This window comes from Sminthopsis crassicaudata, chromosome 1 (assembly GCF_048593235.1).
Source record: "Sminthopsis crassicaudata isolate SCR6 chromosome 1, ASM4859323v1, whole genome shotgun sequence".
In the NCBI taxonomy this organism is placed as follows: Eukaryota; Metazoa; Chordata; class Mammalia; order Dasyuromorphia; family Dasyuridae; genus Sminthopsis; species Sminthopsis crassicaudata.
Window position 1 is genome coordinate 498,907,490 of NC_133617.1, and position 243,793 is coordinate 499,151,282.

The 243,793-nt window shown below is 34.1% G+C and overlaps 1 protein-coding gene across 4 annotated transcripts; it reads right to left on the reverse strand.

The window, feature by feature from the left end:
• Window positions 1–81,640: 81,640 nt before the first annotated feature.
• PRDM6 (PR/SET domain 6) lies at window positions 81,641–239,517 on the reverse strand. 4 transcript variants are annotated; one of them, XM_074281504.1, is made up of 8 exons: window positions 239,361–239,517; window positions 236,869–237,469; window positions 225,158–225,465; window positions 130,857–130,984; window positions 126,981–127,105; window positions 111,707–112,049; window positions 98,259–98,435; window positions 81,641–88,547 (listed from the first exon to the last, which is right to left on the reverse strand). In XM_074281504.1, exons 2-8 carry the CDS (start codon window positions 237,458–237,460, stop codon window positions 88,433–88,435), a joined length of 1,788 nt encoding a protein of 595 aa, XP_074137605.1. In that variant the 5' UTR covers window positions 237,461–237,469; window positions 239,361–239,517; the 3' UTR covers window positions 81,641–88,432. The 4 variants fall into 4 exon arrangements, with proteins under 4 accessions (XP_074137605.1, XP_074137602.1, XP_074137603.1 ...); XM_074281501.1 differs by lacking the exon at window positions 239,361–239,517 and adding an exon at window positions 238,229–238,355; XM_074281502.1 differs by lacking the exon at window positions 239,361–239,517 and adding an exon at window positions 237,930–238,012.
• Between the last annotated feature and the right edge of the window lie 4,276 nt (window positions 239,518–243,793).

Here is a 243,793-nt window from a genome sequence, read left to right on the forward strand (position 1 = left end):
GAAAATAATAAATGTTAGAGAAGATGTGGGAAAATTTGGAACACATCAACTATTGGTAGAACTGTGAACAGATCTAACCATTTTGGACAGCAATTTGGAATTATACCCAAACAGTTATAAAATGGCGGATAGTTTCTATGTTTCCCAAGGTGATTGGGAGAAAAAGAAAAGAATTTATATGTTCTAAGATGTTTATAATAGCTCTTTTTGTGGTGACAAACTACTGGAAATTAAGGAGATGCTCATCAGTTGGGGAATGTCTAAACAAGTTGCTGAATATGATTGTGATAGAATCCTACTGTACTATAAAAATGGTAAGCTGATTTTAGAAAAACATGGAAAGTCTTACTGCTGCCCATTTTGCTCTTCAAAATACATTTAAAATTTTTTTTAATGTAAAGAAAGCTTGATTAGATATCCAACTAAACAAAGTTATTCCAAAGACAATCAAGGATAAAAATATAAGGACTACTAGAAAAGATTTGTACCATTTTCACAACAAATACAAAAAGACAAAAAAGGAAACAGTAATGTAAACAGCATAACATAAAAAAAATTAAATATAAAACCATCATGCATACATACTAGTCCTTCAATTACTCATTAAAGAAAATTGGCTTACCACATTGCCACACACTGAATTGAAACCTGGAAGAGTCTATTGCAAATCTCTGTATTGCCAGTCTGAGGATATAAGCACTGGGTCCTCCTTGGTCATCCCTCCCATTGTACATACATCAAGATTATCCAAAATTCCCTGGAAGATAACATAAAAAATAATAAAAATATTAATAAAAAAAACTCTCTTTAATGACTCTTTATGATAATAAACATCAGGTGAGATGATAAAACAAGGAAATGTATGCTTGCCAAAGCATATCACCAGTGTGATAGACAAAATTCAGTGCAAAGTCTTTATGGATGATGAAGTCTTCCAGGTTCTTTTGTTTGCTTCTGAGATTGTACTGATTGCCCCCAGAACATTAGGCTTCTGGAAGAGACTTATAATCACCCAGAAGTTTTTGAAGTACTTGTCCACATAGGAAAAAACCAAATGTGTGAAGACAGTCTTGCCACAATATCAACATGTACTTTTTTCCCCCAACATTGCACATATCTGGGACAGACAGCACAGATGAATAATCATTGGGAAAATTGTACAGGAGGAAAGCAGGCTAGAATATTTTCAGAAAATGGTAAAATTCTTTCATTGATGGCAAACTCTTCATTTTTTCTTCTTTTATTAGTATTTTTTCCTTTTTCTTTATTAGTATTTTATTTTTCTAAATGCATGTAAATGTAGTTTTCAAATTTGCTTTTATAAAAACTTTGTGTTTGAAATTTGTCTCCCTTCCTCTCTTACCTCCTCCATCTCTCCAAGAAAGTAGTAATCTGTTATAGGTTAAATATGTGCATTTATTTTAAATATATATCCATATATGTCATGTTGTAAATAAAAAATTCAGATCAAAAAAGAAAAATCATGAGCAACAAACAAACAAACAACACCAACACCAAAGGTGAAAATACTATGCTTAGATTCACATTTACTCTTCATGGTTCTCTCTCTGGAAGTGGATGGCATATTTCTTCTTAATTCTATTGGAATTGCCTTGAATTACAGTCTTATTGAAAAGAGACAAGTCCATCATAGCTGATCATCATATAATCTTATTCTTACTGTATAGACAGTTCCCTTGGTTCTGCTCACTTCACTTATCACCAGTTCATGTAAGTCTTTCCAGGCTTTTCTGAAATAGCCTGCTCATCATTTCTCATAGGACTTTGATATTCCATTATATTTATATACCAAAACTTATTCAGCCATTCCCCAACAGATGGGCATCCACCCAATTTTCTTTTTTTTTTTAATCGATGGTAATTTACTTCCCAAAAAATAAAGGAGAGAACAAATTATTGCAAACACAAATATTCTAAAACAAAGCACAATCTTTTTTTTAAATAATATTATCCCTTGTATTCATTTTTCCAAATTATCCCCCCCCTCCCTCCATTCCCTCCCTCTGATGACAGGTAATCCCATACATTTTACATGTGTTACAATATAACCTAGATATAATATATGATCCACTCAATTTTCAACTGTAAAGGTCCAACTTTTCAATGTTAATATATTACTGGACTGCTGTATGGCATCATGGCATAGAATATCACTTATTCTAGAGAACTAAAGATGAATATAACACAGTATTCAGTAGAAACATAAATGGCAGGTATAAGTTTGCAATATATAACCAACAAGAATCTCTATAGAAGAATGGTAGTAAAAGATGTGACAAGGGAATTTTATGATAGGAAGAGAAGATGGTCTAATTACAATAGCAACATTGAGAGATGACAGATATCTAGCCAGAATGTTCTACTGATTTCCTTTTGATGGTTAGAGAAAAGGAGAATCCTCAGTATGTTGGGTCAACTTCCTTCAGTGAACTTTTGGAAGAACTGGGACAAGAATCACATGGATTTAGCAATTATATATGAGTCACAATCTGTTTTACCTGATTTCATATGAAATCACAGAGTTATTTGAATATTTGAATGGGTTTCCTAGAATCATTTGATACCAATGTATTATTTATTTTTTCAAATTTCACAGGGATTTATCATTAAGAATTTAATTGAGTCAGGAACTTGAACCCTGGCTGTCTGATTACAGTGTCAAAGATGACGAGAATGATGTTGAACTATGGACATACAAGGTTATGAGTTCCTGAGGGATTGTGAAAGAGACTTTCACGGGAGAAATTCAAGAAAAAATTAGAGACCAGGTTAAAATGATATATATATAAGCCCTTCTATCCAATCTATCCAATTTAGTATCCAAGTACTAAATTTAAATCTCAGTTCAAAAACTGGGGCTGAAAAATAATCAAAAAGAAGAAAAAACACAATGAATAAAAACTTTGGGTTAGGAGAAACCCTAGTAAACCTAGAAGAAAAGACAAAATCTTCAAGAAGCCTCAAAGAAGGGAAAAAACTAATAACAAGACCAAAAGGGTGACTAAAAAAAAACAGCAAGTGATTTTAAAATGAAATGAGATTGTGTGGGGGAAATGGAGAGTAGAAGAAATGTTTTAGAACAGAAAGTGAAAACCTAAACCAAGCAGACAATTCTGTGAAAAACAGAATGGAGTAGACAGGACTTAATGATTCCATGGTATAAATAATATTTTTTTAAAAAATAGAAGAAAATGTATAATACCCACCATCAAAAAACTACTAAAATGGAAAACATGTTAAGAAAAAATCATTTAAGAATCATTGGATGCTATGAAAACTGACCAAACCAAAATTTGTATATTATATGCCAGGAAACAATTTTTAAAAAAGCTATCCAGATTTATTGGAAATTGAAAGCACTGTGGAATTAAAAATCACTGCTTGAAAAAAAAGAAAGGAAAAATCACAGTAATATTATAAATAGAACCTAGAATTTCTAAGACAAAGAGAAATATTTTTAGCAGTAATAAAAAAAAAAGAGTTCAGGCACCAAAGAACCAGAGGAAATCACAAAAAAATAGTAGAAAGAAAATTTAATACACAGTTTTCTAAAAGACAAAAGTTAAGGGTATAAAATCAAAAATAGATTACCATGGGGAAAACGGAATATCTATATCTATACATACATGCATATATATCTATATATCTATCTATATCTATATCTATATATATCTATCTATATCTATCTATCTATCTATATATCTATATCTATCTATCTATCTATCTATCTATCTATATATATATATATATATACCTTTAATGAAACACAGGACTTTCAAACATCCCTGATAAAAGACCAATGGAGAGTAAAAACTTTGAAATGCAAACACAGGAGTCAAGATGAATTCAGAAAGATAAAATATATTTGATTAATTGAATAGATCTAATCAATGATGAAGTACTTACATACTAATAGGGAGAAAAGAGCAGACTCTTCAGAATTTAATGTTTTTAAAGCTCATAACCTGGCTTTGACCTTGTTCCTTATTATTAGTTTGAAGAAAATAAGGGAAAAGAATAGAAACATGAATATTATACAGATAATATGAGAAAGAATAGGGTAGAAATTACTATTTGGAAAAAAGGGAATATGGGAGAAAAATATGCAAACTTGAAAGAATTGGTCAGAGTGGCATTTGTATAATGATCTTATTTTTATCTGAACTGGATAAAGGAAGCTTGAAAACACACAAACCAACACTTATAAATGCAGATTGTAAAAAATAAACCAGTCATGAGTGAGGAAATAAGGGAAAATAGAGTTAGGGAAGGAAAGTCACAAGCAAAAGAAATTTCAACTTCAGTAGATGGATCATAAAAAAAAAAATCAAAAAGTGACCATGAAACTGTATAACCTGGAAATCAGGATGTAAGTTGATAAAAAGAGAACAGCTAAGCTATAGTAATAGAGCATTTGAAAAACAGAATATTGATGTTCATCAGATTTGTCTCCCTTTTCCACCTCCTTTTTCCCTGCAAAGAGGTAGGAGTGAAAAAGAGAAGATAAAGTATACTCTCCCCATCTCAGCAATTCTGAATCCCTTGTTCAAATCTCATTCTTGACTCATAGATCTGTCAAAATTATCCTCATCAATATTGCTCACCAAAGTCCACCCCAAATCTGTCTGTCCCTTCAACTGTATTCTGTAGAATGTCTGTCCTACAGTTAACAAACTTTCTTTTCCTTTCTACTTCTTTCTACCCTTTGTTCCTTATGGAAATGTGACTCCCCCCACCCCCAACAAAATGATTCTCTAACTAATCTTTCTACTAGTAATTACATGTTCTCTCACACTCCCTGACTTGTGTATCATTACCTGTAAAGGGCTGAAACTCTGTTAGGTGCACTGGAATCAGACAACCCAGACTTAAGGCTGATTACCTATTGGACAATACTCTATTAGCATATGCTTGGAAAATGGCCTTTCTCACTATTCTGTGCTGGCTCGATCTTTTGGTGTATATAGATAATCATAGGAGAGATTAGGGAGTGAAGTAAAACAAGCCAGAGTCACTTTTGAGGAGAACAATGAGGAGAAGGGAGGTTGGGGGTGAGCCTCTTGGAGGTTTGTCTGTCTCCTTTACTTCTCCCCCTAAAAACCAAGTACTTTTGCTGATCCTGACTCAGGCTGATCCTGAAGTCAACAGGGAACTAACCCTGACTTCACAATTACAGAAGAGTCAAAATACTTCTTGCTTCTCTTTGCCATTTCTAGACCTTCTCTCAACCACCACTAATCAGCAAATTCAAAATTACTACACAAGCAAGATTTTGTTACCTATTCTTTCTTTATTCCTTGCTCAGTCATTAGCTCTGTTGCAATACTACAGAAATTCAACATACACTGTCATACTCCCACCTTCTGAGTTTTATAAATTACTCAATTACTATGACTTTTTCCTACACTTCACACCAACAAACATAGAATTAATCTTACTTTTATGTTACCATAATCCACAAATGTTCTGCCTTTCATATTATTGAACTCTTAATTTATCTAATCATGATCTTTTAGCATTCCATTTTTCCTTATAGTCTCCAACCATATTCATCAACTTCATTGTGTCCATCAATTTCTTGACTCTTTAGTTCTTTCCAAAATCATCATTCCTTCCCTTTTCCATCTCAACCTTTTAATGCAACTCAGCTCTATGATAGTCTCTACCTTTGATTCCTCCATCCATTTGTCATATTGCTGATCATATCTTGACAAACTCCAATTTTGAATTATTGCCAACATTTGCCTTCATCACTCTTTATATGCTGATGAAGAGAAAATATAGTGTTAACTGTGCCTATTATAAATTTGTATTATCTCACAACAGTAGGACCCTCCCTGCATTAAGCAAATACTGTTTTTTTTTCCCTAGTTGATATGCTGCCATATTTTTTTACAATGACTATTCCTAAACATTCTCATCTCTTCACAAGATTCCCAAAGTGCCCTCTTTCCCAGTTTCTAAGTTGAGAACTCAATCTATACTTCCCCAGATGGAATTACAAGTGAATTATATTAAGCATTAAATTAAATTCAGTATTATACAAAGAAAAGAGGGGTGCCTATCAAATGTGCTCCAAGAGACAAATATAGTCCTGATACCTAAACCAGGGAAGAGATCATTCTGAGGGAAAAAATCCCAAAACTATAGTCCAACATCTATAATGAAATATCAATGCAAAAATAATGAATTTAATAAACTTAACCAACATATGAAAAACATTATATAATTTGATCTGGTTGGATTTATACCAGGAATGCTGGATTGGCTCAGTATTGGGGGGAGTATATAAATATAGTAAATCATGTTAATAAAAACAAGAAAAAATAGCATGAATACATCAAACTTTTGACAAAACAAAATACCACTTTATATAAAAGAAACATTCAAAAGTACAGGAAGAAATGGATACTTTCCTAACATGGTAAATATCTTAAAACCAAGATGTAGTATTATTTGTAATGAAAAAAATACTAAAGACCATATAATTATGTGATATAGTTCTAGAAATGCTAGTTTTAACAATAAAGGAATAAGCACAGACAAAAATTTATTTTTCATAATTCGGTGATTTACACAGAGATTCTATCTAGAGATCCAACTAAAGTTAATTTAAATAACATCAATAAAATAAAAATATAAAATAAGCCCGCAAAATTATCTGCTTTTCTGCATATTACCAACAAAACCAACAGGAAGAAATAGGAAAAAAGTATATTCAAGGTGGAGGAAAGCATAAAATTCCTGATAGCAAAACTATCAAGACACACATAGAAATTATAAGAATACAATTAGAAAATACTCAAATAATTGTAAGTTTAAATAAATGGAAAACTGTCTATTCTTCATGGCTGGGCAATGACAATATAATTAAAATGATAATTCTATCTGAGCTAATATGTAATTGGAGTGCCAAATTAGGTGTCAAAAATTACTTTATAAAACTGGAAAAAGTACAAAAATTCATCTGGATAAATCAAAGATCAAGAATCTTAAGGGGAATAATGAAAAGAAATGGGGGGTGGTAGAATGTATGAAAGTAGTGAAAGTAGATATACCAGTAAAGAGATAATATGAACCAGATCACTAACTCTCATACCAAACTACACTACAAAACATAATTATCTGCTACTAGTTAAAAAATACAAAAATTACAGATTAGGTATAGACAACTAAAAAATAATCTAACATAATAGTATAGTGTTTAACAAACCCAAGGATTCCAACTACCTGGGTAAGGATTCATTATTAAAGAAAAATTTCTGGGAAAATTTGAAAGTGCCTTGGAAGAAATATTCTCACACTGGATACCACAGAAAGATACAACTAGACAATGACCTAAATAACAAAGTAAATTTTTTAAAATAGTGGAGCAGGGAAGGCCATACTTTTCACACTGTGAATGAAGAAAGAGGTCTCAACCAATGGAAAGGATTATAAACTCTCTCTCTCTCCAAATATACCTATACACATATATACATGTTTTTACATGAATATGCATGTAAAAGCATACATATTAATAATATATGACAAATTTATAGATATACCAGTAAAGAGATAATATGAAACAGATCCACATATTCATATATAGAGATGACAGATTTGATTACTTAAATTACAAAGTTTTCACTCAAAAAAAATCAATGCAATTAATAAAGAAGGTAAATCAATACCTGGGGGAAATGTATATAAATTATTTTATTAAGTTTATTTGAAAAAGAACTAATATATGCAGGGAATTGATACAAATATAGAACAGGAGCTATTCCCCCAATAGATAGTCAAAGACTACAATAAATGCTTCTCAAAAGAAAAAAAAAAGCAACTTATCAACAAAAATATAAAAAATAAAATGTCTCCAACTCACTAATAACAGGGGAAATTAAAATTAAGATAGTTCCGAGATTCTATTTTATACTCATTTATTTAACAAAAAATGATAAAACACAAAATGAGAATTGTTAGAGGATCTGAAGAAGTATAAACTTTCAAATATATTGTTGATGAAGCTGTGAAGTTACTAGACCATTTGGAAAAGCAATTTGGAATCTTACTCTAAAAGCCACTAAACTCTCATCTTTTGATCCTGTGATTATGATTCTTTGTATGCTAAAGAGGTCAAAGACATAAAAAAGAACCAATATACAAAAATATTTATAGTGATACTTTTTGTTATAGCAAAGAATTGGAAACAAAGTAAGTTTTCATTGACTGGGGAATGGATGAATAAACTATGCTATATAAATATAAGGGAAAATTAATGAATATAAACAGGAAAATATACAATGATTACGACATTGTATGGAAAAGACTCAAAGACTTTAGAATGCTTATCAGTGCAATCACCTAGGCTTGGTTCCAAAACTTTGACAAGGAATCAGGTTTCTCTTCTGTTGCCAGAGGTGATAGCCTAGGTCAACTGTCAAATTAACTGAGAAAGAGTAGCACTAAACCTTACATAAAGATCCCAACAGGCTAAAAATTGACTTAGAAAATCATATATTCATATTGTCTACATTCTATCATTTGCTTTTATTTTTGTTAAATGTTTTCCAATTTCATTTTAACTTAGTTTGGTCCATATTTGGGAGTGTCCATGTGTTTGATACTTTGGTCTAGCATTTCAAAAGACATTTTCAGATATGCCCATTATGTTTTTGTTTTATGTGAGTATATTTATTTGTTACAATGGAAGGTTTTTTTTCTTTAGTTTTCTTTTCTTTTCTTTTGTAGGAGGATAGTTAAAGAAAATTGGAAAGCAGTTATAATGACTGTACAATATCATAACTACAATGATAAATCTGAAATCCCCCAAACCTATAAATAATGGAGATTTATGGCTTCACATGCAAATCTCTTTGTATTTTTGTAGGATATCTTCACATTTTGTTGGTTTTTGTCAAGTTCATAATAATAAAATGGAAATTCTTTAAATGAATGAATTAGAAATTATAGGCCAGATTATAAGCTTCATAAAACTCTCACCAGTTCATAAAAAGTGGTTTCTTTTTGTGTGTCTTTTTTTAAAGATGACTCATGGGTTTCCCCCCTTGAAAAAATATTAATTTTGGAGCCCTTTGGAACTTTATCTGAACTTCTTTTTGCTGTTTTTTTTCCTTTCTATTTTTCTTCTTGCATATGTGGTGAAGTCTCTGACACAACTTAACCAATTAAAAAATAAACACATTATACTTTTAAATGACATGTCTGCATTTCCCAACTCTTATTACTGTTAAGCCTAGACTCCAGTTATTATTGTGAGAATAGAGTTTATTCAGAAGCATATTTTCCCCACTGGAATTTGTTTCTAGAAGCAGTTAAAGGGAAAATAAATCCAAAGATAGAAAGAAATATGGTAAAGATAATTCAGATATTATTTGTAGGGAACAAACACAAGCCTCTCTAAATATAATTTACTATTTACAGCCACATCTCTATAATTTACATTACATAAACGTGTAACAGATAACCCAAAACATCAAATTGCTCCCCAAAAGTCTAAACTGACCCAGAAAAAAGACTTTTACAGTCTAACCATAGTTGATTTATATTAATTGTAATTGATTTATGTTAATAATAGTTACTCTGCATTGACTTAGCATTCTGAAAAGAATCAATTTTAGATTCAACATTTGTGATCAATAAAACAAAATGTAGATAATCCACATATTGCTATAAAGATTTATATTGAATGTGATTTATATATTGCATTAGACCTGATGTTCCTACAAATAAATATTAAATACAATTTGGGTTTGAAATGTCTGGATTGAAAATTTTTTCTCTTTCAGTACAAGTGCCCATCTACCCACAGCATTCTGTGAGGAGAACATGATGGCTATTTTCAATAATTTGCATGTCTATAATGTGGAGGTGGGATTAATTAGACTTGTACTACTAAATCCCAGAACAACAAAATAAAGAAGATTTTGGCCCCATATAGTCAATTTTTAAATTTTCAGTGTGAATGTAAGCATTTCTGCTTTACCAATTGATAAATCACTATAAATTAGTGATTAATTTATTGTTTTTTAATTGTCTAGATTTAAGATAATGAAGGAAGTTAATAATTCAGATTAAACTTAAAAAGTGTGTCAAGTACATTTTTAAATTAGTTGTCAAACATTTGACAGAATACCTCCCTTCATGAAAGGAAAGACTTTCCTAACTAGAAAGGTCCAAAAATGGGATGGGCTAGGATCCTTATGCCTAGACATCTTCAGTAGAAATTTGGAAGTGTTTGGGAAGTTAAAGAGAGGTTTCCTCTTATAGAATTAGATGTTATTGGAGGTGTTCCAGCTCTAAAATTCAGATGTTTCATATGCATAAACTTACCCTGAATACGGTCATTTCCTTGATGATGAGAAACTGCAGCAGGATGGAGAACATTTAACAAGAAAATTGAAAGAATAGTTAGCAAGATCAGTTAGCTGTTACCATTTTCTGGATGATTTGGAGCTATGAGAAATATAAAATGTATCTTTTTTATGAGAACATGTTAACCTCATTTTAAAGAAAAAAACAATTTAAATCAGGATATCTTCAAAGATATTCCCAATTAACTTTTCATTTTTATAGCTATAATCAGAGCTACAGGGAATAAAATCCTAAAATTAAAAGGGATTTTAGAAGTCATCTTGTCCGATAGCGCACCCAATGAAGAAAACCCCTTTAGAATGCCTTAGTGTTCTAACATCTCTGCTTCCAGAAATGGAGGTATTCATTCTTTTTTTGTACTGCTTCTGTCTTTCTATAAACTCTGCTCTATGTGAAACCATTGAATAGGTGCTACTGCATTGACAGAAAAACACTTAGAAAATGGGATCTCCTCTTCTCTCTCTCTCTCTCTCTCTCTCTCTCTCTCTCTCTCTCTCTCTCTCTCTCTCTCTCTCTCTTTGTGTCTGTGTGTCTGTTTCTGTGTCTCTGTCTCTCTCTCTCTTGGTCTTTCTTTTGCTCTCAGTCTTCTTTTCCTCCTCTTCCTCCTTTTACCTCTTCTATCCTCGTCTTATATTTATTCAAATGTGCCATAGAGAAGTAGTATTAAGGTGAAATAGAAATGGGAGCCATAATCCATTCAGAAAGATCTCTGACAGCTAAATATTGGCTTAATTTTTTTTCTTTTTTCTTTTTTTTAAATCAAAGCTTTTTATTTCCAAAACATATGCATGGATAATTTTTCAACATTGACCCTTGCAAAACCTGTGTTCCAAATTTTTCCCTCCTTCCCCTCTCCCCCTTCCCTAGATAGCAAGTAATCCAATATATGTTAAACATGTTAAAATATATGTTAAATTCAATATACATACATATTTATACAATTATTTGCTGCACAAGAAAAATGAGATCAAAAAGGGAAAAAAATGAGAAAGAAAAAAATGCGAGCTAACAGCAAAAAGAGTGAAAATGCTATGTTGTGGTCCACACTCAGTTCCCACAGTCCTCTCTCTGGATGTAGATAGTTGTATTCAGAACAAGATCATTGGAACTGGTCACATACTGACTTAATTTTTAAAAGTAACTTGATCTATATTTTATTGGTTTTTTTTAAATTTTATTAACTAGTTTCCAATTACATTTTAATCTGGTCTGGACCACACCTGCCATTTCTGCCATAGAGGATGTAATTTTCAGACTCTTCAGTATCATGGTTGATCTACTCTGATTAGATTTCAACTTGTCAAAAAATTTTCTTTTTAATATTACATCCAGAACTGGACACAATATTCTAGATATATTTGAATAAATACTGCAGTGGAACTATTATTTCCCTTGGTCTAAACATTATACATTTTTAAAACTATCCTATTAGTTCAAATATTGCATTTGTGCTCACTTAAAACCCTTTTTAAAATGGTGTTTAAATTCTTACTATACCATCAATATCATAAAAATGGGCAACCCTGAGGACATTTTCAAACTGATAAAAAAGCAAATGTGCAGAATAATTTATATAACAATAACACTATAAATATATAACATTATAAAAACAATTTTGAAAGCTGTAAGAACTATATTCAATACAATGACTATCCATAATTCCAGAAGACTCATAATAAAACATGCCATCCATTACATGTAGGTAAGAAATTTATGGTGTAGAATGAGATGTGTGCATACATATATATGCATATATGTACATAAGTATATCTATATGTTTGTATGCAGTCACTGAGGAAATTTATTTTGTTTAATTATGTATATATGTAAATGTTATTTCTTCTTTTTTCAATGGAGTAGGAATAGGTGGAGAGAAATTTGATTTCTGCTAATTTGAAAGAAAAATATTATTATTAGTTTTACTAATTATTTATTTTACTTATCATTATGTGAAATGCTGCTATATTATTAATTTTATTAATTGTTTTACTTTGTTACAAGACATCTTTCAGGAAATGGAATTAATATGTAAATGCAATATAAAAACAAAACATCAATTAATTTTTTTAATTAAGTGTTATTCAAAATAGGTCTTTTTCATCATCCTATCCTAAGGATCCTTAAAACAAAAACAAAACACCTAAATGACAGACCTTTTTTTCCAAATTAGATTTCATCTTACTAATTTCTGCCCATCGTTCCAGCTATGAGAATCTTTTTGAATACTGATTCTGTTATGTAATGTGTCAGCGTAGCCCTGATTCTAGGGAGAATTAGAATTCATAGGGAGAATTCTATTTGTATATATTCTTATACCTTCATATACAAATTACTTGAACAACAACAGAAAGAAAAACTCTTTGCTAGTTTTATCTCGAAGTTCTCTGTTTCATTGTTTCTCTTACCAAGCTTTTTTAACTTTTTTTCCTTCTACTTGATATAGACACCCAAGACAATCAAGAAATCCAGTGGAAAACAACAGTAAATTACTTCTCTCTCAGAACTGTATAAAAATCATTGCCCACAGGTATTGGGGAAAAGGACTTCTCCAACAAAGTTGACATTTTCCAGCCAACAAGAATAATATTATTAATAATTATATATATAATTATATATATTAATAATTATATATATTATATAATATTATATAAATATAATATATTATATAATATTATTATATTATATATTATATTATAATATAATTATATAATATATAATTATATTATTAATATATTTATATTATTATTAATATTAATAATTATTATATATATTATATATTATTATATATTTAATTATTATTAATTATTATATATTTATATATAATATTATATATTATATAATATATTATATATATTATTAATATATATTATAATTATTAATATATAATATATAATTATATAATATATATTAATATTAATATAATATATTATTATATTATATAATATAATAATAATATATTATATAATATTATTATATATTATATAATATATATATAATAATATATTATTGATATAATAATATAATATTAATATATAATATATAATTATATAATATATTAATAATTATAATATACATAATAATTATATATATTAATATATTTATAATATATAATATTATATATTATATTATATATATATATATATAATAATATATTATTATATATTATATATTATTAATAATAATATTATTAATATTATATTATTAATTTTATTACTTGTTTTACTTTGTTACAAGACATCTTTCAGGAAATGGAATTAATATGTAAATGCAATATAAAAACAAAACATCAATTAATTTTTTTTAATTAAGTGTTATTCAAAATAGGTCTTTTTCATCATCCTATCCTAAGGATCCTTAAAACAAAAACAAAAACAAAACACCTAAATGACAGACCTTTTTTTCCAAATTAGATTTCATCTTACTAATTTCTGCCCATCGTTCCAGCTATGAGAATCTTTTTGATTCTCCAATCTTTTTGAATACTGATTCTGTTATGTAATGTGTCAGCGTAGCCCTGATTCTAGAATTCTAATTCATAGAAATTCTCTATACAAATTACTTGAACAACAACAGAAAGAAAAACTCTTTGCTAGTTTTATCTCGAAGTTCTCTGTTTCATTGTTTCTCTTACCAAGCTTTTTAAACTTTTTTTCCTTCTACTTGATATAGACACCCAAGACAATCAAGAAATCCAGTGGAAAACAACAGTAAATTACTTCTCTCTCAGAACTGTATAAAAATCATTGCCCACAGGTATTGGGGAAAAGGACTTCTCCAACAAAGTTGACATTTTCCAGCCAACAAGAGATTGACAGATTACAATATTCTATATCTGGGAGTAAGAACAAAACTTATCCTGAGAAAGCCCTAGATGAGGAAGCTGTAGGAAGTGACCACTTCAGACCCAGACAGTATAGTTCCTTGGTCACTGAGTTTTCCTAATGTTTTGTCCTGAGACACTGGAAAGAACTTTGAAGAGGCAATGTTATTAACCTCAAAGATCCATGGGAAGCCTAATTCTGGAGGCAGAGGTCAGCACAAGAACCCATGGGACTGGACTGTGGAATACACTAAGTAGGCCTTACCACACACCCCAAAATGAAATTTAGGGAAAAGCCTGAACCTAGTATAAAAGCTAGTACAAAGTACAAAGTACAAAACCCTAAAGCTGAGTAAATCAAAGGAAATATTAAGCAGTATTTTTTTTATTTACTGAAAATATAAAAATCTTCCAAAAGGAGGAGCATCTATACCTGCATGCAGAGTCTCAAAGTAAAAAAAACCAAAAACAAAAACAATCTGGATCTTCAACAAGGACTACATAAATACTTAGAAGAAATGAAACAAGAAATAAAAATAAATAAAAACTATGGAAGATAGAATTAGATAAATATTAAGCTGATTAGGAGGAAATTCCTATTCCCCCCAAAAATGGATACCTTGAAAACTAGAGTAATCCAAACAGAAATCATGACACAGTAAGAAATATTAGAACAACATCAAGATATTAAAAAGAGAAGAAAATATAAGACATTTGATATAAAAATTAACTAACCCAGAAAATACATGTAAGAAACATTCATCTCCCTAAAAAAAGAATTTTTAAAAAGCTTAGACACTTTTTTATTTCTTTTTATTTTAAATTTTTAAAGATTTTTTTTTTTATTTTTCCCAGTTGCAAGTAAAGATGGTTTTCAACATTAAGTTTTGTAAGATTTTGACTTCCAAATTTTTCTTCCTCCTCTCTTTCCTCTCTAAGACAGCAAGCAATCTGATATAGATTATACATGTATAATCATTTTAAACATTTTCATATTAGTTATGTTATAAAAGGGAAAAACCAAGAAAGAAAAATAAAGTAAAAATAGTATACTCTGATCTGCATTGTCTCCACAGTTCTTTCTCTGGATTTGAACACTATTTTTAATAACAATAAATGAAAACTGCACAGACCTATTAAAATCAGTGAAAAGTAAAAATAGGAAGAATACATCAACTACTTTCTGAAAGAAACTTCAAAATGAAAAATCTCAGGAATGTCAGGAGGAAGAAGGGACTGGAATTTAATATTTCTCATAATTGGGATTCATTAGAAAATTATACAGACATGGAGGAAGAAGTCAGGTAATTGAGCATCAAATTGATTTCTACTCAAATGGATGAAGATGATCCAGCACTCAAAGCCACCTAGTTTGGTGTAAAAATACATCAAATCCAACAGGGAACTAGGTGGTGATAGAGAAGGAAGCTTATGAAGAAACAGGGATGATACTGGGAAGGAATAGTTCCTATCAAAACAAATTACTTGAGGGGATTCAGAAGATGAAAAAAATCAAATCAAGTCAATTAGGGATATATAATAAGAAGAAAAATGATGTTTAATCATATGAAATTCACAATCGAATGGAGGAGATAACATACTATCAATTACATATAATACATATGGATAAATTTGGGGTAATCTCAGAAGAAGATAAAGCAAAGAATTAAGGGAGAATCTTATATAGTCTTGTATCAGATGATTGGGGAATGACTCAATGAATCATGGTGTATAATGGAATATTATTGAGTGAAAGGAAATGATGAGAGGCAATGAATTGATGCAGAGTATAACACAAGGAAATCAGTGTATACAAAGATAGCAATTTGTTTTTTAAATAATAGCTTTTTATTTTCAAAATATATGCAAAGATAGTTTTCAACATTCATCTTCAAAAACCTTGCGTTCCAAATTTTCTCCTCCTTCCCCCTTCTTTCCCCTAGACAAGCAAGAAATCCAATATATGTTAAACATGTGCAATTTCTTTATATATATTTCCACAATTATGCTGCACAAGAAAAAATAGCTCAAAAAGGGAAAAAATGAGAAAGAAAACAAACGAAAAGTGAAAATACTATGTTGTGATCCACAGTTTTCATGTCTTCTTTCTGGATGTAAATGGTTCTTTCCATCACAAGTCTATTGGAATTGGCTTGAATTGCCTCATTATTGAAAAGAGCCACATCCATTAGAATTGATCATGGTATAATCTTGTTGCTGTGTAAAATGTTCTCTTGGTTCTACTCACTCTACTTAGCATCAATTCATATAAGTCTCCCCATGTCTCTCTAAAATCATCCTGCTTATCATTTTTTATAGAATAATAAAATATCCATATACCATAACTTATTCAGCTATTCTCCAACTGATGGGCATTTATTAGTTTCCATTCCTTTCCACTACATGAAGAACTACTATAAACAATTTTGCACATGTGGGTCATTTTCTCTTTTTGTAATCTCTTTGGGATACAGGCCCAGTAGAGATACTGCTGGATCAAAAGGCATGCACAGTTTGATAGCCCTTTGGACATAGTTCCATATTAGACAGAAATAGTAAAAAAAAAAAAAAAAAAAAAAAAAAAAAACTAGTTTGAAATGGACAGTCAAATCATCAGAGGACTCATAATGGCTTATTCCTAATAGAATGGTGATGGACATATAGTGCAACAAGTGATGTATATTTTTGGTCATGGCCACTGAGAATTCAACATGCTTTTTTGACTTTTAAAAATGTTTTTTTCCCCTTTCTTTTTCTCAATTGTCAGTTGTCAGGTATCGGGTGTCAATAGGACTAATAAAAATGATAACCCCCCCCAAATGGTTATGGTAACTTTTTTTCCTTTTTGTTTTATCTTTCTTTCTTTTTCTTTCTTTCTTTCTTTCTTTCTTTCTTTCTTTCTTTCTTTCTTTCTTTCTTTCTTTCTTTCTTTCTTTCTTCCTTCCTTCCTTCCTTCCTTCCTTCCTTCCTTCCTTCCTTCCTTCCTTCCTTCCTTCCTTCCTTCCTTCCTTCCTTCCTTCCTTTCTTTCTTTCTTTCTTTCTTTCTTTCTTTCTTTCTTTCTTTCTTTCTTTCTTTCTTTCTTTCTTTCTTTCTTTCTTTCTTTCTTTCTTTCTTTCTTTCTTTCTTTCTTTTTTTTCTGAGGCATTTGGGGTTAAGTGACTTCCCCAGGATCACACAGCTGGTCATTCCCCCCCGCCCCCAGTGGAACAGAAAGAAATTAAGAAGAAAGAATAAACAAGTAAGATAATTTTGAAGATCTATATTACATACATATTTAAAACAACAAAAACATATGAAATGGAAGAATCTTAGTTTTGTATCCTGTATGTGCAAGTGCTTTTTTATATTTAAATTCAGAATTTCAAAAAATATATAATTAATTTTATGTTTTGTGATTTTACTTGGCACTCACTCTGAGTGCTTCTATATTTATTTCTAGAAAAAAGTATTCACAATGTATATACATGAGACTTCTGTGTAATCTACATGCTATATCACCCATTCATTATTCGTAAATGATGTTTTCAGACATATTTTTGTCCATTCTTTACATCCACTTTTGCCTAGAAATTGCAAAGTACTAATGTAGCAGGGTTTAGAAATTGAACACCATTATTTGTTAGGATTCTTACAAGGTGCTAAGTCACTGGAATAGATATAATTATCTAATTTAGCATGGTACTTAACAACAATTCTCTAGTTCAGGGTTCAACTCAAAGGAGTTCAAATCTTTGAAGGAGTCCTTTAAGGAGCTCCCACAAGCCCAGGGAGTACCCACAAGCCCATTCTCTGGGAGGACATAAGGAGCCAGGATTCAGTGGAGTAAGTCTATCTGGATTGGGCAAGTAGAGGACTTCCTAGGAGAACTTCAGAGAAGCTCGAGGAGATTCAGAGAGCCAGGATTCAGTGGATCCACAAGTCCAGCAGATTCACAAGCCTAAAGGAAAAGCCTGCTCACAGACTTCCACGAGATTCACAACTAGGATTGACTTCTGGGAAACCCACAATCCCACAGTCTTGGAGGCAGAGTCTAATTCATTCCCACTTCTACCTTCGTGCTGGCTGGAGGCTTTGGATTCAGAGGGAGCTAGAGACTGAAGCTGGCTGGAGACACTTGGACGAGAGCTCTTGGGAACCAAAGAGAGAGATAGACCTCTAAGAAAGCTAGCCGAGCCCCAAGTGAAGGAGACAAGGCTTGAAAGAGAAAATAAAGGATCTGGAGATACGATTTGGAAAGAGACGGTAAAGAACTTTAACTCCTGGCTGCATTTTGGGATTATTGAAATTGAACTGAAGCCAAGGCTGCCTCTAGAAGCTCCCCAAGAAACCTGCCTCCAAAAGAATGATCACAATTTAGAGACAACAGAACATTACAATTAATTATAGTCAAGGTAGGATGATTACTCTTATCCTGCTAATTCACTAGTGATTACATTACTTCTCATTATCCTATGTTCTAAAGTAATACAGAGATTTTGTTTTATATTTACAAATTCCTCAAACTGAAAGTTAACTAATTTTTAAAATTTTTATATTTAATTTTTTATTAATTTTTTTTAAAAATTAAAATGAACTGGAGAACTCTCTACCCTATAAGTAGTACTCATCTCTATATCTCAACCCCCATCTCCTAGGCTTAAGTAAACATCAAATATTTTGGCTAAATAATTCATAAAAAATAACATTGATATAAATAAATATTTATAATATTTTAGTAGTGAGAATGACTACCATCATAATAATTTATAAACATTACTTCTACTCTTGATGTCTCCACATTACTGAAAATTAGTCCCACAATTCAGTTTTTCTAAAAAACAATGTCTCTCAAGAATCTTCTTTCACAATATTAAGATTAAATGAAGCCTATTTACTAAGTTCCTTTCTTTTGTCCTCTCCTCTCATAGTTCCTTTCCAGTCATAACCAGAAAATGATTTCTTCACAGATAAACCTCAATCTCTCAGTTGTTTAGTCATGTCTAACTTTTTGTGACCCCTTTCAGGGTTTTCTGGGCAAAGATAATATGGTTTGCCATTTTATTGTCCAGCTCATTTTACATATGAAAAAACTAAGGAAAACAGTGTTAAGTGACTTGCCCAGGGTCATATATCTAGTGGGTGTCAGACATCAGATTTGATTTGATTTGAAACTTCTTGCCATTCTTGCCACTGTCACCTAACTGTGAAAAATGAACTCCTTCCAATAAAGAGATGCAACCAAGAAAATGTATGTTCAAGTCCTGTCCTTGATACAGAGTAGTTGTATGACCTTTAGTAATTTATATAATTTTTTATTGTTTTCTAGGCCAATGTTCCTCCAACTATGCTGCAAAGGAACTCTGAAACATCAAATGTCTTTTAATGAATATTATTTTGTTTTTCAATAGACATGAAAATAGTAATTTTAAAGATTTTACTAGTAGGATTCTGACAAAGTTTTGTTTCAACTGAAGGGATCTAACCATGAGAAAAAGTTTGAAAACCACTACTCTGGGCAACTCCTTAAAATTTAATAATTTCAATTTCAGATAATTTTCTGATCAGTATTAGTAAAGGACATTTCCTGATACTCTATACTAATTAAATTAGTTTATAATGCTTCCCTATACTAATGATATCAAAGAACCAGTCTGTAATTTTTTTGAGAGATTAGAGAGTTTGTTTACTTATTTAATATATTCCCTAGTTACATTCAAAGCATTTTTTACATTTGTTTTTATTTTTTTTTTTGAGTTCCAGTAATTCTCCCTCATCCCTATCCACAATTTAGAAACCACATGTGAAGTTATGCTAACATCTCCATAAAAGTCAAGTTGTGAAGGAAAACATAGATATCCCAGTCTAAATGAAAATAAAACGCTCAAGAAAAATTAAGTTAAAAAATAGAGAGATACAGAGAGAGGGAGAATGCTTCCATCTATATCCAGATACAATCAATTCCTTCTCTGGGTATCAATAGGATTTTTCATCATAAGTTCTTCAGAATAGTTATAGATGATTGTACTTCCAAGAACTGCAAAGTCAGAATATTGCTATTATTTTATATACAGTGCATTTTGTTTTGCTTGAGTTCAGGAGGTCTTTTTTTTTCTTTCTGAGAGCATCCTGCTCATCATTTCCCACAGAACAATAATATTCCATCACAAACACATACCATACTTTATTGAGTCATTTCCCAATTGATGGGCAATCCCTCAATTTTCAATTTTTTTTTTTGCCCTAAGAAGTGTTCAACTTAAAAAAAATAGTACCAGTTTCCTATAATCCATAGGAATGATTATTGAAGCTGTTGTCATAGGAAAATATATATTGATTTAATGTGAATGGTATTATAGAGTTCTTTGTAGCATTCCTCTACTTTTTCATCTTTGAAGCCTATGATGTTGTATAATTTTTTGCAAATATTTATCATAAACACTTCAGTGTTGTGAGAAAAAACCATTTAAATGAAACATAATACTTGCCTTTAAAGGTTTCCCTACTTAAGGTTATCTGGGCCCCAACTAGAGTTATTTCCTCCATTTATTTACAAAATGATGAGGTACACTAAGCAACTATCTAAAGAATAGATATGGTCAGCTAAATATAATATAATAGAATATGAGCTCCTTGAAGCAAGGATTGTATTATTTTATAAAAATCTTTGTATCCTCAGTGTCTTGCTTAATTATAGGTATTTAATTTAATAATGATAAATAAGTATTTACTTAATTATTACAGTAGTGTTTGTAGAGAAGCATTATGTATTCATTATTATATTAAAATTTGTAGCGAGCTGTCGTATCTAGAAGCTGCCGGATCACTCTCTGGGAAGAGATCTGCTGTGTCTTCTACTCAAATCTCTCTGATAGATTCTTCTTCCTGTAACGAACTGTTGTCTCCAGGCAGTTGCTGTTAACTCTTGTCCAGAGAAGTGACTTCCCTTCCTGCAGAGAGCCCCGTCAAGCCTGATGCAATGCAGAGTCTTCTTCTATCTCTGGGTGTCCTCTCTTTTATTCTCCCAGAGAATGGGCGTGGGATAATGCAAGGGCTTCTGGGAAGAACCACTTCAGCCAATGAGCTTGCTCCTTCTATCAAGTCAACCTGAGTTCTCACCTTGTAATTGTCCAACCTGAATTCTCACCTTGTCACTATCCAGACAACCTGAGTTCTCACCTAGTAATCCTAACATCTCCCCCTTTCTTTTGATTTAGAACATAGGACAGTCATGATCTTGAAACATAAATCCATCAATATGGGAAGTATTACACATAATTACATAAATTACATAAGCACATAGTAACATAGTAACATAATACATGCTAGAAGTATATGACAAATAACATAATCAAATAATCATAAATTGAAAATTTATAAATGTCCATAAGTCCATTGTCCATTAGTCTCATCTTGTGTGAGGAAGTCCAATGATTCCTGCTGGTTTTTAAAGTTCTTTAACAGTCTTCTTATTATCCATGCTCTTTCAGTGTCAGATGTTTCTTAGATCTCCTTTATTTTGAGGTCTTTCTCTTTTTCTGTCTTTCTCTGATGGACAAGGCGAATATGACTCTTTGGCACCCATCTGATTCCTTCTCCTGCTGAAGAAATACAAGCAAACCCTCTCCCCCAGGCAGTTAACCTATCTGGTCCCTTCCATTCACCACTTTCTGGATCTCTCCACATCACCTGGCGATTATCTAAGGACAGTGGAGATGCTCGCACTGGACACTGCCCTTCTGGTGGGTTATAAAACCTGTCTGCCGGAGCCAGTGCATCTTTGTCAAAAATTAGAAAATTAATGGTATAGAGAACTAAATTTAGAAGTTCCCTAGGGCTACCTGTGGCTCCCCCTTTCTTTTGTTTTTGGAGGAGTGTCTTAATATCTCTGTTTCTTCTCTCTACTATTGCCTGCCCTTGAGGATTAAAGGGTATGCCCGTGGTATGTAAAATCTTATACTGTGCACAAAAGTGTGTAAAATATTTGGACGTATATGCAGGTCCATTGTCTGTTTTTATTGCTTGTGGCACACCCATAATTGCAAAAGCTTGTATAAGGAATTCAGTGACCACTCAGGCTGTCTCTTTTGCTGCTGGCATTGCAAATGTGAATCCTGAAAAGGTGTCTACCACGACATGAATAAAAGATAGATGACCAAAAGATTTATAATGGGTCACATCCATTTGCCAGATTTCATTGGGTCTCAAACCACGAGGATTCTTCCCTGGAGGGAGTGTAGGAGCATGGAAAGGAAGACAAGCTGTACAGCTTTTTACTATGCTCCTAGCTTCCTCTCTTGTGATTCCAAATTGTAAACGTAAAGCTCGAGCAGCCTGATGATATTTAGAATGAGATTCTTGTGCTTCCTGAAATAAAGGACTACTGGCTAACATGGTTAGAAGGCTATCTGCCTTTGAATTTCCATCAAAAATGGGACCTGGAAGTCCACTATGTGAGTGGACATGCAAGATATAAATCTTGCCTGGATGTTTTCTCACTTGCTCTTGAAGTTCCTTAAAGAGCTGATAAATATTGGAGGCTGCAAATTTTATTTGGGCTATGGCAATTCTTTGTACTACACCTACTGAATAGGCTGAATCAGTAATTATATTTACGTCTCCTGGGTAATAAGTAAGAGCTAGCATGATAGCAAATAATTCATTCTGTTGAGTGGACTGAAAAGGAGTCCTGACTACTCTCTTTATGGTTAAATCATGAGAATATACAGCACAAATATTTTCTTTGGAGGCATCTGTAAAGATTGTTGGTCCTTTAAGAGGAACCTTAGAAACCTTTTCTTCAAAAATCCATCGCCAATTATGTAGTAGCCGGGTAATCTTTAATGGAGATCCATGTGCAAAATTTGGAGCAGTGGCCAATAAAATTTGCCATTCTGGGATGGTCTCACAGCATACATTAATTTGTGCGTTAGTATAGAATGTGTATATTTTTTCAGGACTTATTCCAGATAATTGTGTTACTCTCTTAATAGCCTTTAATAAAATCCTAGCCACAAGCACTGGGTAAGGTGTAAGGCTTTGTTCTGGTTGTGCTGGGAGGTTCACCCACTCAATCACTCTGTCTCCTTGATGAAGGACTGCTGTGGGTGCCTCTTTTGTAGCAAAAACTGATATTTCCAAGGGTTTTTGAGTGACTCTTTCAACCACATTGGATAAAGCCAGTTCAACTTCTCTCAAAGCCTCTTGTGCTTCTTTTGTAAGCTGGCGTGGTGAATTTAAAGCACTGTCTCCCCTTAAAATGTCATATAGAGGTTGTAGTTGATTGGTAGTTAAGCCTAACACTGGACGCATCCATTGGATATCTCCTATTAATTTTTGAAAGTCATTTAAGGTGTTCAACTTCTCTGTTCTTAAAGAAATCTTTTGTACTGTGAGTGTCTTAGGATATACTTCATATCCTAAATATTGAAAAGGAGCATGTCTTTGAATTTTTTCTGTAGCTATATGCAGTTTGTAGTACTTTAATGTTTCCATGGTCTTTTGTAGACATGCTTCTAACATTTGTTCCTCAGGTGCACATCCCAAAATATCATCCATATAATGTAACAATATTACTTTTGGAAAGGCTTTTCTTACTGGAGCAAGAGCAGCTGCAACATACATTTGGCACATAGTAGGGCTGTTTTTCATTCCCTGTGGCAAAACTGTCCATTCATATCTTTTATAAGGCTCGGCCAAATTAACACTAGGCACTGAAAAAGCAAATCTTTTCCTATCCTCCTTATCTAGAGGAATAGAATAGAAACAATCCTTAATGTCTATAACCCATAGAGGCCATTCTCTTGGCAACTGAGTAGGAGATGGAAGTCCAGGCTGAAGAGTTCCCATAGTTTCCATCGGTTCATTTACTCTTCTTAGATCAGTTAACATCCTCCATTTTCCAGATTTCTTTTTCACCACAAATACTGGGGAATTCCAAGTACTTAGAGAAGGCCGCAAGTGTCCTTGGTCAAGTTGTTCTTGCACTATGTCTAATAAGGCCTGAATTTTATCACTTCTTAAGGGCCACTGTTCTACCCACACTGGTGAATCAGTCTTCCACTGAATAGGAACTGGTGAAAGTGCAGGTAGGCCTTCAACAGCAGCTCTGCCTAAAAAGCCGAAGTGCTTATTTGTAATCCTATCTGCTGTAAAATGTCTCTTCCCCACAGATTGATGGGTATTTTTTCAACCACAAAAGGAGTAAAAGCTCCTGTTTCTCCTTCAAATACCCATCTCAAAGGCCTAGCACTAACTTCTGCTGCTATTGATCCTCCCACCCCAGACATATAGGTGTCTGCTTTAATCTTTGGCCAGTGACCGGGCCAATTGGCACCTCTAATAACTGTACGATCTGCACCCGTGTCTACCAATCCTTCAAATGGTATTCCGTTTATATAAATAGTAAGCATAGGTCGGTCAGCTGTCACAGCTGCTGTCCAATATATTCCTGGATTTTGTTCATTGGAGTCAAAATCTAGGCGACTATCACTAGGTTGCTTATTAGGGGTCCGTAACAATAAGCCTGATGCTACTACTTCTCCTGGTTGATAAATCACACGTTGTCTGCCTGTGTTAGTGACTGGGATATTAGATACACGTTCTCCAGTCTCCCACATCAGTGTATGGATGGACACTGTTTTGTAGGCACTCTCAGAAGGTGAAATGGTCAAGCCTACTGTGCCTGGAGGCAAAGGATCCATAGGCTCAACAGGAACAGATTTCACTTCTCCAGGGAGTATCTCGGTAGTCTCTACTGCACACAACTCTATTTTTCCTAATTTCAATCCCTTTCTTCCATCTGATTGCCTTTTGGCTGATTGATCATGTCTTAAAATTCTCTGGATGTAACCTCTGCTGCCATCATGCCCCACTTGGGGGGCTGAAGCTGGGCCCCACCTGTCATTTCCCTGGGTCAATCTACATTCGGAGGCCCAGTGGAGGCCCTTGTGACATTTTGGACATGGAGTTTTAGGTCTTCTCTCACCCTGTCTTCTCACTGTATCTCCATATCTACACTGAGCTCTTAGATGCCCAATTTTTCCACATTGAAAACATCGCTGAGTTTCTCTAGAAGTCCCTTGCCAGGAGGGACCCTGCCTTTCCACATTCATCATTGTCCGGGTGTAAAAAGCATTTGTTCCCACTGTAGCACAGCGTCTTATGATCTCCTCTAAAGGAGCATCTTTGTCTAATCCCCATATAATTCTTTTGTAAATCTCATTGGCATTTTCCTTAGCCAGATGTCTGGTCATTATTTCTGTAGCTGAATTTTCTCCAATAGTTCTTTTGACAGCAGTTTGCAAACGTCCCACAAAATCTGCAAAAGGTTCATTGGGACCTTGCTGTATTTTAGTGAAAGCCTCTCCACGATCTTTCTGTCCAGGAAGGACACCCCAAGCTTTTATTGCAGCCTTAGCAATTTGTTCATATATTGTCATGGTATAATTAATCTGTTCCGAATTCTCTCCATACTGACCTTCACCAGCTAAGTGCTCAAAAGTGAATTGTGTGTTAACTCCTATTTCCAAATTGTATCTGACTTGAATTTTACATAATTCATGAAATTCCGCAAGCCATAATAAATTTTCTCCAGGTTCCAGACATGTCCTTGCTATGGATTTCCAATCATTCGGGGTTAGGACTTCATAAGACAAACCATCTAGTAACATTTTGACATAAGCTGATGTAGCCCCATAAAGGGTACAACCTTTTTTCAAATCCTTAATTTTATTCAAATCTAAAGGTGCATATCTTCTCCTTTTTTTACCTACAGAATCAATCTCTTCAATCACAGGATATGCATGTATAAAATCACTTATATCCTGTCCTTCTCTCTTAGCTTTAACCAATGCTTTTTCTAATCTTGTCATAGGCTTAGGCTGCTTCACAGGCAATTCTGTTTGTGTTTCTGCCTCTTCCCCTCTTTCTTCCTCCATCTCTGAAGGTGGGGTTGATGTGGGCCTGTCAATAATCTGTTCTCTAGGCAGGGTTGAAGCTTCTTCAAGAGAATCATACCATAATTCCTCATTTAAATCCTCTTGCTCTAGGGAAAGATCTTGATCTTTCCTTTTTTCCTCACACTTCCTCCTCTGTTCATTTTTAGAACTTTTCCTTCTCCTACAACTTGCTTGATAGTTTAAGGCTAATTGAACTATGTTGTAGATATAAAATACTTCTGCAGAAATTGAACGAGGCCCATTTTTTGCTTGAAATTCTTTCATTTCATATCCCACTAGCTTCCATTTATCTACATCTATCTTTTCTTCCTCTAAGAACCAAGGGGATGTGCATCTTAATGCAGCCAAGAGTTTAGCAATCTGTACCCAGGTTACAAGTAAACTCTGCTCCTCAATTATCTTGATTATACTCTTTATAGTACCACTCCTGAATGGGGGTGGAGCTGAGGTTGCTTCTGGGGCTGGGGTTGAGTCGGCTGAGGTCCAGGGATTGAATATAGCTAACATCTGCCCCATTTCAGCTATAAGAGATTCCTGGTTTAGCCCTTAACAAGTTAAGTTCCTTATTTATCTATTAGCATGCTCACTTAATCTTTAACAAAGTTTCCTCGTTACTCACGGTTCTGGGACAGAGAGACTGAAATCTAGATCGGAAGCTTTTCCACTGGAATCAGGACCGTGTCTGTCCCTGTTCGGGCGCCAAATTGCGAAGGTCTGGTCTAGCTCCTCTTGTCAGGATAAGCAAAAGTCCTTGCCCCACGTGTGGACGCCAATTGTAGCGAGCTGTCGTCTCTAGAAGCTGCCGGATCACTCTCTGGGAAGAGATCTGCTGTGTCTTCTACTCAAATCTCTCCGATAGATTCTTCTTCCTGTAACGAACCGTTGTCTCCAGGCAGTTGCTGTTAACTCTTGTCCAGAGAAGTGACTTCCCTTCCTGCAGAGAGCCCCGTCAAGCCTGATGCAATGCAGAGTCTTCTTCTATCTCTGGGTGTCCTCTCTTTTATTCTCCCAGAGAATGGGTGTGGGATAATGCAAGGGCTTCTGGGAAGAACCACTTCAGCCAATGAGCTTGCTCCTTCTATCAAGTCAACCTGAGTTCTCACCTTGTAATTGTCCAACCTGAATTCTCACCTTGTCACTATCCAGACAACCTGAGTTCTCACCTAGTAATCCTAACAAAAATTGATATATTTTGTTTTGCCAAAGTAAACATTTTCCCAAAAAACATCAAGAAACCCTATCCTACATACACACACAAAGTGAGAAATAATACTTAATAGTGCAATAGCAATAGACAGTTGTATGCTCAGACTGCTGCCTGAATGCATCTTACATTGACTCAATGTATAGATGAGAAAGCAAATAGTCCCTCAGTTTTCCAGCCTTATCCTTTGTCATAGAATGGATGAATTGTCACTCTGAATTAATCAGTCATCAATAGGATAACAACCAATTAAAATTGTTGCTGAGTACCCTAAGGCTGATTGATAGCTTACCCAGCTAATGGCATTGGTAAAAAAAAGTCAGAGGTTAGTTCCTATCTCTACATAGTTTCTAGCATAGTATTTTTTTTTTAAAAGACATCACCCTAAAGCTTTCTCTAAAACATAACACTAAATAATAATGTCCAACTCAGGCCATGGATTATAGTTTCCTCTGTCAAGAAGCCATGATCTTTAAATGTCTTCCCTCTTTTCCTCTAGTATCTTCTGTAATGCTCCACATTTTCTTTATTATCTTCCTTTTGCAATGAGCCCAGCAATGAGATTATATGTAATATGGATTTTACAATCCAATATATATTTTAGTTTGGTCACCCTACATGTATAATTGGGAGGGGAGAACCTTTTCTCCTATGAAATAGAATGACCAAAAAAAGGAAAACTTCCAGCTTCTAAGCTGGAACTGGATGTCTTTATTAAAAAATTCCAGATGAGGATCTCTCTCTCTCTCTCTCTCTCTCTCTCTCTCTCTCTCTCTCTCTCTCTCTCTCTCTCTCTCTCTCTCTTATCTGGTGGTGAGTGATGCAAAAATATCTCTGTATCGCAGGTGAAGGATAACAATGATTTTGTCTCTAACTTGACTACCATGTGTCTGTGAACACTTGGCACTTCAACTTTTTTTTGTCTTTTATTTGTTGATGTTTTGCTCTTTCCTGATCTCCTAACTAAAGAATTAAATAGACCAGATTAGAATCCTATGTTTTGAAAGGTCACAAGAACCATTGGAGGAACAGTAACTAGAGTTAATAGTAGATGTACATCTGAGCACAACATCTGAGTATTGCAAGTAAATCTAGATACAACTTGGCATAGATTCTATAAAGAGAGAAAAGTACTCTAGAGTAAGGTACTCATATTTTCCTTACAAATATATTTCAAAACTTTTCTGCTTCAAATTCAAATCCCCAACTCTTTAAAATTATTCCTTGAATCCTAGGGGAAAGTAGTCAGCCACCCAGTGGACACCTAACTTACTACAGTGAGTGGGGAATTAGGAGACTGAGTTCAGAGAAGTTGCTGCATTCTATTTTCATATTTTCCTTTCTTGGTCTCCTCCTTATTCCTTCAAAAAAAAAATAGGAGTGGAAAAATCAAAGGCAAAGCTTTTCTTTGACCTTTATGTGGAGTCCTTCTCAATATTTGATAGGGATAGAGCTGAGATTGTAGTTGACAAAAGATAATAGAAATAGTTTTTTGTAGTACTTAATCAGAATAATCCTATTTCCTGCACACACATCTATCAGTTGAGTGGTTCAAAACCTATCATTTTAGAAATCATTGTTAGGTTATAGGTTATTTTTAGGTTATTAGGTTACATCACTTCTGTACTGAGCAGTTAGGTCCAGGTACATGATCATAACAGAAACACTAGAGACCAAAGTTTGGGCATTGGTATGTTTAAAATACTAATAAAAGTTGGTGGAATCCTGACTGTGGAAACCCAACCTAAAGCTCAAACTACTTATCAATAAGAAAAAGAACTGATTGTATCTGAATGCAGATTGAAGCATTGTAGTGTCTGGATTAGCTCTCTAGAAGATCTCAGTACTAGCCCAAGTCTTGGTTTTAGAAGAGGAGTGATGAGGTGGGACTCACATGGATGGTCAAAGATGGAGTCTGTTTATTCCAAATTCTCTCAGCCTTATATACCCTAATACTTTTATATAACCAAAGCAACACTGTGAGTGTGCTAACTATATAGTATGCATGCAGGACCAAATAAACAACTTGCTATTGTGTGTAGATGACTCTGCCACTTGGTATCATTTTGCTTTAATTACAACACTGGTTGTCACTGCCTCTGATTTCTCAGGAAGGTTGAGTCCTTGTGGGGAATGGGGAGTAGAACCAGACATTGTCAGCAGGTTCCCTCTGGGCTGAAGGGTATTGTACCTCAGCTAGAGTTCCCCCACTATTTGTGGCCCTCTACAAACTATAGTCTCTCTCTTCCTTATTCTCTCTCCCTTTCCCTCTCTCTCTCTCTCTCTTTGTCTGTCTGTCTGTTTGTTTCTCTTTCTCCCTCCTCCCCTTTTATTTTTATCGAGGTTTTGTTTGCTTGTTTGTTTGTTTAGGGGAGGAGAGCTATATTTTCTTTCACAAAAACATGACTTTTATGGAAATGTTTTGCATAATTTCTCAGGTGCTTTCTTATTAGGGACTGAAGGTAGGAATAAGGGAGAAAATCTAGAACTCAAAGTTTTAAAAACAAATGTAATAAAAATGGTTTTAAATATAACTGGGAAAAAATAAAAATATTAAATAAATTAAGTAATTAAAGCATTTTAAATAAAATTAAGACAAAATTCCTCTTCAGGGAAATGATAGACATTTTTAGATATGTCACAAGATATAGGTGTTGGAACATTGTTTATATGTAAGGGGGAGTTTGAATATGAATGTCAACAACTTCCCAAATACACAATTAGACACAATGAGAAAGTGTAGACACAGCTCAACCCTTCAAATGAAATTTTTATTAATCATAATTTTTCTGTCCTATATATCTTGAAGATAAGTAGATGTCCATTTGTCTGGAAGGTCTGTCATAGTATAATTGATTTAGAGCTGGAAGAGACCCTTTTATTTTACAGATGAAGGGGATAATGGAGATAGGCAGAATGGAAGTCATTACTGTCCCTAAGCTTCTCTAAGGAAGAAGCAAGGAAGTCAAAATTTAGTTGAGAGGCAGTCTGATAATTCACTCTATAGAATGCTGAACTTTGATTCAGGAAGTTGTTGTTGCTGTGGAGTTATTTTAGTTTTATCTGAGTCTTCATGACCTCATTTGGTATTTTCTTGACAAAGACAGTGAAGTGCTTTACCATTTCCTTCTCCAGCTCATTTTACAGATAAGGAAACTGAGACAAACAAAATTATATAATTTGCCCAGGGTCATACTATCAGTTTCTGAGCCTGGATATAAACTAATAACAATGAGTCTTTCTGATTCTAAGTCCAGTGCTCTATCTGTTCTGGTTAGTCCAATGCTCCATCATCTACTTGGGTTCAAATCCTACCTTTCACATTACTGACTAGCTGAATATAAACCTAATTATACAATTTCTATGGAGCTCAATCCCTTAATTTATAATACCTATCTCATAGGATGATAATAAGACTCAGATGAATCACATAAACTTTAAAGGGCCACAAAAAGACTAATGACTATTACTTTTTTTGTGTGCTGAGGAAACTGGGGTTAAGTGACTTGCCCAAGGTTACACAGTTAGGTTAAGTGTTAAGTGTCTTAGATCAGATTTGAACTCAGGTCCTCCAGACTTCACAGCTGGTGCTTTATGCCACCTAGCTGCTCCAGTGACTATTGCTTTTGTATATCCATGATATTATCAAAGTGAGGACTCCCTTTACAAGCACACATTAGCTTCACGTTACCATCCAATGTGATTCTTATCCATATATATATATATTTTTTTTTAGTAAGTAAGAATATCCACTTATCACATTTCAATTCTTTTAATATCCTGGGGGTTCTGCTGTAGCGCTTTAGTTGTATATCATTAAATAATCAACAGAAGGAATAGAACCTGAAGAATTTGGGGTGGTCCTGGCCTGCCTAGGGTACCAGTGCTGGCTGCAGTTTACAAGCTTGTCAGATAGTGCACCAGTGTGGCTGCTTGCTCAATGATGTAAAGCAAACATTCTGCTCACCAAGTCCAAGCAAATAGATATCCCACAGAGGAGGGTCCTCAGTCATCTCTCACATGTGTTTTTGGCATTTCACTAAGGACATCCCCAAGAGAAAAACCTTCCCTGTCATTATGAACAAATAAAGTTATTAAAATGAAAATTACTCAGTTTCCACCTCTGTTCAAAATAATTCAAAGCAAGTACTACATGCTGTCTGCCTCATGGTACAATATTTTTTTCCTTCAGGTCCATGATCTTGATGAGATCCATTTTGGTGCCATGGTTCTTTTGTGGCCAATTACATCCCAGAAAAAAAGTTTAGGCTGCTGAAAATAATATTCTATAGACGTCCACCTTATAGTTTTAAACATTAATCTTCAGGAATATGATGCTTGTGAATGAGAGGTGACACAGGTTTCCAAGAAGGCTATCCTTATTTCCATCTGCACAATTATCTCCATCTCTACTCCATGGCTTCAGTAAATAGTCCCTGATCAGGTAGGATTCTGGTGAGATGGTGGAGTAGGTCAGTAAATTTCATTCTCTCCAATTTTCCCTTTTAAACAGAACAAATTTGTACCTCAGAGTAAACATAAACTGGTAAAGTTGGGTTTGGTTGGTTCTTCTACCTGAACTATAGGAATTTTCACTTCCAGAGTCAGGAATCTGAGCGTGGATAGACAGAGGGAACCTCTACTGATTAGAAACTCCAGGTCCAGCTGTGCAGCAGAGACACAGCACTGGGTAAAAAGGAACAAGCACTCTGGGTGAGTGCAGAGGCAATGGGGCAGGGATATTGTTGGCTGCTGGTTTGTAGGAGGGTGGAGAATTTTAGTTTGGGGTTCCAGGTCAGTGGGTAAAGCTGAAGTGAAACTAGAAGTACCATCCTGCCGCTCAGGATTACAGATGCTTACACTAACATTTCTCTCTCTTTCTCTCTCTCTTTCTTAAATGAACTGTCAGAGAAGAAAGAACCCAAGCATAGAAACCTCTATGGGAATAGGGAAGATCTGGGTACAATATAGTATACAAATGTAGTAAAACAAAAACTTTTACCCATAAAGGGCAATGTTAAATGGCTCCCTGTCCAGAGATAATTTATGGAATTCAGAAAAAAACCATAAAAATCAAATGAGATTTAAGAAAAACTAAAAATAAATAAATAAAAACCATCCAAGAAAAACAAGATTATGAAAAATAGTTAACCAACTAGGAAAAAAGATACTGAGTCTTAAAGAAGAAAATATTTTTTTAAAAAAATTAGAATTGGGCAAGGATAAGTTAGTGAAGCTGTAAGAAACTAAGAAATAACAAAACAGAATATAAACAATGAAAAAAATTGAGCAGAATATTAAATATCTTATAAGAAAAACAACAGATTTAGAAAACAGATCTAGAAGAGAAAAAATAACATAATTGGCCTACCTGAAAGCTGTGAACCTTGACACAACAGTGCAAGAAATAATTGTCTTGGAGTGATAGGACATGAGGGGAAAGTAAAAATAGAAAAAAAAAAATCCACCAATCACCACCTCAAAGAGATCCTTTGTAGAAAACACATAGAAATATCATTGCCAAATTATGAAACTCCCAGATCAAAAAGAACATTTGCAAGAAACAAGAAAAACATTAAAATATGGTGGAGTTTCAATGAGAATTGTACAGTTCTTATAAGCAGCCTCAATAAAAGACCACAAGTCCTGGAATCATATATACTGTCAATCAAAAGAACTGAGTCTATGGCCAAAAATATCATATCCAGCAAAATTATCCTTAATATTAAATGAAAAAAAGAACATTCAACAAACTTGCAGATTTTCAGAAGTTTGTTTCAACCAAACCTGAACTCAATAGAAAATTTAGCATACAAGAGCCAATATCAAAGATTAATTTCAAGGAACTTAACGTGAACAAATTGTTTTTTACATGGATACATATATCATATGTTTAAGATTGACATCAGCAACTGGGCAGTTTGAAAGAAAGATTGGGTACACAATTAAGATACCTTTATACATGGGTAAATGCATATATATGTATCTGAGTATTGTGAGTACATAGGCATATGCACACACACATATATATATCTATACACATAAATGTCAAATATACACTTGCCAAAAATTATTTTATGAAGAACTCACAAAGGGCAAATGCTTAGATGGTCGTGAGGGAAAAGGTGTCTTTTAAGAACTTTAGAAGCAATTGTATGACATGGGAGACACTGGCACAGGACTGCCAGCATGGCATGCCCCTATCAGAGAAGATGTTGTGCTCATAAAGCACAGCAGAATTGAATTAGCCCCAAAGAAATGTGAGATGTGCACAATCAGAGAAGCCATCCCAAATGTTCATACGGACTATTTGTGGCCAACTTGTGACAGAGCATTCTGAGCTCAAATTAGTCTGATCAGCCACAGTCAAACACATTGCAACTTGACACTAACATAGTGATACCATTTTGATCCTCTTTGAGTACAAAGGACAACAACTAAACAACCATATAGATATATGTATATGTATGAGTGTGAATGTGTGTGTATGTTGTATACTCATGTTTACTGTAGCTTGCTTAGGAGAGGTGGGGAGGATGAAAGAGGAAAAAAAGAATAAAGTGAAAAGTGCACAGTAGAGAACAAAAGAATAACCAAGAAGGAAGCCAAGAGAAGATGGACAGTCATGAATATAATTTTTCTATTATTATGTTTGCTTTCTTTAAATGGAAATTTAGTGTTATATATTTTGAATACTCCCTGATATTTTGCTGGGCATATAACAATGTTGTGTTGTTGTTGTTGTTGTTTTTCTTTTTCTTTTAAAAAAAGAAAGACATTTTAAAAAATGGTCACTGGCCCAGTTCTGACCAGAATTGCTCTGAGAAAAGATGATCATGTTTGCTTTTGGCAATGTTATGGTTCAGTCTGAGACTATGTATGATCCTCAAAGAGGGGCTCAGGTGTTGAAGCAGTCAATTGTGCAGAGTTTTGGCAAAGATGCCCAGGTCTTCCAGTTCATGGTGCCACAGCTGAACACAAAAAAACTGATTCTTCACTGTCTGGGTCAAGAACCTTATCTATATGAATTTTGACTAGCTTCTCTATCAGTATTTTTGATGGCTTCCATTCATTAAAAATAAAGTTGTCTTGGAACCTCTTGGAGTGATCAGTCCAAGACTTTTAAGCCCAGCCTTAGCTTCCATTCTACTTCCTATTTTATAGGCTGTCCAAAAGGTACTGGTGGAGCAAAGAAGCAGTTCGGGCTTCTGGAGGCAAACATAGCACCCATTTGGCTCATCTCTTCAGTGAGAGTGAAGCAGTATCCACATCTTCAAGAACAACAACAAAAAGTCAGTAGTGATACCATGTCCCTAGGTCTCTCTCCTTGCTTACATTTGCCAATTTTACCAGGAACATTGTTTCCTTGAAACAACAATGACAGGGATGGGGAGGGAGAGGGAAAGGGAAAGGGAAGAGATGAAGAAAGAGAGGGGGAGAGAGGGGAGAGAAGAAAGGGAGGAGGGTGGGAGAAAAAGAGAGAGAGATGGGGGGGAAGAAGAGAGGAAGAGAGAGAGAGGAGAGGAGAGGGAGAGGCAAGAGAGGAAGGAAGAAGGAGAGAGAGGAAGGGAGGAAGGGAGGGAGGAAGGAAGGGAGAAAGCAAGAAAAAGAAGAAAGAGAGAGAAATAAAAAGAGAAAGGAAGAAAGAAAGAATAGAGACTCCTAAGAAGCAGCAGTGTAGCATCTTCACTGAAAGTCAGTCTGAGTTAGGAAGACACTGTTCCAGATTCTATTCCTATTCTATATTGGCTATGTGATACTGGATACCTCTAAGTGCTAGGTATCTCTAAATGCTGTAGAATAAGTGGAAAAGGCGGTATCAGTAAAACTGTAGGCTCAGCCAAAAATGAGATCAATAAGCTTATATTTTCCAAGAGTTTGATAAAACAGGATGCTATTATCATTTTGTAAGGTTGATTCCAACATTATAATAAATGATTAATGATTCCCTACTAGATGGTACACAATTTTCTCCTTCCCCAAAATTCTGTAATTTTCTTTCCGTTTCTAATTCACCATGTGGCCTCATACAAGTCATTTGAACCTATCTTCTTTTCTCTTGTAAAATGAAGAGTTTGGACAAAAGCATCTTTAGTGCTTATTTGAGCACTAAAATTCTATCTGAATTCATATCTATATTTTAGGGTTAGGTATCATACTCAAAAAACAAACAAACAATCCATGAAGGAATATGAATGAATGGTAAGATGGCAATTTTTTGCTTGTGTTAAAACAATGGAATTGAAGTTTTCTGTCATTAATGAGCTGAAAGATTTTATGAAATCACTTAATTTTTATTAACATCAATTTCTTCATCTATAAAAATAAGAGGATCAGAGGAGATAATCTCTAAGATCCCTCATTTTCTACAATTATTCCTATAATAATCTATTTTTTTAGTATGGCAAAATGGATAGTAAAACTGAAAATAAATAGACCTAATTAAAAGAGATAATTAGGGAAATTAAATTGAGACTATGAAAAAGTGCTATAGACAATGAAGTAATATAAAAAAGTAATATAAAGAAAAAGTATAAAATAATATAAAATTTTGTAGCACTTTCTCTAAGTGTTTTATTTCTCAAATACATAAAAACAGTTAAAATTATAAAAATGATAAAGTGATAAATGGTCAAAGGATATAAATAATTATTTTCAGATGAAGAAATCAAAGCTATCTATAGTCATATAAAAAGTTCTAAATTACTATAGATTAGAGAAATGCAAATTTAAAAAAATAAGATATTTCCTCACACTTATCAGATTTGCTAACATGACAGAAAAGGACAATGGCAAATGTTGGAGGGGCTATAGGGGAAAATGAAGCACATGCATTGTCAGTGGAGTTGTGAATTAATTCAACCATCTGAAAAACAATTTGGAACTAGGCCTTTAGGCCTATACATACTCTTTAATACAGCAATATAACTATCAGGTCTATATCCCAAGGAGATCAAAGGAAAAGGAAAAGAATCTATAGAAATAAAATATATAGCAGTTTGTTTTGTTTTGTTTTGTTTTGTTTTGTTTTGTTTGCAGGGGCAAAAAATTGTAAAATAAGGGAATAGCCATCAATTGGAGAATGATTAACAAATTGTGCTATATGAGTGTTGTGGGTCACTCTTATGCTATAAGAAAGTAAAGGGGGAATGGTTTCAGAATAATTTAAGAAGACATATACAAACTGATACAAAGTGAAGTAAGCAAAAGTAGGAGATTATTGTACACAGTAGTAGCAATATTATAATAATGATCAACTATGAATTACTTTGTTACCCTGCTCAATATGACAATGTAAGATAATTACAAAGGACTTATGATGAAAAATGTTTTTCACCTCCAGAGAAAGAACTGAAAAGTTGAATGCAAATTAAAGTATAATTTTCTCACTTTTTTGCTTTTTTTCATAATATAACTAACATGGAGATATTTTTGCATGATTTCACATGTATAATTGATAACATTGTTTGCCTTCTTGATTAATGGAGGAAAGGCTAGAAAGGAGAGAGAGAATTTGGAACTCATTTTTTAAAAAAGAATGTTAAAAATAAATAATTTTTAAAACTCTGATAATAGTGAATTATCTCCCCTTTAGGTAGACTATAACATCATTTACTCAATCATACAAGTATTTATTAATTGCCTCCTATGTACCAGGCACCGGGGATGAAAGTTAAAAAATGAAGCAATCTTATTTTTATTCTAACAACAGAGACATGTACAAATAAAATATATGTATATACTGTGTATTATGTTAACAAGTACAAATATATACAAAGTAGTTAAATATAAGGTAGTTTAGAGGGAGAGCAATAGCGATATGGGGGATCAAAAAAGGCTACATTTAGATAATGCCATCCTGCCATGATGAAAAAAATAAGTCAAACTTTCCCATGTTAGTGGAAATGGAAATTTTAAATTATTGATGAATAGCTGGTTATAAACTATTATACCTATTTTTAGAGCTATACTAAATTAAAATTGAAAATGGATATTTATTCTGCAAAACTCTCCAGTATGGAGACCATTTGCCATATTCTTATATTCAAGCTGCATATATTCAAAGCAATTTTGTTGAAAATCCTCATCTCATCATATCTTCAAAGTTATATGGGCTTTACTATAACTCCTACTTATGAGTTATATCACAACCCATGAAATCTTCTTCTGAGAATGATCTGGGAAAGGCCAAAGGATGAAAAGTGAATCATTTTTAAAATACTCAGCTCTTATTCAGAGAGTAAAGGGAACTGGAAGACTATTCTTAAATCACATGGTCTTTGCCCTGAAAGCTCTATCTTTTGTCATCAGGGAAATATTCCAACAATTGTTAGACAGTTCATTCAAGACTTGCTTCATCTTGTTTCTCTGATGCTGGGGGCAATGTTAATACCAGTCAGTGGCCTGTCACAGACATATTCTCAGGGGATGTGTTTGATTACACAGTATGTGCTAATTTTAGAAAGAATATGAAAAATCATCTTGAAGTCGTTTGCTTGTTAAAAAGGAAACCTATAGATGTTTATATCTTGCAAGAAGTTAACTCTCTAGGGATTCTCTAAATATCCAACAATCAACCAGTTTTCTTACCATAGGTTAGTTCTTCCAAATCCATAGTCAGGGATGAAGACTTGTTTCCTATTCCAGAGAAGAGTTTCCTGCTTTCAACACTCAAAGATTGAGAAAATTTTCTGGCTGCCCATTTTTGATGCATCTGCTTGTAATCCCAGTAATCCAAGTAACACACTAGGACATGGATATCTTGCTATGAAATAAAGGTGGAACTTTGGCAATTTTATGAAAGCACAACTTTATATTACTTTTGAGAGTCAATTAGAAGTTGTATTTTTTTTTCACAAACACTGCAAATTAAATTGGTGTGGTTTTGAAAATGGATATCCATTGTATAGAATTCCCTAGGGTGGTGGCCACTTGCCAGAAGATAACCATAAACTACATGGATTTGAGTCAGTTTAGCATCAATCAATGTACCATGAAGATTGTGTTGTTGCTGATGCTATTTTAATTTATGGGTCCCATCTTTTATTGTTTTGAAGAGCATTAAAATTTTGTTCTAATATCTAAGCAGCTACTGAATATGTTAAAAATATATCAGTTAAAAATGTATTTAGTATTGACATTTAAACAGTTGGCAACATATGATTTGTTAGTGTATCTGCACCAAATTTGGATATTCATAGTCTCTCTTAAATTATGCATGTTTTATAAGTCCATGGGTAAATGTGATTTTTCAGGGTTATTCCAGGAAAAATTGTGTAGAATATTTGATTAATACTTTGCATGGCCTTCTACAAAAACTGAGAAGAACTAAATTGTTCCTACTACACTTAAGAGTTTAGTAGCTTTCAGATAAAAATCAAAAGCCATCAGCTGTTAGGATGATTATTCAAATCACCTACATTTCAATCCATAGGAAGAAAAGTCTCACAGGAGATTAGGAAAATGATGCTTCCATGGTTGGTCAACTCCCCAAAATACTGATGGACTAACTAACTAGAAATGTCTTCCAGATAAAATGGATTGACTTGTGAGTTTGATTCAAATTTGGGTCCAAGGGTTGGATTCATCTTGACTTTACAAGACTGATCTTCTGACTCTCTGTAAAATGAATTCTTTAAGTAAAGCCAGAAGAATGTGATAATTAAATACCTGATGACTAAACTAAATAAAAAATGCCAATTCTCTGATGTTTTGTCTCATGAAAAATAAATCAGGGGCCAAGAAGCTAAGACACTCTGAAAAGAAATGGGACTATAAAATGCTAGGAGAGGGCAAATGGATAAACAAACTCTGTCTGGGAGTGAAGTTCTGTGAGTACATAGAATTATTCAGTGCTTGCCCTAGACCTTATGCTAGACCACACAGAGACATGAGTTTGACTAGGATATATATCCTGATAACCTTTACTTGTTATTTTAGAAAAGATTTTAACTATAAAATAATTGTGTAGTTAGAAGATATTTATATTTCAGATTTCATTTTTTCAATGTTCTATTTCCAAAAAGGATAACATTTAAATAAATGAGTAAATGGATAACCATCATTCTTTAACTAGATCTGGAAAAAGACTGTTTCACAATCTCCTTTTGGGAACTCATTTGTTCCAGTGTTTATCAGGTCATTTTCTCTGATGTCTAAATAAAACCTGATACTAAAGTCTCATTTTTTTTTTTAAATCCAAGGTGCTGTTGTTTATGTTTTTTAAATTGTGCGTGTGATCTTCCAGAGAGACATTGACTCCAGATATACAGAAAGAGGACAAAATGATGCATCAAATACTATTATTAAGAAAATGACAGGAAGTGAAGAACAGATTTTAAAATCAATCAATTTTAATTTCGTCTAATTAGAAAGACACATATAATATCAAGGGATAAACAAACATGCATTTAGCAGGGCAGGACCCCTCTTTGTTTTAGTCCTTGACACTATATAAGGACCAGAGAGGTTATATCTTGAGAAAGATCTCATGCAAATACCATGCTATTGAATCATTTTTGACATTTTTCAAATAAAGTATAATTTAATTGTTCTTCTGTCATCTTTCAGACTTTACATTGTTAGAGGTTACCACAAAGATGGGTAGAAACTATTACAGAATGAATTTTGGATACCACACAGTATATGCCTTTTTTTTCAAAGATAAATATAAGAAATATAAAAGTTCAGAAATGACATTGAGATTCATATCCAGAAAGGTAAATCAATGTAATTGATTTCCTCTATTACCCCTTAATGACTTACGAAGATAGACTTTTTTTTTTTTTTTACATTGGTCTTCCAGACCTGGGCATCAGGATTCCAATAGTTTGGTGAGAAAGTTAGTTAATTAGAGGAATTTATATCTTATTGTAATAACATATAATGAGGTCACATTGATCCTCACTAAAACCAAATAAAAAAAACTAAATTCTAGAACCATTTTCTGAGTTAAATGTGTGTGATGGAGGAATCTAAATCATTTTTTCATTTCTCTTCTTGAGATGAAGATTCTCAATCTGGGTTTCATGTATTCCCAAAAGGTCTACAGATAGATTTCAGAAAATTGATGAATTTAGATGGGGAAAAATTACACTTTTATTTTCCCCAATCTCTAACTAAAATTTATCATTTCCTTTAATTATATTTTTAATTGATGACACAAGAAATGTTAAGCACTCCTATCCTAAAGGCATTTCATTTAAATTCCAGGGTTTTTATAAATTCATGTTCCTTGGAAACAAAAATTTTCTTTCTAATTTTTCATCTCGAAGGTCTGTTGGTAGTAGAATGCAAGCTGGTAACTAAATCTCAAACAAAATCACTTCTTAAGTATCTACTATATGCAGACAACTGTGCTAAGAAGTGAAGATATAAAATTAAAATGAAAAATAATCTTTGTGCACAAGCAGTTACATTTTAATAGGAGGATATTATTTGTAACTAGAGAAAGAGATATACCATAGTTAAGAGTAGGAGGAACAATGGCAACTGGAGAGAATCAAGAAAACTTTCCTATAGGAGGTGGTACAAATGTGAACCTTGAGGTTGGCTAGGGATTCTAGATTAGAAGACTATCTTCTAGGCATGAGAGATGCCTGTGCAAACGCATGAAGGTAGAAAATGATGTGCCTACATAACAAATTTGCTTCCAGAAGAGCTTTTTAAGCTAGAAGTTCAGCATAATAGATGGATTCACAATCTTTATTTTTCAGTACACTAAATATAATCCCACTTTTTTCTAATGTAGACAGATAATCATAACTCAAATCCTTTTGTTACAAATATATTTTGCATATTTTGTTAATTTGAAGAGGGGAAGGAAGTAAGAGAAAGAAAATTTAGGGCCTTAAGAATTTTAGGGATCATATGTGTGGAATACCGAGAGGACTTTTCCTAGATGATGGGGATAAAAGGGTGTTGCAGAAATGTTTATGGGCTATGGAAACCTCAGATTCATTCTTTCTGAGTGTGTGTGTGTGTGTGTGTGTGTGTGTGTGTGTGTGTGTGTGTGTATCTCTGTGCAAGTGTATATGTGTGTCTCTTTCTATTTCTTTATCTCTCTGTCTCTTTCTGTGTATCTCTCTGTGCCTGTCTGTATGTGTGTTTCTCTCTCTCTCCCTCCCTCCCTCCCTCTCTCTCTCTCTCTCTCTCTCTCTCTCTCTCTCTCTCTCTCTCTCTCTCTCTCTCTCTCTCTCTCTCTCTCTCTCTCTCTCTCTCTCTTTCTCTCTCTCTCTCTCTCCTACTAGCTGGTAAAATCTCCTGGGGACATAACTATTTACCGAAGTCATGAAGGTATATATGGAGGTAGTAATACCATTTTGATTCACTTTTCAGTCAGGTAAACAAACAATGACATAATTTATTGTACAACCAAGCCCCCAGAAACTCCTTTTCCAGAAACATCATTCAGGGGCTTGTCACATTTGGATTTGAAAAGAAGTAATCCAACCTTTACAAGCTTTAAATGATTTAGTAAATTTTTAATATTTATTTTCTTAAAATGTAGCTAAGCTAATGGGTCTAAATAATATCCCCCCCCCCCCGAAAGACCATTTCTTGGGTTACTTAAATTCATTTTAAATGCAGCCCTGTTCATTTAATTGAGTCCTGACATAGCTTTGAATTATGAACTAGGCAAAACAAGAACACTTGAGTGACCATTCATTATTTCTTGCCTTTCTCCTTTCTCCTCAAATACTTCTCCTCTCCGAGTAAATTCTGTAGTCTTTTATAGCCCATCTCTAGCATATTTTAAATTTATTTACATCTCAATTGTCTTTGAATAAGTTGTCACTATGTAAAACAGAAAAGCTCCTCTGCTTCTTGCTAATTTTCCTACATCTTTATTTTTTTACATTTGTTTATACAAATCTTTCTCATTAGCTATTGAAGATTATGAGTAAGAATAACAAGTAACATTTCAGCCACCTTGGCAAGGATGTTTGTTTCTTTTTTCCTCCCCTCATTACAAGATATCAGGGTGAGGCTATGGGTTTACTTAATAGGCAAATCATTTAAACTCTCTGAGCCTTCACCTTTAAAAGGGGATAATAATTTGTACCTACCTCCCAGGGGTGTCATGAGGAAAGCACTTTGTAGACTTTAAAGTGCTAAGAAAGCTGAGATTGGCTTTCTATAAGCAGATTCTAGACAAAGGGTTTTCAACAGTACTATATGGTTCACCAGGGTGAAAGCCTATATCTTTAACATCAATATTTTCCCAGAAATGCAGTGTGATTGTGAATCATGGAACACAATGATCCCAAAAGAATGAAAATTACAGCTGGTGACACAATGGATAGAATTCTGGTCCTAGAGTCAAGAAAGCCTCAGTTCAAATCCAGCCTCACATATCTCTGTGATCTTGGGCATGTCACTTAACTTTTGTTTCCCTTCCCTCACATAGTTGTGAGGATCAGATGAGCAGTAAATGTTTATTCCTTTCCATTTTCTTACAAAAAACATAAGGGCACATTATCAACATGATTAGGTTGCAGAATGTTTCCACTGATGACTTTATTTGCAAGAAGTTGTATAAATTATATTAGTAAGGTAATGTGTAACTAAAAAAAGACATGATTGGGTCATATAGTCAATAGAAGATACAAGAGCTTAAGTAGACTATTAACATCCTTTAAATTAAAATAAAAAATAAAAACAAGAGATGCATATAGCACATTATTATTCCCCTATGAAAAATTTGTAAGAAAATAATTTTAATAATATAATGCTACCCTACCTTAATGTAATGCTAATTTGTTCAAGATAATCTTTGCTCTCTCCAAACTTGACCACTAATTCTCTATCCCCATCCCATTGTGATCTATTTCTATGCTTGGGTTCACACCTTGCCTGGATTACCTTTTTATCTCTTTCACAAATTAAAATTCTAAATATCCTTTAAAGTTCAGCTCATATGCCAATTGACCCAGAAAGCCTTCTAAAATCCTCTGATTTGATCAAGATCTTTTCATCTTTCTGACTTCATATAGCACTTAATTTGAACTTCATATATTTATTCTACATAATTTGTTTTTCTATTAGCCTTCTTACCCCACTTTAGACTATAGGTCTTGGATGTATCTTCCTTAGAATCTAGCATGTCATAAGGATACCATTGGAAATGTGAATCTGTATTTTGGTGACAAACAGAACTTTCTCCACTAAGCAAGTCAGCAATTTTTCTGCAGTTTATGGTCTTAGAGTATAGGCTACTTGCACAAGGTTACACAGTGTTAGAAAAACTTCAAGCCAGACAGGAACTGAACTCCAGTCATTTTGGCCCTAGGATCAGTTTTCTATCTACTACAGATAGCATATTTTAAATGTATGTAAAAATTTGTTGGCATCGAAAAGGAACAAAAATTCCTCAAAACATATTGTAATAATTTATCAATGGGTGAATAGCCACACCTATGAAATTATAGATCTTTCACAATCATATTATTGTATGATAATAGATTTAGAGCTAGAAAGGAGCTTAATGATTCTAGATACTATAATCAGTCATTCATCACCTCTCTGCCTTCCACAACCTTCAAAGTAAATCCAGCAAATATCCATTAAACACTTGTTATGCATAATACATAGTATTCTAAGCACTTGGGTGATATTAAAATGGAGATAGGGTCCCTGCATTCAAGGACTTTAATCAAGGTTAAGTCATATGCTGTGTACAATAATATTTACTCAAACCTCATTATTCCTAGAAGTAATTTTTTTCTAGAAAAGTCCAAGAATTAATAAAATATACTGTAAAGCTATTACTTACTCGTGACTATGAACTTCAGAAAAAGTCTGTATCTATTCATAAGGGGCAATAAACTCAAATTGAATATGAAAGAAATGAAAGTTAAAATAACTTTTAGTTTCACTTAATATGCCAATGGAAAAAATGGGAATAATCAATGTTTGAGATACAGGAACATAGGCATACTAATACACTGTTGGTACAGGTATGAGTGATCTAAATATTTTAGATATCTTGTTGAAATGATGCAAAAAAATTAGCTAAAATGATGTAATGCATGAAAGTAAAAAACAGAAAGTAACATCCAATATATTAGTAGTTATTATTATGGCAGCAAAGAACTAGAAACAAAATGAGTACCCATCAGCTGAGAAATGGATAAAAAGCTATGGTATATGAATGTAATGGATTATTATTTGTGAAAATAAGTGATAAGAAAAATTCACAGAAACATAAAAAGATTTGTACAAACTAATGCAAAGTAAATAAGCAAAACTAAAGAGAACAAGATTACAATAATAACAAAGTAAATTTAAAGATCCCTCAAAGGCAAACTGAATAACTGAAAAAACTAGTGAAGTTCCTGTAGAGCAGACTTTGAAACACACTTGGCCTCTCAAGGCAATGAGGTAGAGAAATTCTAGGACAGAATATTGCACATATTTCCAGATGCAGTCCCTCTAATTTTTTTTTCCTTAATTGTTTTTCTTTATCTCAAGAGAGAATTCAGTCTGGAGGGGTAGATTTGAAATAACTGTGATGCAAAAGACAAAAGGCATCAATTACAAAATTTGAAATGGTCTATCTAGTGTAGGCCAGATGGAAAGGAAAAGCTTGGTCATGGATTTAGAGCTAAAAGAGACCTTTAGAGGTCATCTAGATTGATCCCTTCATTTTATAGATGAAAAGGTTAAATGAATGCTCAAGATCACTCAAGGAGTAAATATCAGAGCCAGGATTTGGACCCAAGTTCTCTGAATCCATTTCTTTTTTACTTTTTACTTTAGAATGACTCTTTTCAATAACAAAGACGTCTTTGACTGAATCAAATAGATATTCTTGGCTAGCTCTCCTAAAACCTCCAGTTACATTGGTCACTGTAGGCTGACATCAACAACTCTGATAGCATTGATACGTGGAGGGTAGAAATAGGAGTAACATTCATGAACTTTGGAATAGGTACCTGTCCCCAATATAGCTAAATATTTTCCACCATTCCCATAGGGGTTTGCTATCAACATTGTCTAGGGAGAATCTTCATTGGGGCCATAGATAAGACCAACTCAGTCAACCCTAAGTCAGGAAGAGGAAATTGATGATAATTGTCAGATGTAAGGGCAATTGGGAAGTCCACACATAAAAACGGTAAGGCCCCAGGCCACCCACCAATCCTGTGGAGTATAGAACTGGCAACCATGCCCAGATCCACAGAGCCAAGCCCTGAAACATCATTTGGCTAAGCACAGTGCTTGATTTTTTCTGTTGGCTTCTCAGAATGACCCACTGACCAAAAATGATACCAAACCACTGCTTGGGCTCTGCAAGTTTACAATCCATATAGAAGAAACATTGTTACATAAATCTTGCCAAGTCCATAGAGCCTTTTAAATTCCCAACTAAGAAGTCTAAGAAATTTATGGCAGTATTGCTCGATGAAGAGGCCAAGTAAACTCACAATGTTGATCTTAGTTGTGTTTAAATTTCTCTTGCCTTCTGGCACTTTGAGCAGTAGTGAAAAGAAATCATTTACTCATAGCAGCATTAAGCATTTAGAAACACTGGGGTACTAGGAGAAGAGCATTAAGGATATAATTTATGTTACACATGTGGTCTCTGAACTAGCTAGCTGTGGGCAGATTTTCACAGAGACTCTAAGCTTGTCGTGACATAGGTGGCACAGAAACCAAATAGTGCCTGCATGCAATAAATAGAATGAGCTAAAGGAAGGCACCACTTTCTTAGCAGGGAAGTCTTTGGAATTAAAACAATTAACTTTCAATTCTTCCCCCTCCCCCAGCTACCCCATAGATGAACACCCTTGAAACTAGAAAGGTTCCAGGTATCCCAGGGTTGATTCATACGACAAATATACTTTATAGATAAAAGGAAACGATCCCTTGGGGCTGGCATCTTCTGCCCCCTTGTAGTTTGTCCAAGGGTAGAATGCCTCATATGGTTACTTTCTCTTCTTTTTCATAACTACAAAAGTTTCAGGTTTTGTAATGAATTTATTCCATTTCGAAAACATTCAGGACTGTAGTTTCAAGAGAATCAGTTGGACCCTGAATAAGAAAAATAAGAACAAAGAAGTTGATTAAAATTAGGCCTTTATTTATCCAACCACTCAACAGTTTTCTGTACTAAATTGAACCCATTAAGTGTGGTGAGGCACAGGGCAGAGGGGAGAAGAGGAAGGGGACAAGAATGTTACATTAATCTATCAATCAGTCGTGGGATAATTTCAACATGAAGATTCCTGACCCTTAATATATCTTAGAATAACACAAACTGAAAGATGGCTGCAATCTCTGCATTTTAAAATGAGGAGGAAGTGAAGTGAGGTAGCCTATTATTCTATGCCAGATTACTTTGATTTAGGTCAAGATGAAATGCAATATGATATTCAAACTTGTAATAGACTAACAAATGACTCAAGTAAAAAGTCATTTTAATGAAAATCTCTGCATGTGATATATGACCTTCCTAGGAAGACTGCTAATTGTGTGCCCCTTAGGTTCATGGTTATGGGAATTTGCTCCAAGTAATACCTAACCCTTATCTCCCCTCCTCCCACCTTTTCCAGTTTAACATGTACTTGTATGTAATCTGAGTATTTTATATGGGGAAAAAACTTAACAAAGTTGAAACTGGAGAAAATATGTCTTAACAGAATTTGCAATTTAACAGCCCAATAAGTCAAACTAGAATTTATTGGAATAACATTGCTGAAGAATGTTCCATCTCTAGATTTTCATTATCAGTGACCTAGATCTTTAAAACACACACACACACACACACACACACACACACACACACACACACACACACACACACACACACACTTCCAAAACTTAGTATTTCTTTCAGAATGAATAAAGTCAAATTTGTTTAAACTCTACAGGATTCTTCATAGACACAGAGAATAGTAAAACTCATAATAAAGAAAAGCCTGGTTTCTAATTTCCATGAAGCCAATGTGTCTTTTTTAAATGTTTTCCTTTTTCCTACCCTTTACCCTACCCTCATTAAGTTTTTGGGTTTGTGTATCTTTAGACACAGACACTCAAATTTTTTCTTCACTCGGGGGGGAAGTTATTCTCCCTATACCCTGTGAGGTCTTGGAATAAAAGTTAGTCAAACAAAAAACAAACAAGCAAAAAAATCAACAACAAAAAGGTCTGCTACTCCCCTATTCAGAAAATGTACATCTCATCATGTGGATCAAATCAACAACCACTATAAAAATGGGGAAAGGGGAGATAAGGGAAAAATCATTTTCCAAATATGTAATGTCTTTCCTGAAAAAGTTTTCATGAACTCAATCAATTTGAAAATTTTGTGTGAGAAAAATGAAACAATATTAAAAACACAGGCCTTAAAGGATGCAGTATAGAATTTTATATTATTTTCCTTCTCTTATTGTTTTTTCATATTTCTTCTCTAATCTTCTGTTTAGTTATCCATCTCTCACTTCTGCAAATACAAAAACATATTTGATAGATTAAAATAAAATGCCAAACCAAACCCCATAAAACTGTCTTTTTTCTCATATAATGAAATTTTCATTCCTAGCGTGTATTATTCCCTCCGTTGAAGAAAAGGATCATGACAGAAAAAAGGCTGAGAAGAAAAGGGAGACATTTGGAAGGACTTCAGTTTTTGATCAACAATTCATACTTACAATAACTGACCAATGATAGATAAGCCATAAGGAATCTCTTGCTATACTGAGACCTCAACTACTTGCTCAGCCTCTTAATCAAAACTGTAAAGCCAAAAACAAACAAGCAAATATGCCCATCAAATCAGAGCTTCAAAGATTAGACTGGTATTTTTACATGATTGTGCCTCTGTTGATACCAATAGATTTTGAAGAGACCTTCCTTTAGTGGGGAGATATAGAAGAGAAGAGAGAAGGCTTTGAAAATGATACAAAGGCTTTAAAACAGAATGCAATGAGTTAAAAATATCTACTCTTAGCCCCACCTACCCTCACTCCTCATTTTAGTTCTATGTGTTAAAGTGCACTTACGTAAAGATACTTCCCAAAGATTGTTTGGGGAGAATGTTTTGGGGGTTTTGTTTGTTTTTGCCCTAACATACAAAGACAAACTAAATTAGGTTGCTAGATATAGTAATGCTGCAGTGATTTTCTTCCTATGAGATAGAAATCTGAGATTCAGTTCAAATTAAAAAAAAAAAGATTGGATTTTTTTTCTGAAAATAATGCTTTGATTTAGTTGCAGTCTACATTAAAGGTCAAAAGCCCAAAGTTCTTGGAACCATATATATTTTTTTTTCTTTTCTGAGGCTGGGGTTAAATGACTTGCCCAGGGTTACACAGCTAGGAAGTGTTAAGTGTCTGAGACCAGATTTGAACTCAGGTCCTCCTGAATTCAGGGCTGGTGCCCTATCCACTGTACCACCTAGCTGCCCCCAGGAACCATATAATCTACCATAACAAACTATACTAGAAAGTGCACAGGAAACCTGAGTATGGCCTTAGAGCACCTCTTTAATGATTTGGGTAAATTTGGTAAAGTCATTGGATAACCATGCATCTCTGCTTCTCCATCTGCAAGAAAAGAAATAATACACCTATTAACCTAGTACCTCTGGTGTGAGGGCAGCTAAACCTTTCAGCTGAGCAAGCTAAGCTGCTAAGCTGCTTTCCACCTTTGACATCCACCTGCCCCATAATTCTTATCTGTCATTCTAAGAAGCTGAAGTATATGCTATGTCATGCCCTGGTAAACCATTTCATCAGACAGCTAAACCAGGTTAAGGGTAAACTATGGGCACCAAACCTATTGAGGTATGGGATCATCTATCCAAGTATATACCCAGAGCAGAATAGGTGAATATGAATAATTTCTTCCAATGGGCCATGAAGGAGGAAGACACAGGTGCTATGGAGGGCTTAGAGGTAGGTTAGACATTGAAGATGTCAAAGTCATTCATTGTTTCCTGAGCCATCATCAGTCTTTCTGACTTTTGCCTTATTATTGGACTTCAATGGCTCTGAAGAGAGAGTAATACTGATGACTGCATGCAACTTGGCCTCGCTTAAATCCAATGTCAAAAGACATTACCTATGCTATTTCATCGATTTTCCCTACCTCAAAGTCTTGTGGTGATGAAATAGCAGGTGCAAATACAGAGATGTAGTTACAATCCAGCACAAGGATTGAAGCAATAGTGGGATTTTGCAGCTCTCTGGGTGTCTGAGCAACTTTTTCTAAGGCCCACACTCTCCAACTGGAGGAGCGACAAAATGTACCCTAGGAATCATTTTCCTCATCTAACCTAACCCTGGACTGTTTACCTGCAACAGGTAGAGATCCTATCCTTGCAGTTGAAACACAATAAAATGTACAAAACATTTTTCAAAGATGATTCTACTCATCATTGGTATAAGGAATGTGTGTATGTACTTATGGCCAACAAGAAATCCAGTAGACTTGAAAAATGAACAGCTCTATTTGTGAGAGAATTCAGCAGGCATCACATGTAAGTGGCAGTCCTGAGTGAAACAAGGCTGGCAAATGAAGGTCAATTTATCAAAGTCAGAGCTGGATACACATTTTTCTGGAATGGTTATGGGGATGGGAAGCTCCGTGAAACTGGCATAAATTTTGCAATCAGAACTCAATAAATGTATATGCTGTCTATTAGGAAGGCTTATTGCCAGTAAAGTTCCATTCTACCATCATCAATGAACATGCTCCCACAATGATAAACCTTGATGATGTCAAAGAAAATTTTCTGAAAATCTGGAGAACCTCCTATTCATCATACTAAAAGAGGACAAGTTTGTAATTCTAGATTACTTTAACATCATAATAGGCATAATCAATCAGATTTGGCAGAAAATCCTTGGAAGGAAAGGAGTCAAAAACAGGAATAGCAATGATTATTTATGAATGAAGACTCGCACATCTCATGACCTTCTCATCACCAACACTGTCTTCCATTTATCTAAAAGCAATAAAACTTCATGGAGGCACCCTAGCAGCAAACAATGTAATTTAATAGACTAAGGAGAAAATACAGACAGGATATGAGAATGACAAAGGTGATGAGTGGCTCAGAGTCGCTGGACCAATCATAGACTCATCTTCTCCAAGATAAAACATTTACATTCAACAAACACAGCAGCACCCCGGGGAAGATGACTACCAGAAGACACAATATCAACAGGTTATTCTCCCAGTGTGAACAATTTGTTCTTCACTTGGTGAGAAAGCTGAGGCAGTATATGGTTGGCAGCAATGGAGCATAAAAGAATTAGGCAGCTTTCAGAGATTGGGTACACAGCACCATATGCATTCATCTGGGCCAGAAAACGTGCAAACATTGGAACTGATTTGATGAAAATTATGGGGAAATTGGGAAGGTGCTAAACAAAAAAAGAATTTCATAGGGTTTACCTCTGAATAGAAGGATAGTTTGTCTGTCTCTTAAGAAAGCAGCATTTAACTAACTCCATTAAAAGTAAAGTGCAAGTGAAATTTAGAGAAATTCATAATTCTTATAGATAAAATTCAGTTTAAGGCTGACAATAACAATCCAAAGCACTTTTGTATTGCCCTGAAGGTTTTTATGGACCAAAACCATAGGTATATCTCAACTATTTAGTGCTGGTGATTAATCAAAAGGAGATGATCCTGGAGAGATGGGCTGAACAATTCCATAGAGTTCACAACAAAACATCATCAACAAATGCTGAAGCCATTGACTTGAGGTTGAAGTTAATCTCTCTCTCAACTGAACTTTCAACTGAAGAAGAGGTTTTAGATGTCATTAAATATGATGAGAAATTCCATTGGTTTAGTATGCCAGTTTCATGATAGCATTCTTGCACAGGTTCTGAATAATGGAAAATGCTCTTGTGCTTTTCCAGTTACCAAGAGAGTAAAGCAGGACTGTATGCTTGCCTCTAAGCTTTTTAGCATGATATTTTCATTAATGTTGTTAGATGCTTTCAAAAGGATAGAAATGGCATCAGCTACTGTACTGATCATAAACTGTTTAACTTGAAAAGGCAACAAGCCAAGACTAAAGTGAAGGGAAAGTTGGTGCATGACTTTTTGTTCACAGATTACTTAATCAATGTAGCCTCTGAAACTAAAATGTAACAACATGTGGATTGATTCTCTGCTGCCTGTGCCAATTTTGGCATGACAACTCCAAGAAAATTAGAGGTTTTCTATCAGCCAGCACTACATCATCCATGTGTAGAACCACTAGTTACAGCAAATGGAGAAATTTTGAATGCTTACCATTTTGGAAGTTCCAAAAGAAAGTGTGGGAGAAAAGAAGTAGCAGGCTGCATATGCAAGGAAAACGCCATCCAAATACAGAGAGAGAACTATGGAAACTGGATGTAAATCGACACATGCTATATTCACCTTTTCCCACCTTTTTCCTGTTTTTTTTCCATAGTTTTTATCTTTTATTCTGATTTTTTCTCTCCCAACATGATTCCTTAGGAAATATATTTTAAAAATTAATGTACATGTGTAACCAAAAATAGGTTGTTGTATGCCTGTGAAACCTGAGCAGTATAATAGTGTCATGCCAGAAAATTGAAACTTTTCTTTTGAATTGTCTTAGGAAGATGCTAAAGATCACTTGGCAAGATAGGATACTTTCTAAAATTGAGGTCCTTTCTAAAATTGAACTGCCAACTGTACTTCAAAGAGGGCAATTCTGATGGTCTAGCCATGCTGTTCAAATGCCAAATATAAGTGTGCATAAGATTGAAGAGAACTCACATAAGGCAAGTGCTCAAACAGAGTACTTCTAAGACAAGGGCATTCCCCAGGTCTTTCTGAGGAATTTTGGAGTCAATTGTGAAATATGGGAAACACTGGCAGAGGACCACCCAGAATTGTGTGCCTGTATACTGTGTTCAAAGAATAATGCAGAATTTCAGTAGCTCAAAAAAAAAGTGAGATGTGCAAATTTAGAGACTTCTCTACTCCAAATATTTACATGGATTAATTTTGCTTGACCTGTTGTAGAGCCTTCTGAGCTCATATTGATCTAATTAACCACAACTGGACACTGTACCTTGATCCTAAGATAGTAATGTCATTTTTGTCCTCTTCAAACATGAAAGACAATAACCAATTAACCAATAACAACTGCTTTGATGAACTAATAGAACTGAGTTGTTATTGTTTTCTAGATCTATAATTTCTTTGATAATTTCCTCTCATTGAGGAAACTCCCTCTGTAAATGCCAAAGGACTGCAATTTATTGTCACAGAAACTTGCCTAGGTTCACTAAAGATTATGATTTGTCCATGGTAACATGGAAAGTACAAATCAGCATGATTGAAAATCTGGTATTCTTGATTACAACATCATCACCATGTGTTTTCTCAATAAGATTTTTGTGAAGACAAAATTAATAAACAGAAGAAAGCTTTTATTTAAAAAAAAAGGAAGAAAGAAAAATACTACAATCAAGTCTTTTATGTGTGAAAACCTTTTATCTATATAGTCCTGTACTGTGGAGTTCCTGAGATTGCAGATACTTTGGGGAAGATCTCTCCAGATTCAAACACTTTAGAGGACTTGATCTGGAGAACAGAGAAATTCCTGAGGTAGGTTGTTCACTTTATTATAATCTAGGAGAACTCTGTCTTGAAGTCCAGTTACTTTTAAGAAGATACTTCCATCTGGAAAGATTTATTTGAACTAATGCTGAATGAAATCAAGTAGAATCAGAAAAAGTAACACAGCACACAGCAACAGCAGATTATGTGATGATCACCTCTGATGAACGTTCTAGTCAGTGGTTCAGTGATCCAAGACAACTCAATAACCTTTGGATGGAAAACGCCATCCAAATACAGAGAGAGAACTATGGAAACTGGATGTAAATCGACACATGCTATATTCACCTTTTCCCACTTTTTTCCTGTTATTTTTCATAGTTTTTACCTTTTATTCTGATTTTTTTCTCTCCCAACATGATTCCTTAGGAAATATATTTTAAAAATTAATGTACATGTGTAACCAAAAATAGGTTGTTTTTTACACATAATTGGGAAAAATTTTTTTTTAAAAAAGAAACTTCCATTCAAGTGTTAAGAGCAAATGTTTCATCTGAGCATATGAATGTATACATTGGAGAACAAGAGGAGAAAAGAAGGATGCAAGGACAATATGGAATAAAGCTAAAATAAAGAAAAAATGGGCAGTTGGGAAAGTTAGTGAGAAAGAAAGCCAGCCAATAATTCCTTTCTTCCTCTTGATTTTCCCAGAGCTCAAGTCTCAATTCCATTCTTTAGAAAGCCTTCTCAGACTAGCTGGGAGGGTATTTTATGTTTATCAGTGTTTTTAATGTTACTTGATACTACTAATAAATTATATAGTCATTAATAGTTATTTTTGTCTAAGCCTATAAATTCAAGATTTGAAACTGAGAAAAGATACCAGGTCATGGAATAAAAAGTTTGTCTTCAGGTTTCTCCAGTTTAAATTCAGGGTAAGAGTCCAGAAAATTAGAGTTTCTGCAATCATAGTAATTTTTGAGAATATTTCAGCTCCTATTTACTAGATTTTGAACATTTGAACTTAGAGAGAAAATTAATTGAGTCAAACTAATTAAGAAAGGGTTGAAGATTATTGGGGTTGTTCCTTTTCCCATAAGTGTGATATCTGAATTTTCATTTCTGCACAATCTTTGTCGAAATTAATTTACAGCTGGCATTCATCAGCAAAACAATAAAAAGCTTCTGTGTATACACGTGTGTGTGCATGCAAGCATTTCCCATGTTTGTCAAGGCTGAAAATTTGTAAGTTGTGCCCTGGTTAGCCAATCCCAGCAAAACTGAAACTTTGGCAACAGGAGCTCCTATACCTTCGGTTTAATTTCTATGCAGTTTAGAGTAGGATGAATTTAATCTCTATCACCTATGAAGCATGTCAGCCTGCTCCTCTATCCTTGTGAGGCTAAATCCTAGAATCTGAGATGTGGAAGAGATCATCAAGTCCAACCTATACCTGAATATTTACAATAAATGGTCCTACTTTTCCTTGAAAATTTCCAGGCTAAAGGAACCTCTTTCCTCCCAAGGTAACCCATTTCTTTCTAGGATAGTTAAGCAAGGAAAAAAAAATTTACATAGAACCTAAATCTGATTCTCTATAGTAACTCCCGCCTGTTAATTTCAGTTATGCTTTCTGTAGCTAAATAAAGCAAAACAAGTCTAATATCACCTCTGTCATAAATATTCAAATATTCAAAATCCTTTATGGCCCCTTAAACTTTCTCTTCATCTTTAAGTCAAATATCCCTAGTTCTTTCTTTCTCTTTCTTTCTTTCTTTCTTTCTTTCTTTCTTTCTTTCTTTCTTTCTTTCTTTCTTTCTTTCTTTCTTTCTTTCTTTCTTTCTTTCTTTCTTTCTTTCTTTCTTTCTTTCTTTCTTTCTTCCTTCCTTCCTTCCTTCCTTCCTTCCTTCCTTCCTTCCTTCCTTCCTTCCTTCCTTCCTTCCTTCCTTCCTTCCTTCCTTCCTTCCTTCCTTCCTTTTTCTTTTTGGGTCACATAGCTAAAAATTGTTAAGTTTCTAAGGCTAAACTTGAACTCAGGTCCTCCCGTCTTCAGAGTTGGTACTCTATCTACTATACCAACTAGCTGCTCCCCCCCCACACCCAATTCTTTTAATTGGTCTACAAGAACATGATCTTGATTTTTTCATCATTCTAGTTCCCTTCCTTCAGACTTCTTCTACTTCATCAAAGTCCTTCTAAAAAATGTAGGGCTTAAAAACAAATATAATAATTCAAATGTGATCTGGCTAGTGCAGGATACAGTGGAATTTTTATCTTCCTATCTTTGGACACTGTGCCTCCTTTAATTCAACTTACTGTCATGCTAACTCTTAGCCATGACAGTGCCATGTCATATTCAGTTTACCATTCAGTGAAACTTCAAGATTTTTTCAGATAAATTATTATCTAGTCAAACTTCACTCAAACTTTTTCCTATGAAATTGATTTTAAATTCTGAAGGCAAGATTTTATATTTATTCCTATTAAAGTTCATTCTTTAAGAGTAGGATCCAGTGTTCTAGTATGTCAAGATTTTTCTACATCTTGTTTCTGACACCCAATATATTTACCATCCAATGTACTTTTGTGTCATTTGCAAATTTTTTGAGTATACACCATGTTTTTATTAAAGTCATTGATGACAATATTAAATATCATAGATCCCGGCCATTTGGTTCTATATACTCTGGGGCCATATATCCTCATCTACTCCTGGCCATTTTCCCCCAGTCTCCTCAAGCAAATGCTTCCCATCTCCACCTCCTTTTCTACTATTATTGCTTCTGGAAAGGATGCATTGATTGACTGCCTTATTGTTCAACTCATCATTTTTGCGACTGCCTGGATCCTAACCACTACTCTCCTATACGTGCTGTCTCCCCTATTAGAATATAAATTCTTTAAGCACAGGGTCTGTCTCACTTCTTAAATTTATATCCATAAGCATACAATACATGGCATATAGTAAGTGCTTAATAAATACTATTCATTCATTAACTCATTCATTCAAGACCTCCTCCTAGATTGATTTGGACCCATTAGTGATTCCCTGCCAAAAGAAGGAAACGAGGTAAAGCAAACTTTTAGGGCTACTCCTGTTTAGAAGGAAAGCTTTTTAGCAAGGTAAAATGATGCAGATGGTGGTGGTGGTGGTGGTGGTGGTGGTGGTGGTAGTGGCAGTGGTGATGACTGTGATTATTGCTATTATTTTTGTTTTAAAGTTCTTTACCCCTTTTCAGTCATCTAAAATATTCAATAAAGCATAGGAAAAACATAAGTTATAAGTTTGTTTTTGAATTTGGATCTTTTACTGAATATTACTTCATAATGAGATATTATTGTTTGATTGTTTCACCTAAATTATGGAATCCAGATGATGCTCTTTAGGTGAATTAACTATTTCCATACTGCTTGAGTGCTATTTGGGAAACAATAATAAATAATGAACAAAGAAAGGGGATATATTGGCTTAAAAGAATTACGTACTTTTCAAATAATTCACAAATGAATCATCTAACCACAGAATAAATAGCTTTTCCTCTATGATTCAGATTTCAATTCTTAGCACCAGAAGGGATGATGTATTGTATGATCCTTTCATTCCTGAAAAGCTAGCTTACCTTCTTCAGTATAAAGTAAAGAAAGAACCAGATTTGTTACTAGGGCATACTTTCAAATGCTATCTCTGACATAGATTAGCTCCAAGACTCTAGGTGAATCATGTAACCTCAGCTCTCTAAGACTCTGAACTATAAATTTGCTAATGATCTGCACCTAAGATCATTACTTACATTATTTACATCATTACATTTTACTTTCCACACCAGGAATTCTCTGGACTGATGAAGTTGACAAAAAGAGAAAGACAAATTAATATAATCCTGAGATGCTAACTAAAAAGAGAATTTTGATCAGAAGTTATTTTGAAAAGAAGATGCAGAAAACAAAAAACTCTTCACTTATTCTCCATCTAGATCAATGCTTCTAAATCTGGGGTCTGTGGATAGATTTCAAGCTATGCATGAATAAGGATGGGGAAAAATAAGAGTTTTGTTTTCACTGAACTCTAGTTAAAATTTAACATTTCCTTCAGTTCTGAAATTTTAAAAGAATTCTTCTGAGAAAAGATCCATAGGCTTTCCCAGATTGCCAAAGGGGCCTATGACATAGAAAGGTAAAGAAGCCCTGGTCTAAATTAAGCCATGTTTTGTTGAAAGACAGGAGGGAAACAGTCAATTGGCCCAAACTTAGGAGGGGAAATAGGACAGGCTGGCTGGATTCTGCATCCAAGAAACCCTGAAGATATTAGTGTGCTTGAAACTTGCTTACCCATTCTTTAGGAACTGAAGTCTTTTTTTAGGAAAATGGACTCCATCTGGTCTGAGTCATTAGCACTTTTTGAAAGGTTGCTTTGAAGATCCTTTGGTGTTCAAAAAGCTTTTAATTGAGCCTCTGAATGACTTTCACTTTACTAAATGTCTTTTTCTGGGGGTCTTTACAATTGGCCAGCATGAAACAAGCAATAAATCTGTACTGAATCTTACTGATTCAGATCCCTGTCCAAACTTCAGACCTATGGAGTTTGAGTATGTTCCAAGTCCAGCCCAAAGCATTCAATGTCTGACCAAAAGGAAAATTTGCTGCAGACAAAAGCCTTTATAGTGAAGACTATAATAGTCCAGTCACAAGAAAAATAAACTAGATTGTGTAGAAGTAAAACTTCTACAAAGTTCCTAGAAAGCATGTGTGTGTGTGTGTGGGTGGGTGTGGGGGTGTGTGGGTGGGTGTGGGTGTGGGTGTGTGTTATGAGGGGAGAAGCCCAGGATTTCTGCTTATCTGTTACATAGTCTACATCTCATATTGTAGAGATTCAGAACCTATCAAGCTAGGACTCAGAGTGCCAATAAAAACAAAGCAAAGTTCTTTATAACAGGAATAATCTCTTACAAGGGATAAAGTTGGAAAGGAAGAGATACTAAAGGAAAGTTCTTGTGTGCCTCACATTTAAATACAAAAAAGAATTCCACCCATTTCTGCCTTTGGACCCTTTAATTCTTTAATTCCTGAAGATCTAGTTGATTGGTTCCATTTATTCCTATTGAAAACATCTAAAGCAAGAGTTCTTAAGCTCCTTGGTGACCATGCTGGCCATCTGGTAAAGCCTATTGACTTCAGAATAATGTTTTTAAATGCATAAAACAAATACACAAGATTACAAAGTAAACCAATTATACTGAAATGCAGTATCATAATATTAAAAAAAAACTTCATGGGCTCCAGGTTAAGAACCCCTGAACTAAGGGAATTGGTTGCTTTCTTTTGTTTTTTTGGCTGAAAGTAAATTCATCAAAGCAGTGCCTCGTCAGTAGCTCCAGATGTTTCTGCCTCATGTACAGTGTCAACTTTTGGAGAGCAAAGTTATTTCCAAACCTGAAAACAGAACACAGCCAGCTGTGGATTTTGGACTTTTTCCATACAGATTCATCTGAGAAAAAATTTTGGTAAAAAAAAAAATTGATAGAAGTATCATTTACTCATTAGTTTCTGATTATTAGATTGGAGCTTTTAGTGAGCAGATTTTGCAAACACTGTACTCTCTGGGACTTTATGGCATACACCCTTTCCATTACATTTAAGGAAGGCTTGATTTGGAATGTGCTAAATCCCAGCCCCAGAGGTACACCTAAAATTAGAGGTAGCCTCATAGTAGCTGGAAGGAGGACACTGAGGAATTCTGTCTGGATAATATTCAAACCTAGCTTGAAAGAGTAGCATTGCTAAGAAAGTGTGGTCTATTTCCCCTTATTCCTCTCTGCTTTGTCATCTGCCCTCCTCCCTCAAAGGACATTCCTCAGATACTACTCTTTGAGGAGAATTATGAATTTAATCAACTTGGAAATACAGTACATTCAAGGAAAGTATGAAGATGATAAAAATATCCCTAGCTGCCCTTGAAAAATTTAAAACACTTGACCCAAATAAATGACATTTTAAAATAGTAAAGAAACCAGCAGATGATTTGAGTACCATAGGAGGTGTCATTAAGATTTGAGAAAAGCAAATATTGTCCCAATTTTCAAGAAAAAAAATATGGAGAAGAAAGTGTAAAATTCTAGGATATATTATCAAGATAGTTATTGAATATCTAGGAAAGCCATGCCAAGATGAAAACCTTATACTTTTTAACCATAAACTAGTAGATGAGATTATTGTAAGCATAGTTTGCTTTGTTGTTGTTCAGTCATGTCTGATTCTTCATGACCCTACAGACTATACTGTCTATGGGGTTTTCTTAGTAAAGAATTAGTAAAGTATCTTTTTCTTCTTTTAAACATTTTTTAATTTCCCCCCATTACATATAAAGAAAATTTTAAACATTCATTTAAAAATTTTTTGAGTTGCCAATTTTATCCATCCTTCCCTCACCATCACCCCTTGTTCAGACTATAAGCAATTTGACATAGGTTATGTAAATTCAATCATGTGAAAACGTTACCATATTGGTCATGTTATAAAAGAAGATACAGACTTAAAGGAAAAGTAACACATGAAAAATAAAATGAAAAATAGAATACTGCAATCTGCATTCAGATTCCATCAGTTCTTACTCTGGGGATGGATAACATTTTTCATCACAAATCCTTTGGAATTGTATTAGATTGTTGTATTGCTGAGAATTCTTCAGTCATTCATAGTTGATCGTTGTATAGCATCACTGTTACTTTGTACAACATTTTTCTGATTCTTCTCACTTTACTTTGCATCAATTCATGTAGATCTTTCCTCATTTTTCTGAAGTTTTCCTGCTTTTCATTTATTATGGCACAGTCATATGCCATAACTTGTTCAGCCATTCTACAATTGATAGGCATTCCCTCATTTTCCAATTTTTTTGCTACCAAAAATGAGTTCATTTTTGTATAAATAGGTATCTTTCATTTAAAAGAAATTATTTGGCATATAGACTTAGCAGTAGTATTTCTAGATCAAAGGGTATGCACAGTTTATATAGCTTTTTGGGCATAATTCTAAATTGCTCACCAGAATGGTTGGATCAATTCACTACTCCACTAACAGTGTATTAGTCCCCTCAAACATTTTATCATTGTCGTTTTCTGCTAAATTAGCCAATCTGATAGGTGTGAAGTGGTATCTCAGAGTTGTTTGAATTTGAATTTCTCTAATCAATAATGATTTAGTGAATTTTAAAATATGACTATAGATAGCTTTAATTTCTTTATCTGAAAACTACCTGTTCATATTCTTTGACCATTCATAAGTTGGGAGTGATTTTCTTCTCCTGTGTATTTAAGCAAACAGGTTACATGACACAACTTCTAAGTGTCTGAAATAAGATTTGAACTCAGGTTTTCTTGACTCCAGGTCCAGTAAGCCATATAGCTTTCCAAGTTTACTTGGATTTCAGCAAAGCACTTGATACATTTTCTTATATAATTATTATGGAAAAGACATCTCGGTGGGAAAGGTAATAATAAAATTAGATAGATTCAGGACTGGTTCAAAGACTGTCAAAAGAGTAGCTTTTAATGTTTTCATGTCACCTGGACAAGAGGTCTCTTGTGGATTGCCCCTCTTAGCTCTCTGTTACCATTTTATGTAGAGTACCTCCAGAAGAATATTACAATTTTATCAATAACTTGTTTGAAGACATAAGATATATTCTTATTAGAAATGCATATAACATAAAACAAGTCAACATATCATATGACAAAGTAAAGGACAAGAAATATTTTTATTTGGGAAGAGGAGATTTTAAGAGGATATAATAGTTGCCTTCAAGGAACTGAAAAGCTGCTGTATAGAAGACTTGTTCTCTTGACCTCCAAACACAGAATTAGGAAAAGTAGTAGAAGTTACAAATAGGCAAGTGAAAGAGGGAATTCTTATGAACATGTGCATCATGCTGCTCATTCAAGTCCCCATTTGGAAGAAGATGGGGAACTGGCTTCCAAGGAGTATATGATATCATAGAATATCATATACTGAAAATTCCCTGGAGAGACTTGGGAACATATGTAGAACTTCTATAACTGACTCTATGTAATAACAAGAAGATTCTTTGATTGGCTTTGGATAGAGGCCAAAGACTACAGTACTAACCAGCCTCTTTATGCCATTTGGTTTGACTCTTATGCAACTTCTTGGATTTTTTTCTGATAAAAGACAATGCCATAAGGGGTGAGCCTAGATCCTCTCCCTTGGAGGTAAAAGGTAGCCTGTGAATAAAAAGCATTAGATCTATGCCTCAAGATTTACTCTTTTTTCCTAGATGAAAGCCATTATAGGGCATGACCTGTGTGTTTTAATGGATCAGTACAGTGAGTCATCCAAGATAAAATCTGGGAGTTCAGTCCGTACTGGATTTTGTAGCCAACCCATTATTAATAACTCTAAGAAGAAGGAAATAACCTTCAGGATTTATCTAGTAGTAACTGAGACATGGATTCATTCTGCAGAAATGTCACATTTGAATGTGATTGAACTTGGTAAGACTGCTGCTATGTAAATCCTATGATCTTTGGGGGCATTCTCCCCAGAGACTTAGTTGGTAGAGAAGAAATTGTGCTACTGAGAGTTTGGAAGAAATGTGTGTACTTTTGCTTTTGTGATATCTTCAAAGTAAATATTGCTTTCTAAATGATAACTGATGTTAATTGGTTAAAATAGAACTGGTGTTCTAGTTATTGGTTGAACTTCAATAACAACTGTAGAGGCAACACTCAGAGGATGGAGATTTTAGATAGCACATTAGAGACGAGATCCCCTTAAGAATACTCCTAGAATCCTGAAATGGGAAGGTGTGCTCAAACTTTTTTGGGGGGGAATTGATGAATCTCCTGCATATTTTCATCATTTTAGAAATATAATATACAATAGATAAGTAAGGAGAAGATAAGAAGACTCTTAACTGCCTTTGATAAAGACAAGTCATTTGGCCCAAATGAGTGAAATCCCAAAGTATTGAAGAAACCAGCAGGTGATACTAATGAGTACTGCAAGAAGTACCATTATTACTTGAGAAAAGCAAGTGTTATCCAAGTTCTCAAAAAATGGGAAGAGAATAGAGCCTGAAATCTTCTTTAAAAATAATTGAATTTGATTATGATTCCTGGTAAAATTCTAAAGTATATTATTAATGATTGTTACTGAATATCTAAGAAAGAGTTTGAAGTAATTGTAATGATTTGCAATGGTGGGAGACGTATTTTTTCCCACCCGAAGAACTGAATCTCCATAGATTAGAACAGAACTCTTTTTTGAGTGGCTATTACAGGAGAAGAAGGCATCTGGAAACAAGGGAAAAGGAACAAAATCTAAGAGGTTCAAAATTAAACTTAAGAGCCTTAGTGCCAAGAGTTTGAACTGAATGATGGGCAGCAGTTTTGGGGAGTTTGAATTAGCATTTTTCCACTTGGAGGTTACCAAAAGGATGGAGAGAATGCTGACTGTTATTAAGCTAATCAATGAATTAAGTAATGATCCCTCATGATGTGATGAGAAACATTATTGATACTTCATTCTGCTACCATGATGATAATAATATTTGCTCCCTTCTCCTTTCTTATCTTCTCCAAAACTCTATTACTCTCTCAGAATGAATTGCTGCTCCAAGGTTTTTTTGTTTTTTTAAATTGTTTACACCTTCTCTTTTAATTAGTCCCAATGCCAGCTTTTACCAAATAAAAACAAAACCAATCTTAACTGGGTTTATATTCACATATGTCCTTAATTGCAAACAGGGGTACTTCAAGGGTAAAAGAAACAATGTTGGATATTGGTATACAGAGTGGAAGGCAAAGGTCTAAATTGCTAAAGTTTTATCCAAATAGAAGCTCCAAATTAAAATGAGAGAAAGTCTTATGGTTTTGATTTATTGATTTTGGATAAACTTTCCAAAAGTCAGAACTAAACTGTATCTGAGTTTTTTTCTTCTTCTGCCCTAGGCTGAAAACGAGTAAGGCATTGTTGTCAGGGACAAGATTAGATCATTGGATCCTGTGGTTTCACTCATGTATCTTTCCTCTCTTTCTCTTTCCACACCTGCAGAAAAAATGTTCCTCTCTTTACAGGTACTTGTTAGGAAAACTAGACTGTAGGAACTTCTAGTGAGAAAAGAAAAGTTATAGCTGTTTCTGGATAGAACTGCCTATACTCTAAAGATAGAAGACCAAAAGGAGTATTTTTTCCTTTTTGATATCAGCTCCTACCTTAAGCCTATACTTAAACAGGCACAAAAACACAGAAAATAAAATTTTCTAACAATTCAAGCTATCTAAAAGCTAAACAAGCTGCCTCAGGAGGTAGTTGGTTTCCCCTCAATGGAAATCTGATTCTGTAATGTGGTAGATTTACAATGAGATTATCGACACTAGTCCAAGGATGAATTTTTAAAAAATACTGAAGACAGACCTTCTGTGTTGTTCAGCCATGAAAGAGATGAGCAACTTGGATTACCACATTAGAGAGATAGAGTACCTTGAAGTGAAGATTGGAAGATGTGATGAGAAAATATAAATTTAGACTGATTAGATGTCCTATAAGGAAGCTGCGCAGTCTACTGCTCTGTGTAGAGGGACATTCATGAAGCATAAGACGTGTCCTCTTATGCCAAAGATATGTAGAACCATCTATATATTGCCAGAGAATGACATGTTCAGAGGTATTAAGTGGAGAAATAGAGGAGACATTGAACTGGGCTTAGAACTCCACATAGCAGTACACAAAAGGGAGATTTAACTAATGGAGGTGTGAGATTGTAAGGAATGAGGACCTAACACTCAAAAAGGAAACAGAGTTCAGCCCTTTCAAATGTTTTCTAAGGTTTGGGATCATTTTGTGTGGTTCAAATGAAATAAAGAATGTAAACATACCTTGTGAAGCATTGAATAGTAAGAGATGGTATTATTACTTCTCAATGAATCATGAGGAAATGCAGATGAGTTATAAAAAAGTGAGTATTAATGTTGGTGTCAACAAGTCTTGGAGAATCTATCCTGGGAGATCTGGAGGATCTGCCCTTGATCTTATCCTGATGCCTTATTATGACATTGAGGTATATAGATTTTCATAGGCCATAACAAAGGATCTTAAGTACTGACAGGTTTTAATGAGTCCACAAACATTTATTAAGTATTTGCTTTGTGCTAGGCACTGTGCCAAGTGCTGGGATATAAATGCAAGTAAAAATATTGTTCTTGCACTCAAGAAATTTATGTTCTAATGTGGGAGGGCAATATATATATATGAAAGGAAACTGAAAACCATTCTCCGAGGGGGGCAAAATTTGGAGGAAAAGTGGTTGGAGTGAATCCTTACCTCAAATAAAAGTTCTGAAAGAATCCACCAAAGGGAGAAGGAGGAGAAGTAGAACACAGTTAAGGCATGATAAGAAAATTCAGAGAATGAAAGACTTACCAAAGATAGAAATCTTGAGTAAAGTTTGAGTAAAGTCTTGGTGAGAGAATGAGCTGTATCAACTAGTGAGGTAGAAAGGGGGACAGCAGATATTAAGAATTATACAAGTTTAAATTACACAAAAATATCTTTTTAAAAAAAATGAATTTGCTTTTTCACCTTCTGCAATCTCTTTCCTCATTTGTCATAACTCAGGGATAATTCTCATGACAATGGAAAAATTATCTGCTGAAATATAGTTGATTTCATTCTTTGTGATGTTATTTGGTCTCAACAAGTCCAATATCAATCACTGGACATGTATGAAGACAGATATGAGAATTTTATGTCATCTACAAGTCTTGAGCCTTTCTCAGCTCCTTGTTCTGAACCATACTATCCCACACATCTCTATATCCTCTATTTTTTCTTCACCTTGGCACTGAATTTACCAAGTACTACAGTATATATTAATTTGACTTGCAAGATCCTAGCAAATTCTCCAGCAAATTTCTCTGCCACTTCATTATCATCATGCCCATTTTTGTAAATACTTAACAAGAGTATTTAACTATATCATGACAGAATGTCTCATGAAATAATATTTCTTAGAGTTTTTATGTGGCTGGTAAAACTCATTGCACTTTTCTTTGTCTTTCCAAAGAATATTTGGGAGTCAATGTTTTACTTAGCAGAAACTTCCTTCTTTTTTTCCCTTCTTTCTTATGGTTATGACAAAGTTGTGGAGATTGAGTCAGCTCCTCCAACAATATGTTTAATTATAGGTCCCTGGAAAATGAGCTCATATTTAGAACACAAAAAGTGAAATTAAAGTTTGTTGCTGGTCTAAAAACCGTGATTCTTAATATCTTTGTCCCTTTTCCACCCCTCTGACACTGTCACTACATAGAAATGAAAGATGTTACATGAGACTAAGCATCATTTTAAAATTTTCATTGTTTCACAGATTGATGTGGCCAATAGTTCTCTCAATGGGTGGCCAGATTCCTGGTGACATGCCTCTCTGTGAACAGGCAGGCTAGAACTAAGAAAATAAATTCAATCTGTTCCTATTACTATATTTGAAGTCTTTCCAGTAGGTATAGAACATGTTAAGTCTAATGTTCTGCCCCTGAGATTCCAGAGTCACCTTAATAATCTGAGGTAACAGAATAGGACATTATGGAACCTAATTGATTAAGAGCAAAAAGAAACAGGGAAAGAGTATAACAAAGAAAGAAGCAAGGAAAGAATATAATAATCATTTTTTTAAAGCTTGGCAAGATATTTAACTAAGAAAAGTTATCCCAAGGACATTCAAGAATGAAAAAAGAAATAGGACCAGAAGAAGAAAAGTGAAAAATATTTGCAAAAGTAATGTCAATAAACTTTTTTCTCCCACAAATGCTATTGGAACAACACTTGGATCCTATCATCACTGAGATACTTACAGAATAGGAAACACTAAATTAAATTTAACAAGGTAAAAGAATGTGTATTGGACAAATTAAAGATTGGTGCAGGAGGCAATTTAGTCCTATGGATATAAGAGAACCTTATATACAGGAAAATTATATAACTGAAGGAAGGAACCACATTAAACATATGAAACCAAACTTCAAAAAGGTGACCCAGAAAATATAATGACTAATGATTATTCTACCATCTATACAGAAACTTTATGAGTATTATTTAGGTTATCTGTATATGAATCAAGACAATCATTGTTGAGGGTATTAGGAGAGAACAAGTACATTTTTACAACTGCTATTTAACAATAAACCACATTTTTACCATCTCACAATTAACTGAAAGATGCAAAGAACATAAGATTCTAAATTAGAATGTAAGTATCTTGGACTTCTGGATCATGTTAAAGACAAAATAGAGAACTAGACATTTTTTTCTATTCCCATTATATTTCAAACCTTTTCAAAATAGAAATTATGTACCAAAGATAAAGCAACTTCAGCTGTCTTAATAATCTCGGACACCTAGAATCCAAAAGAAGATAAAAACAAACAAGCAACCCCTCCAGGAACTGATTCCAGCTCTGATCACCCAAAAGTCAATGTGGATAGAGATTTTGGCTGATAAATTGTGAATTTTCAAATGTGGAAGGAGACTGATTTGCTTTGAGATCCAGCCCTTAAGAAACTACAATCAGAGGTAAGAACGTGAGAAAATGAGTAGTAGGGGGAAATGGTAGGGGAAGAAAAGAGGAAAACTAAAATTATGAGAGATTTCAGGAAGAAGAAAACAGATAAATCAACCAAAAAACAGTAACTATAGAAGTAAATATGGCCTCTAGATCTAGTAAAACATAAATCCAGGCATCTATGAATGAATCCTGAAAAAAAGAAGAAAAATGATCCAATACTTGATGAGATTGGGGGAAGGGGTTGTGAAATCTGAGAAAAACATGGAACTACAGCACATTATACTTAAACAGTTTAAAGAAATAATATTGAGCATAGAATTTATTGCCTACATGGCAAAAATAGTGGGCAGAATAGGAAAACTTGAATCTGCAATGGCAAGCCTCACCAAAAGAGAAAGGTGGAGGACAATAAATTGAGAATGCAAGTACATTTAGAAAATTTAGAAAAAAGGGAAGAAAAAAATAAAAAGCAAATATAGAGATAACTCATACTGATCTTGAAGATAATATGTGCAAAAACATCTTAAAGATCTCCCAAAGTAGGATGACAAGTCTAAAAACTTTAAAAGAAAATAATAGAAGAAAGAGCACTGCTTAAAACTTTCAAACATTGAAAATAATACTCCAATTAGAGGAATTCATAGATGACCTCCAGGGGAGGGAAAAAGAAAAGAAAGACTAAAAACCTAATACAAATTATAAAATTTAACAATTAAATTCAGAAAAAAAAAACAAGTTTGACAAGTGACAAGTGACAAGAAATAAGGAAAGGTATTCAATTAAGGCAAGATCAGAATGTAGCCCAGAGTGATCTGTCCTGCAAATGTGAACTTAACCATTTAGGAGAAAAGATAGTAGTAAAGGAGAATTTTTGGTGGGAAATGTTAGGAAAAAACCCAGAAATCTAGGGAGGTTTTTTTTATTTGTTTGTTTGTTTGTTTTGTTTTGTTTTGTTTTGCTTCTTGAACACACAAAACAATAGCAATGCAAGAAGAATGAATAAATGCACTTGGTAAGAACAGTGACCACAACAGAAGTACAACAGAATAACCAGTAAGAGATTTCTTTTTAAATGTACACAAAGCAAAAGAAGTAAAGACAGAAATCTGATAGAGATAATAGTAAAGAGGTGGATATGAATATTATAAATAGAACCTGGTAACTCCTGGCCTATGGTAAGTCAATGTTTTGTTTGTTTGTTTGTGGATCTGCATTACAATATGGAAGGGTATATTAAAGGGGAGAGGTTAGCAGAGGGAGAAAAGTATGTGAAATACTAGGGATAAGTCAAGGGGTATCAATGAGGGAATGTGATCTCTGTGATATAAGAAAGAGAAGAGTTTATAGAGCATTGATTATCATTGTTATCTTTCATGCACGAAGAAGGTCAAAATGATATCATGATGTAAAGATCAAAGTATAGTGTGTTCACTAATACATTGTTAGTGGAGTTGTGAACTGATTCAGCCATTCTTGAGAGTAATTTACAACCATATCCAAAGGGCAATAAAACTGCACATACCCTTTTATCCAGTAATACCATTACTAGGTGTATAAAGAGATCATAAAAAGAGAAAAGAACCTACATATACAAAAATATTTATAGCAAATCTTTTTACCTTGACAAAGAATTGACACTTGAAGGGATGTCCATACATTGAGGCAAAGCTGAACAAATTGTGGTATTTGAATGTGATATAATGAGCAAGCCAATTTCAAAAAAAAAAAAAAAAAACCTGGACTTACATGAACTGATGCTTAGTGAAGACAGCAGAACTAGGAAAACATCGTACAAAGTAACAACAACATTTTGTGGTGATCAGCTATGATAGACTTAGCTCTTCTCAGTAATACTGGGATCCAAAGTAATTCCAAAAGACTTTTGATGAAAAATGGCAGAGAAAGAACTATGCAGACTGAATGCAGATTGAAGCATGGCATTTTCACTTTTTAAAAAATTGGTTTTTGTTTTTTCTTTCTTTTGGCTTTTTCCTTTTGTTCTGAATTTTGTTTCATAACATAACTAATATGGAAATATGTTTGACATAATTATACATATATGACCTATAACAGACTGCTTGCTCTCTTGGGGAAAAGGGAGGGAGAAAAATTTGGGACTCAAAATTTTACTAAAGGAATGTTAAAAACATGTATGTGTAATTAGGAAATGTAAATGTAATTAGGAAATATAAACATGTATGTGTAATTAGGAAAAATACTATTAAATGGGGAAAAAAAGTATATTGTATCCAATTGTGGCTGATCAAACCCACATAAGCTCAGAAAGTTCTACCATAGGCCAGGCACAAATAACCCATATGAACATTTGGGATAGAAATGTCTAAATTTCTTTTGAGTTATTGCAATTCCACTTTGTCAGAGGGTACAGCAGCTTCTTTAATGCAGGCACACCATGCTAGACAATCCTGTGCTACTGTTTCACAACCAATACCAAAGTTCTTCAGAGAGACATTGAGAATGTTTTGTATTACTTCTTCTGACCATTACGTGAGTGCCTGTCTTGTGTGAGTTCTTCATAAAATAGTCTTTTAGGCATACACGTTTGAACAATGTAACACAACAATCAGAGTTATTGAGTATACACATTTGAACAATGTAACAGGCCATCAGAGTTATCCTCTCTGAAGTATTGTTTGAATACTTGGCAGTTCAACTCTAGAAAAGACCTCAGTATCCTATATTGCCAGGTAATCTTCAGAATCTTCCTAAGACAAAAAAGCAAAAGGTTTAATTTTTCTGGCATGACACTGGTACTCTGTCCAGGTTTTACAGGCATAAAACAATGAGTCAAGCACAATCCCTCTGTAGATCTTTAGTTGGATAAGCAGCCAAATACTTCTTCTCACCCATACTTTCTTTTAGGATCTCCAAAATGCTGAGCTACTTCTGACAAACCCTGTGTCAGCTTCATCAACTGAATACATCATCTCTGCATAATCCCTGAATACATCCCTGAAAAGTAAGTGAACTTAATCACAGCTTTGAAAATTCCTCTATTTGCTGTAATTGATAGTTCAACATATGGATGTTGTTACACTGGCTGATGGAGAACCTCTGTTTTCTTGGGGTTGTCAGGCCATAATTGGCACAGGCAGCAGAAAATCAAACCCTCCTCTGTCACATCCCATCCTCAGAGCTATATCGAGTACTCAATCATCTGTGAACACAAAGTCATACACCAGCTCTCCCTCCACTTTACTCTTGGAGGGAAGCCTTTTTAAGTTAAATAATTTACCATCAGTGCAGGCGCTGACCCTGATGCCATTTTTGTCTTTGTTGATAGTATCTGACAACACCCAAAACTTCATAGTAAAAAACATGGGAGCAAGCACCCAGCCCTGTTTCACTCCACTGGTGACTGAAAAAGCACAAGAGCATTGTTCATTATCCAGAATCCATGCAAGCACACCATCATGAAAGTGACATACAGTACTGATGAATTTCTTTGAGCAACCAAATTTTGTCATGATCTTCCACAAGCCCTCATGACTAACAGTATCAAAGACCTCAATCAAATCGATAAATGTTGTATTCTGACTGCTGGTCTGCTCCTCATATTTAACCTGGAGCTGTCAAGCAGCAAACTATGTAGATTATTCTTTGGCCCTTTCTGAAACCACACTGGCTCTTGGGTAGATGACCATCTTCCACATGAATGATCAACAGATTAAAAAGAACTCTGACAAAAATGACTAAGAGAGGGAGAGGTTGTAATTATAGCCCTAGTGTATACATATTTGCATACATACCCATATATATTCATTACTAGCCCATTGACACAGGATTTCAAGGGAGGTAAAATAATACCATAGTAAGACAATACAGTAGCAAGATGATAAATAACCTGGAAAACATTTTAGAAACCCAGAAATATATAAACCTAATTCTTAGAACTTTAAGTATGATTGGATTAAAAAATCCTGTAAGATCCAATAAAAAATCCAAAAAAAGTGACAAATTGGATGAAAAAACAAAACCCTAAGCAAGAGACCTTTCAAGAAAAAAAATTTTTAAATAAAGACATACACAAAATAAGCCTAAAGGAATAGGTAAAAATTTTCTATTCATAAAGTGAATTCAAAAAAAAGCAGCCGTTTTATCATTCTACTTGACAAGGCAGAGACAAACATTCAAAAAGATTAAAAGGGATAAGCAAGTTACTTGCTATATTATTATTATATTATATTATACTGAAAGGAACCACAGATAACAAACCAATATCAGTAATAAATTTATGTACTCTCAGTGCTTCAGTATCCAAATTAATAAAAGAAACATCTGAGTTTCAAGAAGATATAGACAATAACACAATAATGACAGGAGATTTTAATATCCTCTCAGTTTTGAGCATGTCTAAAAGAAAGATATTTAGAAGATTAAATATCAAACTGAGCAAGTTGTTGGAAAAATTAGACTTAAAAGACATGGTATCCTCTAAATTGAACAGTAAAAGAATATACATATTGCTCAGCACCCCATGAAGCCTCTACAAAAATTGGACCTGTATTAAGGCTCAAAGATAATACAAATAAATGTAAAAAGGCTGAAGTAGTTAATGCATCATTTACAAAACCACAATCTAATAAAAAAAATGTCAGGAACCACAAATAAACAATACAGCCCTAAATCAAGACTTAACGATGAAATCTTTTTTTTTTTTTTCCCCCCTGAGGCTGGGGTTAAGTGATTTGCCCAGGGTCACACAGCTAGGAAGTGTTAAATGTCTGAGACCAGATTTGAACTTGGGTCTTCCTGAATTCAGGGCTGGTGCTCTATCTACTGGGCCACTTAGCTGCCCCATGATGAAATCTTAAATAATGGGTGAGTCAAAGAAAAAATAAAAACAATATATGATTATTTAAAAGAAAATAATGATGAAAACACATGCTAAAATTTCTGATTGCATCTAATACAATTCTTTTAAAAAATCATATCCTTAGAAACATTTACTAACAAAATAAAAAAGGATTAATGAATTAAGATGCATTTTTAAAATTAGAACATCAGCAAATAAATCTAAAATAAGCACAAAAGATTTTAAAATTTATAAGTAAAATACATAAATCAGAAACAAAAAATCCATAGAAATAATAAATAAAACTAAAAGCTCATTCTTGAAAAAATAATAAAGTTGATAAACCCTTAGTTAATCTGATTAAAAAGAAGAGAGTAAAAATTAAATTAGTAAAATAGCAAATGAATAAGGTAAAATTTCTTCCAAAAACTGGAAGAAATAAAAATAATAACCAGAACATATATTAACAAAATTGAGAACACAAAAGAAATAGAAAAATACCTTCAAACCCAAACTATCAGAAGAGATCAAGATAGATTTAAACTAGAGATGAAAGGATGTTTCACCATGAGAAAACAATCAACATAATAAAGCACATCAAAAACCAAAACATTCAAAATTACATGTTCATTTTTAATAGATATACAAAAAGAATTGACAAAAAAAAATAGGTGATTAAATGGGGCATAAGACAAAGAGATGATGTTTGCTAAACAAACCTTTCTGCCATTGTGATGGAGGAAATCTAGGACAAAGTCAAGGATCAAATTAAAATTCCCCATCAATAGTGAGGTCCTGCAAAAGCTCCTGTTTGAGTATTTGAGTATGCAAAAATAAAAAAAAAAAGATTCTTGTTTAATGACCTACAAATGGAAATATTACTAGAAGAAATGAAACCATAGTGATATTGGCATCCATTTTTATATCTATAAGAAAATTGAAATTACATGGAGAGGAAAGTAAAAAAATTAGCAGACTGGGTTTTATCATGTACCCAAGGACAAAAAAAAGCATGATTTCTAGGGCATTTGTGCTCATGATTAACATAAGCAAAAAATCCAACATAAGCATAACTGGATCTTGCATCAGTTCCAGCATCAGTTGCAGAAAGTGAGGTAATAAAATCCTACAAAGAATATGATAATGCCCTCCAAAATAAGCTGGCATATGCTTTGATACTTGATGAATGCAACACAAATAAAAGCATAGGGGAGGACAACAAAACATGTTGGGCAATATTGTTCAAAAATAAGAAATTAAAGACAAAAACACTTTAAAAAAGCACAAAAAAACCCTTATATAATATTCTTTAAGAAGACAATCAGAAACCATTGGATATGTCATGTACCAAAATTAATATGAAATAAAATAAATCATGTCTTAACAGAGAGGAAACATTTGGTTGCCAATATGAGTCATTTCCATATTAACTGTATTTGTACAAGCAGATTTATTAGAACACACCGTATTAGAAGAAAGATTAAATGAAGTATATTTATCTTTGAGATCTTACTCTGAATTCTTTGAAATTTGTTTTCCCCAAATATAGGTTATATATCAAACTATACTCAAGTTTCCTCTCCTTCTCAGTCACAGACTCTACATTGGAGTAGTTATTATATGCCCCCCATCTCAGTCAAGTATACCATAATTTCCAATCTAACAGTAAGTCCCTTGTCCCAGAACTGAAATTCACTTTGTTAATTATACTACCTTGTAAAGAAGGAAATTATCATCAAAATAAGACAAGAAGTTATTAGATGCTCTTTTTCATTAAAGAGAAAGCTCTGCACATTTCTGGATAATTGAATTTACCTAATACTACAATTTTGTGGGTTGGTATCAAATTATCTATTTTCCAGCATTCTCATCTATTTCATTTTTCTGTCTAGTATACTCCAAGACAAGATCACTCTTTGACCTTCATCTAAATAAATAAAATTTTAGTCATACTTCTACAATCTGGTTCCTGGATTTCTTCATATACATACCTCAATATAATGTTCTCAAAGTGCCCCTTCTTTTTTTTAAACTCTTGTTTTGTTTTTTAAATGTTATATAGACCCAGAGCCATAGCCCTGGCTTGCATTTCACTGTCTCAAAAATACCTATGAGGTAAAATTTTCCCCTTTGTATTAGAACCCCATTTTATTTGTTGCTCAAACTTGGGGCATAGGATTAATTGCCAATTTCTTTTTTGAATCTTTTCCTTTTGGATTTTTCTCAGCTATCATTCTTCTTCTTTTATGACTATTTTCTATAGCAAGGGTTCCTGACCTTTATGTGTGTCACATATCCATTTGGCAGTCTTGCAAAGACTAAGGACCCTTCTCAGAATAATGTTTTTAAATAAAGCAATTAAGTTGAAATAAAGATGTAATTTTTTTCAGATCCAAGTTTACACATTCCCTGAAAGCTATCCATGCACTTCAGGTTAAGAGCTCCAGCTGTATATAGAATCTAGCTTATGGGACATATGAAAGCAATATTCTCCCTCTCACACTCTTTTTTAATTTAATGCCTTTTTTATTAAATTTGCAAGATAACTGGAAAATGCATTTTACAAGCCTTTGTTAAGTCTTCCATATTGTAGTGTTCAGAATAGCTATATCATTCATAGTTGATCATCCTTAAAATATTGCTATTAAGATGTACAATGTTCTCATTCTGCTCACTTCACTTTATATCAGTTTGTGTGAATCTTCCAGGCTTTCCTGAAACCATATTGCTCACTATTTCTTATAGCACAATAGTATTCCATCATAATCATGTATAGTAAAGAGCTGAAACTGAGTTGATGCACTGAGGTTAGATAATCGAGCACTTAAGGCTAATTACTGATTGGACAATACTCTATTAGCATATACTTGGAGAATGAATGGCCCTGCCCACTATACTATGCTGGCTTGGTCTGTTGGTATATATAGAGAATTGTAAGAGGCATTGGAGGGTAGAGTAAAAGAAGTGACAGTTACTTTTTGGCAATGAAGAGAGAGAAAGAAGGTGTGGAGATTCCTATGTCCATTCCCTTGACTGCTCCCCCAAAAGACCAAGAATAAAGATCAAGGACTTTTGCTTATTCTGATTCCAGCTGATTCTAAGGTATCCAGGGAGCTAACTTGGACTTCACAATGTACTTTGCTATGTTATAAATTGTTTAACCATTCTCCAATTGATGTACATATCTTCAATTTCCAATTCTTTACCACTATAAAAAGAATTTTCCTTTTTCTTTGATTTCCTTGGATTATAAACCTAGTAGTGGTATTGCTGAGTAAAAACAAAAAAAGCAAAAAAAAAAAGTTATGTACACTTTTACATCCTTTTGGGCATAGTTCTAAATTATTCTCTGGAATTGTTGGAACAGTTCACAACTTCACTAACAGTGCATTAGTATCCTAATTTTCCCACATATCCTCCAACAATTGTCATTTTCTGTCATCTTAGCCCATCTGATTGGTATGAGGCAATATCTCAGAATTGCTTTGATTTGTAGATCTCTAATCAATAGTGATTTAGAGCATTGTTTCATATTACTTCTTTTGAAAATTACATTGGCAATATTTTTAAAGTTCACACTAGAAATGTTATTTATACTTATGTGAATTACCAGTAGTGAGTAGTTGTTACTTATTTCAATAAATCTTGGGAAGTTCTGTCTTGAATATATGTCCCACAAAGACAACAGAAAACTTCCTATTGTTATTATTCAGTTAACAATATTTGCCTCAATATCCTGAATAGAAAATCACTAATTAGTGACTTTTCTCTTCTTTCGCCCCTTACTTTATGATTTATCACCTTAGAACTTCTTTGACTCTACAATAAATATAATGACTAATAATTCTTAGGAGGGCAAACAGAGGACTTCATTGCACCCAGCTCTCTCCAAGAAATACCTTAAATAATTTAAAAGTTGTAATTGTATGAGTGTTTTTTGCTTTTCCTTTTCCCTCTGTGTAAAATTCTTCCATTCTCTTCATCATCCTGATATGGGACAAGTTGCCCATCCTCAACTTCAGATCTCACTCTTAATCACTGAAATTTTACTGTTTAATTTACTGTTTTACTCCTTTAGGAGTCTATTCATTCTCCTTAATAGTCTGAACTGAAGAGAAACATCTTTTAGGTCTTCTAGTAGAAAAATCAACCTTCACTTGAAACACAGAAAATAGTTACTTGGTTGTGGCAGAAATGCAAATGTAATATAGATGTAAACCACTGCACAATTTCTCCTATTCTTCATAATGAGATTTTCAGTCATGTTTCTTGAAATTGTTTAAGTATTTATACCTTCACCTTAAGTATCTTATTAAAGCTATAGACAACTTCATTCAATTATTTTTCTTTGCTTCAATAGATCCACAGACAAAATGACAGCCTCCCCATCTCCCCTTTTAACTTCCATACCATTTCCTCAGTTTGTGCCACTGAGCACACATTTTGCTTACATTACTTTGTCTTGCCAAATACTTTATCCATATTCTTCTAGAGTCTACCTCTTCAGCTTTTACTCTCTAATCCCCTCTTTACTTTAATTCTCTTGAATTTCTCTGTTCTACTGCTTTTTCTCAAACAAAATCCAGAAGTAGGATAAATTCTGACAACATAATATGCATTGTAGCTTTGGGAAAAACAAGTTTCAAACAAGCTAAATGAAAGATAGGCAGGATCAAAATTCTTTCAGTTCAAGTCAAACCAAAAAGACATGAATACTCTCAAGAACTAAATTTTGGAAACACCAAAGGAAAGAATTTCATTGAGAAGGAATAATGGGAGTTATTTGAAGAAATTAATATGGCTGCACAGGGATCTCACCAAAACCTGTTTAGATTTTTAAAAAAGAAATATACAGAAGCAGATCTAAGGGAAGGTGACAAAATTGAATGAGTGTGTCACAGGCCTACAAATGTATTATAAAAGGGACACATAATGAGATGAGATAGAAGGAAACTAAGGGTAAGAAAAAGAAAATTTTTGCTGCTTTTGGGGGGGAGTTTTTACCTATAATAAAGAAAAGAGGAAGATCAAAGATGGATAGGATCACTGTTTGTGATAATGGTGATGATAACTGACAATAAAAAAGGCAAATTATCTTATTTTTTTCTTCTGTTTGTTCTGCCAAAGGGGGGGAATGATCAATGCACTGGAAATAACAGAACAAAAATGACTGAAAAATTGGTATCCAAGATAAATGAGGAGGATTTGATCCTAGTTGCTCTCAATGTGATTCAGTCATCTGGCATGGATCTACTCCATCCTCAAATACTGAAAGAACAGAATGATGTGATTGCTGCTTAAAACAGGTAAAGAATGACACCTGGAACTAGCTTGTATCATCTTGAAAGACAAAATTGTTAAATTTCCGTGTAATTATTGGTACCTTAGAAATTGGCAAATACTATAAATCAGGGCTTGATTTATTATTTTATTAAGTTCTAGACTTGTGAAAATAATGCCAAAATATTAATAATGCAGATTAAATTTAGAAGTGGACTATACATAACATTTTGGTTGAGAGAGAGATCCATTTGTTAGATGGTTACCTCTCAAAATGGAAGAAGTATTGCAGGGCTATATAAGAGCAAATGTTCCATATTTGCCCTTAAAAAAGGAAAAGAACAGAGACCTCAAATTATAAAAGAAATTGATTTGTGTTTTAGTCCTGGAAGAATTAAGCAATGAATCATTAAGGAGATTGGTTATCAAACACTTAGAAAAGGAAGTGGTCATTACAAAAAGCCAGAAAACAGCTTCATCATGACAAATTAATCTTGTTTTTTGAGAAGGTTACAAAACTGATAGTTTAGGGATGTTATAGATATGGCTTATACTGTTGACATTTTTGTCAATAACCTGGAAAAGACATAGATGGTGTGCCTATCAAATCTGCACAAGATACAAGGAGGGAATAACTAGTCAAATTGCAGAACCAAAAGAAAAAAGATCTTAGCAAACTAGAGTATGGCTCTAAATAGCTTATGGTTTTTTAAAAATCAATTTCACAAGGATAGGGGAAATATGTTCGTATAGTAGTCACTGTAAAAAGACCACAAGCTCAACATGAATCAGCATCATGATACAATGGCTTCCTAAAATAAACCACAAATTGCATAGAAATAGGGGGAGTTTTTCCAAGCAAAAAGCCTTACTGTACTTTTGTATTGTATCATACTATATTGTATTGTATTGTATACATTTGTATACAAAACCACTGTTTTAGCTTAATCTAGAACTGTTTCCCTAGAAGGATCCAAGATGACAAAGGACCTTGAGTTCTTGAGAAGAGGAGTCTGGGGGCAGGATTGGACATGCCAATTATCTCCAAGTATATTAAGGGCTATGATATGGAAGATAGATTGAGAACAATGGGTGCAAATTGCAAAGAAATAAATTTAATTTTGGTATCAGGAAAAAAAACTTACTGATGATTATAGCTGTCCCAAAGTAGTGGTAGGTTATTATTATAATTATTGATGCTTTGTCTAATTTGGTTTGTTTTTTACTTTCTTTGCAATTTCATGCTTAGCACATTGCCTGGAAAATATTAGGTATTTAATAAACTATTGTTGACTGTTATGTTCTCCCTCACTGGAGGTCTTCTAGAGGCTAGATGATCTCCTCTCAGATCATAAGGCTATTATCTTTGGTTATCATACTGTATGCTCACTGAGGTCTCTTACAACTCTAAAATTCTGTAACTATGGGTAACATAAACAATGCTCTAAGGTCCTAGAAAAGATACTAAGTAAAACCTGAAAGTTGCTATTCAAGGAAGTTTTCCCTTAGACTGAAGTAACAAAGGAACATGAGATCAATAACTCAAGAAAGTTAATTAGGGAGGATGTAATACTTTTGGAAGTTGGGTGGCTCAAGGGATAGAATACAGGCCCTAGAATCAGGAGGATCTGAGTTCAAATCTTCCTCAAGACAGTAGCTATGTGACCCTGAACAAGTTAACTAATTCTGTTTTACTCAGACTAATCATCTGCAAAATGAGCTGGAGAGGGAAATAGACAACCACTTTTGAATCTATTCCAAGCAAACTCCAAATGGGATCTGAGAGAGATTGACACAACTGATATAACACAGCAACATAAATACCCTGATTTCTCCTCAAAAACCAGCCTCATGAAAACTAATCAAATAGTAGATTAATTAAACTAATTAAAATTTAAAAATTTTTTAATTAATTAAAGATTAATTAAAGCTGCCCAGGATTAAAGCAACTTCAGCTTCACCATGAATTTTATAAGGGCTTGTCCATACTGTTAATAGTATGAGTATGTGTTTATGTGTGTGTAGGTATTTGTATTTGATGCAAAAAAAAAAAAAAGAAAGAAAAACTCAGCTATTTCCTGTGTTCACATGTAGCTTACATACCACATGAGACATGGATTGCAGACATGTACACATACACATATTTCTCACAAGGATTCTCTGCTGGAGTTGATGATTCTTTTGAAATAAACATCTTGTTTGGAAAAAGTCTGAATACTGAGTGAGGGGAAATGTTATTGAAGAATCCTCTCCATTAAGCTATTTTTTTCACCTGGGAAGTGAACCTCAGAGACCAACTAGAGCTTGATCACTACCCAGTAGGTCCCAGTCACAGAGACTACCCACTTTTAGGTGAAGTGTTTGTGTATTTTTGCACAACAACATTTGTATCTCATTAATAGGTGACAGATTATACCTGTTCTGGGATGAAAGCAGCAGGACTCTTGTTTTAAGGACTTGGGAGAAGGCAGCTCCGTGCTGGGGATGATTGACTAGTCACACCACCTACAAAACAGCAGGCAGCCTGCTGGCCAATTACCTGTCTTTTTCTAATATATAGTAGTTTTGCACATTTATTCTACCATAGTTTTTTGGTGCTGTTATAAAAGATCATATAACTTTAAAGCCAACACAAACTTGCATATTTTTCTCAGCATTAAATGGCTGCAGTTTTTTCCCCTTTTTCAAGTTTAACAAATTTATCAAGGGAAAACTGATATAGCTCATCTTAGCTTTCTGATACAGAACACTGAAACCAAGTCAAATTGCAGAGGATACAGGGAGACTCCATATCCCCTGGTAGGGGCTTTTTTTCTTTTTCTTTTATTTCTAGGAATAAGAAAGCCCAAAAATCAGCTCAATTTGAACCTTGATGTCTTGCTCTGGGCCACTAGATGAAGTTTCTTTCAATGAAGGATATTTTTATCCTAATAGAACCAAAAAGAATGTGAAAATTGAGGGTATTCTCTGAAATCTGACTTTTAAAAAATGAAAAATCACAGAAATTAATTTAATTAAATCTAATTATTTAAATGCTCTGACTGTTCTATATTTAAAAAACTAATTATGTGGGATTGGAAAAATAGAACCTGACATTGGACCAAGTCATCATAGAAATATTTTATTAATCAAATATATTTACATTTCTTTATCATTCTCTTGAAACATGTCCCTGTTTTTTTTCACTTAAACACAATGTAATCTTTTCAGATTATATCACAAGAACACAGCTACATGCATGACTTAGTTGGTCCTTGGCATTATTTTTTTAAAAGATGCAATTTTATGAAGTAAAAAATGCGAGCAAGCTGTTTACTCTTCTAATTACAGCATAATAATTATTCTTATTACAACAGACAACCTTTACAGCAAACTGTACACACAATATGCACCAGCTAATGGAGAGTATTTGCACTTTCCTGATTCACTATTTGTGTCAAAAATTTCCAAATCCCATCCCTAGGAAGAATGGAAACTCAAAAATGACCTTAACTGATTTTTAATATTCTTATGAGAAGTTCATTAAAGATGTATTGGGAGGGAATTCAATAAAAAATAAAATCATAGTAAGCTTATGACAAGCACCTTATAGGATTTAGTAATAAATGGTTTTTAAAAGCCACATTTTCATCTGACTGTCATTAGGACATAAAAAGAGGTTAGGAATTGATAACAGGTAATCAGGTCCACTAATAGCCTTCATGTTATAGAATAAGTAAAGTTTGATATCATCAGATTTCAAATTAATTCTGCTCTCTCAGAAGTAATATTTGGCATCAACATTTGAGGTATTACTTTGCCAGCCTCCAGATTTGAAAAGAACCAGAGGAAGGCTTGCATTGCAGTGGTATCTATTTCTGCTGTGTGTTGACATAGAAAACCACAAATTAACATTATCCATGTTGTATTATTTTTATATATTTTATTAAATATTTCCCAATTACATCTCAGTCTGGATCTTGCAGCACTTGGGAATTTTGCAGACCCCCTTGAAGTAGGTAAGCTTTGAATTTAACACCTCATCTGTAGCCTATCAGGTGAGTCCTCCATGGAGGATTTAAGAGAAAGATACAAAGGAAATTTTTTTTCAGACTTCAGAGATCAGGCACGAGTGGTTAAGCAATTTGCCCAGAGTCATACAGCTTAGTAGTATCTACTAGGGTATTTAAACTCAGGTCTTCCTTACTCCAAACTCAGCATATCAAATGGATGCTTACATCAATGAGATTGTGTCCATTAAAGCAGGTAGTAAAAGAATCTGAAGTGAGAGTCACTATTTAGATAATTGTATTTGTATACTTGGTAGACTGCTCCAATTTCCCTTTCTTGAAGTTTCCTATGAAAGAAATAATTCACTAAAATGCTTTGTTTTATTTCTCACATAGGAAGAAGTGAATAATTATTTAGTATGAGGTTGTTCAGAAGACATGTGTACTGAGTTGGTAACTACTGTATTTTGCACAATGCAATAGTTTTGTTGGTAGGATGTATTTGGAACCAGTGTATCTGGGTTCAAAAGCTAGCTCCACCATTTACTACTATTTATGTGACTTTAGGGAAGTCTCCTTTCTTTCTAGGATTCAGTTTGTTTATCTATAAATTTAAGTGCCTGGTCCAATTGACCTCCAAGGTTCCTTCCAGCTCTAATCAGCTACTGTTTTTTTTTAACAGATTCTTGATGGGTATTATTTAAAAATGAATGATCTCTTAGATATATGGGCCCCAATGGATATGCTGAAATTAGATACAGAAAAATCAAAAATTCTTGTCCTATAGAAATCTTTCATTAACTTGTTAGAATTTATGGAGAGAATTTCTCAATAGGTGATAGGTGTACATAGCTTGGGGAAGAAAAAAAGACTTATGTATGCCAGCTGTCATGAAGTAGGACATGATTAATAAATGCAAAAGAAGAACCCTGCATTTTACAGTCAGATATATAAAAGCTTGTTTTAGACTCAGACAATATATTCAGATCTCTTGTTAAAAGTCCAAGAATTCTAGAATCCTAGAATTTGAAGACAGCTCAGAAGTTAGCAAAACTAAATCCTATCAGAAATTAAGATTCCATCATATAGGGCATATAGGGCAAATAGTTCAATCTCTGATTTAAACTTCTAATAATTTAAGTAGGAAATAGCAATAATATGTTTAAATAATTATGTAATTGACTTGCCTTCTGACCAAACCAATTTTTTATGCCACATAAACGTGTTTTCAAAAAAGCCAAAGTATATCCAATATGGATGGTACCTAAGAACTTGTGGAATCTAGTGATCTTTTCCTTTCATATCCCAATCTAGGATTAAAATTACTGCATCTTAAAATCACTGTACCTGACTGCTTTTATACTACTGTTAACCACATAAACCTGTTCATAATGGACACAACTAAACAACTACTTCATTGATGCTTGACAGGAGGTAGGGAGGAGAAGTGAATGCTGGGTATCCTCATAGCATTCAATCAGAGCAGAAGAAATAAAACAGACTGAGATTAGCCAAAGTCAGGATGGGTTTTTAACTGTCAATACTTTTTTAAGTCTAGTTTTTTTTTTGGTTACCCTCTAGTAAAATCTGTTGCCATCTACATAGCCATTTGTACTGCAACCCAGAATTTTTATAGGGTTTTCCTTTAAGTAGGGAATTGTAGTTGCCACTTTGTTTTTGGTTAAATATATTAGAGCTATATTAGTAATTTTTGAACCCAGGACAAGTTATAGAAAAACTTTGCCTGGAGCAAGCAGTTCAAAATATAGCAGAGTAAGAACAGATTGTGGAGGGACCTTACCTGGTTTGAAATGCCAAGAAATAAAGAAACCTGTGCTATCTTGTAGCTTCCTATTTAAATAATTACTCTCAGTAAATTAAGTGCTAAGCCCATTTCCTCCTCTATGTTGCTAAAGGACTGCAAGTGCCTTCAAAATCCTCCTTGTTTTGGCAAAATCCTAGTTGTCCAATCCTCATTGTGTTTCTGAAATGTATGTTTGCAGATGCCACATGTATCACAGCATGAAGTCTGAAATTGCTTGCAGGCAGTATAAATCTAAGATTTAAAAATTATCAACTATGGTAACATTCATTTTAAGAGTAATTTTCTTTCCATAAGCATACTTCATAAATAAATTGCACCTGTGCCTGGTAATTAAAAACATTCAAAACAAATAACAAATAAGAAAACACACTGTTCTCAATTAGAAGTTGTATTTATGACTTTGAGAAGAGTGAATGTTCTTTCTTTAACTGATTACTGAGAAAGGCGTTTGGGGAGGAAACGGAAGAGATTGCTAAATGTAAAATGAGCCACAGAAAATTAAAGAAACAACAACTCTCAGTTTCCTTTGAATCATCTTTTCAATGCTTAGTAAAGCAGAGACCCAATGACAGGCATAGCATATTGACATGCACTGGAGTCCAGCTGAAGAAGTGTGCTTATGTTTCCTCATAAGGGAGCTTCAGTGTTTCTCCACCAATGTCTGATATCAAGCCTGTTTCTTTGTTCTTCTGTTGATCATATAGTTCCAATGAAACAATAGAAATCTATTGATTAAGAAGTGAAAGATGGACTTTTGGTATTAAGTGCTCAGCACATCTGAAGCATTAGTGTGAATGTTCTGAAAGAGAACAAAAGTCAACTTGTCCTCTGTGGATTTGTAGCTCATGGTTGACTTGAAGACTGGGAAGATATAATCTGGGAGGGCCAACAATAATACATAGCATTCACTGTGAAGTAATGTTGTATTTTTTCTTTTCTCTTTTGCAAATTCAGATAAATACTGGTGATGGTCAAATCTCAAAAGATTCAATCTTGGGTGGATAAATGTTGCAGCATTCACTTATTTCTCCCAGTTTCTTTCCCAAACCTCTTAATCTAATGTGGAAAATCCCATAGATTTCTGGAGCCTTCTGTTATCACCTAGAGCAGGTCTGGTTTTTTCCTTATCTTATAGCATTTCACATCAAGAAGAAGAGAAGTCTGTGAAAAGTCAAACTAAATCCAATCCAAGGAAGGATGTCAAAGCTATTTTTTTTCTAAAAATTTTTCTTTATATTCAATCGATGCTTACTAATCTTTCTTAGGCATTCTGTATCCTTAAATGTTCCTATTGCAATGTTATATTTCCAATATAAGGATAACATGTTTTTCCTTTAAAAAAAAAAAGTACTATATACAGCATGAAAAGAAACAGAGAGTTGATTTTTACAGGAGATTTGTAGGGGGATTTTGTTTTTTAGATCTGTTGCATAGCAGTACTGATGCCCTTTCCTCTGCTTGTCAGTTCTTTTAGGTTAGGAATCCCAGGAACAAAGTACTAGTAATCAACTTTTAATGATAAATCAGCCTGTGTGCTCACATTATGAGAATGCCAAAGAAGAACTAAGTTTCTGTTGGTATACATAAGGAATTCTTACAGTAACAATCTTTAAAAATTAAAACCACAGTTTATATTAATCTATTGTTCCATCAGAATAATAAGGGCTTCAACAAGGGCCTCAGACACAATCCCACTTGAGGCAACCAGTTCTGATAGAAATAGATCAACGTCATCACAAACTGAGAAAGTATTCTGCCGTGTACTGCAATGTGTCACTCAGAAAGCAAGTCAAACCCATACAGGTACTTATCCTCTTCCCCCTCCACCTAGTGGCTCACTAACTTCTTGGCATAATTTTCAATATTCAGTATTCATAGGCAAATCAAAGCCAATCTGATTATGCACGAGTAATTCACTTTTAGAATGCTTTCTCACCAAAAAAGAGATTTTTCTCTCCTCTGTCTTCCACATAGAGCAATATCTATGATCTTTCGAATTCTAAAGGACTGAATACTTATGCAAATAGATGCCTAGAATGAAATTTTCCCAACATACAAATTCATGTAAATAATTCTAGTTTTTGCAACCTAGCACAGCATGTTGTAGTAGTTTCAAAAGTATTGATTCATTAATGAAGAAAAGTTAGTGGGATGACAACGTCTCAGACAAAAAAAAAATGAGTTAGGATGGAATAGGTTGTATCAAAGTAAAAGAAAATATTAGTTTATAAGTTCCCAAAAAGCAAGGACCTGGATATATATTTCCCTATACCCACCATATTGCTAACAACATAATATTAGGTACTGGTTAAACTGAATTATAGCCATCAAATAAAACAGTAGCTACGTAGTACATTATCATCTCTCCATGGGTGGAGGAAGTGGAGAACATAAGTGCTAAAATGAATACTTCCAATGTAACCCCTGCTACTGAAGACGTTAGGACTAGTTAGTGGGTTACTTGAATTTGGGAGTTCTCAGGTGCAGGAGGGTTAAAGCTGATCAGGTGACTATTAAATTGAGCACCCACCCATATGGTAGCAACCAGGCTACATGAAAAGTGGCTAAATAGCCCTGATCAGGAATGGAGAAGGTCAAAGTTTCCGTGCTGTTTAACCATGTGGGTAAGATGGATAAATGGCTTTGGGATGAAAAGAAGACCTTGTCTCAAACTATTAATAGTAAGATAAGATTAGAAAATATTCCTAAATATTGAAGGAGAGAATGCTCAGTACTATCTCTTAAAACTGGGAACACTCAGATCCCAATTCCTATCCTAATGCAGTGATATCTGTGGTTCCTTTTGACTTACAAAAATTTTCAGAAGACTCTTATGGGGGGGTAAGTGAGGAAGAGATAACATATGCTTAAATGGTGTATTATATATTGATTGAATATACTGTCCTCTTTTTATTTTAGAATAGCTTAATAGTAAAGGTAAATTGATAAAGCTTAGCTCTGGGAGAGGCATGAGACAGATATATTCAATATTAGCAATATGTATTTCCCTATCAACTATCCTCTTCCTTCAATAAACAGAGTTTTTAGGTTTTCTTCATGCAGTTGTTTATTGGTAAATAACCATTAAGAATTCTCTTTGCTGATGAAATCATCGGTCCAGAGGAATAACAATAACCAAAAATCATCACCAGTGGAAGCTAGAAATTGTCACCAACACTTTCTCCCTCTATATTCCTATATTGTCAGTTTAAATTGGCAAAGTATAAAAATGAAATAATTGCCTGGGTATTTGAAGTGAAGTTTTTAATTACCCTTCAGTATCTGGAGAATAAACATTATTAAACTCTTACTAAGTGCAAGTATTAGGCATTTTGTATTTCAGATGAAATTGTTATAAGCCTGAATTATCTTAGTAATTATCTTAATTCTTTGCTGTATTTTGTCTGTTAAATCTGGCATTGTTTACAGACTTCTGTGAGATTCTTGGCAGTGTTAAAACTGCAAGTGTCCCCATATGCCTGAAAAATTATGCTTTTCTATTTCCAATTTATTCAGACAGAAAATATTTCCTTGCCAAATTTGATGGCAAATAAATGCCAAAATTTCCTTTTAATAATCAAAGGGGAAAAAATAGATAAGTAAAGACAGAATGTTAGAAAGTTGGATGAAAATGCCTGAGATATTTCATTTGTGTTCAGCATTAGCTAGCATAGACATCCGGGTTGTAAGGTCAATTATAACTGAAATTCTTTTTTCCCTTCCCAGGATTTATGAACCAAGAAAAAATGAAAGGTTTCTCTTATTTTTTTTAGCATTGAGAGACCAAGATTCATATAAAATGATTCATATGAAGGAATCCCTGTTGAGAGCTGAGCCAAATATATCTAATTCAAAATTCTGAGAAACATTTATTTTAGGCCCCTCAACTCCAATAATTTCTTCCAAAAATTATACCAAAATGTACTATCTTCAAGTTATGGAATTCTTAATCATTTGAGATATTTAGAGTCCCAAATGCATGCATGCATGCATTGAATTAACCTCTGGGCATCTCCTCTATCTACATTCCTTCCACTGTAGAGATGATTATACAAAGTTAATAAAGATCTCTAACACCTTAGATGAGCAGTACACTTTTTTTTCCTTAAAATTCCCTGAGAGGTTAATACCTAGAATATCTTTTTAATCAAGAAAAAGGACAACAAGCAAGTATTTGGGAGAATTTAAGTGATTAAGATTTGTCTGAATTAAACAACCTTTCATGTGGCAGATAAAAAACTGTAGTAACATTTTCTTAAGAACTCAGAAATTAATAGGAGCCAAGCTATAGCCCAGTTATCCTATTTTAGAAATGGAAATTCGCCAGAAGAATGGGGAAAAGTTAGAGATGAGGATATAAAGTTAGAAAAAGACTTTATTTACTGAGGAAAGGAAAGCATTATTCAGAGTAAGCATGTCATTCCCTGTCCCTTTTAAAATCAATTGAACACAATGCAATATGTTTATATATGGTGATGAAAACAGAGAGCTAGTAGTTCGCGTTAGTCATAGAAATGCCAGATGTTCCAACAGTTTGTGACTTAGAAATGCTACAAATAAGAGGTTTGTACAGTCAAGAGAATCTTTGGGAAAAGATTCAGACTGAAGAACTGGAACCAAGTTGGGGATTTAGCCAAAGATATAATGGTTGGATGGATCCTTCTTGGAATCCCCAAGGATAATGTTGGAAAGCCCCTAATGAATTATCAGAGAATACCAGGTCAAGCTCTGTACCAGTTATGTATGCAGATCTATAGGAAAATGAACTTTTGTCCCTAGGATATGTGACTATCTTATTCTCAAACAAACAAACAAAAAAAAAACTATAAAATTTTGCCCACAGGGTTTATCCAGTTGTTAAGGAACAGAATTAGTCAAAGACCTGAGAATTAGGCAGATAGTTTCCTTAGTAAAAGGAGATTGTCTATGTAGCTCTGACCTCTATGGTTTAATTCAGCATTCTTGATGCTGCATTCAGCATTCTCTCTATGTATCATTTATTATTAGGAGTTAAGTACAAGCTCGAATGCTCAATGAATAAATGAGAAAGCCATCCAAGGCTTCCACAGACTTTAAGGGAAGAAAGATCAGAAGAAATAATAGAAGCTTTGAAGGTTGAACCTCAGATCATTTGGATCTTTGCAACAATTAAAAAAAATACTTGAAACCTAATATTGGAATTTGGCTTCACATTGACAAACTTTATTTTAGAAGTTTATAAGCTAAAATGTTACTGAAAACCAATTTCCTTTACTAGTTGATTTGGAACAATTATACCGTTTATGAAAGCTCCACAGTTTTAAAATGATCTTATCAACAGTATCCTGACAGGACAAAACATTGCTCTGTCCCTTCCCCTCTCTCTCCCACCCTTGAATTTAACATGGTTTTCTTCCTTTTCTGGGTACTCCTGCACAAGCCCAATCTGTTGAATAAATGGAGCCATGTAAAAAGTGTGGAAAGGATGAGCATGGAAACCATAGAAATGAAATGTCCTTCGGTCTGAAGTTAACACTGCTTAGTAAAGGTTCTTGCTTCTGTATCCAGAGGCCCCCTTCGCCTGTTATAACTGCTATCACAGCCAGCACCAAGCCAAACCAAAATGAGCCAGCAGAATGAAGGACTTTACATCTGGGTCCATTGAGTCATGCCATTAAAAAAGTACAGTGAGAAATAAGTCCATGTGCATTCTCAGTCATAACTATGGGCAGAAGAACCCATAAGATTCCTCACTTTGGTTCTAAATAACAATTCTTTTAAAAGCTTTTAGAAATAAAGCAAATACATGGTGGGACTAGGAATGTTAGCTGTCCCAGGTTACTTGTCCACTGAAATAAGTCTCATCCCTAGTCATAAATAAATAATTTCTTTCCTGGTCTCACTTCCATGCCAGGATCAATATCTCTTAACATCTTACTTATTTTATTACTGCTTTTGGTTTTCTGGGGCTGATTGAAAGTTGCTCAGAGGAAATCTTTGGTTTTGCTTAAGTGTCCGTGACATTTAATCATGACTTTCCTTGCAGTTTAATTCCAACCAGTCAATCAGTTAATCCACTTCAATTGATTCTGGGCTCTCTGTTATTGGCTTGCACTCATTGGGCATCCGTTGGTGTCGACTCAGCTGGGTGGCCTGCGTGAAGCTCCTCTCACACCTCTCGCACCTGGTGGAGGCAAGAGAGAAAATTGAGACCAGGGAGCTGCTCCTGGGGGGTGATGGGCTTTGTCTCATCCTGCCTAATCAGAACAGACACTCCAAAGTGGCTTCAGATTTTACCGGCTCAAGAGGTTTAATTGGTGGCTCCTTCCAAGGCCTTGATGCCTATGATGGGACAAGGCCTGTCTGATTCAGAACAGAGGGATCTGTCAATAGGCAGGGGGAAGGTGATTTCTCCAGAGAGGCCTGTCCTGCTGTAGCTCTGATCACTGTCAGTTCAAATAGATAAAGAACAAAAAGAGATTTTTAGGAGTGAGCCATCAAAGAAGCAGCTTGTCTGCAGTTTTCTGCTCTGTAACCCCAAGAAGAAATTGATGACAAATAGAATTTCACCTTCTGCTAATTTAAAATCAGGATTTCAACTTTTGTAAGTACAGGAGCCCCAGGATGATCATCTCTTAGTTTAGAAACAAGAGAAAAAGCTGCTTTTGTTTGCAATGCTTTGGGAGCTTCATTGCTTTTTATACAAGTCGCTCACATTCACACAGCCTGACTTTACTTTGGACAAAAATACAGCCTTCACATATTTTAAGGCATAAAAAAGCCAAAACCTGAGTCTCTGTGATTAGTTCACATGCTTCAAGAATGCAGGAGAATAAATGGGGGAAAGGGGGAAGCAAGGGTCTTCATCTTCACAATGCCTCTAGTCCCAAATTGAAGTAAGAATGTCATCTAGAAGAACTGGTGGTATCTCATAGCAATGGGCTACATACATCTCTCAGTATTTGTTCTATGTTTGCTCCATTAAATAAATAAATAAATGTATATATGTGTGTGTGTGTACATAGACATGCATATGTATATATGAAAAAGGAATACATGTGAAATATATGTATTGTGTGTATATGTTTGCCTCCAAACACCAATGCTCACCAATAGATATAATTTTTTACACACAAAGAATTATAGATAGCGATTATGTGAGCCATGGTGGTACACAGTACTGTTATTTGCCTGTGTGTAAAACTAATTATCGGGAATGCCTGACTTCCATATTTTAGCAGCACTCCTTCATGCTCATACTTTTCCTTCCCCAAATCTTCAGAGAAAAAGACGCTATAGGGAATTTCCCACTATCCATTATTCCCATTATTCTAAAATCTTTGTTCATGAACTTACTCCTGTTTTCTGGTACTATGTGTTATCTATATGGTGAATGAAAATCTCAACAGCAGAGTCATTATGATGGATTTAGACATTTCTCATCCACCACTAGGGACTGAGGCAAACAATACTCTCAAACTACCTGCAGGGCATTTTGTTTTCTACTTTTCTCTAAATTACAGGTGTCTTGCCACCAAAATAACTATTTGTGAAATTTAGAGCAAGTATTTGTAGGTATTTCTGAATTTTTTTACATAGCTTTTAATGAGGAATTGTGTGCTTGGGAGTTAGAATTCTTAGATTACGTATTCATTCATCAGGGTCCCTGCACCTGCTGAACATGTCAAGTGTGTATAAGTTGTGTTTCTTTGATTGTCTTTCGAGGCTTATTTTTAGCAGCCTGCTTCACTGTTAAAAACTGCACTGTGATCTTGACAAATGTAGAATGTCAGCTTTAATGTATCAGACCTATCAGCTCAATGAAAATAACTCAGAAGTATTGATCACTTAATGATTTTTGGTGTATTCATTAACGTCTCTGTGCAGATCATCCTCCCTCCAGAGCTTCTGAAGTGCTGATGACACATTAGTGTATTGCTGATTGTTTATTAGAAAACTGATTAGTTACTGGATTAGTGTGTCAAAATATACTACCTTTCATTGCTTGACAAACTTTCAAATTATTATATTCCTTTTTATCATGAAGGCACTTGAATCAATTTCAGTGAGAGTATTAGCTTGGACAATTATGAAGCATAGCACTATACCTAACCCGGGATTTGGGTTTTCCAATACTGTGGGTTTAAATATAGAGTGTTTATGGAGTAAGGTGTTCAGGATAACATATATGGAAGAAACTGTGGGGATAAGATCCTAGACATACTTTTTAGACTACCCACAATAGGAAAAGAGCTACTTAAACAAGTCCTGGCCAGCTGGGACCTCCGAGACCAACTAATCCAGTAGTTCTAAGCCTTTTTATTTGTGTTTTACAGACCCATGTGGCAGTCTTATGAAACCCATGGACCTTTCTCAGAATAATGTTTTCAAGTGCATAAAATAAAATACATGGGATTATCAAGGAAACCAATTTATCTTGAAATAAAAATGTGTTTTGTTTCAGGTTTTTTTTGGCCATACAAGTTCACAAATCACCATTGATAAATGTTTGTATTCTGGTAAACATTGATTACTTGGCTATTCAGAGGGTAAAATGTATGAATACATGCTTTTAAATTTAATTTGTATAATTAATATTTTGTACATTACCTTCTTTAGACTAAATAATGTTTTATAACATTTGTCAATCTCTAAGGCGTAAATGCTTACACTGAAATTTTAACTAACATTTCATAAGTTGGTTAGGACTGGTTCCAACACACCTCTGGAATTAGTCTAAGAATGCTAGATCTATACTAACTTCCTCATATAACAGATGGGAAACTCAGGGTAAGCAACTTTAGATTTTCCTCAAGTATAAATGTAAGTTACTTCTGCCTTGGGGCCATGCTGATTAATCCAGCCAGACTCAACCTCTCAACCGCACTTCACTGCCACCTTCCTGTCTTGCCAGCTTGATACTGTGCCCACCCAAATGAACCCTCTAGCTGGGGCTGAGCTGACTGAAAGTTCACTGCATCAAGCCAGATCCAGCCACCTGACTTAAGGTCCACTGCCATCTTCTTTCTATGCATTTCTAGCCTTATTCTTCACCCCCTCTCCTCCTTTTACTTTGGGGATATTAATCAAATCAGCACGAATAATTACTTCTGAAAAAAGATGAGTCAATTGATTACTGTGGCTCTACTCATGCCTATGATTTCACCCTTTCCTGTCTACTATACCCATATGTGTGTTATTTCCCCTTGTAGAAAAACAGCACTTTGATGGCAGAGCCAGTCTTTTTATCCCCAATGCTTAGAATAATGCCTGTTACACAATAAGTGCTTAATAACTACTTCTTTTCTTCTTCCCTCTTTTTCTCCCTCTCTCCCTTTTTTTCTTTCCTCTGCCTTTCCCTTCCTACTTCCTTCCTAAAATTCCAACTTCTAAATTCCTTCCTAAGCACTTATGTGCAAAGAAAATATAGTGGTAGTTCTCAAGATATAACTATTTTACAAGGAGATAATTGCTTTAAAAAATTATCTAGTGTAGTTTACATGTTGTCTCATTTGAAAAGTGAGCCAGTAACTAGAACAAATTGCTGGTTTACTTTACTGGAAGATTCATCTTTTTGTGGGATAGATAGAATACTAACAAAATCAGGGGATTTAACAAATATTTCATATCACACAATTACACAATAAAAGATTGGACAAAGGAAATTGTGATTTTTTGTATGAGAGAAAGGATTCAAGTGAAATTCTCTTGAGTAAGCTGATAAATATGTAATAAATGGTTTTCCAGGGGGAAAAAGTATCCTTATAACATGTACTTTAAGTTTAATCTGCATCATTAGCATTTTCTCTATGATTTCCATAAGTACAGATGAGGGAACAACAAGCTACTATTCCACCATTTTTTATAAAATTTTTTTGTAAAGCTTACAAGATGATTAACAATCAAACCCCAATTTATAATGCTTACTTATTTCCAAGGTGTAAATCCTTATCCTACAAATTTAGCAATCTCTCCTGTAGAAACTGGTTCTAGCATGCATGTTGATGAGTTGATGTAATATATTCCTTTCTCTGATATCATTTTGTGAATTCAGAAGTGACATACAGTGAAAATTATAAGTTTAAAATATAGCCCTGAACTGGCAGACGAAACTTGATCAGTTTTCAAGCCCAGGAAGATGAACAGATCTTGTATTTCAAACCAATGTGATGGGATGAAGAGGAAATGAAAATGATGTTAATGGGAAAGTAGTTGCAGGGAATGACAAGTTCTTGATTTTTTCCTTGTGCACTTCACAGTTAAGAATGGTTATGTAAGTGATATATTACATGTTCTGAGTTGATTTGCAGATGGCAGGGTTTTTGACAGTGAAACCAAAAAGCTTGACATGAAACCAGGAAGTGCTAAAATAGTAACAAAGAAAATCAAGAAATATTGTGTTTTTTTTTTAAATTTTTGTATAGTCAATGTCATAAGTAAGATTACATTCGAGGTCATTCTTCAATTAAATAGATAGCTGTTCAGTTTCAGTCAATATACATTTATTATCTACTCTGTTAGACACTGTGCTAAGTACTGGGGATACAAAAAAAGAGGCAAGACAAATTTCTGCCCTCAACGAGCTTACAATCTAGGGAAAGAGACAGCAAACAAATGAATATGTATAAACAAGCTATAGACAAGATAAAGAAGAAATAAAAGAGTGAAGATATTAGAATTAAGTAGTACTAGGAAAGGTATCCCATAGAAGATGGGATTTTAGTTGGAATCTGAAGGAACTGGGGAAAGCAGGAAGCAGAAATGAGGAGGAATAATATTCCAGGCTTGGAGGACAGTCAGAGAAAATGTCTGGATCCAAGAAATAGAGTATCTTGTTCATGGAATAGCAAAGAGGTCAATATTTATAATAATAAGGGGTGTAGATGGTAGAGTTCTACCCTTCATAGTCACACATACACACACACAAACACACACATACACACTTGAATTAATTTTCTTAAAATCAAGACACCTCATTTAAAGTAATCACAGAGTCAATGAATAAACTTGATTAGATTTCAATGTGGGGAGAAAAGCTTAATCTCCACTATGATGCATTTATTAGGTGTAAACGACTGTCTTAAGAAAGAAATATTGTGATTGGTTAAGAGAATGAGCCATGCTTCTGGAATTTATAGGTTAAAAAAACAAGACTATTTCACATGTTCAACAGTTTGGAACCAGGAAGATTCTAGGTTTAGGAATATTTTGTGAAGGAAGATTTCTTTTCTTGTATCAGAAAGCAACAAAGAAAGGACAATTTCATTGAAGATATTGGATCAGTAGTTTACAATGCATCCCTCTGGAAGCAGAGAGGTAGATTAAGAAAGACACAAATAAGAAGAATTACCCAAGAGAAAAGATAGTTTCAGCAAGCTTAACCGCTCATGGAATTAAATAAGTGATAGCTCTGAAGTTAAGAAGTAGCAAATCTTGGGAAAAGAGCTGTATCTAAGAGAAGCTGCATGAGGACCCTCTAAAGAGAAAAAGGACCTCTAGTACCAAAAGTAGTAAGTTCCCCATTCCACATATATCTCCCTACCATCATATTCTAAACTTAAGACCATTCTTCTCTTCTGTGGTTTGTGGGTCATTGTGTCCCAAACTTTGGGGAGGATACCAACTCATCTTACAATACCATCTTAGTACATGTCTTTACTAAAAGAGAATGCAATCCACTAATTGTTAATGGAAAGAAGGTTAATAAGTTACATTAATATGATATTAAGAGTTTCCTTATTATCAAAGATAATTTGGGATTTGCTTTATTCTAGAAAGAAGAAAAAATAATGGGATATTTTTATAATTCAAAAGAGAAGCAGCAAGAATGCTAAACCTGTATAATATATTTGTTAAACTGAATTGAGTACTACATCTATCCCTGGGTCAAAGGCCCAGAAAATAAGTAGGTAGTAACTCAATACAAGTTTATTTATTTATCTCTGATGTTTGAACCAAATATTTAAGGTATAAAATATTTTTGGAATTTATATAGTTTGTTTTATTTGAAGCAAATAAATTTTTGTTTTTAAAATGCACTATAGAAGAACTGACTCTAGTTTCTGTCATATTGATGAGTTAAACTTATCCTTTGATTACATAACATTTATAAGATATAAAATATTAAGGTAAATTATTTTCTTTTTGTAACTAAGATAGAGACAAAGAACATTTCTTTTAATAAATTTATAGTCTGACTGCAGATTCCAAAGGCAAAAACATGAAGCAGGTATCAAATAAATTAGAGTATTTTGAAGTCTGCTCAGTTACAATGAAGAGTGAGAACATTGTCTTCAATATACATTTTCTCTTATTTGAAACTACTCATAAATAGTTATACAACTAGCTAGTTCCCCAAAATCTCTTAGTCTACATATGCTGCAAGACAAACCTTGGTCTTTGCTTATTTTTGGTGAATTCCTATTCATTTTTGAGAATACAATTTAGAGCCAGGTTTGAATACTATGATCTACATGGTATACAATCAATAATAACAATGACACACATTTTTATGGGGCTTTACTGTTTAGAAAAATGCTTCTCCCACAATATCCTTAAAAATTGTAAATGTCTTCTTTACTAAAAGTTGATGTTTATTATAATGTAAAGCCATAGCAAAGCAATAAAAAAAATTCAGATATCTTGACTTCAAATCTCATTCCTGGTTAATTACCTAGGTTTTTGGTTTTTTATTGTTGCTCCTATAATCCTCATCAACTTTCTAAAAGTCATTTCACAGCAGAAGTCTCCTAAGAAATTTTATATTTGTCTGTAAATGATGCCCTCTACAGAAGATATCTTTCCTTAACCAGAGAAATAGAAAATTAAACCTGATTTTATACACATGTATACACACATACACACACACATACACACACACATATATATATATTTTTTCCACACATATAGAGACAGTATTACTTAGAGGGCCAGTCTTGAACATAGGAGACCTGGGTTCAATTATGAACTCTGACACACATTAGTTGGGTAACCAAGGACCTGTCATTTAATATTCAGAAACATTTCTAAATCTCAGTAGAGAGAATTCTTTACACTATGATATCAAAAGCCTAGACCTTCCTCTACTGCACCCTATGTATGTCTAAATTAAGACACTGGTATACCCAAGAATTACACAAATTAGCATAGATGTACACACACACACAAACACACACACACAGCACTATATTTATACATATATGCAGCAAAAGCAGCCTAGTAGATCAAAAACTTGACTTCAAAGACAAGAAAACTCAGATTCACATCCTACGTCTGACCTACACTATCTCATTACTGACCTACACTATAACTTACATTAGGCAGTCATTTAAACTCTCAGTGCTCTATCTAGGAAACTCTCTAAAAGTATAAATTGTAATCAGTTATAGGGAAGATGCCATTATACACAAATGGAGGAAATCTCCTTACCCTAGATTTCCTATACTTGTGAAATCACAGAAATACACATGTACATATATATTCATACGCATACATATCATTCTATTTAGATGCTTCACCTTTTCAAATGCAGTTTTCTTCTTTTAAGATATAGTCTTTAAGTCAATTCCCATTAGATGAAAATAATAATTCTTTCTGTGAATCCTATTTTTCTGACAACTACAGTAGGGATACTTTGAAAGTTTTGATTTGCAGGATGGTATAACAATATCTCTGTTATATTTATGAAATCCAAAAGAGTATGGGTATCTATGAACTATATGACTGCCTCAGGACTAATTGATTTTGAGATTGTATAATATAGAATATTTAATTTTCTATTTTCCTTAAAGAAAAGTAGATGGTTTCCTAGAAGGCTCTTTCCTAGACATCATGAAGGAAATATGCTCAACATATCCAGATCTGGCTAACTGATTTTCTTTAACTACTTACATCTCTCTTTCTCTCTGTCTCTGTCTCTGCCTTTTTCTCTCTGTCTGTCTCTCTTGTCCTCTTTTTGTTTCTATGTCTCTCATACACACACACACACACACACACACACACACATACACACACGTACATGCAAATTTTAAGAAAAGCACCATTTCATGAAATCTTATGATAAATTAAATTTAAACAAAAATGTTAAATCTATTGGAAACATGACAAAAACAGGCTGTTAGGAATGAAAATTGAGTGGAGTCAACAAGGTTACACATAAGTAACACCTTAACATTAATAGAAATCTATTTTCCATTTTAACCCTGAAACCTCTTCAATTAATTACTAAAATCTATTTACACAGCTACTAGATAAAAATCAATCTGATTCCTAGCACCATATTTGGTTCATTCCTGTGAAATGCCTTTTTTTTAATAGCCTAATTCTGAAAGGCCCAGGTGCAGAATGCTTAGGTGCTGCCTGGCAGAATTTACAAAGTTTTATGATCCACATCCTGGATAATGTAAGATTATCATCATTCTCATCCACAAAAAGGAGGGCAGAATTTGTGACTCTTTGATGATCAAATGTGTGAGCTGTCGAAGGCCAAAGGCATTGATAAACTCCATATTGGAAGAGGCTGACTTGCATCTAGTCAGAGTCTGATCCATTTTCTTTTATGGAACCTAAATAATGTTAATTGTCATTGTTTTCAATTACTAATTATTGCCAAAAATTAAGCCAAAGGATAAGAGATATGGAAAGATTTTACTTGGTTAAAAGAAAATGTTCTGTCCTTGATAGGGAAAAAAGAAAAACAAAAAAAAAATCATTTCTCCCTCCGTTGGCAAGACAATAAGGCATTTGGGGGCCAAACTTGTTGGATTTATTCTTATCCAGGACATTGTTTTTCTTGAGCAAATAATAATACCACTCCCTGCCATTTGATCCAGATATCAAGAATGATACATTATTTAAATAAACAGTTCTGTTAGCATGGTCCTTCTTGGCTGAGAATAAGCATTGGGATTAATCTTTACTTTATAATATACATTATTAATATTGTTTCAATTCTTTGATATATTTCTTAGAGGAGTTCTGATGCAGGATCTCCTTTTCCTTTTCCTTTTACTTCATAAACAAAAAACTAAGAACAGCATGAAAAATAATTGAAAGATTCAAAAGATTTCAAAATAATAAAATACAATACATAGACAGTAAGAGCTATATCAAAGAATTATTATAACCTTGTCAAAGCTAAGGTTTCCATTGATTGTCTCTGTCTCAGGAAAATTAAAATTTTTCTTTTAAATGTTCTTTCTTTATTAATACTCAGGTTTCTTCCATCACCAGACACCCCACAAGGACATTGATGCTTATTGTTTCTGGTTCTTATTTTCTTATCAACATAGTAATTTTGAAGCCTTACGAGCACATTAAATGTCCAGTCACAATGTTTGATCTAGGTTTAAACATCAGGAGGCATGATAAGTTATATGCCTACCCAAGTCACTTAATGTATTTGGAGTGGAAGAGAAATCCTTCCCTGGATGTCTTAAAGAAATTCTTTTCTTTGAAGCCATTATTCAATTGTCAATTAATCACAGCTATACTTCAGCAGTAGATGAAAAGAATATGCCTCAAAGGACTTTTCAAAGTTTCTCCTCTTGAATCTTAGGATCAAAATTTTATAACTTGGAAGGTACTGAAAGAAGTTGAATAATTGGAAGGTAAAGTGAGGTTTCAAAGAGGTCAAGTGACTTAGTCACAGTCATATGACTATTAATTGACTGAACCAAAACTCTAAACCAGATATACAAAATCTGATAACAATTTCTTAGGAAAAAAAATACAATTCTTCTTAGAGTTTGGATTTTGATCTTCCAAATGCCTTAACCACTAATTGTTTGAGATAAATAATATGGTGCAGTAGATGTTCTCCTTTTTTCCCCTACTCATGAGAGAAGCTGTTAGAATTAGGTGAAAGGGGAAAATATCTGATATCTCAGTTACTTACTTGAAGGGTTTTTCTCCAGTATGAGTTCTGATATGGTTGTTGAGGGTAGTAGCCCCAGCAAAGGCACGACCGCAATAGCCACACTTGAAAGGTCTGTCACTGGAGTGGGTAACCACATGATTCCTCAGTTCAGAAGGCTGGGAGAAGGACTGGGAGCAGTGACCACACTGGTAGGGTCTGAAACAGAGACACAGCCTGATCATTATTTTCTGCTTCAGCAAGAGGAGGAGTTCCTTACCTTGTAAGAATGGGCAACTCTTCTGACAGCATCCCTAAAGTTCTTTGATTGTGTATCCTATCAGTAAAAAAATTTATGTGCACTCATCTCTAATGCAGGAATACTTGCTTATTTATAAAATATATACATGTATTTACTATCTTAATAATAATGTGCATTATAAAATGTGCACAAAAATGGAACTGAAAGATTGAGATATTTTGGTTATAACCTGTATAAAAAATATTTTTCTCTCACTAAATAATAATAATGGTATGTTTAGTGAGAGAAATGTGGTGTAATATATCTCATTATTTTTGCAAATCACTTTTGTGATTTGAAGGTTCCGTTGGAAGTTTAGTTCATTTCATTATTTAATGGCTGTCATAGCTAGCAAAGACACTTCATAAAGATATATAGAGCCAAAAGGAAGAAGTGCATCATTGCTGGTACTTACTAAATCATGGTACTCACTTTTCCAATCTCATCCATTAGTTATACAAAGGTGATTTATTAAAATTCAGCTAGTAAGTTTACATCTTCTCTAATAAAAATAATTTGTTTTTATAAACTAATTGGAAGGTGTTGTATTTTTAGTTGCTTAACAGAAAGTTTTGAATTTCACTGATGTTTGTCATTTGGAAGATTTTTAATCAAGTGAGGAAATGTTTAAAAGTTTTAATATATGCAGACATGAGGATTTTTAAAAATAGGTGACACACTTCTGTAATTTTCAGGAATTCATAGTGGAGAGAGTTAAGTATCCAGGAGAAGAGGATGGTCAACTGTATTAAATAATCCAAAGGGATCAAGAAATGAGTACTGAGAAAAGACCATCATATTTTGACAGTTAAGACATTGTTGATAATTTTCAAGAAAGCAGCTTTAATTGAATGCAGAGTCAAGAAGAGAAATAAGAAGAGTAAGTTGAGAATCTAGTAGACTAGGGATACCTTTGAGGGAAAAGGGAAATTAGGAAAAAGGGTAGATTTGAGAGGCAAAATAATGCAATGACATCTGTGATACACAGTGCAACCTGTTTACTCTTTGTTTTGTAATCTAAAGAAAGAAAAGTACTGGGATAATCCTATTAGCCAGAGCACAGATTCTACTTTCTGAGGGCTTTTACAGGAACCATATTGTTATCTAGGGAGAAAGGTGTAGGGTCTCTTGATAGGGGTTTGGGATACAAAGAGAGGAATCAAAGCTCTTATGAGTGCCTGGTCCATCCATAAAGCATAATGATGCTACTGTTGTATTGGAGATATTGAATGAATGAATGAATGAATGAATGAATGAATGAATGAATGAATGAAAATTAATTTAAGCCCTTACTATGTTCCAAATCATTGAGTTACACAAATAAGTAAAGATAGTTTCTGACTTCAAAATCTTTCATTCTTATGGAAAGACACAAAAAAGAGGAATGAGGTACAGGAAAGGGTTCTTCGGAAGTACAGTGAATATTTCTTTGGAGAATTGGTTCTAGAACTGAAAAGGGTTGGAACTGTCTTAGAGTAAGTATTCCTGCAGCATCAGGGAACTAGCAAGAAAATACTATGAAATAAATAGAACAAAGCAAAATAAAACTGGCAGTTCTGGAAACAAAAGTGACAAAACTGAAGATAATACAAAGATGATTGGTTTTTATAGAGAAATGAAACATGTTATCTTCCCACTTTCTAATTCACACTACTAGCTATTTCCCCTTGTGAGCCAATTCATAGCATGGCTGCCACTTTGAGCCCTAGTTTCAAAGTGGAGTATAAAAAGGATTTTAATCACTAGTTGCCTATTTCTTTAGTGTCATATAGAAAATGTTTACTCATGCCCTCTAAGGTAAATTAATTTTCAAAATAAGCCAAATTTATTTACAATGCCAACAATATACCAAAATTCATTTTCAAACCTTTCCAGACAAAATTCAGACTGTATTTTTGTATAGAGAAGTACATGTTTGGTCAAGTAGAATGTTTAAGAAAAAGAATTTTGATTTAAAAAAAAGCTTTGGAAAATACAAAATATAGTATATTTGTACCTTTTATTTTACTTGCCAAAGGATTTAATCCAAATTATTGTCTTCTTTGATCCTCACAACATCTTTGTTAGATAGGTAAAGAAGCTATTATTACTTCTACTTGATAATTAAGGAAACTGAAAGAAAAGTGTACGATGACCAAAATTCAGAGACAAAGGCCATCTTGGATGATTCTGACTTAAGCCAGGAATTTTTATAAAAATATGCATTTATATGGTTTGAAACCCTTCTACAATCATAATATCTGAATCACCCAGGGAAAAAGTGAGAGTATACTTTTAAAATGTCTCTTTATACTTAAACATGGTTTCAGATTTGAAATTTAGGTTGTTCGCTCCTTTTACTAATTAACAAAGATATTATCCATGAGAGGTCTTTTTCCTGCAAATTTCTGTTTAATCCACAAGTGAATGGAGGTATACAGCAAGTGCTACCATTTGTTACCTAAAAAAAAAAGATAATATGGCATACTTTTTGCAATGTATGCCCATTGTCAATGGAAAGCAAGTCACAACAAATACATCAGCAGCAATAGCATCATAGCTATCAGTTCTATAGTTCCTTAAAGTATGCAAAATACTTTACATATGTTAACCCATCTGATCCTCAAAACAATCCTGTGAGGAGGGTACTATTATCAACTCTATTTTAAAATAAGAAAAATTGGGCAGAGACATTAAGTGACTCGCTTAGTGTCACACTTCTAGTAAAATGTCCGAGGCAGGCTTCAATTGGGGTCTACTAACTCCATATTATGAGCTTTATCCATTGTGCCTCTGGCAGAGAACATTTCTCTTTGGCTTGAAAATATAAATCAATTTCTGTTTGCATAAAAAGATTAAATGTTCAATTTTATTTTAAAATTTCTCTGCCCTGGCTATTCAAAAGCCAGTGAGTTATATGAAGTCTAGAGTTTTCCCCTTTTCTAAAGTGTCATATAATTCCATACCAGGATTCTAATTCAAAATTCATAGTTCAAAATTAGAACTATGTCTGGAGAAATATCTATGGTACTACATAGAGTCTTAATTTGTGACCCAGTTTTCACTGTCTGCACTTATACAGCCAAGGGCTAAGGCAGACTTAATTGTTCCTCTTAATAAATGTATGTGCTCAAATGGCTGGAAACCAAAATGAAAGGCAGCAGACAATGGTGACCAAGCATGTACAACAATTCAATTAAGTGCAAAATAAAGTGTACCCTCTCATTTGTCAAGTGAACTGCTTAATTGCGGCTACTTGCATCACTGATCACAAATACTATTATTTTACAGTGCTTCAGAACACTGAGCTCTGATCGTAGAATTTTTTAGCCTGATTAATAGCCTAGGATTAGTCAATAGCTCAATTCAATGCAATTTTAATTACTTCCATTTGGAAATCTATCTAACTGCGGTTCTCCACCAAATTTCAAAGGAATATATATGTAAAAGTTGTTAGTGGGAAGTTTATCAACCTTGACAAATTGTGCATGCCTTTTTTTCATGACCATAATATGTCCCTTTGAGCTCTTATAATTATATCAAGTTGAAAATGTTTGTATCTTTAACCTGTGCTTTGTGGTCATCATTAACATAAAAATCTTGAGTTGAAAAATAAGTTTCTTTAAAATCATCTGTTTAAAATGCTGTTAATGATTATGAAAAATTTAAACCTGAATGTATTTATATATGCTATGTCCACTGACGATTGATTTTTTTCTAATACTGAAAGGGACCATTAACAATATTAGCCTCTGGTTATCTATTTTTAATAGCTACTATGATAAACAGTAAACCATTAAATATAAAACCAATTTATCTTTTTTTTTCCCAAGGATGCTGTCAAAAGTTTGGTTGATTTATTTCCAAAGTCAATCTAATCTTTTCATGTAAATATTCAAAAGAAAGCAATTGAAGATCTAAGGTTATCCTGGCTGTCAGGTAAAAACAGGTGCTAAAACAACTTAGCCTATGACAGCACTGAGAAGTTGATATTTAAATCAGTAGAAATTAGCATCTAGTGTGAAGAACCCTGAGGTTCTAGTGCTCCTGGACTAATAACTAGCAACTAATTCCTCAAGATGTTGTTTCCACATGGATGAATGAATAAATGAATGAATCAACATTTATTAAGCTTAAACTGTGCTAAGGTCTGGGAATAGAAAAACATGCAAGCAAGAAAGCTACCGCCCTCAAGGAGTTTACATTTTAATAAAACAGCATACATAGGGAAGTGATAGCTTGGCATCTCATTTTCCATGGCACACTAGATGAAGTATTTATGGGCTTTACTAATTCTAGTATCTCATTTCATATAACTAAATGTTATCTATTTTATGTAAATAGTATTATATTTTTTCAATTACATGTAAAGATAGTTTTCAACATTCATTTTTTTATGATTTTGAGTTCCAAATTTTTCTCTCTTTTCCCTTCCCCCAACCTCCTTGCCAAGATGGCAATTAATATGATATGTTATAAATGTGCAATCATGTTAAACATATTTCCACAGAAGAAACAGAACAAAAGGAAAAAGTGCATGCACATACACACATGCGCACACACACGCCACACACATGCTTTGATTTGCATTTTGATGGATGCATTCTGATGCATTCAGCACCCATCAGTTTTTGCTCTGAATGTGGATGCATTTTCCATCATTAGTCTTTTGATATTGTCTTGGATCACTATATTGCTGAGAAAAGCTATCATAGTTGATCATCATACAACATTGTTGTTATTGTGTACGATATTCTCCTGGTTCTACCCACTTTACTGAGCATCAATTCATGTAAATCTTTCCAGATTTTTCTGAATTTTTTCTGTTCATCATTTCTTAAAATATAGTAATATTCCATTATGTTCATATATCTATATACCACAACTTGTTCAGTCATTCCCCAATTGATGGTATAAATTTTGTACATGTAGGTCTTTTCCCTTTTGCATGATCTCTTTAGAATACAGCCCTAGTAGAAATATTGTTAGATCACACTTTTATTACCCTTTGGGCATAATTCCAAATTGTTCTCCACAATGGTTAGATTATTTCATAATTCTATCAAACAATGCCTTAGTATCCCAATTTGAGGATCTACCTTTAAAAACTATCATTTATTATTTTCATGCCATTTGCAAATACAATAATAGCATTTCATCATTCTGAAAGTAAATATAACTGATATTCTTGAAAAGAATATACACACAACAGCCTTCAACAGAAGCATTTCATTTGAATGCTTAAATCTATTTTTATTTGCTACTGCAAATAAAATTAATTTCTTTTTTTTTCTTTCTCTTATTTTGTCTGTATGCTTATTATGGAATAAACATAGTAATTTTACATGAAGGCCCGATTTCCTGCCTGAACAACAGATGCTTCAATAAATGAAAAATTGTGCAAAATTCTTTTTCTGTTTCATATTAAGAATCTTTTTCACCTCTTAATGTTTACTTTGTTATGGGAGAAATACTTCTTCTCTGTTCATGTGGTAGGTAACTGCTACCAGATATATATATATATATATATATATATATATATATATATATATATATATACATATATATATATATATATATATATATATATATATATATATATACATATATATATATATATATATATATATATATATATATATACTACAACAGAAATTATGGAGGTAAAAATTTAGCTTTTATTATTATGCTCAAGCAGAGGTTTAGACTTCAGAAAATAACAACCAATTATGAGGATTCTGATGACTTCTTATAGAATAAATTATGTCACAGTGACCATTTACATATACAATTTGTATATTCCTCTTAGGCCATAAAAGTTAAAGAAAAGACAAGTTCAAAATCTTATGTTTTCTTCAATGTCATAAAAGTTCAACAAACTTAGCTAAACAGAGTCATAATCTCATCCATTCTCTAAGGAAGTAAATTTCATCAAGCAAGGTCTACAGGTAAACTAAATCAAGTTATAGATTAAACTATGTTAAGAGACTACAAATAGGCTGATTGAGAAGGAAGATTTACATATCACCAAGGAGTCAGAGATTCTTCCTTTGACTTCTTATCTAAGGAATGTTACAGATTCTAAGCAAAAAAAAAAGTAGAAAAAAATTCCACAACACAGGTTTTGATCAGATGAAGTTAATATTAATGAAAAGATGAATGAAGAATAAAAAGAAATAAAAATTCCCATACCAATTTTAATTTCTATTTTCTACACATTTTACTTCCTTTTCACAGATTCTGTGTCTATTGCTCAAAAGTTCAGAAAGAGCACTTTTTCAGTTCATGACCACATATTCTATGTCTTCCTTAGAATTTAATAGTTTTCCTTCTTATGTAAAGACATTACTAAGGAATAAACAAGGTCCAAATTAGACTATTAACCCTGGATTAGTCCTGGTACATGTTTAGAGCAGAACAAGGATAACAACACAACTTTTTTCCTCTCCTGGCATTATCTGAAACTGGCTGTTCTTTGAAAAAAGACCATTCTGTAAAAATGTGCAACTCATTTGCTTTAAGTCTGTAATTGGTTTGGTATACACATACAAAAAGGATGGAACATTTAACAACATTCAGTTTGGTTTGGTTTGAAATTTTTAATCCTCCTTTGATATGTATTTCATGGCATGAAATCCTCCAGGATAAAAGATGTTCCGTCAGGGCTACATTCGCTCCTTACTCCACGAAAGCTAGTTCCAGTGCAGATCTCCCAGTAACTTCAAAGGGAGCTCCACCCTTGGGTCACTGCTGACTGTGTACAATGAGAAAGGAACATAGCCCTATCTAAGGAAAAAAATATTTCAGGAAAACTACAGAAAGGGTGAGCCAAAGGGCTTGAAGAAAAGCGCATTCTAGGAAAAAGATATCTTTGCTTCCTAAAAAAAGACACCCAGAAAAAAATACACAGTATAACATATGAAGATGGCAATATTCTATCCACTCCATTTCCCTCTCCTATACCCCAACCAAAAAAAAAAAAAAATTATGGTGATGGACAAATTTCCAGATTCTCCCTCTAAAGGATTTTTTTCCCTTTTCTCTGCATATTTTATTTACTGGCTTACATGTTATAAAACAAAGACAAGACAGCACAAATGTAAACATCCAAAGATATTCTAGAGGAATTTCCTCCTTTATGGCTGCATACCACACACAACCAACCAACAGTCATGGGGGTAGGGAGAAGGGGAAAAGAAACCAAATTCAAAAGAGCGTTAGTGATTTTAAGTATCTGGAAAGAAGGAAGAGAAGAGAAAAGGCAATTGTCTAAAAATGATTAGCTGGCATTAAAGGCTTTTGGTTGCTTCTTTGTAGGGATTTCCAAATGTAATTTGAGAGATTTCTGCAGCAGAAAAACAAAAGAAAAAAGGGATCTCTGACTCTTGGTTCAAACAAAATTTAATCAAGATAACTTCAACTGGGCAATGGGAAAGATCCAAAACATAGGGAAAATCTACAACTCAAATATGGATGGACTTCAATTCCTGCTTCCTTCTTTGTCTGATATTGTTTGAAAAGAAAAAAAAAAATAGACTAGAATAAGGAAGACAGACAGGCTTTTGAAAAATTACTTAGTTTCAGCAAATAAATAACATGAACATGAACCCGGGGTACTCTTAAATAATTCTGTGGTTGAAACTTGAAGAAGGAGTTCCAATTAAGAAGAGACTGCAATAGTTCACATTAGGGGGATAAGGACTTAAACTGAGACGATAGCTGTGTAAGTTGACAAAAGGGAAGAGATGGAGGTGTGGATATAGAAATGGCAAGACTTGGATATGTGAAGGAGGGAAGAAAAGGGAGGGAGCATTTGTTAAGCACTTACTGTATACCAGATCCTGTATTTAGTGCTTCACACATTTTCTCTCTTGATCTTTTTAAGAGTCCTGGGAAGTAGAGGCTATTAATACTCCCATTTTATAGATGAGAAACTAAAATAGAGGTTAAATGATTTACCTAGAGTGACACAGCTTGGATTTGAATTCATGCCCTCTACTCTCTACTCAATGTGCCACCTAGTTACCTCTGGGAAAGTCGGTAATTGAAGATGAGAGCTAGTCATTTATTTACTGGAAGGATGATGGGGATATTAACAGTAATAGAGAAGTTTAGAAGAAGGAAAGGTTTAGGGAAAAGAATAATGTAAAGTCTGTGCTATGGGTTTTAACTTGTTCACACCTGTCCAGCTTGTGTGAGGGTTTGCCTCAGAGTCTAGCTCATTATCAGTACCCAGAGTAAAGAGCCTGCCAGCTGAAGTTTGCCCACTGTACTCAGGAGGGCAGGGGATGGATAGGCTGGGCCAAGGAATTTTCCTAGCTTCATGTATGCAGTTGTTTCGTGGGTGCCCAATAGGTAACTTAATTGCTAAGAAGAGAGGACTAGTTCAAAAGTGAGAAAAGAAGGAATGTTGAGAGAAATGGAAGGAGAAAGAAATAAACATTTATATAGTGCTACTCCATTACAGAATGTGCTAAAAGTCCTTTTTAAACAAATATCTCATTTGATCTTCAAAACAACTCTGGGGTAGGTGCTATTATTATCAAATATTATATATTTAAAGAAACTGAGATGGAGAGAGATTACTTGACTTACCCAATTACTAAGTATCTCACACTAGATTTGAATTGAGACTAGGTCCAGGACTCTAGTCATTGTGCCACAGTTGCTGAGAACTTGTGTAGCAAGTACAGGGAAGTCAAGGAGGCAGAAAGAGAAAAGAAAATGGAGAATGTTGGAGAAAAGTCCCATTATGAGCTATAGTGGGAAGGATGAGATGTGATCTTTCTTACCCCCTTCTGATAGAATGATCATAAAGAAGCCTCCTTGGGCTTATACTGCTCTGGCCCCTCAGGGAGCTGCCATCCTCAGAGGATGCTATGAGACTATATGGATATCACATCACAGGCTCTGCATTTGCAAGTTTTTAAACAGATAAACAAGGTAAAAGACTCCTAATTCTTTACTGCTGGAGAAAGAGCAGTTGGGGCAAATCAACCAAGTTGAATTCTCTTTTGGAGGTCTCCAGACAGTTTTGTACTTATATTCCATGAGAAATTAATAACAATTTCCTTTAAGAATCACAAGAAGGTAGTTCTTAAGAGTAAGAAGACCTGAATTAAAGCCTTAGCTCTGCCCCATAATAGAATTCACCTTTTTGGAACTCAGTTTCCTCCCGTATATATTAAGGGAATTGGACTGACTTTCTGGGATTCTGATCTGATATATCTCCTTACCATCTGTATTGATGACAGCCAAGATTTTGGCATTAGAGCAGCTAGGTGACATAGTAGATAGAGTGCCAGGCCTGGATAAGGAAGACTCATCTTCAAAATCTGTCCTCAGATACTTAATAGTTGTGTGAACCTGATCAAGTCACTTAACTCCATTTACTTTTCAAAAAACGACCACCACCACAACGAAAAATAACTTGATCTAAATTTCTGATGACAAGGAAAACCCATCAAATGAGACAATCTATATAAAGTACATTGTATACCTTAAAACTATGCAATTTTTTTGATTTTGTTGTTATTCAGACATGTCTGACTCTTCATTAGCCCATGGACCATAGCATGACAGGCCCTTCTATTTTCCACCATCCCTCGAAGTATGTCCAATTTCATATTCATTGTTTGTGTGATGCTATCTATCCCTCTCATCCCCTGCCACCAATTTTTCCTTTTGCTTTCAATCTTTCCCAACATCAGAGTCTTTCCCAATGAATCCATCTTCTCATTATGTGGACAAAGCTTCAGTATGAAATAATACACTAAGTATTATATTCAGTATTAAGCTTCAGTTTTAATGTTTAGCCTTCACAGGAATAATCTGAATTAATTTCTTTAAGTATTGACTGATTTGATCTCCTTGCTGTCCAAAACACACTCAGAAGTCTTCTTCGGCATCAAAAGCATTGATTCTGTAGAACTCAACTTTCCTTATAATACAACTTACAGCAGCCATAGATTGTTACTGGAAAAACCATATCTTTGATTATACAAGCCTTTGTTGGCAAGGTGATTTCTGTTCTTTGGTATTCTGTCCAGATTTGCCATAGCTTTCCTTCCAAGGAGCAAGCAGCTTTTAATTTCATGGTTACAGTCACCATCTGCAGTGATCTTTGAGCCCAAGACTTATAAAATCTAATAACTGCTTCCATTTCTTCTCCCTCTGTTTGCCAAGAAGTGAAAGGACCAGTTGCCAAGATATTATTTTTTTGATGTTACACTTCGAACTAGCTTTTACACTTTCCTCTTTCAAGAGGCTTCTTAATTCTTCACTTTCTGACATCATGTAAATTTTAACTGTTATTATCTTTTTAAGATACCCTTAATTTCCATGTGACCGCCAATGACTAAAGTTGATTTGCTACTATGATTCGGAACTCTTCCCATTATAGTAGTATATGGTGGGTTATTTTTTTAAGTCAATAATCATTTTAAGTTAATTCAAAGATCAGGGGCAGATAGGTGATGAAGAAGATAGAGCACCAGCCCTGAAGTCAGGAGAACCTAAGTTCAAATCTGGTCTCAGACACTTAATACTTCCTAGATGTGTGACCCTGCGCAAGTCACTTACCTCAATTGCCCCAGCAAAAAAAGAAAGTTAATTTTGGATCAAGCCTTCTTAATCTTTTGTATCAAGGTCCCTTTTAGTCCCCAGAGAAATTTGTGGACACCTCCGAATATTTTTTAGTTCATGTTTGAAGGAAATGCTGAATTTCAATTAATAATAAGTAAATACATATACATATATATATATATATACATATATATATGTCTTATTCATCTTCATGGACCCACTGAAATCTATTCCTTAAAGTGTCTACAAATTCCAAGTTTTAGAGTCCCTGATATATTGAATACTTATTACTAGGTCCCCATAATGTAGTGAAAAAAAAAGTGTTGAACCTGAACAATATGAGTGATTATTTTAGTCATTCAGCCCAATTCAAAGTGCTTGTCTGAATTATACAAATTCCCCATTTTGCTTAGCTTTGAATGCCTGGTCACTCTATATAAGAAACAAACAAATCATGGGTCTAGAAAAGTTCTAGGATGTCAGTTCAACCTAGACTCTGGCCTGTAAGTCTAAATTAAATTTGATAGAATGAAAATTGGTCTCTCTCTTTCCTATGATACTTAGAAAATATGTATTTTTAGTTGGTCGGTTTTTCTGAAAGTTTTTAGGTAACCATTACTAATTATACAACTATTATTTTACAACACACATATCATAGGAATATAAACCTTAATGCAAATCTGACTTCACTAAGTAAATTATGTAACCAGAATCTGGAAAAAGTCTATTTCAATGTCTTTTGATTTATTATGGTCATTTTCATCTCTTTATAATGCAGAAAGCATAGAAATGTGTTATGCTCCAAGTTAAAATGGTTCTGTTTCAGAAACCAGATTCTTCCAGCTATAATTTCATTTAATTCACCTTACTTTTAGTTAAGCAGTTAGGAATGAGTGTCTACAGTGACCCTTAGCCTATTCCATCTGAAGTCACTTGATCTCTTAATTAAGTTCGCAATGGGAATGTTGCTTGAAAGTATCTTTCAGCTGGGAAAGCTCCCCAAATACAAAATAATACCAGGAGGCTGCAGCTACACCTGCAGTCATTTCACTGGAAGCAGATGCAAGTGCTTTTAAAAACTTTTGCTTAGTGAATCTTACTACATCCTTATTGGATTCAAAGAAAACAGTTTCAAGATGTTCATACCATTTCAACAGCCAACATACATGGTAAAAAGGTGTGCAGGAAATAGAAAAAGTTTCTATCAGGAGATACTCCCTCTAATAAAAGTGACAGATGGAGAAAGGTTTTTAAAGTCACTTCTATTTTAACATTCCCAAAGAAAGAAAAATTTATTCTAACATTTATTTCTTTTTAGCAATGTTTGTTGCTAAAATGGGTACCAATGAAAACATGTATGTGCTAAAATTAATGACTATTTTATAAAATGTTTACCAGTAGGAATATAGTGAGAGAGTAATAGTTAATTCTATTTTCCTTCCTACACCTCATAAGCTAACTGTACAGAAATCCATAGAGTTGGAAAAACTAATTTCACCTATCAGAAGAAAACTTATCTTTATGACTATGAGGAGAACCTTCTTGAGATTTGTGAACTAGCAAGGGGAAATTAGGCAGATTATTATATCATACAAAATTAAATCATTTATGCCTTATATTTTTTTGTAAATTTGTCTCAAAATTAGAAAAGAAATCAGAGCTCTTGCCTCTTTAGACTTTCATGCTTGCCATAGGGAAATATTTTTCCACTTTTGTATCCTGTTACACACACAGTGATTTTTCCAGATACTTAGTATTTTTAGTCAAATCTTCATCACAAATAAAGAAGAGATAAAACACAGAAATCCTTTCCTATTGAATTAATTTGATTTTTGTCTTTTGTGATGCCAGCTATCAAGATTGTCAAATAAACCAGTTTTGATTCATAAATAATGGCTCCATTATATCTACTGTGCCACTGGTCAGAGTACCTGAAATTTTAATTCACTTGTTCAGCTAAATTTCATCCTCAGTTCATGGCCATAAAATTCCTTATTGACAAACTTTCAAGCCAACTTTGACTCTGAGGTATCTAGTCAACATTTTTCTTCTGTGTGGATATTAGTTTATTGAATAAGTGGCATCTGTTTTCCTCCACATCACTGAGAGAGGAGGTATTTCCTTTTGACAGCTTTGCACGATTTATGGGTTTGCATGCTCTGAAGAAAAATAGTACTAAGCAAAAAATTCCAATTCATTACCTCTCAGTACTTAATTAAGCTCATACACATTGCACACTATAGGTGAACTCTGAAATGACTGTGACAGCAGCACAGCAGAGAGTTATATTATCTTTGTAAGACAGAGAAGATTTTAACTATCTTGACCTCATTTTTCCATTTATGATATTCATAAATTTTCCTTCTTTTTTCACCCTCTTACAACTAGTTGTATAAAACTAAAAGACAGGCCAAATTCCCATCCATTTCCCCCTAATCTGGACTCAACTCCCAAATTATTTTTATAAACCACAAAATCAAGGAGTAGCTATCACTGTCTGACTTAAAGTTCCCTTCGATTATGAGATGCTGTGGACTTTCTGCTTACAGGTGGTTTGTTTTGAGGAAGTGGAACTAACCTAGCTAAGTTTACACTTACAAATGGTAGGCAGATGCCTAAATTTTACCTGTCAGGGTTCTGGGTGCATACGTGCATCTGTAAAAGGATCCGCTGAGTGAATGTCTTAAAGCATTGCCCACATTTCCAAAGGTGCCAGTCACTAAACTCAGAGTTGAGTTGGCTGGTTGAAGTTGGGCTTGCAAGAACTCGCTGGTTTTTTACATTGATTTGATTAAATCCTGACTCGATGGGCCCAGCCTTGTCCAGGAGAGAGAAATTCCGGCTACATGGAGTCTGTGGGAAAACTACAGAGCGCTGTGGCGTGGCAGGAGAGAGCTTGCTGCTTTTGTTAAAGGACTGCAGGGTGTCTTGTCTGCACATGGCTTCCATTACAGTTGAAGGGACATTCACTGGCAGAACAACAGCAAGAAAGAAAGTGGGAAAAACAGATCAGTTTTACAGGCAACCATAACATGGTTCAAGAAAAAACATTGTTATCATGAAGTAACAGCTCAATCAGCTAATATTTATGGAGTACCCAATTCTATAAGGATCTGGAAAAAAGTATATGACAAGGTCCTTGCCCTCAACAACTTCACAATCTAACTAAAAAGACGAGACACATGAACAATAGGGTTTTGATGACCATTGCTTTATAATAAATTTTTAGGTCTAGCACAGCTAGTCCACCTTCATTTGCTTTTTTTTTCCCCATTAATTCCTTTGAAATTCTTGACCTTTTGTTCTTCCAGATGAATTTTGTTATCATTTTTTTCTAGATCTGTAAAATAATTTCTTGGGAGTTTGATTGGTACAGCACTAAATAAGTAAATTAATTTAGGTAGTATTGTCAATTTTATTATATTTGTTTGAATTATCCTAGACCACTTGATATTTTTCCAGTTGTTTAGATATGACTTTATTCGTGTGGAAAGTGTTTTGTAGTTTTGCTCATATAGCTCCTGACTTTCCCTTGGCAGATAAATTCCCAAATATTTTGTGCTGTCGACAGTTATTTTAAATGGAATTTCTCTTTGTATCTCTTGCTGCTGGATTTTGTTGGTAATATATATAAAAATGTTGATGATTTATGTGGATTTATTTTGTATCCTGCAACTTTGCTGAAATTGTGGATTGTTTCTAGGTTTTTAGTTGATTCTCTAGGGTTCTCTAAGTATCATCATATCATCTGCAAAGAGTGATAATTTAGTTTCCTCATTACCTCCTCTAATTCCTTTAATCTATTTTTCTTCTTTTATTGCCAAAGCTAGCATTTCTAATAAAATATTGAATAATAAGTGTTTCACCCTTGATCTTATTGGAAATGGTTCTAATTTATCTCCATTACATATGATGCTTGCTAATGGTTTTAAATAGATGCTACTGGTCATTTTAAGGAAAAATTCATTTATTCCTGTATTCTCTAGTGTTTTTCATAGGAATGAGTATTAGACTTTGTCAAATACTTTTTCTGCATATATTGAGATAATAATGTTTTTTTAAGTTTGGTTATTGATATAATCAATTATGCTAATAGTTTTCCTAATATTCAACCAGCCTTGAATTCCTGCTATAAATCCAAAGAGATTACAGAAAATCATCCCCAGGATAATACAACATTTGGTCATGGTATATTATTCTGTGGATGACTTTCTGTAATCTCTTTGCTAATATTTTGTTTAAGATTTTTGCATTACTATTCATTAGGGAAATTGGTATGTATGTATATATATGTAAATGAGTAGAATCTTTTTGTACACTAGGAAGTCACAAAAATAATCATACCCTTTGGCTCAGTTATTAGGAATGTACAAGTTTATAACAACTTCATTTTTATTATAAAGAACTAGAAGCTACCTATATATAGGTATAGATCTATTCCTATATATCTAGTAGTTAATAAATAGCTAAATAAACTACATTATGTCAATGAAATAGGTTACTATGAAGTCACCCCAAAATAATTATAAAGAATATAAAGGAATTTGTAGAGAGTTGTATGAAATAGTGGCAATAGAGAATAAAATCAAAAGAAAAATACATAAAGATGGTAGTTATAAAAAAAAGTCAATGTGGGATAATTAAAAGAGTGTTGATCATGAATTCATGAGACTCAGAATTTTTATTTGAGAAGATACAAGCTATTAGTATAAAAGGAAAGCTATATACACAGATACAAACATTAATTAGGTACAGAAGGTACACAAGTACAATCACTAGTAATTTGATATGTTCATATTGTCAGGTAGAATTAGTTTTTTTTAAGTATAATTGACTTTAAATACATGTTAAATTGATTTTATTGCTACTCAATATTAGGAATATAATAAATTAATTTTTAAAAAAGCAATCTTGTCTAGCAAATTCACCCCAATCAGGGCCCTCTCTTTTATCTCCAATCTCTCCTTATCTACTGACACCTTTTCTTCTGCCTAAAAACATGCCCATGTCTCTCACATCTTTAAAAACAAAACAAACCAAAAAAACCACTTTCACTTAATCTGACCATCCCTGCTAGTTATCAGTTTCTATCTTTTCTCTCCTTACTAGCTAAATTCCTTGAGAAACTAATTTTATACATGGAGCTTTCATTTCTCTCACCCACCTAAGACCTGCTGAATGGTGGAAGAGCAATGAAAGATACTTGACAACCTTCTAGTGCCAGCTCCACCATTAATTAACTATGGGATCTTGAGCAAGGCTTTTTAGTTCTCTGCTCTCAGTTTATCTCCTTGTAAAAAGAGTAGATTAGACTAGATAAGCTCTAAAGTGCCTTTCAGTTCTAATATCCTAGAATCGTTCTAGATAGACTCATCCTGGTGCTCTGAAAACTTATGAGATTACAGACTCTGGGCTATCAGTTATAATCCAAGAAAGGGATACAAAACAAGAATCTTCAAATCTTTTGAATTCATGGATCCTCTATATTAAAGAAAAACAACAGCAGCAACAATAAGAAAAACACTTTGAAAAGCCGTGTTAATGTATTCAGATTTGAAATAGTCATATATATATGCATATATATATGCATATATATGCATATATGTATAGTTAGATAAATTTAAAATATTATATTAGTTTGTAAACATCAATCTATGGTAAAAGGGTCAAATATAATAGTAAAAACAACAAAATATATTACTGTAGTTGTAGAGACAATGTAAGTGACAAAGTGCATGCTTAGGTTCCCCAATATGTGCTTAAATATTAGTTGTGTGACCTTGGGCAATTTATTAAACTGAATATGCCTCAACAAATCCCTTACAATTTATCTAAGATTGTGTTAGAGTAATACCATAGGAGACCTGAAGGTCATCCTAAAATTCCTCTCACTTCTTTTTACCTTATTCTTATCTCAATTATTTTAAAAACAAATGTAAGGCATTTCCTGCATAAGAAAATTAGCACTTTTATTGTTCACTTTAAGGAGAAATCCTTGAGTATACTTGACAATGAGATGAAAATGAAAGCATAACTTGGAGACAGATTAAGAAATAGGAATTGGATTCAGGAATTGTATCCTCATTCAAACCTCTTAAACATACACATATATACATGTATAAGAATGCAATATACACAAACACACACACACATAAACAAAAAGACCTATAATTATATTACATTAATGATATAATCCCATGGAATCTTAAGGCCTGAAGAAGAAAGCTTAATCTGTGGTTCATGACCCCATATGGGGTTGCATAAATACATGTGACAAATGCAAAATTATAATTTATTGTCAGTAATTGTTTGATTTGCATACCTATTTTATATACCTATACTCCAGAGTTACAAATGAAAAAAGTTTAAGAAGTCTTACCCTGCTATAGAAGACAGTTCAAAAACAATGAACCACAATTGTAAAAATGTACCTATAGCATATACAACTATAACACATAACATTTCTAATTCAAAAATGTCTGGAAAGACCCACTTATTACATTATCAGGAAAACTATTCAAAACAAAACAGGAAACATTGTTCTAAACCACCTCAAGGAAACTACAACATTGCTGAAGTTAGATCAGAAATAGGATAGGAATTAGACTGAGGATGACAATAAAGATGATGATGATAACATTTTTATACCACTTAAGGTTTGCAAAGCACTTTAGATAGGTTACCTCATTTATCTTCACAACAATCTATGAAATAAGGCTATTATTACTCTCCATTTTACAGAAGAGGAACCTAAAGTTGACAGAGGTTGAGAAATTTAAGAGACCTTGGGGTCACATAGCTTGCAGGTATCTGAGACAAGAATCAGTTCAGGTTTTCCTAGCTCCAAGTTTAATAACCTATCTACTATATCACTAAACTATCCCTGGGCTAGAATTCTACTTTCTCTCTCAAATACTGGTCAACACCTACTTAAAATAGTTTAAAGTATATACCTAGAATACTGAGGATTTAAGTAATTTACCCAGATTTCTACAGCTAGTATATCAGCTCTCTATCACATTCCACTTTCTACATTCCCACTAGTTGTCAAAGAATGATAATTGAAGTGATTAACAGGATTTCTTTGTATCTCAGGATATCTGAAAATACAGAAGCTAAGAGGAATTACTGACATGATGTCAGATGAAGAACATTGGAACTAAGGGACATCCTTTAAAGATTAAAAGTGGTGATAATTAAAATTTATGATCAATAAAGAAGAATAACTTGCCAATTCATTCCAAGATTGAAGTTCAGTCTTAAAATATGAATTGGTTCAAGAATTACAGTAATATAGAGTAGAGCTAAAAGACCACCTAAAAGTTTAGGCAAAAGATTGATTTTCAATAGGTTACTAAGTGAAACTAAGTCTTTATAGAGGGAACTTCCAGAGTGGAAATTTCTTTAACAATTCAGGTCAGCATCTTGACTTTAACTTATCATCTTAAAGAATTGAGTAGGTAAAATAAGAAGTTGGGCAGCAGTACAGTACAGTGGACAGAGCACTTTTAGATCCAAAATCACACCTGAGTTCAAAAGAATCTGAACTCATTTACTAGCTATGTATACCCCATTTGCCTCAATTTCCTCATATTTAAAATGAACTGGAAAAGAGAATGGCAAACCGTTTTGTTATTTTTGCCAAATGTAGTTACAAAGAATCAGACATGATAAAAACAATTGAACAATAAAATTGGAAGCTAACTTGCCCATGGTTACATACATTTGTCATAATTAGGACCTCTAAGAATTATATCATGTTGTCTCTATCTATGGAATATATTCTTAATCTTTTGAGATAAATATAATGTGTGAAGGGGCAGAAGAGTAGTGTTCTGGTACATATGCAAATATCATCAACTTTATGAAGGAATTCAATCTGACCTGTGGAGAGAATGAACTGCAAAGATTCTGAAATTCGGGAGTACAGATAAGGTGTTACAGCCAGTCCAACAGATGGTTTTAAAAGGTTCAGTCATTCCCTACCATCCTTTCACATCACAGTCAGAAAACTGTACAGATGAAGCCATCAGTTTCACCCAATAAAATATTCTTATACTATGTAGTAGGAGGTTGGGGGTAGAAAACTATACAAAGTGTTCTAGACTTGATAATTTCCTTACAATTTTACTTTACTATGGTTTAATAAGTTACATGGCCACAAACAATCAGTTGCCTGAATCTTATGAATTAAGTAAGTTGACTAAGAATTGGAGCTGTGTCATTTTTAAAAGTAGGGCTCTGTAGCTATAGTTTGCCATAATTTTTAATTTTTGGAGTAGTTTTTCCATTTTATTTTCATTTTCATTTCGTTTTTCATTTAGAGTGTTTTTAAACCTAAGACTAGCACCTGATATACCATGAGAAGTCAGGAAGGTAGGAGATTATTTCTTTTAGAAGGTCTACAATTAACAGAAAGTGGCTCTCTAGTATATACACCATTTAGAACTATTATTTATATAAAACAAACACAAAAATTGTTTCCAGAAGCAAAATGTCTATATGATAGGTATGTTGAGCTTACCCTGACCAAGCAAAATCTTTGAGGAGGCTCCAACAGGGTACACTGGATACCCAGTGAAATTATTTACCTGGTGTTTTGAGCATATTGCCACCTGGTGGCACTTTTATTGGTTAAATTAATTATATGACAGCCTGCTTTTCTACAGGTTTGCAGAGAGCAGAACATCAGTAAGTATATATAGCTAATGGTAGCACAGCATCTCCATTGTCACCTAAAATACCTTTCAAGTTCCCAGCTAGGCTCCTCCACTGTCATATAGGACTTATGTTTTGTTCTCATAGAAAGTAATGGATATATATATTTTAACTCAAATCAAAAGCATTTGTGGAATGGTAAATGAGCATTGTGTTAGGGGCTAGAAAGATATAAGAATGGGGGCAGCTAGGTGGCGCAGTGGATAGAGCACCAGCCCTGAAATCAGGAGGACCCGAGTTCAAATCTGTCTCAGACACTTAACACTTCCTAGCTGTGTGACCCTGGACAAGTCACTTAACCCCAGCCTCAAAAAAAAAAAAAAAAAAAAGATATAAGAATGAACAAAATATTGCCCTTATTTACCATCAAATAGGATAAACACAGCATATACATATAAACATAATCCAGAGTGGAGAATATGATAAATGTATAAGAGAGACTGAGTTATACTTATCCCCTCTATTTGGGTTCTTACAATTGGATGGAGACCATTATGGAGATATTTATGCTTTATTCTATTGTCTTGGGACACCTTCCTCCCCCCTCAGAAAGATAGGGGAATATGATAAAACCAGGATTTGCCCTATTGTCCTAATAGCAAGGTCACCCTGAAGTTTCACATTACTCTGTGTCAGCTTAATGCTATAAGACAGCAGAAGTAGCAGTAATACTTGTTTAACATTTATTCCCAGGTGTTTTTTTTTTAATTTCCTCTGAAATGAATATGAGTACATATTAGGCTTTATACTCTGCAGGAACTAGTTCCCTACTGAAAGCTTTGGGAGAACTCATTCCTGCTTGCAGATACATCTGTTCACATGTGTATTCTGATTGCTTCTTTTGAAAGGCCCACAGTTGACAGAAAGTGGCTCTCTCTTTGGAGCTCTATATGCTCCATTTAGAACTATTATTTATATAAAACAGACAAACACACAAAAATTGTTTCCAGAAACAAAATGTCTGTATGAAATGGTGGTTTCTCTTTGAGTCACAGTGTCCAGTATGTGTGACTGATGATCTTGTTGCTACTGAGAAAGGCATGCCATTATGGTGGCACAAAGTCATTCTATATGTCCAGTGTGAAATGTGAGTTTAAAAGGTTAAAGAAGGTTTAAAAGCCCCATGGGAAGAAAATGACATGTTTTTGGTGGCCTCTAAGGTCTGTGTTTTTAATGGAAAGTGCTTAAAAACAATATATTCACTAAGTAAAATCACTCCTTTCTGTCATTTCATTAACCAGACATGATTTAACCAAATACATTCAGTACTCTGTGATGACTATAATAGAAAGGTTCAATATTCATTCAATAAGCATTTCCAAAATGCCTGCTGTGGGCATCCATAGCACTCTAATGAGGCTCTGGGGGAGAATACAAAAGAAGTCAAATTTCCAACCTTACTATGAAAGGATCTAGCCCTTAACTTGTACAACTACTCTGTGCAAAGAATCGTATGGGAGTGTTTTGTGTATGTGTATAAATAGACATCAAAAATGATTTCCATCCTAAGAAGAGAAATAAAAAGAAAACAAACCCATAAGTATGTATATACAAGGAAATAAAAATGCATAAAATGTGGTAAGTTGTCAAGACAGGTACAAAGCACTAGGAGAGTTCTAATCATCCTTTACGTGTAAGATCTTTACATGTTATTCCAGGTGAGAATTAACATTTTACAGGCTGAGCTTTGACATTAACCCCATGATTTTTCAGTTGTTAAACTGTGTCCTTCCACATATTGTGCTCTTTTTGTTCACAAAAAATTTTTTTAATCATAGACTCCAATAAACCCATTATTGGATATGCCTGAGATTGCCCAGAGAATTATACAAATTATGCTTTCCATGCCCATCTGATAAAGCTTTCTGTTTGTTTCATGGGTGGTCAAACATAACACTTACAGTATATACAGTTTGCCCTTTTATTTTATTTTTTTAAGATGTTGCAATCTTTAAAGCAGAAACTGAAATCAAATGCTTGTAATACCCCACTGGGAAAAGAGATTACAATCCTTGAGTATTATAATCAATGACTTAATTCCTTTAAAACTTTTCTTAACCCTTAGAGATTTGGAAATAAGCATACTTTTTTTGGTTGCATAATCCCCAATATCTCACTGGTTTATGAATTTTCCCCTCGGTATTTCAGGTGCTAAATTACATAGCTCACTGATTCAGTACAGTCTTAACTCCAAATATCAGCTTGAAAATGTCCCATATGAATCTGATTATAGGATAAGCCAGAGACTAAGAAGTATTGCTGCCAGGCAATGCATTTTTGGATAAGGGCATAGAGCCAAATCTAGATGTTTCATGACTCCATTTTTACTTTTCAGCTGTATGACCCCAAGCTGGTGAGAGTAGTAATCGGTACATGAGCAGAAGAACAGCAGATTATGGTTTCTAAAATCTGTTGTCCTAAACATGTCTATCTTGTTCATAGTAATATTAGGATCATTAAATGGAACAATATTTGTAAATGTATTATTAAACTTCATGTACTCAACTAAAATATAAGAAATACACTCTACCAAGAAACTACTTGTACTTTCAAGTTCTTGATTAATCAGATTCATGTCTCTCATTGATCAATTAAACATGAAAACCATTCTAAAGGTACTTTAAAAATAATTAACCTTTTGGTTTCTTTGCCTTTAAACTTTTACCTCTATGCATTCATTCATATATTACAGCTTTGGCTACATTCCCAGAGTCTAAGTTGTGAACCATATTATAAGCCTTTTTGTAATACTCTTGGATTGAATGCCATATTATAAGTAGACAGTATTACATTGAGGTTCCAGCATTGAAGGCATTAGAACTGGAGCTGCTATATGCATGGTCTATGTTCCATCCTGCATGGGATCAGAAATTAGAGGAGTTCTGGGCAAAGTAACCAAGGATACAGAAATTGTGTTACATGAGAAGCAGTTAAAATAACCAGGAATTTTAAACCACTTACCCATTCAAAAAAAGAAAGAAAATCGAGTAGTGTTTGATAGCTGTTTTTAAATATCCAAAAAATTATCATATGAAAGAAGATTATAAATCCAGAAGGCAAACTTAGCTGCAAAAAGTGAAATTTTCAGGGAGATAAATCAGCCTTTTAAATGGAGATTTTTTTTCTGATAATAACCTTCCAAAAATGGAATGAACTTTTTTTTTTTGCTAGTGAGTGAGCTCTTTGTCATTTCAAATAATATTTGCCAAAGATATTGTAGAGAATGTTACTGCATTACATGGATTATTCTAGTATTCTATGACATTCTGATTGATTAGTATAATATCTTAAATTGGATCTTAAAAGTGATGAAGTAATAGAATATCAAAATGGACATTTTTTCAATGAATATAAACATTTCCTTACATAGGTAACAGAAATTATCATTCCTGGAACCAGACAAGGAAACAGAAGGAATAGACTACTCTTCCAAAAAGGGAAAAATTGGAAAGGGATGATAAATATTTATTTTTGACTAAAGAAATAAAGACAAGAGGAAAATAAGGCTCATGAACATTTTGTACTATAGTATTTTCTTGCAGCAAAACCAAGGGAGAAGAGAAAAAGAAAATGACTTATTCTTCAAAATGAAATCCATTATCTATAAACAGAATAAATCAATTCCCTTAATTTCTTCCTTTATTTTCTCTTGGCTATTTTCAGCCAACACCCAATTTTCCAGAAAGTTCATCCAAATATCAGTCAAACTTGTGGAGAGAAAAAGTCAATTAAATGGATTTTGGGGTATGATTCACTTTTTTGTTGAGCTTTTTATTTCATCACCGTGCATTCATAGATGACAGGCCTCCCTTACTTTGCCCTTACTTACACTGGAGCAACTCCATACAAATTACTGAATGAATAAAACTATCTCTCTGAATTAAATTTATTCTAATAACTTTCTTCCCTTCCTGGACTGTTTCTCCCTTATCTAACAAGATTCCTTCAGTTTGCAAACTGTTAAGGGTATTAAGCATTTCTAGGAGTTGCTTTACCTTTTATAAAGTACCAGTTAACCAATACCTAAAACAGGGAATTAAGTGGTGCTCTAGTTGTCTTTGGGGACTTCTAAAGTGCCTAATTTACTCCCATGAAGAATATATACATTATAAAATAAGGTATAATGTGCTCCAAAAGGATACATGGTCTAAATATAGGAGGTCTATATAAACATATAGATAGAGATTGGGGGGAGGATTCTTAACTAAACAATTCATAGAAAATAAAATGGATAATTTTAATTATATAAAACTGAAAAATTTTAATTTAATTCATAAAATGGAAATGCTGTAAAATGAGAAGGGAAATAGTCGATAGGGGGGAATTGTATCAAATTTCTTCAATAAAGGTCTGCTAAATATATAGGGAAGTTCAGAAAGGAATATCAATACCAGCAATTTTATGACTACTATATTAATACACACTTAAAAAACCCAATTCAAACCCAATTCACTGTTCCATATGCAGTCTCCCTTTTTGATCCTCTTAATACTGAAATGTTCATGTTATTGATGAAATTTTGAATTTAAATTAATTTTTTAAAAAAGAAATTTAAAAAACTTTCTAGGTAGTCATGCCTCACCAATGCTCAACTTCCCCACATTAACAAATGGCAGACCCAACTAGATTTAGTCAAAGAAACTTCCCTTTTATTTAGCAATATGGAGGATTCATCCTGCTCTCTGACCTTCTTCTTGGTACTACAGACAGCCACCAAATCCTATCTTGCCTCTTCCTGAAACCTCCACTCTCTTTAGAGTAGTATTCCTATAATGGCCTGTTCTTTGGGTCTTGCTTTTTTCTGCCTCTTCAGTGACTGTCTTTAGTAAAATCTGTGATAGAGAAGTGTCAAGAATAAGAATAAAGGAAAAGAAGCAATGATAAGATGGAAAACCTCATTACTGTATCGCCTCTTACCATGTAGACCTTGTCTCACATAACTCTCCTAAGAACAATTAGCAACAAAATGGGAGTGAGAAAAAACATGGGAAGTTACATACCTTTCCCATTGTAACTCTTAGTTGTCTCCCTTCCAGGGCTCTAGTCCCCTCCTCACCACCCACAGATTCCTTATTCCCAATATTGCTCATTGTAGCTGGCCATTCTTTCTTGACATCATACCTTTGTTCCCTTGTCTCCTCTAACTCTACCATGATCATTATCTCCTCAAAAAAAGCCCTAAATATTGACCCTTTTGTCCTAGTAGAAACGGAGTAAGTTGAGCAAAATGTACTTGGGGCAAATAGGGCCCTTACATTATTTTTTAAGATAAAACTAAATTGTTGAGTTGGAAGGGGAAAATCTTGGGACACATTGAAGGACACATCTGAAAAAATTTAAAAAAGAGATGGAGAAAAACTCATGGGCCATATGAAAGCTTCCTATTTTAAAAATTTTTTGCTCATTAGGTATTAAATTAAGTTGTTTCTATAATATTGAAGGATTGCAAGTGCTGAAGGTTTCAGTTGTCTTATCTTAATAACAGTTATTTCCCCAATAACTTCTCTATTCAACTCTTCACTCTCCACAGCAAAGTCCCTCTGGCTCTTTCTAACGCCTACCCTGTTTCAACTCCTCCCCCAGGCCACAGGAGCTATTACCAGTGTTTAAGAGGTAAGGCAATCATTAATTCCATTAATATTCAGGTAGAAGGATGGAGGAAGAGAAGCTCTTGCTGCTGGGACTTGTCAGGGAAGTGGAATATCTGTTCCTAGCTTTTCCAAGTTAGACGTTAGATTGCATTTCCCATAGGAACAATATTACAAATGGCAAATAGTTTCTAGAGTACTAATAGCAGGAATATTATGAGTTAAAGAGACTCATGGGATAGCCAAAGAACCTAACCACAATTTATAATATTGCTTCATCACAAATGTATTCCAAATTCCAAAAACCTGACTTTTATTATGAGCTTTTGAAATAAACCCCATTAATCAATTGGGGACTGCCTATATAAAAAGTATACATAGAAGGCACATAGGAAAGTTCTATAAATAGGTTCACTGATATTTACTTAACAATCTTAGAATAAGATGAAAGGTATACATCCCAAAAAATATGGAACTCTAATGCGTTCTAAGGAACAAAATAAATAAAATATACATGGGAAAGGGGAAAGGACTAGATTGTTAGGTAAGATTTCTTTTAAAGAAAGGAACTCTCAATAAGAAAAATTACTCAGATTATTGGTATCAGAATAAATAAAAATAAATGGATTATTCTATGATCTACATGTACAGAACCAACAACTAAATCTGAAGGAAAATTATGAATTTATATTTAAGTCCAGGACTTCCAGCTTTTATCAAGAGAAAACATAAAATACAAAAGATAGAAGAGAGTATTTTACAGATTAAAAAACAAAAACTAAAAACCAGGGAGGGAAGTGACTGTCCAATGTCAAAGAATTAATATCAAAGTTAGGATATGAATCCAGATCTAATGATAGTAAAGTTAGCATCATGCTTCAGCTCCTATTTTTTTGAATAACAAAGCACAAATCCCTAGATCATACTTCTAAGTGTCACCTTGAAGTTCAATTCCAGCCTCAGACACTTACTAGTTAAAAGACTCTGATCTAGGCACCAAATTTTTCACCTGTTTCCCTGTCTGTAAAATGAGGATAATAATAGCACTTACATTCCAGGGTAGTTATAAAATAAAATTAGGTGATAATTTAAAAATCATTAGCAAAACTTAAAGAACTGTATAAATAATAACTTGTTATTATTACTATTATAATTATCCCTACCACTTCTCATTCTGGGGCTATCCATGATGAAATACATACATAACCTCAGACATTATATTGAAACATAATAATAATTTTTATACTCTAGGGGTAGGGAAAGAGTGAAAGGTAAAGAAGGAACATTTCCTTTATGTCACATTTTCTGATTATTTCATATGTGTAAGTTTTGTGGCCATATAAGATTATAAATTCCTTGAGATTGATAAACCATCTTTTAAGGGTTTTTTTTGGCTTCTATTTGACCCAATAGATGTTCAAATGAATACTTATGGAGTACAACAATAACAACAACAACAAGTTGTACATAGAGCTTTAAGGTTTATAAAAGTTTTATATAGCACTTACTAGGTATCAGCTTCTGCGCTAAAACATTTGAAACATAACTCTCTGAGAGAGGTGCTTTTATTATCCCCATTTTATAGTTGGAGAAATTGAGGCAAATAGAAGTAGATTTGCCAGTCACACAACTAAAACTGTCAGAAGCCAAATCAGAACTTTTCTCTTCCCTACTCCAGGGCCAGTAGTCTGTCCATTGTTTCACCATGTGGGTTATAGAATATTTATTAAGAAGGTCAGAAAATACCATAGAATTGATGCTGCCTTTGAGGTGGTTAAAAATTCACCTGGATGTGGTGAAATTGGGGGTGTAGACGAAGAACCAAGAGTCTGAGAGCATGTTTGAATTGAATATTTGTCAATCTGTGGGAGACTACAGTCCAATAGTAAACATGAATATGCAAAAAAGGAGGGGTAGGTATTAGAGATAATGTGCAAAGCTGTCCAGGCCCAGGTAAGCACTTATCCTGGATCCCTAAATAACTTATCAGGACCCTAGTTTCTTCCCTTCTTCCCCATTCACTGCATAACATGTGTACTCAGAAACAAGGGCAGTTATAGGAAACTGAATTATATTGGGCCTCATATTTTTTCTGAATCACAAATTTTTTGAGCTTTACCCAATCTGTTTTGGAAAGAGAAGGTCCAAAGTGAAACATTGAGCCATGTGTGACTGAGTGACAGGTTCACAACACGGGAACCCGTCGGTCTAAGGATGTCATGATGTCCTAACCTATCAATCAGTTAGCTAGACACAGTATCATGTGCTGGGGACCCAAAATCTAAGGAAATGCTGGAGGAAAACAAGTAAATAAGTAAATAGATTAATGTAAATAAATATATAAAGCTAATACAAAATAATTTTAAGGGAGAAGCAGTAGCAACTGGGGTATCAAGAAAGTTCTCATATAGGAGATGGCACTTGAGCCGAGTTTTAAAGGAAGCAAAGCATCCGCAGGGCAAAGGTGAAGAGGCATTCCAGGAATCAAAGACAGTCTCTACAAAGACTGCTAATAGTAGATGGAATGTCATGAATGAGAAACAGCAAATAGGCCAGGTTAGCTGGAATACAGAGTATTGCAATTCATTTGTAATATATCCTTGTAATGCATTTGAAAATGTAAGCTGGAAAACAGATTATAAAGAACCCAAAATGCCAAATATGAGGAGATAATATTTTATTCTAGAGACAACAGGGAGCCACTATTGATTTCTTTTCTTTTTTTTTTTTTTTTTTTTTTTTTTTTTTTTTTTTTTTTTTGGTGAGGCAATTGGAGTTAAGTGACTTGACTTGGAAGTGTTAAGTGACTGAAAACAAATTTGAACTCAGGTCTTCATAACTTCAGGGCTAGTACTCTATTCACTGAGGCATCTAGCTGCCCTGCCAGTGTTGATTTTGATTTTTGAGCAGGGGAATGACATGGTCAAAGGAATATTGCTTTGCAATGTGTGGAGAATGTGTTGAAGAAAGAAGAGAAGTAGAGAGCTCAATTAGAAAATTAGTGCAATAGATCAGGCAGGAGGTGTATGAATGAAAAGTTAAAGACAAATATAATAGACGTTATGGAGGTAGAACTGACAAGATTCAGCAAGTGAATGTGTTGGGAGAGAGAGGGAGAGAGAGAGAGAGAGAGAGAGAGAGAGAGAGAGAGAGAGAGAGAGAAAGAGAGAGAGAGAGAGAGAGAGAGAGAGAGAGAGAGAAACAGAGAGACAGAGAGAGAGACAGAGAGAGAGACAGAGAGAGAGAGAGAGAGAGAGAGAGAGAGCAGGAAGAGAGGAGGAAGAGAACAAGAGAAGGAGAAAGAGGAGGAGAAAGAGGAGGAAGAAGATGAGGGTGAGGAGGAAGGGAGGGAGGGAGGAAGAAATGGAAAAGGAGAGAGGGAGGGAGAGAAGGAGAGAGAGAGAATGACAGAGAGAGGGGGGGTTGGGGGAAATGGAAGGAAAGATGATTCAGGTAAAAGAAAATTACTGAATAAAGAGTTGGACACATTCTCATTAATTGCCAAATTTCAATAGTGACAAGAAACCCTTTTGGAAAGCTAACTTTTAAACACTAATTATGAAACATGGATTTAGAAATGAAATAAGTTCTTACAGTTTTCATCCTGGGCAATGCATTGTAAAGGGATCCCAAAGAAAGATGTGTAGCTGTCATTGTACCACACCAGAAGTTCAGTGCCCCTGGGGATATCAATACAGGCTCGGTAGAATATATTTGACCTATTCAAAACAAAAAGAAAACCCAGCTTAGTAACATGTTTGATTCATTTGTTTTATCCACACTTTTATAGCCTTCAAAAGTTTCTGTACTATTGTTCCTAAATAATCTCTGTTTGTTATAAATCTGTACCCACCTTATCATCACCAGGCCTCAATCAGTGCTTAGAACCAAGTGCTTATAAACAACTGGCATTTTATTTCCATGGTATTCCACAAGAGAGTTTCTTTAATGAACTAGAAGGCTATCTGATCCAAAAGAAAGCTTATAGAGAAACAATCCGTTAATGTTCTGAGGAAAAATCCTCCCTCATCGAAAACAGAGAAGACATTAGTCCCCTAGCCTGATGGGGCCTTGCCTTCTTATTTGTAAGGGAAAGCATTAAGAAGATTTCTGCAACTTATAACTTGAAGTTACTAAATCTGTAATAAACTAAAGTGTCCTGCCATCTAAGAACCTAGTGAAATTAAAAAAAAAAAATTTGCCTCTTTCTCTCTAAATTTTGATACAGAAGAGTCAAACCCCTGAGTCAGAGAGAAATTCAACAAATACAGGAGAAACACTTCACTCTGAAAGATTAGGCACCAAAACGATACAGCCAAAGTACAAAGAAATGAACATTTTTATAACAGCTAGTGTACTGGAGAAAAAATATCTATGGACTGAAAAAAAAAGTGAGACTTCCATTGGTTTTTTTTTTTTTCTTTCAATGAAGAATTGCTACAAATATTAGCCTGAAGTTCAAGATAAAAGTGTTTAGGGCTGGTAAGCCTTAAATTTAGTCTTTCTGTAAGGAATTGGCCCTAGCAGTGCAATTTGTTCCTTGTATAACACTGCAGACATAAGGAGAATCCTTCACCACATTTTTCATGGCAGTGAGATATGCACTTGTCAACATATTTTGTCACCACAAAGTGGCTCTTGGCAATAGGATCATAAAGATCAATAAAAAAGTGCAGATTCTCAATATTTTACTTGCAGCTGCAAAAATTTCATTTATCTTGTTATTTTCCTCACTCAGTGCCATTCTGTCTCACGAGGGCACTGCTAGCTAAGCAGAATGTTTTTCCCCAACATTCTATGAATATCTGACAAAAACACCAGCCGTTGTCTGGCCCTACTGACCCCTCCTCCTCTAGCATTTCCCAAAGCTGTGCATTTTATTAATTCTTTCCACCATTACATTTAAAAAAAAAAAACCAAAACTGGAGCTGTGCTATAAATTACCGACATCTCCTAACTTGAGAAAAATCAAGACTACTTTGTACTTCAACCTTGTAACATTTCATCTCTCCATTTGGCTTCCCTTAACATAAACACAGTGGTCCGGCAAATGAATGTGCTAAAACCAAATGACACACTTTGCTGCTGAAAGAGCAGAACTGTTTTCAAGCAATGGGTGGTCTTCTTAGGCTTGGAGTAAGCCGAAAGAAAGAAAAAAAGTGTAAGTGTACACCGTTCCTTACAAGCAGACAGAGCTTCCAAAACTCGCAGAAATCTCTGCATGTTGAAGCACATCAAAGGGATTTTTCCCTTTTCGGATAATATTTCCTTTGCTGACATGTATTTAGTATTGTGGATGGATGACTCATAAAGATAGCTTCATGGCGTCCCCACACAGTTGAAGGAGAACACATGCCAACAAACATTATTGTCAGCCTCAAAATAAAAACAAAACGTTCAGCTGAGGGTCAATCAATCAAGAGCGCTTTGAAGAAAATTCCATTTAGATATTACAAATCATAACAGAACGAATTTAAACCAGCTGACTTTTTGTGAAGAGGACGTCCATGCACAATAAAAATTAGGCTGGCTCTTCGGTGTCCAACTTTTCTATTTTCTTACACTTGGACTGAGTCATTGGTGATGGATGCCAGTTTTTTAAATTGTGTTTTTGTAGTTCATTTTAGAAAGATCTGAAGTAATCGAAAACAGATCAGCAGAGGGAACTCTAAGTAAAAGCTCCATCATGAAAGGAAAGTTGTAAAATTCACTTAATATTGACAGATGGTAATGACTTACTCATGACCACCTTCCTCTTAGGCTTTTTCTCAGTTTTTTGAGATGTAGCATTTGTCTGTAAAAGTGCTCTTGATATCCATAGCATCTTTAACGTTTAGTGTATAGATTAAAAAAATGTTTCATAAAAACTTCAGGGAAGCTATGCATCTGTATTAAACATAAGTAAAGACTATAACTATGGAACTAATCTTTCCTTCAAATTATAATTTTTAGTTTTTAAAAACTCCAGAGATCATCTAGGCATAAAGGCCTAGAGAGTCCAACTGTTTTCCTCTAAATAAGCTGGTACAATTTAGGAAGCATCTAGAATTTCACAACTTTTAACCTGTGTCAGGAAGAAAATTAAAATGTTTCAATTGAAAACCAAAACAGAAAAGAAAAATAAATAGCTGTAGGCAAAAATGTAAGTTGGCCCAAAAAGGGAATTCTGCTTTGATGTGTCTATAATGCCTAATAAAGCTAAACAGTTGCTTCTGATACTAAAGGGAACACAATTGTTTATATCTGAGGTCATATATTTATACGACACATGTTTTCATGGGATTTTGGTGTGAGAACACTTAGCTATGCTTTGTGTTTCGTCCAATTGATTTGCATCCGCCTACTCATTTCTGCTCTAACCTCTTGGCAGTTAAGTGAGAAATGCTTGAACAACAGGTGCGCTGAGTTGATGTGGTTTACTATCTTGTAAATCCTGCCTTTTACTTTGCTTCCCAGAAACCTCAAAGTCCAACTCTGAATGAAAAAGGTTGCTTACCCTCCACACCACTTAGGAAATCATAAGTGTCCTTTGCACTGTAAAACAACCTCAGCACCTCAAGCCACATCCCAGGTGATCAGATAGATGCCTGAGCTTTGTAGCATCTCTGATGGAAGTGGAGAGATGGATACTCCAGGCCCAGGCCAGTGGCTGCAGAACAATCTGTCAACATTTCCTGCGAGGGTTACCTTGGGCCACTGATTCACACATTGCCTTTGTGTAAATGAAATAGTTTCCCTTGGGAGAAAGGCTGAAGGCAGCTGACAGTGAGGATTCTTGAGGTTAAGTCTAAAGGACAAGGGACCAAATCACATGGGACTCAGTGCCTCAGACTCCGTCCAGGGCACCTAGATTCAGCTTCATTTGCATTTGTTTTGGTCACCAAGTCGTGCATATCACACTGAGTTACAAGCCTTAAGGATGTCTTTCTTTTTGCTCCAAAAATTGTGATTTCATTAGTGTGGGGAATTCATACTGAGGAAACTTAATCCACTGATGCAGACTGGCAGCTCCTCTGGAACCTATCTTCTGAGATAATTTCATGGGGCACTGAGTAGTTAAATGATTTGCCAAGGTCCCATAGTTAGCATATGTCTAAGTCTGAACTTGAACACATTTCAATAGAACTTCAGGCTATTTATTAAATAGAACTTCTTCATGTAAAGAATGTTAACATCTGAGAGAACACTGGTTCTCTCAGGATACTAATTTAATATGATGATTTTACTATAATAATATAATTGAATTTTTGGTGCAGTAAATAAAAAAAGGAATTTTCTCTCAGTAATCTTATTCTTAAACTTTTAAAAAACGAAGAACTAAACTTCATTTGGAAATCTCACATAAAAATTCTGCCAGCCTAGTCACACTTTTTCGTATTTTTAAAAGCCACTTAGCAGTCCTGAATTTTCATACACAAAATATGGTATTTTGACTTCCATAAATGGTAGATAAATCAAGGTATATCTTACCTGTACTGTACTACTGTGAGATTCTGTTCCCCGCAGTGCCTCGCACATCGAATATATCTCATCCAGCTTGACTTACTAGGCTCCCCACCATCAATAAAGTGCTGTAGTGTCCCATCTTGGTCATATATCTAGAGAAGAGGTCAAAAGGTCAAGTAGTTAGAACAAATCATCAGCAATCATTTTTCCTCCTTCTCTTGATGTCTTCATGTGTCTGCTCCAGAAATTTATAACCCTGAGGCTTGCCAGGGCTTACTGATGCTCTCAGAAACTCCACTGAAATAAGAGGAAATTTTTTTTGGTGATGCAAGTCCGTCACAGTTTCCTTATCGAGCCAATCTTTCTCATATTAAACATATTTGTGGTGTCTCAAAGATGTGGCCATGTTTCCCAAAGGATATTTAACCTATTTTGACAAGCAATTCCTAAGTAATGAACTGCTGGATAAACAAAGAAATCTGGATAGAGAGGCTGCACTGACATGGCTGGAACATCTGAACCAAAGTCTGCCAGCTCTAAACTCATTAGAGTTCTTGAATAATCCGGAGGTAGAAAATGTTTGCTAAAGAGGAGAGGGAGTTGGGGTGGGATACAGCTAGCCCTAGGAGAGAACAATTCTTTATAAAAGAGAGAATAACCTCATTTCGCTTGAGGGAACGTAGGGATTCAGTTGTTAGGAGCTGGAACTATTAGAAGCCTCATCACAAAAAAAGGAGGACAGAGAGAGGGAAATATTCATTATCTATTAAATCTAAATCTCCTAGTTGAAAACTACTGACAGATTAGATTTGTCAGCTTTTTTTTTTTCCTAGTGAGAATTCAGGAAAATAAAATCAGCTTTAAATGCAGCAATAAAAAGCCTCAAAAGGCTGATGATAACATGATATCCTAGTGTAAAAAAATCCCATGTTGGAAGACTTGCTTTCTGGAGTCTGGCATGGCATATAATCATTGAAAATAACTATTCTCAACCCAATGGTAATACATAAATTATCAAAGTATAATCACTGACACATTCATTTGTAGATCACCTTTTAGTCTATTATTTGACTAGTTTCCATAATTAATTTTATTATGCCAAACACCAGAGTAATTCTAAGGCTTTTTAGATATTTTCTTTTTCCTTCCTTCCTCCCTCCCTCCCTTCCTTTCTCCCTCCCTCCTTCCCTTTCTTTCTTTCTTTCTCCCTCCCTCCTTCCCTTTCTTTTTCTTTCTTCCTTCCTTCCTTCCTTCCTTCCTTCCTTCCTTCCTTCCTTCCTTCCTTCCTTCCTTCCTTCCTTCCTTCCTTCCTTCCTTCCTTTCTTTCTTTCTTTTCTTTCTTTCTTCTTGTAAGTCAATTGGGTCAAATGACTTTCCCAGTGTCACACAACTAGTAAGAGTCAAGTGTCAGAGACCACATTTGAACTCAGGTCCTCCTGATTCCAAGGTGAGTACTTGATTCACTATGCTACCTAGTCCTGATATTTTCTTTTCAATTAAAAGAAATTACAATTTTTTTCTCATCAATTAAACATTTACTTTAGTTTATTAAATATTATTAAAAAGCTAGAGAAACCTCTTTTTTCATTAGTAGTTACTAATATATTTCTATGCAGTAAATACTTTACAATTATCTGATTAAATAAATATTAAAGTCACTGAATATATCATTTACTAACAAATAAACTCAATAAAAATGTTTTTTAACCATATTTTGACTGGGAGAAACATGTGAGTAACTTCAAGCCTTCAATATAATAGTAGATAACTTCACTTTTGGAAACAAAATTTAATCATTCTGTTTTTTGCAGACACTGAATAAAGCCTCAAGAATCCTCTCCATAGTCTTCTTAAATGTAAGAGTTCATTTCAGTTTCTCTTAAAATGGATTCTCATCAGCCATCATAGGGAATAGTCTTTCTAGGACGTCCTGTAAACAATTCTTCTTTTCAAAACTTCTTTTCAACAATTCTTCACAAACTTGTCAAAATACAGTCCCGTATTGGGACCAATTCCTACAGGCAGGAAAGACAGGTTTCAAAATAGCCACATGAATCTCTGGTAGTTGTAGTCTTTCCAGTCTAAGAAGAGTTTTGATTATTGCATGGTTTAAGCTCAGGGAATGGAACTTTCCAATCCTAGGATCTGTTGAAACGATCTATGATGGAGTATAATAAAGACAAGAGTCTTTGGAAGTAGAAGAGCAAAGCAAAGAGAGACAGTCATGGATGGGCAGATGCTTGAAAAAGACAAGAAAAGTAGTGAGTGCATTCTCAGGCTCCATTAGGAAGGATGGAATATTTGACAGACAGGACAGTTAGGACCAGAGCCTGAGGAACTTTCCCCTGCTTGAGAAGAGAGGGGGCATATTTACATCCAGAGTTTACTGTTCTTTTTATGTTGTTTATTAGCTTTTTTTCAATAGTTTATAAAAGACAGCTGTATGTAGATAAAGACAAGTTTCATCTTAATTGTTTTTGTGTCATTGATGTCTTTAATTATAGACAGAAATTGTAAATAAGGAATGCCAGTGTAAAACATAGCATACACAGGATTAAATTCAGGATTGAGGGACTATATCTCTGCCTCAATGGCCAGGATTTTTCTCTTAGCTTAGAAGTAGGTGAGTGGTGTTCCAAGATATCTTTATGATACTTTAATGAATCTTTTCTTTCATAAGCTCCCTGACATAGCAGAGAAAAGAATCCAGTTGATCTGAAGGCCATTATACTATCCCCATCTAAAACTATAATTTCTTCAATATCAGTAGAATAGATCAAGTTAAATACAGGAGCTTTTGACAGTTTCTAGCCTAGTCCAACAGAATGGAGGAAGTCAGAGAAAAGAGAATGTTGACTAAGGGGATTGTTAAATCCCAAAATTAATCTAGTAGGAAAAGAAAGGAACTATCTCAAAGAATCAGCCCTCAGTTGGTAGGAAGAAAACTCTTTCTTAACCAAACTTTGCCCTCCAAAGTGCCATCTGCTGGTTGTAAATTGTACATTGCACTAGTTTCATTTTTTTAAAATGTGACTTTTCTCAGGATGAGAGCCAACAGTTCCAATGGTCTTGTGATGAAGAGATCCATCTGTACCCAGAGGACTGGGGTGTGGATCACAATATGCTATTTTCACTTTTTTTGTTGTTTTTTTGCTTGCATTTTGTTTTCTTTTGCATTTTTTCCTCTTTGATCTGACTTTTCTTGTGCAGCATGATAATTATAGAAATATAGGAAAAATTGCACATGTTTAACATATACTGGATTACTTGTCTAGGGAAGAGGTGGGAAGAAAGGAGGGAAAAAAATTGGAACTCAAGGTTTTGCAAGGGTAAATGTTGAAAATTATCTTTGCATATATTTTGAAAATAAAAAGCTTTATTTATAAAAGGATGAGATCCAACCCTTTATGTTTTGCTTATTTTAAGCAAATATATCCTAAAGCATTTAGTATATCCTGAAATATATCCTAAGCATTTAGCATAACTCATGGTACATACATTTTAATTTTAAATTTTCCTAAATTTTAGGAACTTATGTTAACTAATTTTTATAGTTTAAGTGTAAAATTGAATCCAATCTAGTACTGGCTGTTTTTGAGGAAGAATATGTCTACTTTAATTTTTCATTTTACCAGATTTTTTCTCCTCCAATTTTGACATGCAATTACCTTTTAAAGTATACTTTTTTGTTGTTATGGATTTTATTTTCTTATCTCTCTCAATTGAAGTAATTATTTTTGTTAGTTGTATTTTGAATACTATTTTTTAAAATTATGTTCTAGATTTAAATGTCATTTGATTTTTAGACTATTTTTCCCATATAATTTTTCTTTTCCATTTTTCTTATCTGTGTCTCAGATTCCACTATGCTGAATCCATACATTCTTATATTGCATATCAACAAAGTGACTAATAATGTCATAATCTCTTGATGTGCAAGCAGGATTCCATTGAGACTTATTTGTATGTTAACTTTGTCAGACAATTAGTATATTTCTGAATTGCTGCTAACATGCATGGTTGAAGTTGGCTAAAGTATCTGATCAGTTTGTCAACTTCTCTGGTGATTGGTTGAACATTGACATTATAAATCAATATTGTAAAAATATGAGAGTGGTACTTTTAAAAAACTTACTTTATGAGTGTTGGCATTTTTAGAAGATTACTGATATTTGGAGTAGATTATGTGAATAGAAATGAGAAAATTGTAGTCATCTAGGAGGACAATGCAAAATAGTTGAGAGTAATTTAAAACAACGTATATGGGAACCAGGTCAGGAGAAAATATTATGAAGTGCTATTCAATGACTACTCAAATGGTCAATTTTTTAAAAAGGGACAATCCTTGGATATTGGCTCACAATACTCCATTTAAAGTATAAGAGTGCTATAATAAAATTGAAGATAGCATGTGAAGTACATGCATAGATTTTTTGATTACGAAGAAAATTAAGTCAAGTTTCTTGCAATCAGAATCAGACTTTTCACATATGATTGAGGATACATTCAGTGATACTGCAAATTAAAATTGCATATTAACAAATCAGCTAACAAGAAAAAAAAGTCCACTCTCATTTATCTATCCTACATTCATACTTGATCCAAGAAAACTAGGCAAAGGAAGAGCCCTGCAGATTCAGAGACAATAAAGAATGTCATAAAATCTGGTTGAGAAGCTGACCCAGGGGCAGACTTTAACCTGGAAAGATTTTAGAACAAAGGAATGCTGTCCTGAGAACCAAATACCAACATAAAGAAATCATCACAAAAGAAAACCTACATTCTGTTAAACTTATGGTTAAGATGTCCGTACATAAACTCTAAGAAACAATATAATATTGAAGCTGTAGAAGATGAGAGCTGAATTATTAGCTTCTAAAAATGAGATGAAGCCAGGGAAGGAAGTTGTCCCAATGCCCTCAAGTAATGAGCATGATCTCATCAGGAGTTTTAAAAAGGTCTTTCCCACTAGAATCATAAGTGTATGAAGAGATCATAAAAAATTCATAATCAAAAATCTGGATTTCTAATTAAATTTTTCAATTAAAATTTTGCTTTCTTTTCTCCTACTTTTCTTGCCTACCATTGAGAAAATGAGAAAGCAAAACTTCTGTTACAAAAATAAAGAGTTGAGAAAAGCAAACTCCCACATTGCCCATTTTCCCCTAAAAAAAAGTTTCAAACTATATTCTGATTTCATCACTTCTCTATCTGGGTGGAGAATAGCATATTTTATTATAAGTCCTTTCAAAGTCTTCAAAATATTGTTGTGATCATTGTGATCATATAATTGTTCTTTTTCATTCATTTTGCATCAGTTCATACAAGTTTTCTTAGGTTTCTCTGAAATTATTCCCATCCTCATTTCCTAAACTGCAATGATATTCTAGTACATTTGTAAACCATAACTTATCCAGCCATTCAATAATTAATGGACACCACCTTGGTTTCTAATTCTTTACCATTGCAAACAGAATGCCTATAAATATTTTTGTAAACATGGGCCCTTTTTCTCTTTTATTACTTGGAAGTACAGGCTTAGGAATGAGTCAAAGGATACATACAGTTTAATAGTTTTGGAGGTATAGATTTAAATTACTTCCCCAAATTCCTAGAATAAGAATAAATATTGCATCAATGTACTGGTTTCCCCAAAACTCCTCCAATATTTTCCATTTTTATCTTTTTGTCACCTATGTTAATCTGAGGGGTATGAGGTAGAACCTCAGAACTGGTTTAATTTGCTTCTGTCTATTAATGATTTAGGACTATTTTTCATATAGCTATTGATAATTTGGATTTCATCCTCTAAAAACTACCTGTTTATAAATTTATCAATTGAGAAATAATTTGTCAATTGAAAAATGACTTATAAATTGTGCCTTATACAATTATATACCTTGATGACATTATTATCTTTAAGAATCAGAAAATTGTGACTAAAAAGACTGATGAAAATATTTTAATCAACTAAAGGGAAAAGGTCTGCCAGAGGCTTTTAAAATGATAGATAGTAGTTTTGTAGAGCATTTGATGAGTAAGTGGATCACATAGTATCTCACAAAAATACAATCATTGACATAGAGGAAATGGAATTTTGCTGATATAGCCATGTTCAAGGAACATCCAAGATCTAAGGACTGTTATAGGATTTCCTGTTTATTGTTGCAAATTTGTTAGAAACTATGATGTTATTGCTAAGCCACTAGATGACCTTGCTTGAGCATATATAATGTCAAAAATGCAAAAGTAGACGGACAAACAATTTGTTTAGATAGTCGTGTCTGCCTCTTGATCCTATGGACTATAGCACAGAAATGCTGTCCATGGGGTTTTCTTGACAAAAATACTATTAATGATTTTCCATTTCTTTCATAAACAGAGGTTAAATGACTTGATTTGGATAACACATCTAGTTAGTGTCTGAGACAATATTTTAACTCAGATCTTCCTGAGTTCAGGTATAGCATTCTACCCACTAAACCATCTAGCTATTCTAATAAATAATATAAATACAACAACACAAAAATATTAAAATCCATAAAGTATTCTAGAATCTGAAAGATAAATGGGCATAGACAAATATTCTAAGACTTGGCTGAACGACTTATATGTATATCATGCTGGCCAGTACAAATCCAAACAAACTTTTCCCCCCTCATACAAATTCCAGCTTGGAGGACGGTGGAGCATCCTATACTAAGAAAGAGAAGGTTACCAAAAACCACTTATATTTGTCAGCAGAGGAATAAGTAATAGTAAGACATCATCTTATTTCTAAGTTACAATTCCTGGCTTTGAAGTAGACTGTGATGGAGAAATTTAGAGACTATCTATATAGAATGAAGTTGAAATTATGAAATGAAAACAATCTAGTTGACAACAATCCAACTTGGCAAGTGCTAAATTAGAAGCTGATTGCCAGAAATAAGTAGAGGCAACAGTCAATTATTTACTCAATATACATTGTCACGCAAGGAAGACTAATGTGGACTCAGATGCTTGTGACTTACCAAAAGAAAGTATAAAAGCTATACATAACATCCAAGGAACTAGATTATAGGCAAGTGATAGCATAGGTGAAAATTGGAGACTTCTATTAGACAGCATTGACATAACAGCAAATATGAACTATTTTTTAATTGAATCAACATTCTTTGCCTTGGTTTTCTGCAGAATACTGGAGAAGAGAACGGATGAAAAACTGCATGAATTGGTACAAGTTCATAAAAAAGAAAGATAGAAAATGATATCAAAAAGACTCAGGTGTCAGTCCCATAATGATATTTCAGTATAGAGACAATGGAATATTGGAACTGTTTAACAGATTATCAGTCCCAGATCTGTCCCAGATTATCATTGATCCCACACATGGGATATAGTATATTTACTTCTACCTAAGTTTTATGTGATCATTTGACATAGAGATCAAGAAATAATCCTATATCTGTTCAATACTGGCTCAGGTTGACCTATTTACCACTAAGATATGTAAAATTTGTGCTCATTATATGAAAAGAAAAGTTCTATCAAGTTAGGGTGCATGGTTGGAAAACATTAATACTAATAAACCTTTGAAACATGTGCATCAACTTCCCATTACTTGGACAGAGCAAGAATATAAGGCAGAGAGCAGTGGTGACTGACCATTTCACTATATATATATATATATATATATATATATATATATATATATATATACCAAGAACCTTGCAAAGTTGTTGAATTATTATGGAAAAAATATTTCTCAGGGTATGGGTTTTCTGCTAGGATCTATTTGGACCAAAACACAGACACTAGTTAAGGAGATATTAGCTGTGGCTATTGTCAGGAAATCTACATCAATAACTTACCACTTTAAAGGGGACCCATAACTTGAGTTTTTTAATAGTACATTGATTAATGTATAAGGGACACTGAATCAAGAAAAAAATTCTTAGTACAGTTAAGATATCACATTATTAGTAGATGTATAAAATTCCATAAGGAATAATGCCAATAAATTTACACTCTACCTACTGCTGTTTGGGCATAAGATACACTTGCCTATTACCCTGGGTTTTCAAGGCTCTAAGAATCAACAGACTACATATCTTAACCAATATATATTTCTAAGTTGAGAAAGCATCTGAAAGAAGTTTTATCACTTGAATATACCTTTGACCCAGAAGAATAATGAAAGAGTGACATGATGCTTGACTTCACTTCAAAAGAGTAATGGTTGCTTTGAATGGCATTCTAAGGTTACTGTGTTGAAAGGTTGGTTAATAGTCTTGTTCTGTTAACTATTGATTTGTATTTTGATGACATAATGTGTAAAAATAATAATGTGATGATGATGATGAGAAGGGTACCATAGCTTTTTTTAAAGGGATTTATCAATTGAAAACTTGAGGCAGGAATATAACTCTCATTTGAGATCAATTCCAAGTCAAAAGGAGGTTTCAGAAAAACTGCATGGATTTCTGGTATTTCTAATCTTTCCAGCTTAAGAAAAGCTTGAACTATGGCACCATTCAAGCATGAAAAGTGGATTTCAGAATATTATGCATTGTCTGAGTAAAGAAATATCTGGCATCAGGAGACTATAGTAGGGAAACACAGATAATGAGTAAGATGGCTGAAACAGATATAAATGGCACTTGAGCATGTGAAGTGTCCACCAGAGTGGTCAGTGTCTTCATCTACCAAGATTAGACAGAAAAGCTGGAACCACAAAATGTTGAACTCTCCCCTGGCTGAGAATCTAAATGACCAGTATAATGTCTTTTTCTTTTTTTCCTATTGGAAAGGATAAATATTTACACAGTTTACTATTCTTCTTACATTTTTTATTTGCTATTTTACTTTAAAGTAATTTTATTTAGATATAGATAAGATCACTCTTAATTGTTAATAAGTTGTTTATGTCTTTAAATAATATAGAGATGGTAATGACACTCTCCTTACTTAACTTGCCTCAGCATAAAAACATATTCAATCTATCCATAAGATTATATTTTGTCAAAGTTTTTCCAATATAGTTCAAACAACAGGATTTGTGTTCCACTAGTTCAACAGAAGGCTGGAGACACTTGAACCAATTCACAACCAAGTTTTCAAATTCTCAGTATGAGGAACATTTATATCTTAGAAATCAGTAAGGAAGGAAGGAATGGAAAAAGAGGGGGAAGAAAGGATGGAGGGAGGAAAGGAGAGAGGAAGAAAGGAGGAGAGGAAGGAGGGAAGAAGAAGGAAAAGAGGGAGAGAGGAAGGAAAGGAGGGATGAAGAGAGAGAAAAAAGATATGAAGGAGAAAGTAGGAAGGAAGAAGAAAGGGAGGGAGGGAGGAATGCAAAGAGCAAGGAAGAAGGGTGGGAGGAAAGGAAGGATGGAAGAAAAGAGGGAGGTAGGAAGGGAGAGAGGAAGGAACAAAAGAAGAAGGGAGGAAAAAAGGGAGGGAAAAAAGAAAAGAGGGAGGAAAGGAAGAGAGAGGAGAAAAGCTAAAGGGAATTATGTGGAGCTGAAGATCATTACAGGACCTGTATTAAAGTCTAAACACCAATACTCTGACCAAAAACTTTGAGCAAAAATAGTTTAACCAAAATTCTTTGGGTTGACTAGAAGCTTAGCTTTCAAAAAATCTTAGTCCATTTAAATGTGAGAAATTTAGGTAATCTCTAATCTGTTATAAAGAAAATGATTCAGGGTAAAGAAAGTGTTGACCTAGGAAAGATTATATCCCACAACATCTATCTCATCTGCCCATGAATGGAAACTAATCTTGTTTCAGGAAAGTTCTAGGATGTGGCACTGGGAAGCTATAGGCTAGGGATGCCTCAGAAATCCTGGAAAATCTAATTTTATCCTCAATCCCCATAGTTCCTAAGTTCATGAGAAATGGACAATAATCTTGAAAAATATCAGAATTGGGGAGGAGCCAAGATGCGGAGAAGATAAACGCAAATTTGTAAGCTCCCTTCTTCCCTCAATACCAACTAGTTAAATCAGCCTCAAAAATAACGCTGGACTGATAAAAACCACAAAGATTAGAAGCACAACTTACCAGCCAAAGAGAATCTGGAATTTTTCAACAGAAAAAAACAGACTTAAACAAAAAATTTGATCTACATCCACAAGACTCAAGAGAAGCAGAAAAAGGTAAAAAGAACTCTTGAGAACTGTATCTCTGTTGTGGATATGCAGAAAGTCTACATGTATAATTTGATTTTATGATATAACATAAAAAAGGGAAGTAGTAAAGGGAAGGGGATAGTATCAGAAAAAGGGAAAGGAAAGATAAAAAGAGGGAAACTATATCCCAGGAAGAGGCATAGAAAATCTACCACATCTGAGGGAATTTAGAGAGGGGGAGAAACATTGTGTGAATCTTACTCTCATCAGAGCAGGCTCAAAGAGTAAATAGACAATATGGACCCACACTTAACACCATATACCAAGATAAGATCAAAATGGGTCCATGATTTAGGCATAAAGAATGAGATCATAAATAGATTAGAGGAACAGAGAATAGTCTACCTCTCAGACCTGTGGAGGAGGAAGGAATTTATGACCAGAGGAGAATTAGAGATCATTATTGATCACAAAATAGAAGACTTTGATTACATCAAACTAAAAAGTTTCTGTACAAACAATACTAATGCAAACAAGATTAGAAGGGAAGTAACAAATTGGGAAAATATTTTTAAAAGGAAAGGTTCTGACAAAGGTCTCATTTCAAAATATATAGAGAACTGACCCTGATTTATAGGAAACCAAACCATTCTCCAATTGATAAATGGTCAAGGGATATGAACAGACAATTCTCAGATGATGAAATTGAAACTATTTCCACTCATATGAAAGAGTGTTCCAAATCACTACTGATCAGAGAAATGCAAATTAAGACAACTCTGAGATACCACTACACACCTGTCAGATTGGCTAAAATGACAGGAACAAATAATGATGAATGTTGGAGGGGATGTGGGAAAACTGGGACACTGATACATTGTTGGTAGAGTTGTGAAAGAATCCAGCCATTCTGGAGAGCAATTTGGAACTATGCCCAAAAAGTTGTCAAACAGTGCATACCCTTTGACCCAGCATTGCTGTTATTGGGATTATATCCCAAATAAATACTAAAGAGTGGAAAGGGACCTGTATGTGCCAAAATGTTTGTGGCAGCTCTTTTTGTTGTAGCTAGAAAATGGAAGTTGAATGGATGTCCATCAATTGGAGAATGGTTGGGTAAATTGTGGTATATGAAGGTTATGGAATATTATTGCTCTGTAAGAAATGACCAGCAGGAGGAATACAGAGAGGCTTGGAGAGACTTAAATCAACTGTTGCTGAGTGAAATGAGCAGAACCAGAAGATCACTGTACACTTCAACAACAATACTGTATGAGGATGTATTCTGATGGAAGTGGAAATCTTCAACATAAAAAAGATCCAACTCACTTCCAGTTGATCAATGATGGACAGAAATAACTATACCCAGAGAAGGAACACTGGGAAGCGAATGTAAATTGTTAGCACAACTGTCTATCTACCCAGGTTACTTATACCTTCGGAAGCTAATAATTAATGTGCAACAAGAAAATGGTATTTACACACATATATTGTATCTAGGTTATATTGTAACACATGTAAAATGTATGGGATTACCTGCCATCGGGGGGAGGGAGTGGAGGGAGGGAGGGGATAATTTGGAAAAATGAATTTAAAAAAAAAAAGAGTAAATAGACATAGAATTCTCTCTCACCTCATTATAAGTGGGGAGAGGAAAAGGGAAAAGGAAAAGAGGAATAAGGGAAGGGAACAAGAAAGGGGAAGGGACTTAAAAGGAGGGGGGAGGGATATTAAAAAGGAAGGGCTGTGTGTCACAAGTGGGGTCCATAAATTCAATACTGGGGAATGGCTTCAGGGGGGATAAGGGGGAAAAAAGCATAATCAGTGGATAATATGATGGCAGGAAATACAGAATTAGTAATTTTAACTGTAAATGTGAATGGGATGAACTCTCACATTAAACGGAGGCGGATAGCAGAATGGATCAAAAGTCAGAACCCTACAATATGTTGTTTATAGGAAACACATTTAAAGCAGGGAGATACATACAGAGTAAAGGTAAAGGTTGGAGCAGAATTTATTATGCTTCAGGTGAAGCCAAAAAAGCAGGGGGTAGCCATCTTTTATCTGAGATCAAGCAAAAGCAGAAATTTATCTAATCAAAAGAGATAAGGAAGGAAACTATATCCTGCTAAAGGGTAGCATAGACAAGGAAGCCATATCAATACTAACCATATATTACCAAGTGGTATAGCATCCACCTTCCTAAAAGAGAGTTGCAAGAAGAAATAGACAGCAAAACTATAATAGTGGGAGATCTCAACCTTACACTCTCAGAATTAGATAAATCAAACCACAAAACAAATAAGAAAGAAATTAAAGAGGTAAATAGAGCATTAGAAAAACTAAGTATGATAGATCTTTGGAGAAAACTGAATGGTGATAGAAAGGAGTATACTTTCCTGATTGAAGTGGATATCTTCAACATAAAGAAGATCCAACTCACTTCCATTTGATCAATAATGGACAGAAACAGCTACACCCAGAGAAGGAACACTGAGAATTGAATGTAAACTGTTTGCACTACTGTCTTTCTACCCAGGTTACTTATACCTTTGGAATCCAATTCTTACCGTGCAACAAGAAAATTGGATTTACACACATATATTGTATCTAGATTATACAGTAACACATGTAAAATATACGAGATTGCCTGTCATCTAGGGGAGGGAATAGAGGGAGGGAGGGGAAATTTTGGAAAAATGAATACAAGGGATAATGTTGTAAAAATAAATTAAAATTTTTCATGCATATGTACTGTCAAAAAAATATAATTATAAAATTAATAATAAAAAAAGAAAAATATCAGAATTTCAGAAGAAAATCTGAGGAAGAAAACTTAGAAGCTATCTAATCCAACTCATATACTGAAAAAGAATCCTCTCTACAATATAGTCAATAAGTAGTTAATTCTTTCCTAAAATCCTCACAGCTACTGTGCCTTCCCCGCTAAGACTACATTCTAAATTCTCTGTATGTACCTTGTGTACATAGATTTGTTTTCATTTTTTTCCTCCCCTATAAGAATTAAAGCTTTTGGGGGCAAGTACAGTTTTACTTTTTTCTTTGTATTCTCAGCTAGTAGCATGATGCCTCATACATAACAAGTACTTAATAAATATTTATTCATTGAGAAGAGAACTTGTGAGCCATTCCATTTATATTTACTTCCTTCTTTTTGGTTTAGTTTACAACAAGAATGTTAAGATTGATACAATTCAATTCTTGCAATAATATTTTCATTTGTTGATGACTGAAAAGGGAACTCATATAAAGTATGAATAAGATCAAATTTTAAAACCATCTAAAAATTATGTTTCTTACCATTCTCTTCCCCTTTTTAATCCCCTGCAAAAGAAGGCCACAAAAACTGAAGGTGATTTTGTCCTTTTACTTGTTAGATTACCATAGTCAAAAAATTCATCTGCCAGTGGCCAGCCTACTGGTTATGAACTTTTCTATATTTATCTTGCCTCAGTATAAAAACAACATTCAGCCTATCGTCTGGACTATATTTTGTTAAAGTCTTTCCAACACGGTACAAACCAAAAGAGTGTGCTGGAGATGCTTGAACAAATTCACAAGAACCAATTTTTCAAATTCTCAATATGTGAATTTTAGAAATCAGTAACTGCTACAAATCTGGCCATCATTATTGTTTTGTTGATTGTCCAGAATTAAGAAAATGACAGAAAATGTCAATAAATTAAACTTGTGTGTCATGAGCACTTTTTTTTACATTTACCTAGCTTATATTCCTAGCTTATATAATCTTAAAAGACTCCAATAGAACTTTCACAATATAAGGAAACATGAGAAGAAAAGTTTGTGGTTCCTCTGGATATTAAAAAAAATGAAAAATATCCTTCCTTCAAGAAATCTGCATTCTTCCAGAATGAAACACCATATTTACAGAGAGATAAAATATACACACATAATAAATGGAAACAAATATGGAGAATACACAACTGGGGCTAGCAGGAAAGGCATCTTACAAGATGCTACAACAGGTGACACTTAGTTCTGAGCATGAGTTCCAAGAGGTGTAAGTGAGGAACAAATTCATTGCAGGAATGGGCATAATCTGTTCAAAATTGTGGAGATTTGAATTGGTATGTTGTGAATGATGAAAGTAAGTAAGCTTGATTGGAAAGTCCAGTGTGTAAGAGAGTAATATGAAATCAATTCCAAAAGATGGCTTGGAATTAAAGAATGATGATTTCTAAATACTAAACAAAGAGGTTTGTATTCTGTTCTAAAGGGTACAGGAACTTCTGGCACTACTTGAGCAAAAGAATAATGCTGTCAGATTTGTGCTTTATGAATATTACTTGGGCAAGAGTATGAAGGATAGACTGTACAGGAGAAAGTCTAGATATAGGGAGAAAGGTACGATGATAGTTCTGATAAGTGGCAACAAGAGACTAAAACAGATATTTGTAACAGGAAAAGATAGAAAGGGAAGAGAAAGGAATATGCACTTTATACACAGACACTGTATTCTAAATGCTTTTACAAATGTTATCTCATTTGATCTCACAACAATCTTGAGAGATGATTTTCTTATCCCCATTTTATGCTGAGGAAATCAAGGCTAGAGATTAAGTGACTTGCCTAGTAAATAAGAGTATGAGGACAGAAGTGAGTTCAGATTTTTCTGACTTTATCTCTGCTTTACCCATCATACCACCACCTAGCTTTCTTAAAGAAAGGGGTAAGATGTGAAAGATATTGTAGAGGTAGATTGAACAAGCTTTGGAAATATCTGGATACAGAGTATGAAAGAAACTAGAAAAGAATGATTTCAAGGATATAAACTTGAATGCAACAGAATGGTGTAACATTCAACAGATCTAGGGAAGTTAGAAGAAAGAAAAGGATCATGAAAAACTATATAAAAAGTTCTCTTTGGTAGATGAAGAATTTTCAAAGCCTAAAAGACATGTAAAGGGAGAAGCTCACCAAGAAGTTGAAATATGGAACAAGAAAGAGCTCACAAGAAATGAAGTTTGGATATTTCCATTTTGATGTCATATTATTATAATAATAACAACTAACAATATAGTACTATGCTAAATGCTTTACAAATATAATCTCATTTGATTTTTATAACTCTGGGAGGTAGGTGGTATATTATTTCCATTTTTCAGATTAAGAAACTGAAACAAACGGACATTTTTAAATGATTTGTCAGAGGTTCACCTACTTAGTAAGCATTTGAGACCATATTTGAACTCAGGTTTTCTTGACTCCTGTCCAAGCTTTATATACATTAAAATACCTAACTGCATAGAAATTATAGTTGACCTGGGATGAGATCTACAAGACAGAAATAGTGGAAAGAAAAGAGCAAAAGGTCTGAAATAAAACTGAATTAAATCCACAAATAGAAGATAAGGCATTAATGATGATCATGAAAAAAAGATATTATAAATGAATAGTATCACAAAACTCAAAGAGGAGTGACTATAGAGTGCGTGTTTGACAGTGTCAAATGCAGCAAATAGATTAAGAAAGATTAAAAACTAGGAAAAACTGCTAGACTTAGAAATAAAGAGAGTTTTGATTTAGCAATGTGAACAAAAGTCAAATTACAAGACTGAGAAACAATTGAGAGTTAAGAAAGTGGAGGCAAGGAGTGCAGACAACTTTTTTTCAAGGAGTTTATTAAAGGAAGAAGTGTAGGACAATGAAAAATTACTCATCAGTTTTACTTAACTTATTATTATAAGGAAGCAAACCAAGAGGTTATTAGGAAGTGATTATGTCATTAAATGCATCGATGATTTTTTTCAATAGAGAATATAGAGAACAGAGAAGCAAAATCAAATTTCTAAACATATGTTTTTATTGATGCTTTTTTATCTTTCTCCATAGTGATTTGGCAAAAGTTGTTCTTTGTGTAACCTTGAACAAGTCAATTAACCTCGGTCTGCCCCTATTTCCTGAACTGTAAAATGGGAACAATACCAGTACCTACCTTTCATAGTTATTGAAAGGATTAAATAAGATAATATTTGATTTTTATATACATATATATATATATATTATATAAAAGCTTAAGCCAGTGCCTGGAACACAGTGCAAACTTTATAAATATTTATTCTCTTCCCCATCATCTTCCCAGATACTCAAAGCAGCAGATTTGCTTCTCCCTTGATCTTCCTTTGACTACTTTTTGCTAGCTAAAAAAAAGGCCTCTATTGACTTTAGCATTTATTCCAAACCTTAGCTCACATGATGATTTTTGGACTGTCCTTATGTGATTTTGATAGGATGTAACTGTTTTGGTGTCTGCCCCTAATGTCCATCTCTTACACATATCCTTTTAAAATGTGCACTTATCCATGAATCCAGTCAAGCCAAACTGTTTTTTTTTTTCACCTCTCTTCCACCTCACCCCAATGCCTTTTTTTCCTAAAACAAATTATTCATAGTCATATGAACAGGAGATTTCTTTCCTGATATCTTCTAAGTTTACATTAAACAGATTTCCCTTAGAAAGTCTCAGGTCATCCTTTGGAATTCAAGTATTTCTCACACTATGGGCAGCCAACCTCCTTATTTATTACAATCTCCAAGACATGAGTCACTGTTTTATAAGGTCTTGATATTTCTATTTCATTTATTGATGTAATGGGGTACAAAATAACTTCTGAGGAACTGATGCTAATTGAAACGAGCAGAACCAGATCATTGTACACGGCAACAGCAATATTATACGACAGTCAATTCTAATGAACATGACTCTTTCCAACAAGGAGATGATTGAGTCTAGTTCCAATGATCTTTCTTGTGATAAAGAGAGCCATCTACACTCAGAGAGAGGAACTGAGTGTGAATCACAACATAACATTCTTATCCTTTTTGTTGTTGCTTGCATTTTGTTTTCTTACTCATTTTCTTTCCTTTTTTATCTGATTTTTCTTGTGCAGCAAGATAATTGTATAAATATGTTTTCATATATTAAATTTAACATATATGTTAACATATATAACAGATATTGAATTGCTTGCCATCTAGGGGAGGGGATGGGGGGAAGGAAGGGAAAATTTGAAACACAAGGCTATGCAAGAGTCAATTATCCATTACATATGTTTTGAAAATAAAAAGCTTTAATTTAAAAAGTAAACAAAAATAGCTTCTGATGTTCACCCCTCTTCCCCAAATACACTGCATGCTCCTTAAGGTCAAAAGCTGTATTTGCCTTTCTTTGAATCCCTAGTACAGTATCCAGTACTATACCCAATACAATACACAGTACCAGTTAAGTAATAGACACTAAGTAAATATTCAGTGACTTTGATCTATAAATTCTGACTTGCTCATGAAACAAAACAAGTGTCTTTTCAAGAGAATGTAAGCTCTTTAAAGGCAGGGACAACTTCATTTCTTTTTTGTTTGCTTGCACAATGCCTAGCACAATGCCTGCATATGGTTAAGTGATTAATAAAGACTTGTTTACTGAATGGCTGTCTCATTATTTTATAATTACAATTAGAACTTTGTTGGTAAAACAGAATTTCAAAATAGACTCTGTCCCTACATTCAAACCTATAGCTATTTTATGAAAACCACAATGAAGGAAGTCTTCCAGGAAAATATTCTCAGTGTATATTATTACGTTATTATGCCCAAGTCCCTTTGACTTCTGTTATAGTTCATTAACCATCCTTTTAAGTTTGCATTTCTTTTATTCATATTTTATCAATAGCAGGAAAAGATAAGTAGCAAAAAATTAATTCTTACCTTTTTAAGGGGATCTTTAAAATTTTCAATTCAATAATATTTACCCTAGCTCACACATGTGGTTAAGATAATGATCACATAAATTCCTTCTTATAATGAACCATGACATAAACTGAAAACCACTATATAAACTGCTTTTTATTAGAGCTCAGGCTATCAGGAAGCTTCACTCCCACCAAGAAGGACTTTGTTTTCTTAGTATAATAATATATTTTCAGTGGGCAAGGGAGGGCAAAATTATTTAACAAATGGTCAAGATTATTTAATAAATGGAAAAGACTAATGAGGGCCATAAGTAAAATCTCCTCTAGGAAGCCAGGCCATAACCAGTCCATTACTTGATAGTTATATGTGCTTATGATATGATAGCTATATATATAAACAGAACTGTAATATTATTATTATTAAGAATGTTTCTTGTGCTGGAAGTGGTAGTGGGAGGAGGAGGAGGAAGAGAGGAAAAAGGAATAGTAGGAGTAGTGGTATTGTTAGTAGTGGTAGTAATAGTAGTAATAGAAGTAGTAGTAATAGTATCAATAATAGTAGTAGTTGTGGTAGTGATGGTGATGGCAGTAGTAACATTAGTATCCTTAATTCAACTTAAAAAGACAAATGTGGTCTAGTGAAGTGATTTAAATACCAGTTACATGGCTCCCCCGATTTTACAAGCAGTATACCTATTAGAAATGCTATGCCCAAGAAAATCAATTCAATCAAGATTAGAAGAAAAGCAGAAAGCTGTAAAACAATTTTTGCAGCAAGTATTTCTGATAAAGACCTCATTTCTCAAATGAACTAAGTCAAATTTATGAGAATCCAAGTCATTCCCCAATTGACAAATAGTCAAAGGACATGAATGGGCAGTTTCCAAATGAAGAAGTTAAAACTATCTGTAGACATATGAAAAAATTATCTAAATCACTCTTGATTAGAGAAATACAAATTAAAACATCTCTGAGGTAACAAACTTCACACCTATCAGATTGGCTAAAATGACAGGAAAAGATAATGATAAAAGTTGAAGGGGATGTGGGAAAACTGGGACACTAATGTATTGTCGGTGAAGTTGAGAACTGATCCAACCATTCTAGAAAGCAATTTGGAACTATATCCAAAGGGTTATAAAATTGTACATATTCTTTATACCATGACTAGGTTTTGTAGCCTAAAGAGATCATAAAAAAAGGAAAAGGATCTGTATGTACACAAATGCTAATAGCAGTCCTTTTTGAAGTGGCAAAGAATTGGAAATTGGGAGAATTTCCATAAATTGGGAAATGGCTGAAAAATATGTTAAAGAATAACTTAAATACAATATATGTATACATGTCCAAACAGTTATTTTGCTGTACAAAAAGAATTGGACTTTGAAATAGTGTACCATTAGCCTGTGAAGGAAATCACAAATGCAGGCAGACAAAATTAGAGGGGTTGGGAATTCTATGTAGTGGTTCATAGTCATTTCCCAGAGTTCTTTCACTGGGTGTAGCTGGTTCAGTTCATTACTGCTCTATTGAAACTGATTTGGTTCATCTCATTGTTGAAGACGGCCTTATCCATCAGAATTGATCATCATATAGTATTGTTGTTGAAGTATATCATGATCTCCTGGTTCTGCTCATTTCATTCAGCATCAGTTCATGTAAGTCTCTCCAGGCCTTTCTGAAATCATCCTGTTGGTCATTTCTTACAGAACAATAATATTCCATAATATTCATCAATTTATTGAGCCATTCTCCAATTGATGGGCATCCACTTAGTTTCCATTTTCTGGCCACTACAAAGAGGGCTGCCACAAACATTCTTGCACATACAGGTCCCTTTCCCTTATTTAAGATCTCTTTGGCATATAAGCCCAGTAGTAACACTTCTGGGTCAAAGGGTATGCACAGTTGGATAACTTTTGGGTGTAGTTCCAAATTATGAGCAGACACATTTAAGAAAAATATAGAAAAACTTACATGAACTGATGCCAAAGAAAGTGAGTAGGACCAGAAAACATTGTGCAGAACAACAACATTATACAGTGATCAGCTGTGATAGACTAGGTTCGTATTAGCAATACAATGATGGAAGATAATTCTCGAAGATTCATGGTGGAAAATGCTACCTACATTCAAAGAAAAAACTATGGAGTCTGATTGCATTTCAAAGCATATTGTTTTCACTGTTTTTGTTGTTTCTTGTTTTTGCGGTTTTTCCCTTTTGTTGTATTTCTTCTTAATAATGTGACTAATGTGAAAATATGTTTAACATGATTGCACATGTATAACCTCTATCAGATTGCCTCTCACCTTGAGTGGGAAGAGAAAAGAGGAAGGAAGAAAGCTTTGGAACTTAAAATCTTACAAAAATGAACACTGAAGATTATCTTTACATGTAATTGCAAAATAAAATACTATTTACCCAGAAAAAGAGCCATGTTTTCTAATGGCAGGATGAGTGGACAAGTTCAAAACTTGCTAATTACCATTTATCTAACCTCAGAAAATTATTAACCTCTTTGAACCTCAGTTTTTCTTCTCCCTAGAATGGAGAACTTCATGCATGGTATACCTGCTTATCTCTTCTGATTCATAGTGTCAGTGTGGGGTACACAAAAACAAAAGCAAACTTGCCTTCAAGGAATTTATACTCCAACAGGGAAGACTATGTATCTATATGAAAATACACACACACACACACACACACACACACACACATACACACATACACACACACACACACACACACACACACATATATATATATATATATATATATATATATATATATATATATATATATATATATATATATATATATATATATATATATATATATATATATATTCTTATAAGTGAGTATATGAAGGGACAATCTAATCAAGAGATTCCCTAAGACCACATTTTACATGCATCCAATACACCACACAATTTTTTTCCAGTTACATGTAAAACTTTTTTTGACATTTGTTTTTAAAACTTTGGGCATCAGATTCTCTCCTTTCCTCCCTTCCCATCCTCCCCATTGAGAAAGCACATGTGAAGTTATCCAAAACATGTCCATAAAAGTCAAGTTACATGTATCACTTTCACAGGGAAGGATGGTGGTATGTTGAAACCCTACAAAAGCCAAAGTGCTCCCCACAAATATCCATACAAAATAAAGCTCTATAATTGAACTGGAAAAAGCAACATTTTCTTTTTCAAGTGAAATAGCTATGAGGTTCTTCACCCAGTTCAGGATAAACAAAAAAAGAGTTTAGTAAAGCATAACAAAGAAAGGTGGAAGATAAAGTGTTTTAGCAGAAGTTTCTAGGTACAGGCTTCACAGCTTCTATAGGAGATGGATCAAACAGGGCAGCCCAGGAGCCCAAATGATCCCAAATCCAGAAATTTCAAAAGTGTCAGCCTACACCATCCAAGAGTATGGAAAAGAATAGAATCTGGCCCAAACACTGACATTGGAAATATGAGTAAACAATAAAAATGCTGAACTGAGAGAAGCCCAAAAGGTAAATCCAGAACAAAATGACTCCACAAATGCAAAAAACATGTGGAAAAAATATTGTGGCACCAAAAAGAGTGCCTGGAAGAAATTAAACAAGAAATACAAAAGTGGAGTCATTAACTTCCACTTACCCTATTCTAATTTTTAAAGAATTATTTTCATCAGTAAGCTTTTGTACCTCATTTTCCATTTGACCTATTCTTCTTTTTAAGGAGTTTTTTCTTCAATGAATTATTGTGCCTCTTTACTATTAGGACAATTCTGAATTCTGAAGTTTTCCTTTCTCCAGTTATTTTTAGTGCTTCTTTAACTAAGCTATTAATTCTCTTTTCATAATTGTCATGCATCACTATAATTTCTTTACCCAATTTTTCCTCTATCCTTCATTTCTTTCTTTAATTCTTCCAGAAATCCGTGTTGAGCTCAAATGCATTTAGGTTTGCTGTTATTGTTTTTTACATTGTGGTTTTCTTTTGACTTTGAATCTTAGTCCACTGTGGAAGCTTTTTTTATGATTAAGTTCTTTTTGTTGATTGCTTTTTTTTTCCAGTTTACTTACTTGAATTTTATGTTAAAATTGGGCTGTACTCATTTGGGGATGGGGAAGCACTATCTTAAGTTTTAGGAATATTGCTGTTTTCAGAGGTAGTTGTAGGGATCTGCAAGTTTTTGGTGCTTCCAAGGTGATAATAAAGGGTGAGAGATTTAATCACTGCTATCTTTTTTCTCTTATCCAGGAAGAATCTCTATTTCCTTGCAGCAGCAAACTCAAGTGGTCCTTTTGGCCTTGAAACTGTGACCAGGTTCCTTGTGGCCACAAGCAAAAGTGTTCCTCTCTGACTTAAAATTAGTACCCAGAATGGCTCATCTTTGCCAATCAGCACTAGCAGCATCCACTGCCAACAAAGGGTTACCTATTCAATCTCTTTCTGACCAGTTGTCTCCTTGCTATCTCTGGGCTGAGAGCTCTGGAAGCTGCTGCTGTTCCTGTTGCTGCTGTCAAAAGCACTTTCAAAGCCCACCACTAAAGCTGCTGCCAGGCTCCAAGCTGGCTCCCACCTCAATGTCACAGAGCTCTCCTGCTGACCTCCTAAATGTCTCCCTCTGACTTTTTATTGGCTCTGCCGCCTTAATATTTAAAGTTGTTTAGAGGAGAATATTGGGAGAATTCAGCTGGATTGCAGCATGAACACTGCCATCTTGGCTCTGCCCCAACCTGATCAAAATTCAAGTCCTTGAACTTGCTATGATAACCAAACCAGACCTATTAAAATGAACAATACTAGATGATTATTTGAAATTAGGGAGAAAGATTATTAAACCTTTTCTTGAACATTTTTGTTTTAAATCTCCTTTCAAAAGGACTCTATTCCTAAATTCAACAGACATATCACTATGTGAGGTTGTAAAATAATTTTTCACTGTGATAAAAGATAAAAAAAATTTAGGGCCGTTCCATATAAAGCTCGAATTTCCAGAAATATGTTAAGTTGAAAATGTAGCAATAAACTGCCATAGAACAATAATACCTGAATGGGGAAGTATGAATTTTAGTTTTAGGCCACCAATCATTCATTCTACAATGTGACATTGGACAGGACACATTGAATGATTGTCCCTCATGTCTCCACTTAAAACAACAACTCTTTTAAAAATCTCCTCATCTTTCTGTAAAGTTCAGGAAATTATGTTTTCCCAATAACAATGTTTGTTAGCAATTTGAGACCCTCAGTGAAAAACAGGTAGGCTCACAGGATTATTAAAATAATATTTTTTACTTTAGGTTGGCTACAAGTTTATATGACCAGTCAGCAAATATTTAATATTTGTAGGTTGTATGTAATGTTAACAAACACATGATCATTTATGCAAAAGAATGGTAAATGATGGGATGTGAGAACTGTAAAAATTATGAGCACTCAATCCCAAGATATAAAAAAGCTTCTCCTTTATATTTCTATCTTTGGTTTAAAATTAGAAACAATCATGCTTTAAAATATTATTATTCCTGACTATTAAATGAGAAATCTCAATTAAAATATTTTAAAATTATATATATATATACATATATATATATTTGTTAGTTTCTTATTTTTCTATAGATATAGAATTATAATTGACTCCAGAATTAAATATTTAGTGAAAAAACTATTCCATTTTAAAGTTATCTTAATATTGTATTTAGTATGTATCCTTGGGTATCATTATTGTATCTGGCAATAGGTTGGACACTACCATTTCCAGAGATTAATACGGAGCTGAAATATTTCAACACTTGAAGTTACAAAAACAAGAAGTATATATTTCTGTAATATCTACAAATAGCAATTGTTGATGTTATCTCAGCTTTTTTTTACAATTTTTTCCATGTTTTTAGTATCTTTCTGATTTTTAGATACCTTGTAAATTAATATTTCAGTGACCTCACAATTGAAAAAATTGATCCCTGCTAGCCTAGATCACCTCAATATATACTTTATCTAATCTAGTTGTTTTTCCCATCTTTGTTTTTTTAATGCTATATATATATGTATATATACATATATATATATATATATATATATATATATATGAGTGTATAATGACTCTATTGTTGTTGATGGTAGAAAAAATGTTATGAAAATTTATAGATCATTTCCATTTTTCCTTTGTTTGCTGTTCTTTCATCCTAAAATACCCATGAAATAACTTTGCTTAGTTGAATTACCTCACAAAATTTTTTATTTAAATTTGTTTTAAGATCCTCCATTTCCTTCAGCTTAATGAGATAAAATGATTCATAATAATCCAATATTTTTCATTATATTTAAGTAGCTATTTTAGGTTCTTTATTTTGTTATGACACCTGACTTACATTAGTTAAACCTTTACTTCAATTATTATAGTTTTATCAAATCGACCAGCATTTATAAAGCACTTACTTTGTGCCAGGCACTGTGTTAGGTCAGTTATACTACTTATTAATCTTTTTTCATTATCAACAACTTGTTTAATATTTCAAAATTGAATTGTATCAACTGTATCATTGCTTTACCTGCCATGTGATTTTTAAATTTTTATTCTTTTTCATTTCATAATAATTTGAACATACATATTTCAAGAACAACGATTCTACATTGTATATACATTGTATGCATTGTACATATACTGTGGTCTTTGTTTTATAGATAATGTAACAGTTTCCACAAGGTTAAGTGACATACTTCTCATCAAATAATTATGAGTTAGTCCCTTCTAACTCCAAGTCCAATGTTCTTGGGTTACTGTTAGGAAAAAGGAAGAGGAGAAGGAAAAGGAGGAAGTAGAAGAGGAAGAGGAGGAAGAAGAGGAGGAGGAGCAGGAGGAGAAGGAGGAGAAGGAAAACAACAACAAATACTACTACTGCCTGATGGCTAGCTTTCTGATGAGAAACTTTTCCCAAATTAGCTAGTTGCTCCTTATATTAGTAAGAAGTAGTTTCCTGTTTGTTAAAATATGATCCATTTTAATTTTTGTGATGTTATTTGCTGCCTATCATGTCCAGGGTATATAAGACTTCTGTGCAGTCTACAAGTCTTTTGGATGCTCTCATTACTTATCCCTGATTCATATTTCTACAATCTTCATCTAGTCCAACTTTTGCATTGAAGTCATCAAAAATCAAAATGTATGTCGATTATTTTGGAAGCTCCTATTAAGTTGTACATGGAATTTTCTGCTTCTTTATACTCTATTACACTCTATTATAGATGTTCGGACATTTTTACAAATATTTATGAACACAACAATCCAAAATGTTCAAGAATTCCATAAAATTACGTTTCTTATTGTCTTTGAGCTCATGATAAAACTAACTCCACCAATGCTTTTATTTGTCTCTTCAGGGAGAACCTCTGATCTATATTTCCATTTATTGCAAGGTTGCTGGGGTTTTTCTCTGGTTTCATTAATAGTGAGAATGTCAAGATTGATATGATTCCATTACTCTGGTAGTATGTCCCCTGGTTGATAGTTGGACAAGGATTTCATATTTAGAGTGCCAACAACTAAGTTAAAGTTTAGAGATGGTCCAAAAACAGTATTATTCTTGGCATTCTCTGCCACTTTTTCCTCCATTATGCCACCATTCCTGAAGAAGCAGAAGGGGGCCACACAGAACTGAGCAATATTTTGTATTTTTGTATTTTTCTTTGTTTAAGAGGTTGCCATGGCCAAAAAATTCATCATCCAGTGGCCAATCTTATTGGTAATTAATCTCTCTGTACTTAACTAGGCTAGTCTTTAAAAAGCAAATTTAGTCTATTATAAAGGTCTTACTCAAAGGGCTCCATCCTTGACATGCACATTTTGACAGAATCTTAAAAACGCAGGGTTATCTTTATGCCACAATGAGGCAGAGAAATAGGACTTTGTGAAACAAAATGGAGAAATTTTGAGAACTTTTAAAATCTTAATTTCAAACTGGTTCACCGAATTCCAAATCCTAAATTCGACAATAGCTCTATAATCATGGACAAGTCACTTAAATTTATTGTACCTTAATCTCATTTACAAAATGGGGGGGTGGAGTGTGAAATAACTTATTTGCACCCTTACTCCATTCCAATCAGTATTAATCAATTTGATAGAATCCAAGTTCTGTGTTTGAGACCTGAGAGCTGTGAGCTACAGATTTTAAGTTCACTTGCTTAATTATAGGTTTTAAGAAAGGCCCTCCACTTTTGTTTTCAACTTGTCATGGGGATCAAGCCCAGCATGGCAGAGGTGATTCAACTACATGGAAAGACCCCCAAAATATTTTTGTTCTCCAGACCTCCAAAAGGGACAGGTGACCATCTTATGACCATTTAGGTCCCTGACTGTGATAGCATGCACCATTTCCACCTGCCCAAATTAAGGAGAAGCCTGTCTACCTTATGTGGAGATATTCTTTGCTTCACCCAACTGGTGTGATCCTGCTGGCATATTATTTTGCTTATTTTAGTTTATGTTTCACATGTCAATCAATGTAATTATTTTTATTTGGTATATCTATTCTTGAATGACTAGACATCTAGCCCTATAACAATAGGACCCTGGAAGGAAGAGGAGGCATCTCAGAAAGATCTGAGGCCCCCTTCATTGGAGGGGACCATGGATACTTTAATAAAGTGCCATTGGCTCCGCCTCATTCTCTCTTTTTGTAGGTGGGATAATTTTAAAACCCTAATTTTATGACCATAAGATAAACTATTCTTTATAATATCCAAATGGACACATTGCTAAGTGAACACTAAATTGTCACTATTCACTTTTAATTTTAGATTTTTATAAGTTTCCTTATAGCTCCTAGCAAGCACATAAAATAATGGATAATATATCACACTTTGCATAAATTATCTCATTTGAACCACACAAGAATCTATCTATCTATCTTTCTTTTTCTTTCACTGAGGCAAGTGGGATTAAGTGACTTGCCCACAGCTAGGAAGTGTTAAGTGTCTGAGGTCACATTTGAACTCATGTCTTCCTGACTTCAGGGCTTGTGCTCTCTCCACTGTACCACCTAGCTCTCCCCTCTCCCCTTTCCCTTCACCCCTCTCCTCCTTCTCCTCCTTCCATCTCTCTGCACAGGAATCTTGTAAGGTAGATGGTGTGAAACTGAGAACCTAACATATTTCAATGGCAAAATTTGAACCTAAGTACTACAGAGTCCAAATTCTCTGCTCCACCCATTTCATCACACTACCCACGCAATAAACTGACATTTTTCTAATGCTTTACACTCATTTCAATTATTTTAATTTTATTTAATTTTTATAATTATTTTTTAAAATGTAGTATAGCAGACAAAGAGCTGAACTTGGAATCAGGAAAACCTGAGTTCCAGATATTCCTCTAACACAAACAGGTAAATGCAACAAATGGAAAGTTATTTTACCACTTGATACTTCCCCACAACTGAGGCTATAAATTATAGAATAGCTGTTGATCTGCAGTGGAATAAAGACTGTCCACTGAGAATATCTTATACCAAGTAAAACATTGATCTAGATTTCTAAGATACATATATTTATATAATATACAATTTTATTGCTTTAATAATAACCCATATTGTAGTTGTATTACTTTTTTAAAACTTCTTTTCACATCTATTTGTCTCATCAAATTCATAAATTGAACCTGCATTAACTTTTCCAAACTGATAGTTACTGAATTAGTGGCTGTTTTCATCCTAGAGGATTGTATATTAATCAAAGGGGTTTTTTTTCAGCCAAAGTTATAAATTATCCTTGACTTTAATCAGTCCCCTCCCCATAAAAACATATTTCTCTAAAAAAATTGGGATTTCATACTCTTTCCATATCGAGCAATTTAATTATTCTCATCTTCCATCAGTTATAGTTACATACTTCTTTAGAGTTTGTCAATCACTTTTACATATGTTATTTCTGATTTTTCTTAAGGACAGCTCCATGAAGTAGATATTTCAGGTACTATTATCTTTGTTTTAGAGATGACTGAATAGACTTAATAAGATTAAGTGAGTTTTCTATTGTGAAGTAACCATGATTTGTTCCCAAATCTTTTCTGACTCTGTATCTAGAGTTGGAGGAGGAGGAAGAGATAGAGAAGGAGAAGAGATCTAAAGAAGTCTAAAATTCCTCCTGCAGGAAGTCTTTCCTAATCCACCATAATTCTAGAATCATCCCTCTGTTGATTATCTCCAATTTATTTTACATAAAGCTTGTTTGCACATACTTATTTATATGTTGTTTCTTCCATTAGACTGTGAGTTGAACTGTCTTTTGCCATATTATTATAAGGGTTATTATAAAGATCAAATGGGATAATAATTGCAAAGTGCTCAGTACAGTGCCTTGCACAGAGTAAGCACTCTATAAGTGTTAACCATTAAAAATAATAATAATAAATGCCCTGATGGCCAAAGTTAGGAAAGAAATAGTATTTTGCAGAAAATACGAGTTCTGGTTTAGCTAAGCTTAAGCTCCTATGGAAAATCAACCTAGCTTGAGACATTCAAGAGACAATTAGAGATATGTGACCATATCTGAGCAGAGAGACTGGGGCACTGAGAGCAAGTCCACTAAAATAAATTAACATATTAAAAGAGAAACAAAGCAGAGGCATCATATAATTTTATTAATGAACATTAATCACTCACACATTAACTCTCTTTATTATCTATTTCTTATTAAATAGTCAATAATCTTTGTTTATATTACTATATCCTCCATTTACACAGATTGAAATTTCTTGTCTTGGTAGGTGATCTTGGTGAGTTGTTATAACTAAAAATATTCATTACCTGGTAGTTCATTATACTAGGGAGGACAAACACTGAGAATGGACACAGGATTACATGTCAGCCTCTGATGGGGAGGAGGTCTGAAGAACTTTCTCTCACATTAGCTTATTAGTTTATTATCCTCACTTATTAACGGGAAGAAATCAAAGTCAAATGAAGATGAATAGGGCAAGTCAATTAATGCCCTTATGAATGATTTCTTAGCCAATCAGAACCATGTGGTCAGCAGAACCAAACTAGTTACAGAATGTCTATACATGATCCAAAGTTTTCCAGAGCACTCTACTACATGCTATCACACATCTCCAAAAAAGCTGCTTTCTCAGCCTTTTCCACATAGGGAAAGGTATCCAGTAAGCATGTTAATGGCACTTTGTGTGGACTCATAAGGATCAGGCATATTGGCCAGTCCTTTTGTTACACCATGTTCCAATAATGAATCTCTTCAAACATAACCAGGTTGATCCCCAGATGACCGACACATGGTCCATCACCAGGCTTTTGAGTGTTTCCAGTTTGGTAGTACTGCCAGAACTTTTTCCATTTGTATGAACTTCAGGAACCCAGGGTCAACTCCATGTTCTGATGAAGCATCAGAGCGGACAATTAGTCAAAAGATATCCTTTGTTCTATGCTAAATATGTGTGTATGTATATGTGTGTATATTTCTGTTTATTTCAATAAATGTGTGCTAGCTAGTTTAAATGATTTTTGTGTAACCAGAATTTGTGGGAGCTAAACTTGCAACAGTGTGCTCAGTATTCCTATCTCTTGAGAACAATCAGGGAAAGTGGCATCTATCCTTAGTCCCCAAAGTATTGTATCCACAGACTACCAAGGTTTGACATAGATGTAGTTCTACTCAAATGTCCCTCTTGGGAAAGAACGAACACCCAGAAAGGTAAGTAGAGAGGGAGAAACAATTCCATTTATATATGTCTCTGGAAAGTAATAATGAGATCTCTCCATCTACTAATGCCTCACACAAAACCAGAGTTCATGTTTAAATAGAAATCATGTAGAAATTATATATGTTTGCATCAAATTTGTTAAAGATACAATGTCTGTGTTTTCCCAATACCTGGGGGGTCTTAATTCTGCTCAGTTTTATGGGGACAATAACAATGAAAGTCATTGTCAATTGGTGCACTTGTAAAGTCTCTTATTCAAAAGATAGATGCCACATCTTGAACAAAATTTGTAAGCCACGGATAGCCAGTTAATAATCAACTTACTATCATCAAGCTATTAAATAATGATGATCCTAAACAACAAATACTTCTCTTAGTTAGCAAAATTGCTATCAGCTACAGGTATAAAAATTCATTTTGATCTTAAAAAAGTCAGCCATCTAAAGTTAAAGATATTTTCAATTTAGTAGGAACCTATAATCCACAGGGTCAATTATTTTTAAAATGAAAAAATCAAGTCAAATTTTGACTCAATGAATTATGTATTCTGAAGTTGATAGAGAATCTAAATATTACTTAACCCAATCTTCCTCTTCATGTTGTAATTTTCTTTTGCAATTTTCTTGATATACACTCAACCCTGTTTGAACAACTCTGGCAATAATAGTATCTGGGCCATAGTTCCACATCTGGTACAATGGATCACTTAGAGCCCAAGAGTTTAAACAAACAATCCTTTTTACTAAAAACATATTCCAATACCCTCAGGTAGAAGAGGTTCTCAAGGCACTTAAAAAAAAAGAAGAAGCAGCTTGTGAAAATAAAAACAAATAAAAGGCAAGAAGATTAAAAGAAGTTGGCAAAGAGATTACTCTAGGGTCTCAGGAGCTCCCTACCAAAATCCTAAAAACTACTTCTTGGCCAAAGAGGCCATAGTGGGGTCCCAGTCAATTGAGAAAAGTTAACCCTAGCTTCCCTATGTTTAATCCACACTTCCTTGTTTACAACATTCCTGGCTAGCATTATGGGGAAGATGAAGGTAAGAGATTGAGGTTTGTGTTGAGGGGAAGGAGAAAAGGAAGAGAGTTACCTGAGTTCTATTAGTATCTTGATCCACAATAGACAGGGAACTCATATCTCACATGGCAATTAATTTCATATTTGGATGGATCTACTTTTGTTTCTTTTCTTTCTTTCCTTCCATCTTTCTTTTTTCAAAACCTCCTTATATTAAACCTAAATCTTACTTCTTGGAAATTTTGTCCATGGTTCCTAATTCTGCTCTTTGGAGTCATACAGGATAAAACTAATCTTTGTTTTGTAAAAAAAAAAAAAATCACGTCAAATATTTGAAGACAATAGGTGTTCTATATGTGAGGGATATCATATCTTCCTACTTGGTTCCAATACTACTAATCATAACTTGGTTTTAGAATACACTTTTAGCCAGGAATCTACATAGTATCAAATCTTATCACTGCAATTTCTGATGAACTGAATGGCTCAGGACCTGCCTCTGAGCCTCTTCAATTAACACATCAATCAATTATCCTTTATTAAGCAACTACTATGTTCCAGGCATTGTATTAAGTACTGTGTAACACAAAATGATGGATCCGTATCATCTTGAATGAGAATTCAAGACTCAGAAAAAAACCCACATTTTTATAGTTCATGAGGAAAGGGAACCTGGCTTCCAGATGCTACAAAAGAGAATTCCATGATGGAATAAATACAAACAAGAGCTTTCCAAGTCTCTCTCTTCAAGCCAGGGCTGTGCAGTACCATCCAGTGAACTAGAAAGCAACCAGATTTCTTGAAACCAGCAGAGAGGAGGAGCATCTTATCCTCTGCTCTTAAGGTCATTGCTGAGCTGAAGCTTCCAGATGGAAGAGGTTTCCTTGTCTCTAAGCTACTGGTGGAGCTTGATGCTGCTATAGTCATATGAAGCTATTCTAAGCCAGTTCAAAATATGTCAGTGAATGGGACCATTCGATTCCTTGTCAGTAGGTCTCCAGGCTAGTGTGACCTATTTTTCTTCATTGTTTCAAGATATTTCTCTATCCTACTGCCCTCCCTGAATATATTCCAAGGACAATGTCAGTCTTAAAAGACAGTGTCCCCAACTTCATACAACACCCTAGATATGATCTGAAAGTTAAATTATCATCTGCATTTTTTGAGGACTTCACTCCTTTATTCTTTCCTTAGTCCCAGTGGACTTTGACATGAAAGCAGCAGACTGGTGATCCAGAAGCCCAAGACTCTGACTTTCTCCTCAATCTAAAAGAGCAGGACAAATTAAACCTTCCAAAACAGTACCTGGCCCTACTGCAGTTTCCCACTTCTTTGTGTTTTGGGTCTAAAATTATTACAAAGAAGAAAACAACTAAATAAACATGGAAAAACATATAGAACAGATATATGGCAAAGCTATCAGGAGTGATGACTTTTTTAATAGCTTAAAAAAACAGTATGTCAAATGTCCAATTTGTAGAATATATTGAGAAAATTTGCTAGAACCTTCCCTTAAAATATATATTGAGATGCCTCGTTATTTAAGTGGGTATAAAGAAAATGCCAGAAATCATAATAATATATATAGATTGAACTAATTGTTAGAGAAGTGACATGATTTAGTGAAAAGAGGATTTGCCAGAGCCTAAAGATATAGGTTTTAGTCCTGGCTCTGACCCTGGTTAGCTTTGTTATCCTGGGACACTCATTTAAGCCTATGGAAAATAGAAATAATATTAATCTACTTGTCTCAAAGGGTTCTTCTTTGGGAAAGCACTTTGCAAATCATAATGAATTAATCAAATAAAAAATCAAATAAAAATTATTATTATTTAGCACATGTGTCATTGCAGTATTTACTTAATCTGCTACTAAAAATCCCTATAAAGCAACCACATGGCAAAGAAAACCTCATTTTAAAAAAAAAAAATGAAAAAAATATCTAATGTAACATTTTCTTTATACTGATGTGATTTTATTGATGTCAGAAACGTTTGATGTAGAAATTACATCCATTAATGTGTATTTGCAAACTCTGTAATTTTCAGTTTTAGAGACTTGCTTAAGGCACTAGAGATTGCTTTTGAGGCCATATTCCTCAGCTAGCTTGTGTAAGAGGTAGGATTGAACCTAGTTTTTCCTGACTTTAAGGCTATCTCTCTATTCACTAGGCTACACTAAAGCATTAAAAATTTTTAAAAAGGCAATAAAGAACAATTGGTTCTGATTCCTAAGCTTTGATTAAAGTAACTGCTTTCTATTGGCAAGATATAATGATCATAATAGCTTAATCAATTGTTCTATAATGATCTAGAAGAAGAATATAATTTTGTATGCAAATATTTCCAAGATAAGCATTCAAAAGCTAAGGTTTATTTTAATTCAATTTAACAAATTATTAAACCCCTTAAATGCAAGCAACTATTGAGACAACATTATTTGTACTCAGTTTGTCAACAATTTCTTAGATTTATAGCAACTGAAAGGTTGACATTGCAATCATTTTCTCTAGGCGAATTAGCTGCTTTGTTTTCAATAAGAAAATACTTTTACACCATTTTTGTTTGGCACACTTTGGAATGTCTAGAATGACAAATTTCCCAGATGATGATACTTCAAAGCATCATCCAACATTAAATACAATTGCAAACTGCCTTCAGTGTCCTATAAAATGACTGAGTGAGGGTTATAAACAATTCTATTTTCAGTAATGATGATAAAAACTGGATACTATACTTTGTCCATTCACATCCATCAGTTCTAGAAATATTAGAAAATCATTATGTTTATGTTGAGTTTGCAGATAATACCAACATATAAGTCAAGACTGAAATACAATAATCAGAAAAACAGTTGAAAACTGTCAATAAACAGTAAAGCACTGTTTCTGGGACTTCTACCAAGGCAGTTATCTTTTGAACAAACTGAAATAGGTATTTTGGTGGCACTGTTGTTACTTAGTACTTGCTAAATCTAGTTGCAAGTCTTTTTCCAGTCTTGAGTGGCTGAGAGGGTTAGAATATGGAGTAACAGGAGCTCTCCAGAGTTGTTAAGCATTTAGCATATCTCACTTATCTCTAAGAGTGGCAAAGGCCATCAATACATAGTCCACCATCAATCAATTTGGAGATATTTCCTGTCAGTTGATCAGAGGAAGACTTTGGGGAATCATCTTTCTGTTATCAGGATTTGTTCTGTGATCTAGGCATGCCATTGAACCTTTTACTTTTCACTTGGCAAAAACACATATGCTGGAAAAAAGTCCTGACAGTTCATTCATTTTGCTCCATCCTGGAGCCAGATGATGTTTGACTGGTGAGACCCACCCTCTTTGATGTTGTACTCTTTTGAGAGTGCCCTGCTGTGAAAAAAATTTTATCCTTCCAAATTAAAGAGAAATATTTCTGCATCCAGCTGTTAACTATGACATGTTTGCCATTTTTCAGCTCATTGGCTCTATGCCATTGTGCAGGCTGTGTTGCAAACCTATCTCTTTCATTCTCCTCCATCTCAGCAACAACATCCACATTGTGCTAGCATCACCAGTGTCCATGTAATATCAACACCAAAAAGGAAAATATGAGTAATCCTTCATTTCTGAGAGCCACCAAAGAAATATCAGACTGAAGTTCTTTGCAACAATTTACCAATTGGAAAGTAACAAATCCAGTACTGATCAAAGTAACCAACCAACATCCAATCAATGCCTCTGTTTAATATATTTACAACTGAACTTCATTTGGATTCCTTTCCTACTTCACCCCCCCAAAAAAAATACCAAACTTGTTTCATGTGTATAAAGTCCACATCAAAAAAATGGCATTAAATCAGTAAGCAGAGTTCTGTTTAAATTAAGACAAATGCCTCATGAAAACTTGAATAAACATTTAAGTCCAAGTAATCAAGAAAACCTGTATCTTCTCATATTTATTAAGTATAATTTGAGGGGTTATAAAATTCACTGTCACGAATTGTGTATACTCTAAATAAAGGGCAGACCACATTATTATTACATTTTCCCCATCTACTAGAATGGTCAAAACACAACAGTTTTCAATTTCCTTCCCATTCCAACCATACCCTTTCCCTCTTTGTCACCATGTTTACTGACAAGGAAAATTATAACTATTACCTAGACTTTGGTACATTCCTCAAAGAAATCTCTGTTCTGAAATTTATCTCAAAATATGATTAGCAGGTTTGAATAATTACTTGATATGCTCAGCATACATCCGTTTCACATAAATATTTAAAGAAACTAGAAAAACTGTTAGTAAGGAAATATCTATTTTGGAAAAGAACTACAAAGAGGCACAAATTAACTTTCTTCACTTTTGCCAATCAAACCCTGGCTTCCTACCAAACAGGAAATAGATTTTTGCTGTATTTTTAAATTAGTTAACAGTAGCAGGATTCCCTGATTGGGACTGCACTTAACAATTCTATATTTAAATATCCTAAAAATATGTTCATTCTGGCAGTGAGGAAGGAGTGCTTGACATCATCAGACTTTAGTTCAATCTTAGCTCTTCCTTAACTTCTGTGGATCTTAATTTCTCATCTACAGAATGAACTTTTAAATATGTCCTAACAGCTTTAAAATTCTATGACTCCGCAAATAGAATAATCACACAAAGCTCAAAAACAGCCCGCAAGAATTTAATATATGATGCAAGAAGTCAGAGAGAATATATAACTCCTGTTGTCATTCAAGCAGGATCACAGGACAAGGCAAAAAGGAACTTCAGTGAATATTTAAGATTACAGAAAATATGGAGATTATGGAACTCAGCCAATCTACATAAGCAATATTTCTAATTTAGAGGAAAATCCAGGAAAATCTGGCTTTGTTCTGTAAAATCCTCAATTTATAAATAAGGAAACTGAGAAGTTAAATGACTAACCTAAAGTCACAAGCTAGTAAGTGGCAGAGACTTTCTGACTTTAAGTCTTGGGTAGTAAATGGTTTTCTTAATGTTGCCATTGACTTGAATTGTATAATTACTACAATTTGGCTTACACAAACATGCATATGCACATCCACTCATACATACACCAGCACCCCACCTTACACACACACAAAGAAACTAATTATGAATTTTTATCTCAGATTATCAGCCACAGAAGAATAAATGAATTTATCACATAACATTTTCAAGCTTACATTATCCCAAGCCTTACCCACCATTTGCTCTGATTTTGCAAATAAAGTTTAGCCACCAAACCATCCTGCTAACTACTTTGACAGGAAAACTATTAACTATTTTGAAATTGGATAGACTCCCAAAAAAAGTTTCTGCATGTAAAAAAGCACATCTCTGTTGCCATGGAGACACAAAGAATTATACATATCTATGGTCCTTACTCTAAAACTGCCCATAGGCAGTATTACTTACCTTATTGACAAGGAATTTGAAGACTAAAAAAATGTATCCCAATGAAGTAATGGTTCCCTATGGTTTTATTTCTTCTCAGACCAACATGAGGTTTTATTTTTTGGTTAAAATGTGTCACTTCTTAAGTTATGATATTTTCCTAGACTCTATTACATTTTTTTCCTCACCCAAACAAATAAAATACAAGCATCAGCCACACTATTTTAAGGGCAAACTATTTCACAACTCTGTTGTGAGAAACATAATTTTTTGTCCTAAAGTTATTTAAAAGGCGTTTTTCAAGTAAAGTTGGGTTGGTATTAAGCATGTCTTTAATTCTTTAATTCACCAAGCCCATTCAGGAAGGATCACAGGATCATAGGACAAGATGAAAAAGAATCTTCAGAGATTTACTGAGATTATATAAGCTTTAGTTGCCTTGGATAAGACAATTGTCTAGGCCACAATCTCTGGCCAAGCATTCTCAAGATAACAGCTAAAAGGGAAATCTGGACAGAAATCTGGCTTTGTGCAAGGCTTGAACAATAAAAGAACCAGAAGATGCCAGAGCACATTTTGACTTTATTTCATCTAAGAAATTAACTAGACTATTGCACAACAGACAGGCTACACATACTTAATAAATTGTTAAGACAATTCCAAAACACCAGATCAACTATTGGGGAAACTAGTGTAAATCTTATTTTTAGCGGTAGACTGAAAAATTAGACGTTCTTAAGAATGAAATTCTGAAGAGACAGACATCAATTATTCAGAGGAGGAAACCTAAAGAAAGCATTTTGATATCTCACACAAAGCTCTTCAATAGACTCAGATTTTAAAACTACATGTTGTGGAGATAAAGTAAGGTCAGGCAACTCTGAGATACCACTATACACCTCTCAGATTGGCTAAAATGACAGGATGATAATGACGAATGTTGGAGGGGTTGTGGGAAAACTGGGACACTAATGCATTGTTGGTGGAGTTGTGAACTGATCCAACCATTCTAGAGAGCAATTTGGAACTATGCCCAAAGGATAATCAAACTATGCACACCCTTCCATCCAGCAGTGTCTCTACTGGGCCTATATCCCAAAGAGATATTAAAGGAGGGAAAAGGACACACATGTGCAAAAATGTTTGTAGCAGCCTTTTTTTGTGGTGACGAGAAGCTAAATGGATGCCCAACAATTGGAGAGTGGCTGAATAAATTATAGTATATGAATGTTATAGAGTATTATTGTTCTATAAGAAATGATCAGGAGCATCATTTCAGAGAGACCTGGAGAGACTTAGATAAACTGGTGCAAGGTGAAATGAGTAGAACCAAGAGAATATTATACACAGAAACAACAAGATTATACGATGATCAATTCTGATGGACTTGCTTTTCAACAATGAGTGATTCAGGCCACTTCTAATAGACTTATGATGCAGAGAGCCATCTGCAGCCAGAAAAAGGACCATGGGAATTCAGTGTGGATCACAAGATAGCATTTTTACCTTTTTTGTATCTTGTTTGCTTTTTTTTTCTCATTTTTTCCCTTTTTGATCTAATTTTTTTGTGTGTAAAAGATAAATGGGGAAATATGTTTAGAAGAACTGCCTATGTTTAACCTCCATTGTATTGCATCAATTCCTGGTAGGATTTTAGAATTTATTATTAAAGTCATGGTTTGTAACCATTAAGAAAGGGAAGCGTTGATCACTAAGATGCAGGAATACTTCATCAAATCATGACAGATTCACTCATTTCTTTTTTTCTGATAAAAGCTATTAGATTGGTGGATCATGGAGATAATATATAGTATCATTAAATTTCATGACAGAAATTTAACAAAATTTCTCAAAATATCCTTAGATTATATGGAGAGATACATGACAGATGATAGTATTTTCTTCTCTTCTGGCAAAGCAATTGCAGTTAAGTGATTTGCTCAAGGTCACACAACTAGTAAACGTCAAGTTTCTGAGTCTGGATTTGAACCTCCTGACACCAGAACTGGTGCTCTATCTACTGCATCACCTAACTACCCCAAATGAAGTATTTTCAGTTAAATTAATTCAGAATTTCTTGACTCAATGAATTGTCATTAATAGAACATTACTGATTTGGTGGAAGTATCAAATTGAATGTTCTAAAATAATTATAGCTTGTCATATAAAGCTTAAGGAGACAACTAACATATTGGATGAGAAGAATCAGAATTTGAAAGTCATTTCTGTTTGAAATGATGATTCAAACCTAAAAAATGACGTTAAATGCAATAAGCACAAAATCATATACAAATTCAAAATACTAAGAATAGAAGTACAAAATAGGGGAGATATGGTTGGGTAATTCGCATTGGTAAAGATCTGGGGTTTTATCAAATTAGAAGCTCAATATGACTTAACAATATGACACAAAACTCAAAAAGAGTAGTGTAATCATAAGCTTGCAAGAAGCATTGAATATGTGCTTTCAAAATAATTGTGTTCTCTCCTAGGTCTTCTACCTGTCTAAGTCATTCTTTCTTAAACTCCTTTCCTGGATCACCTACCCCTTCTTGTTACTTTCAACTTAGTATTTTTCAAAGCTCTGTTCTGGGCCTTCTTCTCTTCTCTGTGACCTCTCTCTGGATGATTTCATCAATTCCCAATTGCTTCTGCAGACTATTTGCAAATCTATATAGTTAACCCTTGAATTTATATCCAAATGTGATGTTTTAAGAATAGTAGCAAGGTGAAGTATAAACAGAAGTGGCTACCCAGTACAGTAGAATGACTGAAATCAATTCAATTTGAAAGTTGGTTAAAATAACTGATAGTCTTCAGGCTTAAGAATAAAACTATTTTCGGGGGGCAGCTAGGTGGTGCAGTAGATAGAACACCAGCCTTGAATTCAGGAGGACCCAAGTTCAAATCTGGTCTCAGACACTTAACACTTCCTAGCTGTGTGACCCTGGGCAAGTCACTTAACCCCAGCCTCCAAAAAAGGAAAGAAAGAAAGAAAGAAAGAAAGAAAGAAAGAAAGAAAGAAAGAAAGAAAGAAAGAAAGAAAGAAAGAAAGAAAGAAAGAAAGAAAGAAAGAAAGAAAGAAAGAAAGAAAGAAAGAAAGAAAGAAAGAAAGAAAGAAAGAAAGAAAGAAAGAAAGAAAGAAAGAAAGAAAGAAAGAGAGAAAGAAAGAAGAAAGAAAGAAGAGAGAGAGAGAAAGAAAGAGAGAGAGAAAGAAAGAGAGAAAGAGAGAAAGAGAGAAAGAGAGAAAGAGAGAAAGAGAGAAAGAGAAGAAAGAGAGAAAGAGAAGAAAGAGAGAAAGAGAAGAAAGAGAGAAAGAGAAGAAAGAGAGAAAGAAAGAAAGAAAGAAAGAAAGAAAGAAAGAAAGAAAGAAAGAAAGAAGAAAGAAAGAAAGAAAGAAAGAAAGAAAGAAAGAAAGAGAAAGAAAGAAAGAAAGAAAGAAAGAAAGAAAGAAAGAGAAAGAAAGAAAATAATAAAATTGTTTTCAAGTATCTGAAGAGCTATCTTGTAGAAGAAATATTAGACTCCTGCTTAGGCCAGAAATGAAAGAAAATTGCAAAGAAATCTATGTAGGCTTACTGTAAACATAGAAAGAATTCAAGGTTCTACATTGACCACACTCACTTCTAGGTCATCCTTTAACCTACTACTTTATTTGTTCTAATACTTAATCTTACCCCAAAATCTAGGATAATATAAGGATGTGTTCATATAATTCCTCATTTCTAAAAAATCAACTTATCTCTCAATTAAATAAAAAGTCTTTCCACAACTCATCAAACATTTATTTAATAAACCAGAGAAACCTCTTTTCTCAGTACATGTAATTAATATCTCACTAAATATTAGACCTCTTCATTTCCTCAACTGAATAAATATTAAAGTTGCTGAATATGAAGTTCAAGAATAAAATCATTAGTGAAACAAGGACATAGATAATGCTTTACAGGAATTTAGCTATGAAAAAGCTGAGTTATCTCTGACCATCTTCACTTCTGAAAAAATACTTTCACTATTCAGTTCACTCAAATTACCAAAGTCTCTTCCAAAGACTTCTTTTTTCAACACCACAGGATAAAAACAATTTCATCAAGATCTCACCATCTTTTTTTTCTGTCTTCTCTATTTGTGTCAAGATTTTTAAGCCTCTCTCAAGCCATTACTAAATTGTCTCTCCAAACCAACAGTTAAAACTGCTATTTCCATTTGGCTCTTACAGATACTATAATATAATCCTTAGTTTTTGTGAGAAAACCTACTGAACCAGGTGCTACACAATGAAAAATCTGCCTTATAGTTACAGTTGTTTAAAAGTGAAATGCATTGCTCCAGGAGGAGTTATTTAAATTAGTTTTCACCTCATTGGTTTTCCAGAAGAAAGCCGGATGACCACTTATCAATGATGACAGGGATTCCTGGTCAAGTACACGTTGTCTTAGGAAGCCCCTGAGGTCCTTTCCAACTTTGACACTGATATTTTGTAGGTTACTGTACCTTTATTCAAGGAATAAAAAGGAACCAATGCAAGACTTTAGGAGCAAAAGAATGTCATAGTTATGGCAACCCATTAATAATATTTCTCTGGCAACTATATGACAGAAAGATTAGAAAAGAAATTAAATACACAAAGACCTTGCTTAAAGAGACTGCATTGTCTGGGATTGAGCAGTGTGGGAACCTAACCTTCCCCAAAGATTCTAAAGTGTCACTCAGGAAATGTTCATGATGGGTTACTTTGAGCATTGTGAGATTCCTTTTACTTGCTCTCTACTTATTTGGGATTTGTTCATAATGATCCTTGAAGCCAATCACTTACAAGTAGGTAGTGGTAGTGTAAATGCCCACTCCACTAGGCTCTGAGTGGAAAAATTTCCTCAGGTTTCCATGTCACAGTTCAAGACAAAAAGTGTGAACTCCCGAGAAACTCAGGCTAACTGGTTGTTACCAGAGGATATATCACAATTAAAAATGAGGTTAGCTAAAGATGGTATGACTAATGTCAACAACTAAGGAAAGAACAAGGATTGCTATGTTATTAAGACTAGACTGTTATTTTTTCCATAAATACTTGGAATTTTTTTGCTGTCTTCACTTGCAAATTAGGTCAAATTTATATAAGGCTTACAAAATGTTTTCTTTACAACAAACTTGTGAGGTAAGCAATGCAGTATTACTACCTCATTTTACATACAAAGAAGCTTAAGGTCCCCCAAAACATTAAGTGATTTGTGCATAATCACTCAGCCAATAAATGTAGGAATCTATGTTCAAATAAACTCCTCTAATCCAAATCCATCCCTTTCAATAAAACCTTTACTAATAAGTATATTTTGGTTAATTTTCTGCTAGCATATCCCCTGATAAAGCCAGAATACTTCATATGCAAAAAAAGAAAACTGGGGGTTGGAGGGCATAAATGGAAGGAACTTCTCAGGGATTTTCTCCTTTATCATTGTTTGTTTGTTTATCTACAGAGCGTTGTGGAGACAAATATTGGGGAGACAAGGGGGAGATAAAGGGGGAAATTTCTCCAGCTATTTCTACATAGGATCTGAGACAGAACTGTTTTCAAATCCTAGCTCAACAATTTACTAATTGTGTGACACTGGTCAAGTAATTTCCTAAGATCATAGATTCTGGAGCTGGAAGGGACCTTAGAAATTGTCAAGCTCCAATCTCCACATTTTACAAATAAGGAAATAATGCAGAGATTATGAAGTGTCTAAGATGACAAAATTGCAGAGTTTAGGATGCAAATTCAAATCCTCTGATGCTAAATCTATTGAACTTTCCATTATCATATTCATTACCTACAAAATGAAGCTTTTGATTTTATGAATACTACAGCTTTACTGAATGCTCAACTGTCTAAAATTGCTGAGCTCTTTTATTGATTTGATAATCCAAAATCTCAAAGCATTACTCAAAATTCTGCTGTAAAAAGTCCCTAGACTTAATGAACAAGATGATTGGAGAAAGTAAAACACAATAAGGGATTGAGTTAAAGCCCTGAGCAAATGCCATCTAGAGTTTAAAAAACTAGCAAGTGATAGATCCAGAACTTGGGATCAGGCCTTCATGATTCCAAGGCCTACTCTATCCCATGACCTGGATCAGATCATTGATAGAAATTTTTATTTCCATGGAAAAAAAAGGATCTAACCTCTGTAAATCAGTCAAAGCAGTATGATCACTTTCCCATACGTCTTAGCTTATATATGTTTTTATTCTTGCTACTTGATAGTCTAGAGTCCTTAGCTTATTTATATGAAAGTGTCAAGAAAATTTCAATATACATTGCATAATGTTAATACTATCCAGTTATTAAACTGAAGTAACCTGCCTCTTCAGAGCACAATCTATACTGTTCTAGGATATGAAGGATGGCACTGTTCATCATTTTAATCTTTTAGAAGGAACCTTTTTTCAAAATTTTACTTATACTTGCAAAAAGGCTAATAATTGAAATGTTTCACTAATTGTTGGCCCCGCATAAGATATATCATTTCTATGAGATGCATATTTTTGATATGTACATTATAATTTTAAAGCAAGCAACATGTACATTCATCACAAGAAAAATAATTTAAAATAATTTATATTCATTATGAATAATTTTCAAACTAGATTATTCTTTGTTGAAGATCCCATCTCAAAGATTCTATTTTTTATTCCTAATATAGAAGTATTTAATTGTAAGTGAAAACTAAAATGTTCTTCATTTTTCTTTCCAAAACAAATTTCTCTCTATGTCAACATTTCTTGAGGAATTAACAACAATTGAAAATAGATTTTTTTAATGGGTCAAATTAATGCAGTTTGACATGATAGGAACTGAATGCAATTTTAGTTTAAAAATTTATTGTAACTGAAGCATTCTCTATGAATATTAAATCCCTACCCTCTATCCCAAAGGTAGTAATCATTTTAATGAAAATTCATGACAAATTTAGATAAAGAGAAAGGTAACACATTTCAAATATTCTAAAATATATCAAAAAACACATTCCAAATTTAGCCATTAATCTAATAGAATTAAGAAGTATTTTTATAGCCCACTCATTCAAAGATATGGAAAATCTTTTTTTTTAATAATCCATTCCAAAACCTGGAGAAAAAATAAAACTAGATCATTTTTCCATTTAAAAATAATTTATAAAAACAAAATTATTCATTAACACTTAATGGCTAAAATAAACATTTTTCCCTCAAAACTTGGCTTATTTGACTATAATCCTCTTAAAGTTAAAAGTACCATGTTACTTCTATCAGACTGGCAAAGATGACAAAAGAGGAAAATGACAAATATTGGAGAACGTGAAAGGACAGCGGTTTTCTGACACTACTGCTTACCATGACACAGCTTTTTCTCCACACAACTTTTTTCCCCTGGTGAAATTTCCCACCCCCCTTCCCCAGAAGAAACTTGATTATTCTCAGATTCTCTTACACAGCTTCTTTATCTAGGGCCACTAAAAAGTCCAAACCAGGTGAACTCGGAGGATCTCTCAGACTTGGTGGATGCCTTAGACCAAGCCAATTCTGTAGTTATCCAGATTCATTTCCCAATGGAGATGAACTAAAATATATCCTTGCTGTAGATCCTTCTTGTAAGATCCTTGCTGTGTTTTGGACAAATTAAATCTCATTTTTTTATTAAATATTCAGTGACTCACAAATGCCTCATTCCTTCCTAAGAGAGCACTAGCTTTAGAGCCTAGACTATGAAGGACTATGAGAAAACAGGCACATATTATATGCTTGTGGTACAGTTGCAAATAGGTCCACCCATTCTGCAAAGCAATTTGGAACTTTAATCCCAAATTAATTCAACTGTGAATGCCCTTTGACCTAGTAATAATATTACTAGCCTTATACCTCCAAGAGATCAAAGAAACAGAAAAAGGATTTATATGTACAAAAATATTTATAGCAGCTATTTTCTTAGAGGCCAAAAATTTGAAACTGGGAGGGTGCCCTCTGAGGAATGGCTAAACAAATTACAGTATATAAATGTAATGGAATATTATTGTGCCACAAGAAATTATGAAACAGACATTTTTCAGAGGCAAATGGGAAGACGTCCATGAACTGATGAAGAGCCAAGTAAGCAAAACAAGGTGAACAATTCATACAACAAAAACATTATAAAGAAAAACAACTTTAAAACACTTTACAACTCTGGTGTAATGGCAAACCACATATCCAGAATACTAGAAAGGAGAGAAAAACACCAAACTAGTTACCTCCCAACAGATCATGATGGACTTAAAAATGCAGAGAGAAACATATATTTTGAGCATGGTCAATGCAGGAATTTGTTTTTCTGGACTATGGGGATAGTTTTATTTCTCATTTATTCATTGTATGTGTTTGGGAGATAGTATGAGGGATAGCTTATAAATGCATGTGAAAATGAATAAATATATTGAAAGATAATAATATCATCCTCTCTCCCTTAATATACTCAAACATAAAATGATGAGGATTTAACATTCTTTCTTCAAAAAGAAACTGTAAGCCTGGGACATTATTATTAACAACTCACTAAAAACCAAGAAACAGTAGAAATAATCTATCCTATATATCACTTTCTGTAGAAATATATAGAGGCAGTCATATTGGATTCCACATAAGACCCATGACAAAGATTCATTTTAATAAACAAACTTTTGCTTTGATGAAAAAAGAAAAACTCTGAATGGTTTATTAAAATTCTAAATATAACTTTAAACTTTAGATATTAGCATCTTGATCTAGCTAAGAAATAGAAGTTCTATCAATAGTGAGACTTGTGTCACTTTTCTTTACATATGGAGAAAGACAATAAGTAAGGCATTCTTCAATCTTTATTCTGACTTTATTGCTTAGACCTCTGATTTGTAATACTTTTATTAAAAATATACCTTGTCAAAATATGATCAATTATTAATAAGGATAAAATTGTGCTATTTTCCTTTTAAAACTTTTTTGTAGTTTTTTATATAATAAATTATCTATCGAGATTTTTTAAATTATGATTAAAAATCAGCAAATATCCAACTAAGTAAGAATAATTTTATCCTGATGAAATACTCTATAAATCTTAGATAACTTGCACATCTATGCTTTTAAAGATATAGTACAAATATTATAACCACTGAACACATAAATTTTAAATATGGTATTAATATAAAAATCACATAACCCTAAGAATTTAATATAGCTTGCTATGGCAATGCACAGATCATTTTTCCAAACAAATAGATACGCTCCATCATGTCATTTTGAACTTTTTCTGACCTTTTTTCAAAGAAGAGAGCTACAATTGAGAACAAATGTTTTATGAAAGAAAATTCTGGCAAGTGTATTTAGACAGATATTGATAATGTTCGCATTAGGTGGCTTTTATTTCAAGTTAAAGATCTTATGACTTTTCAGAATTTGTATTGCTTTGCTCATAAGCTATAATGACGTATAGACAGAATTGAAATAGAATTAGCTTGCAATATTTTGTGGCTTGATATAAAATATGGTTATCTTCTTTAAAAGCTACAATTTAAGAGGCAAATTTCAAATATGTTTCTAAATTCCTCTATAAGCAAATTATAAAAACTATTTATCTCAATCACAGATTTTTTTTTGCAACAGCCTCCATCCAATCTCGGTCTTTCCTGCTTAACCCAGGATCAGCTTTAGGTTTCACACAAGGACTAGACCCTGCCACCCTCATTCATTTCAGTCCTGTTCAGGTTCCAGGATCTCTATGCCCTACCCCTTAACCCTGAGATCCCTACCTCACCATTTATTAAATCCACAAAGTATTTATTTCTAAAGACTCATTTACTCATACACTATCCCTACATAATGCTAAAATTACAGACTTAATCAGTCCATTGATTCATCAATCTGTCAAGAGAGTTAATTCACTGGCCCCATCAGAAGAGAGCAATAGAAGATTCCACATAATATTTAAAATATTTAAATTTGCTATGGTTTGGTCAAGCATGCTCTAGTGCATCAAAGATTCTTAAACTTAATACAGACTCCTTTCAAGAAAGGTAAAATATTATATGCAATATCTACTTCCTCATCCTACTAACCCAATTTGCTACTACCAAAGTACTCACCAAAGGAAGAGAGAGAGAGAGAGAGAGAGAGAGAGAGAGAGAGAGAGAGAGAGAGAGAGAGAGAGAGAGTGAGAGAAAGAGAGAGAGAGAGAGAGAGAGAGAGAGAGAATCTGAGTCTTTTTAATTAAATATCCCCTCCCCCCAAAAAAAATGAGAACCAATACTTATCATAAAAAGCATACACAGATCACCTCAAAAGTCAGCCTCACAGACCACCAAAAATGCTCAGACTTTAGAAAGTGGGGTGGGAAAACAAACCAATAAAAGCTGGAGTTCTATGGGAATGGGTGAAAATTCTTAGATTTATATGTGTCTGTATATTTAGAGTTTTAATTGATAAAAAGGACTAATTTGTTTCTTTTGTTATCAACAACAATTTACAAAAATGTATTATTTAAGGCATTCTGCTAGATGTCACATCTCTGTCTTAGGGATCTTAACATCCTTTTATTCTTCTTCATAACTTACCCCAAAAAATTATATGTAAGGCCCTAAAAGACTGGCCCCTGGACAATATCCAACTCTGTGTTTATTTTTCATTAAGAAAGAAATATGTAAAAATGGAAATGTAGTAAAGATAAATTTAAAATTATAAACTGTATGTATGATAAGAAATTCTAGGAAAAAATTTGAAATCACTTAAGGAATGTAAAGAAAGTATCCATAAACTGAATATGAGTTTCCACTGCTAGTCACATACCTCAGGAAGGCTAATGTCAAAAATAAATCTACATCAAAATATTTGTAGCAGCACTTTGGTGTTAAAGAAATAAGAACAAACTAGATATCCATGAATCGGGAAATGGCCACACAAGTTGTGGTATATGAGTATAACATGATATGACTCTACTGTATGATAAATGTGACTAATTTAGAGAAGCATGGGAAGACTTATATGACATCATGAAAAGCGAAGTAAGCAGAACCAGAAAAGCAATATACTAATTGACTATATCAATATAAATGATCATAAGGCAGGACCACTGAAACTGAATGCTGTGGAATTATATTGACCACACAGCTCCAAAGAAGAAATAAAAGAAGACATTTTTTCTCAAACTTCTTTGCAGAAGTAAGAACTATTATTGTGTCACATTGAATATAATGTCAGTCTTTTTCAATGTTGGTTAGTTTTGCTGAATTTCCCTTGCCCTTTTTTAATTTTTGCTATGAAGGATGACTGTCTCCAATAATTAGAATTTCAAAGCATTAAGTTTTGACTGTTCTGTGTTATTCTTTCCATATACATTGTTGTCAGTATGTGTATTATTTTTCTTGTTCTGCTTATTTCACTTTGCATGACTTCATGTAACTCTCATGCTTCTCTGTGTTTATCACATTCATCATTTCCTATAACACAGTAAGAATCTGTTAGGTTCATGTACATTCATATGTAAACATGGTTTAGCCATTCTCTAAGAAATGGCCATCTATTTTGTTTCCAATGTGTTGGGAAACTTAAGGGATGTCAAAGCAAAAGGTAGTTAAAAAAAAAACTTTAAGAGAATTTGAATGAAAATTAGGCATGAATTCAAGTCCCTGCTATGTTACCAAATAACTATGAGACCTTGGGGATTGTGCAACTTCTCTGGATCTTAGTTTTCTCATCTGTAAAATAAAACAGTTGGAGTCCATGACTACACAGGTGTCTATTCAAATCTGGAGTGTGTTTTCTTTTCATGAGTAAGTGATATGAAAATTAGTATATCTTGTACTTGTCACATTACTGATAAAATCATAGAATCCTCATTCTTCATCAGAGAGCATTCTGTGTCTTAAATAGGACACTGAAAGGAAGAAAGATGAGAGAAAAAATGCTGAGAAAAGTTCTAAACTAGATAAATGAAAATTGTATTAAGGAAATTGGAAATAATACATACCTACCTAAGAACAAATATCGATGGGAAGACTTTTAACAACTATAAATATTTTTCTGAGTGTAAACATAGCTAAAATTAATATTATACAATAGTGTATGAATTATTTGGTACAAGCAATAATTAATTGTGATACAGATTCATTTTGTGACAATAATGGTCATATATGTGTGGTCTACCAACAGACTACCAAAATGAAATTGGATTAAGTTGGTTTAACTTATTAACTTATGCCTAACATAAGTATTTTATTGTTTTCTTTTGATTTTGTGATATTTAAGAATATATATTACTCCAAGCAAACATGTAAAAGCTGTGGCTCTCAAACCGTACACTTCAGTGACTGTAAGAGCTATTGTAGCAGTTGTAGGGGATAATGAAGTGTTTTGAGAATCATTCAAACTCTTCAGTGCAACAGGATTAGTCATAGTGAAGTACAAAAAAAGTGTGATTAAAATGAAAAACAATGCCCAGGACTGACAAATTATTGCTCAGAAATATTCTAATTCTCAAGGGGAAAAAATTATTGTTATTAACTCCTATATAAGATGACATAGGTTTTCTGAGGCTGGAAGAAGAGAAAGAAAAACATTTTCTTCAAACATGCATTTACCATTGCTTAAAAGAAAACACTCATCATGGGAGAGATAGTACAAAAACAAGAATATACAATGATTGAAAAAAGGGGAATTTTAAAATAAAATTTACCTTTTAACTTAAGCCTTTATCAAGATCATTGTCAGAAGAAGTTCAGATGAGCCTGTAATAGGTAGGACATTTCATCAAACTATAAAAGAACCATCTAAAGCAAAATATTTGAGAAAATTTTTATTTCCAGTGGATCTGGAAGCATATTGATGTAGTAGGTATATAAACTTTGGGGTTTAGCTACATTTATAGTTCACCTCATCTGCCATGATTCATTGTTTCATGTTTTATTTTTTGTCTTCTGTGTGTCCATTAATTAGCTCTCAGTCAGGTTCATTAAATCATATTTAATGATAACTACTCTTATATTATTTAAATATTAAAATACTGAATACATACAATTTTTAACAAGTTAAAGTATAATATACACAAAATCATACCAAGCAACAAATATTTATTAAGTGCCTACTTTGTTTTAGGTACTGTACAAACACTAGGGATATAAATACAAAGAATGAAATAATCCCTATTCCTATGGACATTATATTCCAACATGGAAGACAAGAAGTACATATGTAACTATATAACTCATAAATATAAAATCAATAAATACTAAGATAAAATAGTTAAAATAAAGTCATGGGGGCACTAGCAGTTGGAGAGATCCAAAAGGCTTCATAAAGATTTTTCCAGAGATTCATCTTAAAAGAAAGAGAGAGTGAAGAAAAATTAAGGAGAGAATGCACTTCAGACATGTGGGACAGCCAATACAAAGGCAGAAATGATATTTATAAGGATCAGAGGGAAGACCAGATTTGTCAGAGTTTAGAAGGAAGAATAATGATGTCAAAAAGAGATTGGAACCAAATGAAATATGATATTTAAAAAATAAAAAATAAAAATTTTATTCTATCCTACAAGCAATAAGAAGGTTGGATAGGAGGTCACATAGATAGGATTATGGTAAGAAAAATTAGTTCAGCAGCAATGTATTGAATGGACAGGATTGGTGAGATACTTAAAGCAAAGAAACCATTTAGAAAATTGTTGCAATAATCTGAGTGAGAGATGATGAATATCTGAAATCAAATCCAGACTCAGACACTATTAACAATATGCTACTGGGCAAGTCACTTAATAAGTTTGCCTCTTTTTTTATTTATAAAATGGAGATAAGCATATACCTTGCAGACTGGTTGTTAAGGATCAAAAGAGATAATCATTGTGAAATACTCAGCACAGTTCCTGGCACATAATAGGAGTTTTATAAATATTATTTATTAGAATAATAACATAATTATGTGATTTATAATAACTATTATTATGTAATTTGACTGTGACCAATATTATAGTCTTTATCACTGCAAAACCCACATATATGCATATATATAATATAATATATGCAGATACATAAATATATATACATATATATCACAAATAACTCTACTTTTCTAGAATTTCAGTATTATTCCACTGTTTATTCTAGATACTGAGTAAAGTCTCAAATATTTTTGTAGCATTTCTCTCCAAGATTATCCAAAAGATTAAATTATTTTAATTTGCACATCACTACATAAACTTTTACTAGCTTAGAAAATTGAGGGATGTCCATAATTCATTATGTTGTTCATTATCAATAAAAATAAGTACTAAAAATTGACAGAATAAAACCACATTAGAAAAATTCACCAAAAAAAAGGTTATTGAGTATTTTTTACCTTCTGCATTAATTTTTTACTAATATTTACCTCCTGTCCCTTTTGTATTTGATACATGTTGAGTTCATCTATATAGAATAAAATATTCACTAGCCTCCATCTCTGTTTAATTCAGATTTCATGGTGCCAATTAGAACTACTCTTCTACCTCATTACAGTTTTCAGATAAAACGAGCCTACAACTAAAAGCAATCCAAATATAGTTGGACAAAAAGGAATAAAATTACTATTGTTTTTAGAGCTGTGAAACTAATGCTAAATCACAGTACATGCCAAAGAATACATGCAAAGGAATGCTTAAAAGATCATTCTTAAAATGTATAATATATTTATATCTAAAAGATTGTAAAGATCTAGACTTAAGAATGAGATGAAGTTGCAACTACAGCCTTATAATTGAAATAATGCCTGACTCTATCCTAATAATGTTGGTTACCTCAGCTTACATTAACTTCTGAGCATATTGTACACCTTGGAAACTGAGTGACTGAGAAATATTCAGCTAAAATCACCCACTGCTTAGAGAGTCCTATAGTAGTCAAAGACCCAACAGAACAGTGTTTGATTAGCGATTTGGTCTAATTTCAAAATTTTTTTCTATTGTGAGACATTCATCTTTGACCTTAGTCAAATATAATATGTTATAATACTAGCAGAGGTAATAAAGAATTAATAATATAATTATTTTAAGTCCCAATACAGGAAAAATTTACAAAATATATTAGTAAGTCCCATTTGATTCTACTTTTGAAATATGCCGATCTGCTTTTTATGAAATTTGTATTTATAGAGTTACAAAAACTTGTTTACTGTATGACTAGGTCCTTAGGAATTTATAACTGGATCCAAAATGAAAACATAAGATGATGAGTTTGATAATGGCATAAGGAAATGTCCATTGTTAGATTATTCATTGATTCTAATAGCTTTAGACTCACATCTTAAGGCTCAAAATGAGTAAAAGATGAAGTATCTTATCCAATTTATCATTATGAAAGTAACCAGGATAATGAGCATTCTTGGTTAGGAAGTTCAAGAGAGTCCCAAACTAAAGAAGCATGCAATCTAAACTGCAACACTTACTCCTGCAGGATATGGGTGGAGGCATTTTGGCTAAAAATCCTGAATTTAGTACTGCAGCCAGGACTGTTCTTTTCCTAAGAATGGACATCAGTTCTCAAGTCTAGTGAGCTTTGTATATGTCATATCATTTTAAAAACATGTTTCACTAAAACTTTTGACTGAATCACAGGCTAAATGTATATTTAGAAATTTGAGAAGCACAAATCTAGGCATGTGTGATTTTGTTTATGGTCTGTAGTCTATGTGAGTTATTTAGTGAGATATCATCTCTGGATGATGAATTTTAAATTTAGGGGCATTCATCTGGAGGTGATTATTTGTTGGATAAAATTTGTTTTTTACACATTTAAAATGATCTAGGAAGCAAAATACTCAGTGAGCTTTAAAAAAACAATAATTTTTGTCATTCCCAATTGATGAATAGTCAAATGATACAAACAGTTTTCAAATGAAGAAATTAAGACTCTATATTTATATGAAAAATGTCTAAATCACAATTGATTAGAAAAAATGCAAATTTAAAAACCTCTGAGGTACCACTACATATCCATCAGATTGGCTCAGATGACAGAAAAAGAAAATGATAAATATTGGAAGGGCTGTAGGAAAACTGGGACACTAATGTACTTTTTTTTAGCAAAGCAAGTGAAGTAAGTGACTTATTCAGGGCTACATAGCTAGCAAGTGTTAAGTGCCTGACGCTAAATTTGAACTCAGGACCTCCTGATTCCAGGACCAATGCTTTATCCACTGTGCCATCTAACTCCCCTCACTAATACACTTTTGGTGGAGTTGTGAATTGATCTGGATATTCTGGAGAGCAATTTGGAACTATGCCCAAAGGGCTATAAAACTATGCATACCTTTTCATCCAGCAATATCACTTTTAGGTCTGTATCCCAAAGAGATTATATAAAAAGGAAAGGACCTACATATACAAAAATATTTATAGCAACTCTTTTTGTGGTGACAAAGAATTGTAAATTAAGGGGATGCCCATCAACTGAGAAATGGATGAATAAACTGATATATGAATGTAATGGAATATTGTTGTTATATAAGAAATGATGAACAGACAAATTTCAGAAAAATTTGGAAAGACTTGAACTGAAACTGAATGAAAGTGAATAGAACTAGAACGTTGTACACAAGTAACATCAACATTGTATGATAATCAATTATGATAGACTTAGCTCTTCTCACCAATGTGACATCACAATTTCAAAATGTGATGGAAACTTCCATCTACATTCAGAGAAAGAACAATGGAGACTGAATGCAGATTGAAGCATACTATTTTTACATTTTTTCCTTTGGTTTTTTTTGGTTTTCTTTTCTCATGATTTTTCCCTTTTGTCCTGAATCTTTTTTCACAACATGACTAATATGGAAATATATTTAATCTTATTGTACTTATATAAGCCACATGACAGATTTCTTGCTATTGGGGAAAGAAGAGCTTAAGAAGAGATCAAAAATTTTCAAATCAAAAATCTTACAAAAACGGATAAAACTATATTTACATGTAATTGGAAAAATACAATTGTGTGGAAGAAAAACCCAATAATTTGTTCTTTTGATATACTATGTTAATATGGTCTAATTGTGTAGTCTGTCTTCTATCTAGGATTCATTCTAATGAGTAAAATTAGTTACACTCTCCTATTTAACAAGAAAATTAATTTATCAAAATGTTGTTTCATATACTATTTTACTATCCATTTCTGTAATAAATTCAGATTCTTAGTTTTTGGTAATTTATTCAGAGAACTATTTTGTATCAAAAAGTATTTTATACTTTTTGCACTTTTAGTATTAATAGTTGATATTTTAAGTTACTCGTTTTCTTTAATAGACCTGGTAACATTTTTCTTATGTTAGTCTTGTATATTTAAGGTATGTTATGATTTTAAAACATGCAAAAATTCAATTAATTCCTAAAATTTTAGTGAAATATATAACTGATTTTTGTGTGATTTGATAATTTAATAAATGCTTTCTAAATAAGTGAAGAAAATAAGTCATATGTGGATCCTGTTCTTCATCTATGGAATTCCTACTATATTAATAATAAAAATGAGTCTATCTTTATCCCCCAAACTCCTACTTAAACTAATTTTAAGCATTTATCTTGCTTTTGTAAAAAGGTCTTTTTTATCATATTTCATTGATTTCATTTCATTTAGCCCTTTAATGTTTTCAAAAATTTGGTCAAGTTTGAGATTTGGGCATTTATGTTATTAAATTCAGTCACTATCATTTTTGGTATTTTACTTATGAACTCAGATCCAAAATCAAGTGCATCACAGTTGCAAAGAAGTGTAGGTTGGGAATTCAAATACAGTGGTAAAAAATCGTACTAGGGAAAACATATAAAATTCCTAGGTTTATTTTTCAGAAAGGTTTCCAGTTTCATGTGAGAGAGAAAATGACAGTGTTTTGATTAAAGTTTAAAAATTCTTTGCAATGGGACAAAGAGAATCTGGATAACTGAACTATTTATAATGAAGTATTACTAAGTTTTCTATACTGATCTTTAACTAGTTTAATAATGACAAGATATAATGAAAATTTCATTGTGCCTTCTGATAAACCACCCAAGTAGTTAAATCAATGCCTTTCTGTTTAACTCCACTATTTATTTTTCCATCAGAGCTGCCAATTCTCTAACATATTACAGAAGCAAGAAGAAACTCCTCTTCATTGACAAACATCACAGATTTTTCTTTCAAATAAGTCTATCTTGCTATTCCCAAACATACATACACAAATATGAACCCTGAGTTTTCTGCCATACTTTTAATCAAACCATTTTCCAAAAAAAAAAAAATCATTTACATGCTCTTTTTTTTTTAGCTCCATTGACAAGAATACCATAGCAGTTCACATAACCTTTGACCTACGGAGTGTACATCATGTTGTCAACATATAAACAAACACATGATTGGTTGTATTTTAATAGATTCTGTAAATATCAAGATCCAATTTATCAAAAGTTTCACTAAAGTGACAGCTGTGAACATTCTGGATAGTATTTGCAATTATAATTCCTTCTTTCTATGAAAAAGGATTTTTCTCCCCAAGGGAAATGTAATAAGCTACTATGACTATTTTTCTTTGCTCTCTGATTGAAGCTCTGATTCTGATTCAACAGAAGATCCTAGATTACTGACAAATGAGGGTTATATCTATCATTTATGAAAGATGCTTAGCCTTAACCAAGCAATTGTATGGAATTTTGCCACTGATTTTTAGTTTGTCCTAGTGTATCTCCTATCACAATAATTTTTTATTTGTTTTGAATTAAAATTAATTCTTTGGTAATGATATAATATAATTTTCAGATGTATTGTTATTCTCTACTCTATTAAAATGGGTTATTGAGTACCATATGTCACCAATATGTATCTCTGATTCAATATTTTAACTTAACATGTTGCCCTCATAAAATATAAGATTGTGTCTCTACACAGTGTCCATCTAGCTTCATGAGTCTAAAATCTTTCTTAAAATGTAATATACCAAAAAATAAAGTGACTGTAAGTAGCTGGTTTTAAGATTGATGGGTTGTTAAAATTGTATATATTCTGCATTTGTTGAGTACTATCCTTTACTAAAGTCTTATTAAGATTGTTTTTATGACACAAATGACCCCATGCCTTCAAAGGTTATGCCAATAGAATGTAATTTTTGACAGATTCTTTCTAGCTGGAAAAACTTCAAGTTATGGGTCAAATGATGGATTTGACGTCTTTATTTTTATAGCATAAGCATCAACGTTGATTAATTGAGAAAGATTCATCATTGAAGTACTGGGAAATTTGTGATGATTTCTGTTTTTTTCTTTTTTCTTTCTTTTTTTTTTTTTTTTTTTTTTACAATTCTCTAAGCCTCACTAATGGGATTGTTATATATGTCATTGGAAAGAGTGTTTCCACAATGAAATTATAGACACTTGAAATATTGAAGCCTGTCAAAAGTCTTATTTCAAGAAATTATTTATTTAGTATGCCTTTCTAAGAACTCAACTCAAGACAACTAGGTCATTCTAGAGCACTGGAGTGGATTTAGGGATTTCTAAGTTCAAATTTAGCCTCAAACATTTCCTAGTGCTATAGCCCTTTCCTAAATGTTAGTCTGACTCAGTTTTCTCATCTATAAAATAGGATTAATTCATTCTAAGATTGTGAGGAGGATAAATGAGGTGATATTTGTAAAACTTTTTATATGCTTTAAATAGATGGATGAATGTTCATTTTATCATCATAATAATCATTTTATATTAATTGGCATAGTGGAAAGACCATTAAATTTGAAGTCAGAGGACAAAGTTTAAATTCTAATTATGTTACTTGATATCTTGGACAAGTGATTTCAACTCAATGGGCCTCAGTTTTCTGGATATAATATGAGAGGGCTATATTTGATGATTTCTAATGTCATTTTCAACTCTAGATTTGCAATGCTTTGAAATAAAAAAATCAATACACTTTGAAAGTAATATATCAGAAATGTTGGAGATTTGGGAAAACTGGGACATTAATGCATTGTTGGTGGAGTTGTGAAATGATTCAACCATTCTGAAGAGCAATATGGAACTATGCCCAAAGGGCTATAAAGCTATACATACCCTTTGACCCAGCAGTGGGTCATAATTTATAATTGGGTCTATATCCCAAGGAAATCATAAAGGAGGGGAAAGGACCCACATATGCAAAAATGTTTATAGCAGCTCTTTTTGTGGTAACAAAGAATTGAAAAATGAGTAAATGCCCATAAATTGGGGAATGGCTGAACAACTTGTGGTATATGAAGATAATGAAATATTATTGTTCTATTAAAAATGATGAACAAACTGATTTTAGAAAGGCCTGAAAAGATTAAAATGATCTGATGCTGAGCGAAACAAGTAGAATGGGAAATACATTGCATACAATAACAGCAAGAATGTGCAATGATTAACTATGAAAGACTTGATTCTTCTCAGTGGTTCAGTGATCCAAAGCCCTTAAGGAGACTTTGGATAGAAAATACCATCTGCATCCAGAAAAAGAACTAAGGATCTGAATATAAATCAATATATGCTATGTTCGTTTCTTTTTTCTGCTTTTTGATGGAGTTGTGAAATGACCCAACTATTCTGGAGAAAAATCCATGGTTTTTCCCTTTTGCTCTGATTTTTCTCAGGGGGAAAAAAAGTAATCTATCAGCAAAGCAGGTGTGGTTGTACCTGAACATAGTGAGCATAATAATAAATAAAACAATGAAAGTTATTATAATGGGTCATATAAAAACTTGGCTTTGGTGAATTTGTTGTTTTTTCAAAGCCACAGATTTAATTTCCTCTTGGGAAGGAATTTGTTTATTCTGCTTGTGTGAAGTCAAGTCCTTATGATTTTGAATAGTCCAAAATGATGCTCAATCAAAAGGTTAGTTTCTAAATGAAGAAAAGAATATAATGTCATAAGGTAAGGATTGTAAAACAAGTAAGGATGCAAAACACATGTCCTAGTGTTCAAACTGCTGAAACTGGGCTCAAAACCATTTGAATCAAATCCTATCTCTGACACACTGACTACATTATTTTGGGTAAGCCACGGAACCACTATGTATCTCCAACAACTCTGTGACTTCCCCTATAAAGACAAAAGGTTGTTATCTGAGTTTGTAGAGGGACAAAAGTTCCCTTTGTGGTGAAAAGGTTTGTAAATACAGTAAAATATAATTACAGTTAGAATTGCTACACTTCAATATCACTAGATTTAATCATCAGAGTAGAGAATTATTGAACATAATCAAAGAAAGCCTAATATAAATACATAAAGGGTAGGCTAATAAAAATATTTTACTACTAATAATAAGATAGATTAAATATACTTAAACTATTTTTCAAACTATCTCTTAAGAAAGATAGAAGTTTATAAACAAAACCACACTGGACAAAACATAAACCAATTTATATTTCTGGAAATGAGATTAAATGAGTCTTTTAAGTCCCTAGATTTCATAAATTTCATAGATTTTTAGAAGATAACTTATTATACACTTTTCCCATAATACTGAATAATATCCAAATGATTGGTAGTGATTGAACTAACTAATTTCAAATAACCACAATATAAGATTTTCTGCCTGGTTCCAATATATAAAGCATATACACTGGTGTTTCTATTAAGAAAGTATCTTTCTGAATGGATGTCCATCAATTGGAGAATGGTTGGGTAAATTATGGTATATGAAGGTTATGGAATATTATTGCTCTCTAAGAAATGACCAGCAGGAGGAATACAGAGAGGCTTGGAGAGACTTACATCAACTGATGCTGAGTGAAATGAATAGAACCAGAAGATCGCTGTACACTTCAATGCTGTATGAAGATGTATTCTGATGGAAGTGGATATCTTCAACATAAAGAAGATCCAACTCACTTCCAGTTGATCAATGATGGACAGAAATAACTGCATCCAGAGAAGGAACACTGGGAAGTGAATGTAAATTGTTAGCACTACTGTCTATCTACCCAGGTTACTTATACCTTCGGAATCTAATACTTAATGTGCAACAAGAAAATGGTATTTACACACATATATTATATCTAGGTTATATTGTAACACATGTAAAATGTATGGGATTGCCTGTCATCAGGGGAGGGAGTGGAGGGAGGGGGGGATAATTTGGAAAAATGAATACAAGGGATAATATTATTTTTAAAAGTACTCATGCATATATACTGTGGAAAAAAATTCTAAATAAAAAAAAAGTATCTTTCTTAATAGTACAACTAGATGGTGCAATGAATAGAGCACCAGCCACAGAATCAGGAAGGACTGAGTTCAAATAGGACATCATATACTTAATACTTCCTCACTGGGAAACTCTGGGCAAATCACTTAATTCCAATTGTCTCATTAAAAAAAGATAAGAAATTAGTAGCTACCCAGGTGTTTAATGACCCTCAATTTTCAAAATGTGTTTCAGCACTAATTGAGAACATAAGAGAAGAAAAAAAAAAACAATCATTCATTTAGAGCTGCAGGACACTATGAAGGTCGACAATACAAGTCTGTTATTTGAAATATAAGGAAACTATATAGGTAAAGAAAGGTTGTGATTTGCATAGTTACACAGATATGAAGTGACAAAGCTGGGATTCAAACCCAAGGTCTCACGACTTTGGATCCAATTATTATTCTGCAGTGTCATGCTGTTTCAGATGCTATTTGTATAAATATTGTAAGCCCAACATTAGGTTTGAAACAGCTAGACTTTCTGCCTTATTTTCCAAGGTTCAATTCCTTTGGGAATCAACCTTGAGACTAAAAACAAAAGGTGAGGAGAGAGAAACTCAGGAATTCTGCTAGTACAGAACCAACAATCATCCTAGAAAAGCCTATAGGAAAGGGCAAATCCTGGAAAGATCAGCTAACACAGCCTTTCAGATAGAAGCATCAATATTTTTGTTTTGTAATTGTTTCATTCTAAGTCTATTCTAATGCTCTCTGTGACCATTTGCCACAACTCTCACTCTTCTTAGATCTGACAGCCCTTCAAGTATTTGAAGACAAATATCAAGACTTTTCCACATTAAGCATCTCAAATTCCTTTACCTTTTCCTTGAATACTCATGGATTTTTCTACATGGTAAAAAGTTTTCGAACACATGGATTCTATCTATACTGTGATTACTCTCCTCTGGACTTAGACCTTTGTGAAATTTGGTGTACCTAACTAAATCCAATACTCCAAAGGCATGTGAAAAGTTAGGATTTGGACATAGGTCAGTCTTATATACAACCCTTTTCCCGTGTACCATTCCCTATTAATATAGCATAAAAGCGAATGAGATTTTTTTTACCACAATGGACACTGTTGACTCATATTGAGCTTGCAGCAAATCAATCAATAAGCATTTAATCAACACTAACTGTGTGACAAACACTTTTCCAGTCAAGCAAGCAGGCAACAAACACTTATTAAGTCTACATGCCAGACACTGCCATGGTATCATACCTATTCTGTGACTAAATATTGAGAATTCAGAGAAAGGTAAAAGATAGTCCATCTCCTCAAACAGCTCATAATCTAATGGGGCAGAGAACATGCAAGTGTGAGTAAACAAGCCATATACAGGATATTTTGAAAATAATCAACTGAAGGAATATGATAGAATTCAAAGATATTAGAAAAGGCTTCTGATGAAAGATAAGATTGGGCCTTGAAGGAAGCTAGAAGATAGAAAAGAGAAGGGAGAGCATTCTAAGGCATGGAAGACTGGCAATGAAAATTTCCAACAGAAAATGAATATATTGTTCAAATAACATCAAGGAGGTCACTTATCAATGGATCACAGAATATATGAGGAAGGTGGGAAGTAAGACTAGAAATATGGAGGTGGGAAGGGGACAGAAAGTGAAGAACTTTGAACATCAAACATCAGATTTTATGTCTGATTCTAGAGTTGATAGAGAGTCCCTAGAATTTATTGAGTGGGTGATTTGGTCTGAACTGAACCTTAGAAATATCACCTCAGCACCTGAATGGAGGATGGATGAGAGGGAGGAAAGACTTCATGCAGGAGGACCAACTAGCCAACTGGAAGAATGATGGCACTCTCAATGCCAAATTAAGGAATAGTAGGAAATTTACAAAGACAGGAGGACTTGTGGGGTAAGACAATGGGTTCTGTTATGGACATGAGTTTATGATGTCTGTAGAACAGAGTTAACAATATCTAATAGACTGTTAGAGGTGAGACAAGATTGGAGATCAGAAAAGAAATTGGAACTGGATAAGTAGATTCGAGCATCATTAGCAAAGAGTTTATAGTTAAATCCATGGGAGATGATGAGATCATCACATGAAATTCTATAGCGTATGAAGAGGTCCCAGACAGAACCCTAAGGGATACATATGGCTATCAAACATGACCTAGATGAAAATTCAGAAAAGGAAACTGAGTATGAATTGTCAGTTAAGGAGGAGAACCAGGAGAAAGTATCAAGAAGAGGGCGATAGACAGTCTAATACAAAAGTGAAACAGTCTTTTCATTCAATGAGCTTTCATTCTACAGTCTATAAAGATAACTAGATTTTGTTTATGCAATCTGTTATTCAATTAAACTTTCCCCATCCTGTACTATTGCTGTTTATTTTTTGAGCCCAAGTCTTGGACTTTACATTTGTCTCTATTAAATGTAATAGTATTAGATTTTGCCATGTTTCTAATGTGTGAAAACTGTTTGGGGTCTTGATTATATTCTCCAAAAGATAAACTATCCCTAAAATTTTGTATCAGCTTCAAATTTGATAAATATATCAACTATGCTTCCCTTCATACCACAGAAAAAACTTGAACAGTGTGGGGCCAACAAAAGATAATCTGAAGCATACCAATAGAGACTTCCCTTCAAATTAACCTTACTACCAATATTAATCTTTCTTCTATAAGTTCAGTCATTATTGATTCCAAATCTATTCAACCATAATATGATCTGTATTTTTTCATCTTGTCCAAAAGAATATCAGGAGCAACTATCAAATGCCTTTCTGAAATCTATATATCTTATACCAATACCCTCCAATCAATTCTGATGATGATCCTATTGAAAAATCAAATGAAGTTAGTGTGGTTAGACTGACTCATAATGAACCCTTGTTCCTAGTGAATAATAGTAAAGGAAAACAAAATTATTGAGGAAGAGATGGTTCTAAAATTCTGGGTTGAAAGCATGGATCTTACCAAAGGATATTTTTATATGCTTTATAATCACATACTATGTATTTTACTATTTTAAAATACTATTTTTCAATAACCACAATAACAACAGTACCTTGAAGTGCTTTTTATCAGAAATGGAGATTGGTCATAATATCTTAGACTAAGACAATATTTAAAAAAAAAAAAAAACCTCTGAAAGTTCAAGAGATTAGCATATTACCATTAATTAGGAGATATTTTTTCAAGACAAGAATTATTGTGTTATAAAAAAAACAAAACAGAAAAAGACAGAGACAGAGAGAGAACAAGTATGTCTCTCCTGCCAGTCTCACAGATAACCTACTCTTTTATTTAACCAAGAAGATTAAGATTAAGACCATCTGATGGACAACTTCTCCTTCCTTCCTCACAACTTCTCATTAACATGGTCAAACAAATGAGTTCTTTACTCTTCTCTCACTAAAACTGATCCCTCCATTACGGTTCTATTCTTTCTTTTATGGGATCTTACATTCCTTATCTCTCATGAACTTTCATGATTCTCCTTAACAACTGACTCTTTCCCATCTTCCGACAAATATGCTCAGGTCTCCCTAATCCAAAAATAAGTCTTCCTTTTCTACAAATAGAGATATAGGCTGTTGGATAATAGATAAATTGATTGACAAATGGATGAATAATAGGTGATAAAAAGATAATAGATAAATTGAGAGAAAATAGATAAATGACAGATGAATTGCTTGATTGACAGAAAACAGATAAATTGGGACAGAGAAAGGGAGAGACAGGCAAACAGATAGATATATAGACAGATAAGTAAACTGAACATTTATTAAGTGCTTACTAGGATCCAGAAATTGTGCAAAGCTCTAGGTATAGAAATGTAAGAAAGCAATGTTTCCAGCTTCTAAAGAGCTTGCTTTTAATAAGGCAGGATATAACATAAAGATGAGGTGGAAAGAAGTTGAGAGGGGAATAAAGGCTGCTAAAGAGATGGAACAATGTAGGGATTTAGTTAAACTGGGAATGATCCTCAGTAAAGCACTAATCAATCAAAAAAGCAGATTAACTTTTCTATTCCATCCAGCTAATGTCTCACCTGTGTGGGTGTGGATGTTTGTGTGTGTATCTGCGTGTGTGTGTGTGTGTGTGTGTATGTGTGTATGTGTCTCTCTGTCTCTCTCTTTCCTTTCACTGATAAACTTTTTGGAAAAACTCATCCATCCTGAATGCCTCTACTTCCTTATTCTGCACTCTTTTCTTAACCCTTTGCAATTAGACTTTTCCCCAACCTGTCAGACTCTCCTCACAAAGGTCAAAAATGGCTTATTAATCACCAAGTCTAATTTTCCTTTTTCAGGTTTTATGCCCAACTTTTGACATTCTTAACTGATTCCTTCTAATGAATACCATTTCATTTAAGAAATATCATATTCTGCTAGTTTTCCTTTCTGCTAGTTTCCTTTGTTTGCTCTTTATCCTCCTCTCAAACTTTCAGTGAATTAACCAAAATCCTATACCAGACTTTCTTCTCTCTCCACACTCTCTCGCATATTAAATTGTTCTTTAACTGTAATAGAATTCAATCACCATCTCTGTACAAATCCTCCATTACTGACTTCTGCATTCTGAATCCATATCTCCAACTGCCTACAAAACAAAGGAGAAAAAAAGCACCATAGGATAATAGAATCAAGATTTGGAGGGACCTTGATAATGATCTAGTCCAACTCTGTTAAGAAGAAACTTGTGAAGGTGTTGGAATAAAAGCAGGGAGTCACTTGAGCTCTGACAAATTTCCCTCCAAACAATATTAAAATAACACTTCAAAACAAATTCTGGAGCAGCAAAACCAACAGAAGGATAGAGTAAAACAATTTTTCAGACCAATAAAACTTAGAAGGTCCAAGAAAAGTCTGTGTCATTGAGGTGAAGGTGGAGGGCCACTTCCAGCATAGGCCCCAGCAAACCAGCAACAGTTCTTATAGCATCTGCTTCAGAAGATCTCACGCCACAGATAGTAAAAGAGTCAGGAAACTGCTCAGAATGAGGTAACAAGACCTTTTTCTGGTCCTGGATGCAGTACTCTGTTACATGGGCTTCTGCTGGGGAGTCACAGCAAGACTGAGGTCACTGCCCCTCCACACCATCCCCCCCACCATGTGTTCCCGCTGTGGAAAGAGCCCCATGAGTTCAGCACGGCTCCCAAGCCAGGCGTCCTCACTACTTGTGCTCTCCCTTTCCATCCACCCCTCTAGCGGACTTGAAGTTTTGTAGGTTGAGGACTACAGCTCCATACTTGAGAAAATGTGGTCACTCACATACCAGAACATAAGCCAGGAGAGTACTGATCATGTCTCTCCTTAGGTCATAGAACCATGTAAGAAATGAAATGTATAGACCTTCCAGAAGTAGCTTTGAACACAGCAGCATGAAAAACCTGAAGGTTAGAAAAATAAGTAAACATCAAAAAGATAATCTGATTATAGAACAAAGATCAAAACACAAATTCAGAAGACAATAAGATCAAAGAAGTTACATGCAAAGCTTCAAACAAAAATGGGAGTTGGTCTCAGCTCCTGGAAGAGCTCAAAAAAGGATTTTAAAAATCAAATAAAAAAGGAAAAAGGAAAAATGAGGCAAATAAATGAAAGTGATGAAAGAAAGGAAAAGAAGGCACACACACACACAAACAAAATACTGGGAAAAAATAGTGCCTTAAAACCCATAGTTAAAAGAAGTTCAAAAATCTGCTGAAGAGAAGAATTCCTTAAATATATGATTGACCAAATGGAAAAAGAAGTACGAAACTTCACTAAAAAAAGAACTCCTTAAAAAATTATAGTTGGCCAGATGGAAAAGGATATATAAAAGCTCACTGAACAAAATCCTTAAAATTAGTATCTGGCAAATAAAAGCTAATGATTCCATGAGATATCAAATTCAAAAGAATGAAAATATATATGAAAATATAAATTATCTCATTTGGAAAAACTATAGGCTTGGAAAATAGATTGAGGAAAGATAGTTTTACAATTATCAAATTATTTAAAAGACAATAAAAAAGAACTTGGATATCATATTTCAAGAAATTTTCAAGGAAAATTGTCCTGCTATCCTGGAACTAGAGAGTAAGAGAAATTGAAAGAACCCATCCAGAAATTGAAAGAAATCACAAAATGAAAACTCCCAGAAATATCATAGCCAAATTCTAGAGCTCTTAGGTCATGGAGAAAATAGTTCAAGCAACTAGAAAGAAACAATTCAACTCAAAACTCATGGAGTCACAGTCAGAATCACACAAAATTTAGCACTTTGTACATTAGAAGATCATAGAGCCTGAAATATAATGTTCTGGAAAGAAAAGGAGCTAGGATTACTATCAAGAACTATCTCTCCAGAAAGACTAAATATAATCCCTCAGGGAGAAAAATGAAATTTAAGGCAATTGAGGACTTTCATGAATAGATACTTGCTTAAATGCTTCTTTCTTTAATCATTAAATACATAAAGATTTTAGTATCACAGACAGAAAACAATAAGGATTTTCAGATTTTTTTTTACAAATAAACTAGACCCCAGAGAGATACTAACTTGTCAGTGGTTACACAATTGATTAATAGCACAAATGGGATTTGAATCCAGGTCTGAGGAATCTAAATTTAGTACTATTTATACCCTACCACAGGACCTCTCAAAACACTAGTTACAAATTTGCTACTTTTAGAGGGAAATAATTTTATGCAATGAAGATTGTTGATTAAACAATAGGTTAAAGAGAGAAATTGCTGAATCTTCTGGAAAGGACAAATATTCATAGAAACACACATCTGAGGAAAGAAATTCTATTATATGTATACACATATGAGTATATTTGTAGCCTGAAAGGATATGATTAGAATATGACATGTTAAGGACTGACAGCATATTAATTTTATAGGAGAGGGAGAGGAAGAACAGTTAATTCCTAGGGCAGAAGATTTGAAATGTAGACAGAGGTTACTTTGAACTATCAATGGACTATATTTTATCTTAGACCACTCTAGCTATAGGAGTGAGCTTAGAGGAGGACGGCTTGTCAAGCAGACTTTGAATTTCTGGCAAATAGCTCCCTTTACATTTCATTTCAAAGGCCTAATTATGTCTGCATAAATAAATAAACGGTACACCACAGCTTGATGCACAGCCATTTGTCATATTTAAATAATGGCATCCAAAGTAAATCCCCATTAACATTGTTTAACTTTAATTCTTTGGGAGATTTACTGCTCAAGTGATTAAAAACTGGATTGATTTATTACACTACAATTTAAATGAGACAACAAAACAAATAAAAAGCAGGGTATCAAGACTTTAAAAGTACAACTAGCCCAGCTGGCTTCACCATGCAAAAGAGGCTGAAACAGGCAATAGGGTTGGGGCTCAACAGGATTCTGGCTTTCCGTTAGGATAGCTTGAGTGTAGGTACAGGGAGAATGAGCAGAGAAATAAAATTATGGGGCAAAATTAAACAAGTTCCATGCATCCACATTCTGAAGAAAGCTTTTTCAAGGTAATTTTTTCACCTACACATTTTTGCCACCAAATCTTGGAGTTGCAAGACTTTGATTGCATATTGTATATGTGTGCAGAGGGAAAGCAGTTAGGAAAGAAACTGGTATATGTACATGGAATTGAATGCTATTTTATGGTTATTGAAAGAAAGGAAAAAGAGAAGCTGAAATGTCTTTAATGTTTGTGTGGAATAAAAAGACTGTAAAAGTTGATGGCAACTTGTTTTAGGGGATCCCACAGATCAATCTTTAGAATAAAGTATGTTATATTTATAAATTAATAAATAAATGGCAGAGTAATGTTATTGTTTTTCCAGACTTGGCTAATTTTCATCAGAAATTATCATGACAGAGAAATATCTTGAATTTAGTGTTGACAAATTTGTATGTTTCCTTCATTGGTAAAATAGTTTTAATCTTTGATCTTTCTTTCTTTCAAAATCAAGGTGGTTTGGTTGCCCAAAGTTAAAATGGGTGTAAATTAGACACTGCAGAAAACCAAAACTGTAGTATTTGAGTTTTTTCTCTTTAAAGAAGACATTTGGTTATCTCACAAATATAGAAGATATGACTCAGAATAAACATAAATAACTTACCAAAGTTAAAGGACAAGGTCTATGTTTTGGGACTTAGCTGTGGCTAAAAGGATATATGGCTATAACTTTTTTTTCCTGAGGTATTTGGGGTTAAGTAACTTGCCCAGGGTCACACTGCTAGGAAATGTTAAGTGTCTGAGGCAAGATTTGAACTTAGGTCAGGGGCAGTTAGGTGGTGCAGTGGATAGAGCACCAGCCTTGAATTCAGGAGGACCCGAGTTCAAATCTGGTCTCAGACACTTAACACTTCCTAGCTGTGTGACCCTGGGCAAGTCACTTAACCCCAGCCTCAAAAAAACAAACAAACAAACAAAAAGATTTGAACTTAGGTCTTTCTGACTTCAGGGCTGGTGCCATATCCACAAAACCACCTAACTCCCCCAGCCATAACTTTTTTTTTTTTGCCATTTTTGAATCAAGCTTCAACCAAAAGACTAATCAAAAGATATTTTAAGTGCATATGAAATATAAGACACTATGTTAACATGAACTAGAAAACAAAGAAAAAATTAAGTAGTTCCTGCCTCAAGAAGCATACCTTCTATCACAAAATACAGTATAATGTAAGAAAAAGTAAGTAATATAAGTAAACACAAAATATCAACAAAAATATTAATTATTATCCTGAGAAATCAGAAAAAGTAATAAGCAAGTTATAGTCCTGAAGGTAAGCTTCAAAGGGAACTAGAGATTTTAAGAATCCAGAATGAAAGTAACTTCTGAAAAGAGACAGAGAGGTGGTATGATGAATAGAAGACTCATCTTCATGGGTTCAAATCTAGCTTGGGATACTTATAAGCTGTGTGACCCTGGGCAAGTCACTTAACCCTGTTTCCCTCAAATTTCCTCATTTGCAAAATGAACTGGAGAAGGAAATGGTAAACAGCACTAGTATCTCTGCCAAAAAAAAAACCCTAAATGAATAAAAGTCATAAGGGAAAAAACAACTAAACAACAAGTTTCTAGGTATGAGATAGACCATGGGGAAAATAAAAAAATACAAAGTAAGCTTGTTTGGTAAGAACACAGAGTGTATAAGGGGAGTATAAGGACAGGGCCAGATTATAAAGGTCTTGAAATGCAAGACAGAAGATTTTATATTCTCTCTAATAGAGAGAAACACCCTCAGAACTGATACTTCACGTTAGGAATGTTGCTGTGGATAAGTTAGAGGTGGGGGGAATCTTACAGTAGGAAAGGATTTAGGAGATCATTGCAATAATCTAGCAGAGAGAAGGGTTTGTTCTAGGGAGATGACTAGGTGAGTTGAGAGATAGAAGGAATGTTGTGGATAAAGAATCAATAAGATTTGGTAATTGATTGGATATACCAAGTGAGGGTCAGAGAAAGGTCAAGGATAACTTTGAATGGGAGACTGGAAAAATCATAGTATATTCGAAAGAAATAGATAAGTTTAAGAAAGAATGGGTTTGGGAGTTAAGATAATGGCTTCTATTTTGGTCATGTTAAGTTGAAGATGTCTATAGGATGTCCAGTGGGAAATGTCCACGAGAAAATTAATGATACAGAACCAGAGGCACATAAAAACTGAATATATAGATATGGGAGTCCCCTTCTGAAAGTTGTTGATTACATAAAAATGTTCCAAATATTGTGACTGTCACATAGGACCTGCTTAACAAATTCTTGCTAATTATGCCAAAAAAGCAATGATATAGTTCGTGTTTTCAATTTAAAAGGCTAAAATTACAATTAAAGACTATTTTGGAGCTTAAATTGTTTAAACGACTATACAAATAGCTACTTATATATAGGTTGCCAGGTGATACAATGTATAGAGCACTGGACCTGCAGTCAGAAAGACCAGAGATCAAATTTATCTTCAAAATAAGTGACAAATCACTTAATCTCTGTCTGCCTCAATTTCCTCATCTGGAAAATAGGTTTAATAATAATACCTACCTCTCAGGAAAGTTATAAAGATACATGAGATATTTTTAAATACTTTGCAAACCTTAAAGCACTTTATAAATGCTATTATAGTTATCATTAAGTTAAAAACTGTTAAATCTCTGATTCACAAAGTTCTATGTATAAACATTATAAATGCATGTTGTTCTATTTGTTGCTACTGTGTTGTTAAAATGGATGGTCAAATAGTAGGTTCACAATAGAACATTTCTATATTAACTTCATTAAAGAAACATTTGTGTCTAGCATTGTTGACTTTGTATTGTGTATCGCAACACTAATGCTACCTTTATTGTCTGATCTTCCTCTGGTCATTTGTTTTTGGTGTGGCTTTTTCATGGGGATTATAATCACCATTTTCCACTTTCAAAGCTTTACAGTATTTCAATACTTCAAAATTGCTTTCCTTCTACCCACTCACCTCCATAAACAGTGAATGAACAAATGAATCACTTCCCCAAAGTGTTATTTCTCTTTTATCAGACCTTTTCAACTGAAGTTTCCAGATCCCAGACTTGCCCAGAAAACCTTTCATCCCTTCTGCTAGGATAGTGGGGAACAAAAAGAATCTAAAAAGTAATATTTAGCACATTTGAAATATTTCCTTAAAGGAATCGGGCATTTCACTAGGAGGCAAGAAAAATCTGCTATCTGGTGACATTAATGAAACAAATTAATGAAAAGTAGTATACGGTAATATATTTATTCAGTTCTCTGAGAACCTAAGGATCTCAGAGATATTTTACAACATTTATTTATGTTGGAATCACTTTATATACCACCAAAATATAACTTCCTCTAGGATTAATATATTTAGTAGTTGTCTGATGATGCAAGATAAAAAGCTAGTCAGTGAAAAAGAGGGAAGAAATCAAAAGTTCAGTAGAAAATTATAGTGAAATATTGTCTTGTCATCTTCACTCAATTGTGAAATAAATTTCATGGATCCTAAAGTAATCAAATTAATTCCTACTCCCACTAACTGGTGGAAGCACTGGTAAAGTCATGAATCAAAAGGACGAGCTAAATGTCAAATACTGAACTTATCAGTACCCATTTTAGATGTTGTTTCTTTCACTGAAATACTATAGAAAGATCTGGATTTAAGTTCTGCCCCAAACACCAACTACTACATGACTTTCTATGCTCCCAAGCAACTTTCTAACTATAAGTTACAGAAGAGTTTCTCAAGACAATGGGATTCCCCAAGATGATCAAACAACAGATTCAGACCTTTTATATGACAAAACAGAGAGGATAACAGATACAATGGTAAATGGAGGTAGAATAAAGAACACACAAAAAATTTATTACAAGAAAAAGAACTAATTATGTTTTTAAAAAATCCTTTCTGTAAGGAGAAAAAATAATATACACAAAAGTCATGGGTTCATTAGATCTGAAAGAAACCTTAAAATCCAATTTCTCCATTTTACAAATAAAAACATTAAGATCCAAAGAAGGAAGGTGACAATATTATACAGAAAGTAAAATAGTAGAGCCAGTATTGGAAAATACTCATAAATTATTATATCCATTATGCATATAATGACCCTGAAAGAAAAGCATCTCAAGTAACCTATTTGTGAAAATTGTGTTTGAGCAGTTAACACTATTCAATTCTTGACACCTATTCAATTCTATGTTCTAGTCTATATACCACACCTCAAACATTGAAAGTTTGCTATTTTATCTTTTCAAAATTGATTAGCCAGGAAAATTTACACTTAAAAATGTGAAAAATATTCTAAATCCATTAAAATATATTTATTGACTATATAAGATATACAAAGCATGGTTCAAGAAAACTGCAAGAAAAAAAGACTACATTTTAAAAAAATTAAAATTACAAATTGGAATAAAATTTGAAATATTTGTCAAACTAAAGCTAAAACATAAACCTTTACTGTTTTTGAAGCATTTGAATTAGCGTGACATAGCTCAACACTAAAATAACTCTGGATTAAATAATTAAAATATATATTTAGTTTTAAATATTCCCATTCAGTTTTTCCACAATTTACAAGCAAGAAACATTTTTTATGAATCAATCATTTCAATTGAGATTTTTTGGTGACATGGATATTTGAGAAAAATCACAAACTGATAGAAAAGAAAGCTCAAGAATATCAACTGACTATAAAACAGATTTTCCAAGGTCCCCTTAAAAGACAGCTTTCCTTCTAGTCGACCAACCTCAGTTCTAATCTTCAGTGTACAAACAACTACATTCCTGTCATTCCAGGAAGAAGGGGGTGGAATTGAAAAGGGAGGAAGATTCAGTATAAGAAAAAGGTTCTGGTCTTTGTAGAGGAAGTGTTGGTCCTTCTAAAAGCCTAGTTGATCCATAAAGTATTATAAAATACAAACCTTTGAATGAAACAAAATGGCTCTTTGGTGGAGGAAAGACATATATATATATATATATATATATATATATATATATATATATATATATATATATATATATATATATATATATATATATATATGTTCCTTAGCAACTTAGCAATGCAGACCAATGAATATCTCTTTTTTCCTTTTTCTCTATTTTTACTCCATTCATTTCTATCTATTCTCACTATCTATTATCTCCAAATTCTGTCACCCATTTCCCAGTTCCATATTCCATTTCTTTTAAATAACTCCCTCTTCTCATCTACCCCATTCTACCAGAATTTCTCCCTATTTGTTCTTTAAGTTATTTTAATCTCACTTCATTACTTGTGTTTTATCATTCTTTTCATTCACTGTTTTAAAATGAAAACTGCCTCCTTTTCATATTCATTTGCCTACTTATAGTCTTTCCTTATCAGGAATAATTCACATACATACACAAGTACAAACAGCATGAACAGAGGCATGGACTATCCCCTTGTCTCTCTGTCTCTGTCTCTTTCTCTCTGTCTCTCTCTGTCCTCTCTTTATCCCCCTCTTTCTCTCTCAAATCTGACCATCTTTAGCCTTTGAGAATTGGTTCCTAAAATTAGCAATGGACATTACAAAAAGTAATGATTGAGAAGTACTACAAAACCCTCCTTTCCAGACCAGCTAGAAGAACCTACAGTTGTGTATTACATCCTAATACTCAATCACAGACAAAAAAGTAAACATTTCCTTCACACATAGAGATTCAATGTTTACACCTTTAACCTGACCTTTTCTATACTTTCCCATGTTCATCTTTATAAGTTTATATTCTTTTTTTCTCATGCTCCCCTCCTAGATACAATTTTTACTTCTCCAGCCCACCCTAGGATATATATTCTTCTGAGACACAATTGTAATGTTTAGCAAAACTTTACTTGTCAAACTAAAGACATTCCAATTTTGGAATGTCTGGATAGTCCTCTGTGCATAGCACCCCATAAATATTTATTGACTGACAACACATGTAATTGATAAACTGTGCTTTCTTTTTTTTCAAACATAGGTTGGGAGAGAGAGAGAGAGAGAGAGAGAGAGAGAGAGAGAGAGAGAGAGAGAGAGAGAGAGAGAGAGAGAGATAGCCTTGTCATCAAACTTATCTTTCTTAATGAAGTAGATGATCAGGTTTCATCCTAATTTTAGACACTTGGTTTCATTAGTTAAAGAGATAAACCTTTCTAAGCTAAACTCTAACCATTATCATCCTCCTGCTTAATAATTTACAGTGACTTAACTAGAGAATATAAAATCAGTTTTCAGATCTTCTTCCCATTCATTAAGCCTCCACCAAAGCACTGCTAAGTCTTTCAACTTTCCAACATTCACTCTAATGTCAAATTAATCTTCCTTGTGCAGTCATCAGAACTTGTCACTGCTCAATACTATTTAATAGTTCCCCATTGTCTAGTGAATAAATTTTTAGCCTGGTGTTTAAGCCCATCCATAACCTGACAATACACTACTTACAGCTTTGTTTTCTGTTGTTCTCCTTATCCTAAATATTTCTATATTCTGGGCAAAATTGCAACATGTTCCCCACCTCACTGTTGTCATGTCTTTGATTATATCATTCACTACACCTGGAATTTTTTCTGCCCATTAAAATTCTGCCATCTTTCAATAACCCAATTTTAAGTTCTCTCTTTCCTCAAATTAACTTGTATTCACACACACACACACACACACACACACACACTTCTTATCCCCCCAAGTAGAATGCAACCTTCTTGATAGCATTAAATATTTCATTTTTTTCACATCCCAAATATCTATCAAAAAGACTTATCACAAAATGTGTTTAATGTTTCTTGAATTGATTTGACATACTACAAAAATTCACAAAATTCCCTGATCCTTCCCCTATCAAAAATAATCATTCCTTTTTGGACTTTATCATTTTGTTTGGACCTATTTTATGTATCTATTGCTTTCTATTTTGTGTTATATATGTGTGCATATTATGTGTGCATTAGTAAAGAATTATCTATAATTGCTAAAGGACTGATCTTAGTGTCAGAAAGACCTAGGCCCATGTGCTACCACTATGTGACCATGGCTCAAGTCATTTAACTTTTCAGTACTTTTTAAAAAAAATTTTAAGACATGTTTTTAATCTAAGGTCCACAGAGCCCCTAGATTTCAAGAGCTTCATGAATTTGGATGGGAAAAATACATCTTTAGATGATTTCAGAAAAGTCTGAAGAAACTTACATGAACTGATGCTAAGTGAAATGAGTAGAACCAAGAGAACACTGTATACAACAAGATTATGTGATGATCAACTCTGATGGCCACAGCTCTTTTCAACAATGAAGTGATTCAGGTCAATTCCAATAGACTTGAGATGAAGAGAGCCATCTGCATCCAGAGAGAACTATGAGGACTGAATGTGGATCACAACATAGTATTTTCACCTATTTTATTATTATTTGCTGGCTTTTTTCCTTATTTTTTTTTATTTTTTGATCTGATTTTTCTTGTGCAGCATGATAATTGTGGAGATATGTATAGAAGAACTGCACATGTTGGGTTACTTGCTGTCTAGGGGAGGGAGGTGGAAGGAAGGGGTTTGTTTTTTTTTTATTTTTTATTTTATTTTATAATTATAACATTTTTTGACAGTACATATGCATGGGTAATTTTTTACAACATTATCCCTTGCACTTACTTCTATTCAGATTTTTTCCCTTCCTCCCCCAACCCCCTCCCCCAGATGGCAAGCAGTCTTATATATGTTAAATATATTACAGTATAATTTAGATACAATATATGTGTGTAGAACCGATTTTTTTGTTGCACAGGAAGAATTGGATTCAGAAGGTAAAAATAACAGTTTACATTCATTTCCCAGTGTTCCTTTTCTGGATGTAGATGATTCTGTCCATCATTAATCAATTGGAATTGGATTAGCTCTTCTCTATGTTGAAGAAATCCACTTCCATCAGCATACATCCTCGTACAGTATCATTGTTGAAGTGTATAATGATCTTCTGGTTCTGCTCGTTTCACTCAGCATCAGTTGATGTAAGTCTCTCCAAGCCTCTCTGTATTTCTCCTGTTGGTCATTTCTTATAGAACAATAATATTCCATAACATTCATATACCATAGTTTACCCAACCATTCTCCAATTGATGGACATCCATTCATCTTCCAGCTTCTAGCCACTATGAAAAGGGCTGCCACAAACATTTTGGCACATACAGGTCCCTTTCTGGAAGGAAGGGGTTTTACACACAAGGTTTTGCAAGGGTGAATGTAGAAAACTATCTTTGCATGTATTTGGAAAATAAAAAGCTATTATTTTTTAAAATGCATTTTTGCCTAGAATTATAATCTTCATTAAGGGAGAGACCATTTCATATACACATTTCTCTCTCTCCCAGACCCTAATACAGTGTTCTATACTTACCAGACGCTAAATAAATGCTTGTTGAATTGAACTATTGAATGAAAGTTCCTGTCCATAACCTTTATCCTCAAAAATATTATTCCTACATTTTTAATCAACTAAACAAACATTTATTAAACATTATTCATAGTTAGCTAGGTGTTAAGACAAAGTGGTTCCTGCCCTCAGAAAGTTTGGGGAGGGGGTTTTGGTAGGGGGAGTTTTTTTTTAATTCTGAAAAAGAAAGGAAGAAGGGAGATCAATTAGAAAGTTATTTCAATATTGCTGGCAAAAGATGATGAGGTAAACAATGTGGAATATTTGACAACTGATTTGATGTGGAGGAGGGGGAGAAGAAGAGGGAGGTGTCAAAGATAACTATAACCTAACAAACCTGAATTTTTAGTGGTATCCTCTACATCAATTGGGGGATTTATGGGGAGGGAAGAGAGAAGATAATGAGTTCCACTAGGCACTCTGTCCCAGTCAAGCTATTCATTTGCCATGTCCCACACGCAAAAAAAAAAAAAAAATGCTTATTTACACTTCTAACTCTTGCATATATCATTCTCCATACCTTTGGAATGCCATCATTTTTTCCATTCAAACTATGTACTTTATTTTATTCAAAACATGATTCAAAAATGACATCCACCAAGAACTCTTTTAGGATTGACCTTATCTTACCAGTCACTTTCTTACTCACTATTCCCTCATCACATGACTATTAAATTTGTGCTATGTCAGTGAATTTTTTTTAAATTATTATAATTATGTTGATATATTCTTCTTGCTCACACTATAAACCTGTAAATTTGTTCTTTCATTGATGTTTTAGTTGTTGTTGCTATTATAGGCAGAGATCCCTACTCCAGCCCATCCCCCTCCCAAATAAAAGTGGAACAATATCTTCTATTTTGTGGGAAGGGAAAAATCGTGTTGAAAAGAGCTATGACTTCATTACTGAAAAATCATAATCTGAATTCCAGGTATTTTTATAACTATTTAGAAAACATTATCAGGATATGATTTAGAACTGTCTAGAAAGAGTCTCAACAATCATCTAATTCAATGGTCTTAATTTTAAAATTAGGAGATCAAAACATATATATGTTAAAGCAACTTGCCAAGGTCACACAGAAGAAAATAGAAAGCTATGATTGAAATATAGATCCTCCTGTTTCAGTGCTTCAGAATTAATATCCTGAAGTTCTCAAAGCAAAGATACACAGAAGAGATTTCAGGACACCCTGATTCTGATTCTGCCAAGTAAGGGAAAAATTAGAGTGGTTAGAATTCCAATATGTTTCCTACTGTTTATTTGTATCCTTAAAACATTAGTTATGCTATCCTGAACATTAGGCCACAAAAATTTCCACAATGTCAAGCTTCTACCTTCTTCTCCAAAACTGGGAAAATGCTCAAATGTTCCACTGCCCTCTGACAAGTTCAATACTGATTATTAACTCACCAAAAAGGCTATTATAAGGGGGAAAAAAACTTTCTCACAAGAACTCACCTCTCTCAAATTTGACCCTAATGAAAGGAGGTTTTCCTGTTCTCCTTGGACAATGGTTCTTAATTAAAAATTATATGATTCTTAAGGGGCTTCTAAGCCTAGTTCCAAATTGAAAGGAAATGTTAGATTGCTAAACTTTAATTAAATTTAATTCAATAGACATTTATGAAGCATTTACTGTATTTCAAGCACTGTGCAAGGAGCTGGGTATACAAATGAAAAAGAGATACAGTCCCTTCCCTCAAGAAGCTTACAATCTAATAGAAGACAATACACAAAAAGAAATTTGTGGGTCAAGTTGTAGGGAACATCTTGTTCTGTGGAGTTGAAACCAAGCATAGCTATAGAAGGAAAGTGAGCTGTGGGACTTATAGATATTAGATACTAAAAGTTCAAGTGTCCTTTGAGGGCTAGAAAAGTTCTACAGTATCCAGTAAAGTGAAATAAGCCCAGATAAGAAGTTATATAAACAGGGAAATAAAACAAAATCAGCACACTTTGATTTTATAGGTATTAGCCTTCATTGACTGGATTATGGAAGGAAGGAGTTTGGCAATTATAGAGAAGATGACAAGAAAATTACATAGCAAAGGCCATGTCATAGAAGGCATGTTCAGAATTGCCCTTCTTAATTGCAATCAACTACATGGAAGTTTTGGAACTGGACATGTTGTCAAACCAGTACTTAAAAGATTTGGCACTTTAGTGACCTCTGGTGTAGTTGGAGACTGGGTTGGAGGTGTGTAAAGGAGGAAGGATAACAAGCAGTGCTGCAACAATTAAGAGAATTTCCCATTGTGCTTCCTTGCTCTGACATTACTGCAGGAAGCATCATATAACTCTGAGTCTTCCAGAAAAGGAGTCTCTAAACTAAGATACATGTGTCCAGGCTAGGAAATAATTCAGTGTGTGAATCTGAGTGATCTAGATGCTCTAGGTCCCATCAGGATAGAAAAATGGTGCAGGGGAAAAATACCTAACAAGTACTCTATCTAGGCCATAGAAAAAGTAGCTACAAACTGACCCAAGCCAGGCCATTTTACCAGTAGACACATATTGGGAATTATTGCAAGGCAGAGATAGAATAAAATATCTAATTAGCAGTCATACAAATTGCTTTGTATTCTTATGAGTTTTAAGTATCTTCCTCTCAGAAGATTATCAGTCATTTTAAGTTAAGTTACTGAATCAGATTTTAAGTCTTTCTGTTAATAGGTTCTGTGATTCTTTTATTTTTCTTAATTGTCTTTTCTGTGCAGGTACAAATGACCTGTTCTATACCTGATTCACTTTCAGTATCTTTTCACAAAGAGCCTAACTCCCCTCTCATCAGAGACTAGGCTTCCAAGGATTAACTCAAGTTCAAGATAGACACCTGGTTACAGATCAGGAAACTAGGGCAATATTCCAGCTCCTTTGGGATGAGCAATGGACCTTAATGTTAGAAGCTGATGAAAAAGAATGAGGAAATTGTCAGCTAATAAAGTGTTAGTGGATAATCACAAGGCATGTGAAAAAAGTATCAAGTCTTGAGTCAGGAAGACTCATCTTCAGGAGTAAAAATCAGACCTCAGATACTTATCGCCCATGTGATCCTGGGCAAGTCATTTGATCATTTTTCTTCAATTTTCTCATCTGTATAATGAGTTTGAAAAGAAAATGAGAAACTACTCCATATCTTTGCTAAGAAAACTCCAAATGGGATCACAAAAAAGTTGGATACAATTGAAACAACAGAACAATAATGAATTTCAAGAATCAGAAATATTAGTTTGCATATACAATCTATAAATTTTCCAGATGTTTTGACAATTATATGTTACCTTGGTTATAATCACATAACATATAAAAGCATTTATTTCTACACTATTTATCTGCAGAATTTGAAGTACTAGGAATAAGATTTTCATATAAATTTACCTCATTACTTCAGTAACAATGTAAAATGTTCTACCCCAAAATATCTTGATCTTTTCAAGTTTTGTTTTGTTTTGCTTTTATTGGTTTCATTGGTATAAAGTAAAATATTTTGTAAATGAAAAAAATTCTTGATATTGTTAAAAAAATTTTGAATTACATTTTTATATCCTGCAGTCCACTGTTAACTGCCTGAGAATGCATCTAAGACATTTTTCCCATTGGTAACTCTAGATTTAGTTTAAAAGAGATTAATACAAAATGTGGTAACTTTAGAAAACAACTTTCTACCACAATGAAAACTTGAAATTTTCATAATTTTTGTAATTTGTAATTTGCAAAACAACTCTTCCTGTCTACCAGGTTTTTTAGAAACCTAAGCTGGCAAAATAAGTAAACAAACAAATAAATAAAATTAATATATGAATTACCCACATAGAAGTGGCTTAAATTCAAATGGAACTAACTATAAATGCAAGTGCTTTGAAAAATATCAAGGCCTGATGTTTGGTGCTGTCACTACACACTACATTTGTTAGGGATTTCATCACCGTGTGGAGGAAGTTAGTTCCAGGCTAAAATTTGAGCAGATGGAAAACTCCCCTAAAGCATAACATTCAAAACAACCATCTTTTGCTGAACTTCAAGGAACTTTTACTAACTTCCTTACTTCTATAGAGTTCCATTATTATTCTCTTGCATACTGCAGGGTAAACTAAATGTCATTTATGGTGGTATAAGTAGCAGCAGAACTAGTCTAAGTTTTCTGCCAGCTTCCTTCCACAGATATTTCAACAGGCATAATTCAATAAAATTGGAATTTGAAAAGCTACATTTTATATAATTGATATTATTTCTAAGACCAAGTAAGAGGGGAAAAGGTGTTGTTATTTTTGTTTGAGTGTGTCAACAAGTTGATGGGCATTTATAAAGTAATAACTATATGCCAGGCTGTAATGTTCTCTCTAAAATGTAATGTTCTCTGTTGAAATTTTCTTGGAGTCTCTGAGAGTAGCCTTCATTTCAGTTCAGTAATCACCACAAGTGCAGCCAGGTGTTAAAGTCCAAATCCTTTATTATCTCTTTCAAAGTCCTATCTCCTTCACTTGGAGCTCAGCTAGTTTTCTTAGAGGCCTATCTCCCTCCTTGGTTCCAAGAGCTTGAGCTCCTGCCTCCAGTCCTTTGTCTTCTCTGCCTTCTGAATGCTTCCAGCTCTCTCCAAATCCAAAGGTTTTACTTCAGCCCCCAGCTACTACAAAGGTGGACTTTGGAATAAATCTGTCTCAGCCTCCAAGAACTTCTCTGATCCTGAGAGCTTCTAGCTTATATGTCCCACACTGAGTATGCACCAATCATTATATCACTAGGAAACCATTATTTGTAGTAGGATTAAATCAATGCTAAACTAGATTTTTAACCATTGTCTCCTCAATTCCACTTAGTACCTTGGTTCAAGTTCTGGCCCATAACACCAGGTGCTGTGCTAAATTCTAGGATTGAAAAGAAAAGAAAAAAACTTATCCCTGCTCTCAAGTTGCTGATAGTCCAATGGGAGAGACAGCATGGAAATAACTATGAAAGATTTAGAGGAGACATTGGGAATGATCTTGGAGAGAAGACATCAAAATGAAAGTTAGCTGAAAAAGGCTTCTTGTAGGCTCTGAGACTTGAAAAAATATTAGAAATTAGAAATTAGAAAGCAGAGATCAAGAAAGAGACAGAGGCAGAGAAGGAGAATTCTTCGCACAGGGATAGACAGTGAAAAAGCCAGAAGTCAGGAAATAGAGACTTCTAAAGTGTTTTCCAGCTCCAAATACATAATCACACAACTGCCACTACTGCTAACTATCACATGAGGCAATATACAAACTCTAAGACAACCTCATGGGATTTTCTAGTTTCAGAGGGACCTTGGATTATATTCACTCTCTTTGTTTTACAGATAATAAAAGTAAGGCTCAGAAAAGAAAAAAAAAACTAGTATTACACAACTACTATGTATATATATTTAGGTAAGCTGTTGTTTCTCCTTTGTTGAAAAGGATTAATGATGTCACAGAGTGATGTCATGACTCATGCATGAATTGGACATCCTGAGATGCAGTGGATGATTTCTGTGCCTTCAGTGTCTGACCAAGCTCTACGTGTCCCAGAGTATCTGCTTCAACTGCCTTCATGGCACTGGAAAAACTTGTTTTCATTTTCCCATTCCACTGGGGAAAGTCTTCACAAGTTTGGAGTAGACATCCTCCACTCCAGCTCACCAACAGATTTAAGACTTCTGGTTACCTTTAATCAGGTACAGCCTGAATGCCAAAATGGTTTACACGGCTAGAGCTACTTAATATGCTACAGCTTCTTAGAACCACAAGTGAAAGTTGAGTGTTAGATAGATACCAAAGGTGAATGAGCAGTCTAGAAAAGGGCTCAGCACACCCTCACCACAGAAGTGTGGTCTTCCTTGAAAACTCCATCAATCCCTTGAGTGAATACTTTGTTGCTGAGCTAAGTCTATTCAAAGTTCTAGAAGAAACAATCATTTTGATGTTGCATTCTGATATAATTGTTCACTTTGAATGTAACGAGCTATTATATACTGAAGTGATATGAGCACTAGGATTATTTTCTGATTAACAAAGAGCATTACTAGATTATTCATTTCTTTTCTTGCCAAACTCTCCATCAATCTCCTATATGACTAAGGATTTCACTGAAGGGATCATTCACAGAGATTGTGACACAATGCCAGAGCAAATTGCCCAGTTCCCAGTGAGACAGCACAGCAATAGAAAGAGTTTAGATACCTGAGGAAATATCCAGACTCAGATACTTATTATGACAGAGTCAACTTTCTTACTCTGAACAAGCCACAACCTCTCTAAGTCTCAATTTCCTCATCTGCAAAATGAAGGAAGGAAGAGGAAAAAGAAGAGAGGTAATAAGAGAGAGAAGCATAACTGATTTGGAAAATATTCTAACAAAAACCCCATACAATATTAACAAAATATAGGACCCATACCTTAAAGTGACTATAGAAAGATTAATACTTCCTCACTAAAAAAAAAAAAAAGGAACGAAGAGATTGTTGGTAGACATTCTTAGAGAACACAAGAAAATGGTAAGAACCTATAGAAATAAATTTAGAAATAAAGTCTGATAATAGGTATGTACAATTGGATTTGTCTAATGCAACTGAAAGTAATTACTTTGGGCATTAAGCTTATGAAATGGCTAATCTTAGACAACAACTGCATGAATATAGTAAACAATATATTAACCAAGAAGCATAAAACACATGATTGAGTAGTATTTGATTTTGGAAACAGGTGTTTATGATTGCAATTCTAGGACCAGCTGATTGCACCCTAGAAATTACAAAAAGCTTATCCTTCAAGAGCCAGACTTAGTGACCGATGTAGATTGTGAAAGAAAACATCAGAAACTTTGCAACACATCACTGTAAGATGACAAAAAAAAAAAAAAACTATCAAACATGACTTGGTGGCTAAAAGTATACATCAAAAGCTCACTTTCTGTCATGGTCTGACAGACAACAAATCTCCACACTACAAATATAATTTTAAAATATTCTGGCAAACTATACTAATATATTGCATCAAATCATGATCACAGACAGAATTGTCATTCACAATCACTTTAACAAATATTGATCCAGAAAAGTTGAAAAAAAGTTTTAACTTTGTTTCACCAAACCAAATACTCATAATCTCCAAGTTATGTGAAATAAAAAACTTTCAAAATATAAAAAGATCAAAATGATGTGAAGATACGAGATATATACCATCCCTACTGTCCTCTCTGTTATTAGAATTTTGACACAATTTTTTCAGTGAACCTATAAAGGATGAATTTACATCTTAATAATAAAATCAGTCAATAAAATAAGCAATTTTGTCATCTTCTTCAATAATCCATAGTAAATATTTTTTTAATCTGGGGAGTCTCTTATTCTATGAATAATGAAAATAGAACCCCATTGAAAGAGATGTAATTAACAATACTAGTAGTATTAGCTATCTCACAAGCATTTTCTTTAATTATGGAAGGAATAACTAAGAGCAAAGGATATAAAATTCAAAGAAATAATTTAGGTTCTGGATCAGGAGAAGTTTCCTAACAATTAGAACATAGAATGTTCTAATTCAAACATGGAATAGCACATTTGAGGTTGTACAGAGAATCCTTTTTAATTATAGGTGGGATTTTTTCCACATTCACCTTTGTAAAACCTTATGTTCCAAATTTTTCCCATTTCTCCTCTTTCTGTCCCCTTTCTCAAAACAGCAAATCCTTCCAAATCCTTTCATCTCTGGGATTCTATGCTGTGAAAAAGTAGGGCTTTTTTCCCAAGCTTAAAGCACTTTCAGAATATGAGTGATTTATAAAAATTTAATACACTAATGAATTAGTTTTTGTTTCTATTAAAATAAAAGTACATAAATACATTTGATGAGTTTCACAAATTCTCACAGCTGAGATGTCAGAAATCCAGCTGGTACCAAACTAGAAATTTCCTCTACAATATCCTCCAGCAAATGCCAAACAGCCTCTACTTGAAAGATTTGATTTTTTAGCAGAAAGTATTTATTTTTCTTCATTCACAAATCCTTAAATGTAGGTATTTCTTAATGGTGATTCTGATAGTTGTGTTGATCAGAGAAAGGTGAGAATCTATAATTTCTAAACATAGGTTGTCATTTTAGATTGTCAATTTTTCTATTTAAAAAACCCTAAGATTAAGCTATATTTAATGTTAATATATATCATTTATTTGTGTAAATATATGTACATATACAGTCACATGCACTCTTTTATGTAGAGTGGTAAAGGTGATGCTAAGTTGATTTGTTGTCATTTAATATTTATTGCCCATTTGCAATCTGCTAGGCACTGAAATGTTTTCTTATGCAAAATTCAATATTTGGTGTCAAATCCACCAAATATATTGCTCCTGGTGTGGGGTCCATACAGAAAAAAAAAACTGCAGATTTTAGATTTTGCTCTAGTGGTGGGTTTTTTTTTTTCTAGTCACAGTACTAAGTCCTACCCCCCACATTTCTAGCCTTCATGTCAGCTTCCTTTGTGAGTAAATCAGACTACTCAAATATTAGCTCTGCAAAGAACCCTAGGAGCTTATCCAGTGCAACTTGCTAGATTAGGAAACTGAGAGCAAGAGAAGTAAAAGGACTTGTCTATGAATTCTTTTTAATTAAAAGTTAGGGTTATGAGTAATTACAGCATTTTAATCTAAAGTCTTTTTTCATCATCTAACAGAAACTCAATCTGATTTTATTTTTATGTCTATATATTCTTTTAACTTTTTATTTATTTTTATTTTTAATAAAATTTTATTTTTCCAAATACATGCAAAAATAGTTTTCCACATTCACCCTTGCAAAACCTTATGTTCCAAAATTTTCCCATTGCTCCTCTTTCTGTTCCCTTCCCCAAAATAGCAAGAAATCTGATATAGATTACAATGTGCAATTTTCTTAACATTTCCATTAAATCTGATTTTAATGAGAAAATCCAAAACAGTAATTTTTCTGAAAGATTCTATATTCTACAATTCTAATATGTATTTCTGCATTGTGTACAATACCAAGTAAACTTGCATTTAAATATATTTTTAGTCCTGAATTATTGAGTCCCATCAAATGCTATGTGTATTTAAATCTAGTACTTTATGTCCAAGTGAAATAATTCTTTGATTCCAGATAATCTCATAGATGAATTGTGAAAGTCTTTACATGTGCACTAGAGTGCACTAGAGACTTATAAACCTTTTCCATTAGCATATATAAATATTTACCATTACAAATACTTTCCCATTAATAAACACTTTCACATTAATCCTCATAATCTTATTGTGTTATCTCCCTTATACAAAGAGGCACTGAGGTAGAAAAGTTAAGTGAATTCCCAGAAGTCACACAACTAAATAGTCCTTAGAGTTAGTACTCATAACTGATGAGAAACTTACTCTTAAGGCAATACCACTTAAAGTTTCAAAAAGTATTTTAAAGGAGATAAAGTTTTCACTTTACTAATACACATTTAACTAATAATACTCTGTGTTTTAAAAAGAAATAGAAATTCTTCTTATACTCTATGGAAATCATTAGAACATTCCTAATAGCCAATGAAAACACTGTTCTTATCAAAACATGCTGGAAAATATCTGAGAATACCAGAACTACTTCTGTATTATCAGTATATCTGAAGGCCTAGAATTTCCCAAAAGAAAAGATAGATAGTTGTGATGATAGAGCTAGACATAAAATCAAAATCTATCCATGACTGCCCCATTTAAACACATTTCAGATAATATTATGGAAATATTACCATTTATAGATCTGTGGGGGGTTTTTAAGTTGTTTTATTGCTTTAGGGAAATATTGGTACAAGTTTTAGGCAGCTGTGATTTAATGGAAAGAACACTGGATATGAAAGAAGAAGGGCTGGGTTCAAATCTAAGCTCTGCTATTTACTCTGTATGTTGATGAGCAAACCACTTAGCATTTTCAAGCTTGCTTCCCTCATTTATTATATGGGGATAATAATACTTGGACACACACCTGTTGTGAGAATTAAATATGGATTTAAAGTCCATTGTAAATACAAAGCGGAGCCTCTCCACTTTTCAGACAATATATATGTCAAATATTTAATCCTAAAATTGTTTCTCTTTTGCTGCTGAGCCTGCTTGCTTCTAGACTTTGCCCAGACCCCACTTCCATCCAACAGGTTTTACATTTTATATAACACGAATTAATTTTAATAATAATCTGAATCAAACATAATTACAAAGATTAATTACACAGACACTTTTACCCTTTATTTTATTTATGTATATGCAACGTATTCCAAAGCCCATAGAAATAAATATTTTTGGGGGTTTTCTGTCATTTAAGATCTTCCATGTGGCAGCTCCCTTCCATTAGAATGGATAATCAAGAATTAACACTAATTGCTATTTGTGCTTTGAAAAAAATAAGAATGCCCAAGTGGGCTAACAATAGTTATTTCTCAGGGTTTTGCCAGACACAGAAAACATGGCTTGATTACATTTAATTTGATTCCAATTAAAAAACCCTTAAGAAGTTCCTATTGAATTAGATTACACCAAGCATTCTTGCAGAAGACACTTCATTATCTGAGGCAGTTTCAATTTATAGTCCTTACACAGGAAGGAAAACCCTGTTTGTTTGAGGAGAATAAGCTTCATCTCAGTATTTCATTATTGTGGATAATGTGGCTCTTTGGTTATTAGTTAAACATGCAGGTATTCCCAGGAAAAACTCTGCATTGAGAGTGCCTCAAGCACAAATGAAACTAGAAATGTTGTGAAAAACCACAGTACAATCAGAGGCAGCCTTAGGGAGTCATACACATGTATTTAACTGAAAAAGCCAGGAAAGATTTAGCATGTCCTGCTGAAATAAAACAAGTTCTCATATTATGCTAGATACATGCAAATGACCCTTACTTAACATGATAGATGATGCAGATTCCCAGTTTTGACAATATTTAAAAAAAGAAAGTAAACTCTAGGATACTAAGATAACAGATACCTAAGTAAACAGAGCCACTGTAATGCCATGAAGTTTTCCATTCTCACTCCCTCTTCAAACTAGAAAATATAGCCTCACATATTGATAATGTGCATATTCACATTTAAGATGTTCTAAAAAGTGTGTCTTGGTCCTAACATAATCAGTATTGAAGGACTCTATCAGCTCAATGCCCCCAGTTTATGAAGACTTCTCAAAGATGAAAAATGCTCATGGTCAAACAGAGAAGAATAGAATAGAAGCAAAGTAAAAAATATTTAATCAGATGGCCTAATAAAACTTATAGGGAACCAGTCTTAGGTAAGTATAAACTGCATGGTTCATTTGAAATTGCCAGAATTGAGCCTACTACATATTTTAGAAGCCGGAGACACTGAATACGCATCTGTTGAATTAAATGTTTAATATCCCCATCTCTGATTTTTTCACAGCTACAAAGGACCCTGTGGTTTGTGGTTAGTGATTAAGCACTGAGTATATGTATCATATGGGTATGAGTAAAGAAAAAAACTTAGCATTTCAAGCATTTCATGTTGTAACAATGTCTTTATTATACCTTGTAGAAATCATTGACCAAAAATCAACTTACTCTACAATATATCTATCGGTTAATTAGAACTCTAAGAAACAACAACCAAAAAAAAAACATACATTATTGACTTTTAGATCTTCAATCAAATAAATATTTACTACTGTAATTTGCAAAAATTATTTCCTTTCAATTTGGGGCACAAAGAGAAAGTGGGCTGCTAACTTCACTGAATACTGGCGGTCATCAACAAACACAAATTATGGTCAATGAAAAAAAAAAAAACCAACTTTGCAAATGTAATGACAATCTACAAATATCCTTGCTCCCTTCACAGGTCTCCTTTACAGATACGCTGCTTTATGATTGTGAACTTATTTTAATGCACAACCTTCTCAGGTCACCTTTACAGATATGGTGCTTTATGATTGTGAACTTATTTTAATGCACAACTGACCTTGAGACCGAGCACAGCAGAACCATAGATGTGTGACCTAGTTTAGTGACCAGTGGCTATAGATATCAGAGAATGTGCTTGCTGTCAATGATCACTGCTGAAACCTGTCTATACCACACCAGAACAATCAATTTTGTAAATGATTGCAATAATCAAGGAAATTGCCTAATTTATAAATCCTTGCATACAGCATTTTAATGGATCCCTACATTTTAATGCTGATGCTGCCAGAGCTAAATGAATTGTTGTCCAGTCTGTCATTACACAAAATGATAAAAGCATTCAGTCTGGTTAGGCAACTACATCTCATGGATATTCAGGGCCTTGGTGCATAATCAGTCATTAGTGACTTCTGTGAAAATTTTGCCTCACTAAAGCTTCAGGAATGGTAAAAGGGAGGGGTTTGGTTGCTCCCATCTTTACAGAAATTTTTCATTACACTCCTAGAATCACCATCCATAACAATGCTGAAGCTCTGCTTTTCCTTGAATCGCTATGTCTCTGACACATCCCCCATTCAGTTTCTTTGAGACGCCCCATATTTTTTTTCTTTTTCCTTTCAGTGTTATACTGCCCCATTTAAAAAAAAAAAAAAAAAAACTACACTCTAGAGCCAGCATACTTTACTGCTCTGAACTTACAAATCATGAATCACAGCCATGAGGATACAGTTAGAAACACTGCCCCGCAAGGGGGATGTGTTCTTGCTAACAGGTAAGTCTATATAATCCACACGGAAAGTGACTGGACGATCTGAGCTCTTTTCATAAACCCGGTTACACACAAATTGCTATTCTCGGTTAAACCTTAAGCAATTGATTTCAGCCAATAGTCTGCTGTCAGTCCTTTACTTACTGCTCAATCTCACTAACCTGACATTTATGGTGTACTGATTGGCCTCTGTCAGTGGTGCTGGTTGTAAATTCACTTTGAAAAGCTTTGTGTTAACAGCCTTCAACCAAGCTCTGAGAAGAGTACGAACAGGCAGCCTGACAATTGCTCGACCTCCTGCCCTTATTACAGTGAGTAAATCAGGCTTTGAGCCATTAGGCTGGAGCCTGAGGCCTACACAAAAAGGATTGACATGACTAAAGGTCAACCTCTGTCACACATGTATGTGTAACAATTTGGATAATGGAATTCTGTAACTTATCTGAGAAAGGTGGCAAATACTTATAAGGAAAGAGTGGACGCTGCTCTGGATTTTCTGGCTTTTATGCTAAGCAGTTATACAAGAGTCTGTATTTCTTGTGTAAATACACAAAGAATGTCTGAACTCGTGAAATCTTAGAGTATTTAAAACCCACCAAAAGAAAGGGGAGGACAGAGGAAGGTGCTCAAAGCAGCTCTGAGAAATAGGGAGCCTGACAAAGAATGATATTATGTCTTTCTGATGCTAAGCAATGTGTATTTTAATTGGTATATGTCATCTCATTTGTTGTAGATGCACTACCCTCCATACACAATTACAAACTATATTTGTCATGAGGTGTGCCAACTTGGATAGTAGTTGTTTGGGATATCTTTGTTCAATATTTCATTTTATGTATGCATTATTAATCCATTGGTCTTAAAGACAAAATTTATCATAATGTCCCAAAGATATATGATTTATAGATAATAAAAATACTATTTTCTAGTAATTAAAATGAAACTCAGTTACAGAATGATATTAGTAGAGACACCTGATAGTTTAGTTTCTAGGCAATCATACCCCTGTTATTTATTTCGCTCATGTGATCTGGCTTTTAAGGTTCATCTATCCTAAGAACTTTGGCTTTTTGATTTTTTTTTAATTGCTGGATAGGAGTACAATGAGTCAATGTGGAAAACAAGATAAATATACAAGATATGACATAATGGTGGGCGGCAAGAAACCATGGTCATGGACCCAGAAATATGCTTGTAAAAGTTTTTCTTTACAAAGGTAAAATACTACCAAATAAGCAACTACCAAAATATATGTAATATTAATTGATTAATATACCTTGAAAACCTCAGGCTTGATAATGTCTACAACTCAAGTTCACACATATTAAAGTTTATTAAATTGTCTATTTCTCCCCTCCCTTTTCTCTTTCCCTCTCCCTCTTTTTCCCTCTTCTTTTCCTTCTCTCTTTCCTTCTCCCTTTCTGTCCATCTCTCTCTGTGTCTGTCTCTCTCTGTCCATCTCTTTCTTTATCTGCCTCTCTATCTCTGTCTCTGTCTGTCTCTGTCTCTTTAATTTCTCTTCAAGGAAATAAAGGATAACTTATTATTTGGTTATTTGGTTTAAATATATAAACTAAAAGCATATGAATAGTTTAATTCTAATTATTTTATTTAAAGGTACACCCCTAAATATCCAATTTATATTATTAATATTTTCAACACAATACTGGAAATCTTTCCAAAAGGCAGCAGATGGTTTTACAGTCCATGTAAAACTACAAAATATTCACTCTATCAAACAGGCATCAATGAAAAAGACATCTTCTCCTCAAATGAGGCAAAGCCAAAAATCTACACCAGCTGTTACTTTGCATAATTTAAAATACAATAGTAACATTACTATGGTTTACTTTTAAGGAACAAATTATTTGAATTTCATGAACATGACAGGTAGTCTTGAATATTCAATATTGAATTATAGAAAAACATAATTTTAATGTAATATAAATTCTGGCTGCAACATACTATCTTCTGGTATTTTGATGAAACAAACCATTACAATACAGAGTTTTTTAATCTGTACAGTTTTACTTTCTGTCACTGGAACAAGTTCTTCAGTTCAAGATTTCATCTATGCATAGATTCATTTTCATGGGAACAATTCAGTGTATGAGATCTGGCGATCTGAGTTGACAAAGTAGATGTAAAGTGTAAAAAAGTCATTTCCCTTCATTCTATTAGTACTTTAAACTGCCACTTAAATGGCATTTTAAAAATAAGAAAAACCTTGCTTTTACTTTATATAACCATATATACTAAAGTGTTTTTTTATTAAGATAGTAACCTAAATTAAGAGACAATGATAAAAAATAATCCATTAATTTAAAAATAAAACAAGTCAAAATGCTTTGTCACAAAGTCAAAGCATAAATAAGACTACAAACCAATGGTCCATATAACCTTGGTTTACTTAAGAAAAGATAAATTATCATTATTATAGATGAAAATTAAATATTAAAATCTGCTCACCCAACATGAAGAATTTTATAAAAATGAATCTTTCCCTGGAACCATGATTGTAATTTTAATAAGCTTCAACATCATTTAAGTTAACAAAATAATTCTTCATCTTGAAAAGAAGTAAAATTTATTTCACCAATTGTTGATAAAATGTCTTGTCAAACTTAACTCAAGGTTGAAAAGCTTTAGCTATACTAACCTATCTTAATCAGCTATTTTATTTTAAACTTCTGGATTTTAGTCCAATAGAATTTTAAGTGTTCCCTGTATACATTCCAAAAGTCTGGTCTTATTAAATTCTGATGTTAAGCAGAAAGAGGAAACCATGTGCAACCAGATTAATTTATCCCTAGGGAAAAAGGACACATTAATAATTGAGATAATGTTTTCATATATGTTGGAATCAAATGTGCCTTTCCACTTCTTCATTAGAAAACACATTAGGGAAAAATTATCTCACTCTCATCAATAAGACCTAATTGCTGAGAAAGTCTCTCTTTTCTTTATTTAAAAAAATGGAAAAGGAAAAAGTGTTCTTATTCCTTCCAAATGTCCAGAAATGTTATCATGCATTCAAGTATTGTTGGAATAAAAGCCTATGTTACCAAAATGAATGTTTACTTAATTCACCCTAGACTATTTTTGTTTTAAACAGCCCGAGTTTATAATATTTTTTTAAATAGCAGCAAACCATGAGTCTGATTGAAATGAGTCAAAGTGAAAAAGAAACAACCGAAGTGAGTAATATTTTTGGCATTATGAAGAATTAATCTCTCTAAACTACAAGAAGTTGTCTTGGCCTTTTTCTTTCCCCATGATCTTTTATAGTTATGAAAGCATGTGGTCAGGTAATGGAATGGTATTTAATACACTCTGAATGGATATACATTCAAAGAGCACTGGTTATGAGCAAAGAAAATTTAAAATGCATGATAGGGGCTCTCTAGTAAACTAACCAAACTAACCAAGCACACAGTCTTTGAATATGTGTTTATGTCAACGAAAACACTTTATCTATTTATTACAACCAGGAAAACAAAAAAATTTAGAACGCAATGTCTAATATAAATTTGAATATTTCTGTAATAAGTCTTTATTCTGTATAATAAAACCCAACTATGTTGAAAACAATGAACTGTAAATTGAAACAAAAATCTATCAACTACTTCCTACTACTGTAGGAAAAATATTAGAAATCCATTTGCAGTACTGAAATAAAGATAAGTTACCCCCAGAAGATCCATCAGCACTTAAATATTGAGCTACTAATTTAAAGACATTTTTTCATCTGCAATGGACTTTGAAAAATATGCAGAATTATAGGTATGACTTAAATGAGACAATCACGAGAAGATACATACATATATAAAGTTAATATTTTATAAATATGTGTGTATTAATGTTGACCTGCTAGGATGAAAGATATTTTAAAAGATTATGTTAAAAATGGGTTATTATATCATGAGTCATAAAGCACTTAGTGTCAGAATTTCTTATTTGTTTACAGACACATACTGATTAGTTTTTTAAATAGTTTTAAGTATATTTTATAAGAGAATCCAAGCTTGAAAGAAAAAACCTAAAATTTGAATAATAAAACCAAAATCTGAGATTTTTCTGGTGTTAAATGTAATTTGATTTAGATAACCAATGATTTACAGAAAATGCTTGGGATTTTATATATGTATATATATGTGCCATATTTTAAATGATTAAGAAAAATTTTACAACTACTATTAATCAGAAGTAATCTTTCATGTCGGTCATTATTATACACTGTGTTATAAATATTTAAATATTTATCAGCATTCTATTATCTATTCATAATAGACATTAGAATACTACTGCATAATACCATCTTTTTTATAGGTTTTCAAATTTCCTCAGGATAATTTGCCCAACTGTACTGCCACTATAGTTAAAACTTCAAGTATATCCACAACTTCATGACAATATCAGAAATATTCATATTCTTACTATACCAAACAACTATACAAACCTTGCTATTGTGGAAGAAGAAAATAAGCTCCCTAAATATCAATGAATTCAGGACTATGGGTCTACAATTAGATCACAAACACATATAACTTTTATGTCATATACAGAGTTACTTCTCCAAACCCAATATCAAGTACTTAATAAGACTAAAAATACAGATGAAATGTTCTTGAATATCTCTGTTAAAACAATTTCTATTGTACAGAAAATGAGGGTTTTTAATTCAACAAATATTCATTAAACATCTATATTTCTAACTATACTCTGTTATTGATTTCTAAATGTGTGATGTCTTTTCATGAACATCCAGCTGTTCTAGCCTTCTATAAAAACAGCAAATGGGATTTTTTTATGTTCACAGTTTTGCCCTATGTTTTACTAGAAATACAATCCCTAAATTTAAGGCATAAATAATAGTATTCAGGCTTGACATTTTCAGAAAAAGGTAAATCTGTATAATTAAATTATCACCATTGTAAATGTTGCAAAACCTTAGAAAACTTTTGGTAAATCTGTAACTATGGTATCATCACTTTTGTGATGTCACAATAGCATTAAAAGTGCTGAAAAGTACTTTTATTATTTTTAAGGAAAACTTAATTAGAGTAGGAACCAAAACCAAAAAAGAAATGTTTCAAATCCAGATAATTAGATGATTTTCCCCTTAGCGTCAGTTTTAGTTTCCTTAACTAATACAATTTATCTTCCTCCTTTCCCTCTTTTCTCAAAGAATGTCTTTGAAAGAAATAATTTTAATATCATTTGCAATGATAATGTCCCCAAAATGTCCCAAACCTTTTGATGTAGTTTTCAGCTACTGAACCTTAAAAATATTACCAAGACTTTGAGGATTCTCTGTATATGGTAACCTAAACATTATTTTTTAAACTTTGTCCTTTATTTAATTCTAAAACCTATAGTCAATGTTAAAAATGTAAAAAAAAAAATAAAAATAAAAAACACTGTCTCTACAATGGTTTAAGATTGAAATTTAATCAAGGATTTTTTTCTCCTTGATGTTACAGCATATGTGACCCAGCTGTTATGATCCAGATACAAATTGAACCTCCCCCACTTTTTACACCAATGTCTTTACACAAGCCTTTCCTCATGGACCTTGCTTGATTGAGACAGCTAGCTCAAAGATGCTATTCCTGTTAACTCTAGATAGAATGTTTTTAACACACAGGTGCAAGTTTTTTTGTGGATAGGATAGACTATTTAGGCCACAATCTATTTGGTTAAGATAAAACAGTATGTCATCTTGGCAGACCTAGTTAAATGTGTAAGCAGCTCAGCAATATGCTCCATATTACACCAAGGAGGTTCAGTCTTCAGGTTAAAGGAACTTCTATTATTATCCCACCATCCCTCAGTTCCTATAAAATACATAGTTTATATTCCTTTTCTTAAATTTCACAGTGCCCCAGGCAACATGATAAATAATAATAAAGTTAGTGATATAAGATTGGAAACTCCTAGAGGGCAGGGACTGGGCCTTTTGCTCTCTTCCAGAGTCTAGGGTAAGATTGTTTAATAGCAAACCCCAATAAGGAGATATAAACTTGAATGCTTCATAGAATTCTATGAATCACAAATGTTCATAGAATCACAAATTTCGATAACCTAATGGAGTCTTCTAGTTCATCTTGTCTTAAAAAAAGCTTCATTTTACAGATAAAGAAACAAAAGTTTAGATAGTATTATTGCAAAATCAATGGTATAGCTAGGATTTTAACTGAGTTCTCTCCAAATCTAGCATTGTATCAGACTACCTTTATCTTGACTACCAGTCAAGTTTTGGCAAGTCATTTATCTCGGAGAATCTCTGTCTTTTCTTCTATAATGGAGATTGACATTTGCATACTACCTACCTGAAGCAAGGCTTTTGTAAATATTAAAGGGTTATATAAATGATCATTGAATATAGAAGAAACCAAACAAACATTTATTTATTAGAAAGGTTATCTAATGTCAGTTTTCAGGATTTCACCATTACTTCTGCTACCAAGGATTCCCATCCTGGGGTATAAGAAGCTTGTCAAGGGAATGCAATGAATATTTGATTAATAGCTATATTATTCTATAAAGTTACCCCAATATAGTATTGTTAGCTAAAAAAATAGTAAGGAGGAAGTGGGAAAGAGTGATAGTGTTATGTTGCATCTGAAAAACTAGGGGCAGTAGAAAAAAATCATTTCTACTGACCAAAACCAAATGAATAAGGTTTGAATATGAAAGAATTTTCATATTGCACTAGGAAAAAAAAAATCAGCAGCAATGATTTCCAATCAATGAAATAAATTTTGGAGCATATCCTTGGAGAAATAGATCCTTTTCTTACTAAATGTGCTCACAAGGCTTTAATTACATTTATGACAATTTATCTCTGTGAATAGATATTCTCAGTCCTGTTGTCAATCAGATTCAAAGCAAGAAACAGAGTGAATGACAAATATAATACAGAAGTATTTCTTTTTAAAACTAAGAATAAAATTATTGGTTGACTAGAAACAGAACAGCATCATTATTTCTTTTACTGTCTTCAGATAAAACTTAACATTTTAATGACACTTTTAAAAAGTTGCATACCAAAGAATTTTCTTTGTGAGGAAAAAAATCCTTCCATGTTGTTTATGTGCATATGCATGAAAAAATTCTAGAATTAATTTCTTTTCAATATGAATAGGAAGTATAAGAATGTTCACAGCAATCCAAGGGATTTTCTAAAGAAAAAGATTGGGAACTCCTGCCTTAGACCTATTGTTTTACTAAGTTATTTTTTGTCCCACAATGGAAGCTAAGAGGCAGAAGACTTGAGATGCAGCTGTTGGCTTTTTTGTCAAGAGTCAAGTCTTGGGTAAGTCACCTCCCTTTAGTTTGCTCATTTGTCAAATGAGTGGATGGATGATTGCTAAGGCCCCTTCCAGCTCTAACACTCTCTGTCTCTTGAGGGAAGAGCAGAAGGCCTGCAACTGTAAGTCGTACATGCCCAACTAGGAAAACCTATTCTCCATCCTTTCTATGCTTATTGTGTCCCAGTAGAAGTGACTACATTGGGATCAATTCCATTCAATTAACTATAGACAACTTTTAGACAACAAGAAACAAATCAGCCAACTTAAAGAGAATCCTTTAAGCTTACCTCCCAGAGATGCTGGGTGTTTCTGACAGCTCCCGCCTGCACCTTTTCTGGAGGGAGAAGCACTCCCTGAAACGGTCCGATCCAGGTGCCCTGCTGGATTCTCTGTGCAGCGCAGATCCCATACGCCAGGCCTGGAACAGTGCTGGTGCACAGACACACTTCTCGAGGCAGGTCTCGAAGCCACTCGGGCATCTCTGGAGGGGGTGCGGCGGCGGCCGTGCTACTGGTACCCACCAGACGGCGAAGGGAGTGCAGGGGGCCGTGCATGGGGCATTCGCCATTACGGTTGTCAGCGCACATGTCGCAACCTGCGGAGTATAAAAAAGGGCAGAGGGGTTAGGGAGAGGAGAGAAAGGGAAAGGTTTAACTAAAAAGCTTATTCACCTCTATCTACCCGTATCCCCAACCCCACTTCCCACCCCAGCCAAAAGATCGAACAGTTCTGCCTTGGGGTACGCTGAACTGAAAATAGTGCACCTTCTCCCTTTTCTTTCCCAAGGAAAGACTTGGATACTTTCTTTTTGTGACTGTGAAGGCACTGAGGTTGCTCTAAATCTGGTCAGCTTCTGGAGTAAATGCTTTATTGACGGAACTTCAGTGATCTAAAAACCAAGTGTCAACAAGAAAATATTTGCTGCGCTTGAGACTTTCACCCTCTCTAGGCCTCGAGTGTAGCATCCTAACTAGTGTCGAAGCTGGTGTTTTCTCTCCTTCTTTTCTGTCTTTCTTTCCCTCCAATCCTCTCTTCTCTTTCCCTTTTCCTTTCTTTCCCCCTCTCCTCCCTCTTCTCTGTTTTCTTCCTCCTCTCTCTCTGTCTCTCTGTCTCTTATCTCTCTCTGACTTTCCATAGTTGGAGATGGCAATAGATGTTTCTGCCGACATTGCTTAATTGCACTTTTAAAGAAATTCAGAGATCTTTCCTCTGGAGTTTAGACTAGGAGTCTCAGTAACTGGTATAGAGTGAAATTGATCACTATCGGAACTAGATCTTTTAAGTTTTTCTTTCTTTCTTTGTTTCTTTCTTTAAAGCTTTGAAGCTGATTCCTCTTACAATCAAAAATATACCCTTAAGGAGGGAGTGAGGGAAAGGCCCTGAAGAGCCCTATTTGACTGCACTATAATCTTTTCTGCTACCCAAGAAAAGATCCCCAGTCTTGGAAAACCGTTCTGTCAAACAACTTGGTATTCAGAAATATAACTCCAAGAACTAAAAAGTGGTTGGTCTGCTTTTGGTTAGTTCTTTCTGGCCCTTTAAGTTTGTTATACCGGTCCTTGATGGCGGAAAAAAAGTCATTTCTGTCAATTGTGGGGTTATTGTAGGAGTATTGTTATGCTTGTTAATGAGTCTTCGGCTTCATGTGAAATACTTGAACAAAGCATTTTTAAAGGAAGAAATGTAAACTCTTTAGGTTTAAAGAAAACGTTGGGTTTCAAGTTGTTCTTGTTTTAACTATTGAACTTTTTTCTTCTTTGCTTCCCTCATCTACGGAAATTAGATAGAGTAATGAAATATTCCAGGGAATTATAGGAAGATGGAATACTTTCTTTCACCCGGAAAATAAAATTTAACTACTGTTGCTTTCGCCGCTGCGGCCACATACTCCTACTGGAGCCCTCCTGGAGGAGTGAAAAACATAGTCCATTCATGATATACAAATTGTCTTTCTTTCAAAGGGATAGTGTGGGGCGGGGGGAGGAGAAAGAGAGACAGACAAAGACAGATAGACAGAGAAGGAGAAGGGGGGGAGGGACAGAGACGGAGATAGAGACAGAGACAAAGAGACAGAGAGACGGGGGAGGGGGGGAGCGAAGAAGGGAGGAAGAATTTCAGGCTAGAAAAGAAGCAGAGCGCACCAAAAACCTCATTCTGTTTGGGGCCATTCCGATTCACTTCGCACCCGCCCTCTCTACCGAAGTCCTGGGGGGTTTTGCAAGCAACCTCTAGACCAGCCCAGTTGGGAGCAAGTAGGCACAGGGGGCTGGGGCCGCCTTGTCTCCTTCGAGAGCTCTGTGGTTATTAATGGGCTTCACGGAGACGTGTGGTCTGCTAGCCCCCTCCACTTTCCGACCAGGCACTGGAGAGTCCAGCCCCTGGGGCCAGCCAACTCCGAGCCTGCCTCATCCTTTCTCTGGTTTTCCTGGAATACTTCTAAGTCAAGTCCTCCCACCTCTATCCATACCCTGTTCTCACCTTTCACTGAGGCAGGAGAAAGACAAGACTTCCAACCCAGACTGATATATCGACAATCAAAATGTCAAGAAACTTTAGCGCTACTAACCCCAGAAGGTAACAAACTGAATTCGGGAGCTGCTCCAGAGCCCTGAGTCCCTGAATCAATATCCTTTATTTTAATTTTCCCACTTTTCCAGTCCCTAGGAGAACTTTGATTTTGTAATCCTGTCTGCATAGCCTTCCCTAAGAGAGGTAAACTTGCACCCAACAGTACAAATTATGCTCAGAGAAATTGGATGTCATCATCTTTTATCATCAGAGTTCAATGTATGAGCTTGGGTCAGTCCCACTCCTATTCTGAGTTTCTAATATGTAAAATGTAGTTTCCTAGTTTGTAAAATGAGGATAATAAAACTTTGTTCTATTTCCCAGAGTTGTGTTAAAGATCAGATGAGTCATTCTAGCACTTTGTAAACCTTTAAGCACTATTTTATATACCAGCTCTTATTATTAAATCTTTATTGAAGGAGTCACCTAGCACCCTTGGGCAGCTCTTGAGTTCTTATCCATTTGTGCTAGGAGTTTGAAGCTACTATGGAGACTGAACAAGCACACAAGGCAGTTCACAACTTCATTCTGGGTCACTTTTCCTTGGGAAGCAACAGTACTCAGGTTCTGGTAAAATGCCCTAAATGTTTCTCAGTAAGATTAAGATGATGCAGCAATTGCTGAAATTTACAGTAATTGAAGTCAAACTATCACCATTCCCCACATAACTTTTAACAAAATAAACCCTGGATGGTTTATATTGCTTTCAATGTTCTTGCAGCTGAATTCACATTATAATTTATTTGTCAAAAGAACTTCTGTTTTTACTTTTCCAGTCATTAAGTTTGTGGAAAGGTGGGGGAGGGGGATAAATAAGAATTGTTTCAATTTTGTATTTCTATATCCAAAGTCTATCACAGTGGTTGGCACATAGAAGGTGCTTGATAAATGGATCAATCACTTTAAATTGTTTTAACAAATTTAGAAGGCCCCTGACCTACAGCTACTCAGCTAAAAAGTATGATGAGTTCCCTTTTCTGAGGACATTTTGAAGGAATAATTCATTAATTTGAAAAAGAAATTGCTGTTTTCTTGGGGTTTCTTCTCTTCTTTAAATAGAAGTTAGGATTACCTCATTGGGGCTATTTTATATGTCTCACAGACATCTCAGCAGAAATATCTTCCTCTCAATCAGTCATTCTCTGCATAAAATAGGTTCTGTGACTTTTGGGGGCCCAGATTTTACCAAAAGGCAAGTAGAAAATAAAAAAAAATCTCATTGGGCCAGCCATATTTCATATTCTGCCTCAGAAGAAGAGATGAGTCCTGTGTCAGTATGATAGGCAAATATGAAATCTAATAAATAGGATAAAAAATTTAGATTTCTATGTCCAAAACCAAGACTCAATAGAATGAAAATATTTCATCTGAATAACTATTTTGGGGGCTGTTGAAAAAACTGAAGTCTGGATTGGGTAACAGGGATCCTTTTGCCTCATTCCCACAATCTTATGTTTGGACAGATTAAAATAAAAATATGAATGGGAAAATAAATAGATAACATTAGTAAATTTTTTTAAATGCTCAGAATCTGAAGATCTTTCAGCACCTTAGCAAAAAAAAATAGCTAAAAAACAAATGACAATAAGCAAAGGCAATTTGCCCATGAAAATAAAAATAAATCACCCAAGGGAGTTACTTAGATGACTTTCCCTTTCTGGTTCACTCAATAAGGCTATGTTGAAGGCAAAAATATTTAGTGTTCCCTCCTCAGACAGCCTGAATCACTGACAGTAGACACATTTGATATAGGAGACACATTTCCTTTTCACTTCCAACACAACTAATATCACACTATTTTGTGGATTGTAGAATCATCAATCTAGACCCGAGAAAGATCTTAGGGACAATTTAGCCTAATGTCTTAATTTTTCAGGTTAAGAAACTAAGACTCAGGGAAGGTAAGTGGCTTGCTCACAGTCACAGAGATAGGAAGCTGGAGGTAGGGAAATGGTATTGGAATCTAGATCATTTGACTCCAGAGTCAGTATCTTTCCTATTGTACTATATTGATACATAAAATAATTTCAAAAGCTATGTGCCTCAGCTACCAATCAAGAGACTTAATAGGATTTTAAATGCATGTAAAATTCATGGCAACACACACACACACACACACACACACACACACACACACACACACACATACACCCCATATCTCCAAGAAGCAATCTGTAGAGAGAGATAGTGTATTTTATGGGGAAAGTATTAGATCATTATCTACCTGACCTTGAGAATCCCTGAACTTCTTGAAGCTTCATATTCTTCAACTATAAAACTGGCACCAAAAATACCTATAATACCTATCTCATATGATTGATTTGGGTAAAATATTTTGTAAATCTTAAAATCCTAGAGAAATGTAGGTTATTATTATATCTCCACCATATTGTACTTCACAGCATCACCATGTGACATGTGATGGAAACAATAATAGGATTTTGCAGAGGAGAAACTAAAGCTCCTGAGAACTGGAAAGTGGCTGAATCAGTAACACAACCACTTTTCAATTATTATATCTATAACATGATGTATTACTGTCATTTATGATATATGAATATTTAGTGAGAGGCAGTTGTCCAGAAAAACATAAGTCCAAGATCTGACTATGATACATACTGACTGCATGATCCTAGACAAGTCACTTACCATTTCAGTGCTCTAAGCAACTCATTAAAACTATAAATTACAAAGAAGTTATTTACCTGCATTGATAGGACACTCTTCATATAAGAATTACTTATAGCAGTGAAATCACAGTTCATAGCTCTATGTTATATAGTAGGATTTGGAAAAGGGAGGGGGGAAACTTTGGCCAAATACTATTAAAACACATTAAGATTTATTTTGCTTTTTCATATTATAAAATTTCTTTAGTTGTTGAAGGTATTTAAACTTTACTTTTTACTTTATATTATTAGAGGAACTTGATGATACCTGATTTTTAACATGAAACAGCTAATTATATATTTTGGAAAAAATAGAATCTATGGAAGCAAATGATGTATCCAAGTGTTTTCAAGTATGTCATCTGTGAAAACCCATAGGAAAACTTAGGGGGAAAGCCTTGTACACTTCTCCTAAGAAAGCATGATATGCCAAAATATATATATTCTCATTCATGGAAATTATGACAGATAGAAAGGTATCTCTATAATTAGAGAGGTTGTAGACATAAAAATATTATGAATAAAATTTCCTTGACTTTGAAAGATAGACATTTTTATATATGTAGCTTGAAAGCCACTTTAATCCAAAGATGTTCAAAGATGTTTCTTTCAGTAGGAGTTCCTAAACATGAAGTTCATGGCCCTATTTCTGTCTAGAATATGTCCTTTTGTTTAATTATCTAGTGCAGAATGCCTCTCGCAATATCTAATTAATATGTGGGTTATAAAGATCACCTCTGCCTATGCTCACCAAATCCAAATGTTCACAAAGATACATTAGAAAAGTGACCATGTTTATGATTGTTTATTTGTTTGAATTTGGATTTCCTATCATCTCAAAAATATTTTAAACTGTATTCATTACTAGGCTGACTGAAAATCTTACTATATTGTTAAAGGAAAAATCTCTTTATAAGAGGTAAACTTTTCTTCTTCGTAAGCTTCTTTGTTTCCACCATGACCTTCAATTTCCTTAACTTATTGTCACCTTTGGATGTTAAAGCAAGGTTAATTAATAAGCATTAATGGAAATGAATGAATGACAGGTCCCAAGAGAACAGAACAAAAAGCACCAGTCTGAGTGAAGACCTAAGCTTTGTTGGTTCCAAGCTATAGATCTTATGTGACTATTTAAGGTACTCTATCAGTAGCCCAGTAGCCCTTGTTTCAGGGGCCAGTCTCTATAAGCCAGACCCAGCAGGATCCAGGAGACATTCAGTCTTACAGATCCTCTCCTAGACCTTGGATGTTCCTTCACAGATACCCAGCAAAAGCTGCAGGCATGCAGCCGAGTGGCAGCTACTGCTCCATGCCAGGGAGAAACAAAGACAAACAGGCAGAAAGATAGAGAGTCAGAGATAGAGTAAGAGAAACAGGAAGACTTCAGTGTCTCTACTAGGTGGATAAGGTGGCATAAACTGGATGTATGTGTACATTGTGTATTTGAGAATTCCACATGACATCTCTTTGTGTGTTTGCATATGTACTTTAAAGGGTGTCCATTGTGCACTTGAGTAGAGAAGGGAGGGGAAAAGGTCATTGGAGAGAAGTAATTTGCCCCTTGGGAGCACTGTATAATATAGTAGTCTTCCTCAATTTCTCTTTCTCACCAAACCTCAATGTCAGCCATCAATGCTTTCCCTTCCTCTCCATCACTTTACTTCTCCGGGGTTCCTTGGGGTGGGGTGGGGGGGAGGGGTAAAGGAGAGGAACTGGTATCTTGCTATTAAATATTTTCTTTTGGACTTTTGGGTACTATGCTCCTTGTCCTAGTTTTCAGTTCCATCACAACTTTCATTTTCCCTAACTATCTTTCTCCCACTATCCCTTCCTCTATGTCTGGCATTTTCCTTTGAATAAGCACAGGTTCACTTCTATGAAGCTCAAATTAGAAATCAGACAACAGAACAAGTTATCTGGGAAATAATGAGGAGAGCTGTTTCTCTGAGAAGGAAAAATGCATACATGAGAGTAGTTCAAACAATCATTATTTCTCAAAGGGTCTTTTGGAAAGACTTTGAAAAACAATAAAACATAACCCTACACTTGAAGATAAAAGGGAGTGGTCCCTCCTTCAAAATGGCTTTAGGATAACAACCTCCCTCTGATTATGCACATATGTATGTGAATATGTATATTTATGTATGCATACATAAAGGAAGAGTAGCAGAAGATTTGAGAGAGAGGAAATGTTGATTTTATTTGTCTTTGAATGACTACTAATAAATTAAATTTGAGTGAGAGTAGCCTGGGTTGAGAGAATATTGTGTGTAGATAAACCTTACTGCCCCTTGCCCCTAAGAGACCCCCATATACAATGTAGAGATGATGAATAGGAGCTGAGAGAGAAGATCGAAGCCGGGTCTGTGCTGGCTCTACTCTCTTCTACAAAACTATAGGGCAATTAATTGTGGCTTGTCCCCTCATCCTTCATCTCCTTGTGGCACATATCGATGGAGATTACTGCTGATGGACCATTTTATCACCTTAAATAAACAGTCACCACCTTTTCTAACCTCAACTTAATATATGGCTATATATTCTGTTTAAGGGCGCTGGATAACTAATGATATAAAAATAGCTAAATCATATATGTTATCAGATCTTCTGGACATTCGCACAAAAAAAGAAGAGAAAAGAAAAAATAGAACAATAGCAAAAATCAACAACTCCAAATGCAAATGTCTGATACTTGGGATCAGTCTCTCTAAAGCTAAGCACACTGCTTTACCATTAATTGACTGGTATGCTGAGTTTATACAAGCTACTTGAGTGGGTAACATTAGTTTTACCTAACAAATTTATTATTTGGTTGTTTTTTGCATCATGATTAATAGTTATCAATACATCCATAATGAAAGCCTTTTTTTCCCCTAAAGGTAAAGGAATAGGCTACAAGGGGATAAGAAAATATTCACACTTTTTAGGGTCATTTTACTCCTTCCCTGTCACCTGACAATTTGACAAATAAGTGTTTGCTTTTTATTTTCTAACCTCTTCCTTGTCCCCCATGTCTGCGCACAATCTCTACAATCACTCCCACATACACCCAGTGATTCAATTTTGCTGAAAGTCCATGTTCTTCAGAGACAGTAGTGGGGAGAATATAGGACTGAAAACAAGTTTTTAAAAATCTCTTTAAAATTACAAAGATATTTGTGCTTAAGTCACATGGTAATTCCTGATTTCTTTTAAAAACAAGGCAAAACAACAAATAATGAACCAGTTAATTTTTCCAGTTTAGGTACTAATAATGGAAAACCCATTTCAAAGAGATATTAAATTTTGTTTTGTTTTGTTTTATGGTACTGATAGACAAAAAAAAAATTAGCAAAAAAAAAAGTTATTCTGAAACACTGAGTCACTAACAAGAGAAATCATGTAGAATTCAGGTTCTATTTATTTACAATACAAATTTATTTTAAAACCAAAACAAAAGGGAAGTTTTGCAGGAATTACAACAGTTATGAGTCAGCAACAGTCTCATTTAATAGAGACAACATAAAATCTTTACTTTAAAATACATAAGCCTAAATGAATTATAAAAGTGTTATTTAAATAACAGTGAGTGGAAAAGTGATGAACTGATGTATGATTTATGCACTCAACTAGTAAAGAAACAACAATTATAAAAGGAGTTAGACTACATAGAAAATGGTTGGGATCTGTTGGTTGGATAGAACCAGTTTTCAAATGTTTTGTGTAAACATAACAAACTTCTCATTTGTCACCTGATACCAAACCTCAAAACTAAGGTGTTAATGACTATCTATGCTATGGGAAACAATCAACACTTGTTAATATAATTCAGAGAAGTTATTTTTCAATGTGTATATAGGGTAAAAAACTATTACTTTAAAAAATAATAGAAATGAAACAATGAATTGAAGTTTTCATTTTGTTAAAAATGGAGATATAACAACAGAACAAAAGAAAATCTGTATATAAAAATAGTATCCCTCACTCTTCATCCCCAGCCCATCTCTTCACAACCCAAGCATGGGCATCCTTCTAAAAGCTTCCCTAAGTATCCACGTGTTGCCTCTTCTTGCAAATTGGATTTTCAATTAGCAGACACACCAAAGCCAGTAACCCCTTCCAAGAAAGTACAGAAATAAAAAACAAAACAAAAACATTTGGCAGTCTTTGATTTTCTGAGTTTCTTTAGACTCTCCTATTTAAAAACAATCACTTCTCACTTCATCAGTGTAAAACACATTCCACTGTTTGAAATAACCACCTCACGCAGCTCAAGGAAGATCCTGAACCCGAACTTGGAAATCATGCCTCTCAAATCACTGGACTGCTCTAGACAGCTTGCCATTTTCTTTCTCAATTGTCTTTTAATTAGCAAACTATCTGATGTGCTGTTTGTTCTAATAAAATGGTACTTTTTCCATTTATCTGCTAGATCTTGCTTCCATCCTCTCCTTTGCATTTAGCAAGGGATCCCTTTAAGATTTATTAAGTCCTTTCCATACTTTTAGCACAACCAAAGAAAAATTAGCACAAGTACAGATGTATTTTTTAAATAATTATTTTCTTTAGCTTCAAGGAAAAGATATCTGGGCAATAAATATGTTCAATGTCAATAGATTAATGAAGAATCTAAGACCCTACAACATTTCCTTTTCTGGTGACTAGGTTTCCTCTTAGTGAAAATGTATTAAGTTGATCCTGAACATCAATAAAAGTGTGTAAATACCCTGTAGCAAACATAGTCTGAGGATTCAGTTATCAAGCTCCAATGTTCTTCATAAAATCCTATGGCAATTTTCTGAGGAGACAAACTACAGGCTCCACGAAGTACTTAGCAGAGTCCGATTATTATTTCATTCCACTTGCTCAGCAGAAATGCTTTTTCTGAAGCACTGTTTAATCTTTCAAAGGTTTATCTGACAGATTTTTAGAACTACTTTGAAAAGGATACACTTTCCTTACTGAGTTTGTCAGTGACCATAAGTTGTATTTTTTTGATTCATTTAAGAGGATTCTATTTATGAGGCCAGATTTTCTGCACCCTTAAATTTAAGAGCCTTCAAATCCAGAACCAAAATGGAAAGGGATTTTTGCTTGTTTGTTTGCTTTATTTGTTTTGTTTTATTTTTTAAATTCTCTAAGAAGCAAGTCAAGAAAAGGGGAATATATCTATTTGTTGAGTTGTTGGATTTGGGTGTTGTTTTTAAATATATATATATATATATATATATATATATATATATATATATATCCATCACATAATTTTCCCACTTTTCCCCCAACTACAGTCATTATTTATTTTGCACTGATCAATATAATCAAATTTATGTACCCTAACACTAGTCTGATTCACATATTACAATGGAAATTATGAATTTGTTGACTCTTTAATCATCTATTAATGAATGTTTGTTTTATAACGAATTAAAGTTTCAGGTAAGAATGTGCTTCAAGAAATAACGGCTTACAAAATATAATAGAAAGAGGGCTGGGAATATGATATTAAACTTTTCTTATATAGTACAGAGGGAAATGAAATAGTAATTGCAGAAATGTTGATTTTAGAAATCTCATATTACTTTCAATTTGAGAACCTCTTAACCTATTCTTAATATTATGTCCAGAGGTCACTGGAAGTATATTTAACACTTGTAAGATCTATAAACAAAAGGTGTAACTTATGATAAGTTCTGAGCTCAACAAAAAGAAACTGATGTAAGTCAATATCCATTTTTGGTCATCACTCAAAATTTTCCTCTAAAATCTCAAAATGCTTTTAAAATTTTAATTGCTTGTCCAGGAATCATTGCTAAATTGGTTCTGACGGTTAATTTGATATATGACATATATGCCCGAGAGGTAAGGAAATGCTTTTTACATTAAATGCCAATGTCCTACGTTTAGCCAGACAACAATAATAACAATAATAAACTTTCAGGTATTATTGACGCTAACAAGGTCTGCAAGACTACCGAGATGAATGCAGGAAGGGGTCAGACCCGAGCCCTATTCGAAGAAAAGACAACTTTGGGGTTGCCTGTCTCATCTGAGAAGTAGGTATTTTTCTTCTCTCTCTTCTTTTTTAATGATGAAGTTCAAAGTAATCCCCTGCCCATTGCGTTTGCCACAATTTTATCTAAGAGAAAAAAACAGTTCTCAGAAATGTCTGAAAAAATAAAGTTGCTTTTATCCCACTGCTATCTCAAAGCCCCCAAAAAAGAAGCTTCCGAACCACTAACACCAAGGAATTTGCAAGAAAAGTCCGAATTTCCATCTTTCCCAAGAGATTAGAAGGGTCATTAACCAACCACCGCACTCCCGTACACACCCTCCGTCCTCAACTCCTCACCAGCTCAAGGATTCAAAGATTATGAACCCTCCTGCTCGGGTGCAAAGGACAAGCCTTTCTCAGACTTGTTGTTCTCCACCCCATTCCAAATCTTATGTCCCAACTCCTATGTATTCGTCCCCGCAAAGTCCTGGAAGCTGAGTTTTTGGCTGTCCCAAATATCTTTATTCTATGTATTCTAGAAGCGATAGTCTCTTTTGGTTGTAAGTGAAGGTAAAGGAAACCATGGGAGACTTCTGCGTCCACCATCACTACCCTCCGTCCGTGCCTGAAAACTTTTACAATAGCATGACCAGGAAACCAAGGAATTGGAGGAGCCAGATATTTCCCATTCTCTCCTCCCAGGCCGTTTTTGCCCACTGCACCCAGCAGAGACCGAACTAAGCCCTACGAGAATGGGAGAAGGGGAAGGATTAGAGAGGGCGCTACATACGGTTATTGGGGTCGCTGGTGTGTTGGTTGAGGGGTATGATCTCCATGCGCTGCTGTCCATACAGGTAATAGTCCAGCTCCTCTGCTGTGCAGCGGAATCGAGTGACTCCCCTGTCGCAGGCGGCGGCCCCGCTGCTACACTTAGAGCCGGAGCCGGAGCAGGAGCCGACACACAAGTCCTTGCCCTGCAGAGCTCCGGAGGGCAGCACCTCGGAGCTGGAGAGCGGCGCGAAGACCGGGAGCTGGGCCACTGGCAGAGCGGCCAGCCCGGCCAGGGAGGCTGCAGCGGCCGCAGAAGCGGCGGCGCAGGACGAAGAGGCAGAAGCTGCGGTTGAGGTGGTGGAAGAAGCCGGAGTGGAGGAGGCGGAGGAGGCCGAAGAGGACAAGGAGGCAGGGCGCGGGCGGAAGCTGTCGGCCACGGTCTCGACGCGCTCGGGCGCCGGAGGCTGCAGGGGCAACGGCGGCGGCTGGCCCAAGACGCCGCCGCCGCCCTTGAGCTGGGCGCTCTGCGGGAAGAGTTGCTGCCAGTGCTGCAAGTAGGCTGGGTCCACTTTTAGGAAGGACGAACCTCCAGGGTCTCTGGGCTTGAGCATGTCGGATGCCTGGAGTTGGGGGAAGAGGGGCGGGGAAGGGAAGAAAAGAGTGAGCCGAGTTTAGGAAAAGCAGTCAGACTGGGAAAAGGATGGCCAAAGCTGACGCTGGGGAGGAGAGGAGGAGGAAGAAGAAGGAAGAGAGAGAGCTAGAGAAGTGCGGCTCCCAGCCCACTCCTGCCAGGTCCCAGAAGGAAGGATTGAGTTTCGAAGTGCTCAGAGAGAGGAGTCAAGGTTTCCAGAGTTCTGCGGACAATCTACAACTATCTCAACAGTTCCAGAAACCTCCCTTCCCCATCCCCTCACCCCTACTAGTCTCATTGCCAACTCCGAAGCCGTAGAAAGTTTGCTTCCAAATAGCAAAGCGAAGAGGGAAACGTAATTGCTTAATTGGTGAGGTTCTTCTGAACATCTTTGCCCTCCCCCAAACTCTTTCCTAGGCAGAACCGTTCCCTCTCTCCTCACCCCATACCCTGCATCCCCCGACCCAGAGGAAGAAAGCTGCGTTTCAGGAACTCTTCACTCTCACCAGTCTGCCCACTAAAGAGCGAGCCTTCAACCAGGTTCTATGAGTATCAGAGCCACCGGAACTTAGCAACTTAGGACCACTCAACACCCAGTCCAGGAAAAAGGGAGTCTCCTTCCCACTCCCGTTATTCTCCCATCACCTCTCCACCCCACGAGGCCCCCCGCCTCCTATCCCCTGTGCTCTTTTCTCAAGGGGCGTCGATTCCAGAATTTCGGTTTATACACCCCTCCCCCACCCCTTACCTGGGAACTGAGGGGTGCTGGACTTGGAGTGGAAAGCTGGAGGAAGACGACGAGTGCGTGTGTGCGTTCGTGTGTATATGTGTGCGTGTATGTGTGTGGTTACATGCCTTAGAGCAGTATCTGAAGATCTCAAGTCGCTAGAGGAAAGAAGCGGAATGTGAGGGTGATCAAAGGGTAACGGATCCTCGAAGCCAGAGGAGGGAGCAGTCGGAACTCTGAGCTGGAGGTGGCTGGGACAGATCCCGGCAGCCCAGACCGGTCGTGGGGCTGCGCTTGGCAGCCACGTCCCGGCTCTTCTGCTTTGCTCTCTGGCAGCCTCCCTGCTGAACACGTGGGTTTTACGACAGCACAAAATACAAGTGTGTGTGTGTGTGTGTGTGTGTGTGTGTGTGTGTGTGTGTGTGCGCGCGCGCGCGTGTGCGTGTTTTAGTAGAAATCAAGATAGAAAGACGCAGACTGAAAAAGGCACAGACAGTCTATAGAGACAAACAGAGAGAGGAAGGCAGCCAGACGGACAGACCAGGAACGAAGAAAGAGTAGAGAGAGATTATAACTCCACAGGATCCAGATGCTAGTCTGATGATTTCTCCCTTAAACCACATCTGACACCTCCAATTTTCACTTTATTTTATTTATTATTGGCATCTATCTTATTGGTCTTTCGTTTTTTCTCTGACTTTTCGGATGTCTTTTATTCCTTTATCTTGAAACAAAAGGAAGTTAAGAAACGAAAAAGGAATCTTCACATGCTTATACTTCCATTCTGGGAATTATGAACACAAGACTCTGAAGATTTCCTGGGAACTTGTATTTTCCCATTGCCCTCCAACGCTTCCCCTGAAGTGTTAGAACTAACTTGGTGTCTTGCCTGCCCGTACATATTCTCCAAAAGAGATATCCTCCCGGGAGAAAATTCTATTGGATGGAAGGAGTGGCGATGGTGCTTGAGAGAAATATTTAATAAGAAGTAGATGCAGTTTTGATTTCAGGGTTTCGAAGTCGGGGACTCAGTGTCCTCTAAAGCAACTCTGAAACTTACACATAACGTGAACTTCCTCTCTGCAAGGCTTCCTTTAACTGCAAAAGTTATCACAAACTTACTCCCGTTTATATCTCTGAATATGTGTCTCACCTTTTTCTTGCATTCTTCTTATGGTTTTCTCTCCTTTGGATCTCCTCTCTCCTCTCTCCTTCAAGCATTTCTTCTCTCTTCTTGAGTTGTTTGGGTTCGCATTTTGGTAGCACAATTGTGCCTTAACACTTATGATTCCATTTACTGTCTGTTCTCTCTGGCTTCTGGAGAGGTCCACTTCCAGAGGGACCAGGAGGAAGCAGCAATACCCGCTGTTTACAATCTGCCCCATTGGAGCAAAGACCTCTTTCCAGAACTCAAATTTCAAAAAATCTACTCAGACGCAGTAGGATGCCTTCAGGTTGAAAACATGTTTTATGCTGGAGCTTCTCACTCCACCATTCTGTCCCTCCCCTTCTTTTGGACTACCAAGATTTGGAATATGGGGATGTCTTCGAAAAGCACCAAACTTTCCTCCTGTTTACTCATTACATACAGCAGATAAGAAAACTGGCGATACAATGTTTATATTAAAAAAACAAAAACAAAAAACAAAAAACACCGCAACACAATTATTTGGAATCTTCTTAGGAGTCCTTTTCATTTCCCGCTTTCTGTTCCCTTTTCTACCTTTTCATTCATTCTAACAAAGCCTGGGAAAAGTTGTTGTTTAGATTTTGTCTGCGTCTAATGCATTTTATAACAAATTTGAACAGAGCTCCTCTAAAAATGTTTTGACTGGCGTCATTTTGACAAGGTCATTCGTCAAGTGCTGTGTAGATTGATAACACCTAAGCTAAAGGCAAACAACACTAGGAAAAAAAAAAAAAAAACCAACACGATTTTATGGGCTGTGAAGCTAACCATACAATCTAAGCTGTCTTTGATCAGCTTCATTGTGTCAGATAGAATGAATTTTCAGCCATTTTCTCAACTAATCTACTCTTAGAAGTTGTGAAATGTACGGGAGAAGACACAAAGTTTCTTTTTCATGTTTTCTCTGTCCAGTGCTGAGAAACAAGCGGAAGGGTTGCTTCCAAGCTAGAGAAGAACGTCGCACTCTCTCTGGGTTTTAATTTGAATCTCACGTTGTCATTGTAATATCATCAATTCCTCTCTAGTGTTGCCCCCGGTCATTGTAGCCTTTCCAGCTCCCACTCTAAACGAGCTCTCTTGCCTTACTACCTCACATCTTCCCAAGAGTCTCCAAAGCTTGCTTTTCCCTCTACCAATTTATTACCTTTTAAGATCTGAAAAGTTTTTGTGATACCATTTATTTTAGAATTTCTTGAAATGTGGGTGTCAAATGTCTTTTATTAGGATCGGGAACCTGAAATGTTGCTCCGTTTCCCCTCTCTCCTCCTTCAATATCTCATCCCTAGGATAGCTCCCCACCCCTTAAACTTGAAGTCATGTTCCTGGAGTGCTGGAACATCCAGAAGGAGACAGTATACCCTCTTCTTAGCATTGTAGAAAGGTGAGTTGGGGACAAAAGTAGACTGATGTCCCCTGGGTTAAGGATCTGTTCTAATGTCAATGTGAAATTAAATTACTTACTCCTGAATTCCTGACTCTGGGAGAGGATGGGACCAGAGTATTCTGAGTTCTGGGTCTGGGAAATGAGATATGTAAGCAGTTGTGAGTTGAAAAAAGCTGTCAAGACAATCTGTATTCTCTGATGCTGCCCCCTCCCCCATCTGTAAGGCTACCAGTATTTAGACATGAAAACATTGGAGCCATCCCTGCCTATTTCACACAATTACAGAGGCAGACAATCGACAGCCTGAATGATTGGTGAGTAAGAGAATAATAATAGTAAGTGGAAGAAAGGAAGAAAGTTTGAGATCAAACCAAAAAGAAAAAAATGAGGGTAGGGTAGGGGCAAAAATGAGATGAAAGAGAAATCAACAGGAAGATTAGGTTGAAAATCCTTGGAACAGAGGAAAAACTTTTGGGGGAAGGAGTAGTCTTTGAGAAATGAGAGGCTGGGGAAATAGGGGTATCCAGTTCTATGTCAGTGCATCCTTAGTGTCAGTGCATTCTTACAAGACCTAGCTACTAGTCCCAGAGTCCTGAGCTATGAAAAATGGATTGACTCCACATTAAAAGATAGAAGGGCCTGGAACCTGATATTCCGAAAGGCAAAAGATCAAGGACTGCAACCAAGAATGAACTACCCAGCTAAGTTTAGCATCTTTTTCCATGGAAGAAGATGGTCATTCAATGAAACAGAGGAATTCTATATGTTTCTAAGAAAAAAACCAGACTTAAACAAAAAATTTGATCTACATCCACAAGACTGAAGAGAAACAGAAAAAGGTACACAGAACCCTTGAGAACTGTAACTTTGTTGTGAGTATATAAAAAATACTCAAGGATAATTTGATTTTACTGATATAAAAGAAAAAAAGGGGGGTGTGGTAAAGGGAAGGAGGTCGGTTCAGAAAAAGGGGAAGGAGTGATAAAAAGAGGGAAACTACATCCCAGGAAGAGACATAGAAAATACACCATATCTGAGGGAACTTAGTGAGGGGGAGAATCTTTGTGTGAATCTTACTCTCATCAGAAGAGGCTCAAAGAGTAAATAATTAACATATTTGTTTTTCAGAGAATTTTCTCTCACCTCATTAAAAGGGGGGAGAGGAAAAGGGGAAAGGAAAAGGAGAATAAGTGAAGGGACTTGGAGGGAGGGGGGAGGGATCCTAAAAAAAAAAAAAAAAGAGGGAGGGTTGCGCGTCACAAGGGGGGTCTGTAAATTAAATATCGGGGAGGGGGATCAGGGGGGTCAAGGGAAAAAAGTATAATCTGGGGATAATACGATGGCAGGAAATACAGAATTAGTAATTTTAACTGTAAATGTAAATGGGATGAACGATCCCATCAAACGGAGACGGATAGCAGATTGGATCAAAAAGCAGAACCCTACAATATGTTGTCTACAGGAAACACACTTAAAGCAGGGAGATACATACAGAGTAAAGGTAAAAGGTTGGAACAGAGCTTATTATGCTTCAGGTAAAGCCAAAAAAGCAGGGGTAGCTATCCTTATCTCAGATCAAGCAAAAGCAGAAGTAGATCTCGTTAAAAAAGATAAGGAAGGAAACTATATCCTGCTGAAAGGTAGCATAAATAATGAAGCCATATCAATACTAAACATATATGCACCAAGTGGTATAGCATCTAACTTTCTAAAGGAAAAGTTAAGAGAACTGCAAGAAGAAATAGACAGTAAAACTATAATAGTGGGAGATCTCAACCTTGCACTCTCAGATTTAGACAAATCAAACCACAAAACAAACAAGAAAGAAATTAAAAAAGTAAATAGAACATTAGAAAAACTAGGTATGATAGACCTTTGGAGAAAACTGAATGGCAATAGGAAGGAATATACTTTCTTCTCAGCAGTTCATGGATCCTATACAAAAATTGACCATATATTAGGACATAAAGATCTCAAAATTAAATGTAGGAAGGCAGAAATAATAAATGCCTTCTTCTCAGATCACAATGCAATAAAAGCTACATTCAGTAAAAAGTTAGGGGTAAATAGACCAAAAAGTAATTGGAAACTGAATAATCTCATCTTAAAGAATGACTGGGTGAAAGAGCAAATTATAGAAACAATTAACAATTTCACCCAAGATAATGATAATGATGAGACATCATATCAAAATCTTTGGGATGCAGCTAAAGCAGTAATAAGGGGAAATTTTATATCTTTAGAGGCTTATTTGAAGAAAATTGAGAAAGAGAAGATTAACGAATTGGGCTTACAACTTAAAAGGCTAGAAAAAGACCAAATTATAAACCCCCAACCAAAAATTAAACTCGAAATACAAAAATTAAAAGGAGAAATCAATAAAATTGAAAGTAAAAAAACTATTGAATTAATAAATAAAACCAAGAGTTGGTTTTATGAAAAAGCCAATAAAATAGATAAACCTTTGGTAAATTTGATCAAAAAAAAGAAAGAGGAAAATCAAATTGATAGTCTTACAAATGAAAAGGGGGATCTTTCCACCAATGAAGAGGAAATTAGAGAAATAATAAGGAGTTACTTTGCCCAACTTTATGCCAATAAATTTGATAACTTAAGTGAAATGGATGACTTTCTCCAAAAATATAGGCTCCCTAGATTAACAGAGGAGGAGATAAATTGCTTAAATAGTCCCATTTCAGAAAAAGAAATAGAACAAGCTATTAATCAACTCCCCAGGAAAAAATCCCCAGGGCCAGATGGATTCACATGTGAATTCTACCAAACATTTAAAGAACAATTAGCCCCAATGTTATATAAATTATTTGAAAAAATAGGGGATGAAGGAGTCCTACCAAACTCCTTTTATGACACAGACATGGTACTGATACCTAAACCTGGTAGATCGAAAACTGAGAAAGAAAATTATAGACCAATCTCCTTAATGAATATTGATGCTAAAATCTTAAATAAGATATTAGCAAAAAGACTTCAGAAAATCATCTCCAAGATAATA

What these genes read in the sequence shown, in the direction of transcription:
- PRDM6 (XM_074281504.1), bottom strand. Translation starts at nt 237,460, where the DNA reads ATGCTCAAGCCCAGAGACCCTGGAGGTTCGTCCTTCCTAAAAGTGGAC. An exon ending in ACACCCAGCATCTCTGGGAG is followed by an intron (nt 130,985 to 225,157) that starts GTAAGCTTAAAG and finishes CCTCTTCTCTAG; the next exon opens with ATATATGACCAAGATGGGAC. An exon ending in CTCACAGTAGTACAGTACAG is followed by an intron (nt 127,106 to 130,856) that starts GTAAGATATACC and finishes TGTTTTGAATAG; the next exon opens with GTCAAATATATTCTACCGAG.